Raw genomic sequence first — 286,364 nt, 5'->3', positions numbered from 1 at the left:
CCAAATTCCCCTTGAACATGCTAAAAAGAAGGATTGCTGGAACATCTGCTCTGCATGTGTGGAGCCAGACATATCCCCAGGCAGCGCTGCTAGCAGTGATGGATCTGGGAGGGAGCGTGGAGCCCTGGAGAAGCATCTGTCCAGAGAGGGGAACCTGGCACACAAAACTCACCCAGTTACCTGCTGAGCCCCCTGCTCTCTGCCCCTTGCTCCCAGTGGACAACTGCCTCCTCCAGAGCACCTTCCAGGAGCTGTTCTCTGCCCAATTTGGTATTTCCAAACGTCTTCTTCTTGTGCCACATGAGCACCACCAATGCTGGGCTCCATGGTGACTGGGGAGCTGGAGTGTCTGGAGGAGAACATGGAGTGAGTGGTTCCTTTTGGGAGCATTGCTTGGACAGGACACTGGGAAATACAGCTGGACTTTAACTTAAAGGCCTTTTCCAGCCATAATGATTCCATGACTTCAAAGAAACCACTGCAGAGTGAACTGCACATTGATCACTGACTTCAAGGCTCAGCTCTGCCCCCTCTGACTGTGGCCATTCCTGCATCCATCCCCTCCTTCCCTGCTCCTGGTTGGGGCTCAGTGTCCTCCACCGTGAACTTTCACTACACCAAAATTTTGTGTTCCTTGTGACGCTGGCGTCAGAGCAAATTATGTTCTTTGTATAAAACCAGCACAAAATTCCCACCCTGAGCTGACCAGAGGAAGCAAGACAAACTCCAATTATTTAACAGCTATTTGTCCTCTATTGTCCAACCTTAACAATTCTTGAATTGTCACACTTAGCATCTTCCTTTCTTATGCAGATTTACAGCTACGGATTTCCTGTTTAATTTGCACAACAAGGGGAACAAAGGCAGCCCTAATGTTTGCTAAAGTGTCACCTTCTCACAGCTACTCTGCAAGAACCTTTCCCACAGCCTGTTTTCCACTGCCTTAAGCTTCCTGGGACAAGTAGAATTGCCACAAGGGAAAATGCCAGGTTGCTAAAAAGAGACCTTAACAGCCTGTGCCTTATCCTAAAGTCAATCCCTCTTTTCCCAAGGCAAAGCTGCCAGGACTGCACCCTAAGACACTGTTAGATGGAGAACCTGAGAATCCTTCGGGATCCATGATAAATGCAGGTCGTTTTCTGCTCTCTGGCTCTTTACCTGAAGCTGCTGAGCTCTGTCCCGTCAGGAATCTGCCTGTGGCTCATGAACTTCACAGCTGTCTCTTGAAACTTCACCACACAGCAGCAGGATGGGAGCCTGTGCACAAAGTCAAGCCCGTGATTAAGTACCTTTATAAAAGTTCTTTATGACCTGTTTCAGGAAAAGCATTTAGGCTTGCTCTAACTTTAAACATGATTCCTTTCCATTCACTCAAGTCCTTAAAAATACGACTTGAACTATTTCTGAATTAATTTAGACATTGGCAGTAAGCATTGTGGAAATAAAAAGAGAACGAAGCAGGCACATTTTGTACCTGCCCTAAAGCTCTGGTGGTGCTTAACACCTTCCACCCCATCATCCCTGCCATGCTGATACCTGCTACTCTCCCACTTTCCAGCTCTTCCACGGGTGTGGTCCACCTGCTCCACCACTCCAGGACTGCACCCTGTGTGGTTTGACAGCCCTGGTGTGAGACAGAGCATCAGAGCAAATGGGTGATTCAAATGGGAAATGCAGCAGCCAAAGGAGGTGGTGTTGGCTCACTTAAGGAGGTACCACTGTGCTCCAGTTTAGCACAGCAGTGCATCCCACACCTTCCCTCTCCAGAGGAGCAGAAGGTGCCACTGTCTTGTGCTGTCAAACACAGGAGCGTGTGTTTGTGACAGCAACATAGTAGCATTTTGTTTGTTCTCATTTTGTGGGGCTATTAATGCCTCACCAAAAAGATAAAGGACTATTTTGTTCCTTCCTCCAACACTCCTCACCAAACAAAATCCCTCTGTGAACCTCCTCTAAACAGGAGGTGGAGAGACTGGACCTGTGGAAGGGCTCAACAACTGCTTCAATGGATTTTCCATCAGAAAGTCAATAGAAACCTCATTTTGTCTTCAATTCATTCATATTGTTTTGTAGTGGACAGCTAATAAAAAGGGAAGCACATGTACTAATTAGTTTTGAGAGGCGAAGAGGAGCCATGAAGTATTTCCTGCCGAGAAGACATGAAGTATTTAAATCCCAACTCCCACTTGGATTTGCAACTGTGGAAAATTTTTCCACAGTCTTCCCCAAGGACACAACCAGAACTCCCTGCCCACATTTGTTGAAATTAAAACCCCATTTTGTTGATAAACCAGTTTAACCTGAAGTCCTGAGCATCCCTTGAGCCTGGCGGACCAGGGCATGGAGGAGCTTTGCTACAGCTTCGAGGAGGGAGGCCCCAGTGCGGAATCTCTCCTCTGGGAGCCGCCAGATCCCGACGCACAGCTGGAGAACTTCCTCCTGGAGTGCCTGGCGGAGCCCTCCTGGCCAGGGCCGGGCAGTGCTGAGCTGGACAAGCGCCCAGCCCCTCCGGAGCCCGCTGGGCAGCCGCGGCAGCGCCGTGCCGCCAACCTGCGGGAGCGCCGGCGCATGCTGGGCCTCAACGCGGCCTTCGAGGCGCTGCGTGGCCGCGTGCCCACCTTCCCCTACGAGAGGCGCCTGTCCAAGATCGACACGCTGCGCCTGGCCACCGCCTACATCGCCCTGCTCGGGGACATCCTCCTGTCCGGCTGCCACCCCCGGGCCTACGTGGAGCAGTGCCTGAGGAGCGGCGCCCCGGGCCCGCAGCGGGCGACCTGGAACACCAGCGGTGAGCGAGGGCGGGCAGCGCCTGGGGGGACAGGGCCGCCCTCGGGAGGGGATTTTGGGCGGTTGTTGGTTTTGTTGGGTTTTGGGCAGAGCTGGTTTTGTTGGGTTTTGGGCAGAGTTGGTTTTTTGGTTTTTTGGGCACAGTTGGTTTTGTTAGTTTTTGATTTTCGCTCATCACACCAAAATAGCTCTGAAACGGCACAGGAAGGGCCTTCAGAGAGAGGAAATCTCCACTGGGTTGCAGCAGAAAATCATAATTATCCTTCTTCTCTAACTTCTTTTAGGAAGGATTTTTTTTCTTTAAAAAATTTGAATAAACAGCTCCCCACCACCACCCAAAAGCAGCTTGCTAAGGTTCTTTTTACAAAGAGGAAAGATTTTTACCCTCAGATTTTATTTTTAGACTTTTTTAAAAAATTCTGTGCAAAATCATTCTTTTCTGATGGAACCCTTAGAGATTTCCTACCTTTTCTTTAGCTTGTACTTGGCTGAGAAAAACACCTGGGTTTGGACACAAACAGCATTTCATTTCTTAAAATACAGATGTCCCAGCAACCCAGAGTTTCTCAGAGGTTACAGTTCAACACATGAACCAGGATACACAAGACAGAACGTTCAAATTTCAAGCTATTTTCAAAATATGGGGAAGTAAACGTCTATTTGCAATTTATAATCTTATATAATTATTTCTATTTTAAAGTGAGGGCTGTTACTCGGTTTTCTGTTCAGTTTGTACTTAATCCCTGATTTAGCTGGAATGAATTTAGGCCTTTCTTCCTCCAGAATGTATTTTTCATCAGGCCACTGCGTGGTGAAGATGGGAAATTGCCCAAACTGCCTAACACAGAGCCTTGATCTCAGAAGACAACAGATTTTGTGCTGCATAGAGCAGGGAGGAGCAGGGAGGGGGGGGGGTGGTTCAGTAGTTCTTGGTACTTTGCATTTTAAGTTAATTAATCCCCTTTCCAGCTCTGTTCCTTTACTGTATGTGCTCCTTTGGATCTTGGAAAGGGGCCTTCCAAATGAGCCCTCAAAAAGTACAGCACAAGTAAGGAAAGAGAAAAGTCAGAGAATAGGAATACTCCTCTTTCATATTACAGAGAAGTGCTAAAGGGACAGAGCCTGCACAGGAAAAGCAATCAGTTTACTTGAAAGGAAAAGTTAATTGAGTTTTTTCTCCTTTCCTATTAATTTCCATTGTCTGGGAAAATTACTCCTGATACACCACTGATTATGTCTTGACTACAAAAAAAATTTGTATTTTAGTGGCCAGCTTCCCCTGCTTTTTACAGATTTTAAAGAACACAAGTATTTGCCATTGGGATCCCCCTTTTGCCACGCTTCCTGTCCTGAAGAGCTCCACTTGGAAAGATCCAATTGAAGGAGGCTCCTCTGCTGGAGAGGACGGATAGATGACTTGTTAAAGGTTAATTTAAATGTTGAAATGACCGTGTTTTCCTCTCTCCCTTGTGCAGATCTGACAGCCCGCCTATCCTGGGTAAAGTGGGATTAAGAACGGCCTTTAAAGGCAGCAAAACCTGGAGTGCTGGGTACCAGCTGCTCAATTCCCAGCACTGCAGGGAGAACACGGCGCCAGCGACCTCACTCATGGTCCCAGAGCCCTTCCCCCCTCATTGCCTGCACCCAGCCCCTCTCTCTGCTGATTCATCGCTCTTTGGGGCCTCCTGCTTCTCTTTCTCACTCTGATAGACCGGCACTCGCTTAACAACAGCAAAGCATTGAGAACCAGTGCCAGCACAACCACAGCCCCAACATTTTCCCTTCCTCTGGGTGAGGATTATGTCCAAATCCCATTTCCAGCATGTGAGAAACAAGATCATAAGAAAAAAACTAAGCAACACCTGTGAAAATCTTGTGCTTGGCTTAAGATAACCAGGGTGATGCTTGGGGGATTCAGAGACCATGAATGTCCAGGAGGTAAGACAAGGCTCTGTAGATATCCAAAATTTTTCATGTCTTCACAGAATCCCAGAAAGATTTGGGTGGAAGGAACCTTAAAGCTCATTTATTCCCACCCTTTGCCGTGGGCGGGGACACCTTGCACTATCCCAGGCTGCTCCAAGCCCCATCCAACCTGGCCTTGGAAACTTCCAGGGATCCAGAGGCAGCCACAGCTTCTCTGGACACTCTGAGCCAGGACCCCACCACCCTCAATCTGAAACCATTCCACCTTAATGTTCTTTATCATGGCATTTTGTAGCAGGAAAGAAAATAAAATGTATTTATTATTTATCATTCTCATTAGTTCATCTCATACCTCCCATCTCTACAAAGCAAAAGCACCTCAGGAGCTGAGCTTTTGCTCTGGTTCTGGCTTTGGGGAAAGTGAAGAGGTGTCTTAGAGGAGGAAACTGTGAAGAACCTTTTTAGCTTTTCAATTTTTCTGTCAAAATGAAAATTTCACTTTGGGTGCAACAGTGTATTTCAGTCAATTTAGAATAAAACATTCAATATCAAATTTTGACTCTGCTTTCTCACCCACTTCAGACAATTAGATGAATTTTTACAGGAAACAGCACCTGAAAAGTTGAAAATCTTAAAAAACAATCAAACAAACAAAACAAAACTCCCGAAAATGCATTTTTCTACTTTTACCTAGTTCTCTACTCTGGAAATGCTGATCCTCCATGTCACCAAAGTGTCCCTGGAGCAGCTATGACACTGTCACCTTCCTGGTGAGGTGAGGGCTCAGTGGGACCCGAGCCAGGGCTGAGAGCTCCATACCAGTCTCAGTGGCCCAAACAGTGACCAAATAATCCCACTAGGGCTTTCCATGGATTTTCAACAGGATCTTTATTTCTCCAGGGTCCCACTGAGGGCAACAGGGATTTGGGATTCCTCCCTCCAAGCTGCCCTCAGCCAGAGCACTCAGGTCACACCCCACAATTATCAGGGGACAAAAATGCCTCTCCAGGGTTGTCATGGCTCATGGGGGAATCATCTCCCATCAGGACCAAAAGGTCCTTTACCCCAAGCTAATTTTGGGCATCCAGAATCCCTGTCTCCAGATATGCCTCATTTCAAAGATTTGAATCTCTGCCCTGCTTTTCTCTACCCTGCAAAAGAGCTTTGCGCTGGGTACAGGACAATAATGCCACGTCCTGAAACAAATATTTGCTGGAGGCACCTGGTTACAGGCAGAAATCTCTTTCTTTGCCTTTTGCTCCAGCCTAGAAATCCTGCATAAGGGTTTTGGAAGCAAGCTGGATGTGTGCAGTAGCAGCAGGAAAGCACATCCACAGAAAGGTGATTTGGGGGGGATCTTTCAGGTTCAGGCACTGCTTGTTGGGATGGACAGCAAACCTGGAGAAGCCATTGGTACCAAAAGCATCGGAATGACAGAGCAGGAAGAATTGCCCTGGATCAGAGCTTTTCCTCCATATGGTGCCTCCAGCTGAGGAAGGAAGATAAAGCTGAAGTCCTCCTGAGGTGCAGACACCCATCACTGGTGCTCCACACTCAAATAACTGTGCCAGGATGGACAGAAATATCTGCTGAGCTTCCCACAGCCCAGGTCCAACTGCACCATCTTGGAATTCCTTCAGGATTTGCCAGCTGGCTGGGGTCGGCAGGCTGGCAAGCTCTGCCTGCTGTGGGGTCACTCCCACCTATCCCTGCTACTGTCAAGGCCTCATCACACAAATGTGATGATCACACCAAGCAGGGCTTTGAAGAACAAGCTGTTGGAATTCCATGATGACTCCAAGCTTGGAAAAACAGCAGCCAATAAACCCTGCAGCAGGTTCTAGAAGGATTGAGGCTTGGGTTGGAGTCAAAACCAGAAATATAATGCTCCTTTCAGAGCTGAAACCCTACCCTTGGGCTCTTGAATCAGCAAGTAGGGGTCAATACATTTATTGCCACTGGTGAAGATGTTTCTCCTCACACACACCATGATTGACACCGGTTCCACTCCATCACCTTCAGCAAAGCCACACTTGATTTATGCTGATTGGGGCTGCCTGGCGGGGACACCACCTCTGCCTGCCCTCCCCAAGCTACCTGGAGTGTGCCAGGCTCTTCCAGCTGATGCCCCACCCCAAATTGCTAAAGCAAGGGTTGCTTTTTGGGTGATGTGCTGTTAAATCATTTGGACACAACTGGCTGCTGAAATGCTGAACATGGCACAGAATCAGGGCAGTCTCTGATGGTCCCATTAACTTCATGTAAATAAAAGCAAATCAAGAGGGCATCAGCTCTCTCTGGCTGAGGGAAGCCAAGCTGGAGCTATGGCTCCCTTCCTGCTAAACTGACCAAAAGCAGATTGGCTCTTCAGGGATTTTTTCCAGGAAAGCCATTCCTGAATGGCTCCAGGGCTGGATACACATTTGTCCTTGAAAAACCCTGCCCTTTTCTGATTGAACTTCAGCTCCTGGATGTGGACTACCAGGCAGAAAGATGAGGGGGAAATTATTTCTGTGCAGGACATTTCCACCCCGTGCCAGTCCAGGGGAGCTGCTGAGTGTGGATTTTGTGGGTATGCTCCATGTCCACCCATCCTCTCCCCTCAGAGTTCTGGCTCATTCCTTGGGTCACAACTCTCCTGCCGACAGGCCTGACTGGCAGCACAGTGAGATTCTCTGAGAGAGAACTAATAATCACTCTCATTTTTCTGTTCCTTCATCTGATGTCCTGAACCCTGACATTTTATTCCAGGAATAAATTACACAAATCCTATGATGTACACACAACCTGGTTGTACAGCAGCCCAGACACCCTTGCAAAGATCAAGACTCTAAAATGACTTTATGAAGGCTTCTCCAAGGCCCCTCAGTCCATCAGCACATTCCCAATCAGGGAATACCAATGACCAAGCTGGTTCGAGGGTCAGGCTCCACCTTGCTGGTCCTCCTTAGCCCTGCTTCCTCTGCAATTCCACAGCCAAACCTCCCATGGAAGGGTGCCAGGAGGTGCTGAGGAGTTCTGCCCTGGTCTCCAGCCTCTGAGGAGCAGCTGAGGGGCCCGAGAGCAGCAGGAGAATTGCTCATTCCAAACAGAGCCCATTTCCAGCCCGCCGCTCTCCTTGCCAAGAAATGTGAGAATTATTTGTTACACCTTCCTTCTTCCAAAAGTAAACTGCTGACCCTTTCTGGAACAATACTCTGTGGCTCTCCATCAACCTGGAAACTCTGGAACAAAAGGAATCACATCCCCACTGGGAGCTGTTCTTTTGAGAAGGTGTTGGTAGTTTCAGGGACAATTTGGGAGTGAAAGGACAATTTGGTTTTCTATTTTTTTTTTTTTTTTTTTTTGGCCACAGACCCACAACACAAGTTTTCATTTCTGAGCCACCTGGGATACTGGAAGGTGTCCCTGCCCATGGCAGGGGGTTTGGGTTGGGAGGGACCTTGAAATTTATCCCATCTCACCCCCTGCCATGGGCAGGGACACCTTCTGTCCCAGGTTGCTCCAAGCCCCATCCAGCCTGGCCTGGGACACTGCCAGGGATCCAGGGGCAGCCACAGCTGCTCTGGGCACCCTGTGCCAGGGCCTGCCCACCCTGACAGGGAAGGGATGGAATGGGAATTCTTGGGAAAATTGCAGCTAATGAAGGAGCTCCCAGGTGTTCTTTCCCTCATTTCCTTCCTGTTGCAGAGAAGAATGAAGTCTCTCTACCTCTCATGCCCAAAATCCCTCACCTAGAGAGTGCTACCATCATGGTGTGCCCTCAGGTGGGATGGCAGGGGCTTCATCCCAACCTTCATGTACCTTCAAACCCAGTGATGGCCATTTGGGCAGGAATGACCCAGGGAGGCTGGCCCAGGGAATCAGCAGGAGGAGCTCACAGCAGCCTGAGGGTCACTGTCCTGTGGCAGAAGATGTTTGCTCCTGGGTCAGACACTGGGAGGGATGCAATGAACCTGTTTCCTGAGTGGATCCAGCCATCCCTGCGGTCAAAGCTGCACCCTGGAGCAGGACAGTCCCTTTTCACAGGTAGCTAAAGAGGTAAACAGGCACTGGGGCGGCTTTTCAGAGCTGGTTCAGCCTCCCAAATGCCTTGTGGGAGTCCCCTTGCAACAACTCAGCTCTGCTTTCCCAACTGCACCCCCGCAAGAAATCCATGTGCAGGCACCCAGGATGTGGCTGTAGGGGCCACCAGCAAGCCCTGACCTTGGGAAGAGACTTCCAAGCCACATCAGCTCCTTCTGTGGGAACAAAGTGTAATTTCCACCACGATGGCTAATTTTAGATGACTCCCACCCAGTCTGTTTGCTGAAGCCCGAGTGCATCTGAACAGGGAAACTCCAGCGCCAAATCGATTCCAATCTCAAAGAGAATTCCTTGCCAGGAGAGGGGGAGAGGGGGACGGGAATAAAAGCAGATAATGTTTTGGATCCACTATCCAAGCCGGTGTTTGAACTGAGGGGAATCCAGCTGCAGGCAGTGCCCTCTCGTGGTCCAGGATTACAATCTCGCCTTTCCAAAAGCAGAGGATGGCTCCTGCCAGCATCCCTCCTCCAGCTCAGCCCCGGGAAAGCAGATCATCACCTCGGGGAGCAGAGTGAACAGAAACATCTGCTGCAAAAACTGCATATAAAGGCTGTGCACATCTATCTATCCCTGCACTTAGATCATGTTTTATGTCTATTCACCCCCAACCCTCATGTTTTATCCTTCTGAAGCCGTTTTTATGCATCTTTCCACATCCTGTTTACACACCTTGCACAAAGAGAATGATAGAAAAAATTAAAATAATAATAATTTTAAAAATTTACCCTTACAATGCCCTCCTCTGCAGGGCCTGAATGCTTTGAAATATCAGGGAAGTACTTCCCTGAGGGAGCCAAGATGCCATGAGCTGGCAGACCATCCGCTGATCCCAAACACCCTCAGGAAGCAGCACAGCATTCCCCCTGCTCTCATCTTGGAAGTGCTTATGCCATGGCGAGATGCCTCTTTCTCTGATCCCACTCCCAGGGATGGCTAAGCCATCTCCTCCAAAAGCCCTTTCCAAAAATAATCAGGCTGAGGCAGACACCGAGCATGGAAAATTTTAGCCCGGGTCGTTCCCGTCAGACACTGCTGCGCGCAGATGGAAATGGAGCAACAGGGAGGGAGATCCCAGGTTTTGACTGTTTGGGGAGCGCTCACGTTCGTGTCCCTGTCTCCTGGAGATGTGGCAGAGGAAAAGAGGGAATAATAAAGCCTTCCATACGGAGATCAGGAATTGTTATCCCTCATGAGGTGACATTGGCCTGCTGGGCCTGTCCTTGCAGCCTCTCCGCCACCCCGAGGGTTCCCCTCTCCCTGCCCCTCCAGCAACAAGTCCCACTGACAGACGAGGCTTATCCAAACCCCATTCCCAGCTCGTGGCTCCAGCTGGGAGTCCCAGGAGGCCATTTTGCTAAGCGAGCTGCTGGGAAGGGAGCGCGTTCCCGCTGCCCCGCCGGAGCGCGCGGGAGAGCTTTCCCCGGCCCGCGGTGCTGCGGCTCCCCGGGGGACAATGAACTTCTATGAACTGGAGCAGCCATTCCTGGAGGTTACAGCACCGGGCCCAGGCAGGGGGTTAATCCCAGACCTACTTTTCCACAAGTGTCCAACTCTCCCGTTGTTCAGGTACCTGGAATTCTGGCCTGCGGTTCCCAAGGCTTTTGGCTCGCAGACGCTCTCCAGCCAGCACCTCTCTCCTGGTGCTGTTTGAAACATCACAGACACTTCTGGTAATGCATTTATTCCCTCCATTCCACAATTTCCCCCTCCTGAGGAGGTGCACACCAACCCATTTGAGCATTTTGGGTGATGCAGCAAGACAAGGTGGAACTTCCCAGCTGGAAGGAGCCCTCGCACGTCCAACAGACAGATTTGCAGCATTTAATCCCACTTTATCAGGCCAGGGAAGCAACAAAGCACATGTTTAAATAGAAGCATGGCTTACACTTAAATTAGGCAGAGCTGACATGAGGGTGCAATTAGCACAGAGGATAAACTCCTCTGTTGGGATGGATCAACACCTTACAGGGAGCAGCTTATCAGCTTTCCTTTCTGCTGTTGGAATACGTGCTGCACCTCTAAATCCACCTTTTCCAGGAAGGTAATTCCATATTATCAGTATGCTTCCCACAGACACTATCCAACTCTCCTTCTGACATCCCGGGGTAGGATTTCTGCTGCATCCTGACAGGAATTTCAGGCTCAGAAACATTACACTGCCCCAGCAGAGTGATGGATCTGCTTCCAGGGGGTGAAAAATCCCTGAGCCAAACAAAAACTAGAAAAAAAAAAAAAGCTCTTTCAATAACTCAATTTTCCTTTTTCCACATTATATTTTTCTCCCAGCTCTTACATCTTTGTGAAGCATTCCTGGTGCTGCTCTTCCACAGCCAAACTGTTCTCCTTGGGGTAAAACATTGGGAAAACACGCGACTCTGAGCCAGGGCTGGAACTCAACTGCTCAGCAAAATGAAAGTAATTCGTGGTTGGTACCTTCCCAGCAAATTCATGGTGTTAAAAATCAATAATAACTCTGCAATCCCACAAAACTGTGAAATCAAATTGGTGGAAGAAGCTGGAAAAGCCTTGGAAGTTTTGCTGATATATATTTAAAAAATAATAATCAGAAATTATCGACTTTCAAGGTATTTTAAATAATGTGGAGGAAGAATTCTGCCCTACAAAAATAACGTGGAACATTCAAGGGAATCTGTAGAGATCTGATCTTATTTTGAGGTTGAAACGTGCTGCCCTTAACTTTTGAGAGATTTCATAAAATTAAACATGGAAGAGCCCAGCAGCCTCTCTTCTAAAGGTGTTTAGCACAAATAGTGAGATCAAATTCATAATAATATAAATACTGATCTTTTCCAAGCAGTAAAAAGCAGCTTAAAAACCACATTAAAAAAGCATTCAGGGAATTTGTTTTAATTCCTCACTACCATATGAACGCAAAATAAGTACTTTTTTAAAATACTCTCACTGCTTAAATAAATTTAAGCCCCTGAATAAATAGCAAAATAAGTAGTTTTTTGCCTTACTTGAATTTTTTTTCTACTTCTTCTGCTTTGTGATATCTGTTACCTTGCTACTTATTCCTAGCTCAAGTTCACAGCTGCAGGGATTACTTTTTTTTTATTCCTCCTTGCTTTGTGAGCAGATCAGCTCGAATCCGGAGGGGAATTTCATGGTTGTGGCTGTCTCCCAGCCTCCAGAGCTGAGGAAAAGCTGCCTTACCTCCCTTCAATATAATATGTGCTGGGGCAGAGTGGTGCATTTCAATCTCAAACTAGAAAGTAAAACAACAAAAAAACCCCAAACCCCACATTTCATAAAATCAACCAGATGCCTTAGGAGGGCAAATATCTTATTCCTCTTTAATTAAAAGGTAGAGCAAATAGAAATCTGGGTTTAATTAAACAGCAGGAATAGAAGATGCTATCTCCCCAAACCACTCTGCCGTGGTGAATTAACTTCTGCGAGCCTTATTTTTGTTTGAAACCCCCACATATTAACCCAAACCCGGCACTCTAAAGGGGAAATTTACTTTTTATGAGAATATTTCTGTGCTCCACGATTAAGGCAGCCAGCTCCTGTATAAACCAGGAGTGGCAAAGGCTTGTACTGGTTTAGGCTAAGACCAGAACGGGTCCTACAGAGCCACTTGATGCTGACCAACCCGCCCATGAATGTTCACACAGGAGCACATTTAGCTTCTGCCTTACCTGCTGAAGGATACAGTGAATTTAAGCAGTGTTTAATCCATTTTATTCTCAATCAAGACCTGCCCAGCGACTCATTCCAGCCCCTCCATGCCGCAATTCCCAGATTTTCCTTGAAAAAAAACTCTACTTTGTATGAGGGTACTGCCAAGCAGGGTTAAATCCTGGCCTTTCCTGGCACCCCAAGCCAGGACCAAGCCTGCTCGTAAAATAGTGCAGGTGTGTTTATTGTAATCATCTCCAACTAAAAAGAAACAGGTTCAGGGGCTTTAAATATAATTAGCATGAGCTACACTCCTGCCTTTAATCACTACCTTGCTGGTTAATATAATCAAGAAGGTAAACAAACAAGGATTAACTCCATTAAATTAAAAAAATATATATTCTACTGGGACGCTCAGGGAGGAATTTTGTTTTGTTCTGCTGCTGCAGAGCATAATTTTACTTCTGCTAGGCAAATTATTTTGAACATAGAAATATACTTGTCTTGGAGGAGACCTCTTCATTCTCTGCCTCCCTGAAGACAGAGACAAAACAAAACCCCCTTTATTCATATTTCATATCCGATGCAACCACTTCGCTCTTTCGTGGCATCTTTCTCTACAAGACATCTGAGCACTCTGAAATGTTTCACTGCGCATCAAATTAAAGATAGACTTGGAGTGACACACCTGCTGCTCTGACAATTTATCCCAAATGACATGTTAGGTATAAAACCAGGTTTCAGGCACAGGGAGCGGTGTTCCCAAATGTTCAGTCCCCACGTTGTTGTCATGACCATGGCCGGACCCTCTTTGATCCCAGAAAATGCCCAAATCTGGTACTGACTTTTGTCCGCTTGGACACGGGACAGGATATTCTGAAAATGAGCTTTATTGTAACACACAGGGCTGAATAACCCTTCATTCCACCTGGAAAGCTCAGTTTAAACTGTGCCTAAGCACAGGAAACGCTCTTATCAGCAGAGATAGAGGCACGAGGCTTTAACCCACGGCTCGCTGCGATCCCGAAGTTTCCCACCGGCAGGAGAAAGCCTGGATGAACGCAGGCACGTGGCTGCAAACCTGCTGGGATGCGAGCAGCTCCTGCACGGACAGCGAACAGCCAAGGCTCCCTCCCTGCTCTCCTACCTCCAGCACAAAGCAGCCCTCGACATCTTCCGTAGACCTCCAAGAGCAGACCCCGCTCGCAGCGATGCCGGGAAGGAGAAGCCAGCATTGCCGGCATCCTTATCGATCCGGGATGGGAGGTACCTGACCCAGCGGCCTTCCCTGGGAATAAAGGCACTGTTTGTGCCAGTCTCCTTGAATGTGGAGTGCCAGAGTTCAGAGGGAAATGGGAGAGCGTCGCGGTAACGGAGGGGAGCGGGGGTGCCGTCGGGACCGGTCCCTCTGACAGCCACACCGGCGGGGCTTTCAGTAGTTGAGCCTATTTTTTAGTTTATTTACTTGTCTTAAATCACACCGTAGCTGTGCCAAAAAAACACCTGAGGGGGGAAAAGAAAAGGGAAAACCCCACAGCATTCTTCGGCCGTTGGCAAATAAACACTGACATTTCCACTCAGGGAGCAGAAAAACAGCGGAAACGGAATATTCCTCCCCAAATCCTGCATTTTCAAAGCGAGGCAGGAGTCAAGGCAGGTTCAGAAGATGCCCTGTGGATAGGTGGTAGCTGAGACACGAGCCTGGAAAGCGTTACTGCTGCAACTGAGCCCAGTTCCCAGGAATTCTTGGATAATGCACGGATGTATTCCCTGTGAGCAGCTCAGGGAGCTCAGGGAATCTCAGTGCAGAGAGAGAAAAACCTCGGCGAGGTCTCGGCCAACTCAGAACCAGAGCTCGTGGGATCTTTGCACCCTCCACGCTCAGAGAGGGATAAAGCAGGACCCTAAATAAAGCCAGGCTCAAACACTTCACTAGATCAGAGATGAAGTTACAGCTTCAGAAATGCTTGAAAACTGCAGCTATTGCAAGGGAAATGTCCGTCAGCTTTCCTATTCTAGCGGCTGGTTAGAATGTTAACTCTAAGTCCAGGTCTAATTAGAGTTCTAAGTCCAAATCTAATCAGAATTGTAAGTACAATTATAATTCTACATCCAAGTCTAATCAGAATTCTAAATCTAATTACAATCCTAAATCCGAGTCTAATTATAATTCTATGTCCAAGTCCAATCAGAAGTGTAAGTCCAAGTATAAATACATGTCCAAGCCTAATCAGAATTTTAAGTCAAATTAGAATTCCAATTCTAGGTCCAAGTACAATTATAATCCTAAATCCAAGTCTAATCAGAATTCTAAGTCTAATTAGTATTCCAATTCTAGGTCCAAGTACAATTATAAGTCCAAGTCTAATCATAATTCTAAGTCTAATTAGAATTCTAAGCCTAATTAGAATTCTACTTTAAAGTCTAATTAGATTTATAATCCTGACTCTAAAAAATTAAATTAGATGTACCCATCCCAATATTAATGCAAAGTTTTCCTCCACAATATCTGGGTTTTTAGAAGCCAAATGCTGATTTTACGGCACACTAAAAATGTTTCACAAAAACTGAGCTGACTTTTGCTTATAACCAATAGTGCTTTTCTGATTTTACAGTCCTAATTTTGGATTCAAAACTCAGAGAAAAAACCTAAACAAACACCCTTTCACAGAGAAAATTTAGTTTTGCTGGGAAAAATAGAAATCTTTAAAAATGGCCATTTCTAAGAGCAACTGGGAAAGGGTGAAAATCTGAATAACGCAGGTCCCGTTTCTGCCTCTCATCATTCCTTGCCTATGGAAGTTGGGCTCCTGGAGCTCATCTGTTCTGTCAGACAGAAAGGTGACTTGAACCATATCTGTCCAGAGGCAAATTCTCCCAGAGGGAATTCTGTTTTGCAGCCACACGTGCTGGATGTGTGTTTTTTGTTGTAAATACACCGTGTCAGGAATGAGTTAAAGGGATGGCAAGAATGTAGCTCAGCTCCACTTCGAGGACAAGAAATATCCGTGCACTATGTGAGTTTGGGGTTTTTTTTTAAAAGGAAAAGATATTCCAAAGTCAAATAATATTCAAATCATAGGCTGAGCACTTGGAATAAATTACAGCTCTCACTGAGCAATAATTTTCTCTGCGCCCTTTGAAAAGGATTTCAGGTGTTTATGAGCTTCTTCTGCATTTCCCAGAGTTTTGCTCAATCCTGGGGAGCTCTGGAGCGGAGGAGAGGCCTGTGGGGCTGGGAAGGTCGGAGCCCCTTGGATCCTGTCCATCCCCATCCCAGCACGGCGCCAGTGGCTCCATTCGGCCCCAGTGCCGAGCCAAAGTCCCGGCTGCTGGAAATCGAGCTTGGAGATGAGCAATGTCCCATCGTGGTCCCATTGGCCAGGGCCACTCACTGGGGGCAAAATGAACCCTTTCCGCTCATTTTTTAGGGCAACCAGTTGAAACAAAAGTGGGATTTTTCCAAGGCAGTGATTTCAATGGGAGCAGAGACAGATTGCACAACATTTTGAAACTCCTGCTGTCCCAGCACCTGCCAAATCTCAGGGCTTGCCACAGAGTGGGACTGAGCCCAGCAGGGACTTCCAAACACCATTAAAATTGGGATGAGATTATCTATAAGAATGAAACCAATTCCTTGCTGCCTTAAGGCTTTCTCTCAGTCCCTTCCCGCAGCTCCCTGGAACACCCCATCATGTTTTCCCAAAACCTGCTGATGCCCTGGAAAGCCACGAGCCATCCATGATGCGTCCTGGATGATGATAAAGGCACAAAGAGCAGCAGCAGAGCCAGAGATGGTTGGGACATACTGGAGCAGGAGAAGAAAAGGATTGGTTTGGGAGCTGGGATCACTGGGTGGTTGTCACCACTCAGTGATGGTGGGGACCAAAATGTCCCTTTGGAACACAAGCATCCCTCTACACCTCCCATTTAGGAGGAGGCTGGAATGAGGTGGAGGAAGATGGCAACAAATAATGATTCCTGGGGTTCTGAAAATTCATGGAACTGAGATAAATTAAGAGGCAGAGGAAGTGTCACAGTCTCGTGCTTTACGTGCTCAGGGAGCATCGCTAGGAAGAACATCACCACAGAACTTCAACCCAAACTTCTCTATTAAGAAAGAACATGGATCCATTCCTTTGGATCCTTAGTCTGAAATAAACCATCAGTGTTTTTCCCACTTGTTTCCCTCCCAATTCCAGAAAATATTCATTTTCCCAAACATTTTTTCAAATATTTGGAAGTATCTGTTACTGTTGCTAACCTGACTGGTCACCCTCATATGTGCCTCAAACAAAATCCAAAAAAAGTGACTGAAAACAAACAAACAATCGATCGATGAAACAAACAAACAAAGTACAGAACAAATAATTATTGCACTAAAATTCTGATTTTTGAAGCAGTATTGTGATGAAAAAAGCAGATTAATTTGGCAGTGTAAAACAGGGACTCAAGAGGAGCAAAGGCAAAACCCTGCCGTGCTTTCTTAGGTGCTTCAGCACAAGCTTTGTACAGCATTTATTTTGGGGCTGGGTGGTTGACATAACTCTTTCTTCCTCCCCCAGAAGAATCCAAGAGGGCATGAATATTGTTTGAGTTAAACTTCTTTCCCTTTCATCCCTTAGGCCAGCAAACAGCAGGGAAAGAAATGTTCTGATCAAACACTACATTTCATTGTATCTGAGACAAAATGCTTCAGTTTTGGCTCAGAGTGAATTTTACACTATTTAAAAACACAACATTTAACCAAATTTAGCCTCATAATATTTTGTTGAACTCTAAATATTTCCCATCTAAAGTTTCAGAATTAAACCAGTTTTAATTAGGGGAAACCCCACCCTTTTCATTTAGATGTGACTTATATTCAACACCAACTCACAAAGAGTTTTTGTCAAACTGAAAAATGCACAATTTGGGCACATCAGCTCAACATTTCCTGGGCTTATGGTTGGAGGAGGAGCCACTCTGTGGTCCTGATGTGCACTTTGGGTACTTGATTATTGCCAGGTCTGTCCTGGAATGCTTTTGTGCCATATAATAATAATAATAATAATAATAATTATTATTATTATTATTATTGTTGTTGTTGTTGTTGTTGTTATTGTTATTGCTATTACTATTACTATTATTAATATTATTGTATTTGTATTATGTTTCACCAACAAAACAAATCAACAAAATTCCCTCTCCTTTTCCTTTTTATCTTTGGATTGAGCCATCTTTCTCTTGGCATCCCCATTCCCCATGGTCCCAGCAGCTCCAGCTACACTTGAGGCCTGATTTGAGGGACAGGATCAATAACAAAGAGCAGCAGATAGAGATGATCACCCACACAAGATTATAATAACATCATAATATCTGCTCGGGCTCTTTGGTGGCTCCGAAAACGTGCAAGTATGGTTGGGGAGATGGAAAATAATATGAAACACTCACTAACAGCATGTAGCGTAGAAACTCCGAAAACCACCGCAGTCATTGACTCACAGATGGTCAAATGAACAACATGTTTCTATTCCTGTATTTAATTAAATCTTAATTATGCCACCAACAGGGTTCAAAACAGCGTTATGAAACAGCTCTCATGAATAGCAGGACTCGATTGGCTGAGGGGGCTTTGAACTGGGGTAATTATCTCCCCAAAAAAGCGCTGACGGTGGGGCCGCACGGGCCCTCTGCCAGGCAGCCCGGCGCACCGAGGCTGGGAGGAAACGTGTGTGGATGAACGCAGCTCAAGGTATGGGGCTGGGCAGAGGACAGGCAGATGCCAAAGTGCCAGTGGGAGCAGCTGGGAGGTGCTGGGGTTCCATGGAAGCTCCCCACACCTGGGCAGGCCCCGCTCGGCCTCTCACCTTCGCCGCTGCCGAAGAAAATCGACCGACTCTAATTTAATTCTTCCACCAGCCAGTCACGTGGGCTAATTAAAAGCAGCTGCCTGAAATATTCCTTTGATTTATCTTTTTATGTTGTTGACAGAAGGGCCCTTATGAAAAAGAAATATTTTGGAGGATCTTTCTCTTTCATTTTTAATATGGCAGCTAAAAAACCAAAAGCACTTGTAAGAGCACTTTCCCAATGAGTTCAGCTTTTTGCAGGGCTTCCCTGAGCAAGGGGCTGGGAAGGCTCATCCTAAATCCATTTCCCAGGATTTTCTCCCACCTTTTAATGCCATTTCAAGTTCCTTGTCAACTTGAAATTCAGAGTAGGGCTCACCTGCCCTTCCACACTTAAAAACGTCACAGGTAAGAGCTACTGTATATCTGAGAGCCTCCAAGGTTCACCCATCCCACAAGGCAGAAAACACAAAAGACTTTAAAAAAAAAAACATTGCCAGATTCAATTTTTATGAAAGTTTCCCTGCTTTGGCAGTATTTTCATTGGGAGGCACTCACAACTTCTCCAGCACTAGTCTGAAGAGGTACTTTTTGTGTGCAGATCAGCAAAGGGCAAAAGAAGGAAGATGAAGAAATCATTCTATCATTGCATTTTAATTTTTTTTTTTTTTCCTTTGAGGTACTAAAATTTAAGCCATTCCTGTGAAAAATCAGTAGGAAAAGGATGCAGTGCAATTTATGGATGGTTACATGAACTCTCTGGGTTTTTATGGAGGTGAGCAGGGAGAAGGCAGAGAACAGGGCTCTGTGTGGATTTAAAATAAAAAATAAGTAAAGAGAAAGAGAAAGAAGAAAGAAAAATAAAGGGAAAAGAAAACAAAAAATGAAAAAAGAAAAAAAAAGAGAAAGAAAGAAAGAAAAAGAGAAAGCCACAAAACTGCCTCCAGTCAAAACTTTCTTCCCTAAGTCCATACTTGGTGAGGATTAGATTTCCAGTGAAAATTATAAATTTTCAAGGAAAGGTTTTAAATTTAAAAAATTTTTATCTCCTCTGCCCGCCTTTGGAGGCATTTTTCCAGATGAACTCAAATTTCTAGAGAAAAGAGACCCCTTCCAGAAAAACACTTTTGATAATGCAAAAAAAATTATTGGATGAGTGGAACTGACTTCACCAGAGAACTTATCCCTGTTTGAATGTTCTGTTGGGTTGGATCAGCTGAATTCAGAAAAAAAAACCAAACCAAAACAAACCAAAAAACTGCATTGGAAATGCAAATGTTCTTTGGAAAAAAGAAGAATGGGAAACTCTTGGAAGAAGTCTTGGCTGGGGACGCTGCAGGAGACCACGGAAGTCTCCGGTGTCACCACAGCCGAAGCTCTGGATGCTCCTCAGCATCTCCCTTTGGGATGCACCCACTCAGGGATGGAGGAAGTGCTGCCACAACCTTGCTCAGGTGACAAAATCCCTGGGAAAAGTGTTCATGGAAGCCTTTGCTCCCTCAAATTTCCATGCTGGGATGAAATCTGACCGACACACACCCAGTGCTCCCGCTTCCTGCAAAATCCCACTGGACTTCCCGAGACAAGAACATCTTTTCACACCCCTTACTCACAATCTTTTTATCTTCAACCTAATTTTTACCCATTCATCTCAAAAGGAGAGCACAGTTTTGCTCGGGCTTTCCTTTTTTTTCCCCAGTGAGGCCTCCCTCTGCCTGAAATCCCCAAAATCGCTGACACAGTGTGCTCCTCCAGGAATCCAGAGCCTTTCCCACTGAGTTACAAGCTGCCAAGGAGGCTATATTATAACAAAAGGAGTTTTTATATCCTCCTGTAGGCAGAAAACTGGAAACTGCCACGAAATGTGCATTATCCAAAGGGGATTTGTTGATGGATAGAATCAACTTATTTAGGAAATTTCCAGCAGATCTGTAAACACGGCCCAGAGAAGGACAGAGACAGCAACAGTGGTGCAGGCGGTGTCTGAACCCTCTTGGCCCCCATCCTGGGACTTAATACCTTAATAACTTGTCCTTATGAGTCACTGCAGGGAAGGAGCCAGCACTGCTCTTGTCACACTGGGTCAGTGGACTGAAAGGCTGTCACGGGCTAAGCAGCTCAGGATGGGGCTGGGTGAGACATGTCCAGCATGGCAGGGATGCTGCTCTTTGCTAGGGACCTTGTTTAGAGGATTGAAAGGAAAAATAACGCAGGGGAAAATAAAAAAGTAGGTAAAGATAAAAAGGAAGAGGTAGGGAGTAACAAATTTTAGGCAAAGACCTCAGTGAATTGTCTCACCAAAGATCTCCAGGTCCAAGATATCAAACAGTCCCTTCTGGCATTAAACTTCTTGATTAAATCAGTGACGAGTTCTAATGGCTCCCAGGAGGCCAAGTCTGAATTTTCACCAGATCAGCAGGGTTTGGTCCATCCCAGATTCCCTCAGCTGTACAAAAGAGTGCCCACAGGCTCTGCCTCGGCACCCAACAGGAACCTGGGAGACAAATGTAGGCTGTGACAGCAAAAAGAGCTGGCAGCAAATGACCACAACTGACAGAGGGTTAAAAATCAGGGTGAGGGGTGATTTTTTTCCCCTGCCTTTTGTTTCTGCGTCACTGGCAACGCAATTTTTGCAGCTGAGCTACAGTCACACAAATCCACTCCCTCCACTCCCTTGCACTGATTTCCCTGAGCAGAAGCTGATAGGAAAAGAAAGAAAGGCTCAAGGAAACAGCAAATCTTGACATCTGTGTTAGACTGCGCCCATGAGTGAGTGAATCCTGCACGTCCCAAAACAAACCTGAGAGCAAACAGGCTTCCCTTGGGGGAAAACCATGTCTTTGACACCCAGGATTCGCGAGGTGAACCCAAACTCTCCCTGCAGCCAGCAAAGTGTCTGTAAGAGCAGCACCTAGCGAGTTCCCCGCACAGAAATCTGCCAAGTGCAGCAGCAGAGCCAGGCTGGCCGTGCTGGAGCTGCAGATCCGGGCGGGCTCTGCAAGAGGGGAGCTCCATCCCCCGCTGGCTCCCGGCTTCCCAGGACGCCTTATCCGAAATCCTCCCGCCCAGCCCGGCTCCTGGCACGGACGTGGGAACAGGAAGGAGCCCTGCGAGATGTTCGGGTCCCAGCCCACGTCTTGCAAAGAGACACCAGGTCTGCCCAGACATGGGGGCCGAGTTTTCCCACCCCAAAAATTCCCCTAGAACGGGGCTTTCCTCTGCAGCTCGCCATGAACTCTACTTCCTTGCCAAGAGTGGGGGTAAGAGGGGAAAGGATCTGTCGTGCACTATCCCCTCTCCCAAGATCATTCATCCTTCCTTTCCTCAAAAAGTAAAAAAAAGGGAGACAACCAGGAATGGCTTGATAATATAGTTTAAATATATCTATTTTTTCCACTCCTCGATTTTCTCTGCTTTGTCCCCTTTCTGCTGACAGGGAGACCTTCCCAAAGGAAAAGCAAAAGGAAACAGAGTAAAGGAATTAAATAATTTGTCCCCAGAAATATTTCTCTGCTTTTCTCCTAAACCTGGGATACTTTTATGTGACTATTTCGAAATGAAGATTTGGATGGGGTTCTTTTAAAGAAGACATAAAAATACAAGAAGAAAGATTTCTTCCATAGTTAATTGTTCCCCAAAAAGAATGCGGGAGATCTGAAAGAAACTGGGAGTTTCACATTAATTTCCAAATTAAAAATGTAGACATATCTACATTTCATTACTTCCTCGTGGTGAGGAACACTGAAGAGAAAATATTCAAAACTGCAACTTGCAAGAAACAGCAATCAGGATTTTTGTGTGAGGTGTATTTTCCAGCAAAAGCATTTTTAAAAAAGGAAAGAAAAAAAAAAAGAGATAGAGAGAGAGAGAGAGAGAGAGAACAAATCTTATCAGTGACATGTTTTGGTCCCTGCTATCCAACAGCCTCTTGAATTTTTTAACCCCAGAGATTTGTATCTAGGTCAAGAGTCCGCCGGCTCTCCTCCCCCGGTGCAAGACCGAGCCTATCATTCCTCAGGTTAGAAATGCCTTTTGCAAAACCCTCCGTGGGTCAGCGATGAGACCGAGCTCAAGGCCAGTTCATATTCCATGTGAATCGCTGGTCCAGTCCTGGTGACACCAGCCAGGATATCAAATATACCCCAAACCCAGCCTGCCTGATGATATCTAAAACATATGGCACGGCCACAGGCGCGGCATTCCCATAGCCTCACGTGTGCGTGTTACTGATACGCTGGGTTCTATAATGAAAATATTGGGACACGTTGGATTGCTGGCCCCCTCCCCCTCCCCTCTGCCTGCAAGGATTTCATCACACGTCTGCTCCGCTCTGCATTTGGGATTTATCTCCAAGTGCTCCGTGCCCGGCAGATGTTTGCTCGCAAATCGCTCTGCGACGGCCTTGCCTCGCTCCTGCAGTGCTAACCAGGAGCTGGTGCTCCCCATTCCCCACAGGGGCAACACTCCTGGGAATGGAGCTGGGAGCAGTGCTGGGAACGTGCACTGGGATTGAGGAAACCCCACCCCATCTCCATCCTCCACATTCAGTCTGTCACACAGCAGAACAACGGTACTAACACGGAGATGTGCCCAAGGTCTGGGGGTGTCGGGGTTCAGCACCCACACACTGAGCACATCTGGCTGGCTGACCCAAAATTGTCACTTAAAGCCCATTTTTCCACCAGCAGGTTCCCATCATCAGAAGGCAGCACATGAAAGCCATCTCCTCCAGCAGCCCACACATCCTCAGCTGCACGTTGTGTTTCTCTGTTTGCCAAGGCACCACCAAATCTCCCTCAGTCTTCATCCCCAGAAGTGTTTTTGCACAAAGTGGAGCAGTCACATTTTGGGGCTTTCAAAATTCTCATGTCAGCAAGGTCATGGCTGAAGATTGATCTTTTGTAACACTTGTAGCAACCCTGCTGCATCAAACTTCTGCTTTCCACCAAAGAGAAATTTCCACGCTTGTGAAAACTTCCTTTAGGAAGTTCTCAGCTTCCTTGAAAACAAGGTGTCTATTTGCAACCGATTATTATTATTATTATTATTATTATTATTATTATTATTATTATTATTATTATTATTTGCTTTTTGAATCAGTTTTTCACTGTGTGATCCCAATGAAAATTTTAGACCCCACTTTAGAAAGAAAAAATAAAACAGGGAGCAACACTAATTACAAAATATCAGAGCTCTTGTTGCACAACCCGCCATGAGACGCTGACGTTTCTGGCTGTTAATTTGGGCATTGCCTCATAAGCCAGAAGGTATTTGTCCCAGCCATGCCAAAGGTTTGGGAAGTGCTGTCTGTGCCTGCGTGGTGCTGAGCTGGAGACCCTGGATCTTCATGAGCCACCCAAACTCGCAGCTCCCAAGGCAATGCCAGCCCGGGATACACCGGAGCTGATGGAAGGGTCACACCCCACCCAAAGCTGCTCATCACCCCTTTTGTTTTTGGTGCAGGCAAGTTGTCTCCATTCTCCTCAGGCTGCTTTCCCTGCTCAGACAGGGAGGAGAGTTTTCCAGGGAAAATATGGTTTTATGGAGGTGAGCTCTGAGGAAGTGGCTGCTCATGTGCTTGCGAGTTGCTTGGTCCTCATGGAGGACTTGGCTTGGAAATCAGGTGGTTCAGCTGGAATTTATCAGAAATGTCCCCGTGCCTCCTGGTGAGACCCCAAAAAATCAAGAGGGACAAGTGTTTCCCTGATTCACTGTGGACTGTGCTGTTCCCAGGATGTCACCCTTGAGCAGGATGGTAAAGGGATCTTGTAAATTGAGGATCCTTGAGACATTCCTGTTTTTTCCCCCAGTCCTTCCAGTAATTAATGGATCATCTGTCCTCCTGCTTGGACCTGAGTTTCCACCCAAAATCTGTTGCCTCTCCCACTTCATTTTCTACTATCCCTGAGCAAATGGCTCATCCCACTGCTTTACCCTTCCCTCTGGGACGAGACAGAATCATTTAGGTTGGAAAAGGCCTCAAGATCATTGAGTCCAACTTGATTCCAGAGCCCTCCATGGCACCTTTATCCCAACCCCGAAATATCTGCCACAAAGAGCTCCAGAGGAGCTGCATTAAAGCCCACCAGACACATCCATTTCCAGAGCCCAGGGCATCCTGTGCAGTGAAATGCCTCCAACTCTAATTCCCTCTAAATGAAAGGCTGCCCAGCAGCATCCTGGAAATCAGGCTTTGAAGCTGGCTTGTGGCTCCCTGAGCCTATTATTGCTTTTTCAGATATTCCCCACTCCCTCAAAACTGTGCAGATGGCTCTGTCACGAGTGCAAAGGCAGCGCTCTCGGTGTCTTCCCCACACAGGAGATGTAAGCCAGCTCATACAGAGGATCTTCCAGCTCCATTTCCTCCATGTGTTATTTTTATGTATCTTCCAGGGAAATGCGACTGGAGAATTTGAATTTAATAAGTGCGGGATATGGGGCGCTATTAAGGCTTCAAAGCACCATCAAGCAACAGTGATGGATCAAAGGCCTACGAAAATATTGCATGGAATTATTGGCCCTTGAGGAGAGCGAGACACGACAAATGCCTACTGGATCCCTGCTCCAGCCCCCTTGGAAGGAGGGAATTATTAAAGGTCGCTGCAAAGCCTGCTGAGAGCAACATAAAGTTTTCTGCTGAGTGTGCAGGTTGTGGATCAGACCCCGAGTCACCTGACAGGGCCTAGAGTGGAACCGACAGCAAACTCGAGCCTTGCCAAAAGCGCCAAGGAGGAGGAAATGAAACCTCACCGCCGGATTGATGCCAGAAAAAAAAAAAAACCAACAACCAACAAATTGCAAAGCTCAACTGATAATGAAAAAGCTGGGGGAGGTTCAGGCTGAGGACAGGTATTTTTTATAGCTCTCCTCCTCCAGCAGCCACTTCAAGGATGTTTTGAGCTGAAATACACAAAAATGCACAGGTTTGGCTGCTCGTCCTCCTGGTGGAGAGAGCTACCAGGGAGTGGTATTTAATTCCAGGGTTGGCTCACATGGAAGCTCGGCCATATCCACAGGCTGCAGCTGCTGCCCAGGTCACCTCCTGGAGAAGGTTTGAGCTCATGCATCACCTCCTTGATTTCATGCAGTGATTTATACATTTGAAGCTGACCATGGAGGATTTTGTTCTCTCCCACTGAGACCAAAACCTGTCCCACTATGAGGATGCACCCAGCACTGGAATTCACCCTACAGCTTCAGCCAAAGGAGTGTTTCTCAAGGCCACCCCTCCTGGGAGATGCTGCAGGCAGGGTGTGGGCAGCTGGGACAGGAATTTGAGCCCAGGAATTCTGCTGGAGCACTGCTTCCCACCAGCCAATCCCACTGAGGTTCAGGATACCTAAAGGAGGCCAGTAAGGAATATGGAGAGGAAATTTGGACAAGGGCCTGGAGTGACAGGACAAGGGAGAATGGCTTCACACTGACACAGAAAGGGCTAGATGGGATATTGGGAAGAAATTCTTCCCTGTGAGGGTGAGGAGGCCCTGGCACAGGGTGCCCAGAGAAGTTCCATCCCTGGAAGTGTCCAAGGCCAGGTTGGACAGGGTTTGGAGCCACCCTGGCATAGTGGAAGGTGTGGGATGGGACCTCCAAGGTCCTTCCAACCAAAGCCATTCTGGGATTCAAGGACAGCAATGAGCAAGCCAAGCCAAGCACACCAGGGATGTGATGGGAAGGGTAAAGGATGTCCTGGGTGCAGCAGGCCTGGGAGGTTCATACCTACTGCCTCATCCAGACATCTTCCCTGAGCCTACACATGCAAATCCACAGATGTTCTGCAGGAATGCTCTTCCTGTGCCTCTGAGGGGTGCAGCTGTTTCCCTGATCATTTCATTCCCCGTGCACACGTTCCCTCACAGCAGTTTGGTGTCCCCAGGCCGTGTGTCTACAGCCACACCTTTGTCCAGGAGACTTGGTGCTGTGGCTCCTGACAGCCCAACAAACAGGCTGGTGCCCCTGAGAAAACAGCAGTCCACTCAATATTTCTGGAACAGCAGCTCAAACCCAATCACTCCCATTTTATTAATTTTTATGGTTTCTTCTTTTAAATTCAAACAGCCTTGAGTTTTGAGGACTTGTTTGTTTGGCTTGGGGCTTTTCCACCCAATTGTTTTTGAAAGAAATAATGGCCCTTTCCTGCTTTTTCCTTCCCAGATCTCACTAGGAATGTCAAGCCTGGTTTCCCCTGGATTTGTTGAGGGTCCCAGAAGTGGAACTCAAGCTTTTGGGGGTCCACTTGAGCCTTTAACAAAACTATCTTTTCTCCTTAAAGTTTATTCAGGTGCTCAGTTAAACAGGTGTTGGTAAAGACAAAGAAAAAAGCAGAAGTTTTAATCAGCCTAAGAAAAATAATTTCCTCTCTCAGCTGAGCAGCTTTGGCTCTCTCCCTTCTGATGTTGTGAGTATAGTTACTCAGTAATTATTTTTTTTTTCTTCCTTAAATGGAAGATTTCAACCTTTCAGCATCAAATTAAACACCAAAGTGAAACCAAATCAGCTGGTAGCCAAGAAATTTGATCAGAAGGCACCAGTCCATTGCTGCAACAGAAACCTAAACTGCAGCACATGGAGGTGAAGGACTCAGGGTGCCTGGTTTTCCAAAAGAAATCATATTTTCCTAGGAATTCTGGCACATTTCACAAAAAGTTGCTCTATTTAGAAAAGTAACTTTTTTTCCCCTCCGGAACTGTCAGGTTTTCCTTTGTCTCCTTGGAGAGGAGTTCACCAGTCACACAGGGCATCGTCCCTTCCCTCTTCCAGGCCACTTAAATCCTGGAAAGTGATGTCCAGAGGACCCAGACCCTGAGGCAGAAGGTGGAGCTCCCTGGTTTAAGCAGAGGAAAATTCAGGAAGGACAAGCCGAATTGCCAAACCAGCAGAACTCTTCTTTCTGGTACAGGGAACCCAGGTCTCATCTGGATGATCCCACAGGGAATAGGAACACTCCAAAGGCAGGACTTCTCACTGCTGGGAAATAAGAAATTATAGGGGAATTGCAGTGCTGTGGGATGAGACATGAGGACAGAGGTTGCCCATTTTTATCCATGGAAATGGGAGTTCCCGGTCTTGCGAACTGTGAGCAGCTTGCTCAGGTACCTTCACCAAAGCCAAGGAGAAGTTCAGAGCTGGCCAAAGAACCTGCAAAGGACAGATTTTAACCAACTCCATCATCTTCTCCAGGAAAATTCCATTTTTCCCGCTTGAGAAACCCCAACAAGTCTTCCCTTGTTTGGCCCTGGCGTTCAAAATTGTGACAGTTCCAAATCGTGGCAATTCCCAAAATCCCAGTGGGCTCCAGCAGGGAAAGTGGCTCCCAGCTCTCCAGCTTCCTGGGAGCCGTTTTCCCTCTGCAGGCAGAGTTACCAGGTCAGGGCCATTGTTTTGGCTTCCCTCTCCCCAACATCTGACCTGCCAGGTGCTGCACCTTAGTGCTCACATTCCAGAGCCAACAGTTCCATTCCATGCCCAGGAGTTAAAACTTTGCTTTGAGACAGGTTCTTCCCTGCACCCATGAGGAAAACCATTAATTGCAACAGCAGCTTAATTACTCCAGGGCTTTCCTTTGTTTTTCCCAGTACCCTGTTTCTATCTTTTCACCTCGCAATGCTGTTAACTACAAGGCTGGCTCACCTCTAGGATTCTGCTTAATCCTCAAAAATATTGGAACGCAGGAATACAAACAACGGGCTTGGAGCAACCTGGTGTAGTGGAAGGTGCAACATCCCCTTGAAGGTGGTGTTGCAATCCAAAAAAACATTAAGAGAAGCTTGACCCTTCCAGCCATTCCTGAATGCTGTGGAACACCCAGGCTGGTTTTGGATTCACCTTTATATTAGTGGGAAGTCCTTCTTTCCCAATTTAACAGCGCCGGAAATGGGGGAGGAAAAGGTGAGGAGAAGGAAATATTTCCTGTGCTTTGATTTTCCAGCTCGTGAAACAGTATTTTCATTTTTCCTAGCCCAGGTTTTTAAGCTACAGTTGCTACTGCTGCAGCCACAATTAATATTCCACCTTCCAAAAAGAGAGGAAAAAAAGAAAAAGTTTTTTGCCCGTGGATTCCGAGGAAGACGTTCCACTCCAGCCTGCAATTAGGGGTGGCCTCAGGCAAATGATCCAAAATAGAAATGTTATTTTTGGACTGGTGATAGCAGCATGTTTTACTCCCCAGAACACCCCTTCTCTCTGCTGTGTGCTGTCATTAAAAATAGAACCCACAAAGGCCACGCCGCTGCCTTTGGGTTTCTTTCCTGGGGCAGGACACACGCTGCCATGCCAGTACTGCCATGCCAGTGCTGCCATCCACCCCAGTGCTGCCATGCCAGTGCTGCCATCCACCCCAGTGCTGCCATCCACCCCAGTGCTGCCATCCACCCCAGTGCTGCCATCTCAGTGCTGCCATCCACCCCAGTGCTGCCATCCATGCCAGTGCTGCCATCCATGCCAGTGCTGCCATCCCAGTGCTGCCATGCCAGTGCTGCCATCCATCCCAGTGCTGCCTTCCATCCCAGTGCTGCCATGCCAGTGCTGCCATCCATCCCAGTGCTGCCTTCCATCCCAGTGCTGCCATCCATCCCAGTGCTGCCATCCCAGTGCTGCCATGCCAGTTCTGCCATCCATCCCAGTGCTGCCATCCCAGTGCTGCCATCCCAGTGCTACCAACGCTGGGAATTACATGGATTTCTCATCTTGCCAGAAATCCCTGATCAGATCTGACAGACTGCACCCCATGTTTGAAGCAGAACTAGGTCTGGCCCAAATTCTCCTCATCCTACTGACAGTGGTGTAGATGGCAATGGGTCCCCAACAGCTTTGTGCTTGAGATCCCAACCCAAAACCTGCACAAGACACTGACGGTCTCCCTTCTTTTTCCAGAGGGGGAGAAATCCAGGCCTGATTTTAATATATCCCTAACTTTAAACACCTGCCTGTGTCCTACAGGAATTAAAAGGGCTCAGAAGCACCTCTCCTCTCCAAGACATGCTCCAGTGGGGCAGCCACAGCTTCTCTGGGCTTCACCACCTTCACAGGGAAGGATTTCTCACCAGTATCCCATCTAAACCTTCCCATGGCAGTGGGAAGCCATTCCCTGTGTCCTGTCCCCCTCAGTCCCTTGTCCCCAGCCCCTCTCCAGCTCTCCTGGAGCCCCTTTAGGCCCTGGAAGGGGTTCTAAGGTCTCCCTGGAGTCTTCTCTTCTCCAGGATGACCCTTGAAATTCACACCTTGCTTGGTCAAAGCTTGGATGGAGCTGCCACCTTCATAAAGGAGATGGACAAAGGGCCTGTGGGCATGTCCTGTGAGAAAGAGACATCCACTGGGAAAATCTCCAAGTCCTCCCCTTGCCTTTTTTTCCTGCAGCCTCCTGCGAAGAGAAAGAAAGCTCCTTATTTCCAGGCTCCTCAAGCACCAAGCTGAGGGATCCAGGTGGATCTGCCGGTCCGGCTGCTCCGGGGCTTTGGAAGGGGAGGAAGCAGAGGGGAAGAGCGGGCACATCAGCTGGTAACAGTTCAGAAACAGATGTACATTCCTGCACAGAGCTCCGGCCGGAGCGGATCCAATTTCTTTGGAAGCGTGCTCCGCCCCGAGCGTCTCATCCCTAAAGCCCCGCGGCCCGCACCTCCCGCCCCTTATCTGCGCCGCTGCTTTGCTTTTGATTATGAACTTGTCACCGCAGGGGGAGGGCTCGGGGGGACACGGGGCATGAGAGAACAAAGCCCGGCACCAGAAGGAGCAGGGACATCCCGGCTGGCGCTGCCAAGGCAGCACGGGAAGGTGCCCACGCCGGGTGGCTCCCGGTGGGTGATGCAGAAGCACTGAGGAATTACCACCTTAAAAAAGGAGGGGAACAGTGAATCAGCTTAATCACATCTGGCTGCAACAGCGCTGGTTGGGTGCTGGGTGAAATTTGGAAGCAGGATGTTTCTAGAAGGAGAAGGGATGCTCTCCTCTCTCCTCTGTAGCAGGAGGTAGCGAGGAGGAGGAAGGCAAAAAGCTCAACGGCGTCTGGTTTTCCTCCAGTTTGCTCCAAAAATTGCCGTCCCTGGCAGCTCCCCCAGCACAGGGGAGCTGGAGGAGCAGCCTGGATGTACTGAAAGGATATTACCTGCACTGTCAGGGCATCCAGTCTTTTCTTGCTTCCCACGACAAGTAGAGGGAGGGGTGGCAGGAGGCTAAAATCCAAACCTTCTCCTCTTCAGCACAGAGAGGCAGAGGGTGATTTTCTGGCCAAATCCTGCCCGGGGACAACTGGACCATAGGCTTCCTATGGAGAACAAGCAGTGACCCCAAATCCCAATCCACACTCATTATTGCCCGCTAACACAAAGATCTGTGAGCCTGGTAAAGGCAGGGGAACAGCCTGATAGTGAGTGTCTCATTCAAATAGGGCATTACAATTCCACTAAAATTACTTTTTTATGTGGCAGTTTTTATTCCCGAAGCTCTCTCCCACCTTGCCGCGGCGGGAGGAAGGATGGATCCAGCCCAGCCCGCTTTGCCAGCGGCACCTTCATGCTACTTCCCCCACAAACGTCCCCAAACTCCCCTTTCCTCCAGGAAAGCCGGATCATATTTCAGCCGGGACTGGTCCCGCACCTTTGGTCTGCTCCAGGGCAGATATTTGTAGGATTGTCACTGCGGGACTTAGTCCTGGCACCAAGCACTGCAGCAGTGGAGGGTCCAGACACACACACACAGCAGGTCCGGAGTGATGCTCGCTGGAGCCGGGCTCAGAGACTCCATAATTACCCCGCGGCCAAATCCCACCATAAATTTCCCCTAATGAAGCTTGCCTGATACTAAAAGGCTTTGCACGTTTAGAGGTTATGCACAGCAGCAATTCCCTTAGGGAGAAATCCTGCCTCGATCCTGCAAACACTCCTTCGGTCTCGTTTGCTGAAGCGAGGCAGGTTTTTATTTAATTTATTTACTTAATATTAGCTGTTTAACCCAGAGGTGCATGGGGCTGCTCTGCTGCTGCCTCTGTGCAGCCTGGAGAGGCACATCCCAGAGTGCCAGGAGCAGGAGCCACTCGCCTGGACCAGGATCATGCCACGTGGCCACAGCTTTTTCCCGGCACGGCTCCAGTGAAATGCCCAGGAGCTGTGGCCGTGCTTGTATGGGATTATCCCAAACACCCCCTGCCAGTTGAGAACTGAGCATGTTGAGATCCATCCACACAGTCCAGCCCCAGAAGACCTCTGTCACTTGTAGGATCAAATCCCACCCCATGGAAACACCTCACACCCTGGGAGATCAAGCCCTGCTTTCGGTGGTCATGGCAGGGCCATAAAAAGCTGGAAAAGAAATGTTGGCAGGGCAGGGGGAGAGCAGAGGCACAATCAGAAGCTCCTGTCGCTCTCCTCACCAGCTGGGATCATCTTCCCTTGCTCAAACACAGCCCAAAACATCCCTGCTCCCTCCCTGTGGGCACCTGTAGCCCTTCTAGGCACAGCACCCCAGGAGCTCAGCCCTGCATCCCCCCTGCCCTCCCATGCTCCATGAATCCCTGCATCCCCCTGCCCTCCCGTGCTCCATGAATCCCTGCATCCCCCCATCCTCCCGTGCTCCATGAATCCCTGCATCCCCCCATCCTCCCGTGCTCCATGAATCCCTGCATCCCCCCATCCTCCCGTGCTCCATGAATCCCTGCATCCCCCCATCCTCCCGTGCTCCATGAATCCCTGCATCCCCCCATCCTCCCGTGCTCCGTGAATCCCTGCAAACCCATGGCACCTCACCCCCAAAATGAGGTGCCAAGAGCTGGGAACCTGTTTGCTGGGAAAACCAGGAATGGTGCCCCTCCAGCCTTCGGTAATGGCTTCCCTCAATACCTGAAAAGGATCCCAGGCACTCAGGAGGCTCCTAAATAACCCCAGCACGAACCAAATGCCCCTCACATGGGGTGACATCAGCTTTGAGGTTCGTGTTAGGTGCCATGCCAACCCACTTGCACTCATGGAACTCCAGGATTCGGAGACCCCAAACCCCTCTGGAAGGCGGATTCGGGGTGTGAGTGGGAGCAGCACCCGCCCTGCCCGGCCCATCGGGGCCTTAAATCGGATTAAAAATCGATTTGCAGAACGGCCTCGCTTTCCGACTTCTGTGCTGCACCTGAAAACCTTTCCTTTGGAAAGCAAACACAGGCTCTCCCCGGGGGCTGCCTGGGGAAGGCTTTCCACTATAAACATTACCTACCAGCAGTGCAGCCAGCCCCAGGCAAGCCAAAAATTCCTTCTCCTACCAAGGAACACTTTCCAATCAAACCAGACATTATTTTTTCCGTTAATGAGTGTTGATACCTACTGGAAAACTTTGTAAAGAAATCCACTCTAAACTAATTCTTCTGATACAACATTGACATTTTAGGAGTTTCTTTTGTCTTATTTCTTTTTTATTATTATTATTGTTCTATTTTATTTCCCTGCTCCGTACTGAAAACATGATCTTTGCCGCTCAGGAATGCATCTGTTCCTGCAATTTGGGCTGTGACTGAAATCAGAGGTCCAAATCTGATTTTTCTCTGCCTTAGGTCCACAGAAGCAAGCAGAGTTTTCCCACATTTCCCCCCATGGTGCGATGGAGAGGAAAAAAGAGACCTGTTGCCTTCTGTTGGATACATCAGAAATCCTGCTATCACAGTTTTTGTGTGCTGGGATACCACGAATTCAGCAGCAGGATGTTCTGGAGAAGGAAAAAATGTCCTCCTACCTACCTTGGCTGCTGATTCCCTAAAATGCACAGTTTAGCATTTAATGGAAGGGGGGAAATTTGGGAGCAAATGGCAATGCATAGCCAGTGTTGCTTCTCCAGGATCCTCTCCATGGGTTTTTCCATGAATTAATAGCTGCTTTCCAGCTGATCCATATTTTGGGTTTGTCCAGGAGGAGTTTTTCCCATGCCCCCCACAAGTAGGGGTTCAGCCCCTCTGCCCCCAAATCTCCACCATTCCCAAGCGTAGCATGTCCCAGGGAAGTTCTGCCGCTCCGAGGTCACCCTGTGGGATGGGGAGGCAGGTCCCCACCCCATCCCTGCAGGACAGGGGGTTTGCAGCACCCCCAGCACCACGGGCTGGGAAATAGGGCCCTGTTCCATAGAAACGGGGCACGCTCTCCTGTGTGGGGGGCTCGCTTCCTCTGCACCCCGATGTGGGCATGGGATCTCTGCAGCCTGGCCACGGAGCTGGGAGCGGGACCCCAAAAACCCCGGGGTGGGTGTGGGGGGTTATCCTGGAGGGGTGCTGCAAATCCAGCATCCCCGGGGGCGGGGGGTGGCGTTCGCCAGCTATCTTTGATTCGAGGTGCATTCCCAAGATTTTAGTTAAGTGTAACATAAAACTGTGAAAGTTTAGCGGGGGAAAAGCCTTCCTCCCACCGACCTGGCCGGCCAATCAGGAGGGAGCCCCGCACCTCCCTCACTTCTGACAACTATTTAGCAACTGAGCTCAGCTAAAGTTTCCAAAAAGTTAGAATAACTTCCTCTCTCCAAGACCTCAATTTTTTTACTCAACCTCGGTCCTTGAAATAAGAGCCCTTCAAGCAACCTGGAAAACGTTTGGTCAGCAAAAAAAAAAAAAAAAAGGAAAAAAAAAGAAAAAAAGAGTCCTCCTGTTTTTCCAAAGGATCTGTCTCAGGAATTTAAAGCACATTTAAGACACACACACACTCACATAACATAAGGAGGGGGGGAAAGGCTCTTCCCCTCCCCTTCTTGCAGAAAGCATGGAAGAAAGCTCCAGTTCTCCTGTTTCCCCTGTGGATAGCTTGGGGACCAGTGAAGAGGAGCTGGAAAGGCAGCCAAAGAGATTTGGCAGGAAGAGAAGATACAGTAAGAAGTCCAGCGAAGATGGCAGCCCCAACCCAGGGAAGAGGGGGAAAAAGTCCAGTCCCAGCTCCCAATCTTACGAAGAACTGCAGAGCCAGAGGATCCTGGCCAACGTCAGAGAGAGGCAGAGGACTCAGTCACTCAACGAAGCTTTTGCCGCCCTGAGGAAAATCATCCCCACGCTGCCCTCTGACAAACTGAGTAAAATCCAGACGCTCAAGCTGGCGGCGCGGTACATAGACTTCCTCTACCAGGTGCTACAGAGCGACGAGATGGACAGTAAGATGACGAGCTGCAGTTACGTGGCTCACGAGAGGCTCAGTTATGCCTTCTCCGTGTGGAGGATGGAGGGAGCGTGGTCCATGTCGGCCTCCCACTAGCCACCGCCCGGGCCGGGCCAGCCCAAGAGGTAGGTACCCATTTCTCTTCTCCTGAACGATGCTCTGGGTCTGTTTCCCTCCCTTTGCCCTTTGTGGAATGCTGGGGATGCTGGTGGGTTTGGGGTCGCTGACCTGGAGGGCAGTGTAGGCACGTCCAGTTCCTCCCGCTCCCCCCTGTGCCGGAGGAAATTCAAATAAATGGAGCTTCCAGGAAGGAAAAAATGAGATAGCTCCAAATTTTGGGGTGTGGGGGAGGGAGATAATAATCAGCATGCTTTTGCTCTGTGGGAATGGGGAGTAAGAGGGGGCTGATGTTGAGAGCTGGGTGATGAGGGACAGAGGGGAAACCGTCACCGTGTGACATTTGCCAGAAAGCGCTGCTTCGGAGAAGGGCTTGGAGAGGAAAAGGTGATGGCCACAACAGGCTGACAAGGGGATCCAAAACAGCTGCTGCCCTGCTCTATGGGTGCCTGCACCCCAAAAAGCCCAGTGCTGAGCCCCGTGGTGGTCACATCCCCTCCCAGCTGGGGGCCGGGGTTCGGCAGGACCCACGCGGGGCTTGGCGACTGGTTCGCTCCAGGTTGTGTTTCTCTTAAAAGAAACAAGCAGCAGATGTCGGCTGCAGTCCTGGGCTGTGCCCCTTCCCCCTCACACAGCAAAAAGCAAACAGACACAGGAGAAACTCTGCTAAATCTTTGGGTTTGTTCAGTTTCCCTTCCCCAAAGTGACGGTAAAGCAGTGGCTGGCGTTAGGCGCAGTTTCTTATTTACTCTCCTCACCAAACCCTTCCTCGTCACTTTCCATTAGCAGAAAACTACTTCCTCTTCAGCTGCCTTTGTAATATTCTGGGAGGGAGGAATAAACAGTCAGAAAGGAGGGGAAAAAAAGCCTTTTAATAACACCCTCATCTCCAGCTAATTAAGCAGAGCAGCTCTGCGTAGTGTCAGCCGGAGTTTGGGTCTGGCCGGGCGCTGTCTGGGGCTCCCTACATAAAACAGAGCCCACAAACCCATTTCACCAAGCAAACACTCTGAAGGGACATTTTTCCCCACCACCCTTGTGATGTAAAAATGAAATAATCTCATCATGTGCAGAGTTGAAGAGGAAAGTTTATCCCAGCCCATTGGCTGGGCTTGTTTAAAGAGGCAAATCCATCTTTGTTCAGTCAGTAATGAACAGCCCCTTTGAATAAATAATATACAGAACCAGGCAAAAACTTGATGCAACTGCAGTGCCCCAGTTCAAAAAGGTAAAAAAAAGTGAAACCAGGACTTACTAGTGGCACAAAATGGATTTAAAACCATTTTAGATGTAAATGTTTCGCTTGCATCCTGAAATGGTTTGGAAATTAAGCTCTTCTAGTGATTCCCCAAAATATGAAAAAAAGTCTCAAAATTGGTTATTCTGCCCATTGCATGAGCTGCCTGTTGTTTAGCTTTATTTAAATAGGTAACACTGTTGCTGTGGGGTTTATGGCCATCGCTGGTGTTCTTATATTTTGCACGTCGTGCCCCGATTTCAACTGCAAAAATCCAAAACTGAGTGGGTTTTTCAAAAGCGAAACCCTCCGTTTATACAACAGAGAGCCTTTTCCCATGCTAATCTGGCTAAAAAACTGCAGCAAACAGATTAAAAAAAAAAAAAAACCCACAAAAACCCAGGCTTCTTGTCAAAACCAGATGTAAAATGTCCTAAACACATATTTCTTCAGCAGTTTAGATTGGCTGAATAGGAAAGTGCTGGGCTGGAACAATGCATTAATTCTGTTGTTTCCCAAATGATGTGTTGCCATTAGCCAAGGATGGTTGGAAATCTGTTATCTAATACACAACCTTCCTTGCATACGGGGCAAAACTTGCCTTTTCTAAACAGTGTTTTACACCCCACATTGATTCAATTATTGTTAACATTGCTCTGATGAGGCAGACTTTATAGGTAGGTGCTCAGATTGTTCCTTTCCCCCCAAAAATGTATGGATATAAAGGAAAAATCACAACGCAGAACCAAACCTGGGCACGTTTTGGTTTGAATTGGAATAAATCAGAATTCGGCTCCTTTGCCGTAACCCAGCCTCCAACCCAGTGCTCCGAGGTGGCTCTCGCAGAGGAAGATCCCAAACTTTGCCCCTTTCCCTGTGCCTGTGCTGTGCAGGAACACGCGTGTGGTTGGGCTGTTGAAAAGGTTGTTGACAAATGGCCTGGTGCGGTGTGGTGTCAAATTCTATCGTTTATGGCGACAGAAATTACGGCTGCCAGAAAATAAAAAATAAAACTACAACGAGGTCCTCAAGAAACTCTTGAAAACAGACAAGTTTAGTTGGGTGGTGGGACTTTTTATGGGTTAGAGGGGAGCAGTCTGTGCTGTCCCAATAGGCAAAAAAATCCATAGGAAATTGCTGTGTGGGTTTGGGATCAGCGCCTGCCTTTCCTAGGGAGCAGAAACTGCAAACGTGGGGTGAGCGCTGCTCAGGCTGGGCTGCCATCGTCCCTTTTCCTGAGGTTTTGGGGAGAGAGAAGCAAGGAAAGGTTTTCTCTTTGGACGGAGGCTCATTCTCCTCTGGCTGCAAGCAAAACAAAAATCAGAGGAGCTGTTTGATTAGAAAATCAGAGCCTTGGGAACTGGGAAAATGCCACCTGGCCCCTGTGAACGTCAGCAGGTCACTGTTACTCGCTCCCCTGGCCACGAGAGCTTTTCCTGTTCTGCTCCATGGAATTCCAGACAACTGACTCCGGGAGTTGCAGGAGAAACAGGCGCAGATTTTGCACCTCTAGGACTGCAGAGGGATGTTTCAGCCAAGCCTTCCTTCCCCCCAGAATCTCCCCATCCTCACCGCCGGCACCTGTGCCCTTCCCCTCGCAGCCACCTTTCCCTTTTGCTTTTGAAATGTTCCACAGGTTCTAAACTGAAAAGAACAAATCAGGAAAAAAAGTGTATTTCCTGATACTCCTTTTAGTAGGGAAAAAACCTGTCCAGCTGGGATGGCAGAATCAGCAGCACAGCAACACAGCCCTGAGCCCCGCACCAGTAAGACCAGTCAGCTGCTCCTTCCCACTCACTGGGGATGAGCCCTTTGCCTCCCCTGGGCTGGCACTCCAGCTGGGAACTGCTTTTCCCACCTTTTCCGTGCTGGAGAAGCCACGTTTAACGCGTGTGTTCAACCTAGAGCCCTCATCCCATCGCCCCTTCAGATTTGCAGGGCTGTTTCCAGTATAAACCACCAGCATCCCATTTCATTTTCTCCTTAAAGGAGCAAACAGATGTTATCTCTGCTGGCCCTGGGAACAAAACCTAATTCTATAGTGCCTGCACAGTTAACTGGGGGTGTAGTGACACTGGAACGAAGCCCTTTTTTGTCCCAAAAGCCCCATTTTTTTAATACGCATCCTTCAAAAAATGTAAATAAGTTTCCTTGACAGGAAGGATTGTAAAGTTTGGTATTTACATTAATAGCCTTGTAGCGGTGGGGAGGGGTGGGGGTTTCATCTCAGTGCATTTTAAAAGCCCAGCAAAATGCATTTTGGATCCTCTGTTTACGTTCGTGTCTTTCCTTGGGAAAGGATAAATCTGTTACCCAGCAGACACCAAACACGCTGCAGTCAGCCAAAAACCGCTCAGGCTCAGGGAACTTTGAAAAAGAGGGTGCAAGGGAAATGCTCCGGAGAAGGAGACATGCGAAGAGACAAATCTGCCAGGGGCTAGACGCAAATAAATGAATTACCCATCAGAAAGAGCTGGAGACACGCATGGCGGAGGGAAAATGCTGGATCGGGTCCGAAGGAACGCTTAGAAAAGTGGTAAAAACATGTTATTACTTAATCTGCTGGAGGCAGAGCTGCGGTGAAACTCCTATCGGGAGAGATGTGCATTGAAGGGTCATTAAGGGAACAATCGAGGCAGACATTTCGGCTAAGTAGACCTAATTTGTCTCCAAATTAGTTATCCTCACACCGCTCAGCTCTGAGAGCAGCTCTAATTTTCAAAGCATCCTCATTAAAACGAAGGGAGAGATTGAAACGCTTCTCCTGAGCAGCCTCCCCTCACATTCCTTCCTACGGTGCTTTTTTGGGGGCATAATTCCTGCAGTTATAGGTAGCAGTGATAAATGAGCCCTGGAGATCACAGCGGGCTCTTACAGAGCTGGGACAGATCCTGTAACCACCGCTGAGATCTCTTTTGGGGACATTTCATGTCACTCTTTCCCCCGGCAATATAATTATTTTTATAGCCGTAGCCCTCAGAATCATTTCCATGTGCTTCAGCACGACTTTGAAATCTCCGAGCCCAAAGCCTCCAGAATTTATGTCTTGCTGGAGAGCTACAGGAAGGGTTTGATGAGGCCAGGAACGTGGAAAGGGACGGCACCAGAGCCCCGAAACACAGAGCGAGCTGGAAATGCCGTCGGCTGGGGAAAGCAGACCTTTCGGGGAGCTTTTTCACCCCTCTCCCCAGGTTTTGCAGAAAATTGGGAAGGGAGAAGAAAAAGCAAATTGCTCCTTGCAAGCTGCTGATCCCACCAGACACCTCGGTGGCCGCTCGGAGCTCCTGATTCCCTTCTTCGGGCAAATTTGGAAGTGACGAAAACCAAGAGCCCATCCAGCTGGATATTAGCAGACTCGTGCTAATTAATGATCAGTTCTCAAGAATTAAAACAGTAGAAATATTTGCCAGGGATTAAAAAAAAAAAAACAAAAAAAAACCCCGAAAAAACAAACAAGAAAACACCAAAACAACACTTGGCATCCCGGCATTAATTAGATTTGTAGTTGTGGACGATGACCACTCAGCAACAACAACTAATCACACACAAAGAGCAAATTAACTCAGCCAGCCCATAAATCAAGGCAAGGCAGCCCTTGCCCTCAGACCCATCCCTTTAACCACTTCCACACCAGCCCCGATGTCCTTGTCCTTCCCCTGCCAGTTGTGCAGCAAAGAGTGGGAATCAGGGCTCTGGGAGCTCATCGGGATGTGCTTCTCCTCCTGCCTTAGAGCGGGGGGTTGGGGGCAAAACAGAGGATCCCTCTCCGAATTTTAGTTGTGATATGCCACCCAGAGCCCAAGGTTATCAGTGTTTAGCAGTAAGGAGGGTTTTCCCTCGGAAATGGGGGAGGAAAAAAAAAAAATCAAGTCTTTCTCTGTCACATCAAGGGAAGCAGGAATTTGGAGACAGGTTCCTTGCAGGAGGAGGGTGCAAACGGGACGGGGAGGTTTGGTTACCACTCCCATAAAAACGTGAAATAAGCGACAACAACCCCTAAGCCCTGCTGTTAACAGAGGGCTCAAAGCGGCCATTAGATCCCTGAATTCTCCAGATTTGTTCCCTGACTTCTCCGAGTGGCTCTCCCCGTGGCCTGAGCCTTTTGGGTGGAAAAGGTTTGTTGATCTAATACTCCAAAACGAGCACAGGAAAGGCAACATGGATCCTTCATTCCCAAACCAGCGGTCAGGGTGTGTCTGGCACTGCCCAGAGGCTGGGATCCACCTGGATCCAACCTCTCTTTGTTATAATTTCGTGATTTGGGATTTTAAAAATTTTTTTTTTTTACACCCGTGCTTCGGCAAGGATTGAGGGATTGAGGCAGATCCACTCTCCCCCTGATCACAGAAGTGGTCAGACACCAAAACAGAAAATAATCCTTGGTCCTGTGCTCTGTGGTGAGCGACAGTCCCTCCTCTTTCTCCCATCTCCTCTCCACCTTTCAACCACAGCTTGGAAAACAGAAAAGGGAGGAGGTGGGGGTGAGAGAAGAGACAGATGTCTACGGGTTCAGCCTGAGATATATATTTACTGGAAGAGGTCCAGTAAGCCTGGCCTAGCTTTAATTGAATTCCTAATAAGATAGTTTTGCCTTGTTAGCTGCCACCCCCAAGAAGCATTTCCTTAAGAGTTATCAGACCTGCCAAACACATGCTTTAAAATGCATGAATTGGGTTTTGGGTGAGTTTAGCCACCAAAAATCCTCGTGCAGTCATTTATCTGATTATGCCCTCAGTTTTAGCTGTTCAGGCCTCCTTAAAAAATCATATGTTTGTGCTTAAATGTAAATAAACCAAATTGCTCTGCTGAAATGGGGGAATCATGGCTGTGCTGAGCCTCCTATTAAAAAGAATTAATTAATCCAGCTTAGAAAATTCAGTAGGGTGGGATGGAGCCAGGGAGAAGCTTTCATAGAAAAAACAGCATTTTGGGTGGCTGGGGTGAGGGGATACCCAAGGCATCCACACCCAGCGTCCCCAAAACCAAACTCCTCAACAAAATTAACCTGCCAGAGACACAAAAATTCACATTTCAGGCTGACCCTTATGGCAAATTTTATGCACATCATGGTGTGATTTCACTGTGTGAGAAATTCTGCTCCTTAGGCAGAATTCCTGTCTAGGAGGAGAAGCTCAGAAATGTGAGGAATAAAACAAATAAAATTGTGGACTCAGGAGGAAGGTGAACAAGGAGATGCTTCCCAGCAAAAAACCTGGCATTGGTAACTGGAAATAAACCACCTTGTTAAGGGTAGAAAGGAGTTTATAGTTTCATCTACTCGCACAAAACCCACCTGAGCCCACCAGAAACCCCAGCACCATCACCCATGGATGCTGTCATGACCACGCTTGCCCTGCAGCACAAAAATCCCACCCTGAATACAGCCAGGATAGAGATGCAATGAAATTTATTAACAACCTCTTAATCAAAGGAGTGTAGATGGGGAAAATAGGTTTTCTATTTGTCCCAGCTGAGCACCTGCCTCCCTGTCCTCATGTGTATCCCACCGGGATGCCCAGCACCATCTCCACTCCACAACCCCCCAGAATTCCTCCCACAGGCACTTTTATGCCAATTCTTGTGAGTCTGAGTCTTTTGTCCCCCAAACACACAGGTGACCTCGTCCATCAGTGGGATCCAGAGTGTAGAATGTGTGGCAGGAATTGAGCCTCTGCATGGAAGCAGAGCATTTTCACCCATGGCAGTGCCTCTGGGAATACCAGGGAATCACCCCCATGGAAATTTCCCAGTGAGAAACCAGGGAATAAAACCACATAATAAAAACAGGCCGGATGAGATAATAGCAGTTTTTAAAAAAGCGCTCTGCACACAGCAGATTAACTTGTACTTTTGCTCATTGGATAAGATGGCTATTCTGCATATTTTAATTTATTTCGCTTTATTATTTTGCCTGATGAGCCCAGGAAATTTCTGATAGCACCAAGCCCTTTTTGCCGCAGGAATTGCGAGCGCGACACTCCAGGCGCGGCCCCGTGATCTCCAAAGCTCCCTTCCAGCTCCGTGGGGGTTTGCGCACAGAACAACCCGACATTCTACAAGGGCTTTTTCATCCCTGACCACAAAAGGGGCTGCTTAAGAGATTCCTGGGATTGCCAGCACTAAATAATCTATTTTATACCAGATGGGGCTGAAATGTTTGTTGTTGGAAGGGAGCTGGATTGCAGCGGAGCAGCCGCGTTCTCGCCTCCATCGTGGTGTGATGAGCTTGCACTTGGGTTTTGGGACTGAGAAGAGGTTCAGGCTTTTGAACTGTTTTAATCAGCTTGCACCTCATGAACAGGGGAGATCAGAGATCCCTTTCCAGTGATTCCCTTGGAAACTTTACAATCAAACAACCTAATGATCAATATTTCTCGTTGTAATGCGCGCAAAGGAATAGCTCACCGCTGCTTTCCCTGTTCACTCCAGGGAAGTTGGTAGTGGAAAGCACCTCAAAAAGACCCTGACACACCAAAACCACAATTCCAGGCATTCCCCCAGGGCAATGCCATGTGCCCAGAAGGCTGAGGGTAGGGAATTGGGAGCTTAAAACATGCTGATTTTTAATAGGACCGAGTTAATCTGGAAGTTTTCCTCCTAAGCACTGTTATTTTGTAAACCAGGCAATACTTTCACTCTCAAGGAGTGGAAAAAGGTAAATATTTTAAAGTTGCCGAGGGAAACAGACACGGCTTTGAAAATTGTAGCTGTTCCTTAGCTGTGCATATTCGTGGAATGGTAAGATTTTTCGGGCTAATAATGTCAGAATCAATTTGTGGAATCATATGGTTTTTCAGGATAATCATGTCAGAATCAGAGAGAAAAACTCCTGGCCTTAAACACAACAGCCTGAAATCTATTCCCCCTTTTTCATACTGGTTTATTGTTCTCACATATGCATCGCTGACTCATTTTCTGCTGAAATTAGTGAGGTTTTCATGCCCACTGCAATGCCCGAGGTACGTGTACAAGTCCCAAGGACAATTCTTAATCTGCCCACCCACCCATGCTCCTCCAGAAAATAAACCTCCTGTTTAGAGCACGTTCAGAGCTATTTCCTAACGCCATCATTTCACCAGCTGTGAAATGTGTTTTTGTCCCCCAAATGCTGTTTTTCCTTTTGCTGAAATGCTACTGCACAGTTTCTCACACAGCTACAGCCACATTTGTGTTGTTTGAAGATCCAAAAGCTCTTTCTGGAGAGGAAATCCATAGGCTCCCCCCTTGCCTTGAATTACTCATCCACTGCACTGTTCAGGCTGCCTTACAGCTTCTCTGCAGCTCAGACACATCCTTAAAATTGCACACAGGGCTAAAATATTCCAAAACCGGGGGGGGGGGTTGTGTCGTTTCTGAAAGAGGGAGAGGAGGAGATGAAGGTTTCCTGGAGCTGTCACAGGGAGCCCAGGCCAGGAATCAATGCCTAAAGCTTTTCAGGGGGAAAGCTGCTGGGACAATTTGGGACCTGGGTGTTTGGAGCTGCTCCACTGATGTGCAAACAGGGACAATGAGGCACTTCCAGCCCTGCAGCCGTGGCACAACCAGGGCAGAACTCAGGAGGGTTGTGGGCCCGGTGGCGAGCTTGCTTTTACCCCCACTCCCAGCTTCTCCCAGGGGAATGTCTGAGCCGGGAATGCCAAACCATCCCCAGTCACAGCTCCAGCCTTGGGCTGGCACTGCTGGCACCCCAATCCTTAACCCCGGTCCCCTCCCCAGCCCCTCGGGGCAGGAGAGGAGCCCTGGAATTTGGGCTCTCCCTCTCCCTGGCTGCCAACATCCCAGCAGCACGGAGGGATGCAGGGACACCAGGCTTAGCTCCAGCAGGTCCAGGAGGCATTGGATGGGGCTGGGAGGCAGATGAGGCCGCTCCATTTCCATTCTCTTAGGAAACTTAAGAATTTTTATAAAAAAGTGAACGAGGATTTGGCAGTGAGCTGAGGGTGGGGATGCCTGCCAAGGCCTGGACAGCTGTACCTTCTTCACTAGCAAGTTGTGTGATCAGCTAGGGCCGTGCTGAAAGCCAAGAGGAGTTACCAGAGCTGCCACATCGCATTTGGCTGATCCTCCCTCTGGGAGACACCTTAAAGAAACAAACCCACCCTTAGAGCTCCTCCAGCGCCAGCACAGCAGAACCGGGGCTCACCCCACAGGCTCGGGGTGCTGCTCTGCTGTTCCCCCCTCCCCGCCTTTCCCCAATTTCAGATCCAAGATGAAGGGACAGGGGAGGAGGAGACTTATCCGAGGCTGTTTTTCCATTTTTGCTTGCGTACCGAAGCCCTGCCTGCCCCTCCCGAGCTCGGCCGGACCTTCCCGACAGCTTGAAATAACCCAGGAAATTGTGCAAAGGCTGCGGCGGGCCCAGCCCGCCCGGCGTGAGGGAGGGTGCGAGGGACACACCAGCACCAAGGGTGGCACTGCTCCCCAAATTCTAAACCTTTGCTCTGCTGGGCTCCTCAAAACAGCAGGAGGGTCACAGCAAAGGGAGGAGGGAGCTGTGGTGGGCTGGGAGGGGATTTGGGGAGCACTGATGGGCCTGTAGAGCCCAGGCCGGACGGGGAGCCTCCCCTCCCGGCAGAGAGGGGGACAAAAGGCTCTCAGATGAATTCTTAAAGAGAAAATTATCCCCCCCTTCCTTCGAGAGAAAAGCAAGAGGTCTATCTCCAGGTGTTACCCCATCCCCTACGTCTCCAAGCACTTCCCAGGCTTGAAGATTTCTCTTCAAGCTCATCATTGAAACAAGCTCCTGGCCTCCGAAGGCTCCCCTCGCACAGCCTGCCACCCCTCGCACAGCCTGCCACGTGTATTCCCATTCCCCTCACAAAGCTCATTCTCCCTCGCAAACATCTCCAAAAGCTCCTTCCAAGAGCCCGTGCTCGCTCCAAAGCTGCTCTGAGGTGCCCACTCCCCACACATTTGTGCACAAACATTTCTGGCCACAGTCCTTCCTCCCTCCCCAGCCTGGCAGCCCCAGCAGCAGCAGATTCCCGGGCTGGGAGAAGGAAAAGGTGGAAAACCACAGGAGCTGCTGACTCAGCACCTGCTGGCACTAGAGGGCAGGGTAAAATCATTAAATAAAGAATCAGGTGGGGTTGGGGTTGCATCCCAAGAGAACATCTGTGTGTCCATCAGGGAGTACGTGGGATATCTGGGAGCAGCCAGGAGCTGTCTCACTGCCCAGGAAAAGGAGGAACCAAATTTTGCACTGGGCACACCCCACGTCAGTGATCATCAGGAGAGCAGACTCACAGGTTATTTAATTTAGGGTCAGAGTGTGCTTCCACCTTGCTGTCACAGCTGCCTTTCCAAAAGAAACAGTCTTAAAAAAAAAAATAATTAAAAATCTCATTTCTCTGCTGTGTTTTCCTGAGTATGTGATTAACCCTGCCCGGTCCTCCTCTTAACAGGAGATTTTAAATTAGCTCCAAACACAAAAAGCACGGGTCTACCCCATTCCTTTATCAACAGCCACTTAACAAACAACCCCAGTTTTTAAAGATGACTCCAAGAGGGTCGGGCAGGGCAGTCCCTTCATGAGGGAAAAACCACACAGAGCTGGCAAAGCAATTTGTGGCCTAAACACAAGGAACAAAACCTCCCAGGTCAGCCTAATCCTGCGGGACAATCATTCTCCAGAGCTGCTGATAGCCACAGAAATCATCTGTCCTTTCCTAAGGGACTGGGTTCCTTAAAAATCCAGAGACTGGGGTGCATGAGAAGCAGCTGGACCCCAGAGGGATGTGGTGCCCACAGGGCTCCTGCAGCACCTCAGCACAGGCTGAGACCCCAAAAACTGCACAGAGAGCTGGCAGGACCATCCTGAAGATCCTGGGGCAGGAAGAGGAGAGGGACAAACCCCAAAATCTGAGAGATTTCACAGATCCCTTAGAAGAGAGTCGCTAAATGCTGCTGGGCAGGGGAAGTGCAGGGGGTTGGTTGGGATTTGGGAGTGAAAATGTCTCAGGCCTCCTTTGCTGCTAAGGAACAAGGGGGGTCTGTAACTCCACACTGAAAAAAAGGGGGTTTGAAGTGTCAGATTATACCCTTTTCTGACTTAGAGATGGGGTAATTTAGAGGCATTTTAAAAACTTTTATTTTATTTTTAGTCTGATAAGAAGAGTGAGACAGTATAGGTGTTATAATTTATGCTGTTACAATCAGAAGTTAACTATTTCTCTAAAGTATCTAGTCTTATTTGTAAGGTTATTTTTTAAAATTTGTTTCTAGTTCTATTTCTCTCTCAATAGTGTTAGTTTCATTTGAAATATTCATTTAATATACCCCCAAAAAATAAAAACACACATATACACATTGAAGCACAGCAAATTGCAGAGGTGATGGGATGGGTGAGGAGGGAGCCCCCAGCTTGCTCCCATCTGCTCTGGTAACCTCCAGCCTGTATCCCACTGCTTTTGGCAGGCAGCAGAAGTGCCACGGGATGCTGGAGCTCTTTCCAGCTGGTGCCCCTTGTGGGGACACTTCCCACCAGAGCCTCAGGGCTCACTGGGAGAATGACACCTGGACACTGATGGGATGGCAGCAGTGCAATTTGCTCTCCAGCCCACCCTTGGCTCATCTCCACCATGCCCTAAAACCACCATGCCCCACAATTTTAGCTGGTGGATGGTGCCTCAGTTTCCCCTCCAAAAAGCAAATATTAACTCTTGCAGTGCCCACCCTGCCCCTCCCCAGCAGGCAGGACCTTGCCAGCAGAGGGAAGGGATTCACATGCCAGCAGGCTGGATTTACATTCAGCCCTTTATATTCCTTTCACAGCTTCTCATCTCAGAGATCTGAATTGCAGATGTTGCTGTGCCTCAGATTTGGAGGGGGACAAAAACGGAAGGAAAAAGGTTAAGCAGCTTTGTGAGTCACTCCAATACACGACCTACTGTTGATTTGGAAACCTACCTCGGCTGTAAATACAGAATAAGCTTCTCTGAAGTGTTTAACCTCTTGTATTCTGTCCAGAAAAACTAATAAATGAGAGCAAAACATCCCTCCTGAGTCACAGAAGCAACAAAGCTGGAAAACCCTGCCGTGGGTTCAGCACTGAGGATAAAGTGACCCAAAACAAGTGACCTAAGGAGGGAGGGGAAAAATAAAAAAGAGGTACTAGTGGGGCAGATAATGAAGAGAGCAGGCTGTGCTGCTCTCTGGGATCTGCTCCAGGCAGCAAAGACAGTGAAAAACTTCCCAAACAAGCAGAGAGAGGCTGTGCCATGAATAAAATAAAATACAGCCCAAACCAATAGTGGAACTCTGGCTCCACAGGCACCCACTTGGTGCACCCAGACTCTCCTTGGAGTTGCACAGGCTCATCACACCCAGCACAACCCCAAATCATTTATCCACAGGCTGCTTTTCTGGGGCTTTTGGGAGGCAGAGGGCATCTCAGCCACATAACCAGGGAAGGGCTGGGAGAATAAGGGCAAACAGGAGAATTAGCTTTGCTACAGGTCTTGCCATGCATCAGTGCCAGGGCAGCTCTGGAGAGGACAAGCTGTGCATGAAAATGTCCTGATTTCAGCTTTGGAAATGTCCTAATTCATTTGGAAATGTCCTAACTCACTTTCCCTGTGAGTTTTGCAAGGCAGCTGAACCATCCAACCCCCCCCCCCCCCATCACTCCCCCCCCCCCCCCAACTTCAAATATCTTGTTGAATCATCTTTTGTCTTCAAAGCAGAGGGTGTAGCAGCGGAAGGAGAGCTTTCCCTGGGATTTGAGGCACTGAGTGGGAGTTAAGAGAAAGGCCAGCATCTGCTGATCTCAGGGTACCACCAGGAGAATTCTGCACCAGGATCCCAAGGAGGTCGCTTGGGCTGGAGCCATCCCAAGGCCTCCGGTTCGAGCAGGATCCTGCAAAGTGACTGAGGGGGGCTGGATAGTCCCAACAACCCCAGTGATTAAAGGCAAAGCTGATGAGCCAGCAGTTCCAGCATCAATCAGGCTGGCCTTAAACATTTAGGCGTGATTTAAATCAGCAGAGCTGTGGTTCACAAACCACCAGAGGTTTTTGTAGGGATGGGGATGCTTTAAATAAAATAAAAGTCACTGTTCTGGTCAGCACACAGATGTAAAATTCAGGGCAGGGAAAACTGCCTGAGTAGTGCTGCTGGATATTCAGGCCCAAATATCTCTTGGAGTAATTTTCCTCCAGCTCCTCCTTATTCCAAGGCAATTTCCAGCCCTAATCAGACATGAACTGAGGCAGGATTCCAGAAAATTTCTTTTAAGCTTTTTTTTGCTAGTTTAGAACTCAAAGATTATGTGCTCAAGCTTTTCCACCTAAAGCCCAAAAGCTGGAAATTTACCCTATTAAAAATACTACATTAACTGATTAATTAAGTTAATAATCTGTTGGGGTTGTTGATGAGCAGACTGAAGCCAAAGAGATTTAGGGCTCCTCCAGAGCTGGGAGTTTTTTGAAAGACACCAAGTTTTCTTGATCCTTTCAAGAATTCCAGCCTAAACTCCTACCTAGCCACCTTTATAATTTAGTTACTCTTTGGATCTCTAGGAAAAACTAAAATCCCTAACACACAAGAGCAGCATAAGTAAGGATGAAGCAGCATTGTCAAGTTTGGAATACATAGCTCAAGTCCAAGTGAAGGCACAAGTTGGTTCAGAGCTGTCCCCACATGTCCTGGGCTGTCTCCATGTTTGGTCTCAGCTCCTTTTTCTGGCAAGGAAAATCCCACGGGCATTCCCTTGCTCAGACAACAAGGTGACTTGGCTGGATCTCACCAGGGAGCCAGGCAGGGATTTCCCAAAAATTAAGCCCCTTGTCCCCAGCCCATGAAGACAGGAGGATCTTGGCATCCATGGAAAAGGGGAGCAGATCCCCTCAAAGCAGACACAAATCACCAATTCCTGCAGCCAGGGCCTGGCTTGTATAGCCAGGCACTGGAGGAATAAACTCAGGTCTTTTCACCCTCAAAGATCTTTAAGGTCCCTTCCAACCCAAACCAATCCATGATTAATGGAGCAGAGATGGAAATAATTTGGAGAAGTCCAAGGCCCTCATCCCCTGGACTTAAGGCCATCCCCAAAGTAGAAGTGAAACAGCCAAGTGAGGAGATGGTAGCAGAATGATGATATCTCTGGAAGGAAGAGCAATGCCAGCAGCTCTCCTAAAGTGTCTGGAGCTGGCACAGTCCTGCCAGCCTCCTTATTCCAACCCCACAGAGCTTGGGAACAGCATGCAAATACTTGGAAGGGAAGGAAGAAAGCATTTAATAAGTCTGAAATAATTTTCTTACAAATTCATTAGCTATTATTTCAGCTGTGTGACCTCCTGAAGGGACTTTCTTGAGGGCCAGATTATGCAGTCAACTGAAAATATAAATAAGTATGGAGGGGCAGAGATCACAGCCAAGCCGTGTGGGATGTCAGGTTAGGGTTCCTGTTGGGTGCATCCGTGCACTTCCAGGAGGGGAGCCTGGCCCAGCACTTGCATTTCTTCTGCCATTTCAGGCAAAATCATCTCATTTATTGGTGTTGATTTCAATTGCTGCAGCTTTTAGGGAGCCTTTAACCTGAATGTCTGTGCATAGATTCACACTGATATTTACTGCTGGGGAAGTGCTGTATTGGAGGTGAAAGGTGCAGTGCACATACAGATACATATCTTCCCCAGCCCTGGAAGTGTCCAGGGCCAGGTTGGATGGGGCTTGGAGCAGCCTGGGATAGCAGAGTGTCCCTGCCCATGGCAGGGGGTAGCACAAGACGAGGTTTCAGGTCTCTTCCAGCCCAAATCATTCTGTGTTTTTATGGTATGATGAGGCCCATCTTGTGCCTGTGTTACAGCAGCAACTAGAAATTTCAAAAGCAAACCAAAGCATTTTAGCAGGTAAAAAGCACACAGAGGAGTGAGAAGTTCTTAAATTGAGTCACCCCAGACATCCTCCACACCCAGATATTTAATGGAATCTGGGATCACAGATGATCTGTGTGTGGTGTGCAAAAGCATGAACACATTTCTCTAGACAGAGACAGATCCAAGCTTCCCTATTCTCTCCCTGCATTCAATCTGATTTCCTAATAAGCCTCTAAACCCTCATTTCAGTCACCAAATGTAACACCCAGCCTCCTTCCCTTCACAAATACCACACGCTGGTTTAACCTGGAGAATTCGAAACTTAAACATCTCGTACTGCAAATGTAAACCGTGTCTAAAACTCAGTTGTACAGAGCAGAAAAGCTGTTCAGCATCAGCCAGAGGTTCCCTTCACCCCTGGAAACATCCAAGGCCAGCTTGGATGGGGCTTGGAAAAACCCAGTCTAGAAGAAGGTGTTGGATCAGATGACTTAACCCAAACCATTTTGAGATTCCCTGAGCTACAAACCTGAGCAGAGGAGCCCATCAGCAACTTTTGAGCAAGCCCCTGGCTCCCAGCCGCACTAGCTCAGCTCAGCTGGGCTCAGCTAGGCTCAGCTCTGCCTGCAGTGGAGCCCAGAGAGGAGCAGCATGCCCAAGCTCCACCACAGAGCCTTTGTTGGGAGCAGATGCTGCTCCTCCTGCTCCCCCCAGAGCAGGGATTGCATCAGTGCCACAGGTTATTATCCCAGCGGGAACCTCGCAGGGGTCACTCACCGAGGCTCAAACAAGCCCAGCTTTTGCAGCTGGCAAACCTAAACAAGGCCAGCCAGCTGCTGCTGAGCTGAGTCAGCCGTGCTCACTCGGCCACTTAACCCGTTCCTTTAATCACCCAAACCCCAAAAACCTGACAACTGCAGACAGGAGAACACACATCTGCCCTTCTGCAGCATGACAGGCTGGAAAAGACCGTGGAAACCAATTTTCCAGGGCTTTTTTTCCCTAGGCTGCTGAGTGCATGCTGCACACAAATCATGTTCCTGGGAGTCGCTGGCTGGGCTGCTCTGAGTCAGCAGAGCATGTGCTAAACCCCAGCCGGCCAGCGGGGTGAGCAGCACACACTGAAATATTGAACATGGGATTGCATCCTCTGCTAAACACCAACCAGCCAATCTGCCTGCTCCTCGAGCAGCACACACTGAAATATTGAACATGGGATTGCATCCTCTGCTAAACACCAACCAGCCAATCTGCCTGCTCCTCGAGTGTGGAGTTAACAGTTGTGGGTTTTTCTGGGTCTGGATTGAAGGCACTTGAGGCAGTAAATTCATGTTTGGACTCAGGTGTTTGTTATTTCTTATCAGTAAAACAGACTCACTACTGTGAGTTCGGCAGCTTTTCATTAGAAGGCACAAAATGGCCAGCAGTCTCTTGTTACAAGGTCTTTTAAGACTAAACGATCCAATTAAGAGCTGACACCTGGATTATTTTCCCTTTTAACCCAATAACTGATTCCAAAGACCCCACAATGGGGACTTTTCTGCCCAATTACAAAATGCCACCTGAACCCACGGAGAAGAAGGAAGAAGAAGCATGAAGAAGAAACCCAGGACAATACCCTGTGCCCTCCATCTTGCTTCCATCCACAAGATACTAAAAATCCCAAAACCTAAACTTCTCACCAAATGATACACCTCACAAAGTGATACACTTTGCTCCTCAAGCAGAGAGGTTCCTAGTGCTCTCCATAATCTATTTCACACTTTGGTGGATTCCAGTCTGTCTTGAAGTCTAGGAAACTTTCTCCATGAATGAGGGTCAAAGTCAGTGCTCCCCTGGGGGTCAGGGCACCTCAGAGCAGGCAGAGAAATATTCCCAATGCTCTGGGTTCCCACACTTGAGCAGCACACACTGAAATATTGAACATGGGATTGCATCCTCTGCTGAACACTGACCATCCAATCTGTTTGCTCCTCAAGCAGAGAGGTTCCACCTCTGCACACTTCTTCCTCTGAAAATTTGAACTTGCTGTTTGCTCCCCTTTGGAAAGCAGCAGCAAGAGAATGATAACTTTGTTTTACCTTTTGTGAAGTCATAAAATCCAGAAGTGTGATGAAAAGGTGGCACAGCAGCTCTGAAGGGCATAATTTATTGATAGGAGAGGAGCAGGGAGCAGCAGCACAGACAGCCAGCAGAATAAAACAAGATTTTAGAAATCATTGCTTCAGGAATTAAACCTCTCAGGGTGTTTATCTATGGAAGGGGAGGCTTTTGGAGCAGAGCAAAGGGTTGGGAAGCTCCCGGCGCTATCCAGGCTGGAAACTGAAGAGGGTGTGAATAAGATCTGGCTCTCTGTCCTGCTCCCCGTGGTTTGCCTGCCCAACACAACCCATGGAGCAGTTTCAGGGAAGCCCATAAAGCAGCTGGCCAGCCCCATGCTGGGCTCAAGGCAGTGATGCTGCTCCTGGGAGTCTTGGAAAAATAATTCATGGATGCTCAGAGCCCAGAAAGAGACCGGGGGGATGCACTGACCACAGGAGGAGGATGGCAGCATCCAAATCCACAGAAATAAAGATAAAATATCCCCACCTTGACCAGCCCCAGAGGAGATTCACAGCCACTCTGCTGTTGCTTGCATCAAGTCCAACTCCTGGCCCTGCACAAGAGACCCCAAGGAGTTGGGCACCCCCAGGAAGCCCTTGGGAAGAGGCTGTCAAGGAGAGGAGGAGGAAGAGGATAGAGAGGGGTAGACATGATTATAAACACCAGGGCAGGGAACAGGCTGAGTACCTTAAAGGGCTGGGGCTGAAATCCAGAGGGCTGGGTGTAAGAAGCCTGGTTTAAGGGTTTTAAACCTGGTTTGAATGGGATATTCTGTGATTCTAAGCATGGGCAAAGCCATCTGCATGGAAAGCAGCAGCTGTAAAGTTTAGGAAAACGACCGTACTGTGTGTACTTGCACTAAAGGCTGGAAGAAACGTGGGGCCAAGGAGAGATGTGGGACTCAGGGTGGCTTTTGCCGGGCTTGTGCCGTGCTGATGTAGCTGCCAGGCCAAGGAAAAGGGAGAGAAAGAGCCCTGGGGCAGGAGGAGATAAGGCAGGCAGAGCACTGTCACCATTCCCAGGGTACCAAAAGCCCCAATCCCAATGACTCACCCCAGCCCCACAAAATCCAGAGTGGCTCACTCCATGCCGAGGACTCCTTCCCCCGGTAGGATTGTTTGTCATATAAAATACAACTCCCTCTTCACGAGGGCAGCACCCTCTAACCCCAGGTATTTTAAAGAGTTGAGCAATTCTTGCCATAAAAAAAAGATCAGAGGGCCTTTATTGACTGCAGCAGGGTTAAGCCGGTTTATTCCAAGTGAGAATTTGCCCCTTGACTTCAAGGAAGACATGCTGATTAATCCCAGATGGAGACCTGGCCAGGCACAATCCCTTCCCAAAGTCCTGGGACTGAATCACCTCCATTGCTCAGAGCCTGGGGGGGTTTTGAGGAACAAGAAACAGCACCTGCCATGTGGGAAACGCTGAGGATGGGGCCAGGGAATTGGGATTGAGGAATTCAGGGACCGTCAGGGTGTGCCTTATAGTGGGGGGAAGATGCCAGAGTAGCAGCCTTTCTCCTGCAGACATCGGGGAATGTCACCTGGGATGGGAGTCCAAAACTTGGGCATTGAGCACAGCGGGGAAGGAGACAGGGAATCTTCCTGGCTTCTTCCCACTGAGGGCTTCCTGTGGTGTTCTGTAAGGATCCATAAGAGTAAAAACAGGATTAAATCCATCCATGCTTCAGGGAAGCTGCCCCAGCATTTCTTTGGCAGTTTTGAGAAGTAAACACAGCTTCATTCCTATTCCAAATGCCAAGAAAAAGGATCTTTTTTCAGCAATCATCTCCAAGGCTAACTCAGGACAAGCAAGATTTTGCTTCCCAGAGTTGTAGGCACAAGTGCCCTACTTTTTGCAGGAAAAGGTAAAATCTTTTACATGTGTGCCCATGGAGAGATGGCAAAACTGTGGATAAACCCCAGTTCCAAGGCTGGTATTGATGAGTTTTGGGGTCTTGAATGCAGAGGGGGTGGTACCTCCCCCACCAGGGGCAATATTTAACACAGGAGCATTAAAACTTCACAGCTGTGGGATGCCAGTGTGTCCCTCCCCAAATATCTCCTGAGGGTCTCTGGCCCAGAGATTTGCATGGTGCAGGCCAGGGGGACTCTGAGGGCTTTGCGTGCGGAGGAGACTCCTGAGAAGGGGAAAACGCCTGAGCTCGCAGCTCCCCCCTCCAGCCCGGCCTTCCAAGCTGTGTTTGTGAGGGCCAGCATCAGGGTGGGAGCCGAGGGTTGATGGGCAGCAGCACACGTACAGCTGTGCACATCTGGCCCGCAGGTGTCTCAGCTGCTTTGTGTCAGGGACATGAAAAAGCACCCTGAGTTCCCGGGGCAGTCGTACCTGTCCCGTGGATTGTTCCCAGAAGCCCCCAGAATTCCGTGGATTTTATGTCTCTGCTTTTTAGTGGGTGGCCCCATTTTTTTTTTGCTTGTTTTTCCGTTATTATTTTATTTGAAAGAAGGAGTTTAAGCCCTAGATGCTTTTAAAACAGGGGGGTTGTGTTGTTATTAATTCCACTGGCATTAATCCACACAGCTGAGTCAGTCATAATGGATGGCTGTCATCCTTCCCCTGATTTACTCCTAGGAGTAGAGGTTACTACAGAGCCTTTGTGCTGCACTGATGAAAAAAAACTGAGGCTGATCCTCCTTATGCTCAGCCACAGGTACAGCCAGACTTGCTCCCAAAATATTTAATCTATGCAAGGACAGGCAAAGTGGGAAAACATAGGAAAAGTCTCATCCATGGGGTAGGAAAATCCCAGAGCATCCCACAGGGATGCTGCTGCTGCTGAGGCTTGGGAACTGCAGCTGCACACAGGAAAACTGTGAGACCAGAGGAGCTGCTGGCTGAGCAGGCCAGACCAACAGAGTTCCCTTGGAAAAAGAAGAAAGGCACAGATGTATATGTTTATTTTTAGAGAAGGTGTCTTTCCTAGAATTTGTATTATTTTGGCAGGAGCACTGAGGGGGTGGAGGAAAGGTTTCCCTTTGGCCAATAATGTCTGCTCTCCTAAAACGGAGTGGAGGCATGGGGGTGTTCTCACAGCCCAGTTCATATCTCAGTTGCGGTTTTTTTATCCCTGCAGTGGCAGAGGGGGACCAGAGACCCTCTGTCCCAGTGACTGCCAGCTTTGTCCTAAATTCAATTAAATTAGTTCAAATTCCCCCTCGGGCTGCCAGCTGTGTCTGTGCAGGGTGGGATCTGTCACTGTGAGCATCTCAGCGGAAGCAGATGGGCCACCTGTGACAACTCCACCCTCCTTCCCTGATTTCCAGCTGCCATTCCCACTGCTTTGGCCCTGTTTTGGGAGTGCATTTCAGGCAGTGCCTGGCAGCTGGAGCCCACTTGGATCCGAGAAGGCTGCAGGATGTGGGACCCAGAAGGCAGAGGAAGGTGGGATGTGGCTGCTCTCTCCCTTGGTGTGAGCCTCAGAGCCACTTTTTAGAGACACATCAGTGTCTGTGCAAGCTCTCCTCCCCAGCCTGGAGCTGCACCAGGAGAACACCTCATTCCCAGCCTTATTCCCCGCTTTGTTCCACACCTTTCCCCTGTGGCTTTTGTGGGGCAGTGGATTTGAGCCAAAGAAAGTGATTATGAGCTCTGCTAGCCAGGAGGGCCAGTGGGGGCCACCTCCTGCCCCTCTTTGCCCCCATCCCTGGCTCAGGAGATGCCACTGGTGTCCCTCAGTGCTTGCTCCCCCAAACCACCCACCAGGCAGCCGGGCAGACGTGCAGCTGCTGGCTCTCCCAACCTCCCCAACACGGGGCAGCTCCGCTGCTTTTCCCTGCTCCACTGCTCGTTAGTGGCTTCCGCCCCTCGGCAATTCCGAGCTGCCATTCCAGTGATGTGCTGCCAAGATTTTCAAAAGGGGGCTCCCACAAACCTGCCTCTTCCTCCTCCAGCTGCCACCAGGCCTGCTCAGCCTGTGGAGGAGTGCAGGGCTGGGGGAAATGTGCCTTTGCTGTTAAAAGCTTTTCTTAATGTTGGTTTAAAGCTGTTTTTATATTTGTTATAACTTTCTGGTGAGGGAGGGATGCAGCACCTTGGGGCCAGCATTCCTGGCTGCCCAAGTATTGCTGCAGGGAGGCAGAACCTAACAGAGAACATCTGAGCATCCCAGCAGCAAAATGCTTCACTTGTCAGCAATCCCTTCTCTTCCCTGTGGTGAGCACAGGCCCACAAGACTGATTTTTTGCTGGGCTACAACCTGAAATGTTGAAGAATTGGCTCCTTCTAGGTGTTTAGGGCCCCAAAGGAAAAGTTTTTCCATGGGAAGCTGTTGAGCCCACAGGTAGAAGCCATTGAATTCCTCTCCTTGATGAGCATCCTCTCTTCTTCTTGAGGGTTTTTTTCCAGGCTGGACACGGCTTGGAGGAACCTAGGATAGTGGAAACTGTCATTACCCATGTCAGGGGGTGAAATGAGATGGGCTTTAAGGTCCCTTCCAACCCAAACCTTTCTGGGATTTTATGGACACCAATAACCCTTTCTGCAGCCATGTGAGGGGGAAAAAAATATTTAAAGCAAAATTACGGAGTAATTTCTGGCAATATGTGAGAGGAGCACTCACAACTGGAGCTCTCTGTGCAGTCCCTAACCTCATGGCCATGCTCCATCCTCCTCCACTGGCTGGGAGCAGACCCAGACAGGAAGGACCAGGGCTCTCCCCTTGGCTTCTTCTTGTGGCATCATCTCTTTAGGATCCTCCATTCTCCCTGGTGTCAGCAAACTGATGCACAGGAGGGTCTGCAGAGGGAGGAACAGCCCCAGGGGGAGGAGAAAAGGCTCCATTTCCTCATGCCACACAGCCATCAAACTGCTCCTGATAACAAACTAGGGAGCTGCAGGATACAGGGAGGATGTTTCACCTCCAACCAGCCATGAGCAGATAAATCCCCCAGGCTCTGCAAAGGCTGGGATGAGTCAGAGAGAGGCTTCTCCCTGGAGCTCAGGAATGAGCCTCTGCCAGGGATGTGTTTTGAAATGGTTTCCCAGCTGTAAGATGCACATAATTGTGGCTTTGCCTTCATCTGGGAGACTTCAAGAGCGGATGGTTGATAAGGGTAGAGCAGCAGAGGCAGCACAGCCCGAGCCAGGGGATCTGGTTTCAGTCTGTCCCTACCCGCAGCATTCGATCTGATTTTGGCCCTCTCTCCGCCCCCTCGCACGGACACAATTATCTGAATTCCTTTCTCGGCTGCTTCCTCCCCTCTGAAGCCTTGCAGCCTGGTCCTGCTGCCTTTTCCAGGGCTCTGTCCTTTCCTGGCTCGTGGAAATCCAGGGATTTCTGCTGGGTTTATCCATTCCTGGTAACACCCCCAAAAATCAAGGGATTTCTTCTGGGTTTAGCCTTTTATCCCAAAAAAATCAAAGGAATTCTGCTGTTTTAAGGTGTTTTTTTCTTTTTTTGCACCATCCAAATCACAAATTGGTTTTACATTTAAACAAGGATAGGCTTAAATTGAAACAGGTTTACATTTAAATTAAACAAGCTTAAATGTAAATTAATTTGAGCATTTTGAATTTAAACAAGGCCTGATTGGACAGGGCTCTGAGCAACCTGGTCTGATGGAAGGTGTCCCTGCCCATGGAATGGGATGAGTTTTAAGGTCCCTTCCAGCCCAAACCACCCTGTGAAGTGGCTGCTATCGATTCTGACTCCAGGGACAGCTGAGAACTCCATGAAATAATTTGGGAACATCCCTTCAGCAGTGATCCTCCTAGTCATGGGGATGCCATTAGCAATTTTGGCTGTTTCCCACTCTCCCCAAACCCTGAAACAGCTGGGCCATATTTTATTTGCCCACAAGACAAAAACAATGGCAAGAAAGGAATCACCATTGGACATGGAAAATTTTGAGCTCAAGCAGCAAAAGTTTTGGGAGGTTTTTGAGCAGATCACACCCCGTGGGATGCTGGGAGGCCAAGTGTCCAAACCTGACCATGGATCTTTTGACTGATCTGTGCCACAGGGCTTTTTAGGGGAGTTATTCCCAAAACAGCTAGGAATGATGGCTCCTGAGCTCAGGAATGGGATTTTAGTGATTTCCTAAAGCAGGAGCATCACCTTTTGTGCTGTAACCCAGCATTGCTTGAACCTACTGGTGGGGCTATATCTGAATAATTTTTTACACTAGAAGGAGGAGAGATGCAGTGAGGAAGACAATTCCTCACTCTGAGTGTGGTGAGGCCCTGACACAGGGTGCCCGAGGAGCTGTGCCTGCCCCTGGATCCCTGGAAGTGTTTAAGGATAGGGCTTGGAGCAACCTGGAATAGTGGAAGTCGTCCCTGACCATGGCAGGGATGGAGCAGGATGGACTTTACAATCCCTGCCAACCCAAACCATTCTGGAATTCTATGAATGCCACATTTTCCTCACCTTGACATGTTTGCTCTATCCCATCTTGTTCAGGCCTTACCTCTGAGAAGAACCAACTCCACATGGGATTTCTCCTTCCCCATTCACCCTAAAACATGCCTGGGATATAGGGCAAGAAAACAAAAAGATCCTGGGGACAGAGCCTTTTTTCTACACCCTCAACTTTAAAAGAACTTGGAAAAGCTGCCACAAAACAGCAAAACCCACCAAAACCAAAAAACCCAAACAAACTCCAGCAGTTTTCCTGCATTTCACATTTCATTTGCACTCTCAGCCGTGTCACGGAAATGATTTCAATCCTTTTGTAACCAAACCCACCCCAATCCTATATAAGCAGAGGCCTTGGGGACCTGTTAGGAAATTTCCTGCAGCCAGGGCCATGCTCCTGCTTCCACCTTCCATCAGGCCAGCAGCTCCCTGCTCCTGTGACATCCATGCTGGGCTGGGGGATGCTCCTGATGGGGCTGGGAAATGCTTCAAAAACAGGGGAAAATGGATCAGCAAGGCCTCAGACAGAGGAAGCTGTGCTGTGGCAGGGCATCACAGCTGGGCTCTGTGTTAGGGTAAGAGAAACACTTGGAAATCCCCAAGAAATCCCAGGAGAAAGCAGTTCCCATCCCTGGAAGTGTTCAAGGCCAGCTGGGATGGCTCACAGAGGTTTTTGGGGCATCTCCCCTCTTCCTCAGCCCTTCCTTCTCCCTGCAATAGCCAAACAGGGCCAGGTTGCTGACATGAGGATCACAAGCCAGATTCAGAGTCTGATTGCAGAGCCTAATTTCAGAGTGTGATTTCAGAGTGTGATGTCAGAGCACCATTTCACAGAATCATAGCAGGGTTTGGGTCGAAAGGCACCTCAAAAAAGCCAATCCAGTTGCAGGGAACTAGCATGAGCTGGAATGTGGAAGAGCCATCCCAGAGCTCTGGAAAATCTGCAATCCACAGGGCAGGCCATCACCATCCCCTCACCAGAACAGGGAGGAAAATCAGCCAGTTAGCACCCAAGTGCTGTGGAATTCCCAGTTCTCCAGCAGGAGCTGCAAACCAGAAAGAACCAGTGGGAAGGAGTGGCCTCAGGGCAGGAGCAGCCAGAGCAGGGGGTCTCAGCCGGGGTTAAAGACGTCAGCTCTGCCCTGGGAGCAGCTTTGTGCTGAGCTCTCTGCTCTTGGGTGGGATTTAAAAAAATCCCTGGAACTAGACCAGCTTTTTATCTGGTTTTACCTCGTTTTCATGTCAGCCATATTCAGAGAGGAGTAGGGCACAGCAAAACCTCATGTGACCATCCTCCACCCCTTCCTTCTGCTGGCTGGAAAAAATAATAAATAAAAAAATAAAATCAGCAAATTGCTCCGTGGTATCTTCCTCCTCCCTGGATTTTATTTTGCTTTCCTGGAGCCCTCCCTGGATGGGGAAAGGGTCAGCCTGTCATCTGTCAGACGTGGGCATCCCCAAACCACCGGGAGAGGTGGAGCTCTCCTAAGTGCTCCTGGGCAGCCTGACAAGTCCCCGAGCTGGTCTGCAGAATGTGGTTGTAATTAGATAATTAATAACTTGGAGAGGGAAAGGAAAGGAAATCAGCTAAATGGAAGCTTTCCTCAGTGGGAGGAAATAATTATATCTGCTTTTTGATATCTGAGCTGAGGTGGCTTTGCTGAAGGCAGGAACAGCACCTTGCCTGCAAAGCCATCCCTGCCCTGAGCAGGAGAGAGGATCCCACGGGCACTGCTGGCTCAAAGAGTTTGTCCCACAGAATTTACCCTGCTCCTGGAAGGGTTCCATGCCAGGTTGGAGTAATCTGGGATAGTGGAAGTTGTCCTTGCCCACGGCAGGGGAGAGGAATGAGATGAGCTTTAATGTCCTTCCCAACCCGAACCATTCTGGGATTCTGATGTTTTGATGGATACATTGCTCCTGCCTATGGATTTACCATTTTAAACCCCAGTGCAAACCAGGCTGTGACATTACCAGACTCTGAATTTAGGCTATCTATCCAAAAGCCTAAGGAATTGTGCTTCCACGTGCTCCTGGCACACTGGATCTTGCCCAGTGCCTGGATTAACTCCATGCTGCTAGAACCAGGGATTCAACACCTGGTGATGAACCAGAGCCTGGATTTGTAGAGGAAAAGCCTTTCCCACACAGCCTAGCTCAGAAAGATGTCCTGCATTTGGTGTATTTATTTTCTTTCTCTTTCCTTTTCTTTTTTTCCTTTTCTCCAGACTGTCCAGTGTCTGCGAATGAAGTGGAATTGGGATTTATCCAAGTTTGTAGCTTCTGAAACCTTAAAAACCTCAAGAAAACTGGTCCAAAAGACCCCTCTTGACCTCCCTCGCTCTGAACTCTTGCAGAGCATTTCAGACTGAGTAGCAAAACAGCGCCGAAGAGAAGGTGCTGAGGCTTTGCAACATCTCTCCCCAGAACGACTGACCAAAGAGAGAAGGAGAAGCAACATTCCTGGTTGTTCATTGTTGTTGGGGTTTTGTGTCTGTCTGTCTGTCCATGCGTTTGGTGTTTAATCACTAATTTTTCTGTTTTTTTTTTTTTTTTTTTTTTTTTTTTTTTTTTTTTTTCTGGAAACAATCTTAATTCAGGAACGCATTTATGAGGCATCTTTGGGTTCGAGTTTTACTTCCCCTTAACTGTAACCTGATTTCTTGTACAGTCATGGCAAAACTGGACCAAGGCTCTCAGCAAAAAGAGGAAAAGAAGGAAAAAAGCCCACTATGCCCCCACCTCCCTGCATGAATTGTTTCAAGTACAGCCTGGATTACAGACTGCCCTCCACACTCTGCCACCTCTCCCTTATTGCTCCATGATTTGCTACCGCTCATCCCCTTCCCCCTTTTTTGATTCTTTTTTTTGTTTTGTTTTGTTTTCATTTTCTGTTCCAGTGTATATGTTGCTTATTTGTTTTATTTATTGAGATATTTTTAACGAGCTAAGAGACTGCAATGTCGCTGTGTATACTGCTTCTCTTGCCAGTAAAAATAAAGATGTCATGCAGCTACTGAGGGTTTGGGATTTATGTTCTTGACTCCACAGCCCCCAGCAGAGGCTGAGACTCTTCCTTGTGCCCCACAATGTTTTGATACTCAGAAATTTGGCTAAAAACCCTTTCCCAGGGAGTGGAGTGATGGGGTGCAGAGGGTGTGAGCATCACTTGTCCAGGCTGATGCCTGCAGGATGATTTGGCTCGGAATGGACCTTAAAACCCAACACCTGCCAGTAGACCAGCATCTGGAAACATGGGGCAAAATTAGCCCAAATGACCTTTTCTCCTCATCAACTGTGGGAAGAAAAAAATAAAAGAAAAAACAAAGCTAAACAAAAACCCAACAAAAACTCCCTGCTGTGGTGTCTAGGGCCATTAAAAAATAAATCATGTCATTCCATCCAAACCAGCTTCGGGGGAAAACATTTTAATGTTTTGGCCAAATCACGGCCCTGCCTGTGTGTGCATCAGATGCATTCATTCCCTGATAGCTTCCCGAGCCCCAATGTCAAGTGTTTATTTTAAAACAAGCCCCGTTGCGTGGAGGAAAATCCATCACATCCATTAGAAGCTCTTACTTAGGAGTAAATGACATCTCAGTCTGGGCTCTGGGTACCAGCAGAGCCAAAAGCACCATTTAAGAAGGTGAATTTAACAGCTGTCAGAGCATGCAGCACACGGAATGACTTCCCCCACCCCTGAGGAATGCGTGGTTTCACAGCAGTCACTGCGATTTTGGGAATCTCTAACCCTGCTCCAGGTTGTCATTTCACCACAAGAAGTGACGTTTTTTCAAGCACAGGCACCGAAATCCAAATCCAGCTTTTCTGAGGGCTTGTCAGGGAGCCTATGGTGCTGCTCTGCTGTGCCATGAGGTGCTCAGGAGCAGGAGGACATGGCTGGATTTTCCCAAGGGTCTGTGCCATGTGCCTTCCTCGCTGCTGCAGAGGGTCAGGGCTGCTTCCCCCAGGCTCCAGTGCCATGGATTTAAGGATCTGTCGTGGGAGATCAAAGCCTTCACCCCTCCCTGCAACTCTAAACAAACATCAATGCTCACAAGCACCTCTGGAACCTCTTCCATGAATTCTGGGGCTCAGCTGAGGCTCCTGTGGGTGTGTGGCCTTGGAGAGGTGGATTTGGAGCCTGGAATTAGGGTACAACATTTATTTTTAGGCAGAAAAGGGAGTAACTGTTCAAAAGGTCAGGAGAGAGCCCTGCTGTGGGGTTAACATGGGTGCATTCAGTTCCTGAGGAGAGAACCAAGGCCATAAAATCCTCCAAAAAGTTTGGGAGCTGTGAACTCCTCAGGTAACAGATTTTTAACAGCAAACACACCTGACTCCATGAAGAGGGAGGCAGACAATTCCATCAGCTTCTGGGAAGGCTTTTTGTGTGCTTGGAGTTTGTCTGGCATGAGCTGGGCTCTCAGGAAACCCAGACCCCAAACTGTCCTCATGGGCAGCACATGGATGCATCTAAATTTTCTTCTAATTTTCTTCTCCATACACAGGAGTCTTTTCCAATGGCATTTATCACCCCTAATTCCCAAGGGGATTGAAATCCTTCCCAATCCCACCTGTGATGCCACAACTCCCTGTGAGAGATTAAGGGATGTCACCAAGGACAGGGGCAGGGTGGCTTGTGCAGAAGAGGATGAAAGCAGAAATCCCTAAGAGCAGCAGGATCAGATGAGTCCCAACAATGGGATTTCTCCTCCATGGCAGCACACACGCCCACGTGGAGCCTGGCTAAATATTGATCCTGGATTTCTTGGTCTCTGTGCACATGAAAGGCTACAAAAAAACCCCCACAAACCAGCACAAGCTATTCCAGCAAACCACAAAGCAAAATATTCACTGGAAAGAAGCCAAGCACTGAGGTGAGGATGTAAAACTCACTGATCTGGGGGGTTTTTTAAAATAATCTTTTACTCAATCCCAGCTCAGCTTAGCACCTCTGACCCCTCCATTTCTAAAAGGGGGGAAGAAAGGTTTTTGCATTTTCAGCCAAAGTCCACATGAAAAAATAATAACTATAAAAAAACCCCAAACAAATCCAACCCCCAAGTCCCACCCCTCGGGATGTCTGTTCTCCCCAAGGCCACCCCGTTTCCACCAAAAAACCAAGGAGTGCTGACAGCAGGGAGGGATGGGGAAAGGGGAGAGCCCTGAGGATTTTTTCCCAGGGATCCTTGGAAACTTGGAAGTGCTGGTTGGGCTGGGACCACCCAGGCACCATTTCTGGGATGGCAAATGCAGCCCCCCCTTGCAGGGTGACAGCAAAGAGAGGTCAGTGTCACCTCAGCACGGAGATCTTGGCTGGGGGAGCTGCATCCCACACAAACCTGGGAGAGGAGGGAGGACCCACGTGCAGCTGCACGCTCAGGACAAGGATAAATCCTCTGTTTCCTGCTCTTGGAAAGTGCAGTGACAAAGGGACCTGAAGCAGGCAGAAAGATAAAAACTGAGATCAGGAGCGATGTGAAAGTAACTCACCAGCCCCGGGGGGGATTTAAAACCCACTTGGATGTGGTGCTTGGGGACAGGAATTATTGATGGCCTTGGCAGTGCTGGGGAATGGATGGACTCTGCTCTTAGAGGGCTTGTCCAGCCTAAAGGATTCTCTGATGCTTCAGGCAGACAAAAGCTGCTCCAGCAGCAGAGGGATGGCTGGGGAGAGATGGGAAGCAAAAGGAGAGGTCAGTCCCAGCAGGAGACAGCACATCCTTTGTCACTCAGACACGGCCTCCTTGCTTTACATTAAAAATCACACATTTATGTCTCATCTTTCAACCTTTCTCCCACTCACAGCACCAAAGCTGGGCAAATGCTGCTCACCTAAACCACAAAAAGAAGCAAACACCACAGACTGAGGCCCTGGCAGAGGAACTGTAGCTGGAATCCTTGGAAGCGTCCAAGGCCAGGTTGGACTTCATGGCTTGGAGGAGCCTGGGATGGTGGAAGATGTCCCTGGGTGGGATGGGGTGATCTTTAACCACCCCTCCAACCCTTCCATTCCATGGTTCCATGATTCCATTATTGCCAGCATCCTGCCCGTGTTTTAAGGGAATAATTCCAGGTTTTTCAGCTGCACCTCGATGCTCTTTGTGGTCTCGGTGCCATTCCCCTTGCCTTTGTAGTCTCAGGATTTGTCTGGAGCTTGGTAAAGTGCACTCAGCCCTTTTATGATTTCCTGTCCTGTTTCAGAGCCCTGCACTGAAAGACTTTAGTTGCCTCCTAAATCTTTTTCCAGAACTCTCCTGTCATTTTAAATATGGACCAGCATTTTGTTAGCTTCAAGACTTTGAAATAATATCAAAGTAAACCTCAAAGGAAAATAACGCAGTAAAGGGGAAGGTTGGGGCTTAATTCATATTTAAATAAAGACCCTTCACTTCAGCTTGGGTTACTGTGTAAAATGACTGGGAGCAAATGGAGCTTTTAAAGGCCTTATTCCCCTCAGGGGTCTGTTTTAAAATGATCAGGGAGCCTACCAGGCCCAGGAATGAAATTGCCTTCCCAGGAAAAATTCCCTACCACTGGGAAGAAAAATCCTTGAAGTTCTCCAGAACCAAGATGGACATTTTTCCTCCCTCCCCTCCCGAGCTGTGACCCAGAGCAATGTTTTTGAATGGTGGGAAGGCAGACAGGATCCCTGTCAAAGCCTTTGCAGAAGGAGACCAGGAGCTCAGGACTAATTTGCATGTCAAAACACGGATTTTTCTCTCATTTTCTTTTCATTTTCTGGGGCTAACCGCACATAGTTACAGGAGACACTGCCCTTTCCCCCTCCCAAAATGCTGGTTTTCAGGAGAGAAAGGAGGAACTGAGGGCTGATTTCCAGCAAGCCCCAGCACCTGACAGGGATTTGCCCAAGTGTCAGAATTCCGAGCTGCCTGCCCAGCACAGGTACCTTCACAAGAGCAGCCAAGCACTCGTCTCTGCTGGGCTTTATCCGGGGGATCTCCACTGAAATTCTCCTCTAAGCTCCACATCCTGCTGCAACACAGAGCAGCAGTGCTGATGGATTGAGCCTTCCACGTCCCCTCTGCCTTTATTCCTTATTTCCTACTCCAGCCCCAGGAGCAGTGGGCGGCAGGGATGGCTTTTGCTAACGCCAGCAAACTCCAGATCTGCCAAAACCCCGAACAAAGGCTGTGAGAAAAATATTTCTGCAGGAAGCATAGGCTGAAACATGATTCATTTCTCCAAGATAAGTCATATTTCCCCCGGCCAACACTTACAAAAGGCTTCTCCTCCCTCATCCCTGCTCTGGCCTGGGTGATGGATAGGGCCCCAGCATGTGCTTCCAGTTGAGGGCTGTGGAATTGCTCCATGCAAAAGCAGTTTGAGGCTGGGGCCGTGCCTGGCTCACTCCGGGTTCCCCTCATTGTCACCAGGGTCTTCTTCCTGCTCTGGAAGGGAATTGACCCCATTCCCAAAGGGAGCTGTCCCCATTCCCAAAGGGAACTGTCCCCATTCCCGGCCTCACGCCACCACTTCCAGCATCATTGTTTTCCAGCCGGGTGTGACATCCCTGCCTGCTCGCTGTGGCTTTGTCACCAGCTCCTGCAGACAATGGGCTCCACGGGTCGTTTGCAGTTCATCACGTCTTTGGAGCTGTCCGGGCACTTAGCTGGAAAAAAACCCATTCCTCCTTCCCACATGGTCAGGAGATCCATAATGGAATTTCCTTACATCCCTCATGGCAGAAACCCCGGTTAGAGAGGGGCCCTGCCAGACCATGGCTTGCTTTCCCAAATTAGTGACTGGGTGGGAGCTCAGTGGGAGCTGGGCAAGGGACCAGCTGGCATGGGACAGCAGCTCATGGTGGGACATGTCCATCCAAGCATCAGGCAGGGCAGCCCTGGGGGGTGAGGGACCCAAAATGCTGGGCAGGGACCTCTGTGGCCACAGTTCTTCTCACCCAGAAATCATGGAAAGGTTTGGGTTGGAAGTGACCTTAGAGGTGATCCAGTGCCACCCCCTGCCATGGGCAGGGACACCTTCCACTGTCCCAGGCTGCTCCAAGCCCCATCCAGCCTGGCCTTGGACACTTCAGGGATCCAGGGGCAGCCACAGAAACATTCCTGGGACACCACACCAGTGCCAAAGCTGGCAGAGTCCCCCCATGGGCCTGGACATGCCCCTGCCACACCCAGGGTCAGCCACACCCAGGCCAACCTTGGCCACCCTTTAGATCCATCCAAGGTGGTCTCCTGGTGCCTGGTGGCATTCCAAGCCCCTCATGTGGGATTCTGTCAGTTGGTTTTTATTTCTCCTGTTTCTTTTTTGCCCTGGGGTACAAGAAGTCAGAGGAGCTGGCTGGAGCATGAGCATGCTCCCATGAGTTACTGCCTGGATCACTGTCCCTGCAGGCATCCTCATCACCAGCAGTGACATCCAAGCATCCTGTGTGCCACCAGCACCTCTGGGGACGCTGGAGCAGCTGGTGGTCCATGGACTCCTCCTGCCATGGCTTGGGCTTGTGCTTCATTTGCCAGTTGCCACCACAGAACATCCTGGTCTGAGGAGACAGAACTGCTTGGGCAACTTGGACCAGGTAAAGTCCAGCAGAAGAATTAATTTCTACCAAATCTTGAGCGCCAGCCTTCTCACATGAGGGCTGAGGTGAGGTGAGGTTTGTCCCTCTGGAGTCACACCACAAAAAAAGGAAAAGAAAGCAGGAGTGGGAAGGAAGAGAGAGGTGCAGAGGAAGAAGAAGATTAGCATGAAGTACAGACAGGAAGGAAGGCAAAGACCTGCCCCTTGCAGAGCACACATGCAGACCTCAGGGTGGAGATGCACGGCTCCTACAGGCCCCGGGTCATTTTCCATGAATCCTTATGTCAGGTGATCATTTCATTCCTGCTCAACTCTGCTGCTCCGCCAGGACTTCAGCAGTGCCTTGCTAAGCCCATGTCTGTTAGCACTGCTCTAAAATAGAATTACATCAAAAAGGACAACATCCTTGTGGCAAACACTGCAGGAGCAGTGTGCTGGTGAGAAGGGATTTTGTGTTGTTAGAAGCTGCTCTTTCCTGCCAGAAATTCACAGAATCACAGCACAGTTTAGGTGGGAAGGGATGTCAAAGCTCATGAGTTCCACCCTCTGCCATGGGCAGGGACACCTTCCATGGTGACACCTTCCACCTTTCACTATCCCAGGGTGCTCCAAGCCCTGTCCAACCTGGCCTGGGACATTTCCAGGGATGGGGCAACCACAGCTTCCCTGGCCAAAATCCCCAACATTCCTTGAAATGTCCATCAGATCTGCAGGGCTTTCTCTCCACATGAGTGAAGGCCCTGGGATGAGCAGAACACGAAGGCAGAAGCTCAGATCTGAGGGGTGGCTGCAGGACACAGCCCAGCCCTGTCAGGGGGGATGGGCACAGCTCTGTGACCTCACACTGTGACATGTTTGAACAGCCAGACCCTTTTCCCTTCATCAGTGCTGGGGTTGGGGAGAGCCAAAGGTCAGGCTGGGAGCTGATTTCACTTCTAAACAAAACTCCTCCTCCTCCTCCTCCTCATAAATTTTCATTTAGTACCACCAAGATGTCTCTCCCCCCAGCTCTACATTCTCTTTAACAAGAGGGGTATTTCATTCCCCAAAATCAGCTCCTTCTTGCCCTGAGTCCCAAGATTTTTGGGAAGTTTGGCCAGGATCCTGCCCCATGCCTCAATTTACCAGTGCTAGGAAAATAAAGGTGGCAGAGAGGTGAAACCCCACAGTTGTCTCTTGGTCCCACTTCCTGTTTTTAATGGCTCTGCCACCTGTGTTCCCACAGGACCAGGGCCCTGTTTGACATGCCAGGGGCTAGAAAGTGCAAAACCAAACCCCACTGTCTGAAACACGTGTGCTTGCTTTGCTTTGGGGAGAAAACAAGGGGAAAAGAGCAGGAGATGCAGCTGGCTTCCAGACTGGCTGCCTGCACTCATTCATGCCCTGGAAAAGAGCAAGCCAAACTGCCCAAGACAAAGTGCAAAGCATCATCTGTACTTCTTGTCCTGGACCTCTCTGTTTCTGTGGATTTCTGAGACCACCAAAAAGTTCAGCCCTAACATTGTTTTACTGGTCCTGAAATCTCTTACAGAACTTTTCCAGCAGTGGTTCTCAGGGCTCTGCCCTCCTCCTTCCAGGGAAGTTTCAGAGCTCAGCTGGCATGGGGAAAGAATTTGGGGATTTAGATAACCTCAGAACTGTGTAAGAGATTTGGCTGCTCAAATCCAGCCAGGGGGTGATTTCTGAGCTGTGAGGTTCATGTTCAAGTTCAGGTTGGACAGGGCTTGGAGGATAGTGGAAGGTGTCCCTGGCCATGGCAGGGGTGGAATGAGATGGGCTTTGAGGTCCCTTCCAAGCCACCCCCAAACCATTCTGTGATCTTCCTGCATCACCTTGGCCAGGGAACAAACTGCTGCTTTGTCTCTGCTTTCCCAGCCCTCTTGGATTGCTGTCAAGGAAACGTTCCCCCCTCACTGGGTCATCCCCAGCTCCCCCTCCCAGCTCAGCCTGAAGGACAGTGCCTGGGGGCTGGTGCCATCGTGTGGATACAGCTGCAACCAAGAGGAGGAGGAGGAGGAGGAGGAGGAGAGGTGGGGGGGGCAGAACACTGGGAAAAAGACAGATCTGGCATTGTCCAGGTCTGGATCTAAACCAGGTTCCCTCCTAGAGATACCAATGGGTTTAGGTGCTGCTTCCTCCAGCAGGTGAATAAAAAAAACAGCAGAAGGATGCACCACCTGCCCCACTTCCACCCTACAGCACCTCCTGGTGCCACAGCAGATCCCAGAGGGAGCTTTCCCTGAGGAAAGCAGCAGTGGTTGGGATTTAGATCCCTGCCAAAGGCCCAGAAGCTGAAACCGCTGTACCTTACTCTGCTTTCCTGCTGGAAACAGGGCTGGAGCACGAGCCCTGCCTGTGTCATCCCCTCCAGGATCTCCAGGACTGTCTGGTGAACCAACACAAACACACTCCTGAGCCTGGAGGAGAGTCAGGCTGTGGATTTTGGCCCCTGGCAGAGGGTGTGTTCTGCACTCTGGGCTCGCATCCTGTCCTGGAAGTCACAGAGTCCCCAGCCTCCAACTCTTGCAAAACTGAGGAGCAATCCCAGCCCAGGATAAAAATAAAGGGTCCACAGGGCCCTGCCACTCTGGGGTCAGCTGACACAGTGGATGTGCATCCAGGCTCCTTCTTGTCATTTTTCCACTGCTTTTTACAGCCTGGAGCTGAAGTGGAGCCAAATGACAAGCAGGGGGGAGAACAGGTCAGGAGCCTGGGGTTTCCTTTGGGTGGTCAAAATCCCAAACCAAGCCCTGCTGGCCGGAATGTTCCCATTATCCTGCAGAGTGGAGCACTGAACTGCAGTGAGCTCCTTCCCAAACCCCATTGGCTGTGATGGAGAGCAACCTGCCCCGACTCCTTGGGACACGCGGATGTGGGGGTGAGCTTGGAGCCACAGGGAGGGCAGGGATTCCCTGAGGGCCCTGTCCAGGCCCTGCCCAGCCTCCCTCCCTCCCACCCCTGCACTCCAGGCCTGTCCAGCCCTGTCATGTTTTTGGCTCTCCCCCCAAATTCCCACTGCCAAGGTGTTTGCAGAGCACTTGGCAGAGTGATTTCCCCCCAAAGCCCTGCTGGCTCTGCCAGGATGGCTCTGGATCTTGGCTCTGGAAGGGGCACAAAGGATGCACCAGGTGGCCAGGGCTCAGCCACGAGCCCTCAGTGGCTCTGTGCTGGCTGTCACGGGATGGAGCACCTGGAGGTGCAGGTGGGATCCCCTGGATCTCCAGTGATCCATCAGGGCATCTCCAGCACATCGGGGCGTTCCCAGCGAGCTGCTGTCCCATCCCAGCCAGGTTCAGCAGCACCTGCACCCAAAATCCATGAACAACCCAGCCCCACGGTGCTGTTTCAGATGAAATGGTTCCTTCCCATTGTTATTTGGGAAATGTAGGAATTTTTCCCATCTGTCTTTGACCTATAAAAAGACCATCCCTCAGAACCAAGAGCTTGTTGCCAGCGACGATGTGTTTTCATTTCTGGCCTTTAAGCACATTTCATGGCTTGCCAAGACTTTTTAGGAGGCTTAAACTCAAGGCCTCAACTCAGCAGAGTGCTTCCAGCACGTGCCAGATAGGATTTAGGTGTACACTTGTGTCTGAGCACATGTTACAGGCTGCTGGACGGAGAGGTTTGCCCAAACTGGTGCCAAAAATCGTCTTCATTAACTCCTCAACTCTCTGATTCTCTCCTTGGCTTTATTCACCTGCAGGTGAGATTTGGTTTGCAGATGTGCAGCTCCTGGATTGCAGGGAGCAACTCATTATTTGGTGAATGCTGCGTGGGGATTTGGGAAGATGTGGAAAGCCTGGGGCAAGTAGAGGTGGGTGATGAAAGCATGATTTTAAAATCACAGCAATTGCAGAAATTTCATGGAGTGTTTAATAACAGCAAAATCGGGAAGGAAAACTAAGAAGGCACATTTGAAGTGCCCCTAAGTGAAAATTCTGATTTAAAAAGAAATTTTACAATATAAACCACTGTTCAAGTGAAATATTTAACTTCAAGCTGACTGAAATACCTCTTTACAAAGACTGTCTCTTCTTTCTCTCCTTTTCTTTCTTTTTTTTTTTTTTTTTTCTGTTTTGGTTTGCCAGAAATTTCCATCATTTCATTTTTCACCCCAAATCCTTATTTCAAGTTTTTGGAGCTTTGCTGCTAGAAAAATCAAGGCTTGTGTATCTAACTACACCCTGAGAACTGAAAACAGAGCTGGATAAATGAAGAGGGAACACAAAATTCTGACTCTCAAGTTTGCCTTTCAGACCTTGCCAGTCATCCAGGAGGAATTCAAGATACCACAGCTATCAAAGGACACGGGATCTGTACACTGCTTCCAGGAAAGACACATTTCATCATCACCAGGAAAAATACCAGATGACAACCAGCCTCCTCCAAGCTTCCAGCATTCCTACCTGCACTGCTAAATCCCAAAATCCAGCCTTTTCTGCAGTGTGCCTTTTATCTCAGCAGCACTGCCCTCAATTGCAGATTCCAGAGGAAAGGCACTGCTGGATTTCATGGGAATTAAACCTAAAGCTTTTAGCACAGCAAAGCAAGGGTCAAACAAATTTATTTGGTGAACCTCCCCCATCAGATCTGTCTCATTCCCTCTCTCCTGCCCCATCCCTGGAAGTGTCCAAGGCCAGGCTGGATGAGGATTGGAGCAACCTGGACCAGTGGAAGGTGTCCCTGCCCACCTGAGCCGAGCTTTAAGGTCCCTTCCAACCCAAACCATTTGGGATTTGATGCACAAAGCTCCCATCAGCAAAGCAACCAGAGCTCTTCCACCCACACGGCTCTTACAGAACAAGGTGACCAACAGAGAGGGGGAAAATGCTCAAAAAAAAATTTTTTTTTTTGATCCTTAAAACGTTTGTTTAATCCTGAGAGCAATTAAAACCACAGAGGCTTTAATGGGGAGCTGAAAGCAGCAGTGGGGTGGGGTCACTGAGTTTTTTTCCCTACTGTCAAGTGGTGAAACCATCCTGTTATTTAAGATGTCAAAAGCCTGCGAACCAAACAAAACAAAGCCCCAACTTCCCAACACATTGATGGACACCAGGAAAAGGGCTGCAAGCACAAAGCAAACAAAGCTCCCTGAGAAGGGCTCTGCCGAACTTAAGGGGAAAAGAGGTTACGAGTAATTTGTGGGAAATGCCGCTGAGAGGGAAGGATAAAAGAGACCAAGAATAAAAAATAAAGAGGGGGAAAGGGCAGAGGGAGAAGGGACTGGGCCAGGGCTGTGCCAGTCAGGAGGGATTTGGCCGGATGATGGCTTTACTGCACTGAAATGTGGAAGATACTCTGATTAATTCTAGGAGCCTACCCCAAAGTCATCCTGCAGCTCCCAGCACGCTAATCACGGGGGAGGCGGGCAGTGACTCATGCTGGAAACTTCCCAACTTCCAAAGGGGGGGAAAAAAAAAGAGGAATCTCAGTTCTCAAGCAAATATAAAGGTCCCTGGACCCTCGGACCAGTGCTGGAAGAAAGGTTGGGGACAGCGTGGTGGCAGGGAGGTGGCCTTGGATGGGGTGGTCCCCAGGAGGGCTGGCAGAGGAGATGTCCCCAAGGAGGATGGGGGTGAAATCTGTGGGTGCCTCTCCATGGCTGGGCTTGTCCCAGCACCTCCTTGTGCAGGCAGGACAGCTGTTCTCCCATCCCTGGAGGCAGGGATCTGCCATCCCAGCAGAGATGCCCGTGGATTGCACCCAAAAAGCTGCTGCTGCCAGCTGCTGAAAGCCTGGGGCAGGAGCTGTGGGATCACTGGTCCCTCCACCACCACCTGAACCAGTTGAAGGGTCTGGGATGGAGCCCCCCAGCTCTGGGGTGCCTCAGGTCAAGGTCTGCTGGATCACAGAGGGGAAAACAAAGCCAGAGCTCAGTGTGGAATCTCAGGTGAGCCGGTGCTTGCCCTCGGCTCCGGGGTGCTCAGGAGGAGGAGACACAAGGCCAGAGATGTTTGCTCAGCCAGGAGGAGACACAAGGCCAGAGGTGTTTGCTCAGCCAGGATCAGCCCCAGCTCTGGGAGAAGGGGTGACAGCCCCTTGGGGTTGGGGGTGACAGCAGAGAGACTGAGGGGGGTCCTTGCCTGATATTTATCATCCCATCTCAGCTCTACTTTCACCCTCTCATTTTCAACTCTCTGGGCAGCTGACAGCACCAGGAACTGGGGCCAGACCATCAGATTAACAACATATTCCTTCTCCAGGCTCGTGGCCCCACGCTGGAGATGGCTCAGCCCAGGAACAAAACCGAACCCCAAGGATGTCACGGGCTGGAGACAGAGGTGGGGACAGAGCTGGGGACAGCAGGGTTCATGCCCTGTAGCCAACTGTAGCTGCATTTTTCTAGTTCCTCTCTTTAAGGAGAAAAGATAATTACTTTTATTTTTAAATTTATTTCTATTTTTTTTAAAGAAAGGAAGGTGCAGGGTGTGACCTCCATCTTCACCACCTGGCTCAGCCTGGGGTGTGTCACACAGGCTCACGTCTCTCTGGCCCTGAGCAGGAACCCCTCTGTGCCCTTCAGATGGCATCAAGGATGAACAAAAAGCCACTTCCCTGCACACCCAGCTCCTCTCAGCCTCCCTGGCTCCACCACGGGCTCCATAACCACTAGAGGGGAGTGGAAGGTAACGAATTGAGGAGATGGTTGTGTCCTCCTGGGAAGCACAACCCGCTGGGTTGGGAGGTTCCCTCGCTCTGGGTGCCCACCACACCCAAAATTCACAGCATCACCCAGGTGAGGAGGTTTTCCCCATAAGCCCAGGGCACCAGCAGGATGCTGGAGCAGCCTTCAGCACGGAGGAGCCACGTGGGATGTGAAAATTGTTGTCCAGATCCTTCTGGCAAGAGGAAAGCACCACAGGCCCAGGAGAGGATGGGTCTTTCCCCCAGCAGGGAAAGGAGGCCATCCTTCATCAGGAGCTGGGAGAGGCCATCTCCAGCTTCCCCAGTCCCTCAGCTCACCTTTGCCCAGTGATGTCCAATGGCAGAGGCACCACAGAGCTCACTGTGCTCAATCCTGGCTTCCTCAGGGTCTCCATGGTCCCTCATCAGAGGGGACATCAAGCCACAGGGTCACCCAAGAGCTCCTCTGGCCTTGGAATTCACCAAGCAAGGTTTGGCCCAGTGTGCTCCCTCAGGCTGAGCTTGGGCTCCTTGTCCTGTTGGCATCACAGAAATAAATCAATAAAAGGGTTCAAATGAACCCTCAGTAAAAAGATTGTGCTGATCAGAGCAAATCTCCATCTCAATTTTCCATGGAGAAAAGGCTGAACATGTTTTTTTTTTTTTTTCCCCTTCAGTCTGGAAGCCCTTGAGGTGCTTTTTCTTTCTGCTCTCCAAATAATTTAGTGTGTGTCTCAGTGTGCCCAAGCCAGCCCAAGCACAAGTCACCAGGAATTGCTGGGGATGCTGGAGGTGTACATTATGTGCAGGGAATTTAGTGCCAGGCCTGGGGCACCTGGAATTTTTCTCCTTTTGCCATTGGGAAAACCTACATTTTACATTTTACATTTTTTACATTTTACATTTTACTGCCCTGAGTTCCCAGCCCACAGCAAAGCAATTATTAAAGAACTCCAATATTAAGACATAAACCAAATTTAACAGTTCCCCTTGCAGAAATGTGGTGAGGAGGCAGAGTTATCCCATTCATTTGTATTTTTGTGGAAATGGGAAACGTGGGGGCTTCTCCCATATTTTTTTGTCCACTGGGGAACAGATCAATATTTTGCTTGTGTCCATCCATCCATGCCTCCATTCAAGCCCATGGTTTTTCCAGGCTGACCTTGGTGTCTACAGGGCACGAACAGAGCCAGGGAGGAGGGAGACAGCTCTGTTCTCTGCCAGTTTGATTTTTAGGGGTTTTTTTAAATTTTTCAATCTTTTCTGTAGCTCTACTGGTTGAAAAGGCTTTTCCTGGATGTGTCACAGGTTCTGCAGGGCAGCCAGCACACAGCTGGGGCTGAGCCCAGCCTGGCACCTGGGGCTGGTTCCTCCAGCAAAGCAGATTTTGGGGATTGTGTGTGCCTGCTGGTTCCTTCTCCCTGCCACCCAGATAACCCCTGAGCCCATTCCCTGCTCATCCAGCTCCACGAGGGCAGCGAGCTCAGATCAAATTCCTGAACATCTCTGGAAAAGGGGCAGGGACACCTCCCACTGTCCCAGGCTGCTCCAAGCCCCTTCCAGCCTGTCCAGGGACACTTCCTGGGATCCAGGGGCAGCCACAGCTGCTTGGAGCTGCCACCCCTCCCAGCTCTTCCCATGCAACAGGGAAAGGGAAAAAAACCCCTCTAAACCTATGAGCACCATAAAGATTTTATTGTAAACAAACCTCTGGGAGCTTTTTGGGAGCCGTGGTGATTAACATTCCTTAACGAGGACGGTGGGGGTGCTCGGGGCTGGGGGAGGGCAGGCCCAGCACCCTCCTGAAGGTCCCACCTTCCCTTCCCACCTAATCCCCCGTTGCCATCTGGCAGATTTACTGGCCCCACTAAGGTGGCTCCCCCTGATGTAATGAGGAATTGCAGGCTGGGCTGTATTTCCTCATGAATTTCACTTCCCTGCCAGAAAAGTTCAGGGCTGGGTCATATTTCATATATATTTATGCATATAAAATATATATCTCTATAAATAGATATATATTTCTTCTTTCCAGGTGATTTCCACCTTTCCCCATCCAGAGACTCATTCACCCTCATCTTTCCCACCCACCAGGTTTTGTTCTGTTGGCCTGAGTTTGGGCTAAAGAAAACATTCCAAAGGCCAAACCCCACATCCATCCCCTCCGGGGCTGGGGTGCTGCCTGGTGCTGCTCTCTGGGGGTGCCACAGCAGCACTGAGCCTGTCCTCACCCCACTTCCAGCCAGGAAATGCAGATTTAATCAAGCTCAGCTTTGGGATCGAGGGCTGGAAAGGGAAGCTGGGTGCTGGGACTTCAAACAGCCCCATCCCTCCTCCCACACCTCCAGGGGGTGATGATCAGACAGGGACACGCCCCAGCGTCCCAAATCCCTGCTGAGCTCCTCCAGCCTTGCTGAACCCACCCCAAATCCTCCTTCCCTGCTCTAGCCAGAGCTCACCAGGCCCCTTCTCTGGGCACCACAAAGCCTCAAATGGGTTTCCAGGTGAATTTTGTAAGGAGCAAAATGTTTCGAGGTGAATTTTGTCATTAATGAAAGCTCCTGGCGTAGCTGCTCCTGCAGGGCTCTCTGCTCTTGCTCAGCAGAGCTGTGGCAGGAGTTCAGGGGGTGCTGGCGTTGCCTCTGCTGCCTGGAGCCTTTGGGATGCCAATTCCAGGCACAGATTGCTGAGGAACCTTCCATCCCCACTGCTCTGGGCTTTCCTGGATCCTTTCCTTCAGCCACCCCATTTCATAGCTGAGAATTCCCGTTCTGCAGGGAATGCAGTCAGGTCGAGGAGGAGGTGAAGGGGTGGCCCAGGTGGGCCTGTGCAGCTCCTGGGAACAGAGCTCCTGGAAAATTTGGGTATAATCCTCATGGGTTTCCTCTCCCCTGCTGGGAATGAACCATCCCTGCCTGCTGGAGGGAGGCACCCTTCACCCAGGGGATTTTCACTTTTCCATCAGGAGGGGAAGGGAAGGATTTGTTGCACTCAAGGCTCTCCAGCCCCTTCGTGAGATAACTTTTCTTTAAGATTTCAGAATCCCAGAATGGCTTGGGTTGGAAGGGACCTTAAAACTCATCTCATTCCACCTCTGCCATGGGCAGGGACACCTTCCACTATCCCAGGCTGCTCCAAGCCCTGTCCAACCTGGCCTGGGACACTGCCAGGGATGGGGAAAATAATCCTGCCAGAGCCTTGGCCTTCCCAAACCCCACCCCCAAAGCAGCCACACACCTTCTCACCAGAGGCTGCCTCTCTAAGCTGCCTTTTTCCCACAATTTCAGAGTTTTATGGCCAGCATTCCTCATTTTCCATGTCATTAATCTCCACAGGCCCTGGCTCCAAGCAGGCAGGAAGCCAAAGGCTGCCAGACAGGTTCAAGCGAAATCCAAGTTGTCTGGAAAAGAAGAAAATCCAGCTAAAAGCTGGGAAAGCACTTGAGCCTCAAGTTGGCTCTGCCCAAGCACCCAGCAGGACGAGGGTGATGCTGCTCAGATGGGTTTGGTGGCAGCCAGGGCATCCCTTCCCATCCCACTGGACTTTTCCAGCCACCAGCCAAAATACAACGTGTTCCTTTGAGCTCGCAGATTTAATTGTGCCCAAGGGGGGAAAAAACCCAACACCCAACCCAAAGCAAAACTGGGAGATTATTTTTAAGTTTCTTTAGAGAGATGTTGCTCTGAGAGCTGCTCCTGAGCAGTCAGCCAATGCACTTTTCAGAGCGTTTTTGTGAGTTCTCATTTCCTTATCTTGGAAGTTGCTCTGCTGTGAATCCTCAACTCCCCAAAGTCCCAAAGCTGAGGATGACACAGACAAAACCTCTTTCAGCTAGGGCAAGGGAGGAGAAGAAATCTGTCCTACAGTAAGACAAGGGGGAAGAGCATCAACTCACCTGGAAGTCTCCAGAAATACCTTTAATCCTTTTGCAGGTTGTCCACATGATTCAGTTCTGCTCAGGAGGACCAGAGAATTCCAGAATGGGATTCCCTTCAGTCCCTCAGGGAAGGCTTAGGTTGGATATTTGGGAAAATTTCTTCCCTGAAAGGGAGGTCAGGCCTGGGCACAGCTGCCCAGGGCAGCGTGGAGTCCCCATTCCTGGAGGGATTAGAAGCCCTGTGGATGTGGCACCTGGGGACAGGGCTCAGTGCTGGGGCTGGCAGTGCTGGGGAATGGTTGGACCCTGTGCTCTGAGAGGGCTTTTCCAACCACAGTGATTCCAGGATAAACCCAAGGCACTGAGTTTTCTGACTGAGGCAGGTTGGGACCTGCCAGGTTCTGTGGTTCTGTGACACTTTCCTGCCTCCAGACAAAATTCCAGCATGGCTCTGCACCAGGAAGGGCTGGCTGAGCAGCCCAGCAGCACAGGCAGGTGAGCCAGGATCCTTGGGAAGGATAGCCTGATCCAGCTGCCTCCCAGAGCAGATACCAGCCCTAGTGGAATCTACAGACACTTCCCTGCTTGGATTCCCCTTCCCTCCATTGGCCTCCAAGCCTCTCCCCAGCAGGACAGGGAGCAGCCCTGGACACTCAAGCCCTCAGCCCTGCCTCTGTCACCTCACAAAGGGAACTGAGTGGAATTGTTTTGGAATAACAGTGCAAATCGAATTTCCCATGGCAGATAAGGGGGAGAGAGGTCAGATATGAGGAGGCTTTGGATAACAGAGGAATTAGCCTGCAGTCCCTGTGGGATAACTCAGTCCCAGTCCCACTTTCAGCACTCCCAGGGTCTGGCACAGCCCAGCAGATGTGCCTGGCCAGGGTCTGGCACTGAGCTGCTCCACAAGGCACAGGCTGAGCATTCCCTGTCCCCTGAAAGGAGGGGAAGCATCCCAGTCAGGGAGGGGCCATCACCCACCAGCCCAGGGGAGCTGGGCAGCCCTGCCCAGCTTCCAGCCAGAGCTGTGGGAAGCTGCTCTGTGCTTTGGGTGTGCAGCTATTCCACAGCCTTCTTCTCCTTCTCCTCCTCCTCCGCAGCTGCATCCCCAGAGCGGGTTTGGGCACCTGGCTGTGGACATTCCCTAAAAACAGCTGGGGAGGTGCAGCTCCTGCTCCCTTGGCTGGCCTGGTGCTCCTCTGTCACATTCACAGTCTCTGGAAAAATCCCTTCCCCCAGAATTGTTCTCCTGGGAAGCTGAGAAGCCTCAGAGAAAAGGAAAACAATTCTTATCCCATTTGCTTCTCCTGTGCTGTGCTCATGTGGAATGTGTTTGGAGATTGTTCACCCACAGGTGATTGTTCCATTGCATTCTGCTGGGAGTTGTTTTGGCTCTTTGGCCAATCAGGGCCAAGCTGTGTCAGGGCTCTGGAGAGAGTCAGGAGTTTTCATTATTATCTTTTTAGCATTCATTAAGTGTCCTTTCTGTATTCTTTAGTATAGTACAGCATTCTTTAATATAATATAGTTAATAAAGTAATAAATCAGCCTTCTGAGAACGTGGGGTCAGATTCATCACTCCTCCCTGCCGTGGGGGTCCCCACAAATGCCATACTCCCCAGCCCTGGCAGGGCTCGGGATGAGCTCGGGATGAGCTTGGGATGGGCTCGGGATGAGCTCGGGATGGACTCGGGATGGGCTCGGGATGAGCTTGGGATGGGCTCGGGATGAGCTCGGGATGGACTCGGGATGGGCTCGGGATGGGCTCGGGATGCGCTCGGGATGCTCCCAGCGAGGTTTTCCCCATCTCCTCTCCAGCCTCCCTCCCTTGCAGAGAGCTCTTGCCACCTTTCCCAGAGCCCAAAGGGTTTCATCCCTTTTGGTCCCGGCTTTCCTCCTGCTGGAGCCCAGCACGGGAGGATTTGGGAGCAGCCCCGAGGCCGCCCTGCCAGGGCTGGAGACCCTCAGCAGCTCCAGGACCTCCTCCTGGAAAAATCGGATCCTGGATAAACCGGCTCCAGGATAAACCAGCTCCTGGATAAACTGGCTCCAGAATAACCTGGCTCCTGGATAAATCAGCTCCAGGATAAACCGGCTCCAGGATAAACTGGCTCCTGAGCAAATGAGCTCCTCCTGGATAAATCAGCTCCAGGATAAACTGGCTCCTGGATAAATGGGCTCCTGGATAAACCGGCTCCAGGAATTCCGGCGCTCCCCAGTGGCTGAGCCCAGCCAGCTCAAAGGCAGCTGCTAAGCCTGCTCTGGCTGCATTATCCTCTGGGATTGGGGGGATTGCAGGAATTGCTCTCTGCTGCTGGAGAAGGAGGGATTTTTAGTTTTTATAATTTTTCCCCCTGTTTCAATCTCAAACGTGTAATTGAAGAGTGAAATTCTGAAAAACTTGCTCAAGGACTCTTTAATCACCTTTAAAGCCCAGGAATTGCTCCCCATTCCCTCCCTCATTTAATGGGAAACAGGTTTCTTGTTGCTGCAGGCACTCTGAAGCTGTTGACCATTGGATAATTGTGCCTTGGTACAGCACCAATGCACAGTTCTGTCTGCACCCTCATCCTTCTAAATACAGTAAACCCTCCCCACCCACCCCTTTTTTTTTCCTTTAATTGCACTGAATTTGGAGTCCCTGGCCATGGCAGGGGGCTGGAACAAGTTGGTCCTTTTAAGTCCCTTTCTGTGATTCTGTGATTCTAAACCTTCCCACCATGGGGCAGGGGAACAAATTAATAAAGAAATAGATGGAAAAGACTCAAAAGGGCCTGTAATAAATCAGATAAAGGGCACCTGTTTGTGGCTAGTGCACTCTGATGCTCTGGCTGTGTGATCCAATCTACACAGGAAATGTTTTCCCCACTTGTGCTGTGCAGCAGTGAGATTTTGGGGTGGTTTTCTTTCAACCCCAAACATTTCCTTCTGCTACTGAACCATTTAATTTGCTGTAAACGTGGGCAGAGGTTTGCTTTTCCTTCGTGGGCATCCAGAAGACACCTGGCCCCTCTCTGTGTCCCCAGCCTGGAGTCCCTCAGTGAGGTTGGGATTTGTTCCATTCCTGCTGAAGCCTTCCATGAGCACAGCTGTGGGGTGGGACCATATTCCCCATCCTCAGCAGGAGCTGGCTTTGCCAGCTTGTGCTGCTGGAAAAAAGGCAAACTGTGCCTTCCCACAGCCTGGGAGCTGAGGTTTTTACCACCATTTTCAAATGTATTCTCTGTTGCTCTGGGAACATCCTGGCTGAGGAGCTCTGGTTTTCCAGGCACCTCAGAGGTCCAGCCCTTCCAGGTTCCTCTGGCCATGAACCTTCTCCTGCCTTGCCCCACGCTATTTTTCCCAGCATTTTCTCTGTCCCAGGGCAGCTCTGCAGGCTGCACCAATACATCACAACCAGGCAGGGACAGCAAATGAACTCTCAGGTCCCTGAATGAGCTTCAGAGAATTCCCTAAGAGATCAACCCAGCCCTAGGAGAAAGTTTCTACTCCAGAAATGATGATGATCCAAATCCCATCATAAATCCAGGACATTTTGCTGGCACAGAATGAGCTCCTGCCCCCTGTGTGCTCAGGTTGTACATTTAATATTGGACCTTGTCCTGCCCCTGCAGTGCTCCCACTGCCACGGGCATGCATCTAAAGCACAACCCCTTGACTTGCTGCCCAGAGGCAGAAACAGTCTCTTCCTCCTTTAAAAATATTAGTAAAACAAGTGAAATTAAGAAAATTAAACTCAGTGGGGGCCCTGGGAAGGGTGTGCCAGTGCCAGGCTGGGCACCCATCCCTCACACCCAGCCAGGGGCACACACTGGAGGAGCCACGAGGGAAGCACCTGAAAACCCTGCTGGATCTCATCCATTGCAGCACAATGCCATTTCCTTTGGCATCTGCAGATTTCTGGCTCTAAAAACTCCTGTGGCTGAAGCAGAGGGTGCCACAGCACTGAGCTCAACCCTCCCCTCAGGTTTCTGTCCCTGTGCCACAGAGCTCAGAGCATTGCAGGTGAGGTGATCCCTGCCCCCCACCCCTCTAAGCAAGGGCTCTGCCTCAGCTGGGTCAGCCAGCAGTGGAGTTTCACTCCCAGAAATGATCTCCTGGGAGCTGCAGGTGCCCTCCCCAGATCATGGTCCCACAGCAATCATCACACCCACACTCTGCACACAAATACAGGGAGAGCCCCTGGCAGGGCCTGAAGGGGCTCCAGGAGAGCTGGAGAGGGACTGGGGACAGGGGATGGAGGGACAGGACAAGGGGAATGGCTCCCACTGCCAGAGGGCAGGGTTAGATGGGATACTGGGAGGAACTCCTCCCTGGCAGGGTGGGCAGGCCCTGGCACAGGTGCCCAGAGCAGTTGTGGCTGCCCCTGGATCCCTGGCAGTGCCCAAGGCCAGGTTGGACACTGGGGCTTGGAGCAACCTGGGACAGTGGGAGGTGTCCCTGCCCATGGTGGGGGTGGGATGAGAGGGGACCTCCTGGATCCTTCCAACCCAAACCACTCCATGATTCCATGAATCAGGCTGAAGCAGCAGGGGATGTTTCACTGCTGAGGGAACTGGAAGCATCCCAAGTTTTCCCTGGGAGGTCTCCCCACCCCTCCCACCAGGAGCCCTTGGTGAGCACCAACCTGCTGCTGCTCCAGGGAGTCCTGGAAGGAGCCCAGAATTGAAGCGTGGCCTTCTCCCCTGGGAGCACAGGACAATTCCAGGTGACACACATGGAGCAGATGGATTTTGGATGGTTCAGGGGGCTCCAGAGACAAGCAGGAAGCCAATCACAGGGAAAACACGTGAAAAAGACTGGGAAGTGTATAAAGCTGGAGCTGCTTCACCTGGAAACTCAATTGTTTTTTTGCAGGCACTTGTCAATGTGCACCTGGGAGCCACAGGGAAACTGGGAAACCCCAGGAGCTATTCCATGAACACCCCAACGTAGACATGGGTACATTTTGCCCAAAAAAACCTCTCTGGCACCAAGACCCCCTCCATGACACATCAAGAACCCAGCAGATGAAATGCCCCATCCCAGCAAAGGAAGGAAAGAAGATCAGCAGCAGAAACCCAGGTGGTACTATAATTAACTTTTTTCTTTTATTTACACCACAAGAATAACAAGTTGTCATAATGTGGTACAAAATACTGGACTCCTAATAAAGTTGAAATTGAAGTCGGTACTGTCAGAGAAAGACACCATTGGCCAGTAAAAAAAAAGAAAAAAAGAAAAAAAAAACCACAAACAAAAAACCCCCAAACAAAATAAAGAGAAAAGAGAAGAATAAAATTTAAAAAAAAAAGTAAAAACCAAGAAAGAAAAAAGGAGAATGAGAAAAATATTCCAACTCCACCAATTGAAAAGAAAGGACCGTCGGAAAGTCGAGCACAAAGAATGCTGCCATCACTGAAAGGAGGGGCCATACAGGAAGAGTGAAACTGTGTCTAAATTACAGCGGGTAGCTGCTACCAATGGTGACGTCATACTGAGCATGTATAGGTATAAAGTAGAATATAATATAGTTACAACTTTTTGATACTACATATCTGTAATAAGCTCTCGGGTGAATAATGTTTCAACCCCTTCCCCCCCCCCCCCCCCGCCCCCACTTTTATATATATATTATATATATAAGTTTGTCATCCTCATAAATTGGAAAATAGCGCCTCCACTATGGAGCACAGAAAAAGTGTTAATTTATTTTCTTTCAATAGGATACTTTTTTTTCTTTTTCATCATCAATATCAAAGACAAAGTGAAGATGAGCTGAGAACGAGCCCAACTTCATGACAATGAAGAAACACGTTTTGCCTTTTGCTGTAAAGTCTCGTTTTTAAACCACAGTGTTGCACAGTACACGACTGCTTAAAGTGAAACCGAGCAAAAATACATCATGTAAAAGTAATTTCTTAAAAAAGTTAACACAGCTGTGCTGAAGAGTTAACTCTTTAAAGTCCTCCTCATCCATCCATCTGTCCGTCCATCTGTCCGGCTCCTCGGAATGAACGACTCTGTGTGTTGACACAAGGGTTGCATCCAACCTCCCCACTCAGCTGAGAAATCAAAGCAAAAACACCAACCAAAAGGAAAATAATAATAATAATAACAATAATAATAATAATGACACAGGCAGTTTACTTGGTGTGTTCGGCGTAGTTTCCCTAAAAACACTGTTTCCACATAAATACAATAAACTCTATTATTGGTAAGTCACAAGTGCTAGATAAACGTCTTAGTTTTTTTTCTTTTCTTCTTAAAATGAGAAATGTTTAAGTAGTCCTTTTTGTTTTTTTTATTTATTTACTCTTTATAACAATAAAAACCACAATTTCTTCTTATTAAGTTCAGTAAGACTCCAAAAGGAAAAAAAAAAAGAATTCCCGCTCTCCTTCCTTGGTGTGTAGCTGTGTGGGTGAGTGAGTGTGTGTGACAACAACATCCCAACCTTTAGTCTCCACAAATGCCACGAGAGAAAAAAAAAACCAAAAAACCAATATAAAACCAAACCAAAACAAAAACCAACCCTAAGATACCCCAAACCACCTTTTTTTTTGTTTTGTTTTGTTTTTGTTTTCTTTTTCTCGTTATCGTTTTCAAAGCTGCCAAGTTTGGCGTGCAAAATCTGTATACAATATAAAGACATGCCAACCTTACAGACCATGCAACCTCAAGGTGTAGGAAACTTAAAAAAATATATTCATATATATTTATATATATATTTATATATATCAATGCCCGTAAAAGAACATGGGCCCAAAAAAGTTTACAAAAGGAAGAATGGAATGAGTACATGACCGTGACTAATAAAAAAAAGGAATGTTTTGTATCGAAAGTAAAAAAAAAACAACAAAAAATCAACCAACCAACCAAAAAAAAAAAAAAACCGACCAAAAAACCCCCAATGGTTACTTGTGTACTGCAAACTGGGCCTCACTTCACTGTAAAGAGGATTGAAAGATGTTCCTTTTCTTCCCGAGCAGGTACAAAGGATGCCCCGGGCAGCACATGCCGGATGTGGGAGCACCCGGGCTCGCACCCCGCTGGCACGGCCGCCCCGTGGCAAAGTAATCTGAAATGAAGAAGCTTAATGGCTCAAAAAGGTGAAAAATCCCCCTGGAGAGCCTCAAAACGAGGGCTCCCTCCCTTCTCTCCGTGCCTGCACTGGCCCCGGAAAGCATCCCCGGGGAAGAGCATCCCTAGGGGAGGTCACAGCCCAGGGAAGAGCATTCCCAGGGAAAAGGGGGATGCTGCGAAACAAATCCACATGGCCGGGAGTTTGGAGGAGACGAGCTCTGTCCTCTCGGGAAAAATCTTCCCGTCCCGGCAAAAAGCTGAGGGAAAGGATGGAAAGGAAAGAAGGAAGGAAGGAGGAAGGAAGGAAGGTGGCATCCCAACAAGCTCCTCCGGATTTTCCAAAGGAACCGGCTCAGCACAGTCAGCCGGCGGCTCCCGGGAGAGCAAAAAGGAAGGAAAAAGCTTTGCCACAACCAGGAGCAGAAATGTCAAAAACCTTCCAGGGAAGAGCTGATGACACAAGGGGAGGTGTAAACATAGGCACTGCCCACGGCACAGGGAGCAAGCCCCACGTCAGTTACCAAAGTCGGCAGTCGGATGGATTTGAGATCACAGCAGCAGCGTGGTCAGATGGAAGAAAACCCCAAACCACAACATCCCCAGGTACGCGGTGCTCTCACACGGGGGAATTTTAGGATATGCCGAGGACAGGCCTTGCCACTGGGGCTTTTTGGGGTTTTAGGATGTACTTGGGTTTGCACAACTCAAATACTGTAGTGTCTGGTTCTGAAACTGCACTAGAAATTGAGGAAGGAAACAAAAGCCTCCAGCGTGGGGTCACGCTCCCGATTCCTCCCGTCAGCGAGTCCTGAACGGAACAAAAGCGGCTGCTTTGAGAACTGGAAAGAAGAGAAGTTACTGGAAGCAACCCCACCAGTCACCATGGGAACAGGATAAAAGAAGGACGGGTGGTTAAGGAGAAGCTGTGCTGGGAAGAGGGATGTGCTGTCCTACACTGCTGGAGGAAGGCACGCAGGCAGCGCCGTCTCCGCGAGGACGCTCTGCGCGCTGCGGCAGGGCTCGCGGCCTCTCCCACCCGGCATTCCCAGGAGGCAACGACCTCCTTGGGCTGGGGGGGGGGGGGCAAAAAAAATGCCTCCAAAACCCCTCCCAGCATCAGGAAGAAGAAGAAGAAGAGGAAGAGGGGAGAAAAAGAGGGAGAGAGGAGGTGGGGAGTTTGCGGGCATGTCCGGCAGAGAGAAAAGGCCGGCGGTCCCGGAGTATCCAAGGAGCCTTCCCGAGGGCAGGCAGCGCCAGGAGCCGCGGGCAGGACAAAGGCATCGCCCACTGAACACTACCAGGCAAGAAAATTCCTTATTTTCTTTACAGAGCTACTACAAGAGAGCTGAGGAAATATACAGTTGGTGGAATCGGTACAACAAAGGAGCCCATCGCGGTCCCTCCTCCTCCTCCTCGGTAAAACGCGCCCTTTCCCGGAAAAAACCAAACTCTGTTGGTCTGCCCACAGTTCCTTACACCTGCAGAAAGCTGCTCACTGTACAAAAGAGTTAGGAAAAGGAGAGAAAACAATACAAAAAATTTAAAAAAATAAAAAGAAAAAAAAAGGAAAAAAAAAGGAAAATCCATGTATTATAAGCAAGAAAAGAGGGAGGAAGAAAGGTTTAGATGCTATTGCCGTTCAGAAAGGAAACCTGCCAAATGGAAAAGAAATGTCAGAGTCACACAAACAAGGCTTCCGGAGGGTTTCGGGAAATATCCATATAAAAATTAACAGCAAATTCAGCGTCTTTGCTATAAAAAACTCTTTTTTTTTCTCATGTTTGTTAGAAAAGGATCACAACTAAAAACCTTAAATTAAAATACAAATGTTTAGGGTAGTTGCCCAGTGGCTAAAGTGTTGGCTTTCTGAAAAACTTCCCAACCTGTCACCTGACAAGTCCTCGAGTTTCAACACAGATCCTTTTCCAAAAGCACCTTTGACGTTCCAATTCCCAAATCTGTCCCTAGGGAGCTTCCAATGGCTACTGTTAGAGTATGCATTTATTACATATATTTTTTTTCTTTTTTCTATAAATGCATCATAAATATTTTTCTCAATAATTCATAGGAATCCGGTTTCTAAGCTTGGAATACATTTGGAATATACATTATACACATATATATATTTATACCTAACAATTTAAGCAATATCTCATGCTAGTTGCTTTTAATAAAAAGCATTCCAGTCTTAAAACCTGCATTTGTGTCTAATACATGCTTCAACAACCAAATTGATAAGTTCAATTACTAGATAATGTAGAAGAGAGAGAAAACATTTGAAAATTGGTTGTTAAAAATGGTTGAATTTCAAAGACCCAACAGTATTTGCCACTTTTTTGGCAACTACCTTAATTTTTTTTTTCTTTTTTCCTTTTCTCTGAAACAGCAATGAAAGAAAACAAAACAAATCCAAACTTGTCGACAGTTTTTGGAGACGCTCTGTTCAGCTGATGCCTGCTTCCCACCATCATGCCAGCACAAGCCAAAAAGTCTTCCTTCCTGATGGCAGTCCTTGGCTTTCCCAACCAGAGGAAAAATATTCAGGAACTGCTGTAGGTTTTTTTCTTTTTTTTTGGTTTTTTTTTTTGTTTTTTTTCGTGTGTGTTTTGTTTTTTTTTAATTAATTTTTACTTAAGGCATTGTTCCTCAAACTTCAGAAAATCCAGCTGCACCAAATCCATCAATTAAAAAAAAAGGCACAAACTCATCTTCAGATGGCTTTGGAGACAATAAAGCCGACTCCATCTGGGCTACCATTCCCCCCCTTCTGCTTCCCTTTCCTTTAGGTGTCAGGTGAGTCCTCGTTCCCTGTCCCTCCCCATTAAAAATTCACCATCATCTCCCAACGGTCCAGATCCGACAAGAGCTGTCGTGACTCACAGGCAGGCAAGAGCCATTTCCAAAGATCCAAGAAATGAAAGTACACGATGGGTTGAGTGGTTCAAGCGGAGATTGCTCAGTTGTGGGTAACCAACTTTGTAAGCACCAGTTTTACGTTAAGGTTTGTTTGATTTGTGTTGTTGAATCTTTGATTTCTTTATTATTCTCGCGTTTTGTTTTTGTTTTTTTTGTTTGGCAGCTCTGCCAAAGACTTCCCGGGCATCGTTCCTCTTTCTGCTCCCGGTGAGGACCAGAGGAAGAGTGCCCAACGTGTCAGTCCTTTGCTGCTCTTCACCAGCGGATTTTTTTCAGCAAAAAGAGACTCAAAGATGCGGAGAGATTTGTTTTTTGTGTCGCTTGCTTTGCTTTACACCTGGCTGTCCTTCCGTGTTCGGGAAATAACCGTGACAGGACGCAGGAGTAACAAGAGAAAGCTTCTTGGCAGAGCTTCAAGACGAAGACGAACAGACAGGAGAACTCCAGCTCGAAGGTGGGTGCTACAGGGGAGGCTCCTCTTCCATGGGTTCGTCCTCAGGTCTGAGGGATTGCACAGCCAGGCAGGGTGGGACAGGGAGGGGAGAGAGAAAAGAGGGTTTGGCATGACATAGCTGCACAATTCCTGGTGCCAAGTCTCACTTCTTATGGTCCCATCACCTTCCCACCCAGCCAGCTGGGATCACCTGAATTAAACTTGCCACCAAGAAGGGTTTTTGGACAATCTCACTTGGGCAACTTTAAGATTTTCCCCAGGAAAATAAATTCCTTTTTGTGGTCCAAAGCCACACTCAGAGCAGAAGGCTCAGGCACAGAGCTCATGGCTCTGATGCTCTCCTGCAGCCCAGGAGGTGCTCTGGGAACCCACAGAGGACAGGGGACATGGGGAGCGCAGCAGCAGTGTCTGAAAGGAGAGGATTAACCTGCAAGGCTGCTCCTCCTGGCTGCACAGACTGGAAATGTGATGGGAAACCACTGACCTCTTCTCCGCCGGCTTCACACCCACCGACAGCGATGCCATGGCCGTCACTGTCTCTGCCTCCTCGTTCTCACACTTCTGGGCCTCCACCAGGGAATATCCCACCGTGGAGGCGAAACGCTGGAGGGAATGCCAGTACTTGCCTGGGGGAGAGGTGACAACAGGGCCATCAGGGCACCATGCCAGCTCCTGCTTTCCCAAACCCGGCCGCCAGCTCGGAACTGTCCAGGAACATTCATCTCATCCTTACTCTCACTTTAAGGGCCTTAGGTGCTCAAAAAATAATTCCTTTTTCCATTTCAAATACCTCAGAAACTTCTAGACCTAAGGACAAATGCGCCTGGAAATGTCTCTCCACCAAAAAATCCAGGAGAGGGAAAGATGCAGTCCAGGTCTGGATCCAGCTGCTGACTGCCACGTACTTTCAGTGGGCAAATTCCTGAAGACTAAAGAAGTCCAAGATGCATTTAGAACCATCAAAGTTGGAAAAGACCTCCAAGACCACCAATTCCAAGCTTCAACCTCTGAAGTATTTTTTATGTCAGCAGTTTGACACCCTTTTTTATGGGGAAGAGCACCGGGAAGGCTCCACAGGAAAGAATTTCCAAGGATTTCTCCAGGCAAGATTCAATTGCAATGATTTTAAACTGCTTAGCTAAATAAACCTAAAATATCAACAACTGCCAGCAAAACCCATAGAATATCCTTGGAAGGGATCATCTCTTGGGAGAGATCATCGAGTCCAACTCCTGGCCCTGCACAGGACATCCCAAGGTCCCAGCCTGTGCCTGAGAGTCTGCTTCACTTCCATGCCTACCTACTCCTAATTAATGGATGCCACACCTCCCAACAAGACTTGTGTTACTCACAGATACCTAATTTTTGAAGTAAGAGCACCCTCTAATGGCAGGACAGTCTGTCCTTTACAGAGATTTTAGAGCCTTTAATTTTTGTTGGATTAACAGCTAGGCTGGATCCTCCTGAAGGTCTTTTCCTACCCAACCTATGCTCTGATTCTGTAATTCCCCCTAAAAGCTGAAGCCCTGCTGGGCATGGCTCCATCCACAGCAGTGACAGTTTTTCACTGCACAAACCCAGCTCAGGGTGCAGTGACCACCAGTAAAGTGGGAAATGGGAGCATGGAGCTGGCAGGATGGTGGGGAAGCCCAAGGGGTGTCCCCAGGGACCCAGCTGGGTCAGTGGGGCTGCACTCACTGTGGATCTCGATGACCTTCTCCATGGAATGCACGGCGTTAGCATTTGCTCTCTGCTGGAAAACCTTCTCTGGAAGAGGGTCAAGCTGCAGAGAGAGAGAGGAACACCAAAGGAATGTTACCATTGAATCCCAGAATGGTTTTGGTGGGAAGGAACATTAAAGCTCATCCCACTCTGTGCCTGCCACGGGCAGTGACACCTGCCACTAGTCATTCTGCAGTGGGAACGTGCCTGTGCCAGCCCCAGGAAAGGCCTGACAAGCACTGCTGGAGGAAAGTTTTAGGATTTATTTGATTTCCTTTAGAAAAACTCAAGAAGAGGAGACACCTCTGCCCTCCCAGGTTCTCCACTAATGAATGAATTCATCCCACACCTCCAAGGTGGGCTGTCCAAAACAAGAGATGTCCACTGCCATTAACTGTGCTGAAAACAACCCGACCAGGGATGTTCCCCAGCAAAGAACAGCCAGAGTTCAACAGTAAAAATATCTATGGCAAAGTTTAACTTTGCTCAAAGCCAAGAGAAGCTGCAGCCAATACTGCTCTTATGAGCACATGGTAGCCATTCCATAGGTACTTCACAGGATGCTGCATTCCAGATTCAGTAATTATGGACTGCACTTCTTATTAATTCTCCACTCTAAAAATAGTTCTGCTCCAAACTGGTTTCTGTATGACATTAAGTGAAGGCAAAACAATTCCTGGATAAGTCTTTGAGCAAGAGCTTTCCAAGGCCTCTTAGTTGACACTGAGACAAAGCATGTTCCTGATTCCAGAGTTCACTCCTCCTTCGGAAATAACACTGACAAACAGCCTCAGCCTGTGGAAAAGGGAGCAAAAAACCTCTGGGCATGAGGCACCTGGTTGTCATCACCTTCTTGTTTGAAGGGCAGAGGCTGGGGATGCCCACAATGGACTGAGCAGCTCTGCAGGGTAATGGGAGAGGGATGGTGGCTAACTGGTCTGGAATGCCATCAGCAGACCTTGAAATCATGGAATCATGGAATGCTGGGGGGTGAAGGGATCTTTAAACTCATCTCTTCTCACCCCCTACCATGGGCAGGGACACCTTCCACTGTCTCAGGCTGCTCCAAGCCCCATCCAGCCTGGCCTTGGACACTGCCAGGGATCCAGGGACAGCCACAGCTGCTCTGGGCAACCTGTGCCGGGGCCTCAGCACCCTCACAGGGAACAATTACTTCCCAATATCCCATCTAACCCTGCCCTCTGGGTTAAAATGGATTAAAATCATTCCCCCTTTTTCTGTCCCATCACAACCTTGTCCAAAGCTCCTGTCCAGCTCTCTCTGAGTCACTTTAGGCACTGGAAGACTTTTCTGCCTAGAGCCTTCCCCAGGCTGCACAACCCAAACGTTCTCAGCCTGTAGCAAAGTCTCTCTCTGATTTCCCGCCCCTGATTTCCACTGAAGCCCTGTGAGCATTGCACAGTTCTGCCAGCACAACAGGTCCATTCCCCAGCCCTGACCCCCTCCCCAGGGCAGCAATCAGCTGCCCAGCCCCAGCTCTGGGTTCATTTCCTGGCAGGTTGGGAAGGAGCTGGGTCCGCGCTCCCCGTGCTTCCCCAACGCCGGAGGTTTGATCTCGGCCGGTGGACGCCGTGCTCGGGGGACTGGCACTGCTCCCCTCATTTCCCACCACCCCAATGGAGCTCCAGTTTGGCTCCTGAGGCAGCCCAGCTCCCTGCAGCCCTCCCTGGCCACAGCTGCCTGTCCATGTGTGTGCAGGCAGGCTCCTCCGACACGCTGTAGATCAAACCTCATCAAAGGGCCGCAGCACAGAGCTGCAGTGCTCCCCCCGACTGCCCTGCCTTCAAAAGGTTCCAGGAAAGACCTGGATAAAATGAGTGTTTCCTGCTTTCTGATGTGTGCCTAAGCTGGGGAATATTACCCTATCTGCACAGCCCACCTAGGACAAGTGAGAGCAGGTCTGTGTTTAAGTGTCCTTGTAGCCATGATTGAAATAATCAATGTTTTTTCTCTTTAAGGATTAGTATTTCCTCTGCTCAATGAAATCACTCAGGCAGCTCACAACATCCGAGGTATTCTGAGTGCTGAGCTCTCCCCACAGCCTCACACTCCCGAACGCACCCATGGCTTGGGTGAAACACCTATTTACTGCTTGTGGTTGCAGTCAGCCTCCCGTGATCCTAGGAGCACACTGAGCAGGAGGAACGATATCCTCCAGGTGTTATTCCCACTGCTTCCCTTCCAAAGTTCATCCTGCACACAAAGGTGGCAGAGGAATTGTCTAAAACACATGGGTGCTGCAATAAACACCCCACAGAATCCCAGGAAGGTCTGGCTTCCAAGGGACCTTAGAGCTCATCCAGTCCCAAGCCCTGCCTGGGACAGGGACACTTTGCACTATCCCAGGCTGCTCCAAACCTGATCCAACCTGGCCATGGACACTTCCAGGGATCCAGGGGCAGCCACAGCTTCTCTATGAAACCTGTGCCACAGCCCCACCACTGGAAGCCCCCTGTTTCCACGCTGGTTTGGCAGCTGCCTCCTGAGTTTTCAGCTGTCCCTTGGGCTGAGTGCAGGCTGGAGCCATTCCCCGTGCCCAGAGCCTTCTCAGAACTGCCTGGCCCAGCACAAGGAGCAGGATGCTCCCTGGACACTGGGAGCTGGGATGCTGGAAGCAGGTGCTTCTGATGAATCCCAGCTGGTTTATCTCCTGGTCTGGCTCCTCCAGCCTCCCACCTAATGCTGAGTGTGGACACTCCAAGACAGAGCACTGCTCCAACAGGCTGGAGGTCAAACTGCTCCACACCTCCATGCAGATAGATCCAAGCTCCCTCTCCATCTCCCCAGACACCTGATGGTCACTGAACTACAACCCTCCCCAGAAACCAGCTCCCATTGGAGAGAGACCCACTGCTCAGCTCCTCTGGCGCTGCACCTCAGCCCAAAGTATCTGTACTCAAAAGCCTCAAACATGGTTTCATGGTTTCCTCTGCACCAGAGGAGGTTTAGGTTGGATATCAGGGAAAATTCCTTCACTGGAAGCGTGCTCAGGCATTCAGTCAGGCTGCCCAGGGCAGTGGTGGAGTCAACACCCCTGCAAGGATTTCAAAGATGTGTAGATGTAGTGTTCATTCCTTCATCCCACTGACAGTAAAAGTGGGGGGGGGTGGGGGGAAGCAGAAAAGAAGGAGTATCTACAATTTTCTCTGTAGGAAAATACCCACAGCTCTTCAGAATCCAACATATTGCTGTATTTCTCTGTCTGGCTCTTATCTTGCAATCACCCCCCTAACCTTTCTGACCAATTTTTCTGACACAGCCAAGGCTTTTCCTACACAGCAACGTGCAGAAAATAGAAAATGTAACTCCTAGGAAAAAATCCAGCTGCAAACCATGTCAAGCAAGCTGCCCCATGTAGCAGGCACAGGCTGTAGGACTAGAGAGGGGAGCAAAGAGAAGGGAAGAATTGAACAATGAATTCAGAAATTAGTTAAAAGAGTTTTTTTTCAAAGAGCACAAAGCAAATTATTTGGAGAAAGAACAAACCCAAAAATCATTCTTAGCTGTTTCACTCACTGCACGGCCTACAAAGCACAGGTGGTTTTTAAGCATAAAACAAACACCGAGTGTCAGAAGGACACAAACAACAACAGGAGCTTGGCAGACGGGAGGATGAGACGCCCAAACCCGAGGGGGGTGGGTTTGGGGTGCCTGTACCTCGTTTCCCAGCAGGGCAGACACACAAGCCTCCGAGGCGTCGCAGATGGCCGTGAGGTCGTGGCCACCCTCGAGGGCCAGCACCACGCGGCCCCCGGCCAGCCCCATCAGCTGCTTCGTCAGGTACCCGAAGCCTGCAACGAGGGAACAGAGGAAATGCAGCAGAAGGGCAAAGGTGGCGGCTGGAATGGGGCTCCTGGCGGAGGATGAAAGAATTAGGGAGAGGAATTACATCATATTAAAAACCCAGCGGGGATTTGAAAGGCTCGGCGCGTAACGCGAGCCAGGTTGGGCTGCAAGGCGCGATTCCAGCTGTGGCTTCCCGGGAGGGATCCGTGTGTCCCCCAGCAGCACCACCCCGGCTGGGAGCATCACCATCCTCCCCATGCCACCCCTCAGCACCCCAAATTAAAGCCAGCAGCCAACCCTGCCTTTGGAAGCAGGGAAAGGGGCGGGTTTCTGCTGGACGCTGCTCTGGGGGAGGGAGGGGGAAGGGGAACGGGCCCAGTTTGGGTCGGGATAGCAGCAGTGCAGTGCCCCAGAGAGATTCAGGTTTGACATCTCGTTCTCAGCACACAGCTCTTCCCGTCCATAATATGCTATAAAAATTCCAGGGGCGCCCGGCACTTTGATCAGATGACACACAATACATTTCTGCCCCCTTTAAACAAAACAGAACCAAGCGGCGAGGATTTAAAAAACGTGTCCTCAAAGCAACCTTCCCCCTCCAGGAGAAAAAAATAAAAAATCAAAAAGCCAAACAAAGGAGAGGCCAGGGAATTTCTACCCTCCATCCCCACTGCCTGCTTTCTGCTTTGGAGCAAACCCCTTTGCAAATTAACAAATTAACAGGCAGAGAAAACCATCCACTGCTGAGCCCACAGCTGGTTTTGTGAGGGGAGCAGAACATGGCAAATTCAACCAGCAGGTAAACAAGACCTTTCCCTTCCACAGTGCTTCTGAATATCTCAAGGAACTTGCCTCTTGTAAACCTATTTCACTTTATTCTTATATAAAGTTTACAGGTTCAGCTCCCTTACGAGGTTTTAAAGTTCACTGTAGAGAACAACCTTCCTGGCTGGAATAAACTCTTAAAAAATAATAATAAAACCCTTTTTGCAAGAAAAACTGTCCTCTGGATTAATTTGAAGAAAACAGTGCCTGGTAAACTCCACATAACCTGAGGAGGGGGGTGGGATTTCAGTGCATCACCCAAAAACATCCCAGACCTGAAGCAAAAAGGAGGGTTTGTGGGTCTCTGTAATTAATTCAAAGGTGGAGAGCAAAAATATTCAGCTCAAAATTTTAATAAGGTGTCCTGAAGGATTTCTCGGTAGCAATGAGAGTGTTTACAGCTGGTATGGCCTTTTTCTGCAATTTGATATTAATGCCAGCATAACTCTCTAATTCAGCAGAGATGTGACTACAAATAAATTACACAATATTACAGATTGAATATTTCAGACTTGAAATATGCAATGTTTCAAAAAAAAAAAAACAAAATTAAGGCTTCAGCCAGGCCAAAATATGCATTATAAAAAGATAAATGCCTTGAAAATTCAAAGAAGAAAGATGGAAGTTTTGCCATTGAAATGAAAGATCTGAAGTAGACCCCACAAAGTAAAACCTGGGAACACTGTCTTCAATCCACAGGACAGCAGCAGAAGTAAAGCCCCCACTTACATTTTGCTGACAGGTTATATCCTCCCAGGGGTGTGGGGTGCCCTTCCACAGCATCGAAACCAGATGACACCAGCACAACATCTGGGGCAAACTCGTTGGCAATGGGCATCACTACTGTCCTGCAACACAGAATATGCACAGCACACACGTTAGGGGGGCTCCTGAGCAAAGGCAGGGGTGCTTCAACCCTCTCCCCAAAGCCTGATTCCATGGCAGCAAAGCCCAACCATTTCCCTACAAGGTGAGAGCCTGGCTGGAAGAACTCCTTGTACTCCCTGGGATTTCCTCCACCTGGTGTGCTGAGCAGGGAATGAGCTGTCACCCCTTATGTTTCCCATTTGGGATCACATCCTCATTGACTTACTTGGGAATAAGGGTAAAGTAAGAGGGCATCTGGCACAGGCTGCAGAACTACCTGGGAAACCTCACCCCAAGGCATCATCTCCAAGTCCTCCCTGAAAACATCTCCTCTGGGCTTTGCCAAGTGATTCCTTCCTGCCTTGCTGCACTTCTCATTTCCCACAACAAAAGGCTGGAGTGTCCCACGGGGCAGAACAGCTTTGGAATGCAAATATCCCACCCAAATCCACCTTTCCCAATGCTGCTGCCCCCACCCAAATCCACCTCTCCCAACGGCCATCCCCATCCTCTGACGTTCTGTTCACTGAAAAATGGATGGAATTGTTCAGCATCCCCATCCTACTGATTTGAAGTTGTATTTAAATGGAACAAGGGGGCTGTTCCTGTGGTTTCTCACCAAAGACCTTTTTTCCCCTCTGCTTTCTCTCTCTCCAAACTCCGCAATTTCTCCTCCAAACCTACAGGAGGCTGCAAACATCCCATCCCCACATCAAGACACACTTCCCAAATTATGTTTTTTCCATTGTAACTGCACCTATTGAATTCTGGATGTATCCCTAGGGCAACCTGACCTGTAATTTTCCCATTTCCCCATCCTAGGAACAGCCACCAGCCAGGATAACTTTCTAGAGCAGGAACTGAGGTTATTTTACCCACATCCCAAAGCATGGACCTGTAAATCTTCACACACACGAGAACCTCACACTTTATTGAGTCGAGTCTTTATGTGACGCTCTAAAAGCAGAGCCCAGGGGGGCTGTTCTGTGCTGAGATGGCTCAAGTGCTATCAGAATGCTCATAAAAGCTCCCAGCTTTTGCCACAAGGATATTAAACAGCCAGGAGACATCTGCCAGAGTCAGCAGCTCGTGACATCCAGCTGAGCTCGTGCCCCTCTGCAGAACAGGGCATCAGCCTCTGAGCAAACCCATCCGCCAGTCTCCACTGCCACCACGGAGCAGGAACAGGCACCCAGACACCAAAAAACAACCCCACACCTCCAAGCTTTATTTTTCCCCCAACTATTTGTCACAGCAACCCCAGAGCCTCCTGCAATATCGCTGATATCCGTGTGCAGGCACAGAGACCTCTGTGAGAACAAAGGCATTTCATTTTCCCTTAATACACACAAAATCCCCACAAGGAATTTGAATTTTCTCCTCTGAGGATGTGATTGCCCCTCTCCATTTTGTCCTTGGGGGATGATCCCCTGAGGAAGACAAGAGCACAGCTCTGGCTGGTGAGTTTACAGTCTGGTGGAACCCACAAAAATTTTTAGGAGAAACCACCTCCCTCACCAAGGCCTGAAGCAGCAATTCCAGAGCAAGTGCAGCAGCCAAGGGTTTATTTTCCCTGAGCTTTTTCATTCCTAACCCAAGGAAAAGGGCTCAAAAAGAAGCAGATTTATGCCCCCCCCTCCCCGAGTTACGACACCGTGGGAGCTGCTGGGATCTCAGGGGAAGTGTGGGACCACCAGAGCCAGCCCAAAGCTGGACCCCCAAGGGCTGGGGATGGTCCAACAGCCCCGAGCAACCCACGGGATCACAGATCCATGGGGACTCCCAGCCATGGGACAGCTCATGGAGCACAGCATGGCTGGGAAGGACCTTGGCACCATCTCATTCCAAGCCCTGACAGGGGTGTCCAGTGCTGCCAGGCACAGAGGCACAGAGGGATGGGGCAGCTGGTGACCCTCAGCTGGAGGTGGCTGTGGGTGACAGTGGCACAGTGACTCCTCCAGCACAGCCACACAGCCCCCAGGGCTAACCCTGAGCCCTGCCAGGGGCAGTTTTGGGAGGGAAAAAGCCCTTCTCCTAATTCCAGTATGCCACCAGCATCCCAAAGCCACAGCAAACTCTGCGTGATGCTCTCCATGGATGTAAAACTTGATCCAGGAGGGTCTAAGCCAGACCTCCCTCATTTTGTGTTTTCAATTGAAGGAAAAAAATGACAAAAATCCGGAGTGTTTCCGAGATTCCATCTGTGGACAACATTTTGGACACATCTCTTTCAGCTTTTTGCTTTTTAATTTTCCCTTGTCCACAGATAAAACCAGCCCCTTCACTCAGATCCACCCCAAACCCTCAAGGGGAAACAAGGATTAAACTGGAAACAACCCCGTGGCTTTGCCCTGCTGATGAGACTCTAAAATAGCCAGAAATTTGAATTATTACCTAGGAGATAAGCAGTTCTGCCTGGAATTGGGTCTTTTAAGGAATGGCTGAGGTGGCTGCAAAGTTATTCACTGAGGAATGAATATTCCTAACACTGAATATTCATTCAATCCATGTAGAATTTTTTCAAAAACAAGAAAACCAAAATTTCCCTAATTCCAGAAGCTTGTTTTGCTTGCTTGAAATAAATGAAATCCTTTTATTTGCCTGGATACAGCTGAGCTGAGCAGCTCTGCACGAGAGCAAACTGATGGCTGCAACCAGCAAAGCCTCCCCATTGTGTTCTGCAATTGCTTGGGAGAGAGGAAAAAAAAAAAAGCAATTTTAGATCTATTTTCCAGAAGGCTGAATGAACAATTTTTAGCCTGGCATTAGCCAATTCCCCAATTAAATGCCTAATAAATGACAGGTAAATGAAACAATCCTACAGAGGATTATTTTGGGGTCCAAATGCTCAATTGCAGTGAGTAAATTGGTGAAACTGAGAAGGCTGAAGAGTTTTTAGTGACTTTTTCCCACTCTTGGCCACATCTATGTTTTATATATATTTTTATATGTGCTATGCATAAATTTATATATGTTAAGTGTATATATTTATATTATGCATATATTTATCTATTGATATATTTTATATTTCGTATATATCACATGTATATTTCTATATATGGTTTTATACACATTATATATTTTATATACATAAAATAAAAATGTTATGCACTAGTCCTCAGGCTAACCAGCTTCCTGAAAATTCCAGTCTTTATTTCTCCATGGTCATTTACTGTGTCCAAAGGGATTAGGAATTTGGGGATGAAATCAGCGTGGGGAGAGCGTGAAATTGAAAATACAGCAACAACCGTTCCAGGCAAAACAGCATCAGCTCTTCCCCCTCATCCTCTTCCTCACTCCTCAAATGGTTTATGGATCGAGGGAAAAACCCAAATGCCCCTAAAATTGGTTTCTGAACTTGTTTAATGTTTTTTGAAGGCAGCAGGAGGAGGGGGAAGTGCAGTCCTGGCTTTTTCCTTCTGGCTGAGGTGTTTTAAATAAAGTCAAATGTGGAATTGAGCTGGACGTGGAATTATGGCTGGAATTATTGTGGTGGAATTACTGGGACAGGGGAAGAAATTCTCAGACACAACACAACTGCTGGCATCATCAGAACAACTTCCTTGCAATAAATTCAGAAGGAAACTCCTGCAGATAAAACATTTTTAATTGCACTAATTGCTGTTCCCGTGTCATAAGGAACCAGCCAAAGCCTTCCCATTTTTCCTGCAGGTCTCTGAGCTGGGTTTGCACCTGGATCAGGAGGATTGAGAGAGGCAAACAGGATTTCAGCTGATGTAAAATGTAAGGGAACAACAAATCCTGGTCCAAAAAACCCCTCTGAATTTTACAACTTGTTTGTTTCTGTAACTTTGGAACAGCAGCAGAGGCACCAGGAACGTTCTGGGAGTTCAGGACTTTGGGAAGGACGTGCCCTGCATTGTTCTCTGCATTAAACTGACCCCATTTCTGCCTGATCTCTGCAGTCTGGGACTGCCCACACGCTCAGGGGTGAGCTCAGACACGGGATGTGGAGATGACTCTGGCACAGCCGGAGCTACCGCAGAGTGCAGGAGCTCCAGGTTCCCAAAAAACTCCCCAGATCCCTTCTGAGCACCCCTTCCCCCCACAAAACCAGCACTCCAACCTGGAGCTGGGGCAGGCAGTGATTTCAGCCCCAGGTTAGGAAGGCAACAAGTGACAAAGTGCAGGGAAGAGCTCATTTTTAACTCTTTTTCTCACTTCTGATACGTCTCGATGGCCTTAAGGACCATCCAGAGGTCAGGAGAGCTTGGGCACCCCAAGACTAATAATTTAATAATATTTGGAGAGAGGATGAAAATCACAGACGTGAGGGCCCATCTCTTTCTTGCATGGAGCAAACCCACTCTGAAACAGGTTTTCAGTTTGGGGATGAGTGGTTTCACTGGGATTTATTTATTCCCTCATTTCTCTCGTTCAGAAGGACAATTATCTCAGTTATTTTCATTTCTCAAACTCACACACTGGCTTTTCCTGAAACACAGCAACAAAAAATGAGGAGCACGTTGCTTATTGAAATCTTCTCCTTCTACACAAAAAAAGGAATTTTTTCCCTAGAAACAGACAGGCATGTGAAGAGTTAAGACTTAAAAAAAAAAAAAGGAATAAGTCTATCAGTATCTTTGCCTAGCTCAAAGGATTTCCACTGATTCCTCTCCAGACTTCAAAGCCTCACAGTTTGGCATTTGGACTGGTTTGAATTAAAGCTCAGTTCTCCACTGTGAGTTTCCAAGTTCATGGTGAAAATGCCTCCTGCTTCTGGAGTTCATTATGGCCAATTTTCTTATCTTTTCTTCATCTTCGGTTTGATCCCCAGCAAATGCAACGTGGCATTCGATGGGGTGGAATAACAAGGTGCTGCCTTGAAGGCATGTATTGTCTCAAGGGGCTAAAGCAAGAAAAGAAGGGGGAAAAAATAGGATATATGACCCATTCCCTTCACTTTCCAACTCTCAGGGGACTATAAATTGCAAACTTCAAAGAGTTATTTTACATTAAAATCAATAGAAAGATTCGGGGGGTGGGGGGGGGGGGGGGGAAATGTTTTTCAAAGGAGCTGGTTAAGATTTAAAAAGGTCACTTGATAATGTACTATCATGGCCAAACTTGGCAGAGGATGAAAAAAAAGCTTCTCGTTTAACTTATGGTTAAACTGAAGGTGTGCAGGCTCTGGGAGGAGCATCCCTGAGCTCCCCCAAAACTCCCCAAAATCAGGGCTGTGACCCACTCCAAAGGCTGTTCCCAAATAGCTGCAGTGTCCAGGCAAGCAGACCCCAGGAGGGGCTGGCAAAGGCCCCAGTGTGCAGCCCTGAGCCTCTTCCAGGAGCCTGGACACTCATTTAATATTTCATGTCCCCAGCTCCAGGTGCTCTGGCAAACAAAGAGATCCATCCTGGGATAGCCAGGCTTCCACTCTGGAGCAATATGCTGCCTTCCTGAGCCAGGAGTGACACAAATGGCAGGGATTTGGTGTCATTTGAAATCCTGTGTGTTCTCTGAGGGCCTCGTGATGGCAGAATGAAGAGGGGGAAAAGGTGCGTTTTGCTCACCCTAAGGGGATATAACAGGGAAGAGCAGAAAATAATGCTCCTGGATTTAATGCTGTTCCACGAAGGTGACAGGCCAGGAATTCACACCCTGTCTTCTGGCAAGTGTGTGTCTACCTGAATTTAGGCACCAGAGGTGTGAGGACAGAAAAGCACTTCAGGTTGTTAAAGGAGAGGCCAGGTGGACCCGTGGCACAGGGGAGCCAGGGGATGGGACAGGAGAGTGTCTAAGAAAAATCATGGAATGGTTTGGGTGGGAAGGAGACTTAAAGATCATCCAATGCCACCCCTGCCATGGCAGGGACACCTCCCACTGTCCCAGGTGGCTCCAAGCCCCAGTGTCCAACCTGGCCTGGGACACTACCAGGGATCCAGGGGCAGCTCCAGCTTCTCTGGGCACCCTGTGCCAGGGCCTCTCTGGAATGAATAATATCAAAGCTTATCAAAACCAAAATCAGGGAGCATGGCACAAGGAGAAACAAACCCAGCTGAGGTGAAAAACACATTTGTGAGAGGGAAAACTCAGTAGTACCTGAAGGCAGTTAAATATTCCGTGTCTCCCATGGGCGGATCCAGACCACCAGTAAATGCCATGTTAACATTGAAACCAACTCCTGCTCCTGTGCCAACCTGCAGAAGGGAAATGGGACTCTCAGTTAGCAAATTCTGGCAACACCTCTTTGCTCTTTTGATGTTCTCCCAGTTGGATTTGGATCTGGATCCAGCAGTGAGGTTGATTCGTCCCTGGTCCCTGAAACAAGAGGGAAAATAAAGCTCCTCCACGCTCAGATCTTCATGGGAGCTGAGGACTGGTGGTGTTTGACTGCTGCCCACCCAAAAAAACCACCTCAACATCAACTGCACCCTCTTGATTTTTCTGCAGCAGAGTGTGCTGCATGTAGTACCTTTCCATAATTCATTTTAAACTTGATTCAGGAGCATATTTTATATTTCACTACTGTTGCAACTGGGGGGAAAAGTGTATTTTAATCGGAGTGAGCTCCCCCTCTGCTGGAGAAAAACAGGATTCACAGAGAATGGATTTTGGCTGCTTGAGGGACACGTGGGTGGGAGATGTAAATACATCCCTCTCCTTGCTTGTAGTGCAAATGTCCCCATCTGCCCTGCCTGCAACTACCTGAGAGAGGGGGAAACTGAAAATTAAACCAGGCTTTTCCAGCTTTTCTTTTCTTTTTTTTTTTTTCCCCAAGATGGTCTTTGCATACGAAAAAAAAAAAAAAAGTGAAAATCAATGTGTTGCACAGCTGGATAAAACTGCATGTCTTTTATTGCACATTATTCCTTGTACTGGTGCAAATATTTTTGCTAGAAGAACGCAGGGGTGGGTGTTCATCTACCCACAGTGGGTTATTTATTCATCATTGGCTTAAACCAAACTTGTTTTGTATCCTTTCTTTTATTTGGTCTAAAATGACACATCTATAAATGACACCTTTTGTAAACCAGATTGCTAAAAAGCAGGAATTAAGCCTGATACAAAGGGCTGCTGTTCATTCACTACAGCAGTCAGCAACATCACATCACATTTAAGTTTCTTTAGAGGTTGAAATGGAAACATTGATGTTTTCTCAAGCAGAAAATGTAAGATTGACAGGGGAAGAAGTTTTCAGATGTCACCTGGAGCACTATAAGTATTCCAAAAAATCTCCCTTTGCTAAATCCCTCTGAAGGACCATATTTCCTGCCAGCCCAGAAGGAAAGGAAGGATGTATTCATCCAGAGCTCAGCTTCCAGCTCCACCAGCCCAGCCCTCCTGCTGCAGGCTCTGAGGACACCAGCAGGAAAGGGGGATTTGCTCCAGCAGTGTTGTGGCTGGCCCTCAAATCCCACAAATTCGGGGTGGAGATGCAGCCTTGGTGGTGGTGAACAATGCCTGGGCATGGCCAGGAGAAAGAAGGAGAGGTGGAGAAGGGGAGGTGGAGAGGGAGAGGTGGAGAAGGGGAGATGGAGAAGGGAAGGTGGAAAAGGAGAGGTGGAGAAGGGGAGGTGGAGAAGGGGAGGTGGAGAAGGGGAGGTGGAGAAGGGGAGGTGGAGAAGGGGAGGTGGAGAAGGGGAGGTGGAGAAGGGGTGGTGGAGAAAGGGTGGTGGAGAAAGGGTGGTGGAGAAAGGGTGGTGGAGAAAGGGTGGTGGAGAAAGGGTGGTGGAGAAGGGGAGGTGGAGAAGGGGAGGTGGAGAAGGGGAGGTGGAGAAGGGGAGATAGAGAAGGAGAGGTGGAGAAGAAGGGGAGGTGGACAGGCTCAATGGCTGTGTCAGGAAAACCGAGTGTGGGTGGTGCAGCCATGGATAATCTGTTCCTTCAGCATCTAAGAAACAACTTCTGCTGGGGAAGGAGAAATCCTGCACAGGACATGGAGTGCTGGAACAGCTGGCAGAGGGCTCCTCTGGAGCAGGCTGTCCCCAAGGGCTGGAGAGCTGAACTGCAGTGACTCATTTGCTGCCGTCCTGCCAGCTCTGGCCAGGACACCGGGCCCGTGGCTGCTGGATCACAGGAACCTGGTGTGTCCTTGGATGGGAACACAAAACCCTGAGGAGCTCTGAACGTGTCTGGAGCTCCTGTGAGTGCCAGGGCTCTGGGATCCATGTGCTCACCTCATCTGGAGCGCCGCTGCCCGGGAAGAAGTTGCCGTCATCGTAGCGATGGAGTGAGATATAGAGGACGTTGGGGTCGTTGTAGAAGGCCTGCTGAGTACCATTCCCGTGGTGGACATCCTGCAGGGACAGGGATCATACCAGGGAGCTTAGTCCTCCACTAAAAACATGGATTAAAGGCATCACTTTGGGATTTGGAGGGGTTTTCCTTGCTGTTGAGCATTGTTTTCTCCAAGCTGAGGCAGTTTCTGGGGAATGGGAATGACCTGTTCGGCACATCTAGTTTGAGATCACTCTCCTTGTTTGACACTGGGAAAAACACAATCCCACATGGCAACAAACTGAGGATCATTTACCTGCATGGAAAGAACTGGACTCACAGCAACCTTGGCAGATGGAGATACTGGGATAATTGTTGCCCCAGATCTGCATCTTTAGTCAGTCTGTGGGGTGAGCACTGACACAAATTTGATCTGTTGGATCCAGGTCAAACAACACAACCCATGAGAGCTCTCCTATTGAGCTGCTGTGTGGTGCACAAACACAGCATGTGACAGGACAGCTATTTCAAATGCCTCTCCCTGACATGAAGAATAGGTGGGAAGTGAGGAAAAAAACATCCATCCAGTAAGCCCAAAAAAAAAAAAATGCATTTTAACTTGTGGGTTTGACCCATGGGTTGTTTGTGGCAACAGAACCAAAACTTTTGGCTGATACCCTGTCACTCCAATGTCTGCCCTGCCACATAAAATTTATTAAAAATAAAAATCTTAACACTGCCACAACAGAATCCCAAAGAAGCCCTTTCTTTTTATTTGAAAATTCTGGTCCCTTTAAGAATGTTTTCTCTGATTAGAACACTTTTATTCAATTAAAACCCCAAATTCTGGCTTGCAGACAACAGACAACAAGTTTTTCACTGACTTACAGAGCTTGCTCTTGCAAGAAGAAGCACACCCAGAATAATTTCCACCTGCCCTCCCAAAGGGAAAGAAGGGGCATTTACTCACCCAGTCCACGATGAGGATTTTGCTCACGTTGAGCCTTTGCTGGAGCAGCTTGGCTGCAATTGCCACGGAGTTAAAATAGCAGAAACCCCTGGAGAGGGGAGACAAGAGGAAAAGAGAGGTGTTACTACAGCTTCCCACGGTTCCACTGCATCCATCACCTAGACAGAACACAGGAGGAAGGAGTTCCTTCTGCTCTCACTCTTCTTTCCTCCCTGCAAACATGGGAAGGCTTGTCTTGGGAGGGACCTTGAAGTCCATGTCGTTCCATGGGCAGGGACACCTTCCACTAGATCTATTTCCCATTGGAAGTGCTGAATTCCAGCAGCAGGCTCTAGGGAAACAGGGAAATGTCCCACACTTGCCCAAACCCACTGCTGAACCTTGCCAGGAAACACCCCCCTGAAAGCACTAAGCAGGACCTTACCCTGCTCCAGAGAATCTGGGGGGCTTTGAACACCACTCATCTCATCTAGCAACAAACAGAAACTCCACAGTGATAATCTAACAGAATTCCTCTGGAATTCCCAGCTGTGGACCCCCCACCAAAGGAGCCCTGGCTGAAGTCAGTGAAGCCCACACTCACATGGGTGTGCTCTCCTCTGCATGGTGACCCGGGGGCCGGACAACAGCAAATCCATTCTGCACACAAAGAACAGGGAAAGGAAAAGGTCAGAGGGACAAGGATGGACACAGGGGTTGCAGCCAGAAGCCTTAATCCTGCTTGACAACTCTGGACTTGCTCTGGATGGATTCCTCACAAGGTCACAGCAGTGGACGATGCTTTCCCTCATTGTGGAGGAGGAGAAGGTCCTGGAGGTGCTGCACGGCAGAGCCCAGCCCAGAGCCCTGCTGAGGGCTCTTCCCTTACCTTCAGCTCTCCTGTGGCCACCTTGAACACCAGCTCAATGACACACCCCACAGCCAGGCGAGCGGCGCCCGACGAGTGCACCTCGTTCCAAATGGTGTCACTGTCGACCTGAGGGGACACACAGGAAACAGGTCAGGAGCAAGGAGGGCATCCAGGCATCAGGAAACCCCTATCTTATAAAGCCATCACTCACACGGGGGGATAGGACAAGGGGAATGGATTTAAACTGAAAGGGAGAGGGTTTCTTTAGACACTGGGAAGGAATTGTTCCCTGGGAGGGTCAGGAGGGCCTGGCATAGGGTGCCCACAGCAGCTGGGGCTGCCCCTGGATCCCTGGAAGTGTCCAAAGCCAAGCTGGAGCAACCTGAGCTCGTGGAAGGTGACCCTGCCCATGGCAGGGGATGGACTGAAATGGTCTTTAAGGTCCTTTCCAGCCCAAACCATTCCGTGACTCTGTGACCACGGAATCAGCATTTCTCTTTAATAAAAAGGTTTATTAAATAATTCAATGACTCTTTAAAATAAAAAAAAAATCCACAATAAAGAGGGATGTTTAGTGTTGGGCATTTAAAAGATGACTGCCCAGGAGTGACAGCAGCTTCCCTGGGGAGCCACGAGCTCAGCCACCCTAACAACAGACCTTCAGCATCCCGTGCTGAGCACACAGATTTGCTTCAATGCTAAATATTCCACAGAATCACCACATTTCCCCCCTGAAAATGTGGGAACAGGCCACAGGCAAGGCAAGGCACCCTGCAGGCCCTGCTGTTATTCCAGATCCTGTCACCTGACGAACAGGACATGAAGGTTTGGGAAGGGAAGGTGGAAGGGAAGGTGGAAGGGAAGGTTTGGGAAGGTTTGGGAAGGTTTGGGAAGGTTTGGGAAGGTTTGGGAAGGTTTGGGAAGGGAAGGTTTGGGAAGGGAAGGTTTGGGAAGGGAAGGTTTGGGAAGGGAAGGTTTGGGAAGGTTTGGGAAGGGAAGGTTTGGGAAGGGAAGGTTTGGGAAGGGAAGGTTTGGGAAGGGAAGGGAAGGTTTCGGGAAGGTTTCGGGAAGGTTTCGGGAAGGTTTCGGGAAGGTTTCGGGAAGGTTTCGGGAAGGTTTCGGGAAGGTTTGGGAAGGTTTGGGAAGGTTTGGGAAGGTTTGGGAAGGTTTGGGAAGGGAAGGGAAGGGAAGGGAAGGGAAGGGAAGGGAAGGGAAGGGAAGGGAAGGGAAGGGAAGGGAAGGGAAGGGAAGGGAAGGGAAGGGAAGGGAAGGGAAGGGAAGGGAAGGGAAGGGAAGGGAAGGGAAGGGAAGGGAAGGGAAGGGAAGGGAAGGGAAGGGAAGGGAAGGGAAGGGAAGGGAAGGGAAGGGAAGGGAAGGGAAGGGAAGGGAAGGGAAGGGAAGGGAAGGGCCCCCAGCCATTTTTCACACATTACTCTGGCCTGAGTGTATCTATGGAAACAAAGGCAAAAAGCAGAGATGGGAAGAAAGGGATCATTTGTTGTGCCTGGCTCACTGAGCAGTGAGGAGACACAGGTGGCCCCACAGAGGAAGGATCCACCTCCTTCCCAGCTGTGCTGAAGCTGCCACTGGAAGTGATTCCAGCTCTGTGATCATGGATGGTTTCTGGTAGCATCCACCCCAAGGATGCTTTGGAAGCCACAATAAACTAGGAAAGCACTTGGAGAAAACCAATAATCCTCTGGGGAATGCCACTGCATTGTGGGAGAGCCCTGCAGTGCCTATTTGTGGCCTCAGGGCTCCTCTGGACCACTTTGGATTTGGGCATGGGAACATGGGAACAGCAGCAGGATAAAGTTGGAGTTACACAGGACAGCTCCAGGAATCCTGGATCAGGAGTGCACCCATGGGCCTGACCTCACCAGGTCTCTCCAAAGGCCCCTAAAGAGGTGGGAAGAAGCCCAAGCTACTGCTTCTCCCCACTGACCAGTGCACTGGTGCTCTGTGAGGGTCCATCTCTGGCCTCCTGTCTCTGGATCTGTCCCCCAAGGAGTGCATCTACCCCAGCTCTGGGCACAGCCAACCCATCTTCCAGCAAAGCCAACCCATTTTTCTTGGTCTTTGGAATAAAGTACCTCAGGACACCAGCAGGGAAGAGCCTCCCTTCCTGCCTGGACACAGCGAGTTCAGGGCTCCTTCCCCGGGCCCTCTTCATTCTCTGTGAGGCACCAGAGGAACGGAAATACAAAATACCCAAATTCACACGTCCTAAGGGGCCAACAGACCCTCAGATGGCTGTTGAGGCCAGCTTTTCCCATAAAAAAGACAAGATTCTTCAGTGCCAGAGCCAAGCACTGCCACGTCCAGGCCCCAGCAGAAACCAGGCTCCTGCCAGGAAGAATGTCCAAAATGAAACCCAAAGAGTTTTTCCTTCCTCATAATAAAAATTACAAATTCCTTACAACTATTTCCTTCCTTTAAGGAAAACCCAAGGTTTTTTTATTAATAACCATGATGAGGCTCCTACTCACACTGTAAATTTCTCCTACTCACACTGTAAATTCTTCCTACTCACACTGTAAACTTTCCTATTCACTAATGTGCAGCTATCTCAGAAATTAATGAGCACCTCACAAAAGATTTCATTACCCTACTGAATAAAAGTACACTAAAATTATTCTACTGAATAAAAATACAATAAAATTCTACTGAAAAAATACACAGGTAAGAAATCAAGCACCAGGACAGGTTGACACAGGTTGTACCAGAGCTCCAGACCCTGCAAAGTGAAGGAGTTCTGCTCTTCCCTCACAGAGGAAGACACCCCACCATGTCTCCTCCTGCTCTCAATTAAATAATTCTCACATTCTGTTCCTCTGACTCCCTAATTAGTTCCTCCTCATTTCCATTCCACTGAAGTCCTTTCTGTGCTCTCTGCTCTGCAAGAACTTACTTTGCTTGCACAGTTACAATTGTTGATATGCTCTAATCAAAGCCCTTGCACCCAAAAATAGAATCACCTCCTCTGGAGAAGATCAACAACACAAACACCTCTGGAGTTTTTAGAACACGTGAAGAAAAATGATGCAGATCTTCAGATACTTTTAGAATGTGCACAGCAAAATGCTACACAGGAAAGAAAACAAATTTATCAGCTATCCTAAAATCAGACTTTGAGTGTTTTAAAGAATCTGGATGCAAGTGTGCTGGGATGATCTTGCAGATTTTCGAAGCCTAAACTCCTTTCTCCCAAAGTAAGAGCCTAAATGAGAGATGTGGGACTCCAGGGGCTCTCCAAAATGCAGTTTATTGTATCCAAGGTGTCACAGCAGTCCAGGGCCGTGGGTGACAGAGCTGTGCCCACAGCTGTCAGCTCCAGGTGCAGGCAGGCCTGGAGACCCTTTGGTTTTGGTTACAATGCATTCTATACTTTTCTTTGCTGAGCATCTGAATTCAGCAGAACCAATCTGTACCTGAACTATTATCTACAGCCTATCATAACTCCTGTAATTACCATATTCATGTTACTGTTCTCCAATCACTAACAGTCAGTACATCACAGTTTAAGCTAGAAGTTGTTTTTCAGTTTTCTTGCAGTGGAAAATTCTGAGACCTTTTTTCTGCTTGCCACATTGGCTGACTTGTTTGCCTGTGCTCTCTTCCTGCTTGGTAAAAACATCTTGTTTGGGGTGGGTTTATCCTTTGCTCTAAGCCCTAAAACCCCTTCTAACTAACACACCCTTTGCCTCCTTGGTTATCCAGTAAGGCTGGCTCAGCAATTCTTTCCTTCTCTATCAAAACTTGCTTCCATCTCTATTCCTTCTTCAGATTCTACATTCAAAACTCTTTCTGCTAAGCACACATATCTGTGAGACTTCCTTGTCAAACCTTCCTCTAATCTTCCTGGATTAGGGAAGGCCGTGGTGTGTGGAAGTCGGACGTGGAAAAAGGGATGTGAGCTGCAGAGGAGCGAAGCTGAGCACGATTCCCAAGTGATCAGTAGAAATAAATGAGTGATGTGTCACTCAGAGCTCACACCTGTTGATTTCAGTGCTTGTGTGCTTTCTTTCTTCCTCTCCTGCTAGGACCAGAAGGCTGCAGAAGGGAGGAGGCTTGTCAGCCATGGGAAGGATTTTTGGGATAAACCAACAAGGAAAAAGAGTTTCCAAGCACCTGGGAACAAATTTGCTCTTTCTCTCCTTGACTTCAATTCACCAAGACTGAGTTTTTAATTAAAAGAGAGAGTCTGAAAGGGGTTATGAGATGAAGGGATTTGCTCTGAACTGTTTTCTTGTTGCTGCTTCACTCCCAGAGCTCCAGGAGTGTTTGGACAACGCTCTCAGGGATGCCCAGGGTGGGACTGTTGGGGTGTGTGTGCAGGGCCAGGGGTTGGATCAATGATCCCTGTGGGTGTTTTCAGCTCTGGATATTCCATGACTCACTCTCTTGCCTGTCCTTCATTTCACTCATTGTTGAGGAGAACTCTCGGCTGCCCAAGCTCCATCTTCTATCCCGAGACAAAACAGCTCTCCAGGGGCTTCTCCCCCAGAACTGCCCTGCACCCCCCTCCAGACCCATCCTTCCTTTTCATCTACACAACATCCCCAAGGGAAGAGAGCCACACTTGATTGCTTGCAGGAAGAGCCTGGTTTCAAAGCTTTCCAGCCCGTAATTTCACACAACACCCTCAGCTCCTGAATTCCAATCATCAGCCATCATTCTGCTTTATCCTGCTCCAGCATAAATCCAAAGGAGGACCTGTCCCACATTATTCTACTGATTTTTAATTTTATTTTCTTTTCATTTTGAGTTGATGACATCATGTTTGCCCCCTGAAAAATATCTAGCAAACAATGGGGAATGGCTTCCCACTGAGAGAGAGCAGGGTGAGGTGGGATATTGGGAAGGAATTATTCCCTGGGAGGGTGGGCAGGCCCTGGCACAGGTTTTGCTGATAGGATTGCTAAAACACCGCACCAGAGTCAGCAAATATTCAATATTAAGGGTCTGTGGAGACAACCAAGCAGCATCTTTATTGGGAGCATATCAGGAATACCAGCACCGAGGCGTTTCCTGCCCTGATTTGGGATTTAATGCAAGACTGCTGGGCCCGTGCGGGGCTCAGACACTGTCTCTACTTGTTACCATTCAGTCTTCATTTGCAAATGATAATTTTTTTTGCTTTGAATGGCATGCCTGACTGCAGGGCAGAGTAAATCCAAACCTTTTAAGCTCTGGCCAAAAATTTGCCATGAATTAGGCGACTGCAGCATATTTACAATACAAAATAAAATATCTCCACGAGTGGCGGTATGAATAAACGACGATTATTCTTTTTTTTTTTTTTTCCTGACGGGATAATTTTCAAAGCAGCGATTTTGCAAAGACTCAGGAAGAAAACAATTTTGTTTCATTTCCATAACAGAATCCAGACCTTGAAAATTCAACCTCATGAGCTACAATTATGCAGCAGAACTACCACTGTGAATTTTCAAACACAATGCCTTTTATTGTCTCGTCTCATTCTTTTCCCCTTCCTGTTCTCCACGATTTTCTGTCCTGTCACCCTCCACAGAAACTCCGGAGCAGAAAGTCTGACTTGAAAGGAAAACTTTTAAGCTTTCAGGCTTCAAAGGAAAACAAGAAAACCTTCAAAACAAGGTATTTGGGGTTGGGGATTTTCAGTTTTATGGGAACAAACAACAGCAAAAAGACAGATTATATGGAAATTTGACAGCTGAAATGTAACACTCAGCTTTTCCATGAGGGATGGAGGGGCATCTTAGTCACCTCCTGGAGAATCCACGTGGATTATCCTGGAGCTGGAGAATAAAAGATGCCAAATGCTGTTTCATTTTAGGGCAGAGAAACGGCAACCTTGCTATTCACAGGAAAATGTACATTCCCAAATATTGTCCTATTTCATGGCCATGTTTCCCACCTGCTGTGGGAGGCAGGAAGCTCTGGAGCCCGAGACTGAGGATGGAACAGCTCCACAGCACGAGCACGAACTGCTTTCCACAGGAAAAAAAGCACTTTAGGATGCAAGGGCTGCTTCCAAACACAGCAACCCCTTCACCACTGAACATCCCAGGCTGGGAAATGAGGTTTTTCCTCCTGGACCTGCCTCTGAGTGTCCCTCACGCTTGGGCTCTCCGGAGCAGCCCCGAAATGCTGCGGCTGCTTTTGAAGAAAGGCACGTGAGGCCATGGCAGCCCCTGCTCAGGGGCAGCATCTGGCTGCAATTACCCACCCTGGAATGCAGAGCAGCAATTTTTGGTGCTGAGGGGAGCGGGGGAGAACAAACAGGACATTATTTACACATTAAAGGGAGGTACTCACCCCGACACCACCGCAAGGCAGCCTGACAAACATTGACGTTAGGGAACCTGCGGGGGAACAAGAAATGCACCCATGAGGCACAAAGTCAGAGGTCACAAGACTCTGGGGCCAATTTTGTGGCAACTCTGCAATCCTTCCAAGCACAGAAAAACACACATTTCTTCCTAGGGGTTTTCTTCCCGTTTTCACCCGGCCCTGTTACAACACACACACACACAATGCACACACTTAGGCTCCTGCAAAAGCTGTCTATAAATCACTCATTTTTAAGCAAGGTGTGGGTGCTGTCTGATGTTTTGAGACTATACACGAGGAAGATGCCACCAACAATCCCTCAGTGTGTCTTCTCAGATGAGCACTTTAACCCCTTCCCACTGAGGGAGGACAGGAAATCATAAAAACACCCCAATTGTCACTCATCTGCAGTTACTAGATGACTTTGGAGAACATGGGCTTCATAAAACAGGAAGACAGAAAAATAAACCAGTGGCAAGCAAAGAAAAAACATGTGTTTTGACTGAAATAGCAAAACCAACAAGGAGAATGTGAGAAAAATTGAGAAAACCATCTGCAGAGCTAATTTTGAATCTGTAGGAAATGTAACATCACTCTCTGGGCTTGTGTGTGAGCAAATTCTGTGGGGCCCTGAGCAACCTGTCTGGTGGAAGGTGTTCCTGCCCACGGCATGGGGTGGAATGGGATGGGCTTTAAGGTCCATTCCCTCTCAAACCATTTGGGATTCTGTTCCTGAGGGAGGAGTTCATGCATGTGGACTCATCTGAGCTCAAAGTGGGATGCCCTCCTTGATTAGATCCACATGGAAGTTCTTAGATCATCCTGCCTCAGACCTCCTGTCACATCTCTCACTGTTAATCCACCCATTATTTCCCTATTTATCTTCTTGACAACAATTTAGGATTGCTCCCCACAAATTAAAAGCAGCCTTATTTGCCTAAGTTTCAACTTGTCCAACGGGTTCCAAGGGTTTCCACTGTCCAGGGAGAGATGGGTTTGTACTTTGTATCCTTGACAGGACAAGGGGGAATGGATTTAAACTAAAAGAGGGCAGGGATGGATGGGATACTGGGAACTAGGAATTGTTCCCTGGCAGGGTGGGCAGGCCCTGGCACAGGTGCCCAGAGCAGCTGTAGCTGCCCCTGGATCCCTGGCAGTGCCCAAGGCCAGGCTGGACACTGGGGCTTGGAGCAGCCTGGGACAGGGGAAGGTGTCCCTGCCCATGGCAGGGGGTGGGATGGGATGAGCTTTAAGCTCCCTTCCCACCCAAACCGTTCTGGGATTCTGTGATTCCATGAAGGCACATCCCCCTTTTCATTTGCAGAAGCTTAACAAGAAACATCCTATGTCCTGAAAAGCCTTTTCCCTTTCAGCCTGAGGTTTCACAGGCTTTTTTCTTCCTCACAGAGGTATCAAAGGCCAAGAGTCTACACGGAGTCATGAGACACCTGCCAAGACACTCAGCCCTAACAAACTCCCATTTGCATCCCTAAACCTCAAACAAAGCTTTGCCCTCAGCGTTCAAACCTGCCCTAAACATCCTCTAAGGTGTTTCAGAGAACCCCACGAAGCTGGTTTGTAAATTTAAAAGCCTTTTAAACAGCTGAAGGAGGGGTTTCTAACAGGCACCTTCCCCTCTTCACACGGAGCTTTTCCCTGATCCTTGCTCAGGTCCTGCCCTGTGGAAGCCATCAGGAGAGCAGGGGGTGATGTGAGCTGGCAGCCAGTGCCACTGTCAGCATCTCCAGGCTAAAATGGTGCCACGTGGGCTTAGGAAACCAGGTCTAAGCTCAGTTAAGAGCTACTGGACATCCCCTCCTACTGGAGGCCCTTGAGGACCTGACCTCCTGCAGCTCTGGGGCATTTCTGCAAGTTGTATCCAAATAGGGATTGTTCTGTACTGGAAAGCCCTTGGGATTTCTCTTCTCTATAAGATTAAAGTTGACCTCTGCAAATACTATGAAATGAGTGATGGAAACCATGGTGGGCACAGAACCACTGGAGCAGAGGCAGAACAAGGGCTGCTTCCCCCACAGGTTCTTTACAGAAACCATCAGGAACGGTTCAGCAATTTGGGTGTCCCCCCAAAAATGCTATCCAAATAAACTTTATCTCCAAAGGCATCTGTGGTACTGCTGAGACAGATCCTGCCCAGAGCCAAGGAGGGAGTGGAAAAGTATCCCAAGAGAATTTTCTCAGATATCCCAGAGAAGATTTACCAAAGCTCCTTCGGGCTGTGGGTTTTCTACTCCCAAGCATATGACATCATAAATTCCTGAAAGTTTACATCCTAATGGAGCCATCATTCAGCTGGAGGTGTCTACTTTTGGGTTCTCTGGCCTTAAAGAGGTGGGAAGTGAGCTATAAATGCCGTGCTAATTGTGTGTTTAACCACTGCCTAATGGCTTCCCTCTCTGGGAGCTCATGGACACACTGAGCAAAATCTTTCCAGCTCCTTTGCTGCGGCCACTACATCATAAAGGCCACAGAGTTAAACCTCTTTTTACATCATCCAAAGTCTGGCTAATCCCAAAATAAACTTTCTCAACGTTCCAGAAACCGGTTTTTTTGGGGGCTTTTTTTTTGCCTTTTTTTTTTCCTCCGATCTCTACGTGGCAACTTCCCAAATTGTCCCTCCAGCCTGCTGCTGCAAAAAGGCAGGAAGTAAAGGGAAGTGATGATGACTCCACGGAGGTGCTGAAATACATGTTGTTTGGTTGCTTTGGAGGGTTGGTTATCTGAACATCCATCCCTTAGAATTTCTGCTGGGAAAATATCTTTTTTTTTTTTTTTTTTTTGTCTGTATTTTACAATAGACACAGCCCTGTTTCAGGAAGATTTGGTTTCCAGTGAAAGGGATAAACAATCCCACTCCACATTAAACAAATGTAGAGGCCCCTGCATCTCTCTTGCTGACTGTCCAAAGCTGCCAGGGGTTTGTTGATGCCTGTGCAGCTGGCTGGGGGCTGCAGATCCAAATCCTTGGCAGTGGGCTCCAGTTCCTTCCCTAGCCATGGATAACTATCTAACACCCAGAGTGCCCAAGGATGAAGCAGACTGCCTGAACTATCTTTCCTCCTCAGGAAAACATCCATTTATGTTCTGAAGACATCAAAGAAAGAAGGTTTAAGCTCTCTAGGGTTTAGGGGTCTGCCTGAAGAGAGGGAGATGGATCCTGTGCATGGAGCTGGGAACAATCCTCTTGGAGATGCATAGTGCTAAGGATGAAGGGAGCCCCAGCACCTCACCCAGGGGTCAGAAAGGGGGGTGTCCCCCAGGGAATGGTACCTAGAAGCTTCTTGCTGTCCAGTTTCTGCCTGTTCAGAGGGTTTGTGCCATAGAGCAGCGTGTGCGCTTCTGAGTGAACCGTCTGCAGCTCCTCCAGCGTCGCCTTCCTGCCACGGATGCACTGCAAGGGGAAGGAAAAAAATCACTGCTGAGTGCTTGGCTCTCTTTTCTGTCTCCTTAGCAAGCCATCAAGACAGACAGCAAAACACTAAAATGGGTCCTGAGGTGGGAAATTCAGGTTTTGGGTTAATCCCTTCCTCGCGACATTTATCTGCTCGACATGGAAAGTCATCCTCAGATCCAGTCAAGGTAAAGAAGGAAACTATGAGACAGGAGCTGGCAGGAGGTGGTGGGGGTGAAGGAAAGGTGACCAGAGAGACAAGGGAATGCATCCTTGAAATGGCAGGGCAGAGCCTGAAGCAAGCCAGCAGGGAATTAAGGCAGAAATTTACTATTTTTGGAAAAAAAGAAGAGTCTGGTGAGGCTGCAAGTCACCAATGGTCAGGAGGGAAACATAGTTGGAGAGCAGGTGAAGATCAACAAGAGCTCCCATTGTGAGAGCAACCAAAAGTACCAAGGTAAGCACAGAAATTAAGGAAAATAAATCTTCTTTAAGGAAATCAACAGGAAATTAAGGACAGTAATATTGCCTGGGATCTTAGAGTCACAAACTTGTACATTGGAGAGCATCTCTAACACCCATTGAGGAGGCCAGGCTATTAGCAGTGAGGCTCATTTGGTCCCAGATAATCCCAAAATTCGATTAAATGGGTATCCACAGACAGAGACAGGTTTGAAAGGGATAAAGGAGGGCAGGACAGGGAAATTTAGGCAATGGCAATGCTGCCACCACGTGGATGTCTTATCTGATGGCTGGGAACATTCCCAGCCCCATCCTGACAGTGCTGGAATATTTATGCTCTGGGATTCAGCCCTCCCAGGTGCTCAAAGAATTGATGAACACACACTTATACCCCCATTTATCACCACTGCTGTTAGCTGTAACTAATAACCACTCATTAATTTTTATTATTAACCTTCATTCTTTCTGTTTAATATCTACGCTTTTCTCTCCATTTGCTTGCTCTTAAAATATACCAAATAAATCTAATTTAACCTCTTGTGATGGAATGGTGCTCAGTGCCTTCCTCCTACCCCCACTCTTTTTACAGCATAGCTTGACCATTACTTATTAAAGAGCACAAAAAAAGTTATTAAAGCACAGAAAAGCTGTTGCTTTTGCTGGAATAATTGGGAGGGATAACAAATGAGAGGGTTACATCATATCTTGCTCTTTTCTTTGGCATAACAGCAATATAATAGTAATAATAATAACAATAATAAGAATGTTGTAATGATATTAATAACACTAATAAAAGCAGCCATGTGGCCTGTTCTGGTGTCCCTTACCTCACACTTGCCCCTCAGCCCCGTCTCCTGGAGCCTGGACCAGATGCTCTGGATCCTGCCTGCATGCTCAGGGTGGCTGTTGGTGTTTCCACAGGTGCACTGGTGCTTCAGCATCAAGGTGTCGTACACAAGGCCTGCAGCACAGGGGACAGAATTGCTCTTGGGTTGAAAAAACACCAAAAGTTGCCAGTTTGAGGGAGGAAAAAAAGGGTATTTTGCACTATGAAGTCATCAGTTCTAGGCCAGAACTGTGTGTTTGACCAGGAGCCAGAGAACTGAACCCCCAAAGCTGCACCCACCCCTTCCCATGGAAATCCTCCAGGGAAAGGAGAAGCAAAATCAGCACCAAGATGTGAAATGAAATGCCAGGGGGAAGGTGACACCTATGTGAGCACAGAGGTGCTGGCATTCCACTGGTAATCCAGTATTGAGCATCACCTGCAGAAAGTGAGGACTGTGTTTGTTATGGAGCCACAGGAAGATCATGTTTTCTGGCTCCAAAGTCATCCTATATGCGGTGGCCAAAATGACCTGGAAGTGCCCTGGAATTTTTAATGAACATATTCCCAACAGCAGTGAATGATGGTGTAAGCAAGGCATTTAGACAAAGCTGCTAGAAACAATCCCCAAAACCCCGATCTGGCATCCTACACTTGAAAGGGAGTTGGAGTGTTGGATGCAGTGATGGCCAAGAAAGCATGTTCCTGGGTCTTGCTGACAGGAATGCTAAGGAATGGGATCTGGGACTTTTCCCCTGGCTGCCAAAACGCCTCCAGGGCTTGGGATCAATCCTGAAGGACCAAGCCGTTCCTGGCTGTGTTTCACACGCAGCTCCTGCTGTTATTTGCTAATTACAGCTCGCACCATTATTTGCTAATTGCAGCCATTAGCGCCCACCTGGGCACCGGCACTGGGCAGGTTCCTCCGGTGGGGAAGGCAGCTTCTCTGGCAGTGCTGCAGTTACTGGGAGCAAAGGGAGTATCTTAGGGATTTTTGGCAACATTGCAGCTTTCCCAGCTTCTTCATCAGCCAGTCGGTTACCTATCACCTCCTCCTCCACCCTGCCTGGTGCCCCTCGGTGTGTATTATTGCTCACTTGTTTTGGGAAGTTCACCACCTCCAATAGGGCAGAGATTAAGCTCTCATGAGCTAAGGTCCTTCCCCTGCAGGTTAACAAACCTCTTTCCTCCCATCATTTCCCAAATGCACGGATCTCCCCATAGGCACACTTAGAATCAGTACAACCATTCCCTGTCTTGTCGCGGGGTAACTGCAGGGAGGTGTTCAGCCCAGCGAGGGGGGGGCTGGGGCAGCTCAATCCCCCTGCATTCCCAGGGATTTCCAGCATGACAGCAGCACAGGAGGGCTCTGAGAGTTGCCTGGGTACAGTTCTGGATGGGAACTTGGGATTCCATAGCCAACAGCAGGTCCTCCCCAGCGACAGAAGACATTTAATCATTTCTCTCGGGCAAAAGACATGAAGTCAAATGTTGAAATCCATCTTTCCTTCAGCCAGAAGCTCCAGAAAACAGAATAAAAGTGTATGGTTTGGGTTTTTCTCCCCCAGGTGTTTCTTGCAGGAAGTATCTGTATGAAAATTGGTCCAAGGGCTGGAGCCCCTCTGCTGGCAGAGCTGGGGGTGCTCATCTGGAGAGAAGAAGGCTCCAGGGAGAGCTGAGAGCCCCTTGCAGGGCCTGAAGGGGCTCCAGGAGAGCTGGAGAGGGACTGGGGACAAGGGATGGAGGGACAGGACACAGGGAATGGCTCCCACTGCCAGAGGGCAGGGATGGATGGGATATTGGGAAGGAATTGTTCCCTGGCAGGGTGGGCAGGCCCTGGCACAGGTGCCCAGAGCAGCTGTGGCTGCTCCTGGATCCCTGGCAGTGCCCAAGGCCAGGCTGGAACAGCCTGGGCTAGTGGAAGGTGTCCCTGCCCATGACAGTGATCTAAAACCAGATAACCTTTCAGGTCCTTTCCACCCCAATTTTCCATTATTTTCATGGAATGCAAAGGTCTAGATGAGAATTCAGAGCCCCTGAAGGCAGCAGTGGCAGGAGCCAGTCCCAGCCCTTGATGTCCAAGGATGTGCAGCCCAGATGAGAGCATCTGGCGCAATCCTGGGCAAGAACACCCACAGCTGGATCCCTGGGGATCCAGCTCCAGCACGGACACGCAGCACAACCGGGGAGCTCCAAGGGGCTCAAAGGGAACCCTGAGAGCAGCTGGAGCTGGGGCTGTGCTCCTGCATGTTCACAAGCCTGGCTGCAGCTGCAGTCCCACCTCCTGCCTGGGTGTGGGCATGCTGTGCCACTGGGAATCTTGGCTCCCCGCTCTGGCCCTGGCTCTTGCAGCTCTGCAGCCTCAGGGGAGGTGTCTGGCAGCTCCTCGCTCTGCTGTAGGTGAGTGCAGAGGGGAAAAACACCCCCCAAAAGCCAAACCAGGATGGCTTCCAGGGAGAGAACAGAGCCCTGGTAATTGCCTGCCCTCGGGTCAGCCCAAGTTCACCTGGAGGAGGTTGTGCTGCAAAGCTCTCTCAAGGTCTCTGGTGTTTGATTCACAGCATCAAACACCACCAGGAGCTGCTGGGCCAAGGCAAGCTCGGAATTCACCTGAGGAAAAGCTTTCACCCCAGTCTGAGTTTAACTGAGCTAGTGCAAGGTCTTAAACTAAAAGAAATTCCGACTGGATTCATGGAAGATATTCTTCCCTGTGAGGGTGGTGAGGCCCTGACTGTCCCACCCCTGGAAGTGTCCAAGGTCAGGCTGGACAGGGCTTGGAGCAGCCTGGGACACTGTGAGGTCCCTGCCCATGGAACTGGATCATCTTCAAGGTCCCTTCCAACCCAAACCGCTCAAGGAATCCACCCCACCCAAACCTGGTGTTCACAGGCCTTGCTTCATCAATGGTTCCTCCTTTCTCAGGGCTTCACTGATAACAGCAGTGTCAATCATTCATCATTTCTCTTTCCTAGAAACCAGCCCAGCTGAAAAGGGAGCTGTGTCCCCAGCCACAGCTCCTTCCTGTGGCTGGGGACACTCAGCTGCAGACACACACACACACTCACACACACTCACACAAAGGGAAGCTCGGCAATTTAAGCTCAAAATACAAAACTGCACTGGCTATTACAAGTTAATTGAAGTGGTGCTGGAAGCAAGACTCTTTTCAGACATAAGAACAATAATTTTTAAAGGTCAGCACTAAAGCAAAACCAACTGGCTTTTCTTGGCAGAACAAACATATGATCTGAGGTTCAGATAATTATATTGCTCTGCAAAGGAGAGAATAAATGCCTTCATCAGAAAGGAAAAACCCTTTAATGCAGAACATCAGAATAATTTGTGGACCCATTTTTGCAGGAGATCAGAGACTGGATAATTGGAGCTATGCAAATTAATGGCCTAACCTGAGGATCCTTATTCAAGTGCATAGAACAGGGCAGGCACGAGTATTCATTAAAGTCACAGGGGCTGCTGGAGCTAGAGAGGGCGAGTTCAAGGACCTGCTTTCTGGGAGGAAGGAAAATTAAAAGTCATGCTTCAGGACATCAAACTGATGGCTGGAAGGATCCAGGAAGGGCACGGGCCTCCCTTTGATGTGGAGTAATGGACATCATGTTGGAGAGCTGCAGCATGTGGCTCTTTGCCCCGCACCTTTGAAGTCTCAGGTGCTGGTCACTGAGAGAGACAGGAAAATAAAATATACATCAACCCCAGAACTTCCAGCTGTCTGCAGCTAACTCAGTCCAGGGAGAGCATCAGCTCTCTGTATTATTTCTGTATAATATACCACACATGAAAAGGAGGAACAATTCCTTTGTCTGTTGGACAATGGCTGCTCTCTCGAGGGCCGCGTTCCCATCCAGAGTGATCAGGGCTGGCTTCATTAGGGCCATGCAATGATGTTTGCTTCCTGCAGCCCTCTCACCAAACCATCACACCAATTCCAACCCTCACTCCTCTGCCTTAGGATCAGTCTCCAAAGCACTTATCAGCCAGATGGATTTTCCTCAGCAAAAAGAAGCCTGATGCACTTCAGCACTACTTGCTTTTGAAAAACACCCAAGACTTTAATTTCCTGCCTTCCACAGAATAGCTCAATCCTGGTGATTAAGCTTTAGCATCCACCTCCAGAAACACAATCTCCGACACGCCACCATGCACAACTCCAACAAAACATGAGGCAATTTAACTCACACATGCTCAGCAGCTGAAATGCCTTTCCTCCCCTTTCTCCTGCTTCCATGCCCATGGCAGTAGGCTTTTTTCCCCTGCTTCCCCAATGCAGACAGTGCAGGTTAATTAAACCAGACCTAGGACTAGTTTTAGGACTAGTGCAGAGGCCTTACCTTCATGCTTTGCACCTTAATTAGTGCCAGTGAATGCCAAATTTTATTGTGTTTTTCCTTCTCCATTCACCCAGCATAAATGCAGAGATTGAAGGAAAAAAAAAGTCAAGCCTTTGGAATCTTAATGTGGATAAATGTTGTGAAAATATATTTTACAGGTGAGCTACCTGAAGCATTCTGCACCTCATCTGTACTCTGTGCAGTGCTGGATAAAAGCAGTGTGACATTCCACCTCGCATTTTAAGCTACTTGTTTAGTTTTTCAAACTCTGCCTCTGAGGAAAATAAATCCTGATACCAGAATGGCATCTTTTCCAAGCAGCACAGCTCTCAAATCTGCACTCTTACTGCTGCCTGCAATTTTGAATGAAATTCAGAGGCACAGATCTGAGTCAAACACAGATCCTCTGCTAGGAAATGTTATTTATTTCTATGTTCAGAATCTTGCATGTGATTGATTGGGCAGCTTCAATACCGGCAGAGGAGAAGAAGGGAAGAAAGAGAAGGAATGAATAATCCCTTCAAGCAGGGCCAGGCTTCCTTGTTTTTAAAGCCCCAAGGTTTGGGGTTAAGTATATTAGAAGCTCAAGTTTCATCTGCTCTGACCCTGAGCCAGGGGACTTTTTCTTGCACCTCTGGCAAAAGCCAAAATGTTTTAATCTGGCCAGAACCGATTGTATTTGCAGTTTTGCTGAAATTCTGGGTTAAACCTTAACAACAAATAGGGACTTTAAAGGGCTGATTTGCAAACCTTGAGCCATTCTCTGGGTTTTTCCAGAACTGACAGCACATGCTTCCCACCCTGCCTGCAGCCAGGAGCTGAGGAACACTGAACGTGCCACTATTACTACACCACCAGGGCCTGAAAATAAACCCGATTCACAGCACTGAGCTGAGTGATGCAAGAAGTGTAGGTTAAAAATGGAATAAAAGCAGAAGTGAAAGGGAAATAACATCATGAGTCGCTCTTATTTGGGCGTTGTGGATTTCCCCCCCTTTCCTTTTCCTTTTCCCAGGGAACACATCACGTTGCAAACTGTTCATTCACAAAGTAAGAGCCTGACATTTGGGGAAGAAGGCGGACTTCGAAATCAGTCCCCATCAGCCAGCACAGGGCTTGAGGAGTTGCATGGAAAATCAATTTTCAGCTGTTGCTAAGGGCACTGAAGAAGCAGAAAGGATTTTGGAGTAGAAAAGTTGGCTGCCAGGATACAGGAAGAGCAATTAAGTTTTTTTGCTTTAAATCTTGGTGGGGAGATCACAGAATCCTAGGGTGGTTTGGGCTGGGAGGGACCTTAAAGCCCATCTTGTTCCACCCCCTGCCATGGGCACGGACATCTTCCACTAGCCCAGGCTGCTCCATCCTGGCTGTGAACACTTCCAAGGGGGAAGTAGGGGATCAACACCTACTTTGCACTTGTGCCTTCCACCAGACAAACACAGGACTGCACTCATCATTTTCCTTCACATGTAAGCAAACACCCTTTGGTCTCTTTGTCTCCCCAAGACAAGTGGAAATCACCAGCTCACCTGCAGGCACAGCCTCCGGTGTGACAGGAGGAGGGGAGGCTGGCAGGGAGCCTGGAGTAGATCACTGATAGCTCGAGATTATGGAGGGACTGGAGAAGGTGGAGGAAACAGAGCCAGCAATGCATCTGGCACTCTGTCCTTCAGGAGCACTGGCTCTCCCTGCCTTGCCTCTAAATCAGCCTGGGACTCGCTCTGTGTGCCTGCAGACACAGCTCCAGGGCTGTGCTGCTGCTGTGTGCACAGGGTGTTTTTGCTCAGAGGAAGGGACAAGCAGGACAAGAGGGATGACTCAGTGAGCTCCTTGAGGAAGGCAGGATGTTATGGAGTACCCAAATGGGGATGAATGCAGAGCCCACGCTTACGGATTTGCAGGGACGGGAAATAAAATCACAGAATCATCCCCATGGAATGGTTTGGCTTTTGGAAGAGACCCTAAAGTTCACCTCATGGGTGGGCAGGGACGCCTTCCAATATCCCAGGGGGCTCCAAGCCCTGTCCAACCTGGCCTTGGACACTTCCAGGGATGGGGCTGCCACAGCTGTTCTGGGCAACCTTACCACCCTCACAGGGAAGGATTTCCTTCCCATACCCCATCTACCACTACTCCCACCCTAAAGCCATGCCCTCTCTTCTGTGCCATCACAGAACAGCTCAGAGTAAAACAAACCAGTGAGCAGAGCCCCCCCCAGCCCAGAGCCCCCAAAAAGCTCACCTGTTGTGAACCTTGGCTTAGTGGGTGGCTCCTGCACGGACATGGGGAAGGTGGCTGAGGCAGGGGAGGACTGTGCCCGGGACAGGGGCCGGTGTCCCCCAAAGGACACAGGCATGCCGGCCGCCTCCAGCGACGCCTGGTAGTTCCTCAGCTGGTGAATCCGCTGCTGCTCCAGGAGCAGGGCTTGCTGTGGGTAAGAGAAGCAGACAGTTGCTGAAAGGGCCTTCCCAAAAGGGTTTCTGAAGGCTCTCAGGCTTGGACTCCTTTCCCTCGCGTGCAGCAAAGGAAGATGTGACATTTCTGGGGCCGAGTCAGACAGGCACAGCACACGGAGCCCCAGCCTGCACACTGACAGGGTCACTGCCAGGGGCAGCTCCATCCTCCCCCACAGCTCCTTCATCTTCCTCCCCCTGGGCTCCCACCCCACTGCTCTGGACATTTAACAGTCAAACAGTTCAGGCCAGGGAATAAGTCCCACTCAATTGGATCCTAGGCTGAGCTGGTTCTCTCTGCAGCCACATCATCAGCTGGACAGGCTCCTGGTCAGAAGGGATGGCTGCTCCATCCCATCCCCTCTATTAACTCCCTCCTGCTCTGAGGCAAAACACTTGCAAAGGAGATACTATTTTAAAGACTTCTGAGGTGTGACCATGGATGCAGGATTACAGTGGAGAGGCTACACCTTCAGAGGAATGGTATCACTGATAATGGTCCATCATCACCAACTCAGAATTAGAAAATCCCAGGATGGTTTGGGCCTTAAAACTCATCTCTGCCATGGGCAGGGACTCCTTCCCCGATCCCAGGTTGCTCCAAGCCCCATCCAACCTGGCCTGGGACACTTGCAAGGGTGAGGTGGCCACAGCTTTCCTGGGCAAATGTAGCTCCTGAGCAACATCCCACTGTGCTCCCTTGTTATTGGATTTATCACCTGCAATCCACAAGCCTTGGGTGTTTTCCATCAAAAGTGAGCCTGCCTGGAGGCTCCAGGATCTCTAATTCTGAAGCTGGAACACCCTCCACTTGTCCCCTGTTCCCTTACGTACAGTCTTTCTCTGGAGAAATTAGTTTTAAATCATTAAACCAAAATACAGTCTCCTGCTGGTGGCTAGTACTCAGAAATGTTAGGATACACTTTATCTTCCCAAAGAAACAGCCCAGGAAGTGTTTCAGTGGCTCAGTAAACACAGTGACTGCGTTTTGTGTGGGTGATCCACACTCTGCTTCCCGGGGTTTGCCAGCTGGCAGGTGACTCCAGGGAAGGAATCAGCTGATTTCACACGGGGTTCCTGTAACCAGCCAACCCTCGGGAGCTGTTTCCCCTCAGAGCAGCACGAGGTGACTTCCAAGCCCAAACCCACGTCTCACAACCAGCCAAGCGCCAGACCTGGCGGAAGAGCAGCTCCTGCTCCGCCTGCCTCTGCCCGGCCTCCAGCTCCTGCTGCGGCTCTGCCTCCTCCTCGTCGCTCTCGATGGGCTCCTGCTTGACCTGCACCACGCTGCCCAGCGCCGGGGGCTCCTTGTGGCCCGCGGCCCGCTCGCCGTAGGGCTCCTCCAGCAGCGCCTGGTGCTCCCGCAGCTCCTCCTCTGTCTCCTCGGGGTGGCTCTCGTGCTGCCGCGCCGGCTCCGCGGGTTTGGAGATGATCTGCAAGAACCCCAAACTCATCAGAGCCGCCTCCCACGGTGGGGAACGCTCGCTCTGCTCTCCGGGCTGGCGGGAAGGAGCAGCTCTGAGTTATTATGTCTCACAAGCCAAAACAATGTGGGGAAAGGTCAGGGTAACCCTGGCGTCGAGGGCTCCGAAACCCCTTGTCCCGAGTGATGACACCCCTTATTTTCCACTTCATCCTCTCTCTGAAGGAATAAGAGCCTCTTGTTCCTGCACGCCTCCAGATGCTCCTCCATTCACAAACCCGCAGAGCGGCCATCGAGATGTTTGGCAATTAAATTCTGAAAGAATAGGGGGGACACAAACCCTCCAACAGGGCTTTTGCTGCCTGTTTGCTCAACATCACCTCGAATCACTCCCTGAATTTTTTCTGTGAGGCTGAAATAATGATTACTTGAAAATCTGTACTCTTATGGAGCTGGTTAAGAGGAAACTCAGGACATGCAGCTGAGAGCAAACCTCAAGAGCGGCATTGTTCCAAGCTGACCTTCCTAAGCAGACACAGTAAACGTCTCAGAGAGGAGCTCCTAAACCTAAAGGAACAATTGAATTTTCACTGTAATTCACTCAGGCTTTTTGCAAGTTCTTTGGCAAGATAAAATTCACAGTTCTCCGTCTCAGACTGCTTATGATTTTTATTTGGGATATAAAAAAACCCCAAATGTGACCTGGTTTTAACTCCAGAGTAGGAAAACCAATCCATTTCCTCCCTTTCAAAGAGCTCAGGCTGCCCCTGTTTCACAGGCTTATAAAGAAACTGCTGCACTTTGAAAGTTGTCAGGGCAAGGTTTAATGAGGATTAGGTCATCGGTATGGTAAGTGATATTGATTTTAAATCTAATAAAGCTAAATCAAAACATGGTTATTGAACACATGCAGGACGAGGGACTATTTGTCAGTAACTTGCTCTTTGAAGAACAGTGGCTCCAATCTGGAAGTAAGCCTTTTTTCCCCCCAAAAGCAGGAAAGAAGGCTTTGCCATATAACCTAAGAAAGGCAGAGGGGCAGGAATGGAGTTGAATCTGGCAAGAGACATGAAGAAAGAAAAAAGGAAGGCTAAGGAGATCCTGGTGCCACTGCTGAGTGAGGGAAGGCACCTGGTGGCACGTGAGATAGAATTAATGCCATATTTAAGACAATCCTTCAGGAATCCCAGGACTCTGACACCAGAGGAAAAGTCTCAAGGAAAACTTCCCTTGGTGAAGGGAAAAAAAGACCTGGACATCCTTAAGTCCATGGGACTCTCACAGGTTGCACTCACAGGTGATGGGACAGGAAGCCATAGGCACAAACTAAAACCCATAAAATTCTTTCTGAACACAATAAAACATTTTTTTTTCCTGTGAGGTTGGTCAAACACTTGAACAGGTTCTTCATAGAGGTTCTGGAATCTCCATCCCTGGAGATCCTAGGGCAACCTGCTAGAGGGGGGACATTGCCCTCAGCGACCTCAGGAGGTCCCTGCAAAGATTCAGGGATCAAAACTCCTCAAGGATTTTTGTGAAGTTCCCTTGTCTCCCCCAGTTTAATTCCTTATAACACACACTGAATAACCAAACCACATTAAGCTAAAAGTTCTTCTACCAATTTTCTTTAAGTCCTCTTAGGCTTGATGAATATTATCTGTTTTAAAGATAATTAAATTATCATAAACCATCTGCTGCTTGGCTTTTTTTCTCCCTGCTTGGATGGAAGGTCTCAAGCTTTTGAACTTCATGCCTTTTGAACTTCTGAACTGCACGAGGTAATTGCTGGGAAAAATAACTTACAGTGCCACTGTCATACCTAATGGGAATGAGAGGCAGTGTAGTTCCCTGGAAGTTTTAAATTATTCCTACTCCTTAAAAATGTAAGAATTAAATGACAGCCACGGTGAAGGCTGAGAAGACCAAGAGGTCGATGGCAAGGACATTTCAGACATTCTGTCTGCAAAAGGAATCTCCTGGTCTGCCACTAGCTCCAGTTGTTGCAACCCCACCCTCAAATGAAGATTTTGCAGAGAAGACACTTTCTTACCAACAAATTCCACATAAAACACTCAGTATCTGCATGCCAGGCCCGTCCAAACACCCTAAAAATCTCCCATTTGTGCAGTTTTACGAGCACGTGCTCATGCCATTTAAAATCTGAGGGAATAAAAGTGTGAGGGGCCGGCTGGAATGGTAGCAATGAAAATGCTTGTAAATATATCTGAAATAGTAAGCACAAAGCACCATAAATAACCTCTCCATCCCTTAATTAGCTGTCTGGCTTCCTCTGCCACGAGGTTACTCCTCTGTTTTCATACCCAGTGGCCTCTGGCTGTCACAAGCTGCCACCATAAACCTCTGGTAAAGGCACTGCCTCTCCAGCCTCAGGCAGACAACAACTTCACTCCAGAATAAATTACAGCTCTCTAGTCACAAGCATTTTTAAAAGGCTCCATGCAGCTGGCAAGATTTCTCCTCCACAGCTTTGAAATACAAAGAACAGAAATTAAAAAAAAAATAAATAAACAAACAACAAAACCAACCAACCAAACAAAAAAACCCCACCAAAACACAACAACAACAACAACAACAACAAATAAAAAAGAAAAAAAATAAAAAAACCCAACAAAATAAAGAGTAAAAAAAAATCACAAAGCAAAGTCAGGTCATAAATATACAGGGGAAACCAAAAAGTTCATCATTTTTCTGTGGAACATTTCATGAGGGGAAAAAAAGCTGCATTTTTCCCTAGTGACATTTCAGCTAGCATTGGTTTTGTCCAGTAGATGTGATAAATAGAACCACAGACTCATTAAGGATGGAGAAGCCCTCCAAGACCAACAAATCCCACCCCTGAGCATCGCCATGCCCATCACTCCAGACCATCTTCTCCAGGACACCTTTCTCCACAGTGGCAAATTCCTGGGACACTGAAGACCTTGAAGGTCCTACCAACAGGTTAGAGACATCTATTTACACATCAGAGATCAATGAGGAGTCCCCAGCAGAAAAACCATGGAATTCCAGAATGGTTTGGTCTGGATGAGACCCTGATCCCCACCCTTGGGTGGCACCAAGGGTCAGAAAGTCAGAGGAAGAGAGGAGCCAGGAAGCAAAGGAGGATGTCAGCTCAGTCCTGACCATGCCAGGATGTGCAGAAGCCAGCAGAACCCTCCCTTTCCTCCCTCTGGAGGTGAAGGACGAACTCAAGGAAGAAAGAAAACAACTCCTGGACAGCTGGAGACACAGCTTTGATGAAAATGAGTAAGAAAACAGGAAAGAAGGCTGAACTCATTCGACTCGACATGGCTCTTGCCATGCTCCCTCTGGGTTCTGATTTTTAACTTTTATGAACTAAGGAGAAACAAGAGATGATAAGGGATGATGGGGAGAGGCTGACTTGGGCACCAGAGCACCTGGCAGAGCCTTCTGCAGCAGCCAAAGCCTACAGAAATCTCTTGAGCTGTTTTTTCCCCCCCTGCAGTGATGCGACAGCAGGGGAAAAACAACTGCCTGAGGCAGCCTCAGTCCTACAGCTGGAAGGACCAGGAGACTGTGGAGCTTTTGTGCTTGGAGGAGAGGGAACAACCCACCTGCAAGGCTGGATGGGGCGTGGAGCAAAACTTCTGATAATACAAATCACAGAATCCTTAAGGTTCGAGAAGCCCTCTCACACAATCAAGTCCAGCTGTTCGCCCAGCACTGCCAAACCCACCCCAAACCCTGTCCCCAAGTGCCACATCCACAGGTTGTCTGAACACTTCCAGGGATGGTGACTCCCCCACTGCCTGGGCAGCCTGTGCCAGTGCCTGAGCACCCTTCCAATGCAGAAATTTGTTCTGATCTTTTCCAACCTAAACCTCCCCTGGCACTTCCCTGTCGAACATTAAACATGAAAAAAGGTGGGAAACAGAAGCACAGGGTAATGGTGGAATATCAGCTCAATGAGAATCACAGAATGGTTTGGGTTAGAAGGGATCTTAAAGTTCATCCCATTCCATCCCTGCCAGGGGCAGGGACACCTTCCACTCTCCCAGGTTGCTCCAAGCCCTGTCCAGCCTGGCCTGGGACACTTCCAGGGATCCAGGGGCAGCCACAGCTACTTGGATGATTATTCTTAATATTTTCATGCAAAACAACACATTTTTCCTTAGTTGTCTTCCTGGAAACAGCAGGACTTGCTTTGGCTGCAGTCCCCTCAAAAATTTCATCTGCTGCAGACACCTAACAGGGAACGTTTAGGGCCAAAATCTCAACATTTGGAAAATCACATGGAATTAAGAAAAGTCTGATTTATGAGTACATAAATATATAAAATACTTCAGGAGTATTATTTACAGGAAATCCACAAATAAAAAAATTACCAGGCAGTGCTAGCGGTCCTGTTAATAATTAAATAATCTTTTATTTTATTTTTAGTCCTGCCCTTAACTCTCCTACACACATGAGGGTCCTAAAATATCCCCAATCTGGGAGAAGTCTTTTCCCATGTCAGCACTTGGATGCTGTCCCATGGGATAAATCCACCAGACACACGCAGCACTAGCACTGAAGTGATTTTAACTCATGACTCCTATAAATCAAACACAGGGAAATCAGTTTAATTAAACCCTCTCTGCCTGATTTTGCTGTGGAGAGAGATGGACAAAGCTGGAAGTCAGAGTACTCCAGTGGCTCTCCAGCTCCTGGGAGGTCCAGAAGAAAGTCTGAATGAGCTCAGTGGATACGTCACATCCAAGGCTTTGGAAAAGCTTTAAAATCCTTCACGCAAAAAATCCCTCCAGCTGACAACTTCCCTGAACAAAGAACCTCAACTCACTGCCCCACACCCCATGGCCCTGGTCCCAGGGAGTGTTTGGAGGGGGAGGAAATGGGATCCCTGTGGAGCAGCAGCTCCCCAGGGCCCCGTGTGCGGGGCTGAGCCGGGGCCAGGGCTGGCACCCGTGGTGGCAGCGCTCCAGGAGGACAGCATTGACGTCAGTGACTTGTGTAACCATCCTCCCTCAGCCCAGCCCATGAACAAGGGTTTGGGGTGGTATGTGTGTGGTGGAGGGGGTTGTGGCTTCTCTCACTCTTTGATCCAGCCCTTGGCAGCTGTGTTTTCTCACAGGACTGGAACGGTGGAAATATTTGGAGGAACCTGTGCTGTAAACGGAACAGCAGCGATCTGAACGAGCTTGCCACAGGCTTGTCCTGAGCCCTAGAGCTGCTGCTGGAATTACTGCTGTCCTAAGGAAAGCTTCCACTGGAACTCCTTGGGAGGAGTGTTTAGAAATCCTCAAACCAGAACTAATCCCAGAATAGTTTGGGGGGGATCTTAGAGATGATGCAGTTCTACACCCTGCCATGGCAGGGACACCTTCCACTGTCCCAGGCTGCTCCAAGCCCCAGTGTCCAGCCTGGCCTTGGGCACTGCCAGGGATCCAGGGGCAGCCACAGCTGCTCTGGGTACCTGTGCCAGGAGCTGCCCACCCTCACAGGGAACAGTTCCTGCCCAATATCCCATCCATCCCTGCATCCTGTCCCTCCATACCTTGTCCCCAGTCTCTCTCCAGCTCTCCTGGAGCCCCTTTAGGCACTGGAAGGGCTCTGAGCTCTCCCTGGAGCCTTCACTTCTCCAGGTGAATGCCCTTAAGTCTCTCAGACTTTCAGCAAATGTTTCAGGGTATCTGAGTAACTTCTCTCACAAATATATCCTGGTGTTGTCACGCCTGAGAGAGGTCCAAGCATGAGAGGCCCAGAGGGACGTTGGAGGTAGAGCCCACAAACACACCTGCACTAGAGACCCCGAAATTGCACTCTTGAGGCTTCTGTGCAAGAAAAAAGGCATTTTTCAAGGAAAGCTCTGTGCCTACCTTGTTGATGTGCAGCTGCTGCTGCTGGAACTGCTGTTTGTGTTTCTCCAGGAACTGCTGGTGCTGCTGCTGGATCACCAGCTGCTGGAGAGCCTGGGCGTTCTGGGGCAGGGGAGCAGACTGGGTGCGCCCGAGCGGGCGGTGCTGCCGCAGCTTGTGTATCGAGGGGGAGACCCTGTCTCCACCCACCAGGGGCTGTGCGTGCAGGGGCAGTCCTGAAAGATACCAGTCTGAAGATAATATGGAGGAAAAAACAGCAGAGGAGAAACAAAAGGAAGAAGAAAGGAAGGGAGAAAACGGCTGTTGAGTAACGCTGACGGTGACAGTGATACCATGTCAAACCCAGCCACCTCGCCATCTACAGCTGGAGCTGCCTTGAGAGAGAGCAGATAAATTAATCACCACTGCACTGAGCAATGCTTTGCTTGGTTTGAGTTCTGTATCTGCTTGGTGACTCAGAGACCCTCTGGAAACATCTAATTTCTTGAAACCAGCAACACCTTACTGACCTTTCTGTTGCTACATGAGACCACAGTGGTCTGGAGTTTAAACCTCACAGCTCACCTTGATTTAGGGACTGATCTCAGGTTCAATTCAAGCTGCACGAACCAGCTGCCTCCCTAGCATGGCTAGGGCTGCAGTCACTTTTGGGCAAGACGCCCTCTGCTCTCCTCAGGCTTTGGTTTAGGAGAGGGAGAAGCAGCCCAGAAGTCTGCGGCCAGCTGTTTACTGAGGATTATAAACACCTTGGCATTTGTGTCCCAGGATGTGACCTCCTTCCCCACCAATTCACAAAACTGCCCTAGTGGAAGGAGCTGACTCCTGGGAAAGCCTCTTTTCTCAGTAGACTTTGAGAGTTTCTCCCACTCTCTGCTTTTTCTGAAAGGGATCATGTGAAAGGGTATTTGATTTTATAAATGCATGTTCCTGCAGATGTCGGTGAGCATACACACAGGTCTGCGTATGAATACACGGATCATTGGGAAAGATGTGTTCCTTTTCCCTGAGAGCACAGCTCCTCCACCCAAGAGTTCAAATCAGGCAGCAGAGCTTGCAGAGGATATTTTGGAAGACTACCTTCCTCCAAGGCAATGGCCAAGGTGCTCCTGGGAAAGCTTTACAGGAGACACCATGTTCACAGAATCCTGGAACAGCTGGGCTTGGGAGGGACCTTAAAACCCATGTCATTCCACCCCCTTAAATGGGCAGGGACATCTTCCACTATCCCAGGCTGCTCCAAGCCCTGAGTATATTCTATCAGGAACAAGGAACATCAGGACATGTACCACAACATGGAGGATACTACCCTGAGTAACCATTCCCAAAAGGAATGGCACAGCTAAGGAATTCTAGTCCAGCTTCCCAAAGTGTCCGTGTCTACCTTCCAGCCCAGAGAGAGCCATCATGGCTCATTCTGCAGCTGTCAGTGGACTATCTCCAGAGCTCAAGGCTCTCCAGCAGAATCCTAATAAACTCCACTTTATTTCCAAGGAGTTTCCAAATATTAGCTGCAGCTTGGCAGCCGGTGCACTCAAGGCTTTGGGGAGCACGTGTGAGCTCGCTGCCTCTCAGCTGCTGCCTCTGGAACGAGTGTTTGTCCTTGTTTCCCTGTGCTGACTCTTTCTCCTGAGTGCTGGGCTGTAACACGTTGTACTCGCTCAGGAAGCCCCGCACAGAGCAGGTGGAGCAGAAGGAATTGGCTTGGAAGCAAACACAGTATGCTGGAAACGGAGGGAAGCAAACACCACACCTCTCTGCAGCAGCCTCCCCATATCTATGTGCTCCCAAGCTTATCCCAACCCCGTGGATGTTCCTGGGGTTTGGATGTACAACCAGCCATGAGCTGCAATGCTGCAAGGGCTGACACCTCCCAAGAACTTCCAACAGAAATGGAAGGAAGGGAAGGAAAACCAACACATCAGTAACTAAGGCAGAACATCCTTTGTCCCAGCACCACACACAGGAAACCAAGAATGCATCCCAGTGGGAATTATTGCTTTGAATCCAGCTTATTTATAGCTACGGGCCTTCCCACAGGTAGTTTCATTCTGAAAATGCAGCACCGGGAGTGACTCACAGCAATTAACATCCTGCAAAGGGAACGCACACAAACAAATACAATCTGCTGGCAGGCAGCTGCTTGTGCCACGGTTTTGCTATTTATATTAATGATGGAAAGGAAGTGTTTTAACCTGTGATTTTCTAAGTGCGTGCCTTTCGTGTTTTCATGGAATAGAAACCATCCATGGAAAACAGAAGTCGTTAAGAGGCAATGGTTTTACCCTCACTTTGACCTGAACTGGTCAGAAATCTAAAGAGATTTCTCAACTTTTACCAACCAACCTCTGCTGTCCTGATGGAATAACAGTATTTATTGTCATCTCACCAAAATGAGGTGGGAGATCCGATTTTGGAAAAATCACCACTAATCAATGAATCAACAAACCAAGGTTTTATATTCCACCTGCAGGGTGTACAGCTGATGCAGGACCTAGAGGCTGCCTTGACAACAACCCAACAGGTCCTTGCTGGTTTCCTCTCTTTTCCAGGTGCCCGAGTGCTGCCCCTGCAGCGCTCACCTGTGACCAGGGGCGTTTGTGCAGTTGGCTGTTCCAGTAGGACCATGTGCTGCAGGAGAGGGTTGTGTGCAGTTCCCCCATCCCTCTCCAACGTTGTAGTGCTCAGGTAGGGAGTGAGGTGAGTGCCAGGGAATAAGGAGATCCGCTGCTGTAAGGCTGGGATTGCGAGCCTCTCTGCATCCTGCTGCGCTTGTCCCGCCTGCAAACACACAGCCACCGGGGGTTAGGAGACATCCCAGGAGCTGATCCCAGCCCTGCTGCCAGCCCAGAGGCTGATCCCAGCCCTGCTGTCATCCCAGAGGCTGATCCCAGCCCTGCTGCCATCCCAGAGGCTGATCCCAGCCCCAATGACATCCCAGAGGCTGATCCCAGCCCCAATGACATCCCAGAGGCTGATCCCAGCCCCAATGACATCCCAGAGGCTGATCCCAGCCCTGCTGCCAGCCCAGAGGCTGATCCCAGCCCTGCTGCCAGCCCAGAGGCTGATCCCAGCCCTGCTGCCAGCCCAGAGGCTGATCCCAGCCCCAATGACATCCCAGAGGCTGATCCCAGCCCTGCTGCCAGCCCAGAGGCTGATCCCAGCCCTCCCAGCCCCTGCTGCCAGCCCCACTCACGCTGGAGGGGCCGGTGGCAGGCAGTCCCAGCGTGATGTTGGGCAGGGAGGGTGAGGTGTAGAGCGGCAGCTGCGTCACGGAGCCCTCGCGGTTCACGAGCCTGTGAGCCAGGCTGGTCTGAAAGGAGAGTGAGAGCCTGGTGAGAGCCCATCCCCAGGACACAGCAGTCACCAGGACAGGGCAGCAGGAGGGGACACAGAATCTCCAGAATTGCACAGACACCCCAACAATCCCAGCCTGGGCATCCCTAGGAGCAGTGTCCATCCATTTCTGGAGCTCTGGCAGCTTGGGGCTCTGCCCATTCCCTGGGGAGCCTGGCAGTGCCCAGCACCCTCTGGGGGAAGAATCTTTCCTGATCTCCAACCTAAACCTCCCCTGGAACAACTACGTGCTACTCCCTTGGTACTTGCCCTTCTCAAGCATTTGCCTTTTTAAAGGTAAAACCAATTATCTTAAAAAAAAAAAAAAAAAAAGCTTTACAATCGGTGTTTTTCTCTTTAGCAAATAACAGACAATTTATGTTATTTACCAGCGAGTGTTAGCATAAATCAGACTTCAAAATCTCATCCAAAAGCCTCAAGGTTGCATTTATGGAGCTATTTCCTGATTTTCAGGGTGAAATGCAAGATTTGCTCAGTTATCTTATAGGCATTTGAAGCAAGAACACTTCAGCAAAAATACCTTTAATTTCCAAACAAGACTGATTTGAAATACGCACTACAGAAGCCATTATAAAAATTACAATAAAGTGCCTGATTTTCCTGTTGGGAAACCAGGGCTCTGATCACCCTGAGGTCTCTGCAGGTGATTTTCCAACGTAAATAGAATTTAGACTTCAAGAAGACTTCTGCAGAAGCCTGTTAAACTCAGGTGCTGCTATGAAAAAGCGGATTTTGTTTAACTCAGAATTTTATTATGGAGCAATCTGTACCTAAGTCATGGCTGTCCCATCCCTGGAATTGTTTAAGGCCAGGCTGTTCCACCCCCTGCAATGGGCAGGGACACCTTCCACTATCTCAGGGTGCTCCAAGCCCAAAATACAGCCTGACCATGGACACTTCCAGGGATGAGGCAGCCACAGCTTCTCTGGGCAGCCTGTGCCTTATTTTTAACAGACTCATTGTAAAAAAACTTCATTTTTCTCTCTAATCTAAAGTGACTCTCCATGTGATTATTTGTACCCACACACTTCTCTTTCCAAGTGATTTTTGAACACTCCTGGCAATTTTGCTTAATTTAAATTACATAATGTCAGTGTGCCATTGAAAATAAGATACTTATTGTCAGCAGAGGAATGAAATATTTTACTGATATCATAAATGAAACAAAACTACATCCATTTTCCCTTTGAACAATCAATACTCTGGAGTTGTGCCTCAAAGCCTCTCCTGGGGATTTGATATAGAAAACAGAGGAGAGAAGAACACAGCAGCTTGATGCTCTGAGCATATGGGATTTGGCAGCATTATCACCACTTTAAACACACAGCTCCCATCTCTGGGCTGAATTGCACACAGCCATTTCTGAATGCACAGTCTGCAGCTGTGCTCCAGGAGTCTTTACAGCCTTGTACCAACTGCAATGGCAGTGAATGTTGTGTGCCATTCAGAGAGGGAAAAACCATTAAAAACAGTATTTCAAACCAGAAAATGTCTGCTTTAAAGGAGGCAGGGCTGCATTCTTTCCCCACTGAAGGCACTCAAATAATGAACTTGGGCACCATCTTCCAACACACCTGGTTCAAGGGCTGATGCAGCAAACTAAGAAGCAGTGAGATATACTTCTCATTTAAAATGAAACATGAAGCTAAGAACAAAACACAACATTATCTTTTCAGAAACACTCAAATATTTCCAAACATTTAATGGTGGGAGCATGGGAAGTCCTGGTCCATTGGTATGAAAGGAATCTCCACCACCTGAGCTCCCAGGTCATACAACTCCTACTGAAGAAGATTTTAAAGACACCAAACCCCACTTATCCTTTTTCCCAAATACAGGCCATGCATCAGCTGGGATCACATGACATGAATGCTGAAATAAAATGCAGAGTTATTTTTCTTTGGGAACGGGAAAGGTTTGGGCAGGACAGGGTTTTTTTCCCAAATCAGTTGTACTGCTCACGCCTCAGCCTAAGTCACAAAAATTACAACTGCACTATAAGCAGTTGATGGAAAGACTTTTTCCTGTGGTCAGTGTCCATTTGATTAGGTGTTGGTGGTCTAGTCCCAGATGATCAGCTCTAATTACTAAATTGAAGAATCAAATGGATGAGGAGGATGCTCCAGCTTCACATTTACCTGCAGGAGCTCACTCTGACCTCGTGGAATGGTTTGGGCTTAATGGAATGGAAGGGGCCTTAAAGACCACCTGATTCCAATCCCCTGCAGGGACTTTTGGGAAGCTGCCTGCTCTGTTTATGTAATAAAAAAATTGTCAAACCCACTAGTTTTCTATCAGCAGCAACTGGGAATTTGCAGTTGGCTAAGGACAGACAAGACTGACAGCTCCTGGATCAGCAAAACCAAAACTCAGTGCTCATCCTCCTGGGGCAAGTGAAGCCCCCACATCCCACCATCTTAATTTTCACACTAATTACCTAAATCTGTGAGGTTTGCTATGGACTAGAGTGGCTGGAATGTCTGCTGCACCATTTGGCAGGGCAGAGGGTGGGGAAGGAGGCATGTTCCCCATATTAAATACTGTTACACTACATTAGAAATAAAAATAAAGTGCAAATCTGTACAAAACTAGAAAGCAATAAGGACTGACATTTCCACCATCAGAAGGCCTTTTCAATTCTAAAGGAATATTTGTGGAGAACAAGCCCCAGCCTGTTTTTGGAGCCCTGGCGTTAAGACAGACTCTATTCATGGGGAGAACAGCTAATGGGAAGCTGGATGAAAAGAAATGCACCAGTAACATCAGACAACCACACTGGTTTTCTAGAGGCACAGTTTATAGTGGGAGCCAGCTCACATGGCCCAGACCCCTTGGAAAAGTTTGGCTCCCAGATTCCTGAACACAGGAGCTGCTGTGCTCAATCCAAGCCCACCTCACCCAGGCCAACACCCTGCCCTGGGCATCCAGCAATGCCTCAAGTGATGGTGGGAGTTTATGGGATTATAAACCAGCACAAGGCACCAAGCTTTCAGATGCCCAATTGTGAAGGAAAAGTTTAAATCCATCCCCTTTAATCCAATTATGGTTTGGTCATATTTGGACCAGCCTACTGCACACAATAAATCCACCCCATATACAGGAACAAAGTCCTCAAACACTAAAATACTTGCATTTGACCTTGCTGAATCCCTTTATTTTTACTTTCTCCTCACTACAAAACCACTGCAAGCTACCACAAACTGCCTGTGAGCTGGCCCAAACCAGATTTAATAAACAGATAAGGCATCCTCCAGGCTGAGAGGTAATTCCCAAAGTCTGCTCCCAGTCACAAGTCGGGCTTTTCCTTTTGTGTGGTTTAGTTCCCAAACTCTCCCAGAGCCGAGGGGTGTTACACAGCAGAGGGAAGGGGGGCTCTGTACCTCTGCCTGGATACTGGTGACTGATCCTGCAATTCCATTCTCAGTGCTGATGTTGTTGGAGCTGTTGTTCGGAGAGCTGGGACCAGAACCAGGAGCGCTGTTGCATGCAGAGTCTGAAAAACACATCCCAAACCAACTTTGAACATTAGAAACCATCTCTGTGATGCTATTTAGACAGATGATAACCCCTCAAGTTTTGTTTTGGATGAAAGCAGCCCTCTTCCTCCTCCTCCTCCTCTTCCTCCTCATTCCCTTCTTCCCCCTAAATCTTCCCAGGGCTCTTAAAATACCAACAAACTCTTTCAAATGGTTTACCCAAGTACCTACTCAGCATATTTAAGTCTTCTCCCCATGGGGATTTCTCTTGGAGTGTATTAATAACTTGAAATATGATTGAAAGATAATAAAAGGCATGGAAGGTTTGAAGAGGTCAGACTGGAGGATGTCAGAGTTGTTCTGTTTCATTCTTCTGGGAGTACCTCTCTCACCCTCTTTCTCTCTAACCCTAAAGACACCTCCTTGCATCAGACCTCCCTCAGAAGGTCTCTCACCTGCTCTGTGGCACAGCTGCCAGTGTTCCTCCTTTTATTTGGGAAGGCTAATGACATTCAAACCTTTTCTATTGAACTTTCCTCATTCCCCAGCCATTTGCAGCAGCAGAATCTCCCAGCGGCTGCAGTTGCTGAGGCTGCAACAGGCTCCTCATTGCTCCAGGAGGAATAAAAGCTCATTTTTTACAAGGGGCTGGAGGGACAGGACAGGGGAAATGGCTTCCCACTGCCACAGGGCAGGCATAGAGGGAACTGTAGGAAGGAATTCTTCTCTCTGAAGGTGATAAAGGCCTGGCACAGGGTGCCCAGAGAAACTGTGGCTGCCCCATCCCTGGAAGTGCTCAAAACCAGGGTGGAGAAACCTGGTCAAGTGGAAAGTGTCCCACCAGAACCCCCTGTGTTCTTCAGGGATCAAACATAATTTCTATTCCCCAAAGCAGGACTGCTTTTAAAACTTATTTTCCATTTAAATGTCCCCTCTTACCATGACAACTCTAACAGGCTCCAGGCTGGCTTCTTGAACCACATCCATGCCAGTGAGAAACGGGAGCTTCCACTGCCATTTCTGAAGTCATTGCAGGGAAAAGTGGTCAGCCAGCAGAGGCTGATTTATCCCAGGAGCCATGTGCCATACAGCGTTGTGTGAGTGAAGGAAATTGGATTCTCAGGTCTGAAAGGCTGTCAGAACTCATGGAAAACACTCTCAGGCACAGGCTGGGATTTTTGGGGTGTCCTTTGCAGGCCTAGGGTTGGACTGGATTATCCTTGTGGATGCCTTCCAACTCGGAATATTTTATGATTCCACAGCTTTTAGCTCTTGAAATCCTCCTTCCCCTCTGCAAACAGAGAGGCTCTGACCCAGAGAAGTGCTGAGGCACCCCAGGGTCTCCCAAGCCCACTCCCCTGTCTAAAGGGAGCTCACTTTGAGTTTGATGGAGTGATGATCGTGTGCCTCAGAGCCAGACAAGCCTGGCAGAGCTGTCACTGGGTGGTACTTACACAGAGACATCCCTAGATGGTGCTAAGAATTAACTTTATGGTAATCTCATCACGTTCTTTGCTCTGATCCCACTTGCAAACTTTGATTCTGGAAGGACAGAACTTTTCAACAAGAAACTGTCAGTTGAGTAGTCAAAAAAAGTTTTACACAGCTGTATGTATAAAGCTCCTGGGTCCAAAACCTTTTCCTATTTTCCATCCTAAGCTCCAGGAGTGTCCCTAGTCAAAGGGAGCAGAGAGAAGAGCTGCGGATGGGGACGAGGCCTGACCTCAGCCTCCCCCAGCTGGACAATTGCAGTGCCCTCAGGTGATTTCCAGCACTGCTGAAGCACACGAAGGAGACAGGAAGGCATTCTGCGAAGGGAGAAGGGGGTGAAGGATTGAGGAATTGTCACTTACCCGCTGTACCTGTGACATCCAGTGGGCGCTTCTTGAGCGCCGTCACCACGGGCCCGTCCTTCCTGCGCAGGAGGGGGCTGCTCCTCCTCTCTGCCACCTTCTGCTTTAGTCTGGAGCGCAGCTTCAGGTTGGGCTCAGAGGCTGCCCAGGAAAGGAAACAGTGTTAGCAGTGTCTCAGGGTTTTACTCAGCCTGCAGTTGAGCTGAGCTGAGTTGTGCTGAGTTGAGCTGAGCTGAGCTGAGTTGGCTGCAATCGAGCATTTGCAGGAAGCTAAATTAAATTAAGTCATTTGCTAACACAGATTTTGATTGTAACAAACAGGTCTCAACCCATGCAACATCTGAATTCAAAAACAACAACGACAGGCATTTGAATTGAAAATGTAACAATCATCCTGCAAAGTCTTCTCTGAATGAAGACACAGACTTGGGATTAGTGCAGAGTTTCCCACCTCTGCCCAACTCGCTCCCCAGCCAGCGGCAAACCCAGCTGATGGGATGCAGCAGAGGAATGGCTGAGCCAGCTGAGATGCTGCTGTTGGTAATCTCTGCTGTGCTGCTGGAACAGGCAGCTCCACACCCTGGGAGTCATCTGATCCCAGGGTGGGCAGGCTGAGGGAGGGACACCGGGGCACGGGAAAAGAAAACACCAAAATCAAACGCCACAAGCAAATCAGGTGATTGCCTCCCTGCTGGTTCCTTGTGTCAGCTGGAGCCAGTGTCAACTCAAGGGAAAGGGCATGAGAGCGTGGCCAAGGAAAGCCAGAGCCAGGGAGGAGGAGGAGGTTGGCTTGTTTGTTTGGGAAGCAACTTGGGGTTACATCATCACAGCCCCACAGCTCAACCCTATCTAACAGCACATCACACACCTGGGAAGTTCCAGACTGCCCAGGGCAGGTGTGGATGCATCTCCTGTGACCACAGCCTTGTGTACACGACGCTTTTGAGAGACTCCCTCCAAAACACAAACCCTGAGATCCCGAACAGCCAAGGCAGAGCTCCTGGGAAGCCCCAGCGGCCCTGGGGCCAGGACAGCCGGTGACAGAGCACACGTTATCGAGCCTCCATCAGGGTCACAAAGCTTTAATCCAACACTCCTTCTGCAAGATGATTTCCTCTGGGAGCTTTCTGATCTCCTGAGCCCTGAGTGAAACACCTGCAGGAGGGTTTGAGGGCTCCTGACAGAGCTGAGCGAAGCAGCCCCATCCTTTCCCTTCCTCAACAGCCCCACCACTTAATCCCTTTGAACCAGCAAATCCTGTGCTCACTCCATTACCAACCAACACACTCCAGGGCAAATGATCTACATTTCTTTAGGAGAATTAAAACAGGGTTTACAAACTGATTTGAATTAACTCAGTCTGGCTGCAGCTATGTTTCCCTTGACCAATGGGTCATGTCAAAGACCAAGCCTGTCCACGTTAATTGCAGGGCTAGAAAATCAGAAGGCTGATGAATTCAAGATCAATTGCTTGGAGTTAAGCCATCAACACAGCGCTTTGATGGAATTTTGGGGGAGAAGAAAAATTTAAAAAAGAAAGGAAAGAGCTTTTTTGCGAATGTTTTGGACAGAAAAAACACCAGCAAGAGATACAGGAACCACTAAAAAAAAATGCTTCCGCAAGATGATGCTTCAAATGCTGAAGGAAGTGCATTAACAAGGGGGGAATTATCTTCCAGAGAGAGAATTTGCATTTAAAATGGCAGGGGACTGAATGCAAATCTGCTCCCAGGGCAATATTAAAGACTGGACCAGTTCAAACACAAGCTCAGGCTCCAAGCAGCAACTTCTCTGAGTTTTCTTCAAAAACAGAAGTTGGCATGATTTTAAAAGCAATGTTTGGGTACACACCTCATCCCACATCCTTACATTCCCAGCTTTAATTTGTCCCAATTTCTGAGCATTAATAGCTGCCTGGATGCCACTCATGGCTGAAATGAGATGATCTCTAAGGTCCCCTCCAACAAAACCACTCTGGGATTCTGTAGCAGGGGAAGGTGCCACAGCTGGATGCTGATATGCCCATTTTAAATCAAGGAAATCTAAGCCTATGTCACACCTGTTAGAAGGATCTATCCTCTGACAAAGGAAAACATGGCAATAAAATCTGCATTTCAGCCCTAATTTTATTCCTGGTGTTCAGATGAGGGATGGTTTCTGTTGGGAACACACAATTAATTAGGTGGCTTTTAAATACACAGAAGGAATTGGTTTGAAACACCTTAAAAATGGGCAGGGAAACAAAAGATTTGGGGTCACAGATTACCTAACACACCATATTTTAAGCCACAATAAAAACCTCCTTCCAGATAACAAAGAGGTGAACAAACACAGAAAATTACAGCCTTCAAAGAGAAAATACCTCCAGCATAAGTGATTGCCAAAGTAACATATTGGAATTTGTCAGATTAATCTATTTTAAGGCAAAATCACTCTGTGTTTTCCCCTTCTGCTAGGGGATCGAGTTTCCACACACCAAAAGGTCTATTTAAAGCCCTGCTCTGATTCTGTTGTTTATCCCTCAGATATAATCCCAAATCTAACATGGCATCAGGACCTCAGAGAGCATAATCCCTACACGGATTTAATTGGGCGCTCCAGAGCACAAAGTAGGTGAATTAAAATTCAGCACAGCCTCAAACTCACAGAATTTACATAAAACCTCTTTTATAGTAAAATAATTTAGGGTTGTTCACATGTTTTTTTAAACTATTATATAATGAAAATATTTTAAAGCTGAAGAGAGCTGTCTTTTACAAGTATAAAACAGGAATTTAAACAACACAGAACATCAATACCTGACAGTCAATGCAGGTTCAATGCTGCCTCAGGAACACCAATTCCACTGGAAACCTCCCCAAATTCACCCTGCCAGGCAATATGCCCAAACAAAGCCTTACTAACTGGAGTATATTTAAAAACTGGAGACTAAACTAAGAAACCTAAGTTAAAAAATTACTGCTCCTCTACATCTCCAGGTGAAATATTTAAAACAAATGCCATAAAATTAGAAAAATTCCTCTCCAGCAAACAAATGAAGTCCATGCCCAAATCTGAGTCAGCTCCCACAAAGCCAGTGGGATTTCTTAAGCACTGACATACTTAATTTGGCCTATAATAAGGATTTATACAAAGAATATTTTGTTTTCCTCCAAGTAAATTAATAACCAGAACATAAGCCAAAAGCTTCCCTGGTTTTCACAGGCTCCAAACCAAGTTACCCCTCTTATACATCACAGTGTGCAGCAGGACCCATGTAATCCAATTCTTCCAATTTATGTCAGTCCCATTGTTTTTTTCCTAGAATTGCAGCCCCGAAGCTGCTGAACTAACTGGACATTAAGTCTGTGGAAGTCAAAACCTCGCCAAGTCCCGGGCAGAGTTTGCCCTGTTCCCACTGCTCATCCACATTTGTGGAATAAAAGCAAACAATGCAGCATGAAACCCCTCCTCCCAGTCCCTGAACATCTTCATTTCAGCAGATGGGGACTGGAAAGGGATGCTATTAAATTATTATTATTATTATTACTATTATTATTATTACTATTATTACTATTATTATTATTATTTTCCAGCCGAAACTTTACTAGTCAGGCAAAAGCCAACAGAATTATCTTGTCTCCCTTCTAACATCCATAAGAAAACTCCATGAGAGAGGGAGCTTAAGCTGAAGGAGGGAAAGGGTTAAATGGGAAATTGGGAAGGAATTTTTCCCTGGGAGAGTGGGGAGGGGCTGGGATGGAATTCCCTGAGCAGCTGGGGCTGCCCCTGGATCCCTGGCAGTGCCCAAGGCCAGGCTGGACAGGGCTTGGAGCAGCCTGGGACAGTGGAAGGTGTCCCTGCCCGTGAATGGGATGGGCTTTGAGTTTCCCTCCAACCCCATCTTGGGATTCCATGAACAGCGCAGGCCCCTGACAGTCCCTGGGAAGCAGAGATGGAGCTGGGAGGACCAAGGAGGAGGAGGGTGGGTTCCCTGAGTGACTGGGATCCCCCAAAGGCGACACTAAACCACAAGATTTTGTTTGGTCTCCTCCTGGAAGAGATTTCTCTCTGGTGCACCACTCACAAGAAATGTCTTCACGATTCCACAATCATTAAGGCTGGACAAGACTTCTGAGGTGACCAAGTCCAGCCATCCATCCATCATCCCCCAAACCTTGTCCCCCAGTGCCACACCCCGTTTTTTGAACACTTCCAGGGATGGTGATTCCACCCCTGCCCCATGCAGCCTGTTCCAGTGCCTGAGCACCTTCCCAGGCAAGAAATCTTCCCCAATATCCAAGCTAAGTGTTATTTTTGGATCAGACAGACTGACATCCTCCACTTGGAGCAGCACAGGGTATTTCCAGCAGGGATTTCTCTGGGGGTCAGGGCCCCCTCTCAGTGTGTGGGAAGCCAGGCTTCCATGCTGGCTGGAAGGACAATGTGGGTGGGAAGGCAGAGATCCTCTCGAACTGGAGTGACACTCCATGCCACACAGAGCTCCAAGATTTCCTCTGGATTATACTCCCACATTACACCAGGGTTTCTGACTAGTCTATTTTCTTCCAAACAACCTTTTGTCCTAAAACAAACCACTCCAAACACTCCAATAATCAGAACCAGTTCAGAGGGACATTACGCTTTCCTCAATAAATGCAGCATTATAATTGTTGACAAATCCTTCCATTTTCCCTTTTATTTCTTTCTAAATGCAACAAGTTCACACCAATTTCACCTGCTTAGCTGCAAATAATACCCAAACAACTGCAGTTTCCTGCAATACCAACAACTTCATGGGATGCTGGATGCTTTCCTCTCTCAGGCTCCTCTCTTTTGCCTGGAAAAAGAACCATGGAGTCACAGAATCATTTAGGCTGGAAAAGCCCTCTAAGATCATCAAGTCCAAGAGGAAAAGCATTTTAAGAAGTGAAATAATTCCATTTAAATCTTCATGATGGTGCTGGTGTCAGCTTTCTAAGTAACAGCATGTTCTAATATATCCACTGCTCAAATTTCAGAAAGCAGGGAATGCCATCAACAACCTCGTTCCTGGGGAGAAAACGAGGACAGGATTCCTTGGAAATGCAACACTGAAAAGCTCTGCTAAAACCCACTTCAGCAGCTCCAAGAAAGGTGTTGACAAACAGCTCTTGGGGTTATCAAAACAGGCTGTCCCAACCCAGAGTCTAAAATCTCTCCATAAGGATTCTCCAGAGATTTTCCTTAGAGGATCCCAGTGCAGCACATAACGAATGTTATTATGTTTGGGAGACACCAACCTTGATCTGGGAGCAGAAGAGGTCACTTAGAATTTCCCCTCTCAAAAGCTGTCAGTAAAAATCTGACATTAAATCCTGCTCAGAACAAAATGAACTCCCCAGGAGGGGAAATAAAAATCCTTGTGCTAATCCAGGTATTTAACAGCAAAGGAAGGAGCAGCACCAACCAAACTGATCTTAGATCAGTGAAAAAAAGGAAGAGCCCCAAAGTGCTTGGAGAGAGGGAGCAGAGTGAAATCAATCCCATAGCCAGGCTAAGAACAGGATTCAAGCAATTAGTAACTGCACCAGAAAAACAATTTCACGCTGAAACCAAACAGCCAAGAAACTGGAACATAATTTAGGAAAACAAACCAGAGAGAGCTGGATTTCAGGGCATGGGAGGCATTGGGAGCACGCTGCAGGAGCTGACTGTTCCCCCTGTTGAAGGCTTTAAGCACTCTGAAGATATCTTTCCTGCACATCCTCCCTCTCCCAAAACCTGTGACCATCAGGATGCTTGAAATAAGATTAAAGACACAGAGTGTTGCTAATATGCAGGGAAATGGCAAATTTGATGGAATCGTGGAATTGTTTAGGTTGGAGGGACCTTAAAGCTCACCTTGTTCCAACCCTTGCCATGAGCAGGGACACCCTCCTCTACCCCAGGGTGCTCCAAGCCCTGCTCAACCTGGCCTGGACCACTTCCAGGGATGGTGAATATTTATTCTTCCCAAAAATGTCTCAACCTGCAGGACACACTTGCAGCTCTGCAGACTGGGAGAAATGATAATTCCAACTGCCTTCCCACTACCCCCTAAGCCGCCCTCTCCCCAGCAATGGTGCTGGTTGGATTCCAGCCCTGGTAACCAGAGCCCTGGTAATCAGAGTGATGGGTTCTGTTATTTGAGCTGCAAATATTTAATCAAATTTAATAAAATTGGACTACACGATATGGCAGTTTTAAATTACCAACACAAAGCCAGAGCGTTGTCTGGTGCCAAAAATCTGAAAAGCTCACCCGTAATAAAGAACTTTATTTAGGATGGGCTCCAGCCTTCCCTGCCTTTTGTTTACACCAGACTGTTCAGGAGCCTTTCTTCTCCAAGCAACTTAACATTCTTGGCACTGGGAATTCTGCAGGATATTGCTGTGCCAAAGCCTGACGTGCTGTTGCGTTGAAAGGAAAATAAAAGAAAACAATGAAAAAAAGAAAAAAAATTCTCCCCTGAACCTTACAAAAGTGAACTCATTTGTATCCCAGACCAGTGCCCAGGAGATTGATGCTGGTGCCCAAAAAGAACAAGCACCAGCGTTCTGGCAAACCAAAATCGGCTGAACGTCCTCCTGCTGGAAAACAACAATGGCTTTGGTGGCTTCCACTCTTGAATAATGTGATTAGCTCCATTCATCATCCTTAATTCCCCCTGTCTGACAGCAGGAGTTCACCCAGCAGGAGCTTTAGTGAGATCCCAGTTTGGGAAGCAGCACAGGGTGAGATGTGCAGATGTCTTCCTTCTCCTGCAGGAATTCCCTTCCAGGACACTGGGAGCAAGAAGGGTGACTGCTGCTCAAAGCCAATCTGACAAGGTGCCCTGAGGTGATGAGCCAGGCAAGTTTGGGAGCACGTCAAAGCCATTTCTACTGTGCTAGTGCTAACAGGGTAGGAACGGATCACCTGGCATCACAAGGCATAGGAAAGAGCTAAAAATCTCTTGGAATCAGGCTGCCTGTGAATCCTCAGGGCAGCCGGGAAGCTCTTCCATTTCCCAGGAGCAGAGAGGAGAGGATGCCCTGTCCTTCAGCAAATCCAGTTTGCTAAGCTTGGCTTTTGGAGTCCTCCAGGAAGGGCACAGTCAGAAGTATCATCCCCAAAGCCACAGGGGCACCTTTCCTGGGGAAAACCCGTATCTTGGAGCCAATCTTTGACTGGGCTCCTGTGCAGCTGAAGTGCTCGTTACTCATCAAGCAACCAACCCAAGGGGGAACAGAGACAACTGCACACATGGGACTCCATCCAGCAGGGCAGGTGCTACGGCTCCTAGTGAGACACTTCCAAAAGGGGAAAACTTCACCACTGAAAGGCTGGTCAGGCATTGGAACAGGCTGTCCAGGGCAGTGGTCAGTCACCATCACCGGAAGTGTTTAAAAATCCCACGAATGTGGCACTTGGGGCCATGGGTTAGAGGTGGCCTTGGCAGTGCTGGTTGAAGGCTGGATGATCTTTGGATCTTTTCCACCCTTAATGATTGTGTGATCTTTCCAGAGAAGCTTTTTTTGCTGTCCTGAAGTGATTCCCAGCAGGGCCAGTGAGCAGAACTGCTCCCTGAGCGAGGCTGAGCTGTTCCCCGAAGGCAGCAGCCCCGAGCTGGCCGGGTTGGGAGCCCAGGCTGTGCTGGCTCAGGCATGTGCTACGGAGCTGAGGAGCACAGCCAAGCCAAACAACCTGGTTTACATAATACAGGCTTGAGGAATAACTGACCTGCTCAGCCACCGTGCAGGGAGAAGCCAGACTGAAAGAGAACTGTCTAGGTGTGAACCAAACCCTCGCAGGAAGCCTGGTGCTCGCCCTGGCACAAACCTCCTTATTTACCTCAGGTACAAACTCATACATAAAATGCAAATCCCCCAAGAAATGAACTTTTTCTCGGTACTTTTCTCACTCAGCAAACACACTTGGGCTGGAGACGCGCAGATCTCTGTGAGAGCTTTGGGTTTGGGAAAACATCTCCCAAACTCTGACACGTGGCTCCGCTGTCTCCTGCACTTCTCACACACCCCAGAGCAGCCCCAGGCTCCCTGGAACACTGGGAGCACAGAGACAGGTGAAGGGGGAGCAGATGGAGAGGGAAACAAAGCACAGCCTGGAATCCAGCTTTTGGCAGCATCCCTTCTTTTTCAGGAAGATCAGATCAGATCAGAGGGCTAAGCGTGACGCCGGGATGGCCAGGGAAGAGCAGCCCTACCTGTTTTTCTGAGTGGGAAGTCGTCTTTGGAATCGTACATCCCCAGGACTGGGTGGTTGTAGGTGCCGGAGACGCCGCTTTGGGGTGGGGAGCTCTGGTCCAGAGAGCTGTGCTGGGTCTTCCTGCACAGGAGGAAAGAGAAGAAGGGACAAGCTTTACACCGGTGACACAGAGGGGACGAGCCTGCCACCTCAGGGAGTGGGGAAGGGGACAAAGGCAAAGGCAAAAGCTGTGAAACCCCAGGGCAGCCTGGAAGCTCTTCCATTCCCCAGGAGCAGAGAGGAGAGGATGCCCTGTCCTTCAGCAAATCCAGTTTTCTAAGCTCAGCTTTTGGAGTCCTACAGGAAGGGCACAGTCAGAAGTACCATCCCCAAAGCCTGGCTTTTTCCTCCTGGGCACTCCTACAAAAAACCCCACTAAAATCCAATATAGAGGAAGGGAATTAACTTAGTTTTCAGTGTAAGACTCCACCTTGGCTCAGCTCATACCATGAGTATAAATTCTAAGACTGTAACCTGGGCTGAGTTTTGCTAAGTCATGTTCCTGAATCACAGCACAGGTGAGACCTCAACTTGAGCACACGTGAAACACTTCCCTCCCCAGAATAAACCCCCAGCTCAGCAGAGAGAGTCCAAGGCTGAAGCATTGCACCTGGCCAGCAGCAGCCATGGCACACAGGTGGCCCCCTGCCCTTCCTCCTGCCTGTCCTCCCATCCCAGGAGCTCAGCAGAGACAGGGCCAAAGCACTCAGCACCTTTCCAGCTGAACTTCCCTGAGATGATAATTTATGGCTTTGTTTGAGCAGGCTGCTGGAAGTAAATTACAGTCTGTTTGCTGAGGATATTAAATAATGAATGAGTTTTCTCAGCCTCCTACCAGTTTGCTGGCTGCATCTTTCCTGCTTAATGACTTGTGCCCAGCTTTGCTGTTTCTCAGGAACCCCACCAGCCTGGGAGAAGGCTCCAGCCAGCAGAGCAGCTCCATCAGCAGAACGACTGATTTAGCCATGCAGGTGACACTCACTGGGCTCTCACAACTGCACTTTAGATAAACAGAATTTAAACCCCATATTTCTTCTAAATACTATCAGATTTAGGACAATGGAGAGCAAGCATTTTGTAAAAAAAAAAAATAAAAAAAAAAAAAAAAAAAAAAAAAAGAAGTGAATATTTGAAATTTTGTACTGCCTAAAAACCAAGCTGAAAATATTCTCCTACAAAAGGTTCTTCAAGGAACCTAAATGAACCATTCCCAGCTGGAAATGGCACAAATTCAGGCTGTTTCTTGAGCAGTACTAATCCCTTGAGTGCAAGCTCAACTCAGAAGTTGGCTGCTGAGATCCAGAGCATCAATTCCACTCCAAGTTAAAGCCTTCAGAAAGTAAGGGGCTAATAAAATACTAGGAAAACACATTGAATTTTCTACATAATAACAAAAAAAAAGAAACCCTCTACAAATTTTATTTGAACATCAACATTTTCTACTCCTACAGACCTTCTAGTAGGAGGTGTCCCTGACCATGGCAGGGGCTGGAATGGGATGGGCTTTAGGGTCCCTTCAGCCCAAACCATTCTGGGATTCTGTGGAAGTATGAATGATTGTGGTTTCCCAACCTCCCTTTTCATGATGCAGATTTCTCTGCACATAAAGAAAAATGATTTCTGGGGCTCTTGCAGGGCTGTGTTTCCCACACCCACCCCATGCTGTGCCACATCCCCACCCCTGAATGCCCCCACGCACACTTCAATCTTCACCTGCAATCAAAACAGAGACAAACTGAAAAAAAAATAATCCCTCCTGGGAAGAGATGTGGCTTTTTCTGCCAGGATCTGCTCATTCCATGGGAAGGCAGCACTCCCAGGAATGATGTTTCACTCCCAGGAATCCTGGGTGCTGTGATCTGAGAGCCCTGAGCCCCATCAAGTCACACAGTGACATTTTTGGCTCTATATGAGCAACAGACTTTTTTTTTTTCTCCCCCTTTTTTTTTTTTTTAAATTATGATCTAAGCAGCACAATTGAGTACATTGAAGCTATTTTCATCCCTTTGTCAGGCAATGTGCAGGAATTCAAAGGGCCTGTTTAGATGTGCTCCAGGGCTGCTGAATGACAGATATTGAGCTCTGCAAACAGGAATACATTCCCTGGCTCCAGGACTGGAGTCTGACGCTGCTTCCAGCAGCATGCACTGGTCTGCATGCCCCTTCAGGAATGTCAGAGCTCTGGGAGGAGAGGAAATTGGACACTGCATGGAGCCTGCAGACATTTCTGAAAGCACATCCCTTCATTCAAGGCATCCCCTGTTCCCTGAGCTCCTTCAAACACCCACATGCACAGACAGAAAGGTTGGAGTGCTGATCTTGGAAGTCTTTTCCAACCTTAACGATTTCATGATTTGATATTTCATCCTTCAGTCATGTTCAGCAAGGTGCACTGAATACAGCTTCAGACATGTGCACCTGGGCTGGAATGTTTTTGTGTTCACACCCGTGGATGTTGGGATCATTTAATGTGCAATTTAAAGTGTAATTGTACCTCTGTACCTCCTCACCATGCAAATACTCAGTTAAACTCCCTTCCATGGCTGCTAGTACATGGAGTGGCTGCGTCCCAAGCACTGCTGTCAGCTTCCCAGGGACATCACAGAGAGCAGAAATTCCTGGGAGCCAGGCTGCCCAGTGGGTTCAGAATCCAGGGGAGGGACAGTCTGACAAAGCAGTTCCCAAGAACCTCCTCTGCTGTTGCCTATCACAAAATCCCAGAGTGGTTTGGGCTGGAATGGATGTTAAAGACCACTTTGTTCACTCCTTTCCACCACCCCAGGTTGCTCCAAGCCCAGTCCAGCCTGGCCTTGAGCATTTCTAGGGCTGGGACATCATCCTAGAGGTCTCTTGCAGCTCTAACACCTCTGTGATTCCGTGCCAGCAGAACATCTTTCCTGTCCCAGCCACTGACATCAGACCATCATGGTGCTCAATACCCTAAGGAGACTTTTTTTTTTCCTAAGCAATGCTTTCCATTAAAAAAAAAAAAACAGAACCAAAAAGGAATTCACAAACCTTAATAAGACCAAAGGAAGTGCTTAAAAGCAGGCGTGTTGCTTCGAGAGGCTCTCCCAGCATCTGTTAGCACTTAATTGCCTGGCCTGCTCACAGTGGATCTCCTGCGAGCCCCACTTGTGTGTGCTCAACCCAGCCACCACCCAGCTGCATCACAGCACAGCTATGTGGGGACAGGAATGCCTCCAGAGCTCAGCTGGTAACCTATGAGATGCCATATAAATAAATACTAATATGTCAGGAATTTAAAGCTAATTCTTCTTTTGAAAAAAAAAATTAAATAGAATGGAAAGCAAAAAAATCCTCAACTTCTGCCTGAACAAGTGAAGGGTGCATTGAAAAAATCCTGTGCTGCTGCCATCTGTCCTCCTTGAAGGCTCAGCAGGACAATTCAGCACTAAGAAAGAGCTGTGAGGCCCCAAGGCTTTGTCCATCTTGAGTTAGAATCCAGAATAACCATCCTCACCCCAGCACAGAACAGATGGAAAATGAGGGGATGGTATGATCTGAAATCTTTGTGCAATGGTTTGTGCTGTCTCTGCCTGTTGGCATCCCTGGAGCATCACAGGGAAGGGCTGTTAGGATGCCTAAATGCCACAACAAACCCAACCCACACTTTGGTTCAGAAAGTTCTCAGCATCAGCTGAGGCAACATCCTGAAACCCCAAACACGACGTGGCTAAAAACCTGCAGCAGCCCTGGCCTTGCATCACAGAGGATCCCAGGATGGTTTGGATGGGAAGGGATTTAAAGTTCATCTCATTCCTCCCCCTGTCATGGCAGGGACACTTTCCACTATCCCAGGCTGTTCCAAGCCCCAGTGTCCAGCCTGGCCTGGGACATTTCCAAGGACCCAGAGGCAGCCACAGCTTCTCTGCGCACCCTGAATTCGAACTGACCTTGTACCACTCCTGCATTAACTGTTATTTTAACCATCCCTTAAAGAAATGGAGGCTCAGAGTCTTCAACCACCTTTAATGAAATCCCCAAGTCTCAGATTAGATTTTCAGAGATATATTAAAGCTGCTCAATCTCACTTTGCCTCCAATAATATCTGAATTCTTCTGCCAACTCCACATCAGCATTTCTGTCCTGGCTCAGAGCTGGGATAGCTTTCAAATTTCATTGCAGCTCAGTTTCTGGAATTTGGAAACATCTTCTGGCTATGACCTCATCCTCCCTCTACACACGTTCATTTCTTAAGACTTAAAACACTGTCAGTACTTCAGCTTGAACAGTAATTTCATGGCAAAATGAAATGACTTTTGTAACTCAAAATTTCATGAATTTTGAGGTCACTAAAGCCAACATCCAAAGCACTTTGGCGTTTATTTAATAAAGACAGTGACAAAATCACAGCAGGGGAAACTACCAAGTCACATCAAATTTCTAACTGTCTTTAGTACAATGAAAAAGTTGATTTCTGAAACTGGAGACCTGCAGTTGAAAACAGAGATGTTGGGGCAGTTGTAATTAGAAGTGCAGACTGGACCCACTAGATGTTTCCAGTAAGAGCCAAGTAAACAAAACTTCCAAGTCTGAGAGATTAAGAATAGCAGTAAGTGTTAAAAGTTTTAAAATGCAAAGCTTAAGTATCCTGAGCTGCAGGAATACACTGAATCATAGAATATTCTGAGTTGGAAAGGACCCACAAGGATCATCAAATTCCAGCTCCTGAACATAAAAACTATTCCTCATTTGACTAAAGTTCAAGTTTTATAACAGCAGGTGGGATCAAATCCTGGGTGAAAAGCTGGAGGACTTATAAAAGCTGATGTCTGACTGTAGAACTTGTGAGTTTGAGTAATTGTGGATTACAGATGACACGAAGACTTGTCTCTACACACAGAGCACCGTGACACTATCACAGCAGACGAAAACCACTCACACTGGAACCCCCTGGAAAAGGCATTTTGGGAATGCACAGGGATCCTGCCACTGCTCTGGCTCATCCCACAAGCACATCAGGTGTATTCCCTCAGGGAACTGGGGACAAAGGTGGCACTGGCTGAGCCCTGCAGAAAGCCCAGCACCACTTACCCATACCAGAAGCGAGGGTCGCTGGATATGCAGTGGTTGAGATTCCGGTGGGCCAGAGCCTTCTTCTTGTTCAACACGAATTCCTGCAATTTCATCTTCACTTCTGTGCTTGCCACTGCACCTGCATTACAAACCAAAAATTTAAAAAAGTTATTAAATCAATTAATGTACTTGAAGGAATTTTAAATTTCTAAAATAGATCCCAAATCAAATCTTTCATTTCCAGTCCAAAAAAAAAAAGAACTTTCCTTTCAAAGAGAGAAGAACAAAGCGCCTGTAGTAAGGAGCTCTCCCTTTTTATCCCTTTAGCTTGGCATAGATTCACAAGTTATGTTTGAAAACACAGATGAAATTGGGTTTATTTCACCAGAAGAGGATATTACACTTGCAGAGAAGTACACTCAGAATAAAGCACTTGTCCGGGGTATCCCAGCTCTCTTTGAACCAAAGTTATTTAAGAAAAGGGGTCTTGTGCAACCTCAAGTTGTTAAATGTCACATCTAAAAGCAGAAGGGGAATGAGCCCAGTGGCTCATGTGTAGGTTTTGTCTCGAAAACTCCTGTAAACAGGGACCTCTTTGTTCCCAAGTCTCTGTGCACACCACGACCGACGCAACATTTCGCTTCATTTACAAGCGCACGGATCTCTGGCTTCAGCTAGAAAACCTAACATTTAAAAAAAACTTAAAGAAAGGGAGTCAGTCATTCTGCAGAGCTAAAATGTCAACTGTGTAATCCCTAATCATGATTTCCTGCACAATGGAGAGCAGGCTGTTCCCCTGCCATGATGGATCCCAGTGATCATCGGGTTGACAGCTCAGACTCCCAGGCAGAGCTCCTGACGGAGCAATGCATCCCAAGTTTGGCAAGGGGACACGTGGAAAATGATGGTTCATCCCCACCGTGGTGTAAGGCAGGAGCTCCAACGGAAAATATCTGGGCTGGGAGGAAAGGGAAAGGCCAGGGAAGCTGCCGGCTCCGCTGGGAACAAGAACTTAAAGATCACCCAGCCATGTTCTCGTGTCCTGAGCCCTGCTCGATGATGAGGTGATGTTTGACATGCTGGGAGAACAATTCCTGGGCTCTCTCCAAGAGCAGGGAGCTGCAGCATTCCCACAAGGCTCTGCCTGGAGCTGTAAAATGGTTCAAACACCAAAGCGAGAAAATTCCCTTTTTTTGGAGTGCTGCATTTCTCACCAGCTCCACAACACCAGTTTGGTGGAAAGTTCAAGTCAAGAGCTGGAGATAAATTACTGAGTAGCAGAAGGGGTGACAAATCCATGCTTGAAAGCATTCTCCCGCCAAAATGTGTCATCCTTAATCCATTAGCATCCTTAGAACACTCAAACCTGGCTGTGTTCTGTCAGGTTGGCATAAACCTGCTACTTAGAAGACTTGAAGTTCAATATTTTTGGAGTGTAAGGTTTCCTCCTTTACTGGAAGCTGAAAGACATCACAGAACCTCAGGGAGCTTTGGGGTGGGAGGAACCCTAAGGATCATCTAATTTCAACTCTGTGCCATGGGCAGGGACACCTTCCACTGTCCCAGGCTGCTCCAAGCCCCAGCGTCCAGCCTGGCCTTGGGCACTGCCAGGGATCCAGGGGCAGCCACAGCTGCTCTGGGCACCTGTGCCAGGGCCTGCCCACCCTGCCAGGGAACAATTCCCAATTCCCAATATCCCATCCAGCCCTGCCCTCTGGCAGTGGGAGCCATTTCCTGGGTCCTGTCCCTCCATCCCTTGTCCCCAGTCCCTCTCCAGCTCTCCTGGAGCCCTTTCAGGCCCTGCAAGGGGCTCTGAGCTCTCTGTGGAGCCTTTTCCTCTCCAGGTGAGCACCCCCAGCTCTCCCAGCCTGGCTCCAGAGCAGAGGTGTTAACAAGGAAGCAGAACAAACTCCACCTCTCTCACATTCTCTTCATATTTCAGATCAGGACAATTTTAGCTTCTCTTTGCCAAATTTTGTGATGTGAGAAAAATAACTTAAGTATCCTTAAGCACTGAGGTGTGATAATGATTCTACACCACAGCACTTCTTAAATAAAAAGTAACTTAAAAATAAAACTGTAGTCATGGGAACAGGATCTTCAACTTAACATCCCCAAATTCTGGGTTTTTTCCTCTACACCTCTGTGTTTCACCCAAAAGATGCTTTGCTTCCATTTTGCAGAGATTCAGGTGTTTTAATTTCTTTCCAGATTACTTTTATGAGAGTGGCCAGGTATTGGTTCTGAGGAGAGGCCCAGCAGAACATGGATCAAACAGCAACAGCTGATGGGAGCAGCAGGGGAAAGTGGAAATGCTTAGGGATTCTGCACCTCTGGTCTTTCTAGCACTTAAAAAGGTCTCCCAGACCCCAGTTTTATCTTACTGAAAAAGTTCTTGGAGCTTTATCTTATTCTCAGTTCCCAGCCAGCCATCTTCCCTCCACCACTTCTCCCATCTGAAACCAGACCTGAGGACTTGATGGCACAACTTGGTATTTTGAGGTATTTTTTCCCCCCATTCACTTGCAGAAAAAGCCCAAACAAGCAGCCCAGAGTATCTCTGATAAGGGACATTGTGAGGCCACAATGATCTCCTCAAGTGCATAATGACACAGAGTGGGGAAGGCACCCACAAGCTGTAACCTCCTAAAAAAAATCCTCTCATGAATGGAAACGCTTCAAAAAGGGGAGAGCTGTGAACTTGACTATGTCTTAAAAAGAGTGAAATTCAGAGCAGCAGAAAGAGAAAAGGAGTGCAGCGTGCATCTGGTGTATTTTATGGGCTTAATATTCTGCCTCCATTAGGAATGCTGCCAAAAATACTTCAAAAATGTTAAATCAAGGGAAGAGAGGATACGCTTCCTTTTGAAAAATGCTAAAATGGCATTTAGTGAGACAAAAATGAAGATAAAGCAGAGAAACGCATTTCTCTCTTGCCCTCAATTCCCACAAGCTCTCTGTGCCCTCAAGGAGGTTCCTCCAGCTTTCTGATGCTCCTTCCTGCCCCCATCTGCCTGTCAGCACCCAAAGCAGTGGTGCTCTGGCCACTTACTCTCTTTCCCTTTCTCTTTGTTTTTCAGCTGCTGCAGTTTCTGCTCTCGGTGCTGCTTCTCCAGCTCCTGCTCCTGCCGGTGCTGCTCCAACTTCCTCTGGTGCTCCAACAGCTCCTGCTGATGCTTCATGGCCAGCATCTCCTGCTGCTGCTGCGGAGAAGAGAACGGGGAAAAGGAGCAAATTAACACCATGGGCCTTCCCAGAGCCAAAGCAGAGGCTGCAGGCAGGCAACAGTAACAGTGCTTCATTCATGGCATGAAGGACAAGCACAGGACTCCTTCTATCTCCATCACCTGATTTTAAATAAAACCCCACTAGGGCACCCTCAATATTATTTGTTGCATGGAGAAATTGTAGAAATTGTGGCTGCCCCATCCTTGGAAGTGTTCCAGGCCAGGCTGGATGGGGCTTGGAGCAACCTGGGTTAGTGGAAGGTGTCCCTGCCCATGGCAGAGGGTGAAACGAGATGGAATTTAATGTTTCATCTAACTCAAACCACATGGAGATTCCATGATTAAATTATAAAAATAATTGCTCCAATAGATAGAAGAAATAATTCCCCCAACAATTTCTCCAGGAAGGATTTTTCCTGGCCCTATCAACTCACCCATATTCATGGGAATAATCAGGAGACAAGATGTCTAATTAAGGTAATTATCTGCAAAGCTTGCATCAGATGGGACATTCAAGGCTGGAAGCACCAAGCACTCCTGCCCCAGTGCAAGTCCCCCCTGGGCTACCCCAGTCCAGCAGCTTGGAGGTGTCAGTGTCCCTAAAACATCCAGGGAAATTTGGGGTGCATCCCTCAGCCCAGAGCTCCCTGTCTGGGTGCAGAGGGGATTCTCCCAGCCCAGAGCTCCCTGTCTGGGCGCAGAGGGGATTCTCCCAGCCCAGAGCTCCCTGTTTGGATGAGGGGGGATTCTCCCAGCCCAGAGCTCCCTGTCTGGGGGCAGAGGGGATTCTCCCAGCCCAGAACTCCCTGTTTGGGGGCAGAGGGGATTCTCCCAGGGCAGTTCTCCCTGTTTGGGTGAGGGAGGATTCTCCCAGGGCTGAGGGCAGCAGTTTGATGGGCTGTGTGAGGGCACACCCCGTGTCATGCGAGGCTGTGGAAAAGCAGGTGTACAAACAGCAAATCCCAGCAGCACGGAGAGGAGCAAAAGGAATCTCTGTGGGGCTAAAAATCACATTTTCTTCAAAAGCAGAGCCCAAAGGATGATCTCCCACTTGCAGCTGGATCTGCACCCTGGCCAGCGAGGCCGGGCCGGGCCGAGCGCGCAGGCCGCTGCCGGGCCTCCCCCAAAGGCCGGGAATGGCAGGGCCCTGCGGAGCCTCCCGAGCCCTGAGCAGCCTCTGGAGCCTCTGGAGCACGGCGCCCACCCCGCACTCTTTACGTTGGCAGCTCATAAACCAAGGGATTGATCAGAGCTGGCAGCCTCCAGCCTCAAAGGCCGGGCCTCTGTGGGGGCCTGTGCTCGGATACCACCCACGGATCCCGCAAACCCCCGAGGCAGAGGCAGCAGGAGCACGGAATTGAGGAATGGTTTGGGTTGGAAGGGACCCTAAAGATTTGCCCGTTCCAAGCCCCTGCTGTGGGCAGGGTCCAAGCCATGGCTGTCGAGACAGGGAATCTGCTCTCTCCAAGAACATCTCAATCCATCCTTCTCCAAACCCTGCCTGCTCCTGCATACATGAGACTCCCACCCCGAAGTTTTTCTTCTCCTTGAGCACATTCTCCTTTTAATCCCTTTAGATGAGATTCTTTGGGTGTCCTGTGCAGGGCCAGGAGTTGGACTTGATGATCCTTGTGAGCCCCTTTCCAGCTCTGGATATTCCAGACTCCACTGATTAATTTGTGGCATTGCACATTTGCACCGCCCAATGCTACAGCCATGGCTGCACAATAAATACAAATAAAATCACACTATTCTATATAAAGATGGAACAAAAAAAAAAAACAATTTAAGAGATATTTACAATCTGCCTGGCTATCTGCTGGAAACTCTCCATGGAGGAATCCCTGCTGTTGCCTGTTCCAAGCAGGCAGGCTGTTGTAAAACACCAGCAATCCAGTCATTTTGCAGTGACTGCACCTATGCTTCCCCTCCTAATTCTATTGAATTATATGTAAACAACCAAAAATCCACACTGAAAAAAAAAAAACCTAGAAAATGAGGAAAAAAAATAGAGGAAACCAGCTATTTTTGTTTTCTAATTAAGCAGCAGCTTCTACTAACACATCTCCATTTGGGGAAAGAGTCTCTTTCCCGACTTCCAACAAGTCCAACACATGGTGGGCTTTGAGAACCTCGCCATGGAAAGTATGCAAATGAACAATATTTAATGCACAATATGGTAAAACAGGTTTTGTTATTTTTATGGAATCAGGAGCCTTTTCTCTCCATCTGCAGTCTCCTAGTCTCTGCAGGCTCTGCTTCCTGCGATGGTTTACATACATTAGGCTGCTTTAGAAGGAGCTGTGCTTTCATTGACATCTGGAGTGAAATGGGAATGAAAAGCCCAATTTGTCGCTGGATGGTTTAGGGAAGTTTCATTAGGGATGTATTGTCTCTGCTCATTTTGACCCCAGCTTCCACAAAGCCTATTCTTAATATAGTTTTTCAATGGTTTCAAAGTTGAAAAAAAAAAATTAAAAAAATAAAATAATGAAGCCACGTCTCCGATTGTACCCATGAAGAATGAAAAGAAATCACTGTTGGTGTCTGCTGTAGCCTGGGAAAACAAAAAAAGAAAACCCATCCAGGTGTTTTCTCAGGGTTATTTCTCCACACTTACCAGGAATGTTATGGGAAGACAAAAATTTAGGCTGGAGATCAGGAAAAAGTTCTACCCCCAGAGGGTGCTGGGCACAGCCCAGACTCCCCAGGGAATGGGCACGGGCCCAGGCTGAGAGAGCTGCAGGAGCACTTGGACAATGCTCTCAGGGATGCACAGGGTGGGACTGTTGGGGTGCCAGGAAAAACATCAGTTTCTGGTTCATTTAAAGCAATAGAAGCAAATTTGAACAAGCACTGCCCACTCAGACCCTGTTTGTTTACCACACACAGCTGGGCCAGGGAGTTTATTCCCCAACTGTATTTCCCGAACATTGAAATTTCATTACAAAGTGATTCAAAGAGGGAAATCCCTGGATCTGAGACTAACTCAGCCCTGAGTCTGAGGAGCACTGTGTGACAGACACACACACACTGCATTAGGGAGCTCAGAACATCCAAATTAGGTACTCTTGCCAAAATCAATATTTGTAAATATTCATAACTATGGGGATTCCTGCATATGTTTAATGTCACTGCTCCCACTATTTCTGAAAACTGCACAAATGTTCAACTGTACCTGCAGTTAGTGTTGCTGGTGCTTCTTTAGCATAAATTAATATTAATAAAGGTAACAGGGAGGATGCAGAGCATTTCCAGGTATTTATCAACCATCAGCCTACCATGAGGACTCAGCCATCCAGAGGATTTTGCCACCACACTCCTCAGTTGTCTTCAGAGCTCCAGCTTGTCTCCCTGGGAGGGGGACTAACACCTTATCAGCAGAGAAACTGTCACAGAGAAACCTCTTTTTAAGGGAAATGCAGCTAAAATGGTTCTCTTTAGTCGTTGCAGTGCCCTCCCAGGAAGCGTGGAGTGCTGACGCCAAGATCCCATTTCCCAGAGAGAACCAGGATGGATTTCATGGAGACACATTGCATTAGGACTTCCACAACCACTCCTCCAGATGCCAAACAAGAAGCCAAGCAAAGAGATCCTTCCTGCCCCCCCAGCTCAGACTGGCTCCTGGCTGTTTATAAGAGACATTTTGAATAGCAGCAACTAGTGGAAGAGAGAGCAAAATAATTGTGGAGATAAGCACAAGCCTAGGTGAACAGAAGTTGGAACACTTCTGGCTGACAGATATTCCCTGGCATGCAAAGTTGCTGTGTCCAGCTCCCAATTGCATCTCAATCCACACCTGAGCTCAGCTCCAGCACAGGGGGATATCAGGGAAAGGCTCTTCTGCCACCTGTTCTGGCCAAATTCTACAGTTTTGGGGCTTTAAATCAGGTATTCAAAATGATCTTTGGGCTCAGGCTCTGTAAAAATAAAGTCAACTTGTAGATGAGGATGAAGAAAAACTCTCCAAGAAAGCACACATCAAATCACCCCTTAAAAAACCCTTGGCTATGGGTGGAAGCAAAGCACAGGTGCTGAGATTTCTGGGAACGGGATTTCTGGGAGCACTGCTCTGTTGGGCTGTTTCACAGTGAGCCCAACGCTGGCTGGACTCTGTGCCTCATGTTCCCCCATCCTGTTTACTGAAGTCTCGGGCTATGGCTCCAGTTTCAGGATCTGCTCTCTTGGCTCCGTGGCAGCGTGTTTGGGATATCTCCTGAAGCACCGGCAGAATAAATCAGCTGTGCTGGAGACGGGGAGGGGGAAACATTGTGACTTCCAGCAGCAGCCAAGACACAAAGATCTGGGAGAAGGAGCACCTCTCATCTCTTTTCTGGGACATGCAGCCCACGTGCCCCCTTCCCACCATCGGGCAGCTGACAGCCGGCTAAGCCTGTGCCAGAAATTCCCATGGGCAGGGAATTTTCTGCAGGGAAACAATCCCTCCCAGCCAGCAGCTCCCTGGGCAGGAGACTGATATCAGTCAGACACATCCTACTGAGAACGTCTGCTGCTCAGGTTTATGAGGCTGAACTGTCTCCAGGACCGGGAATGATGGTGAGCTTCCCTTCATGCCAGCTCTGGGTGACAAGATCCCATGTTTTTAACATGGCAGCTTTACACATGGATATGGAATTTTGTACCCTAGTCTCCTTCCCATGCCATTGCCTCTCCCAAAAGGCTGGAAGCCCTCTGAGCCCTGAATACCTGCAAAGGTTCAGCACTGGGAAAGGTTCAGCACTTTTGCGTGAGCCTTTTGCTCCCTGACTCCCACTCCAGCTTAACTTTTCCCTTCCTCCGGAAGCAGAATATCCAACAGCCTTCCTGGAAAGCAGCAAGCTCCGTTTGTAGTATCCAGCACATTCAGCTCCTTCTCCAATTTTCCCCTTTAAAGCTGAGGAAAACTCCTTGAGTCTGCCTCTGGTGGGCTCTACATGGTTATTGTTGAAGGGGAGGGAATCAGGAGCAGGGAGTGCCCATTCCAGCATGGATGGCAGGAAGTAAATCAGAAAATTAAGACTTAAACCAATCCCTGTAAAAGAAAGAACCACATAAAATCCTGTAAAGGAGGAGCCCTAGATGTTTGATGCCAAGTAAGAGATGAGACTTTGGTCCATGAAGGAGCAGTTACATCCTCTGTGAACTGTTTTGGGGTGTTTTGGGTATTACAGGAATTCCACATTTCTGGACATTAACGGGTCAGCAGTGGTGTACATTAACAGGTCAATATTCCTGGTATAACAACAGGATCCAGTGGGGTATTTTTTTATTCCTGCCCTGATTCTCTGTGTTCTCTTTGATTACTTCCAATTATTTTATAAGTTCAAAATTAAGATAAAACTGGAATTGAACATTTGGGTGTGGGAACTGCTAAAATATCTCTTCTGCTGCCATTTACTCTGAAACTCTAAACTGACAAAAAAAACAGCCGTAGTGCCCCACATGTATTTTACTCCAGAAAAACCTGGAGTTCCCATTGTGCTCCTTCCAGCCAACTAACCATGGCCCATCTCAGAAGAAACCAAATGGAAGCATTTCTTCTACCAATTTCCAGTAGCTCTGTAAGGCCCTGAGCAGACAAACTTCCCTGGATGAGCATTCCAGCTTCACTCCTGACACCACTAGCAGTGCTTGGATGGCAGGAAGATGCCTGAACTACCCCAGCCTGATGCAGGACTCCTTCAATCAAGAGATGGGGTAGAAGCTGCTCCATGGATTTGTTGACAGAACCAATCCCTCCGTGTGCAGGTCTGTCCTCACTGCTCTCGCAAAAGATCCTGACTTTGAGCCTGAGGAAAAGTCACCACCCACCCCCTTCAAAGGGAGCAAATGCTCTGATCATCCAAAAGTTTTCCCCAGGGTTGCTTCCATCAGAAGTTAAGTTTTGCAGGATCTAAGGTGTAAGTTTTGGAGTGGGCTCGGTGTGCCAGAAAAGCAAGGCAAGGTCACTAAGAAAGAACAGGAAGCCGTCTGGAAATAGCGCGAGCTCCAAGGCGTTCAAGTAGTAACGAGGCACAAAATGTTCAGTCTGGTCTTTTACCACTGACTGTACCCAGCTGCAGCTTCCTAAGATGAATAATCCTGTCATCCCAGAATCCAGACAGAGGCGGACACCTGGTATTGCTGGGCTTTTCAAGTTCCTCTTGAAAGAGACGCGGGCTTCGAGGGACAGGCGTGCTGCAGAAGAGCGGCACAAAAACGAGGGCAGGGAGCTCCTCCACAGCGGCTGCTGCAGGAAGAGAGCACAGAGCAGACAGGCCCAGGAATGGGAGCTGGGATATCAGGGGTGGGATGGAAGTTGGCCTTTCCAGAGCCCAAGGGAAGCGGGTGCTTTGCAGGAGCCATGGTGCTGCTGGCAGCGTTCCTGGGGACACGGGGAAGGTGCCACAGGGGATCAGCAGATGACACCAACCCCAGCAGCAGAACTGAAACATGCCCTGCTTTCCCTGCTGAGCAGGAATCAACATGGAATCAACATGGAGAGACCACCAAAGAGAAGCAGTGGGCACTAGCAGAGCTATGCTGAGAGCAGCCCCACTAAAGGATGACGTCATTGGAATGGGTTGGGTTAGGAGGTACCTTAAAAATTATCCAGTTCCACTCCCTGCCATGGGCAGGGACACCTTCCACCACAGCCCCATCCAGCCTGGCCTTGAGCAGCTCCAGGGATATCCTGCAGGCAAACCTGCCATTCCATGGGCAGTGGCTCCACATGAAAGCAAGGAGCAGTTTCTCCCCTCAGCATCAGCATGACAACTATCAAGTCTAGACATCTTTGGGAAAGAACTACATTTCTTTACAACATGGCAAAATCTGTCTGGAAGATTTCCTGCAAGATTTTCACTCCCTGAAACCAAAGGAATGGCCTGGGAGTTTCACCCCGTGTCTCTGAACAAGAGGCTGATCCCTCGGATGTGCTACTATCCCTCACTCAACACAGGAATTCATTCTGTCAAGGGAAAAAGAACAATTTCAGGATCACTGCACAGCACACATCCTCACAAAGCTCCTTTACCTGCTGCTGCTTCCCTGCCCATCCTGTCTGTGCTGGATGCACAGCCCAGCACTCCCTGTGCTAGGGATACACACAGTCCTTTCTGAGAGGGTGGGAAAACTGGGAATGGGATTGCACAGCCTCAAGTGAGGATTTCAGGCCCAGGAGGAGCTGGGAGGCTCAGCTGCCTCCCTGTGCTCTTACCCCGCCACCGACGTGCGTCAGCATCCCCGAGAAGTTTCCTGAGGCTGTGGCTGTAAAACAGCCAGAGTTGGGAAGAGCCCTGCTCCAAGCTGGGACAGGGCAGACAAACCACATTTCCCACGACGTCCTTCCCTCCCTGCTGAGCTCACGGCACCCGAGGTGCCTCTGGCCCTGCCAAAGCGCCCATCCTTCACCTCTTCCATCCAGCCCTTGACCAGAAGGGCAAACGGAAAAGCTTTTGGTAACTTCCAGCTGATCTTGGCTGGGAATGAGTGACTCACAAAGGAAAAAATTCCCTGCCTGTTCCTCTGTGACCAAAGGTCAGGCAAAGCTCACAGCGGGACCTGCGGAGAGGCTTTCCACCGTCTCACCCGAGAGCCAGGCCCCTTATTCCATCCTTGGTTTTGTTCAGGAAGGCAGATTTGAAGGCCATAAATATTGTCCCACATCTGGTGAATGCATGGAGGAGTGGAAAGTCCACCTGGCTGAAGGTGAGTGGCTACTGGAGAGAGGAGCAGCCGCTGGTGCCCCAGCCTCCGGCCTCTCCCTCGGTGCCTTCTGGAGCCTGGCCTGGGCAATCTGCAGAGCAGCTCTGCAGCTGTGAAAGAAACAGCCTGCCCTGCTCCGTGCACTGAGGCCTTCAAAAGGCTTGGCTTATTCTCCTCAAACATGTCAGGGTTTTCACAGAATCACCCAGAACACTTTGGGTTGGGAGGGACCTCAAAGCTCAGCCAATTCCAACCTTGTGCTGTGAGCAGGGACATCTCCCACTAGAGCAGTTTGCTCCAAGCCCTGTGCCTCATCACTAATTTCTTCCTAATACCCAATCTAAACTTACTCTCTTTCAGTTCAAAGCCATTCCACCTTCTCCTATCTCTCTCTCCATGCCTGTGTTTTCTCCTTACCCTCCCGCTCCTCCCCTGCACCGAGCTCTGTGTCCATTATAGAGCCCTGCCACAAACACTGTTTCGCTCATTTCCTGGCTCTCTCCAACTTGCACCATCTTGGGGAATCTGGCACTTTTATGTGAAGGCCAAAACACAATGTCTATAAAAGCAAGGACTGGGACACGCTGGGGAAAGGATCACATGTTCAGGCAGTCATCGCCTTCTCCTCCTGCACTAGGTCAGATGATTAAAACTGAGCTGATGGAAGCAATTCCAAGCTCTGGAAAAAGCCAAACTTCAGCTCTCAATAGGAAAAAGTTATCTACTGGGATAGAAAAACAGGCAATCATGCCAGCATTTTCCAGGCCAAACTTCACTCACTGAAGTGTTCCTCACACTCCTGCTTTGTTTGGGGGATGGCACGGAGGGGTGCTCAGCCCTACTTAGTTCCTGTCAAGTCAGACCAGTTCCTCTGTTCCCACCAACACCACGAAAATAAAATAAATAAAAAACCCCAAAGCATGACTTCTGTACTAGCAAAGGAGTCAACACTGGAAACAAAGGAGCTGTTTGAAAGCTTCATCAGCTGGGAGAGCTGGGGGTGCTCACCTAGAGAGGAGAAGCTCCAGGGAGAGCTCAGAGCCCCTTGCAGAGCCTGAAGGGGCTCCAGGAGAGCTGGAGAGGGACTGGGGACAAGGGACGGAGGGACGGGACACAGGGAATGGCTCCCACTGCCAGAGGGCAGGGCTGGATGGGAGATTGGGCAGGAATTGTTCCCTGGCAGGGTGGGCAGGCCCTGGCACAGGTGCCCAGAGCAGCTGTGGCTGCCCCTGGATCCCTGGCAGTGCCCAAGGCCAGGTTGGACACTGGGGCGTGGAGCAGTCTGGGACAGTGGAAGGGCTGGAATTAAATGATCCTTAGGGGTCCTGCCAACCCAAAGCTTCCAGGGATTTTATGAAATAAATGCTTTGCGCTCATTGATTAAAATGGTGGACGCCAGGCTATAGGGAAAAAGCCAAAGTAATCAATTCTAGACAGCACAACATACACAGAACAGAGTAAAATGCAGAAATTCTTCTCCCTTCACTGAAGCAGTTTCCAAAGCAATTCTGGGTTTAACATTATCACAGAATCACAGAATGGTCTGGGTTGGGAGGGACCTCCAAGCTCATCCCGTTCCCAACCCCTGCCAGGGGGTGCTCATGCCTGTGTGCAGATAGGATTAAAAAAAAAAAGAAAAACCAAATAAATTTCTCCAAAAAGAGCTCTGCATCTTCACTCAGAACTGTTTCTATATCAAACTGCACAGCTCCAGTGCTTTACTTTCAGAAGATAAATGGGTTTTATTTGCTTTAACATCCCCATCCTGCTTTCTTTATGAGCTGGGCAGCTCCGAGTCCAAATTTAAAGTTATACATTTTAATTTTCTGGGCAAAATAATCGCTTCCCTGCACTCACAGCCACTGGACTTAACACACTTGCCAGTTCTAAGAGTCACCTAAATGTGGGCTGACTCTGGCACACAAAGACAAGCAGGATGTTTTCCCAGAGAAAATGCACCACAGTCACACACTGGGGTAGTGTCTGGGGGTTATTTTCTTTGTGAGGCATCACAGGGCTTATTTCAATGAGGTGCTGTTTGATTTTTAAAGCAACTCTGGTCCCACTGACACACTTACTACTCTCAGAGATCACCCTGCAGGCCACCCTTTGGTTCAGGATTATACCATCCCTATTTTAAGGCTCTGATTTAGCCAAGCTTACACAGAAGATGAAGAACTTCATTACCTAATAGGCTGGATACACTGTGGCATTTCAAAATTAGAGCTCAGCTTCCTCCTTACAGAGATTTTGAGCAGAGTCAGTCAAAGCTTTGACATAAATGAGAGCAAATATGCTCCTATCACCAGTGCTTTGAGCTTGGCCATTAAATGGGAACGAGCCTGCCTGTTTTTTCATAGACAAATAACTCCAGGCATGGACAATTATAAGGGAATAATGGAAATATTTGCCACAGGAATTCCCCATCCTTCCCCCACCCCGAATGTTTGTGCCAGCCGTGGGCAAATGTGCAGCCCCAGAAACATGGGGCTACGTAAAAATTCCATACACACACCCAGAGATGCACACATTGTACATCCATATATAAATATATTCACACCCAGGCACCTCCTCACCTCTGCCCTGGCCACAGCACAGAGGACTCACCAAGGCACAGGGGTGTTTGCTATTAATCCAGCTTCAAACAGGGACACTTCTCACAAAGCCCAGCTCCTCTCTGTACTAAGAAGTCTGTAAATAACACCCCATTAACTTTTAATCCCATCTTCCCCACTCTGACATGCATTTTGTATTGAAATGAAAGTTATATAAGGTTGAATCGAGGTTGCTTTTTAATATTACATTAAGGCTATTTACCATGTGCCGCACTAATCCCCCTTTGAAAAAAGGAGCCTATTACCAATTCAGAAAGCTTACGTTGCCATAGCAATAGTCCAGCACTGGGAAATATTTATATAATGTCTCATGTTTTCACTTGCAACTGCCATCTTCCAGACTGGACTGCCCACTGACCCTGCCTGCTGTTTCCTCCCTGTCCCAAGCAAGGCATAGCACCTACCTGGTGCCTAACTCCCAAAATCTGAGTGTGTCCAGACCCACCTGCAGGCATTGCCCCTGCACTCCCTGCTCCTGCAGTCCCACCATGGTCCACACGCTCAGCCTGCAGCTTGTGCTTCCAACGAGAAGTTCCTGTGCCACAACTCCCAGAATGTGTGAGCACAGGAGCAGGTAACCTCCTGCTAGGGTCAAATCCATTGAGGCATTTCCTGTGTCCAGGGAAGGGAATGGAGCTGGGAAGGGGCTTGTCCTGGATTGCCAAGCAAAACTGTGTTCTATTTGCCATCTGCATGGCAGCTGTCTTCTGCTCAGTGGGCAGTTTTCCTTATCTCTTCCACACCCTCTCCTCCCTCTGGGGAGACCTGTGCTGATAACAGGCTATTGGATGTCACTGCATGGCTGATAAGAACTACAGCATCCCACTGGGAGATGGGAGCCCAGAGGGAGGAGCAAGCATTCCTACCCAGATATAATCTGGAGATTCTGGAACACCAGCACGGCTTCTGCACTGGATTTCCCAGAGGAACAGCAGCTGCCTCTTCTTCCCCTGAATTGTCAGAGGAAGCCTGCACCTTTCTACAGGATCCCTGCTCCAGAACCAGCCCTGGAACTGCAGGAGGGCTGCAGCCACAATTCCAATGGGACTGCTGCCAGCACCCTGACCCACAGGGTGTCAGGTTGTGTTCTGACTCTGTCAGTGCTGTTTTGGTTCACTGCATTGTTTATTTTATCTTTTCATTTTCTTCCCTATTAAAAAACTGTTATTCCTGCTCCCATATTTTTGCCTGAGAGCCCCTTAATTTCAGATTTATAACAATTGGGAGGGAGGGCATTTACATTTTTCCATTTCAGGGGAGGCTCCTGCCTTCCTTAGCAGACACCTGGCTTTCCAAACCTAGACAGGGCTGCAGCCCCAGGAAAGGTTGAGGGAGCTGGGAAAGGGGCTCAGCCTGGAGAAAAGGAGGCTCAGGGGGAAACCTTCTGGCACCCTGAGAGGAGGGTGGGGAGCAAGGAATGGGACAAGAGGAAACAGCCTCGAGCCATGCCAGGGAAAGTTTAGATTGGAGATCAGGGAAAATATCTTCCCTGAAACAGTGGCCAGGTGCTGGAACAGGTTCCCCAGGGCAGTGGTAGAGTCACCACACCTGGAATTGCTCAGAAGTTGTGTGGGATGCAGCGCCTGGGGACCGTGGTGGTGCTGCTGGGTTGGTGGCTGGAATGGATGACTCTGGAATGCTTTTCCAGCCTCAACAATCCCACGATGCCCTCGTCCCAGACCACCCTTACCTTGATGTGCTCGTGCAGCTGCGCCTCATGCTGCCGAGAGAGCTGCTCGTGCTGCCGCTGGAACTCTGCAATCAGGATCTGCCTCTGGATCTGCTGCTTCTGCTTGAGGGCCAGCAGCTCCTGCTGCAGCTGCTGCTCTCGCAGCGTGGGCTCCGTCACTGGCATGGAGAACTGGTGGTCCAGCCGCAGGTCCATGGGCACCGAGCTCGGCGCCACTTGCAAGGGCAGGGCTGTGCTCACGTCAACTGCGGGGAGAGCACGAGAGCGGGGTCAGCGTGGGCCTCATCCAGCAAAGGATGGAGCAACCGTGGTCTGGATCGAGAGCAGCACCGTGAAATTCACACCATTCCCTTAGGGGTAACCAAGGACTACAGGAATTCAGGGATCAACAAGTTTTCCGCCAGGCAGCGCCTCCTACAAACCCGTGTGTTTGCCACAAGCAAAGAGCACTGTGTGAGACCCATCCGTGCCTCCCAAACGCACACACAGCTCCGTTCCACTCATCCAGCACCACTGCAAATAAGGAGGATAAAGAGTAATCTGAGACTTCGCAGAAAGGATTAATCCTGACTTGTGATGGATGAACTGATAGACTGCCGTGCTCAGGAACGTGAGGCTCTCCCTTTAAGAAACTCATGCAAAAACCACAATGTGTTGTATAACAAATTCCAAACTGGTTTGCCTTGGGAGGGACCTCAAAGCCCATCCAGTGCCACCCCCTGCCATGGGCAGGGACACCTGCCACTATCCCAGGCTGCTCCAAACCCCATCCAGCCTGGCCTTGGACATTTCCAGGCATCTAGGAGCAGTCACAGCTTCTCTGGGCACCCTGTGCCAGGACCTGCCCACCCTCCCAGGGAACAATTCCTTCCCAAAATCCCACCTATCCCTGCCCTCTGGCAGTGACAAGCCACAACTCTTTTGCAATAACTGAACGCAGTTTGTTTCTCCTAAAAAAAATAAATTACTGCCACCCCATGAATGACTAAAAAACCTTCTGAATTCCACATGAGTGACAGTTCTGCCTTTCACAGGTATTCTGTATTAGCAACATTTGCTCACTCTCTCTCTCTCTCTCTCTCTCTCTCTCTCTCTCTCTATCTCCAGGGCAATCCCTCAATAACTCTGCTGAGAGCTTTGAATGAACATCATTTACAGGATAACAAAGGCTAATCCCTCAGAAACATTGAGCTTCAGCAAAACTGAAAAATAAAGGTGGGGTTTTTTCTCCATATCCTCTGTCAGGACATTAATTTTATCCATCCCAGGGAGAGAGTTTTCATAGGGTTTTTCCCAAATACTCTCATGGAGTAAAGGTCCAGGAGCATGTTCACCCCTCCCTGCACTCAGCTCAGCCAGGGAGGAGGAGGAGACTTTCTTTTTTTGATGGAAACATTTTCGGCAAAAGGTCACATTACTGGAAGTGTTGCTATTTTTCAACCCACAAACTCTTCCCTCCACTTCCCTTTTGTTTTCCTTCCTGTGGCCTTTTCTCTGCTCCCCTCTCTCCCCAGCAGAAGCACAGCGAGATTCCTTGCCATGGATTGATTCCCAAGCCACAGCCGTGGGGAGAGCAGGATACTCTGACCCAGAGATAAGCACTCGAACTCACCTTAACACTGTGTTTGAGGTCTCTGGGGAGAGCTCAGAGCCCCTTCCAGTGCCTAAAGGGGCTGCAGGAGAGCTGAAGAGGGACTGGGGACAAGGGATGGAGGGACAGGACACAGAAAATGGCTCCCACTGCCAGAGGGCAGGGATGGATGGGAGATTGGGAACTAGGAATTGTTCCCTGGGAGGGCAGTGAGGCCCTGGCACAGGGTGCCCAGAGCAGCTGTGGCTGCCCCTGGATCCCTGGAGTGCCCAAGGCCAGGCTGGATACTGGGGCTTGGAGCAGCCTGGGACAGTGGAAGGTGGCCCTGCCCATGGGGGACAGGATGGGCTTTAAGGTCCCTGCAAGCCAAACCATTCTGGGATCCCATGTATTCCCCTTGTCCTGTCCCTCCAGGCCTTGTCCCCAGTCCCTCACCAGCTCACCTGGAGCCCCTTCAGGCCCTGGCAGGGGCTCTGAGCTCTCCCTGGAGCCTTCTCCTCTCCAGGCTGAACACCCCCAAGCCTCCCAAGCATGCAAAACTCAACCCAGTTTCAGGCAGAAGGAACACCCTACCACTTGCGACCGTGCCTTGAGATCCATTCCTCCTACTTTACTCCCCAAAAAGGAGCCTTAAGTTGCCATTCCCTTCTGGAAAACAATCCTAAGAAAACTTGCCCAGTCTCCCATTTCCCATGCAATGGGAGTCATCCCCTCACAGCTGCAAGGATGAGGACCACAATTCCCATTCAGGGCTCCGGCAGAGAGGCTGCGTCATCCCTGACTCTTGACTATTTTAGGCTCCAAAATTCCCCTCCTTGCCCTGACCCCAGAGCCCTGGCGAGCCCCAGCCAGCCCTCCCTGCTCAATGAACACAGCCCCACAACAAAAACCTGCCTGTGCTCCAGGAGTGCTTGATGGGACACTCGAAAATTGCTTTTCTAGGCCCTGCCTCCAGAACACACGAGCACAATCGGAGCTGTGACGTGAGCCAAGGCACAAAGATGACATTCAGGGCTGGCATGAGAAATGCCAAAGCCATGAATTAGGAGACAAGATCCTGATTATGAATAACAAACTATCTCACGGTCTCTCCCTGCTTTTATTTCTTCCCTGTAGGAACAGAAAACCATCAATTTTTTAATTTTTTTTTTCCCCCCACCCTTGGCATATAGGGAATTATTTTTTCCCTGTGGTCAAGTCAGCCTGATTTTAATTCCACGGTCATGTTACGATGATTTTTATACTAAGTTAGAACCATTCTGCTGGTGTTTCCATTCCCAAATAAATAAAACATGGCTGTACATCAAAGCCTGCCTGCATGCTGCACGTTAATTAAGACCTAAAGCACTTCAGTCCCCCTCAGTTGCTGGTGGAGATTGGAAATTTGACATCTCACAGCTCGCCCGTAACACACTGAGGGGAATAACCCAAACCACAGGGAAATGAAGTGACAATCTCTGACCTGAAAGCAAAGTGAACTTTCTAAAAAAAGTATTTAATCATGGAAACACAGGATGGGTTGACTTGGAAGGAGCCTTAAAGTCATCCTATTCCACCCCCTGCCATGGCAGGGCCACCTTCCACTGTCCCGGGCTGCTCCAAGCCCCAGTGTCCAGCCTGGCCTTGGGCACTCCAGGGATCCAGGGGCAGCCGCAGCTGCTCTGGGCACCCTGTGCCAGCCCCTCCCCACCTCCCAGGGAACAATTCCTGCCCAATCTCCCATCCAGCCCTGCCCTCTGGCAGTGTGAGGCCATTCCCTGTGTCCTGTCCCTCCATCCCTTGTCCCCAGTCCCTCTCCAGCTCTCCTGGAGCCCCTTTAGGCACTGGAAGGGGCTCTGAGCTCTCCTTGGAGCTTCTCTCCAGGTGAGCACCCCCAGGCTCTCCCAGCCTAGCTCCACTGGAAAAATTAAAAACATTTCACATAAAGACATTACATTTCACATAAGACATTATCAGGGGACTCTGTATGTGTAGATTTTCCCACACTCCAAAATGGAAAATATATTCTCCCTAAGTCCCAAGTGTTTTGGAAGGGATTGGGGGAAGGTGACACTAAACCTGTGAATACACTTTTCAATAAAACTAACAGTAATAATTGAATTTGCTTCCCCTTCTCTGATACACCATTTTCATGCTGGTCTTTAAAGGATGGAAATACAGGTTTGAGTCCTGAAAGCACATTAAAATGTTAAACCAAAAATTCGGTATGAGATGCACCAAACGAATATTTAAATTCAAACCCTGTTTCAGCACAACCTTTAAAAAATATTCACAGAATCCCAGAACCACAAAGGGGTTTTGTTGCCAGGGATCTTAAAGACCATCACATCCCAGCCCCCTGCCATGGGCAGGGACACTTTCCACTAGGCATCAAACTGAAGGGTTTCTATATAAAATGCTGTTGCCAAAATTATTCTTTTTTTTTTTTCTTACATTTTTTTAAAGTAAATTTAAGCAGCAGAGAAAACTGCCTCTCACATTTGAAATCCAACATCACCTTCAAAGGGAAAGTGCAGGAAATACTTTCCCTGAGCTCTCCCTCCCTGCGGCACAGAGCGAGTCCCGCGGAACACAAACAGCTCCTTCCCAGCTCCTCTTTCTTCAACAATTCCCTTTGGAGAAGGGAAAGAAATCCCATCAACCTCCCCAAACCTGCTGCAAAACCCCAGGGAATGAGAGTCTGCTCAAGGCTGGAGGAAGAAATCAGCTCTCACTCCAGGACACATCCCACCTGCCCATGACAGAGCAAGCCTGGGAGATTCCCAAAACCCCAAGAAAAGATCACTCCAACCTCTCCTAGTGACTCTCCAGGGCCTGGTGGCCTCCCAAATCAATGCCCTCCAGGATCGCGATGTTCCTGGGACTGGCTGTGGTTGACACTCCCCAGCCAGGGCTTCCCAGAGCCCACGGACTCAGCTTCTCCCTCTCTCCCATCCTTTCTGGGCCAGGGCTTTATTCCCAGCTAATGAGTTTGCTTTTTAATTACTGCTGTGCCAGCCGTGCCCTAGGGCCAGGCCCTGCCAAGAGCAGCACGTCAGCCTTTGGGCACCCACAAAAAGCAAACACAAAGCCAGAGGATGTGCTCAGGATCCCAAACTCTTGGCTGCTGCCATCAGATCATCCCCATGCTGCTGAACCACCCAGGGATGCTGAGGAAGTGTGTGCATGGATCTCCCCCCATCAGCATTATTTCCAGCTCTTTCATCCCCAGGGAAAAGCGAAAAAATCCTGTGTTTATTCCCTGACTTTATTCCTCAGGGCTGTCCTCAGTGTCCAGCAACAGTTTCGGATTTTTAAATAATTCTCTGTTTTGAAAGACATTTAAACACCAAGCTGCTGCCGGCAGGAATGCCTTGGGCATAGGAGGAGCGTGACGCTGGCTCCGAATCCTGGAACACTGCTCCTATAACCCTCACCCCAGTTTTCCTTCAGAACCAGCCTGGAAAGGGAGGTGAACAGCTACTGTTGACTCTGAGCACAGCCAAGGAAGCACTTGAAGTGGTTTATTCTGGCAGGAAGATGTGTGCCAGTCGAGCATCACTGGATTATTGTGAATTAAATCCATCCCCCCTCCCGGCAGTGGCTGGAGCACTGGGATCCCCTCTGACCCAGGGATCCTTTTCCAGCAGGGCTCCCCCTCCCCAAATTGCTACAACCCCCCAAAACACTGTGAGACAGTGAGATCAGAGCTATAAATAGCACTGAGCTGCTGCAGTATCTGCCTGCAGTGCCGATAAAAGCAGTGGATTCTGTGGGGAAGTGAACGAAGCCGTGGCACAGCACCCTCAGAGCTGGCTCCATCTCCAGCACCGTGCATGTCCCACCTAGAAGGAGACATTAATAGGAGAGGGGGGAACAACACGTTACCAGCCTCACTCAATTCTGAATTTTTATTCTCTAGACAGGATTGTGCCAAGCTGGACTAGAGGAACCCCAAACTCATCCAAGACCAGGTGGTGGGAGCAGGTCACGGCAGGGCAGCTCCAGGACACCAACATACCACCGAGCATCATGTGGGGTAGGATGAGGGCACAATCCTGCCCCTCCGTGGATCCACATCAAATTAAAGAACTATCACAGATTTATGGAATGGCCTGGGTTGGAAGAAGCCTTTAAGATCATCTGGTTCCAAAGCCCTGCTGGGTGGGACAGCGGGAGGAAACAGTTCCTTCTGTTTCTCTCAATTCTAACTTCTGTTATCCCATTTCCAAGCACCAGAATTCCAGGGAGGATATTCTGGGTTGGAATTAGCCAACAAGCTTGAGCACCACAGCCCAGCTGGAGCCAAAGGCAGGTCAGCACCTGGCAGTCCCCAGGAATTTTGGGACAGCCCAGGTGAGTGGCTGCAAAGGCAGCCTGGATCCTGTCTGGGAGCACAAGCCAGGAGTAAACAGCAGCCGAGGTTTCCTACGAGCTCCACGCACGCTGCAGCTCAGCGAGGGCTGCAGTCACTCCCTGCTCAGGGAATATTTCCTGCTCTGTGAATGGGAACTGAAATTAATCATCCCATCAGCCATGGAAACACGTCGTGAGGCAGCACTCCGCAGGAAACAGATGGAGCTTTAAATGTCACTCACTCATTCATTGCAAAGAAACTTCTCCCTGATTACTATCGAGACCTGGAGACAGAAAGAGGGTGCAGAGATTCTGGATTTCTACACATCCAGCTTTCCTGAGCCTAATTCCTGCCCAGAACAGATCTCATCAGCATTTATTAGGAACCTACACGGAAATTTTATTCATGACAAGAAGGAAGCCAAAACTTGAAGAGCAGACCACTTATCCTACTGTCTCCGCCTTAGATTTAAAGCATTAAAAAATGTCTCTTCACTTGAAGAAAAAGAAAACCCACCAAGCTACATCCACAAAAGACAGAAAACAACATTTTCCAGTATTTGCAAGGAATCCCAGAATGGCTTGGGCTAGAATGGATCTCGTTCCAACCCCTCTCACCTCAGAGCAGGACATCAGAGATTGGAAAATTATAAACTCCCATGGATAAATATCCAGGGGTATTTCCTTAATGAGAATATGGAGAATTCAAGGCCAGCACCAAACCCTTGATGGCACAGGCGTCTCCAACAGAGATGTCTCCAACAGATGAGCCTGTGCAGGACAGAGCAGCTCCAAAGGGAGACACTCCAGTTTCTCCACCTCCTCTTCAGCCATTATCCCACTTTATCTCCTTGCTGGTTTCATCAGTGACATCTCTAACAAATGAGTGTCTTGGATGGAGCCAGAGCTTTTTGTGAAATTAAAGATAATGCAATTAAAGGAGTCAGCTTGGATTATTTCTCATTTCAAACTTCACACAATTGTGGGAAACCTTTCCTGGCAGTTTCCTTGCATGGAGTGGATAAGCAAAACCCACTTGAGTTTCCATTGAAAAAGATCCCCAACTAAAAAAATAATAAAACAGGAAACAACAAAAATAAATGTATAGCTCTTCTTAAAAGCCTCAGAGCAACTGTGGCTGCCCCTGGATCCCTGGCAGTGTCCAAGGCCAGGCTGGACAGGGCCTGGAGCCACCTGAGACAGTGGAACGTGTCCCTGCCCATGACAGGGGGTGGGACTGGATGATGTTTAAAGTTCCTTCCAACCCAAATCATTCCAGGATTCTGTGATTCCTGGGAATGTAATTTCACCTGCCTCTTTGCTTCAGGCATTACCCAGCAACGGAACCCCTTTGATCCATCTGTCTTGCTTTCAGAACAGGAAACTTCTCCCCTCAGCAGATCCCCTGGACAAAAAGAGAGTTGAAGGGAGCCCAGCTGCACTTCTGTAGAGACAAACCCACATAGATTTCTCACATCTGCTCTCTAATCTCACTCTGAGCTTCCTTCAAGGGAAAATTTGGAGACACTTTGGAGAAGAGAATTAAACATGGAAGAGATGGAGCAGGAGTCAGGAAGTCTCATTCTGAGATTACACATGAAAAACTTCCCATGAGAAAAAAAAAAATCTACCTGGTTGGCTCAGGATGGGGGAGCTGAGGAATTCCCAGTGAAGGTGGGGTTAGACAAACACCTGGGCATTCCATGTGGTCCTCTGGAGTTTTCCCTGAAGCCTCCCAAGGGGTGAGCTCTCCAATGGCAGGAATAAAGCCAGCTGATGAGCCGGTGGCACAGCATGGTTTGGGTTCTAAAGCCCATCCCATTCCACCCCTGCCATGGCAGGGACACCTCCCAGCATCCCAGGCTGCTCCCAGCCCTGTCCAGCCTGGCCTTGGGCACTGCCAGGGATCCAGGGGCAGCCACAGCTGCTCTGGGCACCCTGTGCCAGGGCCTGCCCACCCTGCCAGGGAACAATTCCTAATTCCCAGTATCCCACCTAACCCTGCCCTCCCTCAGCCTAAGGCCATTACCTTTTGCCAAAGAGAAAGTGAAACTAAATTCTGAGGTATTTCAAACAGCAAATAAATGGTTCTTCCTAGCAGGAGAGTGAGTTCATCTGTGTCACCAGCCAAGGGACTCCCAGCTGTCCAACAAGCCCCAAAATATGCAACACCATCTCCTCTGTCATGACAAAAACAAAGCAGCAAAAGGAGCAGTTAAACAACAAATTGTAACAGCAATGCTGTTCCACAGCTTTTGAAACACAGATAGCTCAAAGGCTGCAGTTTTAGGTAGAAATCCAGACCATGGTGGAAGAGAAGCCCATCCAAACGGGCAAGAAGCCCACAGCTTCCTGTAGCCCCCTCTGGAAGGGCTTTACTTCCAAGTAATGGATATATGGATATATCTGGATATAGTCAGGTATCAGCTGTGTTAGGACCAGGATGCCTCTTGTTGTCCATTCAATACAATGAAGATGCATGTTAAAATACAAAAAAAAATAAAGCCTTTTAAGAGAGTGTCAAACACAGGCAGTTTCCTAGAGAAATTCAAGGAATCTCAGCCCATTCAAACCCCAGGACAGCACAGGGAAATGGCACTAAAACACCTTTTTATTCTGGCAGAACAGGCAGGGGTTGCCCTACCTGCATACACACACCAAAACACACACCTGGGCGAAGATTTCTCTTAAAAAAACAGACATTTTCCATTTTTTTCCCCCAAGACCCAGCAGATGAACTGAACACATGAAAAGCCAGAAAGCTGCTCCCCAAATCCTGAAGGATGAGGGCAGACGTTCCCTGCACTCCCCAGGCCAGCAGTGATCCCTGCAGGACCAGGATTCCCCACGTCACGGATGGCTCTGCTCAGAGTGAGCTTTCCCCTGGCATTTATCCCCAAACCACTGACACCAGGTGGCCTCTCAGACATGGCACAAAAACTCAGTGCTGCTTCTGCTGAAAACCTGCCCAGCCCGTGGCATTCTCCCTCAGCAGAACCAGCCAGGTGCTGCTCCTCAAACAGAGCCAGAGCCACGCAGGGATCAGCCTGCAGATGAGTTTTAACACAACAGCACACCAGGTTAAATCCAGGTATGGCTGTAAAGAGTTTCAGATACTTCTCACAAGGAATCTCACTGGGATTCTCCATCTCTACCCTGTTCTGCTGAGAGCCCACCTGCAGAGCTGCCCCCAGCTCTGGAACCCCCAGCATAAGAAGGATGTGAAGCTGCTGGAACAAGTCCAGAGTGTGCCAAAGGATGGAGCCCCTCTGCTCTGAAGCCAGGCTAGGAGAGCTGAGCGTGTTCACCTGGAGAGGAGAAGGCTCCAGAGAGACATCTGAGCCCCTTGTAGAGGTGGAGAGGGACTGGGGACAAGGCATGGAGGGACAGGACACAGGGAATGGCTTCACACTGCCAGAGGGCAGGGATGGATGAAATTCCTGGCTGGCGGCTGTTGAGGCCCTGGCACAGGGTGCCTGCCCAGAGCAGCTATGGCTGCCCCTGGATCCCTGGCAGTGCCCAAGGCCAGGCTGGACAGGGCTTGAAGCACTCTAGACAGTGGAAGTGGGGTGGCACTGGATGAGCTTTAAGGTTCCTTCCAACCCAAACCACTCTGTGATTCTGTGATTCTCTAAATGCTGTTTTTCAACTCATTTTAAACTTGCCTTCCTAAGGAACAAACAGCTCCATGAATGAACAAAGAGAACAGCCCAATTTTGTCCCCAGGAGCTTCTAGACTCAAACCTCCTGCTTCTTTTATGAAAAGTTCTGAGCTGGGTGGTCTCCTGCTGAGCATGGTGAGCAGCCTCCCACACCACAACACACCTACACTGCATCTACTACAGCCCCAGCAAGAGGGCAGCCAGTCCTCCCTCAGAAATTCTGATAAACTCCCGATTATCTCGCTTAAAAATGCCACTTCAGCTGTGAAACTTGGACCTAATACAGGGTTTAGGGATTCTGGCAAATTAAATGGTGGCTACCTCTTTCAGTGGGAGGCTGCAACTCTGCTCCAGCTACGTTCAGGCACCAAACTTCCCTGCCAAGGAGTCGACTGCAGCCTGATCCTTCCACAAAAAGAAACAGGATGCTGTGAGAAGCCCGAAGGTGAGAGACATAAAATATCTATATAAGGATGGAGCTCCTATACATACCCACAGTAACAGTGACTGACTTTTCAGAGCACTGGGAGAAGATAAGAGACTCAGGGAAGGAACTGAAGAGGGTTCAGGGATTCAGCTGAGCGAGGCTTAGGAGGACACCACAGACAAAAGGCACTTGGGAAGTTGGAGAAAGATGAAAAGGACATCCAGGCAGCAGCTGAGGAACAGCTGCAGGAGGCAAGCTGAAGAGGAAGGCTTTTAAAAGCAAGTCTAAGGAGGTTAAATCTGATTCTGTGGTATCTGGAGGCAAGCAGAGATGGCAATGGCTTATCTGCTGCCTCCCTGAAGTACTACACACCCTGGGTATTAGCAATAAATGATGGAAACGGGACATCCAGGTTTGCTTCAACATTCCTGGCCAAAACACTGTGTAAAGAAGCTCCAAAGAATACAGATAATCCCTACCACAACCTTCTGTAGGTAAAACTTCTGCTTGATACACAGCTAATCCCTTCTCCACTGAGCAAACCACACCTTACATTAACTGTATTTGATTTTCAGGGCACTTTAATGAAGCTCTGCACTCTTCAGGGTCATCCCTCAGGTTTAGGAGCCCGTTCCTCCAAAAGACTACAGAAACAAGTCATTCTTCCAGGGAAAGCCAGACCAGCTGAAACATTCATAGAACAGAACACCGGGAGTGAAAACGCTGCCCTGAGCAGCTGTGGCTGCCCCATCCCTGGAAGTGTCCAAGGCTGGATGGGGCTTGTCCCATGGGCAGGGGACACCTTGCACTAGCCCAGGTTGCTGTATCCATATTTTCTACGTGAACCCCAGACTATGCATCTCCCAGCATTCCAGAAGCCCACAGGACATGACGCCTTCAAAAACCCCTCTGCCTTCCCAGCTGATCAACCCAAGGAGCCAACACAGGAAACAGCATTTCCAAAATGCCATTATTACCATTTTTTTGCATATAGAAAGGTCTTGCAAAGAGATGGATTCCTGCTCACTCCTGTGTCAGACCACCCCTCTCAAGGAGAGAGATAAGGAGCCAAACTCTGAGTGGGTTCAATCCTGCACCAGTGCTTCCAGTCCGAAATAAAGCTGCCTTCAATCACCACAGCCTAATCCTCCCGACTTCTCCTGGTTTCATTCCCTTGTTTCCACTTCACAGCTGATTTGCCTCAAGTTTGCTTCTCCCAGGGCAGCAGCCTTGAACAGCAGAGCCCAGCCTTGGTGGGGACCGTGAGACAGCCCCAGCTCCTGGCCACGGATCCCAAGCCCTGGAGATTTCCTAAGGACTTCACTGGCCCTGCATGAGGTGCTTGGGGTCCAGAAGTGATGCCTGAAAAATAGGAAGCTGTCAAAGCTGCAGGAGCTGGACACTGAGGGGCTGGAGTGTGTCCAGGGCAGGGAACAGAGCTGGGAAGGGAATGGAGCCCCAGGAGGGGCTGAGGGAGCTGGGAAGGGGCTCAGCCTGGAGCAAAGGAGGCTCAGGGGGGACCTTGTGGCTCTGCACAGCTCCTGCCAGGAGGGGACAGCTGGGGGGTCGGGCTGTGCTCCAGGGAACAGGGACAGGAGGAGAGGGAACAGCCTCAGGCTGGGCCAGGGGAGGAATCAGGAGAACTTTCTTCCCTGAAACGGTGGTCAGGCTCTGGAATGGGCTGCCCAGGGCAGTGGTGGAGCCACCACCCCTGGAAGCATTCAAAAGCCGTGAGGATGTGGCACTATGGGACATGATTTAGTGGTGGCAGTGCCGGGGGAGCAGTTGGACTCAGAAGGTCTTTTCCAGTTTTAGTGACTCCATGATTCTGTCCTGTGTGAGGATGGATCCATGAGATACCAATAGAAAGGAAGTTGGGGCCATTTTCAGAGGAAAATAACACAAGCTGTCCAGAGCAGTGCTGCTGGCCACAAGACACTGAGACACTCACATCAGCAGAGGCAGTTTCAGACAATAACCTGTTGTACAGATCCAACAGAACCAGAGAAGCCCAAGCAAACCAAGTCCCAAGGAGGAAGAAAGAAGAGGCTGAAGCACATTACAGTCACTTTGATCACCAGCGTGTTTTTAGAGGATGCAAAATTCATTCCTGACCTCACCCAAACTTTGACTTCCCTGTACGATCATCACTCTGTCAGAAATGCCATCTCGGTATTTTTAGGTGACAGTACATTTGTTTGTACTGTACATTTCTGGTGAGAAAACTTGTTATGTTTTGTAGGTCACTTGGTTTTACCATCTGCCTTGATTTCTGCTCAAAGAAAGTGTTGTTTCTGAAATCCTCAGTGCCAAACACAAACTGGGAGACGTCGGAACCAGCAGCAGCTTGGTTTTGTATCATCCCAGTGGAAATACAGAATACTCCTGGAGAATGGGAAAAGGGTCAGCAAAAGCTTGGGGGTGGTCAGTGGGAAGCCATTCCTCCTTGTCCTGTCACTCAGTGGCTTTGAAAAAAGCCCCTCTCCAGCCCTCCTGCAGGCCGAAAAGTTTGGAAATATTCTACAATGACCTTAATAAAAAATAAAAAAGACATGAAGCTCATTAGTAAATGAAACCTGAGGTGGGAGAGGCCTCTGCAAGGCCTCTCCTCCCACTGCCAGCCACACTGGAGCTTTACCACACTGACAGTGACAAAGTAAAGCACTGTGACAACTAGCTGATCCTTGGGAAGGCAAACACAAAATTATTCAGTCAGGTCTTGGAATTCTAGAGCGGATTTTTCCTTGTTTTGACCATAATCTCACAAGTGATGCCAGCAGCAAACCCATCTGGGGCGTGTAAGACTAATATCTGCTGCTTGTGGAGATCAGCCTCTCAAAATTAGCATTCCTGCCGAGATCTGGTTTGCAGCGGCTTAAAGAATAAACAAGTTCAGCTTCCTGTAAAATGCTGCACTCCTTCAGACTGCTTTGCCCAGGGAGTCTGGATTTGTTGACAGGCAAAGGAGAACCTGGAGTGATGCACTGAAAGAATCATGGAATGGTCTGGGTTGGAAAGGAAACCTGTCCTCAATACCTGCCATAGCCACCCAGAGTTGCACAGCTCAGGATTTTGGATGTAAAGCAGCATTTGGGTAGAAACCAGCATAAGATTTAATTCCAAGCATAAACAGCACCCTGAATTATGTAACAGCTCCTCAGAAGCTGAAATTCTCATCCTGTGCAAGAACATCTTTTGTGGGATAAAGAGTAAAGTGCATTCTAAACTGCACAAAACCCTCATATCCACCATGCTCCAGGACTGTCTCAAACCCTTGCTAAAGCTGCTTTGAAAGGACTGGAATTTGTCTCAATATTATGGTGATTTTTAAATCACCTGTAATTTTCATTCACCTCATGCACCTCACTTAAAAAGTCATTTTTCTCTTGTGGAACAGAACTAGGGTGTAGCTCCTGCACCAGCACCCTGACAGCAGCACTGGCTTTGTTAGAACACACAGCCAAATCTCTGCATTGAAGCCTAAATGATTTCCAAATAACACTGAAGAAATAATGAAACTAAAACACAAAGGAGAAGCATACAGACAACGTGGAAAAGTATCCACTGCTAAGCCTTTTGGCAGAAGTCCCTGAATATTTGAGTATATGAGTATTTACAAGCTGCAGGAACTTGGTGGGGCTCGGTGATGTACAGAGACAAGCGGCCAAGTAACTGCATTTTCTACTTCTCTGCTGCAAGGAGCCTTTTCCAACCCAGCAAACAGCAGCACCATTCCAAAGCTCCCCCTCTGTGCCCAGGAACACAATTTCTGCTGAAACTAAAGAGAAAACAGAGATTATCCAGCAAATATGGGGGGTTTGGATATGAGTAAACGCCACATTATTGACCCTGACAGTGAAAAGCTGGCACCTGTGAGAGAGTGTTTGGGAAAGGGAGGGGGGAATGGTGTCTTGAATGACTGAAATCCCCTTCAGAGTGGATTAATGCACGTGTTCCTGTTGCATACAGGTAGAGATATTAAAGAAAGGCCTTATAAAATATGGTTTAGGCCCTGTTACCCTAGCTAAGCTAGCAGTTAGCTTGTGACTTCCCAGTGAAAAATCATAAGAATGAAAGCAGTTAGCACAACAAATTATTCTGGTAAGAAAACCACTTACACCTGTAATAAACAAGAAATGTGTCCCTTGGGAATCAGTGAACAAAATATGTGAACTAACCAAAAATAGAGAGATCTGATAGACACACACCCTGCCCATTTACAGACCAATAAAGTGAGTGTCAGTGTATTGTTAGCCAGTTAGGTCTAGCGCAGTGCCTCCTGATATCTCCTATAAATATGAGCTTTGTGAAGAAAGAATTGGCTTTTCCTGCATGAAGAAACTGAGTCCCAACTGCTTTACTGCAGCATGTTCCCAAAGCAAGAAGAAGAAGAGTGTTCCTGTGGCTTCCCAGTGCCCTGTAGCAGGGACAGAGGTGGAACAGCTCCTCACAGGCACGCTGAACGTCTGGCTGCACATGGAAGCAGATGAAGTTTCCTGGCTGCTCCCCCAGGACACCTGATACTCATGTCAACACAGCCAGCACCTTCCCTGTGTCACTGCCATCCCTGATCAGCCTCAGGACACGGCCAGGTCCTGTGTCCAGAGCCCAAACAGAAGTCAAACCTTTCCCTCTGCTGTCATCCTGGAAAGGGAACTCCAGAGAATTCTAGAATTTCCTTCTCTGCAATTTTAAGGATTACTCCACGCCAGTGTGGGGTCATCAAGGTAAAGGCCTCAAGGTCCCAAAAGGGATTTTTTTATTTTAAATCTATTTACTTATTTTTTAGTACCAGCCTTTCCTTCTGCCTTTTCCACAGTGTTATTTCCTAACCCAATGGGCTTTGAACTCCTGAGGCTTTAGAGACTTTGGGGGAGAGGGATCTCAGTTTTGTTTAGCACTAATTCAAGACATGATAAATCCCTGGGACAGGGATTATACAAGCATAATACAAATATATACAGATATATGTACATATATAAGTATATACAAATCCTTGTATCAGGGATTGTGAAAGGAATTTTATTTTTTCCATCTATAAAAAAGTTTGATACCTCCAAACATGGTAGGGTGTGGTTAGGGGTATTTTTTTGATAATCTTCCAGTTGTACTTTGCCAGCACATTTGGTTGAAGGTCAGGCCTGGCGTTTCCCACCAGGAGAAGCTGGCAGCTTTTCAGACCCCACAGGCTGACAAAGGCAGGACAGGGAGACAAGGAGCCATTCCCTCTGGAGCACCTGAGCTGGCTTTGAAGCCCAAAGCATGATTTGTGAGGTTAAATGCACTCCCACACACACAATTCCACTGGAGTGGCAGCCTGCACACCATGGTCTGGCTGAGCTCCAGGGACAGAGCTGGGAGCTGCTCCCAAGACCCTGCTCCCACTACAAAGCCATTAAGCAGAAGGAGGGGCAGGGCTGGATGGGATACTGGGGAGAAAATCTTCCCTGTGAGGGTGGGGAGGGGCTGGGATGGAATTCCCAGAGCAGCTCTGGCTGCCCCTGGATCCCTGCAAGTGCCCAAGGGTTGGACTTTGGGGCTTGGAGCAGCGTGGGATGGAAGGTGACCCTGCCATGGCAGGGGTGGGATAGGATGAGCTTTGAGATCCCTGCCAACCCAAAGACTCCCAGGATGCTGTGACTCCTGAGTCCTGCAGGGATTCTCTCAGGGTGCTGCTGGATGCTGTGACTCCTGAGTCCTGCAGGGATTCTCTCAGGGTGCTGCTGGATGCTGTGACTCCTGAGCCCTGCAGGGATTCTCTCAGGGTGCTGCTGGAGCCCAGGGCTCAGCCAGCCACCCTGGTGAGGGGAACCTGCCCGAGGGCTGCAGCACACTGTGAGAAGGGAACTCCTGCCACCCTCTGAGCCCCTTTTTACCAGCACAACTCTGCTGCTCAGCTCAGTTCAGCTCACCCTCTGATGCACCCTGGCTGAGGCAGGCAGGGCAGGCCTGATGCCACCCTTTAAGTGACAGGCACAGCAGCTCCCAGGATTGCTGGGCACGGGCAGGAGCTGGCTGCCCTCCCTTTGCCCCTCAGTGCGTCACAAACACCTTCCCAGACCTGCTGTCCCAGCCCCTCCTGCCAGCAGGGAACAAACAGAAATCCCCTCTGCTCATCAGAGAAGGGGCTCAGAAAGGGAGGGACAACCCCCCACCTGTGCCTGGCCACATCTGTGTCGTCCCAGTCCCAGCACTCCCTGGCAAACACCTCCAACTCTGCCCCATCGATATTTTTAAAATACATTATTGCAACCACTTCATCTGTTTGTGGAAAAAAAGATGGAAAAAGATTTGTAGCAATTTACTTAATCTGAGGAACAATTTGCACACAGGTGGTAGGTGACTGGCCTCTGTGAAAATAAAAAGCTTCCCATATGTGACTTAAGCAGGACAACTCAGGGTCTTCAAGAGCTTCATTAATATCATTAGAGTGTGACTGTCTACAAGCAGGATTATAAATGGATCCAAAAAGGCAAGTTTTGACCTAAATTTCACTGGTCATTCAGTGCAACTTGGAGAAGTCCTATAGTAACTTGGGAGTTCTTCTCTCCAATGGAAAAGATCATTGCATTTCATCAGGAACTTTTTTCAAAAATTCAATGTACACAATTCACTGGCAACAACTGTCAGAGCTTTAAAAAGTACCTAGGAAAAGTATCATCAAAACGTGCAGAACATTTATTCTGCATATCACAACTGCAGTTCCAAATCAGTGATTCCAAAACCTTTCATTAGATCATAAAAAACTTCAGGCCAGCTTATAATGAAATCGCTAATCAAATATGAATGAATCATCTGATATGACACAATTCCTTGAATGAGAAACAGATGGAAAAGTAGTGATGATTAAGTGGTTTAGATCACAAGATATTAGTTAAGCCAAAGGAGGAGATATTTAATCACAGAATCATGGAATGGTTTGGGTTGGAAGAGACCTTAAAGCCCATCCCAATTCCACCCCCCGCCATGGGCAGGGACACCTTCCACTATCCCAGGCTGCTCCAAGCCCCCTCCAACCTGGCCTTGGACATTTCCAGGGATGGAGAATCCACAGCTTCCCTGGGCAACAAGGAAAGGTCTTTTTAATGAACCATCAGCAATTCCCCAGGGAAGTATCTGGAGACTGCTGCTGTATTTTAGGCATCGCTGCACAAAACATTCACCTGATATTCCCTCCACTGCCTGAAGAAAAAGCAGAGCCAAATATAGCCCTGAAAATCAATATACACTGGGGAAGAGCCTCCAGGATGGTGATAAACGCGTGTCATGCTAGAAGAGGAATTCCTAAAATCTTGGGAGCGCAGGTGGCTGCTCTTTCCCCTTCAGCAATAAACTACTCCAGTTAATTTTGGCAGAAAGCACCCTGGGGAGCTCTGCAGTGCAGGGCACAGCCATGAAAAGGGCAGGCAGCAAAAGCAAACCCAGCCTCTGGGAATAACGGGGCCGTCCATCCTCATCCTGCAGCCAGCGCCGGCACCATCTGTTCAGGGAAGCTGATGGAAGAGAGGAACTGAGCACAGCTCCACTGCAGGCCCTGGACCAGCACTGCCTCCAAAAGGTGAAGGGACTGAGAATGAAATCAAAGCAAAACAACAGAGATTTCACCCCAATTACCTCTCTGAGGCTGCAAACCCTGGTAAAGCACCCAGGCTGCAAACACACAAGGCACACAAGACACGGCCTCCAAGATCCCCTCTGAGGCACGTGGAATTTTTTCCCCAAGGAAGGCCCCAATCCATGATCTATTTCCATGAAACATTTATCACTTTTCATTCACCACGCAGTACTGTTATTTTTAGCAAAGCCAGAGGCAATGGGAACAAATTCCTGAATAACCATTCAAGGGAGCCCTTCCATGCCTGCTCCCATCCTGCCATCTCCTCCTTCCCTAAGCTTTCTTCACCAAGTTCTGGCATTCAAAGGCTCTTCCCATCATCACCTGCTTTTACAGAAATCCAAAGCACAAAACAACCTTTCCTGTGGTAGGGAATGGGTAAGAAGTCTTATTTTGGAAAATAACACTTGGTGAAGAGTCAGGGCTAAGGGAATCCAGTGAATTCCAGAGCTGATTGGTGTGAATTAATGAACTAAGCAAGGTGAGGGCAGAAGAAAGAAAACCAGCAAGCTGGGGCTTGCAGCAGAGCAAACTTTCCTGCCTTTCATCCAGGAAACCAGCGCTGCATTCAAGAGCTTCACATTTAAGTGCTGCTTTCAGCTGTTAAAAGAGGAATAATCATTTATAATTCATGCCAGCTCTTCCAATTGATAACCATTTCCTCACGGGTAAGAAAGGAGACAGATAAATCATGACAGATAAATACTTTTTCTGAGACAAAAGACAACAAAGCAGAGATGAAGAGCTGTGGGGTCCTGTTCTTCCCAAAAGACAGGGATCAGGATATTCACAGTCTGGGCTCCAGCACCAGGTCAGTTCAGGACTCCCCTTCCCTGGAAGGGTCCAAGGCCACGCTGGACAGGGCTAGGAGCAACCTGGGATAGTGGAACGTGTCCTTGCCCATGGGACAAGATGGGTTTTAAGGTCCTTTCCAACCCAAACAAGTCTGTGATTCTCTGATTCCCAGCTTGGCTAGAGGAGTGATTTAATTCCATGTGGAACATGGATGCTGAAGCTGAGACAGAGGTGGCCAAAAAACTCACCCCTCTTCCACACAGCCCTGCACATGCACAGAGTGCTAAAGGAGAGTTAGAAGGTCATTAAATTATCCCATGACCAAGAGAACATGAGTTTGGGGACAGCATTAGTCCAGGAAAAAGGTTCTGAAGTTTGAACTTCCCTGCTCCTCTGCTCTAGATGTGGCAGTTCCCTCTCCTGCATAAATAACCTCAAATTTACTGACTGCAAAGGGCTTCTAACAGCAGCACAAGAATTCAGCAAATCCTCTGTGGAAATGGGGGAGCTGGCTGAAGGGCTGACAGGCCTCTCCTTGCTGGGGAATGGCTCTGGAGCTTTCCTCCAGCAGGTGAAACACTCCTTTGTTTGTCACTGCACGGGCCATGGTTTGTCCATTTAGCTCAGGGCTGGAAATTAAAGACAAATATTAATAAATCATAAGTCCTGCAGGAAATATAACCTTGAGCTGATTTCACCTCTCAAGGCTTTAAGCTGCAGATTCTCTGCTACCTGGGAGTCAGGGAATGGTCTGGGTGGGAAGGGACTCAAACCCATCCCCTGCCATGGGCAGGGACACCTTCCACTAGCCCAGGCTGCTCCAAGCCTGGCCTTGGACACTTCCAGGGGTTCAGGGGCAGCCACAGCTTCTCTGGGAATCTTACCTTATAGCAGAGCATCTAAATGGTGGCAAAACTGTCACACCAAGGCTGACCATAAGAGCTGCAGCTTTCCCATAACCTAACGAGAGGACAGGGTTGAATCTGCTCAGTGTACATTTTAACATCAACATGATTTTCCCCAGAACTCACTTTTGATGATAATTTGGGGGCTTTGGATGGGTTTCTCCCCCATCCTGGGCTTCATGGACATATCTATATTATACATCAGGGTATTTTTAAGACTAAAGGAAAGCCTTTCTGAGGGATAGCTACTACTGGGGCACGACAAAACCTCACATCATTCCCTTACAGACAGGCATTCATCTCTGACTGCAAAACCAAAGGACAATATTAGTCCAGAGGCTCGTACAAACCATTTATTCCTACATACATCAACATTATTATTTTTGTGAATGACTGGGGAAGTTGAGAGTGGATAACTAGATCTAGCAGGGAGAAAAAGCAGCAGGGAGCTGAAATCTCCCACTTAATGCTCTGTGTTGGAAGGGACCTCATCCCTTTTCAGCTCCTTTCCAAAGGCAGGGACACCTTCCACTATCCCAGGTGGCTCCAAGCCCCATCCAGCCTGGCCTTGGACACTTCCAGGGATCCAGGGGCTGCCACAGCTTCTCTGGGAAATCTGTAAAAGAACCTCACCAGGCTCTGACTATTAAAAAATTTTTTAAAAGCATTAAGGGAAGCAAGGTCGCTGAATAAAGGTAATTTATTCCTTTTCCTGCCCCGGGCCAGAGGTGCAGCAATCCCCGGGAGCCCGAGGCAGAGCAGGAAGAGCTCTCCAAGGAGGCAGAGCAGGCAGAGCTCTCCAAGGATGCAGAGCAGGCAGAGCTCTCCAAGGATGCAGAGCAGGCAGAGCTCTCCAAGGAGGCAGAGCAGGCAGAGCTCTCCAACGATGCAGAGCAGGCAGAGCTCTCCAAGGATGCAGAGCAGAGCAGAGCTCTCCAAGGAGGCAGAGCAGGCAGAGCTCTCCAAGGATGCAGAGCAGGCAGAGCTCTCCAAGGAGGCAGAGCAGGCAGAGCTCTCCAAGGATGCAGAGCAGGCAGAGCTCTCCAAGGAGGCAGAGCAGGCAGAGCTCTCCAAGGAGGCAGAGCAGGCAGAGCTCTCCAAGGATGCAGAGCAGAGCAGAGCTCTCCAAGGATGCAGAGCAGGCAGAGCTCTCCAAGGAGGCAGAGCAGGCAGAGCTCCCCAAGGAGACAGAGCAGGCAGAGCTCTCCAAGGATGCAGAGCAGAGCAGAGCTCTCCAAGGAGGCAGAGCAGAGCAGAACTCTCCAAGGATGCAGAGCAGGCAGAGCTCTCCAAGGAGGCAGAGCAGGCAGAGCTCTCCAAGGAGGCAGAGCAGGCAGAGCTCTCCAAGGATGCAGAGCAGGCAGAGCTCTCCAAGGAGGCAGAGCAGAGCAGAGCTCTCCAAGGAGGCAGAGCAGAGCAGAGCTCTCCAAGGATGCAGAGCAGAACTCTCCAAGGATGATTTTTGCACTCCTGAGCAGGGGGTGGCCTGGGGGGGCTTGGTCTCCTTGTACTTCTGCCAGCACCTTGGAAATTCAGACACACCAATTATGGGTGATATGTCTGTGAAAAGGGAAAATGTTTCCCTTCCTCCAATTAATCCTTCATTTATACAGAAAAGAAGATAGAAATAATTTTCACTGCTGATGACTGAACTCAGTTCTATTCAAGCAAATTCACTACTAAAAACTATTTCAGAAAATTGCTGGAAGCATTTCTGGTTTGGAGTTGAAATGCTCTGCATTTCAGGGAGGATTTTTAGAACTTTCTCACCATTTCACATCAGAGAGAAACAACTAACAAGGGTCAAACCTCTCCTTCACTTGGTTCGTGGTGAAGAGAAAAACATTTTGGCTTCCTACAAGCACACCGCAGTGATTTTATCTGAAATAGAAATGCAGCATAAAAGCTCATCGACCACTCAATTTTATTCAACCTTACCCTGACCAGGGCAAGAGAATGTTTTAAACAAAATATCCCAAGACACAATCAAGCAATTTTTTTTCCTTGTGCTGTTTTTAACACCATTATTTCAGTCATGCCTGAGCCTTGGAACACCACCCGACAATCCCACACACAACTTGTTTTTCCAGAGCAATGCTTGGTGTTACTTCTCCTTTCTTCTCTCAGAAAGATCTGCAGCAAACTCCTGAAGACAAGAATGATAAAATCCAGATATGGCAATCCCAGAATGGGTTCAGTGGGAAGGGATCTTCAAGGTCATCCCATTCCACCCCCTGCCATGGGCAGGGACACCTCCCACTATCCCAGGCTGCTCCAAGCCCTGTCCAACCTGACCTTGGACACTGCCAGGGATCCAGGGGCAGCCACAGCTGCTCTGGGAATTCCATCCCAACCCCTCCCCACCCTCTCAGGGAACAATTCCTGATTCCCAATATCCCATCCATCTCTGCCCTCTGGCAGTGGGAGCCATTCCCTGGGTCCTGTCCCTCCATCCTTGTCCCCAGTCCCTCTCCAGCTCTCCTGGAGCCCCTTTAGGCCCTGGAAGGGGCTCTGAGCTCTCCCTGGAGCCTTCTCTGCTCCAGGTGAGCACCCCCAGCTCTCCCAGCCTGAATTCCATTCCCACAGCTGAATTACTGGGAGAACCATTTGACAAAGAGGCGCTGCCCATCTCTCATCCCACCCACTCCACACCAGCACAGCTCCCCAGGGATCTCTGCCTCATTGTTTTCGCAAAAGCACAGAGGTGAGTTATTAGAAATACTCAAAATGGAGTCCAAACAACAAGAACTCCCTAAATCCTGCTTGGCTCCATCAAACAGCCTCATTTCACCTGGGGAAAAGCAGCCAGAACAGACTCTACCATCAAACTCCCCAAGCCCTCAACCAGCACCAGCCTTTGGCCTGAAATACCTCCAAAGGAAACATTAAACTTAACCAGCAAACAAAATCAACACCAAAATAAAGGGACAGAAGATTCAAACCCATCCCCTCCACAATCCTGGCCCATGATCCACAGAGCCACAAACCCCAGCCCAGCTCATGACTGAGGAGCACAGTAAAACCTGTAAGTTGACCTGTGCTAGCACAGTGACTTTAAAATGAGACTCCCTCTGAGGGTTAGGAAAACAGAACCTCCCTTACCTGACAGACACGTTTGGGAGCACACGGAGGGGAGAGGGACTGCTCAGAATCCAAAGCCGAACGCCCGTGCCTGGTAAACAACCATCTCTTCCTTTTTACCCCAATGCAACAACTCAACCTCCTTGAAGGTTTCCTTCTCCAAACAGGCATTCAAGTCCACAAAAATCTAGGTTAGGTTGCAGCCCACTTTTTTTCTCCTCCTCCCAGTGTACCAAAGCTGTTTTGAATAAACTTCGTTTACATCTTTCCAACTGGCGCTACCAGAAGTGCTCAGATCTTCTGCAGGATCTCATCCTTAATAGAAAAGGGCCTGAGGGCATTTTGGAAGGCAACAGAGAAGGGAAAGTTGGGGGTTTGGAAGATCTGAGCTGCTCCCTGCAAGAGCAGATAATGCTTGCTATATCCTATCACCCCTGGTAAAAATATCTGCTTGTACCAGGGAGAGAGAAGGGGGAAACATAAAGCCAGCAGCAGATTGTTTCCCCCAGAATTCCACGAACTGGGAGCAGAACTTTGGTTTCCATCACTTGTAGAGCTGCAGCCCTGAGCTCTAAGAGCTCTCCCAGCTGGGCAAGGAGCAGCCAGGATGAGGAGCAGGAGGACAAGCCCCAGGAGAGGCCGTGGTAGGATCATTAGGAGAGGCAGAACAGCAAACAGCCCAGAGCTCAGCGTGACACACTTTGATCAGCCCGGCCTTGGCTCTCTGTTCCTTCTCCCTAATGAGAGCAGCAGCTCCAAAACCTCCTTCTGGGCTGGGAAGGGACTCCTTCAGATGCTGCTTTGTTCTCCTCTCCTTTCTAAGGAAGCCAAGCATCTTTTTCCAGGCTGGGCTCCCCTCAGCCCTCTGCAAAACTCCCAGGGCTGCTGTGCTCCATTCCCAAATCCCACTCTCCCAGCCTGGGAAAGCAGAGGTGTGCAAGTCCTAACAGACTCTGTTCCAGCACTCTGCATTTGCATTCTGCTCTCCTACTCACAAGGCAGAGCTGCAGAGCCTTTTCCTGCACCCCCCAGAACAGGAATGAGGTTTAATAGGAGGTTTTTTCCTTACCAGAGCTGGGCATGTGGTTCACTCGAGGTGGATTCAACAGCTCCACTGGCTGGTCTCTGCCAGAAAGCCCATCTGGAAAGAGGAGGGAAAAAGAAAATAAAATCACATCAACACTTTGGGTAGCTGAGCTATTTTTAGCCATTCCAAGCAGAAAAAAAAATCAGCGACCAATTATCGATGCAGAGCAGAAACACAAGGAGCACAAATCAATGGAAATGAGAACATTCCCAGGACAGTTAAAGCAGAAAATAAAAGAGACTCTATCCCAAATTACACTCAGGGCTTCCTGGTCTTTAAGTCCACAACTGGTGCAGATCCCAGGCTGAGGAAATGGGCATGTCAGCCACAGACCTTACCAGAGAAAACTGGGACTCGTTCCTTGCAGGGGGAACTGAGCTAAGACAGACACAGCCCCACGGAGCAAAGTTGAGGAATGGCTGGAATATGCCAGGGAGATGTTAAGGAAAACTGACAAATCACTGCAGGAGATTAAAATGCAGAGACATGCATAACAAGCCCCATTTTGCATAAGTTTAGATTTCAGAAAGGCATTAAAAACATACTTTGTAAATGAGATGCACAAATCCATCTTGCTGAAGCAGTTCCCTATTTAAAATATTTCCAAGATTGTATCTTGCATCCAGGTAGAGTTAAACAGAACAACCAGTGTTGGAGACTGCCACACCTGAGTTTCTAGTCACCCATTCCCCTCCCAGAAAAGCCAAAGCAAAAAATGCTAAATTGTGTTTTCAGTGTAATTACGAACCCTGGGATACAGAAAATTTATCTCAAACCTATTTGTTCCACCTTTGCCAGTCTGTCTCACTTTTCCCTCCAACCCCTTTCTGTGCTGCAACTCTGATAGGATCAAGCCAAACCCTGTCTGGAGACAACAAAGAAGCCACCCCATCTCTCTCAGGCAAAGGACAGTGTTAGAAAAATGTTAATATTTGTTTTCTTCTCCCTGCTTCCTCTGTTTTTCTGGAGAGAAAGCACAGCTGGGGATCCTCCATGTCTTGCCTGGGTTCACCTCCAGTGACCATACCCAGAGAGAAGGGCAAGAACAAAACATCACTATTTAAAATAGAATGGAGCCATCAGGCACTCCAGAGTCAGTGGAGAGCACAGCCCAGGAACATTCCCAGTTTTCCTGGGGAGCAGAGCATTCTCAGCTTCTCTGCTGGGCAGTTTCAGATAAAGATGTTCCTTCATAGGAGGAGAACCCATGGACAAAACAGAGCCCTGTAGCAGCAGCCAGGGGCTCTGTGAAACAAATCCAGGTCAATTTGGGGCATTTTTAAGACTTGTTTAATTGTAAGAAATAAGGTACATTAATTTTTCCACTCATAAAAAAACCCCCATACCCACAAACCAATGCTTTGCAATCTTTGTTCCCAAATGAGGATTAGATTAATCACAGAACATTCAGGAACATCTTTTAAAGCACTGACACCTGAAACACTTGAAGCAAAACCAAGCTATCCAAGAGCAAGGTTCTGTCTTTGCTGTGCAAATAAAGATCAATAAAATAAAATAAAATACAAAAAAAAAAAATAAAGCTCAATCTCTGGAGTCCTCCCTCAGCACAAGGATGTGGAGCTGCTGGAGCACAGCAGAGAGGTCAAGCCATGCAACCAGGGTTTGACTCTCCTCACAAGCCACAAACCCTGGTTTGAGTACTGAGACAGCCCAGACAAGCTACAAAATATTCCGCAGCTCTCTGCTGGCCAAATTGGTCCTGAGCTACTAAACAGATCTGGCAAGGAAACATCCTCTCCAATTGGTTCTCTGTGAATCAGTCTGGTGACTTCCCCAAAACTCTGAGACAAAGTGCTCTGTCCACGGAGCCTGGAGGGAAGCAGACACCAGCCTGGCTGATTCATGGCTCGAGTCAGAGAACATTTTGTGTAGCTTCGTTTCCAGATGGGCATTTCTAGTCATTAATTAACAAGATGAAGCCATAATTCATTGATGGAAACTTGAACACTTTGGTTTTTATCTTATCTGTTCCAAAGAGTTGTTTAAGTTATTCAGAAAATATAGCCAGGACAGGTTTGGAAGTAGCTCAGTTTGCAGGTTTTAAAGAAGCTGAAAATAGCAAAACAAAGGCAAAATATTTATAAATTCAGTCCAGAATAAACCAGAAACATGACAGATAAAAACCCTCAGAAAAGATGAAGCAGCAGAACCAGAGAATTGTTAAGATTGGAAAAGACCTCTGAGATCATCAAGTCCATCCAGGGCAAAACCAAAGCAGATGAAGACAGGGAAATACAACTTTTCCACTTAAAAAAGACAAGAAATGAAGAGAAATGGAAGGATGAAACATTCAGTGAGGTTTTAAAGAAAACTACAAGCAGCCTGACTATAATTAACTCTGATGAGCTTAAAAAATGCAGGGCAGAACTGGGAACGAAGAGATTATTTAAATAGTTTTCCATTTATTCAGATCTTTCAACCTGATGCAAATCACCCTGGCCTACCTGAATTCCTGGAGCAAAGCAATGAGCAACTAAAAATTATCTTTAAAGGACACCCAGAGTAGAGGAGAAGTTCTACAGAGGTGTAGAAGTAAAACTTTAGGAGAGACAGGGAGAGAGGCAGGAGCAAGAGGCAGAGAAAATCAGCATTACTGACTCAGATTTGTCCCTTTGGAGCTTGAAATGCAGAATTAAAACTAAAAAAAAAAAAAAAAAGGATGGGAGATGTAGTGACAAAGGAGTGAAACCTCCCCACTGTGGTAACGATAAAAAAAAGTACAACTATAAAAGGGAAACACCTGGCCAAGCACGGGCAGGAGAAGGAAAAGCCAAAGGATTTCCCTAAAACCAAGCACTCTTCATTCAGTGAGGCTTGCAGAGGATCCCAGTTCCCTCCTGGATGTGCCAACAGGGGCACGTGCAAGGTCATCCCTCAGGGAGCCTTGGTGGCCACATTCAACACCTGAAGATGAATTGTGGGCAACCAAGGAGAAACCTCAGAGAGAAGATTTTTTAAAATGAGACTGAGGGACTGCAGAACTTCGTTTTGCCAGCATCAGCCTGTTCTCATTGGAGGGAAGACAAGAGAGTGGCCCAGAGGTGTTTCTCAGGATGAGCAGTTTTCTGCTAAGGCTGTGAGTCTGAGACCACTCGACCAACTTCTGTTTCCTTTGCTCATAAATATTCTGGACAGCACCTCACTGCACAACAGCAACCAGGGGCTTCTGAGCAGGCAGGGAATTTACTCAGAGGGTGGCACAGGGTGCTCAGAGAAGCTGTGGCTGCCCCTGGACCCCTGAAAGTGTCCAAGGCCAGGCTAGATGGGGCTTGGAGCCACCTGGGACGGTGGCAGCGGGTGGAGTGGGATGAGCTTTGAGGTCCCAAATCATTCTGGGATTCTACAAGCCAGCACAAGCCTTTCCATCAGGCTGCTGACAGAGGCCCAGGCTGGAGCACACAGGAGCTCCTGGCTGGTCCTGGCAGTGCCCAGCAGCTCTGGGCTGTCTCTGTTACACGTGTCAGCCCACAGCAATTCCATGAATCTCTTCCAGGCACAGGAACGTGGGGTTTCTTTGCCCCCTGCTCTCAGTACCCACAGCACACCACGCTATAAAAAGCACCCTGCATTTTGTACCCGAGCTGGGCGGGGGGAAGGACGATGTGCAAACAGGATTTCTCTCCCTAACTTCCTGGCAGGATCTGTGGAGGGTCCGTGGGTGGCTCTGCTCGAGTGTTTGGCTGAATTTAAAAACCAGATCATGCACTGCCCTTGGAGCCCTGGGATACCAGGCAGCTAAAACAGGCTGGCTGAGGAATAAAATATCTCCACCCCTGACCGTTAAGCACAGGCCACTGGAACATCCTGACTTGCATATCAAGAGTGTGTGACAAGTTACAATATTAGTAATGAGAACACTAATTATCATGGATGCGTTATTTATTTGTCTGCTCACTCGAAATTTACAGGGTGGGGGGGGGAAATATCTTTCAACATTTACAAGAAAGCAATTAGGACAGCAAATGGATTATTTCTCTTTAAACCTATGAGAAAATGCTCAGTGCATATTTCCTCTCTAATTTGTCTGCACTCAAGGATCTATTTTTGGAAGTCTCCCTAGACTGTATTGTAGCACCACATGTACTGTAATGGCATTTTAATTAGCCCAGAGAGCTGGAAGATGCACTCTGCATCCAAAAGAGAGGCAGCCTAACAAAATGAGAGCATCCTTCTCTTCCCTTCTCGGAGATTTACAGCAGCTCTCAGGCCGAAATACCAATTATGGCTTCAGCTGGAACCGACTGCGAGCGCTGTAAAAACCCAGCGCCTCGCCCGGCCCCTGGAACTCCAAACAGCAAAGCCAGGCTTTAAGCTCTATTTACTCCTGCTTTAAAGGTGGATGGTGAAATAAAAAATGCTGCAGCCACAAAGGGGCAGAATGGGGGACAGGAGGAGGGGAGGCAAGTGGAAAAGGGATGGATCTGAGTTATCAAAACACCCATTCAGATGGAAGTTAATCCAATCCCATTCATATGGGGTAATTCTTTAATTATTAGGATTATTATTGAAGGGAGCCACCTTGCCTTGCCAGTGGGTGACACCATGCATCACCACCACCAGGATGGTCTGGTGTAGATATATATATATATATATTTTTTTTTTATTTGCCTTCATTCTGACTCCTTGCTTTGGATGCAGTAGGAAGTAGGTCAGGCTGGTGGCTTCCTCAGCTCTGGAAGAGGCTGGCACATGCGGAATAGCAAACCCCCCTCATGCCCCTGACAATCCTGATTGCTCCAGAGACATTCCAGAGTCCAGATATCAGTGGGAGGGTTCCACCAAAGCCAGGAGCCCACCCCAGCACCTTGCCAGAGAGAACCAGGATGGGGTTTCAAGCTTTCTTTTCCATTAGAATCCATACAGACACCTCACAAGGATCTGAAGATACCCAGGCACAACATTTACAAGAGCTTGGTACTGCTCTCTTAGCCTCGACCTTGCAAAGATAAATCCAGCAGGTCACAGTTTGGTTAACATCAATGTAAAAGCATAAAAGAAAAAATAAAAAAGTTCAAGGCCAGGCTGGATGGAGCTCTGAGCAACCTGATCCAGTGAGTGGCACCCTGGCCATGGCAGAGGCTTGGAACTGCATGGTCTTGAAGGTCCCTTCCAACCCAAACCCTCTTGGGGCTCTAATGCTCAGCAGCTGTTAACACAAAAAGCAACATTTAATTTATTACTAGGAAGTTATCCTAGAAGCCAAAATACCTAAGAAGTGTTTAAACAGGAAGCTGTGGTCCTCAAGGCGTTGACAGACTGATATCCAAATGACAAGACACCACTTCTCAAATGCTAAACCCTGGAAGCATTGTGTTCCACTTCCTATGCCATTATTTTCCTTAATTCTTTGCAGTGGGAGGATAAAGCAACTCCTCCTAAACATGACAATCTTCAGCCTCCTCAGCAGACTCCGATGACTTCATCCGTGCAAAACTGAGGAGATGTGTCACTTTGGAAATCCAAGGGAATAAAATAATCCTTGACATGCAAATGCAAGTGAGCAGAGGCTCGGACTAACCCACCCACTCCATCAAAGAGGTTAAGGCTCCCTGGCATCATTACAGCAAGAAGGAGGAACTGCCCATTCCAGGAGATTTCCTTCCCTTCCCGGGCAAGGAAAGCCAGAACCCCCCCAGCCAGCCTTCCCACTGTCCCCCAACAAAGAACGCAGGGAAGGAAAAATAAAACACCTTAAAGGAAGAGAATGTATGCAACCTTTTTTATGCCTATTTTTTCTTCCAAGTGAAAAAAAACCCCACGTATTTCATGCGGGTTTTCATTCCATTTCACTGTAGCTGGTTTCGAAATCAACTCATTTGGTCCATAGGAAGTAACTACGGAAAGCCAGGTAAAATTAGGGCTAAGCTCAAGCACACCCCTAAAGGTAACAACATCCAGATCACCTGCGGCCCCTTGGGCACTGAGGATGGCTCAGGAGGGAGGGGAACCCAGGGACCGCCCCTGCTCCCGCCCAGCAGCGCACACGCACCTGGCACACCGCGTCCCGCAGCGCTGCGGGGGCTCCCGGGGCAGCGCAGCGTCCTGACCATGCCCGAGGGGCAGTGCCGCACTCCAGCCCTGCCTGCCTAGCTCCAGCCCTGCCTGCTCCGCTGGGCCGGCCCCAGCCCGTTCGGGCAGCAAAGGCTGAGCTCTGGTTTCCCCGGGCAGGCACCGCCCCCGGTGCCATTCCCAGGCGCGGGGCTGTGTCCCAGAGCCGGCTCTATTTCAGGCTCTCTCCTGTGCACGGTGACAGAGGGCCTCTGCTGGTGGCCCCCCAACACCTCCCCCTGCCCAGTGCAGAGCAAACCCCAACACACAGCTCAGGGCTCCCCGGGGCACTGCGAGGCTCCAGGTGGGATCTGCAGGACCCACCGTGTCCTGATGTCCCATCAGCCCCAGGCGAGGTGCTGCCTGCAGGATCGGCCTGGTACTGTGCACAGCACGTCCCCCTTATCCCAGCCTTATCCCACAGAGAGCCACCAGGATCACACCGGGCAGCAGGAAAAACATCCCTATCTACCTGTTCCTGACATAACTTCCTTATCACAAGGGCTGGAGCCCCACTGCTCTGAAGCCAGGCTGGGAGAGCTGAGGAAGAGAAGGCTCCAGAGAGAGCTCAGAGCCCCTTGCAGGGCCTGAAGGGGCTCCAGGAAAGCTGGAGAGGGACTGGGGACAAGGGATGGAGGGACATGACACAGGGAATGGCTTCCACTGCCAGAGGGCAGGGATGGATGGGAGATTGGGAACTAGGAATTGTTCCCTGGCAGGGTGGGCAGACCCTGGCACAGGGTGCCCAGAGCAGCTGTGGCTGCCCCTGGATCCCTAGAAGTGCCCAAGGCCAGGCTGGACACTGGGGCTTGGAGCAGCCTGGGACAGTGGGAGGTGTCCCTGCCCATGGCAGGGGGTGGGATGGGATGAGCTTTGAGGTCCCTTCCCACCCACACCCCTCTGGGATTCTGATTCCAAAACACCTGCTGTTATCCGCCAGCTTAGATTGTCTGTATACATCATCTTCATGTCAATTATGTACAGATTTCTAAAATTTGGACTTCAGATATTTTTAAATCCCAGATTAAAAAAAAACAGACTCCCATTTCAAAGCATCTAAAAGTAGATTCCACTTTCACAGACTTGGTGGAACAGCAATTTTCCCACTTGCAACGAAGGAGCCCAGACTCCGCTGTTCATGACTATAAATATATTCATAGATATTTTCCCTGGCACAAAGCACTTCAATTTTAAAGGCAAGAGATTCATCAACTCTTCTGGAGAGCTTCATCCTTTTGCTGCTTTGATTCTGTCAGTGAGCACACGCTCCTGGCAGGAGTGGAGGAGGGCACAATCTGCCACCATCTGCAGGGTGCAATCCATCTGAAAAGGTGACTGTCCTCAAGAAATTAGCATAGTCCAAGCATTTAACTTCACTCTGGAATATTATGTTCAACCAACAGGCTCTTTCCAGAGCCATTCTGCAAAATGTTCCTGTTCCCTGTGTGGTGATGGGATCTTCTGGTTTTAAGTTGTAATGCAGCCTTTTAACAAAAGTGGGTAAAATTTTCCATCCGGCTTTGGAGGCGAACAGGATAAAGGCAGGATTCCACCCTCCCAGTTAAATGTTTCTCCAGGAGATCAGCGTTATCAAAGTGAGGTGTTTAATCTGCTGAGACAGGTCCTGTGAACTTCAGCACAGTAAAAAAAGGCAACTCCCCAGGACTCCCTCAGCATGCAGCAGGAGAGGTGCTGCTGGCACCCAGCCACTCCCCAATCACCCACTATTCAGCACACACGGATCCCCATTGGAGAGCCACAAATCCACAGACAGAATGCCCCTTTGATCCAAATGTTCCAGCAGGTTTTTCAAAACTGATTGCTGATACAAGAATGAAGCAAGGGAAGGGGGGGTGGGAAAAACACCTTGAAATTATCTGCAATTGTCAGCACTGGGAGAGAGGCAAAGCACATTTTCAAGGCAGGAGAGAAGGTTCAGTAGCCTGCTTAATTTTCCCTTCTCTCTGGATGAATAAACTGTCAGGAAGAAATCCAGCTGAAAGATAGCCTGGCTCTTCCACAGCTTCAAACGAGGCTCCAGCTCCTGCCCACACGCTCACAGGACATGATGTTCAAGCTAATGAGATGCCATGGGAAGAAAAGGCTTCCCTCCTTCCAGAAGGGAACAAACTGTATGTGATGGGAAGCAAAGAGCATGGATTGCCTTTCAGCCCCATGCTTGGCTAGCAGGTGAGGTAAATAAGGCTGTTCCACACAAGTGATGATTCTGGGGAGGCTTGGGATGGATCTCAGGGAAAGGTTCTTCCCCCAGAGAGTGCTGGCACTGCCCAGGCTCCCCAGGGAATGGGCACAGCCCCGAGGCTGCCAGAGCTCTGGGAGTGTTTGAACACCACTCCCAGGGATGCCCAGGCTGGGATTGTTGGTGTCTGTCGGGTTGGACTTTTTGATCCCTGGGGGTCCCTTCCAGCTCTGGAGATTCTGTGATTCCATGAACCATTTCAAATGCAGGCTGCATCCAAAAGTTCTGATCCTTTCCAGTGCAGAAAAGGGACATGAGGACACTTATTCAAAAACCCACCACACTCATGCTAATCCAGGAAAAATTCCTGGATGCAGCAGAGACTGCAGGGAGAACTGAGGCAAAGGAAACTGAGGCTTGGAGCCCTCCCTGGACACTTCTGGCAACGGGAACCATGCAGGATTTCAGGACTGAGCAGATGCCTTCTGGCCTTGGGAGCTGCCTGAGCACATGGCAGAATTGGAAAGAGCAGAGGGAAAAAGAGGGGGGATTTTTCACTGAGGAAAATAAACATGGAAACATGGAAACAGGATGGTCAGCAAACAGACCCGGCCTTGGGTTTGATGGAGCAGTGGCTGTCAGGCTCCAAAGGCTTTCAGCCCCAACCTTTCCCAGTGCTCCATCACCCTTTCTGCTACACCCACCATCTTTCAGGATGGAAAACTCATCTTCACATACAACATCACATCCAGGCCTGTAACAGCATAACATCTGTGGCTCATCAGGGAAAAATCCTTTTGGTCCAACGTTTTAAGGATCACAGACCAGCTGACCGTGTCACCATCATATTTTCTAAAAAATCCCCTTTGACCAGGATTCTTCTCCTGGGAAGCTGAGAGGCCTCAGAGAAAAAGGAAAACAGTATTATCTTGTTTGCTTCTTCTGTGTTTTGCTGCTTTGGAATGTAGTTTGGAGATTGTTTATCCAACAGGTGGTTGTTTGATTGGTTTCATGTGAATTGCTTTAACTTAATGACCAATCCCAGTCAAGCTGTGTCAGACTCTGGAAAGAGTCACGAGATTCATTGTCATTCTTTGTAGCCTTCTGTAAGTATCCTTTCTTTATTCTTTAATATAGTTGTAGTATATTATTCTTTAATATATCATATCATATCATAAAATAATAAATTAGTCTTCTAAGAACACAGAGTCAAATTCATTCCTTCCTACCATGGGGGACCCCAGAAAATACCACATGACCGTGCTTACAAGCAGCCTGAACTGCAAGTCACCCCATGCCTGCTAGAGACAGTAATGACATGTTTGAGTGCCACTCTCACTCTCAAAAAGGGAGGAGGACAAGTTTTCTCCTTGCTTTGCTCAGATTTCAAGCAGGTGCACATAAAAATTGAGTAAGTTTGTGCACAAAGTTTGGACCAAAAACTACTGGCACCCGGAAATTAAAATCCTGTCCCAACATGCTAATTCAGGGTGCTCAAAACAAAACTGGAGATAGTGCTTGGTCAAAATCAAAATCATCAGTTCAACAATCCTGGAAGTAAATAAACAGCAATTAAACTGAACATGCAGCTAAAACCAGTCATGTCCAGAGCGACCATAATCCAAACTTCACCATTGGATCTTCACCCTCAAAAGAAACAAACCGCCCAGCAGTTCCAAGCACCAAGGGTGACTTTCAACTAAAGAGAAGAACGTGGAGTCATTCATCAAAAGGACTATTTTACTGTAAAATACACAAACTAAGTATTTCTGTAGGAATTACTGCCCTTAAACTAGAGCCATGAAGAAGCTGGACACTTTCTACAGAGAACTCTGGATGGAGACCACCAAATCCCACCCCAGAGGACTGCTCCCAGCACCCACCCTGAGCCCCTCCTTTGACTCATCCTGAAGATGGAAAGCAGCAGAAAGCTCCAACAGAGGAAAATCTCACCAGTGCCACCAGAAAAGCACAATCCCCAACTCCCTCACACTCAAAAATTCCCTTTATTCTGCTTCTATGGCACATAAGGGGTTCACAGCAGCTGAAATGCTCCTGCAATGCATAATGGGTTTTCCTTGCCACAATGGATCATTATTCCATGGCGATCTAATCTAGTAATAGTAGATAATACCAGTAATATGGATTTGCTTTAGTAAAAGCATTTTAAATTGCATTAAACACAGTAACACGAGAACGGCACATTTTGAAAATGGATATTTCTAATTCCTGGTGTGTAGAAGAGCAAATCCTGCTTCCAAGCCAAGGAGAAGCAAGTTTGTCTTAACACAAGGCCAACCCAAAATCATGGAATTGCAGAAAAGGTTGGAAAGGCCCTCCAAGATCATTGAGTCCAACCATCAACTCAGCACCACTGCTAAACCATGTCCCCGAGTGCAGCCTCAATGCTGGACTTAATGTTCATAAAAATGTGACAAAGAGTAGAAAACAAACTAAGAAGCATTTTAATGAGTATTGTTGTCTGTTCCTTTAGGGCACAGAACTTTTACCCCCAAGGTGCAGCCTTCACAGGGGGCTGAACAGCACCAAACCACCTCATGGGCTGCACTTCATAAGTGGGTCGCTCCAGGTCTGTCTGGAGACAGCCTTTACAGGGAATCAGGAATTTCAGGAGCTGCAACACCCAGGAGACCTCAGTCCCTGAGGATCCCTCTGAGTGAACAATCAGCATGATGAAATACTTTTTGTGCGTTACTAAAGGAAAAAGATGTTCTAAAAAGTACTCAGCAGAGGTCTCCAGATGTAATTGTGAGTAGGTGGTTTGGGCTGGGAGGGACATGAAAGCTCATCCAATTCCAACCTCTCTGCCATGGGCAGGGACACCTTCCACTAGCCCAGCTTGCTCCAGTTCATTTGAACTCATTTCTGTGTCATTATGTTGAGTTTTGCTTCATCATTGCAAGTAGAAAAGTGTAAATGAAGATACTTGGGTTTATTACTTCAGTTACTCCTTAAGGCACCATTTACTCAGAAGTAGTCAGGCAAAAAAGGGATGATTTTGGGTTTTGTTTTCAGGGCTCTTATTCTTAATCTGGAGTTATTTATCTCCCATTTCTTGCCTTAAAGCCATGCCTTCCATAGCCCTCTGTGTGCCCCAACCAAAATTCAGCTGGCACCTTCCAGAAATCCATCAGAAGTCCTTTAGAGCTTCTGTTGCCAAGAGGTCCCTGCTTATCATGGGAAGGGAAAAACATTGAAAATATGATCAGCAAATAGGCTCCACATAATAAACCCAAATGTGCTGGACCTGGAGAAAAGGAGGCTCAGTTTTCTCATTCCCTAAAACCAGTGCACATTGTGAGCCTGGACATATTATCCTACCTGGATGTTGTTTAAAATAAGAAACCACAGTGACTACAAATTTGCTAAATAGCAAATACCTCCATTAGTTTTGGCTGCATTCCTCCAGTGTTTTACACCAACAGCTACTTCTGGGTTGCCTTCCTCCCACCACTGATGAAGAATCCATCCCCTGCCTTTTGCTGGCCGGAGGCACTGCCGTGCTGACATTCCCATCAAGCCAGCAGTGCAAATCAATGGCTTCCCCCAAAAAAATCAATCCTGGCCCACATTTCAATCCCCCCCCCGCCCCCCAACACCCAGCCAGCAGGAATCTTTCATCCTTTGTGCACCATGAGCAAAGGAGCAGCTGAAAACACTTGACATTTGTCAATGCAGATAAGATTCCCTCGGCACTGGGTACGGGTGCTCACTCCTGGTATTGGAAATGCATCAAGGCAGAGCTGGTCCCAGCATTGCTGCAGCTCTGCACAAGGACTCTCCAATCCAAAGCCTTTCAAAGAGCCAGAGAACATCCTGAAAGGAACCCACAAGGACCATGGAATCCACCCCCTAGCCCTGCATAGACACCCAACAGTCTCACCCTGTGCATCCCTGAGAGGGTTGTTCAAATGCTCCCGGAGCTCTGGCAGCCTTGGGAATGTGCCCATTCCCTGGGGAGCCTGGGCAGTGCCCAGCACCCTCTGGGGGAAGAACCTTTTCCTGATATCCAGCCTCACCCTGTGGTTTGATCCCTCTCTGCTGCATGTTAAGAAGCCACTGAGTGACACAAATAAATCCTCACTGCTTTCCTTCAAACTCCTCCTCGATACCCAAGGCATGTCCTTGGACAGTTTTTTTTGAACATCTTGTTCTCAAGCCACAGTTTAAAATTCACTGTACCCCTGCATCGCTGTCATCCTCTACTCCTGTCTCCAGCATACATGAGGTTTGACCTTTTCAGATTTACATTTACAGCGTTCACAATCCTTGTGAGCTTTGCTACAGACAGGAAAAAAACTGAGTTGAGAGGAATTTCTGGAATGGTGACTGGGCTGCTGATGTTTCCTAAGGCAAAACACACACTGCTTCTATTCCAGCTTCCTAATACACTGGTAAACAAGAGAAAATTGATTGACAAAGGAACCCCAACTAGCTGGAATCTTCTGAAAGATGGAAAACAGACTTCCAGGGCTGCCCACACAAGTGAAGAAGCTTCAGCAGTCACTGTTCAAGGGTAGCACAAACAATGCTCCAAATGAAGAATGCAGCATGAAAAAAAATGCAGCCCAGCAGCTGGATTTCCAACTGAAGGAAGGAAAGCCAGGCACTTCCAAAAGTGTTCCATCACATATCCAGCCTCATGCTTCTCCATTTCCTTTGTGCTGCAGACGCTGTGCTTGTTTTCCTGGTATCCTTGATTTATGTGGATCCCTTCCACCCAGCTGTCTCAGCACCACACAGAGCCTCAGTGTGGTCCCAGGCTGTGGGAACCCCAGCCTGGAGCAGATCTTCCTCTGCCATCCAGCCCCCAGAGGGAGGCAGGCACGCTTTTCCTAACACATCCACCACTTGCAACACAGGCACAAACCCCAAAGCTCTGGATTTTAACAAGGCATGGAGGGACACAGGGAATGGCTTCCACTGCCAGAGGGCAGGGATGGATGGGATATTGGGAACTAGGAATTATTCCCTGGCAGGGTGGGGAGGGGCTGGCACAGGATGCCCAGAGCAGCTGCGGCTGCCCCTGGATCCCTGCAAGTGTCCACGGCCAGGTTGGACACCGGGGCTTGGAGCAGCCTGGGACAGTGGAAGATGGTGGACCTGGATGAGTTTTAAGGTCCCTCCCAACCAAAACCATTACAAGATTCTGTGATTTGCCAGCACTCCCATCCTATGAGAGCAGAAACAGGCTCTTGGATAAGGATGACCAGCTCTGGATAACAATGATCCTCCTCAGACATTTGTATTCCTTGGCTTATGAAGGTACCACAAGCTTTGGCTTCCTCAGCCCTAAATGCCCTTCAGTGCTACAGAACACCAGTGCCCAAATTCCCCCTTCTGATGTGTCTCATTTTTAACATGGAAAATAATGGGCACAAAGAGGAAAGGCTGAGTTCAAGGAATGGCAATATTCCCCAAGCCACTTTTCCAGACCTCCTACCCCAGATGTGCCACCCTGCCAGTCACTGGTCTCCTACCAAATCATGGAATCATTAAAGCTGGAAAAAACCTCTAAGACCAAGCCCAACCATTCCCCTAACACTGCCAACTCCACCACTAAACCACGTCCCCAAGTGCCACATGCACAGTCTGGAATAACTTTGCCTCAAAACAAATTCATCTGCCATTTATAATGAATGGGTGAGATCCAAAATATTTTCTATTTAATCACCTTTTGATATTTCCAGCACAAGACACCAATGTGCTTGTACAACACTGTTACAGATCAGAAGCATCTGCCTCTGCTTTTAGCAATTTTATTTCCTAGAATACTCCTGCTATGCACACTCCATCTGTCTTGTCCACCATCAATAAAATCCATTGATCAGTGTCAGCCACCAAAACCCAGCAGAAAGGTAAAAAGAGGATAAGGAATTGAGAGCTGACTGCAAAGGAGGCAGCTCCCAGGGCAGAGGATGTGGAATTACTGTGAGCAGGGAGATGGGCAGCACAAACTTCAGGAAAGGTGAAAAAAAGTAAGAAAATAGGACACAGCTGGTTAAAACAACACCATCCTAGTCCTGCTGGGGGGGTAAGAGCTGCATTACAGCTTTGCTTGGGAAGCTCTGACTGTGAAAGGGATACTTCACAGTACCCATAGGCTCTGAGCAAAGCAGCCAAAGAAGTGAGATCCATCAGCAGAGCTTTGTCCCACCAGAGGGGGGATCACCCAGGGACCAGCTGCCCCTGCTCTCCCCTGTCCTTCCAAAAACCAGGCAGCAGAACAGGACATGGGGGGTTGTCCAGCAGTTTGGGATGTGCTGTGCACACAGTTCTCTCAGTCCGAGTGCCATGTCCTGAAAAAACACAGCAGGAAGCAGAAGCAGCACCTTGAAGTCTTGAAAGGATGGCTGATTTTTTCACCCCAAGAAATTAAAAACTGTAGTGTGCCAAGAAGAGAACAAACTATCAACAGGCTGCCCGGTTATTGCTTCTTAAATTGTGATTACCACCACAAATTCCATCATCTGGGGCTAAGTGGAGCTCCAAAGAGATGTGTGGGATTAGAGATTAGTTCAGACAGTTTGAATTATTCCCTCCACGCTTGGAAGGAGATGTAGAAGAGAGGGGAGTTGGGGGGGGCGGGGGGGCTCTTTTGAGTTTTTTGGTGTCCTCCAGCCTGGTCTCTCCTTGATTCACTTCATTTCTACTCAAACAAACCCTGGCTGTTCATGGGTAGGATGGGCTCTGCAGGACGCGGAGCTGTGACTGCACAAGCAGCTCCATGGCCACAAGTGCTGGGGACACCAGCCCTGCACTGTGCCTCAGCTAATGGGGGAAGGGCAGAGCAAAAAAGGCACCAGGACGGGGGCACAGAAATAGGGGTTTTCAGAACAGGCCCCAAACCATGCCCCCAAGCGCCAAATCCACACACCTTCTCACTTCCAAGCATGGTGACACTACCACTGCCCTGGGAAACCTGGTGCAATGCCTGAGCACCTTTTCAGGGAAGAAATTTCTCCTAATATCCAATATCCTAAACCTCCCCTGGCCCAGCCTGAGGCCATTCCCTCTCCTCCTGTCTCTGTTCCCTGGAGCACAGCCCGACCCCCCCAGCTGTCCCCTCCTGGCAGGAGTTGTGCAGAGCCCCAAGGTCCCGCCTGAGCCTCCTTTTGTCCAGGCTGAGCCCCTTCCCAGCTCCCTCAGCCCCTCCTGGGGCTCCATTCCCTTCCCAGCTCTGTTCCCTGCCCTGGACATGCTCCAGCCCCTCAGTGTCCCTCTTGTCACGAAGGGTTCAGAAGTGACCCCAGGATTCTAGTGCGGCTCCCAGAGAGGGGGAGCTGAGCCAGCCCCCACCTGGGGCAGCACCTTAGGCCAGGTTCCCTAAACACACATCAAAAACCATGAACAAAACCACGTGAGAAAAAGCTGGTTTTACTCTGTGGACACCATTAGAAACACAAGCTGGTGGGTTTTATTCTGCACACACAAAATCATCATCTCCCCTCAGAAGTAGATGCTCCGTATAAAAACCAGCACAAAAGACTTTGAACCTGCAGTTTGGAAACACACAGATCCAAGGGGCTCTTGTTTATCCACAGTTTAGGGATCTTCCCTCTTAAGGAGACACAGCACCAGCGTGGAGCTGGTGCTCCCCACCTTGCCATGGGCAGGGACACATTCCAGTCCCAGGCTGCTCCAAGCCCCATCCAACCTGGCCTTGGACACTTCCAGGGATCCAGGGGCAGCCACAGCTGCTCTGGGCACCCTGTGCCAGGGCCTCCCCACCCTCACAGGGAAGGACTTCTCCCCAGTATCTCATGAAAACCTGCCCTCCTTCAGCTTAAGACCAGTCCCCCTCATCCCATCACTTCATGGCCTTGTGAAAAATCCCTCTCCAGCTTTCTTGTCAGAAGCCTTCCTTTCCCCATCTTGCTCCACCATCTCATTTCTGCCTCTGCAGTAACTTTTTGATTGAAGCAAAACAACTGTGCCTGCAGACCAGCAAAAGGATTAATTAAAATAAAATAATAATAAACAACCCCCTCCACATAATCTAATACAATCTAATACAAATTAAAACCCGTATTTTGAAGTACCAGGAGCAAGTCAGTCAAAGCTGACTTTATATTTCCAAAGGACAGAGAGGCTTTGCATAGATTCTCAGAAATAAACCATTTTCATTTCAAGTCAAAATCCAAGCTGGAAATTCTAACCATACATACTTTATCCAGAGTTCAAGGAGCATTTGGGAAACACCCTCAGGGGCACAGGGTGGGATTGCTGGGGTGTCCTGTGCAGGGCCAGGAGCTGGACTGGACAATTCTTATGGGTCCCTCCAACTCAGGATATCCCGAGATTTTATCATTCCATTTTTTCACCAGTTTTTGTCTGTCGATTCCCTGGGAAGAGCAAGGAGCCAGGCTCCAGCCTGCCCACCAAGAGCACTCCAGCAGCTCTGCTGCCAAAGGGTAAAAGGCTTCTTGAAGCATCTGCAGTTCCCAAATGAAAGGGAACAACACTCACTAAACCAGCATAAAACAGAAGGTCCTGGCCTATGGATTCTGTGTTAATATTGACAGGTTGGAGCTCACAAGTAGCACTTAGAAGAGTGAAAGAATAATGAAAAATTCAAAACGAAGACTTTTTGTTGTGAAGAGCTTAAAAAAGTTGAGGAGAAAATCAAGGACCCAGAAAATGGTGGAAAACAGCAAAAACGTCCCCAGAAAACTTCCAAATGTAGTCCTAAGTTTGACAATGACAGCATCCCAGAGTATTTAACAATTTCCACTTAAGTCAAGCTAATAGAAAGATTGAACTTTAATTTCCACTGAAATACTGCCAAAAGCTTTCCTTTAGCTGAGGATGGAAAAAGCACTCTCCCTCCTGCCTTTTCAGCTTGCTCAGGATACACAGCAAGGAAAGGAGATTTTCACAGGGGCACAGAGCGACAGGACAAGGGGGCCTTAAGCTGCAGGAGGGCAGGGCTGGGTGGGATATTGGGCAGGAATTGTTCCCTGGCAGGGTGGGCAGGCCCTGGCACAGGTGTCCAGAGCAGCTGTGGCTGCCCCTGGATCCCTGGCAGTGCCCAAGGCCAGGCTGGACACTGGGGCTCGGAGCAGCCTGGGACAGTGGGAGGTGTCCCTGCCTTTTTGTGCAGGCTGCCCTCTCCCTCACTCCTGAGCCCTAACTGCAGCCATCCCCAATTCCAACTGCAGCTCTTCATAAATCAAAGGCCAGCAGGGGCTCCACAACAATCCACTCCTGCAGCTGTGACTGCTGAGCTACCTGCTGGGCAGGTGCCCAGCTCCCCCCAGGGCTTAGGCTGTGTTCCTGAGCCTTGGGTAGCCTGGCAAGCAGCATTAGGTAGCCAAGGATCCATGAAAACACTGGGGCATTAAGCAGCCACTTGTCCTGCATGACAAGGTGAGTCAGAAGATGCTAGAAATCCACTGAGGTGCTTCATAAAGCAGCTGGAACTTGTTAAAAACCCACAAAGCCAAGCAGAAATTCTACCCAGAGGGCTTTCCTGTCCTGTCTCCCACCTCAGCCAGGCTGAGGAAGGGCAGCTCTCTGAGGGGTTCTTAAACACCTCTGACACACCTTTCAATAGGGACAAAGATCAGTACAAAATTCCAAACAGAGAAAAGATCTATTTGATAGAACCATAAAATCAATAAAAGCCCTCTGTGATCATCAAATCCAACTGTTCCCTCAGCATTGCCAAGGCCACCACTAAATCATGTCCCCAGGTGCCACATCCACTTGTCTTTTAAATCCCTCCAGGCATGGGGACTCCACCATTGCCCTGTAGACAGCCTGTCCCAGGGACTGCCTCCAAGGAGAAAACCAGCTGGGAACAAGATCCCTAAGTGTGGAGAATGAGGGAGGCAGGCCTGTGAGTGCTCATTTCCATGGGGAAACTCTGAGATTGTCCAAAACCTGCCAAAATTAACGATCAGAGAGTCCAGAGCAGGAAAAGATGGGTGGAGGGGAAAAACCCTGCATGCTCTCTAGTGTTTTATCAACATTTATTGATTTATTTTAAAAGCTGGGTGGAACATGGGGAATTAATAGACCACCATATGCCCATGTGCTGCATCTGCTACAGCGATTTATTCTTATAGTTCTTTTATTACCTTCTTTGGGAACTGAATGAGAGAAGGATCAGCATCCTGACACTTCGAAATTAGCTCATTTTCACAACTGTCAGCAGGAAAGCAGGAATTAATCCTCTAATTTCAGCCTGAAAAATAGTGAGAGCAAGCCCAATGAAGAAAATAAAAATAAATATTGTTTCTGTGTTTGTAAGAGGAGGGGGGAAAAAATGCTTGGAAGAGCAGTGGCCTTATTATGCTGGCAAGGCTACAGCCCATGAGATCAATGTTTTGATGAGCACAAGGACTTGTGCCAGAGGGGGACGGGAAGCAGGAGGAGAGACTTCAATGGGCTGAAAGCACAGAGAGAGGAAGAGGCAGGGAAATGGTTTGGGAATGAACTGGGTCAGGGGTGCAATTAGGACAAGGGAGAGCAGGGAATGCCTGGACAGGGACACGGGAGCAGGGCAGGACCTCAGCTACCAGCCTTGAAGGCTGGGAGGAAAGAGGAGAGGAGGCAATGTGGTCACACTCACCTACAGGTGAAAGAGGATACTTAGAAGTGGAAAAGAAAGGAGAAGGATTTCCAGAGGACTTTGCACACCACAAGAGAAGCACCGTCTGCCCAAGGCAGCCCTCAGCAGGCGGGCTCAAAGGGAACCCAGAAAACCTCAGCCAGCTCCCAGGAACAGCTCTGTACCCAGCTTGGAGATCTCTCTAAGGTACCAGAGATTTGAAGTAAAGAGCAGATAAGACTCTCATGGGGTTTGGCTGTTTTTGGGGTTTTTAGCACCTCTCCAAAAGCCTTTCCTGCACAGCAGCAGCATCAAGTCGTGTCCCGCCCCAGGGCTGAGTTTGACAACAGGATTTATTTTGGGGCTTTCAATCCCCCTGGAGCTGGGAGCTGCATTTCAGCACTGCCTCTGCCTGGCTCGTGATCCCACGGCAGTCACAGTTTCTAGGTCAGAAAGAGGATTCTGTAACAATTTTTTTGAGTTGGAAGACACCCCGCAGGGTTCATCCAGACCAGCGCCTGACCCTGCACAGGACAACCCCAAGAAGCCCACTCTGTGCCTGAGAGCGGCACACTCCAAACACTCCTGGAGAAATTTTAATTCTTCTGAAATTCTTTTTAAGAAAAAATAAGAAACTGATACCGGCAAGCAACGAAATGCAAAGATAAACCTGCATCCCCTTTACAGAAAAACACTCATCGCAGTAACCTTGGGCAGAAGCCCGGTGCTTCCACAGCGAGACCTCACAGATCAGCCTCTCGAAGAAAAGATGCATTCCAAGATGAATTTATACACCCAGCATCCAGCCAGAGAGGGCTGGAAGGGAAGGAACAGCAAGTACCCACCTCTCCCTTAAAGCAGGGGCTCTGTCCCCGGAGCTGAGCCCGGGCTGCCGGAGAGGAGCCGCTGGAAGCAGCGCTGCCCCGGCCTGGTGTTCCAGGCTGCGAACAAAGGCGCCCTTAAATGTGGTTTGATTGACGCAAATCAGGAGCCGAGCGGGTGATTCATCGCTGTCAGAGCACAAAACCAGCACGGGCCGAACCCGCCGATGGCTCCGACCCTCAGAGCACAAAACCAGCACGGGCCGATCTGACCGATGGCTCCGACCCTCAGAGCACAAAACCAGCACGGGCCGAACCCGCCGATGGCTCCGACCCTCAGAGCACAAAACCAGCACGGGCCGATCTGACCGATGGCTCCGACCCTCAGAGCACAAAACCAGCACGGGCCGATCTGACCGATGGCTCCGACCCTCAGCGCTGCGGGGCCGCCGCGCTCAAGCCAGGCCCCTCAGGGAAGGGAGGGGTCATTCCCCCTCTTCCACCCCTCCCACCAAAGACATTCAGGATTTTCCCAGGTTGCAATAAATCCTAGGACACAAATGTGTAGTTAGCAGCTCGCTGTACCCCCCCCCCCCCCCCGCCCCAGCTCGGCAGGAAAAATTATTGTGTCAAATACAGTAAAATACAAATAATCCCGCTGGGCTTGAGGGATAACCCATGGCCACACACCCCCCCCCACTCCCGCAGTATGACCGACGGGCTCTGACCTTTCCGCGGCCAACCCCAGCGTACTCCCTCTCTCTTCACTTTCCCTCCTCTTTTCCTATCCCCTGAGCTTCTCAAAAGCAGGGCCAGGCTGGTTTGGGGCTGGGACAAAAAAAGTTTCCCCCCATTTTAAAAGAGGGCCTTGAGAAAGAGCCCCGAACTGCAGCTCTTGTGCTGGCCCCTTGTGCTTCACCAAGCTCTGCACAGGGCAGCCACAGGTGGGGCTACAGAATGGATCATCCTGGAGCACACTGCAAGCATCCTCTGCATCTCAGTCCAACTTACCTAAAAGATTTATGAATTCAAGATGTGAAAAATGCCTATTTTATGATTGGCTTTTCACAATTATTAAAATGAATGTTATGTGTTATGTCAGAAAGTGATGCTGTATATTTTTCTAGTAGTGTGTTAAATATAGTTTTAGTTATAATGTAATGTTAAAATAGAAACAATGCTATGTAAGATACTTTTTTAAAGAAAGGACTTGCAGTGAGATAGCAGCCACAGGACACCTCAATCTTTCAGAGAAAGAGAATTTATTGCTCCATTATCAGAAGAAACGAATTTCTACCTGCCTTGCTCAGCCCTGAAGATGCCATAAGGATTCAGAGGAAGAAGCTGACACTGCTCAGACAGAATCCTGTGTTTGAATGGAATTTATGCATCATGTATGAGGTGTATGAATATGCAACAGGCTGTTGCTTTCAAGGGTTAATCCTCTGTTAACGTCTGTCCTTTTTTGGGCTTATTTTGCCCAGAAAAAGGTACCCAGACTGTCCTTAACTCTTCGTTTCTATGGTCCCGTATTGTCCTAAATCCTAACTGTCCAAATTTTTATTACTCTAATTATATTACTATTTTTATAACCATTTTATTACTATTAAACTTTTAAAATTTCAAAAACAAGTGATTGGTGCTTTTCCCAAAGAGACACAGCACGGATCACAAACATCTCATTCTCCTAGCTGGGAAAAAAAAAGGGATTTGGGCAAAGAGCTGCTGGGCCACAGGAGGGTCCCTGCCACCAGCAGCAGGCTGGTGCTCTGCTGCTGCAGCTCTCGCACCACACACAAAGACAGCAAACAAACTTCTACCATAATTAACTCATGAAAATGACACCATTACGTTCCTGCAAACAATTAGGAGACAAAAGAGAATGTACAAAGATCTTGCCAACATCACAAAACAAACTGAAGACATTGTTTCATACTAATTTTCTCATAAACCATTTCAAGGCAAATGTGACTGTAGGTAAGAAAATTCTAACATCCATGACTTCTGAGGTCACTCATCAATCCAAGGAACACCTTGGGGTGGAAAAGTGGATTTCAGCAGACTAGGGGTGGTATGAAGATCTGCCCAGTGGCTTGCACCAAACCTCTGCTCCTCAGCCTTCAGCTCTGCTAGCACAGCAATCCAGGCCAGAGCCTCTGGATCCTGAGCTGACTTTGCTGGAACAAGTTCATGTTTGCACCTGAGCTTCCCAAAGAGCTGCCCTGATCTGTGTATCACTCACAGCCCTCTGGCTCCTGATGTTTTGAAGCCTCTCCCAGCACTACCAGGATTTCCCAGCCCCTCACCTCTTATCCCAGCTGGAATCTGGGCCAGCTGCCCCACAGTGACCAGGGAAAGCAGCTCCATTCAGGATGAGCAGTGGAAGTGTCCTCCCTCCCAGCTCCACAAGGCTCACCTCCACCACCTCTGCACCTCTGCCTTGTGGTTAGCTGGAGACCAACCCTAAACCAAGCTGGCAGCAGCCTCCAGGACCCTGGGAGAAAGCAGACTCCAAGCAGAGAGAAGCAGAGGCTGGGTAGAACCACACCAACATCTCAGTTCAGTGCACTGCAGACTCCCCTCTTGGGACACTGGCCCTGCAGTGGGCTTGGCTTTGTGTCTCAGGCCTTGGGCTGGGTGATCCTTGGGGGTCCCTCCCAGCTCTGGAGATCCTGTGCTTCTAGGAAACAGTGCTACTCCACTATGGAGAAGAGATTTTAAATGAAGGGCAAAGCCTAAAAGAGCTTTCAGTGCCACACAACCCTTCCACCTGGAAGGATCAAAAATGCCTTCAGCATCTCTGCACTGCTGCAGCTGGAGCAGCCTAAGGAGAAGTCATTCCATCAGCTCCAGCATTTCAGAACTAACTCCTGCGGGTGAAAACAGAGAGGGAGGGGGAGCAGAACACAAGGAGAGATTTCTCAGAAACACATTACCACGAAAGAGTGAAGCACACAAAGTTTAATCCCACAGCACTGCAGTTGTCACCCCTCCTCAGGTTCTGGCTTAGTCATCGTTGAAAAAAAACCCCAAATACGACTCAAAGACAAAACCCTCCTGAAGATTAGAAGTGCCCGTGCAGCCATGGAAGCAGTTTTCCCCCAGCACTGCTGCCCAGGAATCTGGCAGGATGTGCCTTCAGCTGTGCTCTCCAAACAACAGATCACTTCTTATTCTTATTTCAGTAAGGGATTCTGCAGGCAGGACCCTACAAGCAGCTGCCTGCAAGAGTCAACAGCTGGAAACTGAAGCAAATTATTTTAAAAATAGAGAGGGCAGCAGGAGATCAACATGTGAAGATCAGGACAAGGTAACAGACAAGAGCAAATACTTTCATATACAGGATAAATTTCTGTAACTCTCAGGGTTTGGAGCTTAGGAAATTGTCAACGTGACAAACATCTTTAGGAAGTCCAGAAATGAAATCTTGCCTTGTTTTAGGCTTAATGCAGGAAATCAGCTTTAATGACAACCTACAGCTAGCTCTGGAGTAATCTTCTTTCTGCTTCATTGACATACATGACAAGACTTTATTAGCAGGGCTAAAATTAAAAACAAAACATTTTTCCCAGCTGCACAGAATGCTTAATGCACACACTGACACCTCAAGAAAAGAGACCAAAAAAATTATTTCAAAGCAATTCCATCACCTCTTTGTATTTCAGCTTTTCCTAGTATTTTACATCAGAATTTTCATACTTTCCACAACCACAGCCCCAGATTTTTCATCATCAAGAATAACCACTATCCAGCTTGTTTGCATGGAATCCCAGAATGATTGGGCTGGAAGGGACCTTAAAGCTCATCTCATTCCAGGGCAGGGACACCTCCCACTGTCCCAGGCTGCTCTAAGCCTCAGTGTCCAACCTGGCCTTGGACACTTCCAGGGATCCAGGGGCAGCCACAGCTTCTCTGGGTACCCTGTGCCACGGCCTCCAAACCCTCAAAGTAAAACCCCTTCTTTTTTATATCTGATCTAAATCAAATCTCTTTTAGCTTAAACCCCTTAGCCCTTGTCCTATCAGTGTTTTACATATTCTGTATTCTTCAACAGTGTTAATCTTTGTGATGTAAGCATTCAAAAACTTCAAATTGATGAAGAATCACCTCAAATTACACGCTGCTAAAAAAATAATTAAGTCATTTTAAAAGAATTTTGAAAAACCAAAAGCTTTAAAAGTTGAATGGCTTTAGGCCACTGAACTAGTTTGCTGTTTGCTATCCAATAATCCTTCCATAATTTTCCAAGTGGAAGCAGCAGCTCCCAAATGTTTCATCCTGCCAGGCCTCCCTTCAACCTGGTATGGTTTTTAAAATCTTACTGCACACAATGTTCCCTAAAGAAATGTTTTTATAAAAATCTTTCATCTATTCAGATGCTTCTTCTAATGATAGGACTTGGATTGTGTGAAATCCTAAAAATATCAAGCTAATTCAGGATCCGTGCTGCCCAATGGGATTGGGTGGTGAGGCACTGGCACAGGCTTCCCAAGGAAACTGTGGCTGCCCCTGGATCCCTGGCAGTGTCCCAGGCCAGGCTGGATGGGATTTGGAGCACCCTGGGATTGGGTGGTGAGGCACTGGCACAGGCTTCCCAGGGAAACTGTGGCTGCCCCTGGATCCCTGGCAGTGTCCCAGGCCAGGCTGGATGGGATTTGGAGCAGCCTGGGCCAGTGGAAGGTGTCCCTGCCAGGGCAGGGGGTGGGATGGGAGGAGCTTTAAGGTCCCTCCCAACCCAAACCACTTCTGGGATTCCACAGGACTGGTCTATGTAACAGCCACAGTTTAAAATTAGACAATAAATCGTGTCCTCTGTAAATATGAGAAGCCTATTCAAGGTACAGAACTTTTTTAGGGTGTTCCACAGCACCACCTTAATTAGTATTAAGAGGTGGTTAAACAGCAAAGGCAGCACTAAGGGATCTAATCCCACACTGGACATCTCAGAACAGCAAACCAGGTGAAAGACACCGACCCAAGGAACTGTGCTCACACCTCTGGAAGAGCTCATGTGGGTGATTTCCAGTTATCTATTCTGCAACAGAAATATGGGTTGGCTTTTTGCTTCCTTTTAGAAATTTTAAGCAGGAGCGATGGTTGAAAAGCTTCAGAAAAAAAAACTAAAAATGCAAAACCCCTAAAAGATTTTGCTTGAGCCCCTCTGTCCAGCATTAGAGAAAAGAAAGGAGAGGGAAGAAAGAAATACTAAGGAATTATGATTGTAGAAAGAAAATTTGGTTCTGCTAAGCTCTCAGAGTGCTGCTGCAGAGAGAAGTCACCCAAGAAAGTGACCCTGCAGCACAGCAAACCCCTGCCAGGACTCCCCCATCCATCTCCAAAGGAAACACTCAGGTAAAAACCTCCATTACGGTAAAAAACACAAATCCTCATTTACAGGAGGTCAGCAAAAGCAGGGTTCTTGACACAGTGAGCAGAGGTTTCCCCTAGCTCCAAGGAGCTTCTCCTGGAACTCCAGCTCATGGCATGATCAAGGAAGAGAACTTCACTGCCTGTGTAATGAGTGACCAGAGCACAGGAGGAACATGGGATGAGGCCATTAAAAGCCAGGGATCACCACAAATACCGTGGCTCAAGGCTGCAGTGCCTCGGCTCTGCTCTGCTGTGTGTGCCTGAAACACTCTGTACTGGTTTGTTTGTTCATCTTGTGCTGCTCTGGCTGATTACAAACATGTCGTTCACCCAAATAAAGCAAATATTGCCATCACCGAGGAACTGTCTGCAGAGCTGACCCCAGTCATGTGCCTGGTACACAGCGCTTTGACTGGGACTTAAAGAATCACCAAGTCCAGATATTTACTGTAAAACTGCAGAGAACTTTCCAGATACTTCAGGGATATGATTTCTGAAGAGCTCTGGCTGATTAATCACTTACATCACTTGGATACCAATTTGGCATTTAGGGGAAGGAGAGAGCTGGAGGTGCTCACCTGGAGGAGAGAAGGCTCCAGAGAGAGCTCCAAGCCCCTTCCAGGGCCTAAAGGGGCTCCAGGAGAGCTGGAGAGGGAGTGGGGACAAGGCCTGGAGGGACAGGACAAGGAGGGATGGCTTTAAGCTGAAGGAGAGCAGGTTTTGATGAGATACTGGGGTGAAATCCTTCCCTGGCAGGGTGGGCAGGCCCTGGCACAGGGTGCCCAGAGCAGCTGTGGCTGCCCCTGGATCCCTGCAAGTGTCCAAGGCCAGGCTGGATGGGGCTTGGAACAGCCTGGGATAGTGGAAGGTGTCCCTGCCCATGGCAGGGTGAGGAATGGGATAAGTTTTAATGTCCCTTCCCACCCAGACTATTCCATAATTCCCTGAAATTCAGTACAGCAGAGATCCAGGTGGGGAAGGGACACTTTCCCATTAAAATCCCTGAGGAGCAGGGAGACTCCAAGCCCCTGCTTTCCCCGCAGTGGGAATCACTGCCAGTTTACTGAGCAGTTTTCCACCCCAGCAGAACACAAAGCCCTGGAGCTGGCCCTTGGAAGAGGCACCGGAGCTATTTATAGCAGCTCAAGGTGTGTGCTGCCGCTGCTGCTGCAGACAGGGAGCAGCTTGTTTTCCCAGGAATTGATCTGTACAGGCGGATTATATAAACAGTTGTTTCTCGCTCATTTCCACACCGCCGGCATCTCCCGGGGTAAAAACGTGCCTGTCAATACAGCAGCTGCTCGCAGGCAGCAGAGCTGGCAGCAGCTGCGACGCCTCGAGCTGGGGATTCTAGGTGAGCTCGGGAAAGATGTTCCAAAAATACAGCTGCAAAAGCCGTCACCAGCAGCTGGATGCAGGCAGAGGAGAGCCATCATCTCCTTCCACGCTATTCTTCTGCTGTTTAAAAAAGCCTAAAGCCAATTCTCTCAGTTTCACTCACCATAAATCCTTGTTTAAGCCTATCTGCACGAGCCTTTTGGATGATTTCTATGGGAAGCTCTGTATCCAGCTTCTGTTTTGGGAAAGTCCAATTTCTCTGAAGGCTATTCCTTCTACTTCAGTAGTTATTTGCTCCTGCCCCACAGCATTCTCCAACGATTCTATCAGAGCAAATAAAGACTGGGAAGCTGCTATAAACAGGTAGAGAAGCAATAACCACACGTGTGAGCACTTTCCTTTATCTGGCATCATCCAGGGCACACCTCATCTCTTTCAGGTTAATCAGATTTTCAGAGCAGGACCCAAAAGCTGCAGTTTAACTCTACGGTATGAGGAATGTTCCCTGCACAGAGATCCCTTATCGCTTTTCCATTTTAAAATTTAATGACAAACTGGAGGAGAGAGCCAAGGCTACAGCCTGCTTACTGTACACTCAGAGCTCGGGGCCCTGAAACTCGCTTTCATCTACAGAAGAAGCCACTGGAAAAGAGGGGGAAAACCACCAGCAAGCCTTTGTTTTCCCCCCAGTGATGTACCCAGGTTAATTCTGCTGGCTGTGCATTGCAAAAGCAGCACCCACCTAAAGGGCTGCCCGGCTGTTGAGCAATGCTCCCACCTCTGTCGCAACTGCAGAAGTTAATGCTGAGCATTGCTAGAGAAAGCTCATCTCCTCCAGGTGAGGCAGCAGTGTATTGCATTAGGGATCCCAAGGTTTCACCTGAGAAGCTGCTTTAAAACCCAGAGGAGTTCAGCCAGCACCAAAACAGCAGACCTACCCCAACAGAAATCCCTAAATATCCATTACTGCACCCCCTGAGCCTGCAAGAGCCTTCCCCAAGAGTCAAACCCTTCAACCTTCAGGCTAACACACTCCACACACATCCTGCTGCAGCCTCAGCAGGTGAGAAGGCATTTTCCTCCTCACATCTTAACAAGAAGTGCACAGGAGACCTTTTTTCATTCCTTTAGATACAAAAAAGGCAAGCTCAAGTCAGCCCTGGCCAAGTGAATGCAAAATATTGTATTTAACCAGTACTGTCCTCACTGCTGGCTGCTGTTCCTCTCTGGGGATGGAGACAAGCTCATGGAATCCCAGAATGGTGTGGGTTGGAAAGGACCTTTAGGATCATCTCATTCCAAACCCCCTGTCACGGACAGGGATGTCACCCAGACGCTGCTTTCTGCATGGGAAATGCACATATGCATTGGTACATTTGTGCATAAATATCCATATTCAATATGTGCTTTGGACATACAAGCATATCTAACACCAGTAGAAATTCCCATTTATCAAACTCCTGTACTACTGACTGACCTTACAGCCTTCATCCAGACACTTATGAAGCAAGACACTGGAAAAGCTGGAATTTGGGGGGACAGTGGCAGGGGATGACAGCAAGGCCTCCCTCCCAGCATGGATCCCACCGGACAGCAGCTCCTCCCAGCTCCCTTGTCTTTTTAAGGGAAGATTAGAGAGGTTTAGAAAGGAGCAGCTGCCTTGGGCTGAGATGTGAAACAATCAGCTTACTCTGTGCCATGCTCCAGCTCCCAGAGAAAACATTGTTTGCAGCAGTGGCAGTGAGCCTGCAGGTGAGTGCAGCCCACAGAATTGCTATTTTGGAAAAAAGTACCAAATACAGACGGGTTAGCAGCAGACAAAACGGCATTTCACTCCACAGGCTTCATCCACTATGAAATCTGGGGAAAATCTATTCCACACATGCATTACCAGCTGCCTGAAACCAGCACCAAAATGTACTCCTGTGTCAGCAGGCTCTGTGTCCAGGATGTTAATTAGTGCTCCTTTCCCTCCTGCCACGGGATGAGGGCCAGGTAAAAGCTCTGCACAAGTCAGTGTGATTAATCTGCCAAATCCATGATTGGCTGCCCATCACGTAGGAGTCCCACAGTAAATTCACAGCTCCAGAAGACACAAACACATTTCATGCCTTCCTGAAGCCAGCCAGCATCAGCTGCCTCCTCCCTGCAGAGCTGACAAGGCTCACGGATTTAAACCCACGATTCCTTGGAAAACAGACTGGAATAGTGTGACAAATTGAGAAAGTCTGCAAGTTAATTTGTATCAGACTTTAATTAAGTTCATTTCTAGATGTATCCCTTTATTATTGTCTTGGTGTCAGGGTTAAATTAAAGGGTGTTCCAAGTGCATCCCCCCAAAACAGGCAGAGCTTTGAGAAAACTTGACCAGAGACTCTGTGGCTGCCCCTGGATCCCTAGCAGTGTCCAAGGCCAGGTTAAACAGGGCTTGGAGCAGCCTGGGATAGTAGAAGGTGTCCCTGCCCATGGAACTGGATGGGCTTTAAGGACCTTTCCAGCCCAAACCATTCTGGTATTCTGTGGAAACTTCCTTTTGGGAAACCTTATGCTCCAGGAACCGGATCTACACAAGAGTGCTTAAAGGAAACTTGGTGCTTTCTGCTACAGTTGGAAGAGTGGGATTTGGGGCCAAGGAAACCCCAAGAGCAATAATTAAAGCTCAAAAAAAAGAGGGAATTACAGCAACTACGCCGGATGAAAACATTCAATAAGTGACAGAAAAATACACTGCACTCAAAGCCATGCTGGGCTGAAACTGCTCACTTTTTCTCCTTCCTTTTTCACATTTAGTTCACTTGTTCAGGAACTATTTTCTATTATTCCTATTTGGAGAACATCCATTACCTGGCTATTCATGGAGCTATTCAGCCAGGACCCACCCAGGCTCATACCTGATGCTTTACCAAGTCCAAGTCTAGTTCAGCATCTCTCTAGTCCAGCATCCTTATCCACCGAGCCAACATCATCATCATGCCTGGACCTTCCTGGCAATCTGAAAACTACCCTCCAACACTTCAAAAAATCCCTGCTGCAGCACAGAATGAAGCAGCACAGGAGAGAGGCAGAGTTCAGAAATACGGAGGGCAAGGACACAACTGGGGCAGAGCCTTTGCTGGTTCCCCCCACAGCGGACAGAAATATCCCCATTTGTGTAAATACAGCCTTAGTCAACAGGGTGACAAATCCATACAGAGATAAATGTCACCCGCTGACGTCAGTGCCGTAGCAACCTAATCAAAGTACAGCCTTCAGCTATTTTTAAAACACAGTTCAAGTATTTTTCTTTAAAAAGAAAAAAAAATTGTTAAAACCCATCTTAAAAAAAAAAAAAAATAACACCCCTCTTGAAAAATAAATGTATTTAGCAGTAAAACAGAGCTGAAATATTTATTTCTCTCTGGTGCTGTGGCCATACAATAAAAGCTTTACCCAAGCCCGAAACTTGCTGTTCCATCTGATGCGTCTGTGCACTAGAAAGCAAAAGATAAGGATTTGGAAAAGCGAGCACATCAGATTGGCACTGGCCTTTGTATTGGAAATTTACCCAGACAGGTTAAAAATAACCCGGGGAACATTGGGAGCCATGCTGAAGGTCGCTGTCGGTGGAGCTGCTGTTTTTATAGTAGGAGCTGCCGGGGACATGTGACCGCCCCTGCCAGCACTTGTGTCCCCAGCACACGCCGGGATCCCCGGGCTCACGGTCACAGAGCCTGCTCAGGACCAACACAGCAGAGAAGCTGAGCCCAAAGCTTCCTTGAGGGAGCTGATTTCCTTCTCAAACCCAGCCCTCTGTGTTTGAGACTGAAGGGAGTCGTTCCTGTCCGCTGGCCAGCATTCCCGTTCTGCACTCCCATGGCTTCAAGGGCTGGTGTCAGTGACACGGCGGTGTTTATATGGAGCTCAGCACACAGCTCCCCAAGCTTCAGGCCTTGCAGAGCTGAGGGAGAAGAGCATCAGCACCTGTGCAAGAGAGCTGGTCAAACATCCACCGTGACCAACCTGAGGGGATGTTCTCCATGGTAGCCACATCTGGGCTCTCCATGGTCTCCATTTAGGAAAAAAATCACAGAATCCTCAAGGTTAGAGAGGCTTTCAAGATCATCCAGTCCAAACACCAACACAGCACCACCATCATTGCCCTTAGTGATACCCACAGGTGCCTCTGGAATGTTTTCAGCAATTGCACTAGCTTCCTGGGCAACTAACTGCAATGCCTGACCACCCTTTCAGTGATTTTTTTTTTTCTATATCCAATATTCAATATCCAATCTGATGTCCCCTGAGAGGCCACCTCCTCTCTTCCTTGCACTTGAGGCGCAGCAGAAGAGCTCTGCTCTAACCCCCACTTCATCACAACCTCTTGTCAGAGAGGACCTTTGGTAATGAGCAACAGGATCCCCCCTGAGTCTCCTCTTCTCCAGAAGGAGAGCTGGAAAGGAAGCAATTCCAACTGGGAACACCTGATTCTGGTCTTCACGGGTGCAAGAGGCTCTGCTGCTTCCTTGCAGTTGTAAAGTTTTCTGTAAATGCTTCACATGTGGGGAAAGTGTCTCCAACAGTTAAATCTTCAATTTCAGATCAGACTCCATGGGCAACGTGCAGAAGTCATTACTGGGTGTTGGCAGAGTTGAGCAGTGACCACCTGTCATGCACCCAAGTCCTCTTTCCATGCTGCCCTTGAAAGGAGAGGTGGCACGGATTGGATGCTGTTGGGAATGGCTGGCAGCAAGCGCTCACATTGATCTCTTCTCCTTGTTTGCTGGTTTAAGGGAAGAAACTTGCTTTTTAGGAGGAGCAAGAGCCTTTAATTCTTCCTTCATCTGGAAAGTACAGCTCATTTAAGGGTTTCTTGAAGTTATCTGTACTTAACAGAGGGATGCCCAAAACGGGTTCTGCTCCCACAGAAAAACTGGATCTCCAGCCCCTGTGGTCTTACTCAAGCCCAAACTCCACAGGCAAGGACCTGCTGCCCAGGGCTTCCAAGCTTAACTGGACAGAAGGAAATAAATCTTCAGCAGCAAGAGAACAAATATCAGCGCAGGAGGATGAAAAACACGAGGGAAGGGAAGAGGAAAATTCCCATCAGCTCCTACTCGGTGAGATCACACACACGCCTCGACTCGTGAGGATGCACATGAAGACCAAGACAGGCATGCATCAATGCCTCTCTCAACTGAGGGCTTGCCTTATTTAATGGAAGACAGCAGAGATAAACCTCTGGGATAAACTAGCAGTGGAAGAATCCATTTCCCCACCAGAGAGAATCAATGATTATCCATTTTCCCTTTTATCCTCCTCGTTGTTCGGCGAATTGGAGCAAACGAGCTAACTGCAGCTCCCATCTGCTCCCCTCCCAGATGTTCCTCCAGCTCCGGAATCCCCGGCAGAGCCCACACCAAACCTGTTCTGAGGGGATTCTCTTGCCAAATTTAAACACGACAAGCAAAGCAGCTTCCCTTGGAATGCTAAATTTAGTGCAGCTTGACCGCGTAACCCACAGAGCTGGACATGCGGAGGGGCTCTCCGGGACTCAGCACTTGTGTCCAGCTCATTTCCAGTTGAGAATACACTGGCTCATGGATCTGGAGTAGCACACAGACTCTTAATTACATTAAGGAACACCAGTACAGAATAACGAAGTCTTAAAGCAAGAGCCATGCTGAGAGCTCCAAGGTCCCCCGCAGCACTTTCCCAAATAAAACCTCACATTCGGGGAGGGGGGGAAGGAACACAAAGTGCATTTACTGTAACACTCGCAGATGAAAAATTGTAATTGCTCTGCCTTGACATCTGGTTTCTATTTCGCTCCCATTCTATCAGGTTACATAACAAACAGATGATGCACCAGAGCCCCGGCGTTCTTCAGCAAGTCTTGTGCGGATTTGGTGTTTACATTCCTCGGGATAAAAATTCAAGCTATGCCACACACACAGGCATGTTCGAGGCAGACAGAGCGCTCGGAGACAAATGAGCAGTTTGCAGAGGAAAAGGAAGGCTGATTGGGGAGTGTGGGCGTGTTTTTAATAGAAGATTCCGTACAGAAAATCCTCCGCTGTCCCGATCCAGTTCAGGAATTGAGTCTGCACACGACGGCGCTCGCAGCTGTGCAGACGGCGTTTACAGGAGCGAGCCACAGGGAACGCACGAGTTTACAGCCGGGTGAAACACTCGGTGAAGCCAGTGCCAAATTTAATGATGCAAACCACAAATTCCATCCTGCCCTGTTATCTAACCAAGCACGACCTCTGGGGCCTTCTTCCACCTTCTCATTTTGTGTTTTTTTTAAAAGAAAATGGCACTTTTCACTCACTTGAGCTGTCACAGTGATTCACAGCCTCAAGAGCACGCTGGAACTCAGGCATCCACTTCACTGACCCTGTCCCCAGACATCACAGACTTTCTTCTGAGTCAACAGCACATCCTTCCTCGGCAGCAATTCAGGAAGTCGTGCAGTGCTAATAAAGCTGACTCAGCTGAGCACAGGTCCCAGAGAATCCCCCTTCCCTCCCCAAAACACCAGCACACACCAAGACCTGGAAAATCATGGAGCTCATGCTGCTCCAGTGCTTCTCTCTGAAATTTGATCTGCAATAATCTGAATTATTCACAAACCCCATATTAATGGAAATTTTTTTTCACAAAATATTTTCCACTGTTCACACAAACAGCAAGCAGCCCCAAATTTTAAGTCTCCCCCAAGCTTCTCACTGCACATTTAATTGCCAGCCTGGCCTTCTTTACCTTCACCTTTTGGGCCAGAAAAAGCGCCAGATTAGCAAGCACCAAAACAGCCAGAATTATAAACTCATCTCACACATGATTCTATATTCTGTTCCCATTTTGGACTCTCTGTTTTGCTTCTTAGAGGCCAAAACACCTTGTGTTTCTCACTGTCAGGCAGGACACTTGTTCAGGGTAACATTCAGCTTCCTAAGGTACAGCCCAGCCTAGGGCTGGATTCATACCTTCAGGAGAGGCCAAATCCCATGAGGACTTGCCAACCTCACCACCACAAGTTATGTTTGAAGAAGTAAGCCTGGGACCCTCTCTCAATTGCAATGCAAGTGTGTAAATGTGTCCTGTAAGAGGGTACAAGAACCCCGTGCTGTGTTTGGGAAACGCCTGCCAGGGCTCCCTGTGGATGGGACCTCTCTGAGCAGGAGGTCACTGACATTTCAGCTGGAGCCAAATATGAAAATAATAAAAGCCCTGCTGGGACATTGCTGCAAGGCCTGCTGGTTTCCAAAGGCCGTGGCTGGCTTTTCTCCTCACACTGCCCTCTCACAAATCTGCACACACCCACGTGCCGTGGTGCGAGGGTGACACCAGGAATGGTGCAGGCATTACTCATGGGCAGGCAAGTGGAAAAATGCTCCAAAATACCAGTTTTCAGGAGGCCTGTTCCTCAGGTACTACAGGTATCTCTCCAGTGCTAGCTCAGGCAAACACAACAGCAAAAAGGACATTTTCCTGGCCAGAGAACCACTTCTGGCCACATCTTAACAAGCTTATCATTAAGCAGCAAGAAAGCAATTAATAGTATTGACTTGGAAGAAACACACAGCACTAGGTGCATTCCACTCCTTATCACGAAGTGTTTTTCCCTCTGTTTCCACCCTGGACTAGGTGCTTAGAAAGCCCACAAAGCAGCAGTTTAGGGGAAGAAAGGGAAAAGAAAACAAAAAAAATTTTAAAAAAAACCCATCCAAACAATGTTACCTCCCATTACAAAACTCCAACAGCTAAAATACTTAAGGTGTCCCACGGAAATTCCATGGAAATTAATCACAGAGGACAAGAGCAAGGGGCAGAGGCAGCGCTGCGGTAGCCAACAACCCCAGCACTGAGACCTCAAGGGACAGCAGTTCCTTACTCCGGGACGTAACTTTACACCTATCCACACTTCACTGCTCTTCTTCAAGCATCCAAATTAGCATCCAAATTAATGTGTTTATTCTTCCATTTCTCCTCCAGGAGATCCTCAAGTGTCCATCCACTAAAATCCATCAGGGATTCAGTCTGTGGTGATGCCATGTTTATAGCTGGTGAAGGAGTTCATGGATTGTGCTTTGGATATCTCCTACTGCTGCTGGGGGCAAACCAGGCAGCAAAGGAGTCCTCTCCAAAATCAGCACACAGCCCAGCCAAAACACGTCCTGGAGCACGCCAAGGGCAGAACAGGGAACCCCCACAGGGAGGCCAAGGGATGCGGAGAGAGTTTTAATTCCATGCTTCCCAACACATGTATCTCAAGCAGCAAGCGACACTCTGAGGAAAGGGACTGCAAGACTGACTAGCTCAGGGGCCAAGATGGAAAAGCTGTTTCTCCAGCACCAAAAATTTCAAGTGCTTATTCATCCCTGCTTGTCATCTGTAAGCAAACTACTCCTCCATTCACTACAGACTGGCAGAATGCAAAGGCGTCACGCAGGAGCCTTCCCCTGTACTATTATAAATGCTGCTATTTTTGCCTGTGAGCCTCGGTAGCACAGATCCCACATCCTTCACAGCCTCAGCCCAGCTCCCTGCGCTCTGCTATTGTGTGTTGCCGAGCCGGAGGTGTTTTCCCGCTGCAGCTTCACCTGCTGAGAGCAGAGCTGTGCCACGTGCCTGCTCCGTGTACAGGACAATTCATCAGAGCCACTCGTGCCCAGTGAGCTCCGGTCCCGTTTGGGCTGCACCCCCCCGAGCTTCTGGCACTCATGGCACCTCTGGTAACCAGGGAAGAGCTGCCACAGCCGTGCCAGGCACCGCTGGCAATCCCAAACCCGGCACACCCCGCACCTTCTGCCCTCTCAGCTCTTCCCACCAGCACCGAGCTTTCCCTACTCCCAGACAAAACATCTCCCAGCTGCCAGCACGTGGCTGGACTGGCACAGCCAAGGGCACCAGGCAGAGGTCAGCGGCTCCAAGAAGCCACACAGCAAGGCAAGGGATGCTCGGAGTGATCCCTCATTAGGTGCGGCAGCATTTGTCATCCTGCACCCACAGCAGCGTTTGGTGAGCCCCCCAGTGCTGAGGGGTAAAACACCCCACACACTTCCATTCATTGTCCCAACATCTAAGAATGGGCTTGAGTGAAATTACAATCTGGGGACCAGAGACAGCGGAGCTCTTATGCCTCTTCTGCTTGCATCCAAGGTCTGAGCCAGAGATGTGGATGCTCCAAGTCAGAAGCGTTCTAATTAAAGGACTCAGCAGATGACCAGTGAAAGTGGCCAGCAGCCTCCACTAGTTCCAGTTTTGGAGGAGGAGGAGGAGGAGGAGGAAGAGGAGGAGAGAAGAGAAACATCCCAGATTTTTCCTCCCTGCATCTTTCCCTGTGCACAAAGGTATCCTTAGTCAGGGAAATTATTAACTTGGAAGAGGCAGAGCAGTAAATAACGCAGATCTAAGCAGATAAATCACGTAGAATTTGCCAATACCGAGAATATACCAACAAATCAAGATGTTATTAACAACTTGCAAATGTGACAAAGCCAGTGAAGCTCACAGACAGGATGGAAACACAGGCTTGGTGGGAAACTGTAAGCAAAAATATTAGAGGAGCAAATACTGAGCATTCTGCCTTTTTCAGAATCTTTGAAAGCTGTTGGTGAGATGGTGTCTTTGCCAGATACAATCTCAATAACAATGGTTCCTAAACACTACCTACTGCTTCTTACTGCAAAATAAAACCAGGTGAAGATTTTGGGGGGTGAAAAACCCATTGATGTTCAAAGGAAATAGTCCCACAGTTGTTTCTTGCAAGAGGAAAAAGGAGTTTCCAGCGAGACAGAACTCATCTCCCAACACAAGTGTGTATCATACCTCTGCCTGTTCAAGCCACAAATGTTTATGTGCCTAAACCAACTACTGCATCATTATTTCTGAATAAAAACAAGCTCCTTCTGCAGAGCTCTCTGGCTTCAAGAGCCTGAAAAGCCAAACAAGACACCACAAGCAGATCCCTTTATCCCAGCTCACCTTCCCCGGGAGGGAGGGCTCATCCCACGGCAGAGCTGTGCTGCTGTGACTACAGAACCCAGCTCTGGGGACTGGTGGCTCCTGAAGGGACTCTCCTGCCTGCCTCTCCTGAAGAGCAGCCCCAGCTGTGAAACACAAGCTGAAATAGGAAGGAAATATTTAATTTTAGAGTCCAGGTGGGTTTTTTTTAACACTTCCAGGGATGGCAACTCCACCACTGCACCAAGCAGCCTGTTCCAGTGCTTTACAAGAAAAAAGAATTGACCTCAGGCACAAAGGAAGTCAGAGACTCCTCAGTGTGGAATGGGCATCCCAGAGAGCTCCCAGAGCCAACAACCACCCCAGGTCCCAGCCTGATCAGTGGGAACAGGGGATCTCCAGCTCTCCAGCACTCAGGTCCAGGAGAGGAGGAAAAGCCCAGCACACCCTGAGCTGCCACAGCTTCACTCAGCAAACTGCAGCTCTGTGTTTACCCCAGCATCACTCACTGCCCACAGCATGCCACGTGATGCATGTTCAGAGGCACACCAGACACCTGAGATGGGAAAATGAGAGAGAGAGTGTGTGTGTGATCAGCAGGCTCCAACAGCCTGACCCAACACCAGGCTGTGGCAAAGCCCAGCCCCAGCCCAGCGAGGCCCTAAGGAAGAAACTCTGAACAGTTCAGACAGAAGGAGCCTGGACAGACACACGGCAGCCACATCAGGGGAGCTGCTCTGTGCCCACTGCAGAGCCAAACCACCACCCTGGCATCAACAAGGAGAAAGAGAAAAGCAGGAAAAGCCCACACAGCCTGCACCCCGACACGGGCAGGGGCAGGCAGCTGCCAGACAGCCACAGTGACACAACCCCTGCTGCCTTTTCCTGCCACCTCAACCCCTCCTGGCTCCCCCAGCACCACCCCACGCATCACAGACCAAGGAATAAACAAACTGATCATGAAAACACTTTTAAACCTGCATTTTCACTCTCAAATCTCGAGCTCTTAAGGGGGAAAAGGCAGCAGGGATATTTTTGCACACATTCTGCATTTTGGCCAAAACACATAAATCTCTCCATGAATATTAGTTTGAAGCTCCAGAGAGAAAGGCCAAGGGAACAAGATGAGAAATCCTAGAAAATACAGAGTTTATCAAATCCCTGCATGAGGCTGAGAGCAAGCCATGCTCTCCTTTCTGGCAATGCAAGTCACCTGTGAGCAGATGGTTTTCTCCCCAGAATAGGTGTTCTACCTCTGGAATTTCTTCCAGACCCAAACCCCATCAAGACCCCCCTTCCAGTGCTGATCCATTGGCATCCACGGGCTGGTTGATTTTCAAAGGACAGAAGGAATATGTGCAGAAGTTTACAATGGAACAGTTTGGTTTAGAGCAGCTACAGCTGATTTCTCAAAACTGGCAAAAATACCTGCCAAGAGTTTTCATCCACAGGTGGGATATTGAGGAATTTTCCCCCACCCCTCCACCAGCAGTTTGTGTTTGTATTTAGATGTAGATTAGAGAATAACAATTTAAAAAAAAAATCTAAATTTTAGAAACACTTCTAGATCATTCTTATTCTCAAGTCTGCTCAACTGCTCCATTTAGAGGCAGGGCAGCTGTGTGGGCAGCCTTGCCAGTGGGAGGAGGAAGGTGCTCCAGGAAAGCCCAGAGAGCAGTTCCATCAGGGTACTCTGCAAGGAGAAGCCTCTGCAGACAGCCAGCACTTCCCATCCCACTCTCTGACTCTGAAGCTGCCAATGGATGGTCCCAGCCTCTCCAGCAGCTCCCTCAAGCTTCCCTGCAAGAATTCCAAGTGCAGGAGGATGATCCACTTTCCAGGTTTCTCACCCCCCTCCCCATTTCCAGCAGCATTCAGCACCCCGTTTGCACAACAGTTGTTCCAGCAAATGGCTTTGCAGAAAGTCCCTTTCATCTAATGGCTGGAACATCTAAAGAGCAAGTCCCTGTTGCCCAATGATTTGGGCAATCACTCCCAAAACATCACGTTCTTTTGTGCAACTGCTATCCACCGTTTCTCCAACAAAAGCAAACACCAGAAACACCAGTCAAAAAAGACAAAATTAAAAAAGTAAAATTAAAAAAAAAAAAAAAACAAGAGTCTGAGCAAGCAGCTTGAGAAGGAGCCTCCCAAGTGATGGGAGGTAAAGCAGTGAAACCAGAAGAGAGTCACTGAGCAGAACCTTGCTCACAGCCACAAACACACTCCTGTTTTCCCAGTAAATCAAACAGTTGCACCCAGAACCATGATGTCCTAAGCTGCAGAACAATATATATCTTTATAACTAGAACAGAATTCCAGAAGCTAAGAAGTTAAGGAGGGGTAGGGGGCGAAGGGGCTGGCAACACAAACTGCAGCAGCTCTGCCAGCCCAGCCTTGCACTCTTGGACTCGACCACCCTGCAGCTGCAAAACTGGGACCTCTGGCCTGCCTGGGGGCACGCTGCAGTCCAAGTGTATTTACGCTGACAGAGACAAGCGAGGGCTGTGACGATTTATTGACGCAAGAGCTATTTTGTGCTCCATGCCAGAAATTAATCAGTGGAGGAGGAGGAATTCTCCTTAAACGCTTTGGTGAGCTGCTAAAAACAACAGGCTGAAGTCTCCCATGACAAACACCGCTGAAAAGAGAGGAAAGGAAGAAAAAAATTAAAAGTGCGACTTCCACAGAGCAGCTTCTTCAGAAGGATTCAGGAATCAGGCAGTGCCTGAGCAGAAGCTGCCTGCATAACTTTCCTTGTGAAAAAGAAAATACATGAGAGGAATAAATCAGAGCTTTCCCAAACCTCTGTCAACACGACTTGGTGCTGTGTTTGTTCAGATGAACCTGTCTCAAGTTTATTTGGGGGAGGTGGAGGGGGGGTGAAGGTGTAGTGACCCTTCAGGTTGGCTCTACCTGCCGCAGTTAAGATAAAAAGAAGGAAACCAGGGGCAACAGTCCTATTGCCTCCTTGAAAGAGCTACTGCACAGAGCTCCACTTTGAAGGGAAAAAAATGAAAAAGAAAAGAATCTTTAATGCAGGCTGAAGGAATAGCATCAGCCCTACCTGCCAAGAAGACATCACGATAAACCTGTCAAGAGTTACGAGCCTGCAGAACAGGCCTTCCACCTGCTGGAAAGGAAAAAAAGGAAGGGAAAAAGCCATCTAATGCCAATCAGATTCTTGCTGCTGGCAGGGAAGAGATGCCAGAGCCCTTCTCCTGGGTTGGGGAGCTGTGAGGATCACATGCTTTCCCCTGGCAGAGGTTCTGTGAGACCACTGGCACCTTAGTTAGAATAAAGCAAGTTCTGGGAAGTTTCAGAGATTTTTCCTGAAGCGACAGACGTCAGGGATTCAGTACTTGGATGGACTTGTAGTGTTTGGTGTATGATCTTTTTTACTGTTTTGGATGATTTTATGACCAGAAAAGAGAGGGTTGGTCTAGTTCAGGCTTTTATGTCTTCCCACAGGAGCAGCTCAAGCATTTTCTAGATCAGGAGTGGAAAAAACTGTTTAAAACTGTTTCTCTTTATAGGCAGCATAAAATAAAGGTCACAGTTAACAGAGAGGGTTAAGCCTTGCTTGAGTAGAAAGTGCAAGTTTTGAATGCCGAAACAGAAGAGCAAAATACAATTCTCAATGGATTATTTTAACATCACCACCAGGCTTTAAGGGTTCCCTGCCTAAAGAATTATCAATTGATCATAACTGCTGAAACCACCTTTCCAGCAGCAGACAAAAACCCAGCTGCCCTCAGATCTCTGAGCAGATCACCCAGCCTGGGCCGCCTTTCCCATCTCCGGCTGCTCCCATTTGCAGCCAAGCCCCCACATTGATCCGGGGCCATTGATCCCAGGTGACACAAAGAGTCACCACACGGGACACGGAGTCAGCACACGGGAGTTCAGGGACAGCAGCAGCTGCCAGAGAAACTCAACATCCCTAGCACAGCCAGCAGAGCCCACGGGGGCACGCAGAGCCCACGGCCCCTCGCCGTGCGCTCCGTGGTTTGATCCTGGTGGGGTCACAGGGCCCCAGCAGCTGCCCTGGAGGACAGAACAGGCACCTGAGGCCAAGGCTGGCAGCTCAGAGCTCCCAAAGCAGACCTAGCTCCCATCACCATTTGCCCCATAAAGCTATTTATGTGGTTTGGCAGCACAAGGGCTACAAACAGCACGAGCACACGGCTTCCAGAATAGCCAAAGGGTCAGGATTGATTAAAAAAAAAAAAAAACAAACAAAAAACCAAAAAGTGATTTCTTTGAATTCATCTGCGATTTCTCCAACATGCTGATCCCAGCCCTGGCACAGAGCACAGGGGGTTTTCCAGCAGTCCCCTCCACTGCAAGCAGCTCTACATTGGTGGGGAGTTTCTCCTGGAGGAGAGGCACTCTGCTTCTGCTCTGTTCACAGGTAAGTCAGCAAAAGGAGTTGTTTTTCTGTGCTGGGATTGTTCAGCCCTTGGTAAAACCAAAATGACAGAAAATAAACCCCAAGAAACAACAAAGCAACAAATAAAAGTAAAATTTACTCCATCAGCCCCCCCAAAAATCCACATCACACATGAGCAGAGGTTGAGAGAGTGTATTTAATGGCTGTTGTCACAACCCTACCTGTCCTTCCCCCTTGCCCACGTATCCACAGGGAGCTGTGGTCAGGCTCCTGTCTCCCCGGGCTGAGCCTGCCCAACCATCCTGGCAGAACCTCCTCACGCTTGGCAACTCAAGCTTCCAAAACATTCCTTGCAACATCAAAGTGGAGCAGGGCAGCTACAAACATGGAGAAGATTAAGTCTGGCCTGTGGATTCCCTGGCAAAGCTTGTGCTGCCAGGGTTCAAAGCAGGACCAGCAATGCCCCACTGTACCCCAAACACACTCAGGAGCTCCTGGAAACTCCCACAGGCACCGCTGCCACCAGGGCTGGCTTCCAGCTGAGACAGAAGGGTCTCAGAAAAGCCCACTTGGGATTATTCCCATATGAAATTCACTTTTCAATAGGTATGAAGTTTAATATCAGCCTCATCCTTCTGAAAAGCTAAAAACCTGCTCCCACACCTGAGCAAATCAGTCCCTCAAGCCAAAGGGTGACAGCAATCCCCAGGGGGAACCCCAAGAGCTGCTGAGCACCTCAAAGCAAGCCAGGGCACTGCAGGTAAAGCATCTTTAGATTTTCCCAGTAACTGATGAAACAACACTACTTTGATTTTGGTTATGGAAACAAAACCTTTAAAAGACCAGCTGATGTGTTAATTTTAGTTTTCTTAGCAGAAGAACAAATTGTGTGCCCCATTTCTCAGTGGTTTGACCACTCCACCTGGCAGCTCCAACAGTGCAGGAGTCAAGGCTTTCCCTGCTTAATGGCCTAAGCAGAAATAACAAAATACAGAAATTAAAGTGTGGGGGTGGAATTCCTGGTACATGGCAAGCTGTGAGGAGAAAGGGACTGGCAAAACCTTTACTGAAAGATGGGAGAATTACCAATTCCACAATTGTTAATTCTCCAGTCAGGCACCTGCTACTCCACGTTCACTCACTCCCACCTATCCTCTGACTGTAAAGGCAGTTTCTGCAGATGTCAGAGGATGAAGAAGATATACTAAACACTACATTGAAAGAAGAAACCTCATTGCAATTGTTTATCCACTCTTCCAGTAACAAATTGAATTTAGGAAGTATGAGACACAGGGCAAACTGGGGCTGACCAAAAGTGAGTAACAAAAATGCAGTAACCTCAGAGAAAAAGGTTTGTCTCCTTTCCAAGTGGGACACAAGATCCCAAGGACTATCTCAGACATTATTACAGAATCACCCAACTTTAAAAGCACAACCTTTTTTATATCCTTCCCCTACCCTGTACTTCATTCAAAATAATCCAGAGTTCTCAGCCTCTCATCACAAGCACCTGCTTCTCATCTTTGCACTGCAGGAAACATCACAGGCTAAAAATCTTACTTTAGAAACAGGCTTTTAAAGAATTCCTAAGTGCAAGAACTGCATTTAAAGAAAAAGCAGAAATGAGAGGATTGTACTTGGCAGGGACACTGACCTAGCAGGAACTTCAGCTTGAACCCCAAGTCGAAGCACAAAACTATTCTTCTCTTTTGAGGGTACAATCAAACCCTTGCACAGAAAGTCCCAACTATTTGAAGCTCCAGAAAGTGAAAACTTCACATGTTTAGTGGGAGCAGACTTAAAACTTTCAAGGACCTCAAAATGACACCGCTCCTAGAGGAAATCCAGGACAGGCTCAGCTCCCACATGGGTAAGAACAGGAATGAAGGTGGAAAAGGTGTTCTGTCGTGGGCTAGAGAAAGAAAAGTGAATGGAGACATGGCCAGTTCCATCTGCTGGAGTTTCCAGCTCTTCTTACCAGAGCTTGTTGCTGAGTTTACCCCACAGCCAACCCCAAAGTCCTCCCCTCAAAACTTGGGCACCAGGCTGCTCAGGGGAAGTCTCTGAATTCCCAGTGTAGAATAATCCAGTAAAACCAGAGCACCAGACTGGAAAGGGGAAGCAGGGCTCTCTGGAAGTGTCCAAGACCAGGTTGGAGGGGGCTTGGAGCAACCTGGCATAGTAGAAAGTGTCCCTGCCCATGGTTGGAGTGGGTTTTACAGCCCCTTCCCACCCAAACCATTCTGTGACTCCATCATACACCATGTCCAGATGATCATCCACAGTCACCAAGTACCCACCACAGCTCAGCCCTGCCCGAGGAGGGCTGGAGCTAACCCCCATAGTCCTTCTGTTTATTTGAAAGGATGCTCTTGCCCCCAGATAACTTCCCCAGACAGCCTCATTGCTGCCAGAAAGTAGGTCAGTGTCATTTAAAGCCGCCTTGAAATACATCTCCACAGAAACTTCTTAATCTTTAAAAAGAGAACGCATCAAATATTTATCGCGCGGTGCAAAACGTTGGGAGATGCTCGTGGGGAGAGCTCTTGTGTGTGTGCTGCATGAAATGGCTTTCCATGCCTCACTGAGCTGTGGAGCAGGGCAGGAGAGTGGCTGGCTGCAGATAAAGCCCCGTACAGAAGTCCTTATCTGCCCAGCAAATCACAGTACGTGACTCCCCAACTTGTTCTCCCGGTGCCGAGTGATCCCGGAGCTCCTCTCAGCCCTAATGATCCCTGCTGCAGATTGTACCCTATCAGTCAGGCAGCTCATTCTCAAAACTTCAATATTCCTAATTATCAAACATTCAGCACTGCAAAATGTAGCTGAAATTTGCATCTCTGCAAGAGTGGCTCTGAAGAAAGGATGGAGCATTTGCATTCAGACTGGTTAATTCCTGCAGGATAACATTTCATAAACAAAATGCTTCATTGAACATGGAGATTTTCAGCTTTTACAAAGGAAAGTGAACTTTAAACAAATACAAATCAGTTGAGTGATTAACTTTAAGTGTTTTGGCTTTTTAAAACTAATCTTTATGTATAACTAGTATCAGCAGAACAATCTTTACTGATTAAAGAAGAGAACGATAGTGAAACTCAAGCCACTGAAAATTAAGGGGGGAGGTAGAAGGCAACTGCAAGGAATCATTTAAGGTAAATAAGGGGGGGGAACCCTAAAACATTAAAAAAGCCCTATAAAAATACCCCACACCTACTCACAACCCAGTCAGCCTGGGTAAGGTGAGCACCACGGGTTATGTAAGGCAAGCTTCAATTGTGGCCAACGTGAACAGGTTAAGGAGTGAAACTAAACATGCTTTCCCCTGCCCCCCCAAGCTTTGTCATAATCCTAAATGTTATCTTAATTAGCCTAATTGTCTTAATTATATTTTGCAGCAACTTGAGCCTTCGCAGCACAATTCCAGCGTCTTTTTTTCCAGCTTTGTTCCAGCGCTGGAAGAGGCAGCGACTCCTCTGCCAAAAGCCAAAGGCCACGTGATGCCTCCCAGGAAGTTTTCTCCCACCTGGGTATTCTTCTTCTCCAAAAGTTATTTCTTATTCCCTACAGAATCTTAGTCCAAAACACAACGAAAGAAGAGGCAGTGGTGGGGGAAGAAGTCACACTTTTCTCAGCCAACTTAAATCTTCTCCATATTTTTCCACCTTGTCCGGTGAGAAGCTCTCAGTGCCCCACACTTCTCACAAAAGCTTTGCAGAGTGAAATGAAAAATCAGAAAAAGCACAGAAAAAACCCAACCCAAACCACTTCCATTCATCTATGCCGCAACAATTTCATGGCACAGCTCCTAAAACATCCCATTAGTGCTGGCCTTGGAGAAGATTAGAGAAGAAAGCTTGAACCCACTGAAGCAAGGCTTAATGGGCTCTTGAGTTAAGCCAGAGCCTTCCCTTAAACAATGCCCATCATTAGGAATAATTACCTGTAGCTGTATAATCAACATGGCTATGATAACTGACATGAGAAGTCCAGATGTCATCTTTGGCAAGGCTTGAGGAATATTTCTGCTCCTTATTATACAACTGAGTCTTGAAAGAGAAATGAGCAGCAAGAACACTGGGGGTGAAAAGCCACCACGAAACGCTGCAGAATTCCAACCCAACCCTTGGAAGTACAACCAGAATAAGAACCCAGCACCCAGAAGGACACAAGGTGGGTATGCAGCAGCATCCTGCCCAGCTGCCACACCCTGGGTTTTGATCAGACCACCCTTCTCAGCACCATTCTAGAAAGGGTCCGTAGAAAAACAAAGCTAAAGCTGATTTCTGGATCTACAGGAACACTGAGCAAAAGCAGCAGAAAGAGGCAGGAGGAACAAGTGTTCAGTGATGAATTATGAAAGGAAGCAAGGCAAACCAGCATCAGGCTTCCACTGCATAATAGCCCAAGCAGGAAGGACATCATCACTTCCCGAACCTCTGGAGAGCAGCTCCTTGAGAAGCCAAGACATACCCATGGCTGGGTTTGGACTGCAGGTGGGTGTTTAGGGTCTCCCACCACCACAAGGAGAGAAAAGCAGGCGGCCACAGCTGCCCAGCCTCCCTCCTGAGTCATGGAAACACTGAAACAACAATTATCTGTTATCTGAAGAACAGAGCTCCTGAAAAACATCACTCTGCATTTGTGTCTCCAGTAAATACCTGTCTTCATACAAACACACATTTCTCAACTCCTCATAGTACCAACAAACTTCAAAATCTAAGACTGCTACATTATGGAAGCAGAGGCCAGGTTTGTTTTTTTTCTTTTTGATCATTCTGATGATTTTAGAGACTCATCAACTCATTTCAGTTGTGAGGAGAAGGTCAGGTCTCCCCCTGCTGCCTGTAAACTCCAGCACCCCTATTTATTGCAGGATTTCTTCCCCCACAACAGGCAGTTCCTTCAATCTTAGAAGCTGTTCTCTGGCTTTTAGCACTTCAGCCTTAATTGTTAACCTCAACCTGATTAAACTGAAGTCACAGAGTAATCTCTCAGAGGCAGAGTGAAATTAAGTCCTTCCACATGCCTTGTTGTTGTTGGATTATTTGCTTCCCAGCAGCCAGTTCTGTATCATAAACTGAAACAGCCCAAGCACAATTAAAATTCCTCTTAAAAAGCTCTAACACAAAAGTTGCCCCAGACTCCCTAAAAACTAATGTGTGAGGCACCTTTAAGCTGGAAAGCAGGTAACTGAGCAGCTACAGATTCTCCTGACAGACAGAAATGCACAATTTGGTAGTGATGAATCATGCCTCAAATTACAAGACACATTAGGGATAATCCCCCAGACAGCATTGAGGTGGATCAATTGACTTTTGTTCCAGCAAAACTGTTCCTTCCTGTTAAAAAGTCCAGCAGGTTTCTCAAATATCAATAAAGGCAGCAGCAGAACCATGCCCCTTCCTTGGAAGTACACTCCATATCGTTAAGGCTCATCAGCACAGATCTAACAAATTAAATATCTGGTTAATGACTCAGAAAATTCCTATTTTCACTGATGCAACCATTAGAAACCCAAACTTTAGAACTATCAGAAGTCTGAAATGGTAAAACTTCCTTGTAACTCTGGGTAACACCAACAGCACTTTCCACCTTCAGACCAAGTATCAGACGGAGCAGGAAAGGGAGGGAGGGGGTCTGGATGACCATTTCAGCCCAATGAAAAGGTGTGTCCATGCACCAAACTGCACCAAACTGTGTTTTGGGGTCACTGCTGGGACTCCACGTGGCCTTACCCTTACCTGGATGGCTTTGGGAGCTCATTGCTGGCAATGTCTAGTCCTTGGGAGAAGGGATTGGAGACAGATCAGTTCCCACGGGAGTAACAGCAGCTCAAAAGAGCTCCAGTGCTTCACCAATACATAGGAGTGGGAAGTGGGGATTAAATCATGGCCACCTTGTAAAATCCAGGGCACAGTGACATGCTGAGTCGTATGGGAAGTAATCCAAGAGGGTGGCAGAGAGTCTTCCAATAACTTTTAAAATGGGAACCTGCAATTAAAGAAAAAGATGTCTGCGTTAGCAAATGAAGATTAACAGCCATTTAAATTGTACATTATATAACCTATTTATCCCTGAGATTAAACTACAATGCTATTTTAGGCATTAAGGGCTGCAGAGAGAGTAATTTTCAGAGTTGTAAATGTTACTTTGATTAATAACCATAAAGATGCAAATTACTACTTAACATTATTTAAAAAAAAAACAATTAAACAACTTTCCAACGACACATTCACGTCTCAGAAACCCAAAATTCTGTGTTAATTCTCATCCTCCAACAGCACCATATGAAGCCACTTCAGTCCAACAGCTTCCATATTTTAAAAGCCATATGTATGAGTGGTAACTGTACTTCACGCATCTGTTCCCCAAAGAAGTCTAAAGAAAAATTCCTCAGTGCCAAGAAGTGGTCTTGGAGCAGGAAGGAAAAAAACCCACACAATCAATTCCACTCCCACTCTACCCAAGCCTCCAGCAGATTACTAAGAAGCAGCTCCATACTGCCCCAGGGGAAAAAAAATCCACCATTCCCAATTATTTTGAAGCTGTGTAGTAGAGGGAGGGAGAGAGAACAGAGGGGAAATCACCCACAGAGTCAGCAACCTCTGGCCCCAGCCCCCAAAATAGGGAAGCATAGAAGCAGTAGATAGCCTGGTTTGGAGAAACCCCACCTGAGACCCATGCTGACCTAACCAGGCACCCTTACACCGACAGAACTTGCTCAGGTTCAGTTTTGGGGGGGGTCAGGGGGTTTTTGGCACTATACCAAGTGACATCCAGTATTTCCCATCCTTGGAAGTGTCCAAGGCCAGGTTGCACCAGCCTTGGAGAAACCTGGGATAGTGGAAGGTGTCCCTATCCATGGAAGGGAGTGGAATGGGACGGGCTTTGAGGTTCCCTTCCACCCAAACCATTCTGGGATTCCTGAGCATCCCTGTTTTACAGGCAGGCTGTCTCAGGGACTGTGCTGTGCCACTGGCACGAGCTCCAGCCAATGCCCCTGACCCAGACTGAATCCAGCTGTGTCCCCACTGCACAGTATCCCACTGCCACAGGTGATTTCCCTTCTTTGCACCACAGAACACCATACAACCAGCAGCCCAGCCCTCCTGGGTACCCAGGGGAGCTCCTCCTGCCCGGCCAGGCATCACCCAGCGCTGGGGTGAGGTCACCCTGCTGGCAGCAGCCAGCTCCAGCCCTTCCCCACGGATCCAGCTGACTCTGCTCACCCCAAACTGCTCTGGCAGCAGCTCCCAAGGAGTGGTGCCCTGCAGCACCGCTGGGGCGGGGGATGGCAGCTGGAGCTGCCATGGGAGCTGCCATGGGGACTGCTCCTGCCCTGCACAAGGACCCTCTGGCCACTGTGCCACGGCACTTCAGGCACTGCTGGCTATTCCTGGAAGAGTTCTTAGCACACTGGGATTTGAGCGTTCCTTTCCAAAACCAGGTCTGAGACTTCCAGCACCAGCACAGTTGCTCAGGATGGGCTTTCTAAAGTTGCTTCCCTGATGTGCGGGAAAATGCCTGGGCAGGCACTGCTGAACACAGTCCCTTCCTTGCTGTGCTTCATTAAAAACCCCTTTAATTGGCTGTTTCTCTGCAGCCCAAGTGTCTCAGCATCACCACTCTCCAAGTTCCTCTCTGCCCATCTTGCATTCTTAGAGCCCTGGAACGCGTTCCATGTTACGTGTCAAATTTGAGAGAAAATCACTTAAATGTCATTTCCAATCCCTGCAGGTCTCTGCCATCCCGAATGTTCAAGATGTTCCAGTCCCATTAATCAGCACATCCTGTTAAACAGAGCTGGGTCAGCTTAGACCAGGCATTAGCAAGATACTAACATAATTTATTTTCATTAAAACCAGCAGGTACTGCTGTAGCATAAGCCATCTCAGCTGTAGACGAGAAGGATTTGGAGTGGAGTTACCAGATCTCCCTGTCCTCATTTTCCCAGCACAAGAATGAAAATATGAGCGTGAACAGTGAAAGTTGCCCAAAGAAACTGGACTGATTGCATAGCACCAAAACCATTCAACAGCACCGCCAGTTTAATCCGTTCCTACTTCTGCCCCACCCCTGGAAGGGTTCAAGGCCAGGGGCTTGGAGCAGCCTGGGGCAGCGGGAGGTGTCCCTGCCCATGGCAGGGGGTGGAATGAGATGGGTTTTAAGGTCCCTTCCAATCACTCTGTGATTCCATGCTTCACTCCAGGACACAGCAGTCCTGTCTTAAACTACCTTCCCCCAAATTGTAATTTTCAGGTAGCCCTTGCACTGATCTCCATGCAGACCAGTGCCAGGCCTCCACCTGCAAAAATTCTGTACATTTGTCCTTTTGCCACCATCTCAAGGAAAACACCCCTTAAATTAAAAGAAGTGAAACGCTGCCTCTCTCTGTGCCTCAGGTCTAGAGGCTTTTCCAAGCAAATTATCTCGTTTAGGAAAAAAAATAAGATTAAAAGGAAAAACAAACCCGAGTTTGTTTAACTTCTGCTCCAGTGCCTCCCAGGACAAGGGCGATCACCTCTGTCCCGAGGAACAGCGAGTCCACCCCGAGCATCGTTCAGAGGCACGGGCAGGGACTGGCTCCGGGCCACCTCCCACTGCCACCCTGCACACAGGAGGCACCTCAGAGCCTGTGCCTTGGCCAGATGGGGCACAACAAGGCTCCCTGCTGGATTTTGAGGTGCACTGAAAGGTTTTGAGCTGGATTTTGGGGTGCACTAAAAGGTTTTTGAGCTGGATTTTGGGGTGCACTGCAGGCTCTGCTGGGCTTCGGCAGGAGCGGAGATGGGCACAGCCACGCAGAGCATGCCACAAGCTCCAGGATCACCTGCTGGCCTGGAACTGGCCAGGAACTGGCCTGGCAGACAGCAAGCAGGGCCATGGGGACCGTGCCAGGGTTGGCACATCCCTGGGCACTGAGCAAAGGAAGGGCTCGGGAGAGCGGCCACGGACAGGGCAGGGGTGGCACCGCAGGAAGTGCCCAGCAGAACTGGTTTGGCAAACATTATTTAACCAGCACTGGCATCATCAAGCTTCCGGCCTTGCAGGAGAATTTTCAGAGTCTGGTCACTGCTGGACTTTTAAAAATCTCAGGAACAGGAGCACAAGGAGCCACTTAATGCCTGCTTGTTTCAGGCTGCTTCTAGCAGGGCGCACGTGAGAGAACCCTAAAACCACGGGGGCTAGTGCATCAGCAGCTGTACCCTTATCACATCCCTGGATCAGAGGGTGCCCATGGTCTGAGAGTGCTGTCACCTCCTTGTCACAGACCCAAACGAGCCTCTGTTCCTGCAGGACAGACTGAGGGGCTGCAGCCCCTGCCAAAGCACCTCGTTTCTCCCTGCTTTGGAGCCTTAGCAAACCACCAAGCCTGGCAAGGCACCTTCCCTGGGTTTAAAGTAATTCCAGATCTTCTCTTACCCCAACAGAAAGGTTTTTTTTATTTTTATTTTTTTTTACAGTTCTGCCCCAAGACTGATTTGTTGATAGGAGGCCTGGGGCAGCTCCCCTGCAAACTCAGACTGAGAAAGCTGGGGCTGTCCAGCCTGGAGAAGGGAAGGTTGTGTGCTTGGTTACCTCAAAGCAACATTCCCTTATCTGAAGGGGCTCTGAGGAAGCTGAAGAGGGACTCTGCATCAGGAACTGCAGTGAGGGAACAAGGAATAATGGGTTCACACTGGAAAGAGTGGGAATTTAAGTATTAGGAAGAATGTTTTACTGTGAGGGTAATGAGACACTGGAATAGGTTGCCCAGGGAGCTTGTGGATGCATCCCTGGCACTGCTCAAGACCATTCTGGGCTTGGAGCAACCTGGGATAGTGGAAGGTGCAGGGGGGTGGAACAAGGTGATCTTTAAGGTCCCTTCCAATCCCTTATGGTTCCGTGATTCTGTGGCAGCATGAACGTTCACCTTCCTCCTCCCAGCCCCTTCCAGATGTGCTTCTGTGCACCAATCCACAAGTCCAGATGTGCAGCAACCACTAACGACAGCCACCACAGAACTTTATTTACAGAGCTCCATTTTTCAGAGCTTTCATTGCTCTCCAGCCCTGATAAGAATCCTGGCCTGGGGCTGGGCTTTCAGGCTGAGTCAGCCAGGTTACTCGGGACCAGGAGCTCTGGTCCCTGGCTCTCCCTGACACAGCAGCACTGCTGCCAGCATCCCTTGGTGGAACAACGGCATGCTGGAAGGCCTTCCACATCCTGCCTCTGCTCCAGCAGCACCCCAGCACCGTGGGGTTTGCTCTCCAAAAGCCATGGGAGCACCACCACCCCCTTCCAAAAGGCATCACCACCGATCCTTCTACCTGGCACACATAGATTCCAATGAGATTGGTATTTTTCCCCCCAAATTACCTTCCTGGCTGCATTTGGAAGCAAACAGCCCTGGGTTTACACAAACACACCGAGCTGAAGGGAGGCACAGCGTCTCTCAGAGCTCAATCGATTCAAGCTCTCCTTCGACAACAGATCCTGCACTTTAACCAGAGCGGGGGGAAAGCTGCCTTTGCTTCTCAGGGTGTGTTTATAAAATACTGCCAATACAGGATCCACACACAGAAAGAGGAGGGAAGGAAGAGGCTGAGAAGTGCCTGCAAACAATTCACTGTGACCACAGAGAGATTTACTGCGTCTTTACACAGGGTGATGGAACAGCTTGGGCTGGAAGGGACCTCAAAGCCCACCTCACCCCCAACCCCTGCCATGGGCAGGGACACCTTCCACCAGGCTAGGCTGCTTTATTTAGAGCAGAGCCAGTGTGGAACAGCCTCCTGAGCTCACCTCCCCTCCAGGGACCTCCATTTCCCAGCCACCACTTTGCAAGGTGACAAAAAGAGTGGCAGCAGTCCCCAGGACCCCAGAGCCCTGAGACAACACTCCCTCAACTCTTACTTCTCCAGCAGAATCCAGCTTCACTGGATCTGCCCCAGGAGAGCAGGTTTCACAAGCACTGCCCACAAGTGCTGCTTTTCCCACACTTCCAGCAATACACCTCTTCCAGGAAATATATTTGCAAACGTCAAACACCATCAGACACCCCCCCACCCTAAAGAGTTTGAAGTCTCTAAGCAGTTTTCTGTCTCTAAACACGCACTGTGAGAATAGCAGGTGACACTGTAAAATCTGCTATCAGCTTAATGCTCAGCTGTGGCCAGAAGAGCAACTGGATTACCATGGAATAATGAAAAATAAAAATAAGAGGCAAATTTGCTGCTGTGTTAGCCCAGTTCCTCCAAAACCACACGGGTTTTGTCAGCTCTGGACACTCCCCTTCCTTTTCTGAGTATGCAGTGTAAGAGTTTCAAAAGGGCAAGAAAACCATCAGAGGTGTGGTACAAATTTCTCATGCAGGTGAAACAGATTATAATAAACCTGCAGCCCAGACAGAGGTGACTTAAAGACAGCACAGTGATGCAGAATCATGATTAACACAGACAAATCATTGATCACTCAGCTTTCCATCTATTTCTGTCAGAGCTAGAACTTTTTGCCCTGCTTTTGCTGGGCAAGAAGCTGAGTGGACCCAGGAGCAAGGAAAGGGTCCCCAATTTGGAAAAAAGCACAATTTGAAATGTGCTCTCTGCATTACCTGCTCCTCCTTAGCTGCACTGAGAAACTGACTCGAGGTGCTGGAAAAACCAAAAGTTTTCCTGAATTCCAAAAGCAAATGGACAAATTTCTTATGGAAGAGGACAAACACCAAGTGCACGAGACAAGTCACTGCTGAGAAGTGTCACCATGTGCATGTCCTGTTGTGAAAGGCCTCCCAAAGTACATCCTCTTGGATGCTGCTGGAGAACGTGGCAATGAAGAACTTTTAAAGACCTTAAAAAACCTTAAAATCTCATTTGAACACCAACCTAAAGTCCCCAAACCAACTCAGCTCTGCATTGTCCCACACGTGACAGCCCCATCTCCCAAAATATAAACTGTGCTCTGTAAAACTTCCTATATTGCACTGAAATCACATATCAGATTCTTTCCAGTTTCCACACCTGCACTCAGAAAGTGAAGGGAAACACTGGCAAGTGGAAGTGCTGACACAAAACTCAGAAATCCTCATGGAAAGGGGACAGGGAGCACAAGCAGTGTGAGCACTGAAGCCTTCACTACAGGTAGAGCTGTGCAACTGCCAAATAAACAGGAAACCCAACCGAGAGGAGCTGTTACCAAGAGCTCCTCTCTAAGGGAACGCCAGGTACAAACATGCCCCAGCAAGGAGGATCCAGACTGACCAGTCCAGCCCTCTTTGCCAGGACATCCCATCTTGGCCAAACACATGGTTTCCCTGCAGCAGCAGCACCAGAGGTGCCTGCATCTGAGATCAAAAGCTCAGCACGGTGATTCAAACACCCAGAGCAGCTCAGGAACACGGCAGCACTTCAAGGAATCAGCCCCAGTGCATTTGTTTAGCAAATGCTGACTTTTCCCAGCCAGCCATCACAAGAGGCTCTCACATGACAGCCCAGAGCTGAACAAACATTGTGCTTCTGCCTCTCCCTGGAACTTCCACTCCCCAGCTCACATACATGGTGAAGATCTGCTGCTCACACCAAACACTGTGACCTCCTGACAACTTCTGTGTGGTGACACCAGCAGGGATTCCATCTCTGGGCACACTGGTCCTACATGTTCAATTTTAGTGTGTGTTTACCAAGACTCCAGGACCAACCAACACCTGCTCCAAACTTCCCCAATTCACCCAGGAGCTGCAGTGCCTTTCTAGACAGCCCCTGGGAGCAATCCTGCCATTATTCCACAAGCAAGTCCCTGCAACATAAGCAGTGCTACACATGCACTGAAGTCACCGTCAGAAACAAAATGAACAGCCACAAATGGCAAGACACTATTAACTAATTATGAGCTGCTTTATTAACATGGAAGTAATCCACAGCTATGGAAGGCTGGAAAACCTAGGTGGAACTAATTAATCTAATTACATGTAACAGAAATTGTCTACAAAAATAATCAAGGAAAATGCTTTCTACAGTTTCCCATCCTTTTGCTTCTCATAGTCACGGAACACTCCACAGCTGATTTCCAGGGAATCACACAGATTCCCTGAGTAAAGCTGCTTTTCCCAGGCTCTTTTCAGTTGTGTCTCAAAGTCAGGTGCTCAGACTGATCTCTGGTGGAAGTCCAAGCGCTGAGTAACCAGCCCAAACTGAAAACATGGTATCTCAGTGAAAGTGAAAACACCCTTCACCCATTTCTATGTTAAATTAACACAAAACTGACATTATTGAGCTTGATCCTGGCAGTATTTTCGTCACAAAGTTTCAAACTGAGGAAATCCCTTGTGGTACCTTGCACAGACACTTTTGCAAATCACCCTGACCAGCACTTAGAGCTGCTCTGAAAATCAGAGGCGCCTCCACAGCCTAGAAAGAAAAACAATCTGGTGGACACCCAAGACCACCAAGTTTTGTGTCCTTCCTCCTTGCTAGGAACACACAGGAGTATCCACACAATTTCTGCTTCCACAGATTTCACAGCAATACCACTGGGCAGATCTCTCAGCAGTTTTTAGACCTCAACAAGAATTGATGTCAGAACCACTGCAGGTATCCCAAACACACAGAGAAGCAAAACCACTTTGGGAACAACCAAGTGCATGAGGAGTGAACCTAAATCCTCCCAGGTGTCACCCACAACTCTGAACAAAAGATCCCGAGCAAATCTGGAAATTTGCTCGTGTTCACGCCGTGGGAGCCCCAGGTTAAAGCGGCCAACGAGGTGGAAATGATTTTTTTTGGAGTCGAGCAGGAAGAGCTGCAGATTCAGAAATGCCTGTTTGAAACCTGGGACTGTGCGAATCTGCAGGAATACAGAGCCCTCCTTGACTAGCAAGACTCTGGCAGAGGGTCTGAAAGAGCAGGATGCTTCTGAGCTCAATCCAGTTTCTCAGCAAGAGCAGCAAGAACAAGCAGTCTCACAGATGGATCCGCGTGGGAGGGAGAAAGGATAAAAGTCTGCCTCGGGAGCCTGTTCCAGCTGCTACCGGAGCCTCGCAGGAGTTGGCACCAATTGGGCAGAGCCACCTATAAAAATCTACTGCCTTGGCTTTTTCTGAGGCCCTCTTCTCTCCCAATTCCATGTCTTTCCTCCATCCTACTGTTTCCACATTTGAAGGAGTCCAAATCAGATAGCTGGAAGTAGTGCTCGACAGAAGGTGAATGCAGACTGGGAGTTTATCCCATTTCTTCATCCCTGCCTTGCAGATCACCCTCACTGCACACACTCAGGAGCAGAAAAATCAAAACTCCTTCTACATGCCTGACTGAGAAGTGATTAAAAATGGAATATTTGAGACCAGGCTGGAACCTGAACTAGTGAGGGGCAGCCCTGCCCATGGCAGGGGGGTGGAACTAGATGGTCTTTCGGGTCCAAAAAAAATACCCAAACCCTTCTGTAACTCCATAACTCCACGTTATTTTTAACCAGAATCCTCCCAACAACATTTTCAGTGCCAGGAAGAGGCTGTGTGGCCAGCAAATAGGGAGTTCACCTCACTGGCTGAAAGCAATTCTTTACCTGGGGTTGTTTTTCAGCTCCTCAGGTAGGCAAAGGCAGAGGGAAAAACATTTACCTTTTCTCTTCACATACTTGAGCTGTTCCAGCCACATCTGAACTTCTTGTTCCTTCTGACAAAGAATCAGAATTACTGGTCACTAGCTGTGCCTAACCCATTTGGTCTCCCAGCATAAAATAGCTGAGTACATGTGTCATCAATCACTGTTAATTACTTTCATTAACTTGGAAAAAGAATATTGACTTTTTTTAAAGAACAAACATTGTTTAAGGTCAGCCTAGTTCTCTTTTTTTTTTTTTTTTTTTTTAATTGAATGCTATCTGATTACCAAGAGAAAATTATTTGGTCTGAACACTCAAGCAAGCCTGCCACCCAGCTCGTGCAGCTCTTTTGTCTGGTGAGACATTTCCATTTCCTCAAGTCCTTTTCTGGAAGGGCCACTTGGATCCAGAAGCTTCGTGCTGCTCTCCAGTGCCCCATGTTAACCTCGCTGCCATTCCCACCTACTGCCCCCGTGGCTTTGGCAGTGCTGACCTTTGGCATGCTCTGGGAAAGAAACATGCCCCAAGGTCTCCTCAAACACGTTGCATCACCATGGAGTGGACATTCAGCCCTCTGCTGTAAAACAGTGACACAATCACAGCTCACAGCCTCTGCCAGCACATCAAACCAGCCAGGAGCCACACGGTGCCATGCAGAGCTCCCCTGGAGTGTCCCCCTGCTCCAGAGGCTGCCTGGCATCACCTGGTGGCCCCAGCCTGAGCTCACCTTCCTGCCAAGCAGAGGGGTCCCTGCTCACAGAGCCTCGTCCAGGCACTCTCTCTGGAGGAGCCACTTCAACTCAGTGTTTATTACATTTTTCCATGCCTCAGTTACTGGCTCCAACACTGCCCACCTCCAAAAAACTATTTTGTTTAAGGACATCCCATGTCACTCCTGACCCCCTGTATCCCATAACTCTGCCCTCCCTTCCCAGGCTGTGCTTCCCAACCCACACTGCAGGAATGTGGGCAGAGCTCAGGTGAGCACCCTCCACCCTGGCTGGTGCCCAGCTCCTTGGACACAGCACATCCTCACCCACAGAAGCTCTGGGACCTCACCACAGGCTCCAGAGCTTACATCTCTGCATGTTTTATCTCTCCTGTCTGGCACTGAATGATTGGTGTTATTTGGTACCATATTTATTGGTGTTATTTGGTATCATTGGCACTGAATGCCAGCAATGATACCAAAACACTGCCCCTTCCCACAGCCACCCAAGCAGCCAGACCCCAGTCCCAACGAACTGCAGGGGATCATGGACTCCCAGAATGGTTTGGCTTGGAAAGGGCATCTCATCCAAACTCCAATGTGTGGTGCCACTCTGCCACTTCTCCTTTTAAAGGGCCTGTTTTCCTACAGCCAATAAAAATGTCCTGTGTATCTTACTCAAAGGATCTTTACCTAAATCCAAATTTTACACTCAAGCATGAAGGATAACGCAGCAAACAGAAAGCAAGAACTTCAACTTTGGCTTTAAAGTGCAATATAATTTACTTTTATTTGTTGGGAAAACCTGTAACCACTCACAGCATCCATCCCTCTGCTGCTGGGATCATCCCTCGGGGATGCTCACAGGGCAGTCCTGGGCACTCTGCTCAGTCCTGGCTCCTCTGCCAAAGCTGCTGAGACTCCAAGCCCCAGACTGCTGATAACTGAAGGGGCAGGAACCCCCACAGGAAGCTGCAATAAATATACAGTTTTATATTCACAGGGGTTCCACCATTTCCAGTTTAAAATCACAATTATCATTTTGCAGCCACATCCACAGCCAGGACAGGAAACCAAGTAAGTCACCACAAACCTGTGAGTTCCTCTGCTCTGAACAGGGTTACATTTCTCATGACCAGCATCACCCTTTAATGAAAACTAGAATCTTCAGGCAAATATTTCAGTCTTAAAAGCTGACAAGCAAGAAAGGCAAGGAAGGAGCAACTGGCACCTCTCAGGCTCCAGGAGGTTTCAGGTTGTTTATTATATATTTATCTGGTTTAGAACACCATCAAAACCAAAGAGGAGCAAAACCCTTTAAAGAAGTACCTGCGGGATACCTTGACAAAGGCCAGCAAACTTTTGGGAAATAACTTTCCAGGTGCTGCTCCCAACATCACAATGGTTCTTTAACTCAGTGTGAAGGAAGAGCTCCATTTACTTTAGGATTTACATTTTATATGGCCCATTTTGCCTGTTTGAACACAGCAAGGCAAACTGAAATTGTTCTTGGCAATAAGAAAATGGACTGTAAAGCCATAAAAAAGTTGGACATATTTCAAGGACTGACACAGGACCTGCCATGGGGGCTTTTTAAGGTGTGTTTTACAATACTGTCAGTCACCAGGCAGAAAGGGATTTCAACTCTGTGTCCTCAAGGAAGCCTTAGAGCCCTAACTTAGGGTTTGAAGGGACCTCAAAGCCCATCCCATTCCTCACCCTGCCATGGGCAGGGACACCTTCCACTATCCCAAGCTGCTCCAAGCCCATCCAGCCTGGCCTTGGACACTGCCAGGGATCCAGGGGCAGCCACAGCTGCTGTGGGCACCCTGTGCCAGGGCCTGCCCACCCTCATAGGGACAAATCCCTTCCCAATCTCCCATCCCTCCCTGCCCTCTGGCAGTGGGAGCCATTCCCTGGGTCCTGTCCCTCCGTCCCTTGTCCCCAGTCCCTCTCCAGCTTTCCTGGAGCCCTTTCAGGCCCTGCAAGGGGCTCTGAGCTCTCCCTGGAGCTTTTCCTCTCCAGGTGAGCACCCCCAGCTCTCCCAGCAGCTCCATGGCCTCCTCTGCATCTCTCCAGCAGCTCCAGCTCCTCCCTGTGCTGGGCCCCGGGGCTGGGACAGCTCTGCAGGTGGGTTCTCACCTGAGTGGGGCAGAATCCCCCCTTCCCTGCTGGTCACAGTTCTTTGACGCAGCCCAGGATTTGGGGGTTTGGGATTTCTGGGCTGCAGAGCACTTTGCTGGGTCATGCTGAGCTTCTCATCCACCAACACCTGCAAGCCCTTTATGGCTTTTCACACTAAACAGCACAGACAGAACATTCCTCCTGCAACTGCCTCCTCTTTCAGGGTGGGAATGAAGCAAAGTAATTTACACCTGCTTTTGTCCCTCTTCAGCCTTTAAAAACATCAAAGCCCAACCTTCGGGGTCTTTATTCACTTTCCTAGAGCTTGGGATTTTGCACCTTTGCATGCTCCTAAACCTCCTCCTGTAACTTCAGACTACCAGCTCCAGCTTCTGCACCAGGAGGAATTGCTGGGCTTTCAAGATAAGCTGCCATTAGTCACCAAAGCTCTGCTCTGCAGGATCTCCTCTCACCTTATCCACCTTTTCACCTGCTGCTTGGGATACTCTGGGAAATGAAAGGGAAAGAATACAAAGGGGAAACAAACAAATGCAAAGACTCTGCATGTAAACCTTAATCTGGATCTGTCCTGTACCTGACAGGAGGTTCTGCTGAGCTGGGCTTGATCTTTTTCCCCTGGTAACAAATGACAGGACAGGAGGAAACAGCCTCAGGTTGTTAATGGGGGAGGTTAATGTTGGATATTCAGAAAAATTTCTGCCTGGAGAGATTTGTCAGTCCCAGGGCAGCCGTGGAGTCCCCATCCCTGGGGTTTAAAAGCCATGTGGATGTGGCACTTGGGACACAGGAGTGCTGGGGGAACTGCTGGATTTGATGATCTTACAGAACTTTTCCACCTAAATGATTCCGTGTTTCTATGAACATAATGATTAATAAGTTACATTATGGCAGAGGGGAACAAATGGCCAGACAGCCAATGCCTGCAGCCACCTCCAGCCCCTTCCCGAGAGAAACCACGCACAGCCTCAGCACACTCCGACAGACAAACACCTCCTCGGGATGGCAGGCAGCTGAAAATTTACATTTCAGCACCAGCTTTCCACTGAAGCAAATGGCAGGGCCACTGCAGAGCAAAGAGAGTGCCATTACCTCAGAGCACTCGGCATGCAAAGCATACTTCAGGGCTGGGGCGGGGGAAGGAGATTGCAGGAATTCTTTCCTGAAATGGAATGGGGAGATAAGATCGAGTGAAAAGGAGCAGAGGCTGCTGACATATCTAGACTCCCAGAAGCCAGTAAATATGCAAATAGGCTGCCATTTCTGCCAGTAACACTCAAAACCAACTTTGATTCTGCTCAAATATATCGCATTAAACAAGAGAGATAAGGCCGGCACTGAATCTTCACAGAGCAGCTCCCTCTGACCAAGACAGCTTCACTTCTCACTCCAGGAAATCCTGAACAAAGCTTTCTATTCAGAGTCTCCACTCTAACTATCACAGTGTTTATGAGTAACTTTGGCCATTTACCTGTTAGTAGTCTGATTTGGAAGTGCTATTAAAAACTCTACATAAAGCCATAAAGCAGCCTGGAAAAGCTGCATCCCTCCAGTCCCAGTCACAAACCCCTCCCCAAACCAGGACAGGGCTTGCTGCCCCGAAGCCACAAACTGCACATTTCACACGAGATGTCAGAGAGGAGAAAAAGAAGGGGTGTACTGAGCGTGCATCCCTGGAGACAGATTACAGAGCAAGAACTGAAGCTGATGTGACCTGATAGCGACTCAGGACATGATAAAGGCATTCCCTGGACATCCAGCTGTTGTCCTTGGGGTTTGGACAGACACACCAGGCAGGAATATGGATGCATGAAAATATTAACTGTAGACATGATTTGTTCTCATGGATATGAAGTATATAGGTGTGCAATAAATAGATGTATAGTGAAATAAATAAATGTAGATTCAAACACCAGAGGCAAAGAAAGCATTTCTTATTTTCACTCCATTTTATCTGCCCACCACCTCTGAATCAGCGAGATGAGCTCAAAGGCCAGTGCTGGCTCTAGTCTGAGCTATGCATTTTGCACATTGCTAAACAAAAGCAAAAGCAGCTCTGCCCTGCCATGGCAGGGGCTGAACTCAGCCTCAATAACTAATTTCACTCCATGAGGCTGTTCCCTAAGAGAGGGCAAACAGTACAGCCTGCAGCCCTCCTCGACAGCCCTTGGCTGCTCTTCCGAGACTCCAGCACACAGGCAAGAGTATCCAGAACTTCAAGCAACCACCAGCATCAAAAAATAAGCGTGTGCAGAAGCTAGGGAGATGTAAAAAATAAACCCCAGACCTTTGCAGGCTGAATAAGCCTCCCACATGTGGCACAACACAACAGGAACAATTTCCCCAGCAATGCCAGGCACTCCAGGGAGATGAAAGCAGGCTCCAGCTCTCAGGAGCAGGACCTGCAGGCAGCAGGGAGGTGTCAGGAGTTCCCAGGAGCAAGAACACATCCCCAGACCTGTGGCAAGCACAGCAGAGAGCAATCCAACAGGAGGTGGCTGGAGAAGGCTCCTAGTGCAGCAGGAAGGTTATGACAAAGCAGGTTTGCTGGCAGGAGGAGAAGCAGAGACAGGGACAGGGCTGAGAGGACCTGCTCCAGGAGGGAACAGCCCAGCAGCTGGGAAGTGCCAGCCCAGCGAACACCTGTGCTCACCTGAGCTCAGTCTGTGCCCCTTCCATCAGAGCCAGCCCCAGCACCGCCCTGCAGGAGAACACCAGGACCTGGCCTGGCTTTGCCTGGGTTTCACAGCCACGCTCTGGCTCCAGCCAGTGCTCAGAGCTCCCTTATCCCCATCCCCAGGCTGCCATAATTCCCATTTTAGCTGCCAGTGCTAGGAAGGAGCCTCACAGCTATATGCTGAGGCCCTGGAATTTAAATATACGATAACACTGTAAATAAAAGGAAACAAATTCCTTAAGGAAAACCTTTTCACATGCCAGATCAGTTCCCAATAGTAACTGCTCTGCTTTGACAAGAGATAAATATTTACAGTCTGAAACAGAGAACACCTTGTGTTACAATACTGGAACGAAAACCTTGTCAGTCCTAGTACCCTGAAGAGAGGGTTTTGATATTTTAAAGAAAAAAAATTAGAAATAAACCCCCAAGCTGAGCACTTAGAAGCACACACACATTATTGTGCTCATTTACCCCACCAAAACAAAAACCTGAAGGTAGTCACACAAAGAAATTGTCAAACATACTGAATCCAGAACAGATTTTCTCAAAAGGAGACCTCATCCCCCAGGGAATGTAGACAGTTTACAGCAAAAGTCTAAATTATTGCCAAAAATATGCTGCTTTTTTTTTATTTATTTAAATACAGTCTAAGTTGCTCCTCTTAGACATTCCGCAGTGAATGCAGACACTGAAGATTTTTCCTATTGGAGCAAAAAGGCAGCAAGGAGGATCAGATGTCCATATCCAGCTCCTTGGACTGGGGCATCCCACTCCAGGAGTACCCTCATGAAGAGGGAAGAAAAAGGCCAAGAGCTAAAGCCTGAGCTATCTCTGAGCTTCCAGCAGGACTCACAACCTCAGGGCCTGATCAGCTCCTCCCAGCTAAGGAAAGAATGTGGGGAATGTCATTCATACTGGCACTTGGGAAGATCCAGGCATGGGAAGTGTACAGTGGCTGGGTATCCCTGTCCCAGAAGGGTGACAAGCCTGCTGCAAGGAGGTGCTCTCATTTCTGCCCAGCTCAGGTTGCTGGGGTTTGCTGCCGTTTTAAATGAGCTGAACACCCCATTAAACATAAGTGCTTTTTTTGCTGCACTGGCTGAGCAGCCCAAACTCCTGTTTCTGAGAGGACCTGCACGAGGCCAGCCTGGCTGGGCTGTTACAGGGCAGGATTTCATATCTGAGGTGCAATTTTCCTCACCCAACTGCTGTTGGGGCTTTTATGGCCCGCTCCCTTTGAAGTAGGGCAGCCACAAGAGTTCAATGTCTACCTGCCACTCTCAGTTCCTTTACTTCCTCCTCCCCTTCCCAGGGAATCATTCCCCTGGGCAGAACTGTCCTGCCTTGGCCTGGCTGCTGCCCCACCATCGCATCCCTGCAGTCAGCCAAGCCTTATGTTCTGTGCTCAAGTTCTCCATTTGCTCCCCTGCTTCCAGCATCCCTGCACAGCAGTTTATTTTTAGCCCAGCATTTTTAGAGCAAAGCCCAGAAGCAGCACACTTTCAGTGCCAAACAGAATTCAGCTGTGACTCTAATGCTGTCAGCTGACAAGGAGGACACTTGGCTTTGGTGGCCACGCAAGGCTGGTGTCACCCGGTGGCTGCCACCCAGGGCCACTGCTGGCCCCCGGGGGCTCTCCCAGCTGCACACACACGAGTGGCCCTGGGCTACCACAAGAGATGGTGACTCTGCCACTCCCTGACATCTCTTTCAGGGAAGAAATTCCTCCTGATGTCTACCCTAAATGTCAGGACAGAGAGCTGTGCTGGCCCAGGAGAGCCCAGAGCTTGCCCCTTGCAGGTCCCCAAGAATGTCTGCAGTTTAGGGTCACTGCTCACAGCCAGCTCAAGGCAAAGGGGAGATCCCTGCTGGCTTCACCAGGTGCTTACCATCAACATAGACAAGGAGAAGTGCCCCAGTGTACAAAGTGAGGCTCCTGCCCAGCTTTATCATCAGCTTTCTAGGGTCGGTCAGAGGTGTTTTTTCACGTTCTAAATACTAATACCTGCCTTCTTTTGACTATGGTTTGTTGTTTCAGTGCAATTATAGAATAACAGAATCAGATCCAGCAGGTACCACCACCACCTTTTTCTTGTTGACAGAACACAACCCAGTAGAGGCAACAGCAGTAAGAGACACCCAGACATAGCAACTGAGATGAACAAGACTGTGTAATCTGTGTAAATCCACCCAAAATCTGCAGGGGTGGCTCAGAAAATTGCATAGTAAAAGTCTTTTCTACTCTCAACAACTCACAGAATGTCCTCCTGAACAAGACTGCAATGACAAGGCCATCTTCTCCAAAGCATAAAGCAGCCAGTGACAGAGTCACACTTTGCCCTGAAATCACATCAAGCCTTTTTGCCCACTGACCCAGAAGTCTCCAGCTTTTCTGCAGGTTTGATAATTTATAACACAAAACCTCATATTGCTTTTCCCCGTCACAAGCTGGTGGTTTTTGCAAAGCTTCAAGCAGGAAGTGCTTTTCCTAATGTTAAATATTTCATTCACTGTTATGATTAGGCCCATCCTCAAAGCCTTCATCTGAGGCTGAAGAGGGACAAACAAGGGGATGAAGAAAAGCCTGACAAGGAGGGGCAAACACAGCCCCCAAGGAAGCATTAGGTACCTACCATGCACAATCAGAATAAATACTCCTTTCTAGTCCTCTCCCTTCTCCTTTGATCATGCTACCAGGTCAATATCTTGTGAGAGGCAGTCCTGACTCAAATGTATCCTTCAGCCTCCACCAGGATCTGACAGCAGGTATCACTTGTGGAAATAAATAAGTAAAGAACATTTCCTCCCCACCAAAGCCCTGCTATTTGACTCACACAGGAAATCTGTCTTGGGTTAGAGAAATGCACAACAAAATCCACATGGAAAGTAATTTGTTTTATTTATTTTTTTTCCCATGCATCAGTAGTGAGGAAGAACTGCTTTGCACAGGGAGCAAAGACAGGCTGAGCTTTTCAACAACCCAACAGAGACCCTGCCAATATTCATGGAATGATTAAGGTTGGAAAAAACCTCTAGGACCATCGAGTCCAGCCACTAACTCAGCCAGGTCTGTTTCTTTCCCTGCCCCTGAAATGCTCCAGCAGCACAAACCACACTCAAACTGCACCATCTCCCTGGGACAGCAGCAGGAAGCTGCACCTCACTGTGCTCTTGCCCTCTGCAGCTTTAAAAACATGCCAGCCTTCATCCCCTCCAGCAAGAGCTCCACAAGAAACATGCTCCAGTATCCTCTGAGTTATTCTGAAGCATTCTGTGCTCCCTTTTTCCCCCAAGCAGGCTCCCAGCAGGACGTGCCAGGCCAGCTCGGTGTCCCCGTCCTGGCGACCTCGTTCCTGCTGTTCCTGCACAGGTCCCTTCTCCTGGCTCACCCACAGCACTGGGGACAGCAATTCCTTTTATTGCAAGTCCCTGCTGGCTGGAGAAAACGACTGCCTTCACTGGAAGAGATGAGTCCCACATATGCAGTGCTGTAAAACACAACCCAGCCTGCAGGAAAGCTCAGCTTTACCCATGAATTCTTCCTTCAGAGCCATCCTGACAGACAGGCTGCATACAGCTCTTCCCTTTCCAGGGCTCCCTGGGAATTCTATGATCTTTGCATCCCTGTTGGACCCACTGCATCCAAAGTCAAGGCCAACAGCCCATCCTCCATCTCACCCCACCTCCTTCCAAACCAGTGCTCACAATTACCTGCCCACCTCTCCCTGCCCTGAGCTCCCAAGGCCAAAGCTCACAGACTCTTCCAGTTTGCATGACCCTCGTTGTTATATAGGTGTGAAAAATGCAATTTTTCCTCACTCTTGTGCACATTATTTGAGCAGAGGAGCAAACCCCACCCCTCCACACGCACATGGACCGGCAGTAAAAGGCAGCCCATGTTTTTGGCTCTCCAGGAGAACCCCCTGTACTGAGGATTTAACCAGAATCCACCACAAACAGTAACAAGAAATAGGTAATTGTAGCTCCCATGGGGGGAAATGTAACCTTCCAAATGCCTTGAAAAACACTGAGAATTTCTTGGGAACAGCACACACCAGGATTAATTCCTTATCTCAGGCTCACATTGAGGACCCTTTTCTTAGAGATAAAATTTTGTCAACACAACCCCAAAACCAACCTGAGCATTATTTTCCCTGAGCAAATGCAACATAAGCTGTTGGAGCACATCAGGAAAACCCAGGCAGGAGAAGGATGTGACAGCCCAGTTATGAGTAACTGCTATTCCTCCAAGTGGAGTTAACACAAATTCTATCAGCAAACCAATGCCCACGTGACAAATGGAAGTTCATTTTACAAGGAACAAGACACAGTGTACTAATGCTCCCAGAATTTAACTGTAATTAAGTCTCACTGACAGACACCTCATTAAAGCCCCACTTCTCCAGAAAAATTAATAAAGTGAATTATTTCCTACGTGTGAAATATCAGGGTTTTTCACTGCTCATGAAAGATACATGGAGTTCAGTTCAGCTGGATGTCACTGCTCCCCGGAATGAAGGAGTGACACGCTTAAAAAGACATTTAAAACAACACATTGCTGTGCTGCCAAACCCAGGCTGGGATGCTCAGCCCCTGAATGTTATTTTATCCTGTGATGGCAGAAAATAAAAACCCTGAAACACAATTCTTCTTCCAGCAGATACAGACAGATAGATTAAATAACTGGCTTGTTATTAGAAAACCAAACTAAATTAAGATTACCTAATTTTGGCCAAACTAAAAAAATAAAAAGGATTCCCATGACCCAAAGATCCAGTTTTCAAATTGCAACTTTTTGGGGTTTAAATGCTTCTTGTGTGATGAACAAAGGTTCAGCCACTGATGAGGGGGGCAGAGGGCTGAGTGTGTCCAGGCCCATGAGCCAACACACATTCCTCTGCACTGGGAGATGGCTCTTGGAGGCACATTTCAATCAAACTTCTCTGAGGTAATATCCAACACAGAATGAGCTAAAAAACATGGAGCTGATCGAGATGGGCCCAGTAATGAATGCATGAATTTTCAGAGGGGAAGGCCAAGCTGTAATTCCTTGCAAAGGGAAAACCACAGAAGCTTTCCAAGAGATTTTACAGTCCTTTTCTAATTGTTCCTTTTTTCAACATCATTATGCAACCTCCGTGTGCTTTCCTGCTTCTCTACCCCCCTTTATTTCACCCATTCTCCCCCCACCAACTTCTTCTAAATGCTCTGAGGCAGCTCCTTTAAGACAGCCAGAAATACAGTGCAGATTTTTCTCTCCTCCTCCTCCTCCTCTCAGTTTAAACTGCCCAAATCTTTCCGGTGAAGAAGCATTGCCCAAAATCTGCTCGCTATTCAAGCAGCCCTGGCAATGACAAGCAGCACTTCATGAATCATCTGTTATATATTGCCTTATCAACACGGTCCATTGCAGGAGAAAGTAAACCTGGCCCACTTTGGCCTTGTGCACAACACAATCAAAATGCAAGTGGCATTAATTACAGGAGGGCTCTGAGGAGTTCCCTCATCCAAGGATCCAATATGGGATATATATACATATATGTGTGTGTGTGTGTGTATATACATATATATATGTATATGTATGTATTTGAGACAACCTAAATCGACCCAAGATGCTAACAGCCATTTCTTCTCCCACCACACACAGCTTTTACTTTAATATTTTAAAAGACTGTTCACCCTTTTACTGGTTACCAATATTGCCACATTTCTAATCATTAAAGCAGACAGCTGTTTGTCAGCTTCAGCTATTTCAGGCAAACACACATATTTTTATGGGGTTTTTTCCCCCCAAGCTCAGCAAGTGAGGGGGACCTTGCACTGCTCTGTGTCCTTGCATGGCTGTGGAGCATTGGCATGCCTGGACAGGGGAAGCTGGAAGCAAAGGTAAATGGAAGGGAGAAGCTGTCCATGAGGGAAGGGGGCTCAAAAGTGAAAAGCAATTGTGAATTCAGTGACAAGACAAATCCCATTGGCTTCTCTGCCCAGTGGAACACATCCTTACAAAAACACAAACTCAAGGGGTTCCAGCCAGCAAGGCTCTGATAAAATCTAAACCCATGTAGACTTGTTAGCGGGATTGAAAAAGAGGATGGAAAAGTGATGGGAAAACTGGAAACAAGCTAAAGGTGAACTGGCAGAGCAATGAAGTAGAATGTGACACCACTGAAGAAGCCAGCAAGAAGAATACTTGGCAAATATTTAACAAATGTCCTTACCAGTGGCCCAATAAAATGTTCAATTAATATTTCCTTGTGGTTTGGGACAAGCTCTGCCATTTGAAACAGGCCAGCAACAGATCCCACTGAGCAAATAAACTCCTTTGTGTATACTCAACCACGGGTACGAGACGAGTGAAATACACTCCCAAGAGCTGGGGTTCAGAGTTTTTTTATATATAAATATAAACACATAATGCCAAGGAGTGCACAAACACTTCCTTAGCTGGAAGAGGACACCAAAGAAGTGTTTTAACCCCAAGGTTAGGCTGGCACAGCTGGGCAGTGAGCACTCAGGTTCACAGAGGGAACAGTGTGGCATACCAGCATGAGGGGAACCTGGAAGATGAAGGAAAACTCCTGAAATATTTGATTTATCCCAACTTATGTATTTATGGGCAAGCTAGCCTCAACACCTCGTTTGCAAGGTGTTTGGGCACTCCAGGTATAGACAGTCTGCAGCTTCCCCTGATTTGAAACCTGCAAGCAAACCTCGAGGACAAGTTTCAGGTACTGCAGCAAGTTTCTGGATGACAGATACACCTTAAGCTGGCTTTAAAAAGTCTATTCCCCAGAAAGCACAAAACATTTGAAAGAGAGATAAAGAGAGCACACTGAGCTAAACCCACAGGCAATTTTAACCTTTGTTTTGAACCAGTCCTGCTCCTCACCCCTGCAGCCCCACTGGGCAAGGAAGGGGTTTAAGGTTGAAGACCCAACTCCAGATGTTCAGCAGGCTATAAACAAGCAGCTCCTGTGCTTCCACCTCTGCCTATGGGAGGAAGGAATCCCCCCTGGGAGGGTGGGCAGGCCCTGGCACAGGGTGCCCAGAGCAGGTGTGGCTGCCCTTGGATCCCTGGAAGTGCCCAAGGCCAGGCTGGACAGGGCTTGGAGCAGCCTGGGACAGTGGGAGGTGTCCCCGCCATGGCAGGGGGTGGGATGGGCTTTAAGGATTTAAGGTCCCTCCCAACCCCAACCATTCCATGATTGTATGGCCAGGAGAAGAACAGGCACTGACCATGGGGGCTGCAGCTCAAGCTGCTGCTCTCCAGGAGTGGGCAAAGCACAAAGCTGGCACGTCACAGGCTGGTGCTGAAAGCAGAACCTGACAATTTGGGCAAAGCCTCCACCAAAAATCATCCCTCAGCTAACACAGGTCCATGGGACGTGCAAACCTTCCCAGTCCAGATGCTCCAAGGGCTCAGGAGGCAATCTGGAGTTCAAGCCCTAAAGATTTGGGCAAAACATGTTTCTTCAAAACAACCTACTGCCATCTACACCCACCTAAATATCTCCTATCAGGTCCTGCTACCAGGTAACTTCTTCAGGAGTTCATCTATCCCCAGGTGTATGTAAACACATCACTACCAGTTTAAGAAAAACCCCTCATTCTTGTATTTACCCTTTCCTGCTGTTACTGCACTGCTGGTTTTTATCTTTTCTGCATTACTGGGACGTTGCCTGTGAAACATAAGCACAGCAGAGAGCTGCATCTTCACCAACATAAAGATTATGCACGAAACTATCCTTACTGTTCTCATCCACTCTTGGAATGGTTTGGGTGAAAAGGGACGTTAAAGGCCATCCAGTCCCACCCCTCTGCTATGGGCAGGGACACTTCCCCTAACCCAGGTTGCTCCAAGCCCTCTCCAACCTAACTTTTCCTTCTTTCTTTTCCCGGTGATTCACCATCAAAAGGCAAGGAAGAAAGTGAAACTAATTTCCACTATGGAGGCCACTGGCATCCCACACCAGGACCTGCGTCTCCCCCACCTGTTATCTCCCACCCTGGAAACTCCCTGGCCTTCTCAAGAACTTGGTAACTCACACCTGGCAGCTCTCTTCTGCTTTAGGGTAGTCCATTTAGGAGATTTTAGGAGGTGGCAGCACACAGACACAGGCTGCCCACCAGACATCTCCTCCCATGGGAACACGAGCTTTTCATGCCACCCGTGTGCCTTCCTTCCACGTCTCCATCCCGCTGAGCAAATGACAAATTCTTCTGGTGTTCTGAGCTGATTTTCAAAATGCTTTCTCTAATCTGTCTCCTTTCTAAAGCTAAGTCCCGAAGCAAAACAAACAAACAAAAAAACAGCGTGGCTAAGTTAAAATTGTGAAGATTTAAAGGTAATTTTTCCCTAAGTTTAGACCACCAAGGGCACAGCTTAATATCAACACCGGGAATCTGTCAGATGCACATGCTAAGACACGCCATCCAAGGACGGAGGGGAAAAAGCAGAGAATCCTGGAAAGCTGCATCTTCCACATTTCACTTTACCCAGAAAATCTGCAGTCACTAAAACTTACTCTAACTGGGTGGCATTTTACATTTCCAAATGTAATTGAGTGAGCGTGTTGCCATGGCGACAGCAGGGTTCTGCAATAACTTTGTTGCCTTGTAATTGCTGTATATTTGTATACAAGCAGCTGAGCTTTCTTTAATTCAATGCCCTCAACTCTTCCAGCGAGGCTGTGGAGCGACGGCGGCAGCTTTTTAGGCTGAGAACTCTCAACAGTGGTGCTGGAAACATCAGAAACGATTAAAACTCAGCGCCGCGACCGACCGCATTACACACACAGAGAAAAAAAAACCCACCAGGAAACCCGGCCAAGAACCAGATTATTATATAAACTTCAGAGCTCCTTAGCTTTTCAAAATGTTGCCGTTGCAACGACAACAACAACAAACAAGAAAAAAAAGCACGATTCAGATAATTAACTCCAGGTAGATTTGGCAACGAGCGGAGCACTTTGAGGGCAGGGAATAAATGCAGCACGAGTCCCATTTATTGACAGGGCACAGTACCAGTAAACCAAAACGCGTTGGCCGGGGGATTATTCCCTCGCTGTGGCTCCAGAACAGCGCTTGCTCCATCTCCCCGGCCTCCAAGCAGCGCTGTGAGGACAAGGGGATGCAGCTGTGGGCAAGGAGCGCGGCACCGATCTGCCTGGTGGGGAAGAAGCGGCAAGACGGGAGAGAGCCAAAGCCTCGCCGCACGCCCCATCCATCCCAGGGTTTTACAAGGCATTTTCACACCCTGAATCCACCCACACCTTCCCGACACAGATCCCCACTCCTTGGGAGCGTTTTCAGAGCTGCAATCCAGCCCGGAATATGAGGCAAGGCTGGAACACGAAATCCTCCCGTACGGGCGTTAGCGGCGACGAGCCCGATTTATGCAAATCTGCCAAAACAACCTATTGACAGGCAAAACCCCCCAAACCCAGCGCCTTCCCCTGCCGCCGAGTGGGCGCGCAACACAATTACGCAAGTGCTTTGAGCGAAGGGCAGGTTCCCTTTCCCTCCAGCCGCTGCCCAGCGCCGAGCACTGACAGCGTCCAATAATTGTTATGTAAATCCATCTGCTCGGCCGGGCTGTCACCGACACCCCGGGGAGCACAGCTGGCCCGGCGGGCAGCATTTCGGGGCAGCGCGGGGACCGCGCAGCATCTTCCCCTGATAAATCCCTGCAGCAAAACCCACACGCGGCTGCCGGGCAACACCTCCCTCTCGCCGCGCTCCTCCGCCAGCCCCAAAGCTCGGCTTTTTCTGCTTCATTTCGCCCCGCGCAAGCCAAGCCTCGAGGTTTCGCCGCGGCACACGTGGTGCATCCCCCCCGGAACCCCCAAAAACGGAGTTCTGCCGGCGAGGCTGCAGCCCTGGGCCTCGGACCCGTGATTGCCACCGCCGGGCTCCCCGAGAGCGCCGCGCTGCCGAGGGCAGCACCCCCCGTTTGCTCCTCCCGGGCACAGAAAAAGCCATTTTGGGGCTTTTCTGCCAGCAGGAGGTGAGTGCCGCGGGGCCCGAGCCCGAGAGCCCAGGGGTGCGAGGCGAGAGGACGCAAACTTTCCCCAAGTCCCGCGTTATTCCAAGGATAAGGACGAGGGAAGGAGGCGCGGGGGAAAGAGGATGGAAGAACCGACCCCGGGCCGCGGCCCGCCCGGCGCCGCAGGGCCTCGCCGCGGGCGTCGCCCCCGCCGCAGGGCCGCGCCCGCCCCGCCGAGCCGCGGGGCCGGGCCCCTGTGCGGCGCTGCCCGCGGCCCGCCGCTCGCTCACCCCGCCGGTCACTCACCGCTGCCCGCATCGCCTCGCCTCGCCCCGCACCGACCGAGCGCCGCCGCCGCCGCCGCCGGGGGGACGAGGCGGAGCCGCGGCCGCCCGGGAGGGGCGGGGCGAGTCCGGGGGGCGGGGCTGCAGGCGCCTGAGGCCCCGCCCGCCCCATTCACAAAAAATCGGAGTCCCGCGCGCTGAGTGGGCGGCAGCGCTGCCCGTCACGCCCCCCGCGCCCCGCCCACCGCGCCCGCCGCGCCCGGGCCGGGCCGATGGCGCGCGGAGGCCCCGCCCCGCCCGGCGCGCCGCCCAATCAGCGCGCGGCCTGGGACGCCGCGCGGCTCAAATCCGCCCGCCACCAGCGCGCGGGCGCTTGCGATTGGCCGCGCCAGCTGCCCGTCACCTCCCCCTCCCACGGCCGCGGCGCAGCGGCGACCAGCGGCCCCCGGGAGCGGCCCCGCCGCGCCGCCAGCCCGCCGGGCGGGGAGGCGAGCGGCCTTAAAGGGCCCGCACCGCGGGCAGCCCGGGCGCGGCGGCGGGGGTGGCGCGGCTAGGCGGCGACGGAGCGCCGCGTACTGACCTGGGCGGCGGGCGAGGCGGGGACGCTGCGCGGCGATGGCCCCCCCGGCGCGGAGCGCGCCACCGACGGACTCAGCCCGTGACGGGTTCCGCCATCTTGGAAATTTTTTTAGATGGGGAGTCACGTGGTGCGACCATTTTTTCCCCGCGGCCAATCACCGGGCGCGGGTTATTTATAGCCGCGCGGGGGAAGGGGACCAATCGGGCCCCGCCCCGCGCGCCCCGGCCACGCCCCGTGGCGCGCGGCCCGTCGCCATGGCGACCGGGGGGCGGGGCAGGGGCCGCCATGTTGGCCCCGAGCCCGCGGCCCCGCTGGGATCGGGGATGGGGATGGGGATGGGGATGGGGATGGGGATGGGGATGGGGATGGGGATCGGGATCGGGATCGGGGACCGGGTTCCTGACCCGCAGCCCCAGGGGCCACAGCAGCTGCGATCCGTGCCGTGTAGACGATATTGCGGTAAAACGTGGAACTTTGGAGTGTTTTTACGCCCCGGGTTTCTGCAGCCGCGGTCTCGCTCCCTCATGGGCCGTTCTGTTTTCCGGCAGGTACCGCCTGTAACAGCGAACGGCTGAGGCGAGGGGCGAACGACAGAAAGGGCAGGGCATGGCTCAACATCTGTGCTTGAGTTACCGAAAGGAAATAAGGAAATAAAAAGTTTTCCGGCAATGCTTCCCTCTACCCCCGTTTTCGCAGCAATCGATTGATTGATTTTTGAGTTGTACGTGGAATTACCCCGTTGAACTGACCCGTCTCGCTTCACTGGTGCTTTGTTGATTCACGCAGTGGCCAAAACTCCCCCGAGTCCTGCTCCCAGACAGTCCAGATGATGGGAAGGAAAATATTTCAGTGTTGGGTGCAAGAAGTTCATCCTGTGGGACACAATCGGTGGGAACACCCCAGCGGCGATGTGTTACCCCATTATTTCTGTTTCCCAGAGAAGCTGCGGCTGCCCCTGGATCCCCGCAATTGTCCAAGGCCAGGCTGGACAGGGCTTGGAGCACCCGGGGATAGTGGAAAGGAGATTTCCTGCTAAGCTTCCGAGTTTCTTCCCATCCTTGCCTAAGGCAAGCTGAAACATGACATTCCTTGTTTGCAGGCAGCCATCCCAGCACGCTTCTGGTGGGTTTGATTAATTGGCTCTTGCTAAATTGTTTTTAAAACTTACAGATTTCCCTTATAGCAAAAAAGAAAAAAAAAATTTAAAAAAATAAATGAACTCCTGTCATTCAGCCATCTGGAATTATATAAATTCTGGGACCTGATGGGAATTGCTAACAACTTTGTCCCTCTCTCAAATTCTGCATATATGTGGTAGTATATAAACACTGCTCCTTTTCTCTTTTACCTTTTTGGACATATTTACCACCTGTGTTTTCATTTGGAAGGGCCACCCTTACAAAAACCCTTGGCACATTGATCCAATCCTTAAAGTTTTGGGTTTTTTTCCCACGCTGTCGACAGGCTCCCAGGAAATGGTGACATTTCCCTGGAATGCACACCTGAGAGCACCATTGGCATTAAGAGCGCCCCTTCTGCCTGAAGCCAAAGCCCTTTTTGTTTCATTTGCAGCTTCTTGGGGCTCCTGGGCTTGTTTGTTATTCTTTGGCTCTGAGGTTTCACACGGTTGTTCTGCCCTCTTCATTGGGGCCAGCTCGGATGGATGGGGGAATGTGTGCATCAATAACCTCCCGAATGATTTCTGGGTGCCAGGGGACCTGGGGGTGGAAGGGCTTCAGGGCCAGAGGGTTACCAAGGCGGGGCAATATTTGCCAAGGCAACAGGTCTGCTGCTGGTGGCTAGTGCAGGGCAGGGTGTCTGCCCTCCCCTGTGGTCCCCATTTCTGCTCCAGCCGTGGGGGGATTTGGTCCCAAACCCTTTAAACATGGCTTACAACCAAGCCAGCTGCCTTCCCTCGCTGCACTGCTGGAGCAGTTTGGAAACAGGAAATGAGAGGAGAGAACTGTGCCCTGGAAGTTGCCATGGAGTGGAAGTTCTACCTTCAGGTTTTGATTGATGCTGTACCTGTGGCTGTGGGTGTGAGTACGTGTCTCTATTAATACCCAGTCTAGGCTAACCTCTGCATAATGGCAGAAAATTAAACCTTTGTCGTTGCTCGTAGACCTCAGAGATTCACAAGGGAAAGGCTTCTTGCTGTATGTAAAATCCAACATATTTGCTATAGCTGTATATAGTCTGTTTTTACTGTATTTGGGGCTGAAAAACTTACTCAGAAGCCTGTTGGAGCAAAAAATAAAAATCTAAAATAAAAACCAACACCCTGGCAGAGCTAATTCATAAAGATTTAAATAAAAAGCAATTACAGAACTTCCCGCCTACCTCCACCTCATCTTTAGCTGAACTCCTTGTTTGTCAGGAATTATTCCATTTTTTATGTTCTCAAGCAGGAAACAGCCATCACAACACTCCAGCTAATTTCCCTCACTAGTCACAGAGAGCTGCTGAAAGTAAAAGAGGGTGCATCAACTTTCCACTCAAACCCTGCCACTCCACAGGCTAAAAAAAAGGAGGAGAGAGTTAGGAGGAGAGCCAGCAGGAACTTCCTCTGGAGCCTAGACACCAAAGATCCACTCCAAGTGGCAGCGCCATTGGGTCCTTAGAGAAAAGTCAGGCCCAGGCACAATTTCCAACCTGCTGATGGTTCCCTCTTCTTCCTCCTGATCATTCAGTCTCCACCACTGACCTCCCCTGGTTTTCCTGTCCCCCCCATCACCCTCCTGTTCTTTGTCTCCCACTCCCTGTTCTCTACCTGTCCCACTGGTTTAGTCCTTTTTGCCACCAAAAGGAAAACCCCATCAAACCCACACAGCTCAGAGCACAGCTCTGATGGGACAGGGAATGTTACATTTACGGTGCCCCCTCCTGTGTTTTCCTGCAGCACACCTTTCATTGGGGAGTTTTGTTCTGTTCTTAGTGGTTTATCAATCCTGGTGAGTTTGGCTTCGGCTGGAACTCCTCGTTCTCTCCTCACAGCTCACTGTGAGCCAGAACAAGGTGGTTCTCCTCCACTTCTGAGCCCCCCACGCCTGTGCTTGGCTGCAGGAGCTGCTTCCCAGCTTGTCTGCACACCCCACACTTCATCAAGTCTGCAGCACTCAGGGCCTGGAGAGCTGAAATCCTCAAGCAGTGAGAGCCAAACTCTTAGAAACAAGTTATTGCTGTTGTTTTGGGCAAAATCAAGTCCCTGTCCCCTGCCTGGGGGGGAAAACAAGCAGGTGAAGTTCAAAATGGAGGTCACAAATGTAAAGTTTGCTTTCTTCTCTGTATTTACACTTTATTTTTGCTGATGGAGATACACTGGATTGTTATGGCAGTCATTTTACAAGGACTGAGTACAATACACCTTTGAAATAAAACTGCTTGTTCAAGTTTGGTTTCAGTATTTTTCTGGATTTCTATCAACTACCTATTTGTTTAGCAGCTATGCTCTCAACTATGTTATGGAATATCCTGACTTGGAAGGGATCCACAAGGATCATCATTCCTACTGCAGAGAGAAAAATTATTCTGTGGCCATTACAAACCACTGCCCAAAAGTTCTTACAGTGTCATCATTCCTCCAAATTAAACTAAGAATTAAGAATATGAAAGAAATCTCTTTTCACCCTCAACTGTTTTGGGTTTTTTTTTTTTTGTTTGGGTTTTTTTTTTTTTTTTTTTTTTTGGTTCAGTCAATTTTAGCAGAACATTAAGGTTTAAATTGAGATAACAAGCAGAAATAAGTCTAAAATGAGTATGGAATCTTTGTGAGATTGAGGCTAGAAAAACTGTTGGATATGCTTAATTTATCAGCACTCATATTCTGATTCTTAATATTAAAAATAAGGGAAATGTGTATCTATTTATTATATTTACTTTCATCTATGGCAGCTGCTAGGAGAAAAGCGTGGGGTGTGTCTCTCTATAGTGGAAACCTTCAAGGAAATATTGATCCATTTTTCTATTCTGTCTCCTTCAACCAGGCAAAAAAAAAAAAAAAGGCATTTTCCAGGGTGAAAAACAATTAAAATCTAAATAAATGTAAGAAAAATATGACAAGGGGGGAAAAAATTTTTAAAAATAAGAAAAATAGAAATAAAAACATTTGCAGCCTGGCCCCTGGGTGTTGGTTTTACGTGAAGAGACTGACTTGCAGCTGAATGACGAGTAGGATATTTTTCTGCTGAAATATTGATAGCAGATTACACTAAACCACAAACTATCTCCAGAAAGCCCATCATTTCTAATCCTAATGGTGTTTTCTTTCCCTTGGCTGACTACTACATTCATGAGATGATGGCTTTATTCTATCTGGGGGAAAAACTTTTTACCATACAGCTAAATTAACTTGTCAAAAGACTTCAAACTTCGGAAGCTTTTACAGCCCGATTCAAAGCTATTATTCAGGATTGAATGAGAAGGCTGTGGACTGTAAAAGCTGGCAAAAAAAAAAAATTCAGCAGCATTCTGGAGTTGAATGGAGCGCTCACTTTTTGTTCAGGTTGTGTGTGTTTCATTGAGCTGTCTCGGAAAGAGCTGGATTTTTGTATTTTAAAGCAAAATGCTCCTTTCTGCTGCTCTGGAAGCTGTGACCCAGTCCATGCTCTTTCACACACACTTGGTTATATTTAGTTTGTGCCAACCTAAATAAGTGTCAACCAGCTTTCCAGAAACGTGGGGAGCACAAAAGAGAACGGCCAGCAGCTAAATTGAGGCAGAACGAGAACACAATTAGACTTATTTTTATCCTTTTCTTTTAAAATCAGATCACAGACTATCTTACAGTCAGCTACAGCTTTCTCATGCAAATAAAAATGCCTGGCTTCAGGAGCAGCAACTTTTAGATTTTGCAGACGAGGAGCAGCTGGCAGAGCTCATGCTTGGAGTCTTTCCTGCCGCGGATCCAATCTACTGTGGGACAGATCTGGAATAAAAAGCCAAGCCGACAATTGCAGCCCCCAGAAGGGAACCCAGGGCTCTCTGGGAGCGTGCAAACACATTCAGGATGTGGCAGGATGGGATCCACCGTGGATCCAGCACAGGGAGTGGCCTTGGTTCAGCTCTGAGTGCTCTGGATGCAGCTGCCTGGGGCTGCTCCACAGGGAACGCTGAACACAGGAGCAAGCCTTAAACACAGCTTCTCAGCAAGGCCTGCAGGGAGCTTCTGCCACCCACCAGGGACCCACAGCTCACTGTCCTGTTCAGAACCTGGACTGGAGTCCCTGGAGTGCTCGTGGAGATGCCCAGGGCCTGCAACATCTTGGGGTTCAGAGCACACCACCAGTGTACAGGAGATCCAAATGCACATCCCTCTTCTCCCTGCTGCGTTCCTCCTCCATGGCAGGGACACCTCCCACTGTCCCAGGCTGCTCCAAGCCCTGTTCAGCCTGGCCTTGGGCACTGCCAGGGATCCAGGGGCAGCCACAGCTGCTCTGGGCACCCTGTGCCAGGGCCTCACTGCCCCTATACTAAGGAATTTCCTTCTAAATCATCTTCCCATGATCTGAGCTTCCATGGGGTTTGAAGGAACCAGCACCAAGGTGTTTTAGAGCTTGGCAGCCCAGAAGTCACTTGACTGCTGCCTTCATCACAAGGTACCCAGATGATCTCACGGTTTTAAGCACTTGACACTACAGTAGCACTGATAGATATGTGTGCAGACAAAATTGCATGGACCTTTCAAATTCCCAACTATTCCCTCCTCTGTTTTGCTGCTGTAAGGATTGTTTAATCTCATTTCATGTGGGTCACAGCATTTCCTGAATACCAGTGTCTATTAAAAAGCACCTGTGCTTTGCATCTGACAAAACCTCAGCTGACCTGTTTTCCCTATGGCAAAACCAAAACCACGGTTTTGAATTGGAATCCACTAAAGCACTAAAACACCTCAAATTTTCTCTATCTGCTTATCAAGGAGCAAGGAATTTTTTCCTAATGCAAGCTCCTTAAATGTGATATCTTAAAAATTTGTGTTCCTTATGAGCACCTTCACCGAGTTCTTAAAAAGCATCAGAGCAGAGCAAGATGTGCCAGCAGCAGTGTCAGAATAGCACCAGTGGCATCAAAATAATGAGAGGAATGTCTGAAAAGTCTGAAGGGTTACACTCAGCCCCTGTTAAATAGCTGGGTGGGACTCTGGAATCCAGCCCTGATACCTTGTTTAATAGAAATGCAAGAGGTGAGTGCTGGCCCATTAATGATAAAGTTTAGAATGTATGAGGATGAGAGGTCAGAGGAGTCAAAACCTCTGCAGCCTTAGAAATGCCTGTGTGACTATAAAACACAGGCTGAAAGGAGAGCTACTTCCCCTCTTCCAGGGTCACAAGGCCTGTGAAAGACCAGGAGGTCCCTCTCCTTTTCTTCCACGAGGAAAAAAAGAAAGAAAAAAAGAGAGACTTCCCATTCTGCAAAAGAGCAGATCACAGAAACCCCATGGTTTCCTGGACTAGATCCAAGGACAGGACTGACAAGGATGGGATGGAAACTCAGATGGAAGAGTTGTTTTTAAAAAAGCAGCGAGGACATGTGGACCAGCCCAGAGCTGGAATGTGAGGAGCTGATACATGGATCAGTAACACTCACACTGCAGAGTGAGGGCTGAGTTCTCCTCCTTTTGGGAAAGGAAGGGTTTCCACAGGCTCCCCCAGAGGTGGTGCTGCAATGGGATGTGTGCAGCCTGGCAGTGGGATTGGTTTGGGATGTTCATTCCCACTGTGATCCAAGGAGCTGAGGCACGTGCACCTCCATTCATCCTCATCAGGAGCTGCTTGCCAGGTGACCTGTTGCACACTGAAGGCTGAGTTACCAGCAGAGCCTTTGTCTTGTATCAGGACGTGTTCTGCCCATGCACAGAGACCAAGGAGCAGCAATCATGTGGTGGCAAGTGTGGTGGGCCAGAACTGGGATGTGCTTGTGTGTAACTGCACAGGAGACAGAAGGTGTTGGGGCTTTTTTTCCCTGCTGGTCAAAGGAATCGTGGAATCCCCTCCATTCCACCCCCTGCCGTGGGCAGGGACACCTTGCACTATCCCAGGGTGCTCCAAGCCTGGCCTTGGCATTTCCAGGGATGGGCCAGCCACAGCTTCTCTGGGCACCCTGTGCCAGGGCCTCACCACCCTCAATGGGAAGAATTTCTTCCTCATGTGTAATCAAAATCTATCCTGCTTCAGTGGGAAGTGTTTCCCCTTGTCCTGGCACTGCAGGCCCTTGTCCCAAGTCCCTCTCCCTCTCTCCTGGAGCCTCTTTAGGCTAAAATGAGCTCTAAGCTCTCACCAGAACCTACTCCTTTCTCTCAGGGTGAGCACTCCCAGTGTGTCTCCAAAGGAAAGAACACTTTTTATCACCTTGCTGTTGGTAAAGCCAGACAAGTCTTTCAGGGGAGATTTCTTTCCAAATTATCCACAGTGCTGCAGATGCTCAGCTCTTTATTTTGGTTGTATATTTCAAAGAACAATTTCTCTAGCAAACAGTGCAACAGCTGTGGCTGATAAAACTCCTGGGTGCCATCATTATCCTTTTTCCTGATAGGGACCTGTCACAGATTTACCATCAAGTTTTGGCTTGGAGGCTGGTGCTCTGCAGCCAGCCAAAAATAAAATGGAGCTGGATAAGCCTTAACACAACAAAAGAAGAATTTTCGAGGTTGGAAAACTACTGGAGCTGCAATTATCAGAGCAGAGGAAGGAGCTGTGTCCAACACAGGTACGAGAATATAGTTTGGATGTGACAGGGATCTGCAGTGACACATTCTCCTGTGCATGGCCATAGGGATCTTACCACAGGACTGAGGATTTTGGAAGGTGGGCTCCTGTGCCATCATGAAAGAAGAAGTTTTCTGAAGATCTCTCACATATTTCCAAAGTTGTTATTCTCTCAAATCAAATGTAAGCCTTCTCCTCATTCCAGACTAAGAAAGATCACAGGTGAATGCTGCCAGGGAAATTAAAAACTGACTTAAGACAGCTTTGCTTTTAACAGAGAGTATCTTCTTTTTTTTGGGGGGGGTTTTTGCTGGATGCCTCTTCAGTGAGCCAACTGTTAGAACTGAAGTGGGGCAGGTTTTTAGGCTATCAAGTGCAAAAGATGTTTTCTGTCTGCATTCCTCCTTCAGAAGAGATAAACCAAGCCTAGAGAAATGAGGATACTGAAACTCCTCATGTCATGGAGGGGTGACCATGCCCAGACCACACCCGTTATCCACAGCTGCTCCCTTTGTTCCCAGGCCCACCATGAGCTGAATTCCCAGAGCATCCATCAGTTCGGGTGCCTCAGTTACTGACTGTCTACAAATCCATCTCTGAAGTCACACCCCAAAAACCTTTCCTGAGGTTTCTCCTCATATAGAAAGCAAAGTCAGACTTGGAAACCTCTTCAAAGGCATCCTCAGTCTTTAGCATGCAGCCATACAGAGCGTGAGGTCACACCTTTGGCAGGATATGTACCTGCAGCTCCTGGGATGATGGGATCAGGAAGGCTGGAGAAGAGCTCCAGGACCATCGGGTCCAGCCCTGAACCCAGCACTGCCAAGCCCAGCGCCGACCCACGTCCCCCAAGTGCCACAGCTGCACATTGCTTTAACACTTCCAGGGATGGTGATCCCACCACTTCCTCACATGTCTGCAAGGCACCTTTCCCTTGGAAATGGACTTTGCAAGCCCTGAATCCCTCACTCACACAAGTGCCAAGCCCATAGCCCTGGCTATTGGATTTCCTCTGCTGCCCCACGGGGCAAAGCCGGCTGCCCTGCCAGCCCTTCTCAGCAGCAGCTCCAAGGCTTGATCCCAGAATTGTAGGGCTGTTCCCTGGAGTCAGTGGGCTCTGTGTGCTGGGGCTGCTGATGAGGATGCCAGGTGAAGGGCTGGTTTTGGGATGCACACACCTGAGCCCTGGGAGCAGGGGACAGGCCACCGGGGAGCCACGGGAGCTTGGCAGCTTCCCCTCGCTGCAGCCCGCACAGGACTGAGCCCAGCAGGAAAATGATCCCTGCTCCCGAGGCATCCCATCTTCCCTGGCTTTTAGTGAGCCAGCAGGACAGCCCCTTACAGAACAGCAGCCTTACAGTTGGGTTTAAAGAAGCATTTTTGCTCTTCTGGACTTGAGCCCAAAATCCCGCTTGGAGTAACTCACATTCGCGTCAGCAGAACTGCCCCAGCCAAACAGAAAGTTCTTTTTTTTTTTCTTCCCCCTTAATTAAACTGTTATTCTCTCAAATCAAATGTAAGCCTTCTCCTCATTCCAGACTAAGAAAGATCACAGGTGAATGCTGCCAGGGAAATTAAAAACTGACTTAAGACAGCTTTGCTTTTAACAGAGAGTATCTTCTTTTTTTTGGGGGGGGTTTTTGCTGGATGCCTCTTCAGTGAGCCAACTGTTAGAACTGAAGTGGGGCAGGTTTTTAGGCTATCAAGTGCAAAAGATGTTTTCTGTCTGCATTCCTCCTTCAGAAGAGATAAACCAAGCCTAGAGAAATGAGGATACTGAAACTCCTCATGTCATGGAGGGGTGACCATGCCCAGACCACACCCATTATCCACAGCTGCTCCCTTTGTTCCCAGGCCCACCATGAGCTTTGCTGGCAAAAACAAACCCTCCCTGTCCCTGCTCATACCAGGTACTGGCATTTCCAAGGTTATTCATGCCCAGAGAGTCCCAAGACCAGAAGAGCAGCTCTTACACCCAGCCCTTCTGCCTTGAGGTCACAGAAGAACCATTTAGGTGTTAAGAGACATTTGGGATCACTGAGTCCAGCTGTCCACCCAGCACCACCACCACGTTCTCCACTAGAACACATCCACACAGCTGCTGAACATTTCCAGGAGTGGTGGCTCCACCACTGCTCTGGGCAGCCTGTGCCCGCTCTTTGCAACCCTTCCCATGAAGAAACATTTCCTTTTATCCAGTCCAAACCTCCTCTGGCACAACTTGAGGTCGTTCCCACTTGTCCTGTCTCTTGTAACCTGGCTGCTCCCTCCTGTCAGGGATTTGTAGAACCCTCAGTTCCCACCAGCCCTTAAAAAACCCTCTTGTTACAACCCTTAGCAATTTATTTCCTTTCTGCCTGGGTGCTTTGCGGAGGAACCCTGGAGAATGGCAGAAAACAACAGTTAAAAGAATAGAGAGGAATTACCCATCTCCTGCTCATTAACTGACTTCAGATGGTACCAGCTTGCTGGTGTTTTTTCTGCATCTCTGGCAGGGAATGTTTTATTTGCTTAGTAAAGTTTTCACATGCAATATGTTGTTGCTGTTTTGTTTTCTTTCTGAAATCCCTTACCTATATATTTATTACAGACAGATATTATACCCTGGCAGTAAAGAAACACTGCAAAGTGCTAGTTAACTTCTCAGAGCTGCCTGAATAATTCCATAAATACGAGGGGACTGAAATGACAACAATAAAGGGATCTGTACTTTGAACAATAAATATGAACTGGAGCTCTGCTTTGGATTTGAGGCATGCTGCAGCTAATAGGTATTCAGCTTGTGTGGGCCACTGACATTTAAATAAACACATGTGCAGTCCAAGGGGGTTGGCTGCAGAACCTCTTGTCAATTGAATCCAGCCCTGGGAACACTCAGAGAGTGGCTCAGGATTGCAGGAATTCCTGGGCTGTAGCCCTCACTGGGATCTCTCCTGAAACAAAAAGATGTCCTCCATGGCAGGGGGGAAAAGGAAAAAGAGGTGGGGGGACACAATGGGAATGAGGAGAGGGGGGTGGAAACCACACCAAAATATTTGGCTTCAAAGAAATGCTGAAAATATTTATAAGAAAAATGCCTGGCAGGCTGCCTGCTGCAGGCTGGAGGAGAACTCAGCTCCTCAAGCTGAGATAGCTCAGCAACCTGAACAGCATTCCTGCACTGCCTTGGGAAAAAATCACCTCTAAACAGGGCCAGCTTGTTTGGATTTGCAGAGCCAGGCCAGAGTGTGCTCTGAAAGCCATTCCAGGTGGGAGAGGAGCAGCTCCCAGGCTGCAGCAGGAAGGATCCTGGGACAGCACCTTTGTGCAGCTCCTGCAGCCTGCAAAGGCAGCTTGGCTTGCACAGCTGGGTACAGCTTTTCTGCAAAGGTAGCCCTAAAAATCAAACATTGTTTGGCAGCATCAGACAGACACAGAGGGACAGGGCTACGTGGTGCTCAGCCTCAGCTCCTCACACCAGAAACTGGAAGGCCACAAAGTGTCTCCAGCACTTCTCTCCTGTGATTCTCATAAACCTGAAGCATTCACAAGTCCAGTATTCTCCCTCAGTATTGCAGAAAGCATAATTTCACATCCAGGTGTCCCCTTTTTCATCACCAGGGCAAATGAGAGATGACCCAGGAAAAAGAAGACAGCTCTGAGGCTGTCAGCCTCAGAATGAAGGAAGTGGCCTGTTTGAAAAATAAAATAAAATAAAAAAACCAATAAAACAAATTTTAAAAACTCCAAAGAGGAATAAACTGAGCTACTGATCGCTGAGTTTAACACCAAGCAAAGCAGTGGAGGCTGTGTAACAACATTACAGATAATTAGAAAACTGGGATGGAAGGAAACTGTTCTTTTGGAAGCTGGAATTGTGGTTCCTGGGGAATCCTTTGTGGCCATCAATGCATGCAGAATAGAGGCAATTCACTTGGTACCAGCTACTCTGGTTCCTCAAAAGCTTCCTCACCAGGGGCGCCTTAGGAATTAATCTCCCCTGGGATTAGAAGAAAAGTTCTCAAGTGAATTCTAAACTGGTAGGAGACAGGAAGGGACAGGTAGGAATAAAATGGTTTTTTTTCACAGCAGAGGGAATCCCAGGGGAATCCCCAGGCAATTTGGGCTGTGGCATGTGTTGTTCTCAGAGCCTAAAGGATCTGGAAAGAGGGTATTTGGAGCAATTTGCAGAAGATAAAGAGAAAAATAATTACTTAAAGCAGCAGAAATTAGTGAGAATGAGAAAAAAACTTCAGAGGACTGTGGGGCCTGGCAATAAAAGAGCCCCAGGTGCAGTAACACAAAACCAGGCTGAGTTTTCCAGAGCCCCTCCCTTTGTTGTTGCCACACAGCAGAAAGAGAATCCAAAGGAACCCTCAGTTCAGTCCCAAACAGTGAGCAAAGGGATGGACAGCACAAGGAATTCACAGAATTATGGAATGTTTTGGGCCAGAAGGGACTCTAAAATCATCCAGGGCCACCCCTGCCATGGCAGGGACACCTCCCACTGTCCCAGGCTGCTCCAAGCCCCAGCGTCCAACCTGGCCTTGGGCACTGCCAGGGATCCAGGGGCAGCCACAGCTGCTCTGGGCAGTGCCAGGGCCTGCCCACCCTGCCAGGGAACAATTCCTGCCCAAGATCCCATCCAGCCCTGCCCTCTGGCAGTGGGAGCCATTCCCTGGGTCCTGACACTCCAGGGGACAGGGGACAGTCCCTTGGGAATCAGGAGCTGTGTGGTGGTGCTGGCTCCTTCTCTCAGTACCACAGCACCTGCCCTGCACATCACTGCAGTGATGCAGAGTACACACCCAAGGAAAGCCCTTTTCCCTTGCAGACTGGGGACTTTGCCTCCATAGGTACTGGTGGAAGCCAGAGAAGGGAGCACTCTCCAAAGGCAGTGTGAATAATGGAAAGTGGTGCAAACAAAAACATCTAGAAAATAAAAAGGGAGGGGAAAAGCCTCTAGAAGAGAGGCTAGAGACTGCAGCATGCCAGGAGCCAGCACAAGGCCTGCTTCCATCCCGAGAAACATCCCCTGGCCCCGAGCATCCCCTGCAGGCAGGGCCAGGGAGCAGAGATCCCATCTGCACAGATGAGCTCTGGCCCCTAATCGGGGCGGGAAGGGAAACTTTGGGAATGCCCAGCATGCATCCCTAATGCAGCCAGAGCTCCCAAAACAGCTCCTCCAAAGAGAGCTCCCCGAAGCACCCTGCTGGCAGGAGGGTTTCACAGGGGTGTGACCTCCAAGGCAAATGCTGGGGTAGGGAAAATCCCCTTTCCCCTCTGCAGAAAGAGGATTTTTTTTCCCCCCACCACTTTCTTGCTGGAGGACAATCAGAAAGAGAACCTTGTGTGTTAAAGCGTTCTGGAAAAGAGTTTAGACAGCTAGAACAAACAATAAAGTCACTGGAATAAATTACTTGTCATTACCAAAGTAATTTGTGCCCTGTAAAGGAAATTAGAGATGAAATTATTGAACTTGTAAGCGGTCACCCTAAGCTTGGTTCTTCCCAAATTTTGTGTTTAAACAGAGAGGGCACCTGGAGGAGCAGGGACACAGCCCTGGAGAATCAGCATCCTTCCTGCAAAGGGGGGTTTGGCTCACCAAGCCAGGGTGGCTCCGTGAGGGAGTCGACACCTGGATCAGTTGTTCTGATCTTCCTGGACTTCCAAAAACATTTCCAGTCTTTTTCACTGCAGGCTCTGAGGGGTCACAGGTTAGGTCCTTGCCTGAAAAATCTTTTTAGGGTGCCACAGCTCCCTGGAGTGAGATCAGTTCTGCCCCCTTACAGCACAACATTTGGATTCTTTTCCTTCCATGTTTTACCACACAACTCAATTTCTTCATTTGCCTGCAGTGACCACAGAGCTGGAATTATCTCAGCCAGGGGAGCACTTCCCTCAAGAGCTGAAGAGAGCCAAATGCTCCCAGAAGATGATTTTAGTCCTGGGAGAAGCTGCTCTAACACCTGCAGTGTGTTTTGGTGAGGTACTGCTGCGCCTGGGGGTCTGTTTGAAGAGCTGGCTCGTGGTGGGGAGCATTATGTAGAGTTGTTTGCACTCAGCTGAGTTATTCCTAACCAGGAGGCTCTGCTGGGAATCCCAGCACTGTATTTCATTGATGGAAAGGTGGTACCATACACCAACACCCAAACCAGCCCCTGTTCCTCTGATGGGAGGATTGCTGTGATCCTGCTATCAGTGAGATGCTGCTGTACACACCAGAGGAGCCAAGAAATTAAAAATAAAGCTGTCCACCCTTGAGAGAATTGCTCCCTTTCTATCCTCAACAAGATAGCAAACTAAATTTAATTCAAAGCAGAATTCCCTCACAGAGTGGCTGCAGCTGACTGCCTGTGGGAATTCGGGGAATTATGCTGGAAGGGAGAGGGCTTGAGAATTTGGTGACAAGGAGTCAAATTAATCCCTTGTATGGGATTGAGAGCAAACCAAGGAGCTGCAAGGCTTTAACTTGGCAGGCTGGGAGAGCTGGGGGTGCTCACCTGGAGAGGAGAAGCTCCAGGGAGAGCTCAGAGCTCCTTGCAGGGCCTGAAGGGGCTCCAGGAGAGCTGGAGAGGGACTGGGGACAAGGGATGGGGGGACAGGGCACAGGGAATGGCTCCCACTGCCAGAGGGCAGGGATGGATGGGATCTTGGGCAGGAATTGTTCCCTGGCAGGGTGGGCAGGCCCTGGCACTGCCCAGAGCAGCTGTGGCTGCCCCTGGATCCCTGGAAGTGCCCAAGGCCAGGCTGGAAAACAATCCCTGCTCAGAGCTGCAGCAATCACAGCTCTCACAGGAGCTCCAAGGCAGAGAAACCTCTTTAGAAGCTGAGGGCTGCAGAGCAGCACTGCCCTCCCAGTTAATTTATTTCCAGCTTCTGCTTTTTTCAAGAGGGATTCTCCTGTGATCAGTTATTCCTTGACAGTTCCCTGCTTTCCCTGGGAAGCCAGGCTCCTCCAGCAGCCCCAGGCAGCAGAGTTGAGGCGCAGCCTTCCCTGGCAAGGTGATTACAGGAGAGGCTGGGGCTGCTCAGCTCCTTCCTCAGGCAGCCAGCACGGGGAGCTTGGCCACAGCAGCCAGGAGGAACAGAGGGATAAACCAGGGCAGTCACCAGGGAGCATTGTCCCCTGCTCAGCAGAGCTGCTTAACCCACAGCCACCAGCCCGGGCTGTTTTCTACCAGAGCTTCTGGCCACAAAAACTTGTGACCTAAAGAAAAAAAGAAGTCATTTCCAGATCACTCCAGCAGCAGCAAACACACATAAGCTGTGTGGACCCCCATGTACTTGGACATCCCTCTTAAGGATAAACAGATGAATTTGCTAAGATTCAACTTACTGCTGAAAACTCCCTCCCCCCAAAAATTGATTAAAACGACAGCAAGGTACAGTGCTATCTAAAAATTTGGGGGGGGTGGAAATCAGATTTCACATTAGCATTTTGGTTTTAGCAGTTCAGCAGTGAATCCATAGATTGTTAGAGCCACCAGCAATTGATTCTTTTATTACCAGCTACCTGCTGAGAGCTGCCTGTGTTGATGTTTCACTGACAGCAGAACACTTCCTACACTGTCATTACCTGAAACCACTTGGAGAAATAACACATCCAGGAGGCTGCCATGAAGCCATCCTGGAGATGGGGGTGCCATCAGTGGTGCTGACATTTCAGGGAGTATTTAGGGCACCACGTGGGGTTAAACCATCTGTAAAGGTTTAAAACAAGTTCAGTCACTCAGAGTACTGGAAGCCTTCCAGCAGGCAGTGGTGGTTTTCTTGTAACTGGATGGTAGAAATGGGGTCTTTGTGGACACTCAGATCACACTGGGACCATTCCCTCCTCCCTGCCCAGCAGGCAGCCAGGAGAAGAGAAGCAGGGAGAAAGCAGGTGGGCATCCAGGGAAACCTCTCTGAGTTCCTTGAAGCCAGAATGAGCCCACAAAACACCTCTATATCAGCACAAGAGGGTTCCCCCTCAGCCCATCAGAATTCCTGTTCACCTGAAGAGTTTCTCACAGGCTGATTGAGCAGAGGTTGTCTCCACAGGTCCCTGGAGACATCCCTGTCCCATACAGATCTTCAGGATGCTCTTCCCTCCAAGAGCACACCAGTCCTAGCTGTAAAAACACACAGTGTTTAATGGTTGGACTGGGTCCCAGGAGCCTTTTCCAACCTCAGTGATTCTGTGGTTCTACAAAGAGTGGCCTGTGAAGTTTCTGCTCCTCTTTTCCACACCTATAAATTCTGTGAAAAAAAAGAGCAGCAGAGAGAGCCCAGCTCCCCAGCACCACAGAATTCCCACAGAAGCTCTTGCTGTAAAAGGGTGTGAGCACAGAGCAGACACAGAGCTGGCTACAGGCAGGAGAAGGATGGAAAAGCAGGATTTTCCAAAGGGAATGGGCTGAGAGGGAATGCTATTGCCAGGGTTGGACACCTGAGGCAGCCAACATGGTAAGAACAGTCTGGAGTGGGACTGGGCTTTACCAGGCCCATGTGGGAAGGGGGTCAGTAAGACAGAAACACTCCAGGTTAATCCTGAATATGCAGCAATTCCTTTGGAAATGTTGGCTTTGGGGTAGAATTCCTGCAAATGGAGATCTCTTGGATCACCTGCCCGTGATCCAGGGCAGTTGGAGAAGGATCCCACCATCCCTCCTTGGGCCCAGATCCCCATGAACTTGAGAGGGGAAACAAGGGCTGATGTCTTTCAAAGGGAAGAGCTGCCCTGTCGAGGAGTGGATTGCATGCTCTGAGCCAGAAGCAGGAGGTCTCCTGCCCTCTCATCCTGCTCCAGGCCCATCACTCTGTGGGACATCAGCTCCCAGCCCCACAGGGAGCAGCTCGAGGTCACATGGGGAAGCCATGCACAGGCAGGAAGGCAGGAGCAGGGCAGAAAAAGAATTTTAAAACAAAATGGGAAAAATAAAATAAAAACTAAGTGGCTGTGGTTAATTGTTTAGTGTTTCAGCTACTTTCCCCTCAGAAAAGAGGAATTCCTGGAGCTGGAAAACACTCCAAGGAGCAGGAGAGCTGGGTTTATCCATCCCCCTTTGTCCATGGGAATGGCAGAGCTGGGTTTATCCATCCCCTTTTTCCATGGGGATGGCAGAGCTGGGTTTATCCATCCCCTTTTTCCATGGGGATGCCAGAGCTGGGTTTATCCATCCCCTTCTCCATGGGAATGGCAGAGCTGGGTTTATCCATCCCCTTTTTCCATGGGGATGGCAGAGCTGGGTTTATCCATCCCCTTTTCCATGGGGATGGCAGAGCTGGGTTTGTCCATCCCCTTTTTCCATGGGGATGGCAGAGCTGGGTTTATCCATCCCCCTCTCCATGGGGATGGCAGAGCTGGGTTTATCCATCCCCTTCTCCATGGGAATGGCAGAGCTAGGTTTATCCATCCCCTTTGTCCATGGGAATGGCAGAGCTGGGTTTATCCATCCCCTTTGTCCATGGGGATGGCAGAGCTGGGTTTATCCATCCCCTTTTTCCATGGGAATGGCAGAGCTGGGTTTATCCATCCCCTTCTCCATGAGGATGGCAGAGCTGGGTTTATCCACCCCCTTTTTCCATGGGGATGGCAGAGCTGGGTTTATCCATCCCCTTTTTCCATGGGGATGCCAGAGCTGGGTTTATCCATCCCCTTCTCCATGGGGATGGCAGAGCTGGGTTTATCCATCCCCTTTTCCATGGGGATGGCAGAGCTGGGTTTATCCATCCCCTTTTCCATGGGGATGGCAGAGCTGGGTTTATCCATCCCCTTTTTCCATGAGGATGGCAGAGCTGGGTTTATCCATCCCCTTTTTCCATGGGGATGGCAGAGCTGGGTTTATCCATCCCCTTTTTCCATGGGGATGCCAGAGCTGGGTTTATCCATCCCCTCTCCATCGATGGGCGTGTGTCAGTGGCTGCAGGGCTGTGGGAGGTGCAAGCGTGCCTCAGTCAATTCCCAGCCTTTCAGCTTAACAACACCTCAGGGGGCGCGGGCTGCTTCCCCTGGCACGGAGAAAAACAGCAGGGAAAGGAATGATCCGTCAATATAAACTGAAAAGGAAGGGGGGGGAAAAAACCAACAAGCCCCACCCCAAAGCCTCCGCAGCAGGAGATGAAGGAAAAAACAACGCCGGGAAAAAATACATCAATAAATAATTGAATCTCATTTTCTTTGGCACGAGGCAGATAAATCTCAGAATGGTTTGGATCAGGAGGGATCTGAAATGTCATCCCATTCCAACCCCTGCCATGGGGAGGGACATCTTCCACTATCCCAGGGTGCTCCAAACCCCATACAAGCTGGCCTTGGACACTGCCAGGGATGGGCCAACCTATGCCAGGGCCTCACCCCCTCACAGGGAAGGATTTCTTCCTTAAAAAGAGAATTATTAAGGATGGATGTTTGATGGTGAGGATGCTGGAGCAGGGATGCTGAGCAGAAGCACAGGAGAAGGGGATTGGGCTGTACCAGTCCTGGGGGAAGGTCAGTGCCACCACACTCCACATGTATGCCACACAAAAACACACAGCAGTGGAACCAGCCATTGATCTTGTGATGAACATCCCAAAAATGCCAGTGGTTGGCACCACAGGAGTGGGAATACAGGGAGTAAAGGACAGCAGACATTTCCCGTGGGATGGAATAGAGGATGCCAGCTCCCATATACACAGGATTCCTTTAGAGCAGGATAATGGTGACCATCCCTAGACAAGGAGGGACACCTGAGTGGCCTCAAGGGGAGCAGCACAGCCTGGACAGACCCACATCCCCAGCTGGGGAGCCAGGAACAGTATTATGACGAACTTCCCCCGAATTTGGGGATATTCAGCCACAGGAAAAGCTGTGCTTTGAGAACAGCTCTCAGCAGGTAAGCACAGACTTTGTGGAGATCACAAAACCCCTCCACAGCCAGACACTGCTGCCTTTGCCTCTGCCCCTCGCTGCCCAGCAGCGCCGGCTCCGCAGCCCGGGCTGGTGGCTCGCTGTCCCAGCTGGAACTGGGATGCCATGGGCTCCAGAGCAGAGCCCCAGCCCAGCCTGGCAGCAGGCAGAGCCCGAGGCTGGCTCAGGGCTCCCAGGGTGCTGCCACCCCTCCCGCTGCCATCCACGTGCCGGCTCCCGTGCCGCGAGGCGCCCGTGCGGCGCTGCCCACGCTCCGGCAGGCAGATGATGTTTTTCTGAATGCATCCCCATCTCTAATGAGACATTACTCACAAGCTGCGGAATAAAATGGAATAATAGCATCTCTGGGCGTTAGTCATGCTTTAAATGCGTACCTTTCAGAGCAGGAGGGGATTTGATAGGATAATCTTCCAAGAGACACGTAGGAAGCTTTCATTGAGGGACACGGCCCCAGCGGCAAATTACAGCTTGCTGCTCTTCGTGCTGCTGTGCTGAATGATGCTGTCAGGGGGGGACCAAACGTGGGCCAGGGGGGCCCACGACCCCCTGCAGAGCGCTTTGGGGCAAGACAACGGGATCTGGGAGTTTTGCCAGCTCCAGGTGCCACAATTCTTTCAGCTCTCAGTGCCAGGCCGTGCCTGACCACAGTCACACAAGGGCTTTTTCTTCCCCTTGCCCTGTTCTCCGACCCCAGCATCCTCGGTGGATGTGCTCCCTAGCCAAACCAGCCCTGTGCGGCTGGGAGGGAACACGGGCTGCTGCAGAAGAACAAACTCATTTTGCACATGAGGAACCAGGCCCCACACCTCTGGGAGCCAGGAATGCTGCAGCCTCCCGCAGGCACCGCGCTCGGGATGCCTCGCCAGGAGGGGCCGGGAGTGCTGCAGGGAAGCTGTTTGGGCCGGGAGAACAGCTTGGCCCCAAACCCACGACTGTTTGGATGACCCCCCACAAGGAGCAGGAGACAACTTGCTAGGAAAGCCCAGCATCCCGAGGTCTGCCCTGGGGGAGCCCCCTGGGCGAGACAAGCCAGCTCAGCACCGGCACCGCCGCGCTTTGTTTGGGAAAATCCATCACAGGATCCCAGCCCTGCGATGAGCAACTCATCCCTCCTTTCTTTACCCACGTTTGAGGCACGCTGAAGGCTGCCAGGCAATCTTTGCTGTGTGCTCAAGGAGATGGAGAGGAAATTTGGTTCCCAGTCAGAGGCTCTTAACCAATTTCAGCCGCAGAGCAGCGCGAGAGAGAAACAATTCCCCACAGCAATGGGGGACATTCCTGCTGACCCCAAAGAGGTTCCTGGCAAGGATGAACAAAGCACAGCAGAGGAGGTGAGGTGAGGCCCAAAGCCTCCTGTCCTGCCCCAGGGAAGAGCCCCTCAACCTGCCTAAGGGGGTTTGGCCCTTAGTGGCTGCCAGCCCCAGGGCAGCATGGTGGGGCCACTCAGGCAGCTCTCAGCCTTCAGCTGCAGGTGCAAGGGCTCCAGCTCTGGTAGAAAACACAGGCAGCCTCCAGGAAAGCAAAAACTCACCCTGTGCCCTTCTCCAGGGGCTTCTTGTATTACCCAAAAAAAAAAAAAAAAAAAAGCAAAATAGAGAAGAGAAAAGCAAAAAGGGAAGGAAAAGAGTCACATAAGGACGTTGCAGTTCTCCTGGTGAGAACAGCTTCTCAGTCACAAGTAAGATGTGAGCAAGCCTGCACACCTGTGTGGCAGGGGATGAAGTCCACCCTGTCTTCAAGTGGTGGACTCATAAAAACAAGTGTGCATAACTCAGGTGCCTTCTGAACTTCCAGTGTTGCCTCAAATCATCTCAAAGAAAGAAAAATCTCCATTTTTCCTATGGAAGTGCTACACCTGCTACAACACCAGTGCAAAAATTCAGAACAGCAAGACCCAAAACACTCCCTCTCCTTTTGTTTTTGCATCCAGATAGCGAATTAATTTGGAACAGCAGCAGCTAATTGATGCCACAGAGAATTTAACAGCAGCACTGATGACCCCTGCACACCTCCCTGGTCTCTGCAGGCACAGCAGGCCCTGGTCCCTGCTGCAGGAAGCAACAACTTCCCCTTTAAACTAAATCAGGGTGAAAGCAAAAAATGAAAAGAGTGCCCTGCACGTTTCCAAGCATGAGACTCCCATCCAAATGGTCCCCGCAATGTTTAAGCCATTTGGGCTCCTTCCTTATGCTGTTTCTAAGTTTGAAGAATGCCTGCTGGGGATGATTAATATTCCTCCTCCTACACTTACCCGTTACTCCTGACAGCAAAAATTAAAACAGGAGCTTCTCTTCATTCAACCCCGGCCCACAGGAACGTGGTTACATGGGGAGAAGCTGCTAATAAAAAAGGGAGAAGGTTTGTAAATCTGCTGCATTCACAGGCGGCAGAGGTGTGGCTCTCATTCAGCATCCCCGCTGGATGAAAATTCCCTCACCTCCTCCCGGCGGGATGCTCGGCACCAGCGCTGCTCAGACAACTTTGGGGGGAAGGCAGGAGGGGCAGCGCCTGGATCCGGGTGCCCGGCCCGGAGGGGATGGGGCTGCCCGGTGGGGATGGGGCTGCCCGGCAGGGGTGGGGATGCCCGGCAGGGGTGGGGATGCCCGGCGGGGATGGGGATGCCGGGAGGGGATGGGGATGCCCGGCCCGGCCCGGCGGGGATGGGGGTGGGGATGCCCGGCCCGGCCCGGCGGGGATGCCCGCGGGGTCTCTCCGGCCCGGCCCGCACCACTTGCTGCGGGCACTGCCTGGGAGCAGCCGGCAAGAGGGGGGAGCAGAGAGGAGCATCCCAGAGCCTTCCAAATTCCGCCCCTGGCTGTGCTGCTGTTCCTGCCCTTGGCTCTGCTCCTTTCGGGGCACCTTTCGGCCGGGAGCAAAGTGCTGTCCCCAGCCAAGCCCTGCCGGCAGCCGTGCTGGGGAGTGCCCGGGCAGAGGAGAGGGAGAAGCTCGGCACCGATCCGTGATCAGCCCCAGCAGCCCCGCCCGTGCCTCCATCACTGGGATGCAGGGGAGACCTCCAGAGCTGGGTTTTTCCCGTGACCCTGGAACAGCCTGGGGTGAGAGGGGCCTTTGCAGCTGCCCCAGGGACACAGGAGCAGCTTTGTCACACAGGGTTTGCTTTCAGAGACTTGTTCTGCATGTGGGGTGGCCTTGACCTGTCACGACCACGAGACCTTCATGGGCTCCACCTCAAACGCATTCAAAACCCATCAAAGGCTCTTCAAGGTCATCAAGCATCCTGAAATTGAATGTTGTAGGTACCCCCTGCCATGCTCAGAAGAGTTTGTGCTCATCTCATGCAAGCCCTCGGCTCCCTATAAAAATGGTTCTCCATCAGTTTGGCCCATTTATTTTTTGGGCAGGGATAGTGGTTTGCCTTTCCTTTGTCCTCCTTGCATGGAGGGTTGGGAAAGTCCATTTTTCCCCCGTGCTTCACCATGTGGCTTGGCTAAAGCAGATCTCCAAATTCCAGAGGGCAGGGTTAACTCTGAGTCTGGAAAGCTTCAAGGGACATCGTGCAAGAGACACTTACACAACCCTAATGAGCCAGAGATGTCCTCAAGATTAAAAAAAAAAAAAAAAAATACAAGAAACCATATTAATTGCAGCCCTTTCCCTTCAATTAGCTTCCCTCCATTTAAAAGAAGGAATGAGGGATCAGAAATCCCAGACAAGCTGAAGAAAATGGGTGTTCCCCAGCAGCTGAACAGGGCTTGGAGCACCCTGGGATAGTGGAAGGCGTCCCTGCCCATGGCAGGGGATGGAACTGGACGAGCTGCAAGGTCACTTCCATCCCAACCCAAACCATTCCATGATCCCCGGTGTGCTGCTACCCTGGGAAGGAAGAGATTCCCCAGCCCCATCCCCACCGTGACATTTGGATGGCCTCAGACTCGGCAGGTCTCTAACAAATGGAGTTAATCACTGCCTCACATGCAGCACCTTCCCGGGCGGGTGCAGAAGCAGCGAGGGACAGCGGCGTTCCTCTTTAATGAGGATAAAGATCAAAATGAAGTCAATTAAGTCTGCTGCTGGTGACATTTGTCTGAGCACATGAAAATTGGTATCAGTTGAAGCAAGACAAGTTGTTTGAACTCCGTGGGCAGGATTATTTCTCTTTTTTTCCCCCCACCGCCCCCCCCCCCCCCCCAAAATTGTTTTTTCATGATGCATTTCAATTCTGTTTCCCTGCGTTACTGGGTAGGTTCAAGGGACATGTGGGACAGATTCCACACGACAGTTTGTAAACAGCTGACGTGGGAGGGAGAGGGCACTCGAGCTATTGGAATTGTTTTCATTCAAAAAATTTTGTAAATTAATTCCTCCCCCATCTGCCTGCTCTAAACAGCGCGGAGCCGCGTTCCTCCCCTCGGAGCGGCGCACGCAGACAGATGTGCCTTCTGTTCCTCCCCAACATCCAGGCTGCGCAAATGTCAAGGTGCTAATGAGCTGAGCAGGAGTCAGGCGAGGACAAGGCGCAGAGAAGGAGCCTTCCAAAGCTCCTCCTCAGCCTTCCAAAGCTCCTCCGCAGCCCCTGGGCAGGGACAGCAGCGGGAACTGGGGCTGAGCCGTGCGGGATGCCCGAGGAACAGCATCCACAGGCTCACACACTGATGGAGCTCTGTGAGCAGGGACAAGGGACATGTGTGTCCTGTCCGTGCTCCTTCTGTGTCCTCCCCTGCCCAGGATATTCCGTGGTTCCTCATCAATCCAACCTGCCTGGAGTTTAAAATCTTTGTTTTGGGGCTAAACACCGGCCCCTTGCCCTCCAGGGTGGCACCAACAAATCGGATGTTTCCTCCTCTCACTCAGGGGAGCCAGAGTTGTTACATCTGTCACACTTCCATCAATAATTTCCCATCTCCCTTTCCCTCCTCCCTGCCTTTACCACATGGAATGTTAAAGCCCCAGGACAGGGGTGTCGCTGAAGCCCTCTTTGCTCAGGCTGTACCTGCTGGCCACTTAATGGCAGAGCAATTACCAGGCGGTAATTACACGGCAAACTTTCACCCAGGGAAGTGGAAGCTGACACGGCCCGGCTGCAGAGCCACAGCACCACGGGAGGGAGGGCAGGAGCTCAGCTCGGGCTCAGCCTCCCCCTCGCCATATCTTTGCCCTCAGGCACCAAACCCAGCAGCAGGACCCGAGTGACCACCCTGCAGCCCCAGGGATGCTGCTCTAGCCCTTGCTCCTCAGGCTGGTTCTGCACCTGGGTGAGAACACCCAGCCACAGCCAGAGCACTTCTCCACCAGGCATCAGAGCTCTCCTCTCCAGACTGGTGGGAATGAGAAATAATTAAATGTTATTTCTCACTATTATTGCTTCCCCTGCCTCTGTGAGCAGCTGTCTCCTGGCTCTCTCTCACATTTGGAGCTTGCTGGAAGCATCCCTGGATTGCCCTTCCTGCTCTCCAGCAAGCTGCTTTTCCCAAGGACTCCCTTCTGCATCTCCCTGCAGGAAACATAGAAAGCTCTGCTGCCTCCTCCACTGACTCATAATCCTTCCCTCAAACAGAGATTGTTCAAACACAAGCAGGGATTTCATGCTGGGTTGCAGAGTGCCAGGGGCTGCAGACCATTAACATCC

At 48.9% G+C, this 286,364-nt stretch overlaps 3 protein-coding genes, 1 long non-coding RNA gene and 1 pseudogene across 10 annotated transcripts; 3 read left to right on the top strand and 2 right to left on the bottom strand.

The window, feature by feature from the left end:
- The first annotated feature begins 2,340 nt into the window (after positions 1–2,340).
- LOC132338523 (helix-loop-helix protein 13-like) lies at positions 2,341–4,300 on the top strand. The gene is made up of 2 exons (XM_059868213.1): positions 2,341–2,788; positions 4,263–4,300. The coding sequence occupies exons 1-2, from the start codon at positions 2,341–2,343 to the stop codon at positions 4,298–4,300; spliced, it is 486 nt and encodes a 161-aa protein (XP_059724196.1).
- Positions 4,301–33,619: 29,319 nt separating this feature from the next.
- Positions 33,620–61,048, top strand: TWIST2 (twist family bHLH transcription factor 2). 2 transcript variants are annotated; one of them, XM_059868273.1, is made up of 2 exons: positions 33,620–34,503; positions 46,506–46,713. In XM_059868273.1, the coding sequence occupies exon 1, from the start codon at positions 33,992–33,994 to the stop codon at positions 34,472–34,474; it is 483 nt and encodes a 160-aa protein (XP_059724256.1). In that variant the 5' UTR covers positions 33,620–33,991; the 3' UTR covers positions 34,475–34,503; positions 46,506–46,713. The 2 variants fall into 2 exon arrangements, with proteins under 2 accessions (XP_059724256.1, XP_059724255.1); XM_059868272.1 differs by lacking the exon at positions 46,506–46,713 and adding an exon at positions 60,260–61,048 and having other exon boundaries at positions 33,621–34,503.
- A 20,888-nt stretch (positions 61,049–81,936) lies between these two features.
- Positions 81,937–83,749, bottom strand: LOC132338498 (uncharacterized; annotated as a pseudogene).
- On the bottom strand, positions 82,761–262,343 carry HDAC4 (histone deacetylase 4). Of its 6 annotated transcripts, none has more exons than XM_059868354.1 (27): positions 262,205–262,343; positions 236,989–237,238; positions 190,515–190,586; positions 167,035–167,279; positions 154,869–155,019; positions 151,835–151,955; positions 146,736–146,857; positions 138,530–138,670; positions 136,581–136,693; positions 133,040–133,156; positions 132,426–132,624; positions 129,847–130,076; positions 123,741–123,998; positions 122,354–122,540; positions 115,765–115,898; positions 114,355–114,475; positions 111,052–111,098; positions 104,770–104,877; positions 104,485–104,540; positions 103,902–103,989; positions 102,892–103,011; positions 100,814–100,911; positions 94,616–94,734; positions 92,933–93,066; positions 89,231–89,315; positions 88,017–88,158; positions 82,761–87,579 (listed from the first exon to the last, which is right to left on the bottom strand). In XM_059868354.1, the coding sequence occupies exons 2-27, from the start codon at positions 237,008–237,010 to the stop codon at positions 87,540–87,542; spliced, it is 3,270 nt and encodes a 1,089-aa protein (XP_059724337.1). In that variant the 5' UTR covers positions 237,011–237,238; positions 262,205–262,343; the 3' UTR covers positions 82,761–87,539. The 6 variants fall into 6 exon arrangements, with proteins under 6 accessions (XP_059724337.1, XP_059724340.1, XP_059724339.1 ...); XM_059868357.1 differs by having other exon boundaries at positions 129,847–130,061; XM_059868356.1 differs by having other exon boundaries at positions 151,841–151,955.
- LOC132338616 (uncharacterized) lies at positions 262,197–262,885 on the top strand. Its single transcript, XR_009489497.1, has 2 exons — positions 262,197–262,331; positions 262,753–262,885. It is a non-coding gene; the product is annotated as an uncharacterized LOC132338616 (long non-coding RNA).
- Positions 262,886–286,364: the final 23,479 nt, after the last annotated feature.

The sequence above is a fragment of the Haemorhous mexicanus genome, chromosome 26, assembly GCF_027477595.1.
Source record: "Haemorhous mexicanus isolate bHaeMex1 chromosome 26, bHaeMex1.pri, whole genome shotgun sequence".
Lineage (NCBI taxonomy): Eukaryota > Metazoa > Chordata > Aves > Passeriformes > Fringillidae > Haemorhous > Haemorhous mexicanus.
Note: the sequence above shows the minus strand (reverse complement) of the source record. Positions and strands in the feature narration are given on the sequence as shown.

Bases quoted from the DNA above. Each gene is read 5' to 3' on its own strand.
- HDAC4 (XM_059868354.1), bottom strand. From the start codon at position 237,010: ATGAGCTCCCAAAGCCATCCAG. The intron at 136,694-138,529 runs GTAAGTGACAAT...TGTGTTTTTCAG, and splicing joins GGATGTCACAGGTACAGCGG to ACTCTGCATGCAACAGCGCT. The intron at 103,990-104,484 runs GTGAGTGTGGGC...TCCCCTCTCCAG, and splicing joins GCAGAGGAGAGCACACCCAT to GGGTTTCTGCTATTTTAACT.
- TWIST2 (XM_059868272.1), top strand. From the start codon at position 33,992: ATGGAAGAAAGCTCCAGTTCTCCTGTTTCCCCTGTGGATAGCTTGGGG.
- LOC132338523 (XM_059868213.1), top strand. From the start codon at position 2,341: ATGGAGGAGCTTTGCTACAGCTTCGAGGAGGGAGGCCCCAGTGCGGAA. The intron at 2,789-4,262 runs GTGAGCGAGGGC...TCCCTTGTGCAG, and splicing joins GGCGACCTGGAACACCAGCG to ATCTGACAGCCCGCCTATCC.